At 55.6% G+C, this 243,793-nt stretch overlaps 14 protein-coding genes, 2 long non-coding RNA genes and 1 pseudogene across 34 annotated transcripts in view; 8 read left to right on the top strand and 9 right to left on the bottom strand.

Moving 5' to 3' along the window:
• Window positions 1-1,380: 1,380 nt before the first annotated feature.
• Window positions 1,381-20,515, bottom strand: KCNN3 (potassium calcium-activated channel subfamily N member 3). The gene is made up of 8 exons (XM_079329381.1): window positions 19,667-20,515; window positions 16,822-16,917; window positions 13,444-13,862; window positions 8,098-8,239; window positions 6,373-6,483; window positions 5,042-5,169; window positions 4,802-4,871; window positions 1,381-4,371 (listed from the first exon to the last, which is right to left on the bottom strand). The coding sequence occupies exons 1-8, from the start codon at window positions 20,381-20,383 to the stop codon at window positions 4,075-4,077; spliced, it is 1,980 nt and encodes a 659-aa protein (XP_079185507.1). The 5' UTR covers window positions 20,384-20,515; the 3' UTR covers window positions 1,381-4,074.
• Window positions 20,516-21,288: 773 nt separating this feature from the next.
• Window positions 21,289-22,991, bottom strand: PMVK (phosphomevalonate kinase). Its single transcript, XM_079329459.1, has 5 exons — window positions 22,872-22,991; window positions 22,671-22,734; window positions 21,953-22,105; window positions 21,756-21,885; window positions 21,289-21,553 (listed from the first exon to the last, which is right to left on the bottom strand). Exons 1-5 carry the CDS (start codon window positions 22,952-22,954, stop codon window positions 21,417-21,419), a joined length of 567 nt encoding a protein of 188 aa, XP_079185585.1. The 5' UTR covers window positions 22,955-22,991; the 3' UTR covers window positions 21,289-21,416.
• Window positions 22,992-24,323: 1,332 nt separating this feature from the next.
• On the bottom strand, window positions 24,324-27,850 carry PBXIP1 (PBX homeobox interacting protein 1). Its single transcript, XM_079329397.1, has 11 exons — window positions 27,770-27,850; window positions 27,150-27,228; window positions 26,847-26,955; window positions 26,695-26,762; window positions 26,457-26,601; window positions 26,151-26,363; window positions 26,045-26,068; window positions 25,889-25,962; window positions 25,679-25,804; window positions 24,641-25,590; window positions 24,324-24,559 (listed from the first exon to the last, which is right to left on the bottom strand). The coding sequence occupies exons 2-11, from the start codon at window positions 27,207-27,209 to the stop codon at window positions 24,502-24,504; spliced, it is 1,827 nt and encodes a 608-aa protein (XP_079185523.1). The 5' UTR covers window positions 27,210-27,228; window positions 27,770-27,850; the 3' UTR covers window positions 24,324-24,501.
• A 720-nt stretch (window positions 27,851-28,570) lies between these two features.
• On the bottom strand, window positions 28,571-30,217 carry PYGO2 (pygopus family PHD finger 2). Of its 2 annotated transcripts, XM_079329428.1 has the most exons (3): window positions 30,047-30,214; window positions 29,919-29,968; window positions 28,571-29,843 (listed from the first exon to the last, which is right to left on the bottom strand). In XM_079329428.1, the coding sequence occupies exons 1-3, from the start codon at window positions 30,168-30,170 to the stop codon at window positions 28,770-28,772; spliced, it is 1,248 nt and encodes a 415-aa protein (XP_079185554.1). In that variant the 5' UTR covers window positions 30,171-30,214; the 3' UTR covers window positions 28,571-28,769. The 2 variants fall into 2 exon arrangements, with proteins under 2 accessions (XP_079185554.1, XP_079185553.1); XM_079329427.1 differs by having other exon boundaries at window positions 29,919-30,217.
• A 281-nt stretch (window positions 30,218-30,498) lies between these two features.
• SHC1 (SHC adaptor protein 1) lies at window positions 30,499-40,532 on the bottom strand. Of its 11 annotated transcripts, none has more exons than XM_079329392.1 (14): window positions 40,422-40,500; window positions 38,344-38,437; window positions 34,643-34,804; window positions 34,374-34,444; window positions 34,009-34,072; window positions 33,645-33,764; window positions 33,208-33,261; window positions 33,061-33,112; window positions 32,754-32,880; window positions 32,487-32,655; window positions 32,254-32,314; window positions 31,980-32,147; window positions 31,632-31,894; window positions 30,499-31,393 (listed from the first exon to the last, which is right to left on the bottom strand). In XM_079329392.1, the coding sequence occupies exons 1-14, from the start codon at window positions 40,460-40,462 to the stop codon at window positions 31,265-31,267; spliced, it is 1,575 nt and encodes a 524-aa protein (XP_079185518.1). In that variant the 5' UTR covers window positions 40,463-40,500; the 3' UTR covers window positions 30,499-31,264. The 11 variants fall into 11 exon arrangements, with proteins under 11 accessions (XP_079185518.1, XP_079185519.1, XP_079185520.1 ...); XM_079329393.1 differs by having other exon boundaries at window positions 31,980-32,144; window positions 40,422-40,491; XM_079329394.1 differs by lacking the exon at window positions 40,422-40,500 and adding an exon at window positions 40,312-40,377.
• A 30-nt stretch (window positions 40,533-40,562) lies between these two features.
• Window positions 40,563-41,518, top strand: CKS1B (CDC28 protein kinase regulatory subunit 1B). Of its 2 annotated transcripts, XM_079329465.1 has the most exons (3): window positions 40,583-40,736; window positions 41,079-41,206; window positions 41,273-41,518. In XM_079329465.1, the coding sequence occupies exons 1-3, from the start codon at window positions 40,678-40,680 to the stop codon at window positions 41,323-41,325; spliced, it is 240 nt and encodes a 79-aa protein (XP_079185591.1). In that variant the 5' UTR covers window positions 40,583-40,677; the 3' UTR covers window positions 41,326-41,518. The 2 variants fall into 2 exon arrangements, with proteins under 2 accessions (XP_079185590.1, XP_079185591.1); XM_079329464.1 differs by having other exon boundaries at window positions 40,563-40,736; window positions 41,079-41,518.
• Window positions 41,519-41,763: 245 nt separating this feature from the next.
• On the top strand, window positions 41,764-44,744 carry FLAD1 (flavin adenine dinucleotide synthetase 1). The gene is made up of 7 exons (XM_079329407.1): window positions 41,764-41,974; window positions 42,063-42,822; window positions 43,257-43,404; window positions 43,598-43,696; window positions 43,777-43,966; window positions 44,352-44,425; window positions 44,507-44,744. Exons 1-7 carry the CDS (start codon window positions 41,813-41,815, stop codon window positions 44,640-44,642), a joined length of 1,569 nt encoding a protein of 522 aa, XP_079185533.1. The 5' UTR covers window positions 41,764-41,812; the 3' UTR covers window positions 44,643-44,744.
• A 2,007-nt stretch (window positions 44,745-46,751) lies between these two features.
• LOC306813793 (mothers against decapentaplegic homolog 6-like) lies at window positions 46,752-49,171 on the top strand (annotated as a pseudogene). The gene is made up of 4 exons (XR_013777867.1): window positions 46,752-46,885; window positions 47,248-47,658; window positions 47,792-47,906; window positions 48,503-49,171. The product of XR_013777867.1 is annotated as a mothers against decapentaplegic homolog 6-like (transcript).
• A 479-nt stretch (window positions 49,172-49,650) lies between these two features.
• On the top strand, window positions 49,651-63,784 carry ZBTB7B (zinc finger and BTB domain containing 7B). Of its 6 annotated transcripts, none has more exons than XM_079329418.1 (3): window positions 49,651-49,960; window positions 60,587-61,590; window positions 62,359-63,784. In XM_079329418.1, exons 2-3 carry the CDS (start codon window positions 60,596-60,598, stop codon window positions 62,777-62,779), a joined length of 1,416 nt encoding a protein of 471 aa, XP_079185544.1. In that variant the 5' UTR covers window positions 49,651-49,960; window positions 60,587-60,595; the 3' UTR covers window positions 62,780-63,784. The 6 variants fall into 6 exon arrangements, with proteins under 6 accessions (XP_079185544.1, XP_079185548.1, XP_079185543.1 ...); XM_079329422.1 differs by lacking the exon at window positions 49,651-49,960 and adding an exon at window positions 51,152-51,441; XM_079329417.1 differs by lacking the exon at window positions 49,651-49,960 and adding an exon at window positions 51,183-51,319.
• Window positions 63,785-63,896: 112 nt separating this feature from the next.
• LOC306813814 lies at window positions 63,897-75,889 on the bottom strand. Its single transcript, XR_013777037.1, has 4 exons — window positions 75,804-75,889; window positions 65,910-66,015; window positions 64,779-65,713; window positions 63,897-64,707 (listed from the first exon to the last, which is right to left on the bottom strand). It is a non-coding gene; the product is annotated as an uncharacterized lncRNA (long non-coding RNA).
• Window positions 75,890-76,090: 201 nt separating this feature from the next.
• On the top strand, window positions 76,091-80,647 carry LOC306813807 (translocon-associated protein subunit beta). Its single transcript, XM_079329460.1, has 6 exons — window positions 76,091-76,151; window positions 77,750-77,904; window positions 78,817-78,915; window positions 79,297-79,405; window positions 79,551-79,628; window positions 80,302-80,647. Exons 2-6 carry the CDS (start codon window positions 77,750-77,752, stop codon window positions 80,410-80,412), a joined length of 552 nt encoding a protein of 183 aa, XP_079185586.1. The 5' UTR covers window positions 76,091-76,151; the 3' UTR covers window positions 80,413-80,647.
• A 789-nt stretch (window positions 80,648-81,436) lies between these two features.
• On the top strand, window positions 81,437-89,843 carry CCT3 (chaperonin containing TCP1 subunit 3). The gene is made up of 14 exons (XM_079329405.1): window positions 81,437-81,731; window positions 83,361-83,422; window positions 83,970-84,020; window positions 84,118-84,180; window positions 84,791-84,887; window positions 85,242-85,359; window positions 85,543-85,729; window positions 86,204-86,353; window positions 86,818-86,950; window positions 87,451-87,532; window positions 87,651-87,831; window positions 88,245-88,490; window positions 88,728-88,859; window positions 89,504-89,843. Exons 1-14 carry the CDS (start codon window positions 81,701-81,703, stop codon window positions 89,606-89,608), a joined length of 1,638 nt encoding a protein of 545 aa, XP_079185531.1. The 5' UTR covers window positions 81,437-81,700; the 3' UTR covers window positions 89,609-89,843.
• A 1,833-nt stretch (window positions 89,844-91,676) lies between these two features.
• LOC306813808 (translocon-associated protein subunit beta) lies at window positions 91,677-95,201 on the bottom strand (the record flags this gene model as incomplete). Its single annotated transcript, XM_079329461.1, has 5 exons — window positions 91,677-91,973; window positions 92,623-92,700; window positions 92,846-92,954; window positions 93,336-93,434; window positions 95,047-95,201. The coding sequence occupies 5 exons, from the start codon at window positions 95,199-95,201 to the stop codon at window positions 91,863-91,865; spliced, it is 552 nt and encodes a 183-aa protein (XP_079185587.1). The 3' UTR covers window positions 91,677-91,862.
• A 3,872-nt stretch (window positions 95,202-99,073) lies between these two features.
• On the bottom strand, window positions 99,074-155,983 carry LOC306813840 (Fc receptor-like protein 4; the record flags this gene model as incomplete). The annotated part of the gene is made up of 8 exons (XM_079329501.1): window positions 155,879-155,983; window positions 110,625-110,855; window positions 100,819-101,076; window positions 100,013-100,327; window positions 99,848-99,934; window positions 99,434-99,455; window positions 99,264-99,343; window positions 99,074-99,183 (listed from the first exon to the last, which is right to left on the bottom strand). The coding sequence occupies exons 1-8, from the start codon at window positions 155,946-155,948 to the stop codon at window positions 99,074-99,076; spliced, it is 1,173 nt and encodes a 390-aa protein (XP_079185627.1). The 5' UTR covers window positions 155,949-155,983.
• LOC306813815 lies at window positions 114,548-115,298 on the top strand. The gene is made up of 3 exons (XR_013777038.1): window positions 114,548-114,638; window positions 115,096-115,116; window positions 115,205-115,298. It is a non-coding gene; the product is annotated as an uncharacterized lncRNA (long non-coding RNA).
• Window positions 155,984-167,541: 11,558 nt separating the features above from the next.
• On the bottom strand, window positions 167,542-168,590 carry LOC306813839 (low affinity immunoglobulin gamma Fc region receptor III-like; the record flags this gene model as incomplete). Its single annotated transcript, XM_079329500.1, has 4 exons — window positions 167,542-167,738; window positions 167,973-168,203; window positions 168,292-168,312; window positions 168,542-168,590. The coding sequence occupies 4 exons, from the start codon at window positions 168,588-168,590 to the stop codon at window positions 167,542-167,544; spliced, it is 498 nt and encodes a 165-aa protein (XP_079185626.1).
• Window positions 168,591-169,497: 907 nt separating this feature from the next.
• LOC306813838 (Fc receptor-like protein 4) overlaps window positions 169,498-243,793 on the top strand; it is a gene marked incomplete at its 3' end in the record, with an annotated part of 303,919 nt that continues 229,623 nt past the window's right edge. The window contains exons 1-5 of the mRNA XM_079329499.1: window positions 169,498-169,549; window positions 169,833-169,853; window positions 190,302-190,532; window positions 190,861-191,115; window positions 214,970-215,248. Coding sequence (XP_079185625.1) covers window positions 169,501-169,549; window positions 169,833-169,853; window positions 190,302-190,532; window positions 190,861-191,115; window positions 214,970-215,248 — 835 coding nt within the window. The 5' untranslated portion in view covers window positions 169,498-169,500. The remainder of the gene's footprint in view (window positions 169,550-169,832; window positions 169,854-190,301; window positions 190,533-190,860; window positions 191,116-214,969; window positions 215,249-243,793) is intronic.

Below are 243,793 nucleotides of genomic sequence, written 5' to 3'. Positions count from 1 at the left end.
TGTGAGCTGGACATGTCCCAGTCTCTTATCCCAAGTAATAAGTGAAAGGACAAGAGAAAATGGCTGAAAGTTGTGCCAGAGGAGGTTTAGGTTGAATATTGGGAAAATTTCTTGCTCTGGTACAGCCTGCCCAGGACAGTAGTGGAGTCCCCATCCCTGGAGGAATTTAGAAGATTTGTGTATGTGGCACTCAGGCACATGGGTTAGTGGTTGGCTTGGTGATTCTGGGCCAACAGTTAGACTTGATGTTCTTAGAAGACTTTTCCAACCTTAATGATTCCATAGTTCTATGAAAATGTGCTCTGCACCACTGTTTTCTCAAGAGCCTCTGTCCTGGAGGAAAAGGGGAAGTTTGGCTCTTGCAGAACCCAGGGAGCAGAGTCCCTCCTTCTGCTGGAGGAGACAATCTGGGGGGGGCATGGCTTTCCAGAACCTGGGAAAAATGGGGAGTCTGACCTTTCTCTAGGGAGAAGCAAAGCTCTGGTACCACACAGATGCAGAGCTGCTGGAGATCAGCTTCCAAGTAATGGGAATGAGTACAAGACTGGGGTTCTGCACCTCTCCCTGCCTGCCTGTCTCCCATCCTCATTGGCAGTAGTAGCTGTACTCAGAAACAGACATTTTTGGCAGCAGCCTGGCGTTGCTGCCTGCTAACAACCGTGTTGGGTACAAAACCATAATTGAAATTACCATAACCATCATAATATAGCAATATATTTCATAGTTAAAATAAACTATTATGCTTTCCCCTATCATTAAAAAAGAAGCGAGCAGTACAGAGGCAAGATGCAAACCCAGGTCAAAGCTCCTTAAGTCTGGACAGAAACATCCATGAGTTTGCAGAGACCGTGGAATTTCTCTGGTATTTCTAGGACAGTTCCTTGCAGGTGGCGCAGGAAGGAGAGTGGTGGAGCAAAAAAAGCCCCCAAGACTGTGCCAAAAATGGGGCTGAGTTGGGTGGGTCCTGGAGGGGCATTGGGGATTGGCCTTGTTGGACTGTGGGATCAGATGCTTGCCAGCTGCAGGAGTTCTCTGCTTTTCCTCTTGTGCTGTTCCTCCTCCTTGTTGGTGATCTCAGCTCTTCTCTGTTTGTCCCAATGTCCCTTAGGGTATCCAAAGTGATCATCTCAGGTGTGTGGACAGGACTGGCTGGAGAGCATTTACTGGAGTTGTTTACTGGGGCTGTGCCAGCCAAGGCTGCTGGTGACCAAGAGCTGCCATCAGGGCTGGGGGCTCCACACCATTCCTGCCCTCCCTGTGGCTTTGGGTCAGCTCTGTGGTCCTGGCAGTGGGGCTGGAGGGGGCTGGTCTTGGTGCTGGCCACGGTGGAGGGAATGGATCAGGGCTACTGGCACCAGTATTGAAGAACTGTCAGGGATAGGGGCTTTGGGGATTGGGATGGAGATTTAGGGGTGTGGAAGGGGGGTGCAGGGGGTGGGATAGGGCTGTGGGGGTGTGTGGGATGCAGGGTGCAAGGTGCAAGGCATAGGGTGCAGACCCTGGGCTGCCAGGTCCCAGGCAGAAGGGTTGTTGCAGTGCAGGTTGTGCTGAGATGAGGCCAGGGGAGGGAGGTTGTGGGGTGCACAGGGATCCACTGCCCCAGCCCTGTCAAAATCCCACTGCAGCAGTAGCTGCTCTGGCCCAGAACAAGGATCTCTTGCTCCTGTTGCAATCCCAACACTCTCACTGTGATCCTTACCACCTCCAGCCTTGAGCTGACAGCACCTGCTCTTGTCTCACTTGGTTGGATTTTCCAGACTTGGTCATGAGCCTGGCAGGGAGGTTCCTGGATTCCTACTGGCAATATTGATCTTTAAGAATCAATACATCCTCTGGCTCTCTGATGCCCCAGGACATGTCTTCACACCATTCCATGGGCAGTTTGATCCTATCTGAGGCCCAGGAAGCATTTTTTTCTCCACTAGCTGCCTGCAGGGCAGGGAAAATGCTGCATTTCAGACTCTTTCTCACAATTTCTGACATATTCTCCATTGCTATGCTGGGAACCTCCTGACAGAAATGAGCAGGAGCTTCTGCTGGGCAAGAAGGATGGGAGGGCACCCACAGACATATGGGGAGCAGCAGCTGGGCTGAGAATTGATCATGGGGGGCTTCCAAGGCAGCAGTGAATTCCCAGCCATCCATGGGATATCAATGACACTAATTACAAGTGTTTGGAAGAACAGCTCATTCCCAGAAGCCGTGTGTCTCCCACTGGCCAAGGACCAGCAGCAATGGGCAGGTGCCTACTGAAGGCAGCAGGGATGACCAGGTTTGGTCCCCTGCTACCAACACCTCTGCAGCACAGGGATCTCATTTTGCAGCACTCCTGCTGTTGCCTCACAACCTTCTTCTTCCTCCTTCTCCTCCTAGGGCCAGCATGGGGGCAGTACTCACTAACTACTGCTTTTTTTCTATGTAATGCCAGCTGCAGGACACAAGTAGAGAAACCACCTCACACCACTGGCAGCAAAGAAATTCTTCAGCATTAGGGGATGTAGGGGTGGTGGTGCAGGAGGGAGGTGTGTCTCTGCCCCTAGGTGCACACAAAATCCAGCATCATTTATGGAAGGGAAAAAGTTACAGAGGAGAGCGTTACAGGCTGAGTATACCTGGAGTAACACAGTGACTGATTACAATTACTGACACTGCTGGGTGAGGTGTAATTAATATTGCAGAGTAATTACATAGTTACTTCATCTGTTTAAAAATATATAAGTACTCTCTGCTGAGTTTTCATGGAAAGCAGCAAACACCAACCCCAAAATCGGAGCCTGGCGCAGCTCCATGCGAGGATCCAGAAAAGCCAGAACACGACACTGGGGAGGAACTGAGGAGGAAAAAGGGAGAAATGGTAAAAGCAAAACAGAAAGTGTCTGGTTCCAGAAGCAGCCAAGTGATGCCAAGGGTACCTCAGGAAGCTGAACACCAGCAGAAAAGTATAATGGAGTCTGAGGTGCTGCACTTTGGCAGGCATGGGCAGCAGTGCCATTGCCGAGACGGTGCCAGAGAGTGCTGCTGCCCTCCACCAAACCCAGCAGAAGTGGCATGAAGGCGATGGGCTTTGTTTTAAACAGATGAAGCACCTGCCCCTGCTACCACATCACTTGCCAGCGAGCTCCTGCTTGATCCTGGTGCCAACTGGGCTCAAGCACGGATGTTCCCAGCACGAGTGGAGACGGTTGCAGCTGATGGGGTGTTCATCCAGCACTTCTGAGACTGCTGCAAAGAGCCCACTGGCTTTGCAAAATGCTGGGAGGCTCCCAGCAGGCAGTGATGTGAGCACCTGGAGCCCCCCTCAGCGCCTGGGCTGGCCTGCCAGCCCCATGGCTGGGGGCAGCCCTGCGTGGCCCTGCACGCTGTAGGCACTGCTTTCCTGGCTCTGGCACGCGCCTCCAGGCAGGATATGACACTAAGGACCAGAAAGAAGAAGTGTCCATTTGTTCTTCTCTGGGTAGAAAACATTCACAGCTCCAGAGAACTCCCCAGGAAGGTTACAGCCAGACATTGTCACCCAGCTGTCAGCGTGAGGGGGCTGTCCTGTGGATCCTGGCAAGGAGATGGGATGGAGCATCGGCAGCGGCAGCCAGAGCCTGCATAACGAACCCCCCCCACCGGCATCTGCCTGGCGAGGTTTGGCAATCGTGAGAGGGGCAGGGGGCGAGGGGAGGGCCCCAGGGAGAAAAACTCTCCCTCCGGTGTCTCCGTTGCTTCAGTGCTTCTGACTCGGCGTTTTGTTTCGTTTCGTTTCGTTTTGCTTTGTTTTGTTTTCAAATGTGAAGACCTGAGATTGAGCGTGGGTTTCCCGTCTCTCACCGGACGCCGCGGCACAGGCTGGCCCAAGGCATCACCTTCCGTCCCCTTCCTTCACCACGTGTAGAGGCACCTGAACGGGGGATTCCCGATACCAAGGCGTTGGCAAAGCTCCGAGCGTGGCTCGGCACTGCTGGTCCCCACCGGCTCCAGCTGAAGGGTCCTGCAGCGGTTCGAGGACCAGAAGAAAGTTCACAGAGACCTCACGATCTGTGTGGAAATGCTTCCCCCCCGTCCGCGCTGGGGCTGAGGGGCTGCGTTTTAGCAGCTGCTCGAGCTCGTGTAAGGGGTGGGGAAGGAGGTGGAGCTGACCCCGATGGGGCTCTCAGACAGAGGTGTTTGGGGGGTGCCCCCTGGCACAGCGACCCCTCGAGCCTCCAGGACAGCGGAGAGCAGGCGCTGCTGCTGCTGGCGCAGCATGTCGGCCATCAGCAGCGGCAGCGAGTTGAAGCTGGCGCTGAGCTGCTCCAGCTTGGATTCCAGGCCACTGATCTGCTTTTCCAGGTCCTCACTGCGGTCGTTTAGCTCCGTGATGAGGTCGTACATCACGTTCTGCATCTGGGGAGGGGACACAGGGGATGGTGGTGGGGTTAGTACCATGGCTGATGGGGTTGGTGCCACTGCCACTAGCAGAGCTCACCCCTTTACCCCTTTCTGCCCTGAGAGCTGCCCCAACTCAGCCCACCCCAAGTTCTCCAAGGGTTCTGTGACTGCAGTTTGGCTCATCCCTGGCCATCAAAGAAAGGAAGCTCTGCTGGGCCTGTGCTGCTGAGCAGTGGTATCCCTTGCAGAAAGGCTTGCAGGGAACCCCTGGCTCATGTATGTGTTTCTCCTTCTGCTTTGCAAGGGCAGCCATCCCACAGCAGCTATTCCTTGCTGACATTTACTGAGTCGGAGCATTTTGCGGTCAGCCAAGTCTGCTTTAGTTTTTCCAAGTGAAGAAAAACACTCAGTCTGGCCAAGCCACAGGGTCCCCCGGGGGACTTGCCTTCGAGAGGTCGACAAGGGTGTTGGCTTGGTCACTCAGCTTCCTCTGCTCCATCTTCACGCTCCGTAACCTGGGGAGAAGGAAAGAGCACATGGCTGTACTGCCTCTCCTCTTTCAAACAGCATCTGGAGACCTGCCTGCATCCTGGGCAATGGAAAACTGTCCCCACGCCCCTGCCAGGAGCAGGATCCTGGTTCATCCGAGCTCAGTCTGCCCCCAGCCCACTGCACAGCCTCTTACTGGTGGATGGCTTGTAGGAACTTCCTCTGGTGCTTTCTGACTTTAGCATGGTCGATCTTCTTCAACAGCTTGGTGTGCTTGTAGATAAGCCACGTTTCCCGCAGGACGTTGGCTGCTGCATTCTTGATCTGAAAAGGAAGAGGGGCTGCAGGTCACCAGCCATGTGAGATTTCACAGAGACACTGCTCTGGCTCTGCCATGAACCAGTGTTGCAAGAGCACTTGACCTGTCCCAGCTGGAGCTCAGCTTTGCACCCGCACAGTCTCTGGGCTGATGCAAGGGATGAAGAGCAGTGCAAGCAGGAGTGAGAGAAGGCAGAGCTGCTGGCCCTTGGTGCACTCACACCCCAGTCCTACTCTGCACTCATGCTCCAGCACTCGGCTCTTTGCCTGCAAAGTTGTACCATAAGCCTCAAGGAAAAATCCCAAAGTTTTTCTAGATTCTGCACCCATCTGCTAATCCTGGCAGGTCCTGGTTGGGACATGACTTCTGCTTCCTCTCCAGCTAAACCACAGCTCATTCCTCACTCAAGGAGGAACTGGCTGCTGCCTGCCTGGCATGGAGCCTGCAGATCCCTATCACTGGCCAGTGCAGCAGGGCTGACCAGCTGTTTTGCTTTCCCAGCCTGGTCACACCAAGGTCCTGACTATTCCTGGGGTGTCTGGGGCTCTGCTCTCTGGGGTGAAGTGGGTGCCCTGCTTGCATCCCACCACTGGTTGCCTTCCCAAGGGCTGCACTGATGCTCATTTTGCCACCATCCCCTCTAAAACACATTCTAGTGTTCAGAGCCCATTATATGACCAACCAAACAAGCACTGTTAGTTTACTGATGCTTTGCCATGATGAGGCTGCCAAGACCAGCAACCTCCTGCTTCTCCTGCATGCTCCCAGGGATGTGACACCAGACTCTGGTGTGACAGGGTCATGCCATGAACTCCCCACTGCTGGCTCTGGGTCTCTCCTCAGGGAAGTCTCACAGTGTGGTTCTTATCTGTGGTGGGTGCTGAATCACCAAAACCCAGTTGTCTTCCTGACACCAAGAGAAGTGAGATCATGCTCAGGAAGAGGACAGAGTATACATCACCTAAATCCTGGAACAGAGTTGGTGCTCTTTGTGCCTGCTCTGTCCACAGCACTTGGACAACTTCCTCAGCTCCTGCAGGACCCACAACCAAAGATTCCAACACCTTCCTCTCCTGTTGTACACTCACCCAGAGATGCTGACACCTTCTTCCACTGTGGTACTCACTCCTTCCCAAATCCAACCCAAATCCCAAGCTCCTGGCACACAACAATGCCCCCAACTCCTGCTGTCCCCCATGGCACCTTACCCTCTTTGTCAGCTGTGTGTCCATCATGAAGTTGTGGACGTGCTTCTCAGCTTTGGTGAGCTCCAGCTTCCTGGCCACCACAGCCACCACCAGTGCTGTACATCCAGCACCCTGTCCAGGGACATCAGTTGGGGAAAGAGTTTTATAACACCAGCACTCCCACCCTCAGCCTTGCAATCTGCTAATTAACTAAAGCTACACGTCCTCCCCATTATCCTAAAAAGAAGATATTACAGAGCCTGGGTGTCCTTGAGTGGCTGATGTAACTAATGGGAAAGGGCAGGGCTGTTAACAAGGTCAGCAGCTGTCAGTGGTGAGCCTGTGCCTCTGTGGGCCAGAGATCTGCTCTGTGCCAGTGCCCAGGGGGATGGGGAGCCCTTCACCCCCAAGAGGTCTGGGGTGGGAGAGCAGTGGGGAAGCACCAGGCAACATGTGTGAGAACAGAGAAGGGGCCCCAAATCAGGACCCTTCAAATTGCCATGGATTCCAACTGCACCAGCTGGTAATTCACTAATCCTGGCAACTGGGGCCAGATCTGTGTGGCAGTCATCAGCTCATCTGTGCACATCTGTGCCAAGGTGTCCTTTCCAGAGTCTCCCTGCCCACTTCTGCTCCTACCAGCTGGGTTGCTTTCCCCCAGTGCTCTGGCAGAGTGCTGCCAGCCCTACAGCTCTCCTTAAGAGTCATTAATTAACCTGATCCCCTGAATCCTTCAGCATCCTCAAAGGTCCTGCTGCACACTCCTGACTCCCACCACCTCTCCTCCTGGCAGAGTGACTGCCCCTGGGGCTGAGTGGAAAAGCCCAGCAAAGCCTCCAATCCCAGTGGGCAGGGGTGTCTCTGTTCCCAGGGGTGGGGGCTGTGCTGGGTGTGGAGGGACACTTTGACAGATGGTGTTACTTCAAAGTAACCACTGGTAGGGGAAGAGCTTTGGGAGCCTGCAGTGCTGGATCCCCTCAGCTGAACCAGCAGCTTCTCCTCTGCTGGCAATTGCTGCATCACCCCCATCCACAGGGATTTTCTCCCTTGCTTGGCTCCCACCAATAATACCAGCCTTGCTGTGTCTGACCTTATCCAAGACAGATCAAAGACTTGAAGATAATATAGAATTAATGCCTCTTGGTGGAGCCTCCCCAGCTGGAATTCAAGGGCTGTCAGCTCAGCCTGCCCTAGCTGGAGGAGGGATGGCCCCATCCCCAGGGCCTGGAGCTGAGCTGGGGTGCTGATGGTTGGGGTGGATTTGTGGAGGAACTGTGACCACAGGGCCCCCAGCTGCTCCTTCAGCAGCCCTGGCTGGAAAGTCCCACAAGCCAGGAGATCTCGTGGTGGGCTCCTTGGGGCAGGGACACTGGAGGCCCTGGAGAATGGTGACCTTTTGGCCAGAAGGAAAGGAACCCATGGCAAATGAGCAATGGAAGCCAGATGATGTGGAGCAGGATGGCCAAGGCATGCTAAGGTGCCTTTCTGCTCCCTGGGGACATCACTGACTCCACCAAAGGCCCTCCACCTTTACTGAATGTGGGTCCAAATCTACCCCAAATTCATCAGCTGGGACAACTCCATCAACTTCCAGGCTATGAGACCCCAGAGCTGAAGTCATTAGGCCTTAATGGACACGGACAAAAGAGCTGAGAAACAGATCCCTGTAAAATCCAGTGGCTCTGCCTCTGCAATGGAGACAGGCAGAGCCCACAGAATGGACAACCAGCTTGGCATGGCCCTTACCATGATGCCAGTGAGCAGGCAGACCCCCTTCCCACAGTAGGTGTGTGGGACCATGTCACCATAGCCGATGGAGAGGAAGGTGATGGAGATGAGCCACATGGCACCCAGGAAGTTGCTGGTCACATCCTGCTGGTCATGGTACCTGCCAAGGAGACACAGCCATCAGTGTCACAGCAGGGGACAGGGATGGATGGGGCAGAAATGGGGGTACCTGGGCACAGTGGCTCCCCCAGCACGGGCTGTGCTGGAGTACAGGATTAACAGTACAGTAGGATGTGCCATAGTAGCAGTGGTTGCACAATTTCTGGCACTGGAAAACCCACACGGACAAAATGAGAGCAAAATCTCATTGGAAAGGGCTTCTGCTTTCAGTCAGACCTGTCACCACATCCCAGTCCTGTTGTGTGTCCCCAGTGTCATGTGGTGCTGCAGGGAGAATTGGCTGATGGCAGAAGGAGCTGTGGCTCTGCAAACCCCTGACCACAGCAGCTCCCCTGGCATCCTCCCCTGCATCCTGCTGCTGCTGCAGCCTGGGCTGTGCTGCCCCAGAGGACAGTGCTGTCAGCAGAATTGCTGGGGATGGATCCTGTCGAGCCTCTGGCATGCACTTGGTTTTCAGGAACAGAGGAACAGCTCACGCACTCAAGACACAGCACATGTGGAGTGGCTGCAGCTTTGGGAATGCTGCAAATTTTCCAGGTCCCTGCTGAGATGTGAGGTCAATGACCACTCTGGCTGTCCCAGACATTGGCTGTGGCCCTTCCAGCAAACAAGCAGCCAGGGGCCCCAGCTGCCTCCAGCTCCCCAGGGCTGGTGCAAGCACAGCCCAGCCATGCAGGTATGTTTGCTGAGGGATGCAGGGCTGACTCCTGGCCCAGCCTGCAGTGGGACTCAGCCCTGAGTCAGCAGGGGCAGGCAATGGCTTTACCCCTCTTTGAATAGGATGGTTGTTTTCCTGCCTCCCTGGCAGGCTTCTCCCAGTCTTCACAGAATCCAGAGAGGGAAAACAGATGGAGCTTTTGGCAATCCCAACTCCAAGATCATCACTTGCAGAGCAGTTGGGTTTTCTCCTCTTCTGAAATGTTTTTCCCTCAGATGGAGACTCAAATGAGGACCTGGTGCAGGAGAGAGCACCCTGAGCTGTGGTGAGACTCACTCTGGGCAGGGCTGGCCAGGAGAGCTGGAGCTGGTAGCCACAGTGGCACTCCCCAAAATTCCTGCACCAGCAGGACATGCACACTTATCCCACCCAATGTATTCTCCTGAGGAGAGCTGATTCCACCTCATCCTGCAGGATGGAATGTCCTGAGGGGACAACCCAAGAGCATCATGCTGGCCAAGGGGTTACAGGCCTACAGGACAGCAGGACATTATCTCTTCTGAGCACTTGGAGCAAGAATTGATAAACCAGAGGGGCTGGCACACGCCAGGGCTGCTGTGGGCAGGAAGAGGGGCCTGACCACAAAAAGGGCTGCCACAATCAGCCAGACACCAGCACTGTGTCCTGCTGTCCCCACCAAGGCCACAGCCACGCTCAGCACCGTGGCAGCTGTGAGCATCACCCCACTGCCACTGCCATTGTCACTGTCACTGCCACTGTCACTGCCATTGTCACAGCCACTGCAACTGCCACTGTCACTGCCACTGTTGCTGCCATTCCCATGTCACTGCCACTGTCACTGCCACTGTCACTGCAGCTGTCACTGTCACTGTCACAGCCACTGCCACTGCAACTGCCATTCCCATGTCACTGCCATTGTCACTGCCACTGCCACTGCCATTGCCATTGCTATTGCCATTGCCACTGCCATTGTCATTGCCATTTCCACTGTCACTGCCACTGTCACTGCCATTGCCGTGCCACTGTGTCAGCCCCATCCTGGCTGAACTGACACCAGGCCATTGGGCAGCCCCAGCTCGGGCTCTGGGCTGGCTGCAGCCCTGTCCCAGGAGAGGGATGGCTGCATGAACGGGCAGAGAGAGAGCACAGAGAGCACACAATGGGCACAGAGAGCACAGAGATAGCACAGAGAGCACACAGAGAACACAGAGAGAGCACACAGAGTGCACACAATGGGCACACAGAGAGCACACAGAGAGCACACACACACACGGGTGAGAATACACACACTTGAGCACACACACACACAGGTGAGCACACACACACATGTGAGCACACACACAGGTGAGCACACACATACGAGTGTGAACACACACACCTGTGTGAGCCCGCACACACACACACAGGTGAACACACACACACACACACACACACACAGAGGTGAACACACCACACACCCATGTGAGCACACACACACACAGGTGAGCACACACACACAGGTGAGCACACACATACGAGTGTGAACACACACACCCGTGTGAGCACGCACACACACACACACACACAGGTGAACACACACACACACACACACAGAGGTGAACACACACACACACATACACACAGGTGAGCACACACACACATATGAGTGTGAACACACACACACCCGTGTGAGCACACACACACACAGGTGAGCACGCACACACACACACACACAGGTGAGCACACACACACACACCTGTGTGAGCACACACACACACAGGTGAGCACACACACACATACAGGTGAACACACACATACACCCGTGTGAGCACACACACACAGGTGAACACACGCACACACACACCCGTGTGAACACACACACACCCCCACACACCCGTGTGAGCACGCACACACACACACACTCACAGGTGAACACACACACACATACGAATGTGAACACACAGACACACACCTGTGTGAGCACGCACACACTCACAGGTGAGCACACACACACATACAAGTGTGAACACACACTCACACCCGTGTGAGCACACACACACACACACACACACACAGGTGAACACACACACACATACACACACACACACAGGTGAGCACACACACACATACGAGTGTGAACACACAGACACACACCCGTGTGAGCACACACACACACACACAGGTGAGCACACACACACATATGAGTGTGAACACACAGACACACACCCGTGTGAGCACACACACACACACACAGGTGAGCACACACACACACACACACACACACACACACAGGTGAACACACACACACACACCTGTGTGAGCACACACACACACACAGGTGAGCACAAACACACATACAGGTGAACACACACACACACCTGTGTGAGCACACACACACAGGTGAACACACGCACACACACACCCGTGTGAGCACACACACACCCCCACACACCCGTGTGAGCACGCACACACACACACACACAGGTGAGCATACACACACACACTCACAGGTGAACACACACACACATACGAATGTGAACACACAGACACACACCCGTGTGAGCACACACACACACACACACAGAGGTGAACACACAGACACACACCCGTGTGAACACACACACACCCCGGCACACGTTTTCGGGCTGCCGGCAGCGCTGGCGGCCCCGCAGGCGCCGTGTGCCGTGGCCGGGCGAGCAGGCGAGGTTGCTTAGCGACTCCTGCCTCGGGAGAGGAGCGGCCCCGCCGCGCACGGGAGGATGCTGCGCCCACAGCTCCGTGCCGAGGAGACCCCAGCCCGAGAAACGCCTCTTGGAGAGGCACGACCACTTCTAAACTGCCCGGCCCCGGTGGGTGTGGGCTGGGAATGGTCCTGCAAACCGCAGCGAATTGGTTTCCTGTGCCAGTGTGCACGGGAAGACACATCCTGGGTAGCTCCTGTGGGAGCTGTGTGACCCCAGGGATGCTGCATGCACAGGTGATATTGCATCCCTCTCTCATGGAGCATGTCCCAGGGGCTCTGCATTCCCCCAGTCCTGCATCCCCCGGGACTGACGCATCTCCAGCCCACCTGGGTTTGCTCCTGCCTCTCTGTTCATAGAGGGAGGTGATGGCAGCTGTGCTGCCAGTGATCTGCAGTGCCTTGTCTGCATAATTTCTGTTGTTTTTTTTTTTTTCCCTAATAGTTCTTCATTGCATTTTCCAGCCTGAGCCTCGCCAGGTGGGGGATTACCCTCCTGTGTGTGTCCTGGGTGCCTGTCTGCCTGCTCCCTGTTTAGGAGGCATAAACCACAATTTCTCAAACACAATTAGGCAGTGCCTGAGAATCCAGCTCATAAGGAGAGCATCATTAAGGGAGGCAGGAAGGCAAACACAGCCAGTAAAAGCTCATAAAATCTCAGTGTGCCGTCCCACACCACTGCTGCAGCACTTACAGCTGCCCTAATATCCCTCTGCAGCATAACCAGAGCAATGAGTCCCACCCTGGGGAAGAGGGGGGTGGCCTTCCTCTCACTTTGCACTCTAAAAACAATCTGGGTGTCCCAGGTAACCCTGGGGAGCCAGTAGGTGTGATCCCTCACACCTTAGTTCCAAGGATGACACAAAGCTTCCACAAAAGAACAGCTTTTGGACAAGCTGCCCTCCTTCCCCTGGTGCTGCTGGCACCTCCTGGCACAGCACTGGGATGCCACCACTGCAGCCCCCTGGTTCCCTCAGTAGACAAAGAGTGGTGGCAGGTCCCTGGGAGATGGAGGTGCAATGATACCCACCAGGCTGGTCGCCACAGCAACCCCGGTGCTGAGCACACTGATGCTGGCATGATGCCATCAGGCTGTGGGTTTGTCACCACAGTGTTGTCATGGCAGTGCTGCTAGAGCCTGAACCAGGCCCTGTCACTTACCATCAGCACCTCTGGCCCCTCCCCACACAGCCCCCCAGCTCCCAAAATTCTCCTGGGGCTTTTGGCACCATGCACTGTCCTCTTCCACAAGGACCCTGCGTGGCCCAGGTACTGCACTGTGAGGACAGGGCTGACCCTGCTCTGCTTCCTGCCTGTGTAGATAATTTATCATCTGGTAGCAACAGGGCTCAGTGGAGGAAATGTGTGGCTGCTGAGGCCCTGGAGGCCTGCATCACTCTGACAGGGTGTTGGGACATCACATCTCCATTGAGAATCTCAAACTGCCATGAATCCCAAAACACAAACTGCTGAGCATCCAGCACCACTGCACATCATCATGAAGTCCTGAACTGCTGCACACGCTGAAGCACTGCACATCCTGAGCCATGGAGCATCCCAAACCTCCACACAGCCCAAACTTCTGCTGTTGTGCTTTCACCCTGAGCTGCTGAGCATTCCAAAGCACCGTGCATCTCAAACCTCCACACATTATCAACCTGTGGGCATCCTGAACAGCTGAGCATTCCAAACCACCAGACATTCCAAAGTGTTGCCACATACCCCAAAGCACCACTCCTTCCAAACCACTGCACCCCAAAGGACCAGCACCCCAAACCCCTCTCACCTCTCACACACACGGACCGTCCACGCAGCGATGATCCAGAGGGAAATGCTGAACACCAGCAGCACGGTCCCAGGGCAGATGGTCATGAGTGTCTTCATGACAAAGCGGGTGTTGAAGTTGATCTTGTTGAGTGCCCCGATGCTGCGTGAGGAGGCGTCGGTGAAGAGTTTGCTGTGCAGCAGCATCACCCGAGCGATCAGGTAGAGGCGCAGGAACATGGGGATGGACAGGATGATGTCCACGTCGGCCTCTGCCCGAGAAGGGGTGTAGGAGAAAGCCAGGCGAGCTGTCCAGAAAAATTTGTACTCGCCAGGAATGGGGTGTATGGCACAAACCAGCATCTCCAGGCTGATGTAGAGGATGCGCTCGTAGGTCATTGCTATCCGCCAGTCGTCAGCTCCGTTGTCGATCACAAAGAGCTGCAAGAAGCAAAGCCACGGGTTACTGGTGACCCCCACACAAACTGCCCTCCCTCCACAGGCAGTGGGGGTCTGAGCAGAGCTAAGAGGAGCTGGGTGTGTGCTGGGGATGGATGGAGAAGAAAGACATGAGAATGAACCACCACCAACCTCTCTGCTGCCCTGCTAGTGTGTGTCAGGGATGGTCATGTTGCAGGGGACACCAAAAGCTTTAAGGTGCCTTGCCTTGAGCACACACCCAGGCACAGCATGGTGAGAGCTCACTCAAAATCTGGCTGGCAGGAGCCCACCTCCTGGCCACAGAGATGGGCCAGCTGTGGTGCCACAGAGCATCAGCATGAGCCACCCCAGTCCCTCTGCTCCTGGTGCTGCTCTGATTTCACTGACAGTCATCACACCCTGAGTGCCAGAGCAATATCTGGGCAGTGAACGCCACAGTCAGAGCATCCAGCTGCTGGCAGAGATGGGATTCGGTTGTCATGGCAACTGATGGTTCATCCTGGGTACACCAGCTCCTCTCTCATCACCAGTGATGGAGTTGGGGTCTCTGCAGGAGCTGGGAAGATGGCAGCTCAGTTGGCCTCTCTGGGAGTCACCCAGCCTGTTGGCAGTGCAGTGCTGAGGCTGCCATCAGCTTCTGCCTGGTGTGACAGGGACACCAGTGTCACCCACAGCAGCAGGGACGTGCTCAGGACATCTCTGCAAGCAGCACTTGGCAAAGGAACCAGCAGGAAGGGATCCAAGGGGGATGTGGCAGCTGGTGCTACCGTCCACGTCCTCAATCCTGCAAGCATCAAACGATGCTGGCTTGCTCAGGGATCCAGGGCTGCACACAGAGGTGGGTGGGGAGCACGGCCCCAGCTGCTGCTGAGCCCAGGAACAACCCTCCTGCCCTGGCAGAAGCCCCAGTACACCTGTGCCAGCCATCTCACCAGCACCATGGCACTCAGGGCTCTCCCTGGGGATGGCAGGAGCCACTGGGACTGACTCACGGAGTGCCTGTCCCAGCCACCTCCCTTTCTGCAGGGAAAACTCTGCTCCTTTTAGCTGCTTTGTTTGAGAAATTGTTTACAAAAATGCTCCAAGCTGTCAAGGGAGATCCTCAGGCATTTAGCAAGCTGACAGCCTATTCCTTCCTGGAAAAGGGTGTTAAAATAAACAAATTAGCAAGCGGAAAAAGGCAGGAGCCTTTTGACTGCATGATGGGGGGTTGCATAGGGCAGGGAAAGGAGCAGGAGAGGGTTTGGGCAGGATTCCCCTGAGCCAGCCCCTCTCAGTTCTGTACCTGTGAAGCATCCATGCAGGTTTCCATGGAAACCTAGTGTGCTTTGGTGGTACCCAAGGGGGCATTCCCCAACATATCCAGCATCGCTGGCTCCAACAGGGGAAGGAGAAAGTGTTGGCCACCACATCTCCAGAAAAACAAAACCCAAGAAAAGCTACCAAGACACTTCATGGGCACTGAAGCATAAACACCAAAAGCATAAACAGCCCCAGGCTGTTGTCCAAACACTGGGAAGAGGGGACTCTGCCCCCTACCCCCGAAAAAAAAACCCCACCTTGGTAGGAGCTGGCAGCATTGCCAGAACTGGCCTCAGCCCTAGAGAAACTAAGGCACAGGAAGACTTTCAAGTATCCCAAAGAACTAATTAACACAATTAGTAGGAGGATAGAATCACAAACTGGTTGGGGTTGAACAGGACCTTAAAGCTCATCTCATTCCACCCACTTCCATGGGCAGGGACACTTCCACTAGACCAGGTTGCTCCAAGCTCCATTCAACCTGGCCTTGAGCACTTCCAGTGATTGAGGCACTCACAGCTTCTCTGGGCAAGAAAGGAAGAGGGAATCCTGAGGGAAGAGGCTGAAGTGACTGTTTCCCAGAGGCTGGGAGGGCTGACAAGTGCCATGGCTGGGTGAACACAGTCCCCCACCTTGGCTGAGAGGTACAAGAAGTTGAGGATTTACAGCTCTGGCAACCCCATTCCATTTTGGTTGGACTATCAGCAATTCCTTCATAACATTTTATAACACATAGGGCAACATTCAGCCAGCACAACTTTGTTTGGAGCAGATCAAGTCAAACTCATTGAATTCCCTGTCTTGGCAGTGTAACTGGCCTGGCAGAGCAGCTGGGACCGTGGTGAGGTTCATGTGCAGAGGGACAGCAGTGAGACTTTGGCTCTGGTCAAGGCAGGAGGGGTGGGATGACCTGTGTGCTGCCTGGGTAGATGCTGTGTTTGCACAACCCACTGCCAGGAACAACAAGCAGAGGAAACAGTGAGCACTGGGGGCATGGCTCACCCGGCTGACCCCAGCCACCCTCATGCTGGGGTAAATATTATTCCAGCAAGAACCAAAGCTCTCAAATATTTGCCTTGAGTAACTCATCCCCAGGCTTTGTCCCCATGCAGACAGGCTGAGCTGGAGTGGGGACTGCAGGGACAGAGGCAGGCAGGGAGTGGGATGCTGCTGCCAGCAAAGCCCCTCTGTCCCCCAGCCCCAGGAGGGACAAGGTGGGATTATGGTGCACTCAGGGCTGGGGGCTTTGACATCCCTTCCCAGATGCTCCTTCTCCTGACTGGTGATTCATTCTTCCCAGGCCCAAAAGAGGCTGGCTTTGTGCCGAGGCACAGGGAAGCACAGCCTTCCTGGAACAAACTGGGAGTCCTTTGACTTCCCAGGGAGGAAGAGAGTGTGCAGCCCTGATTAGGAAAGGATTTCGTGGCTTTCCTTGGCACTTTGACTGGCCTGAGCCCTTCCTGGCTGTAGTCACCACCATATCTGCCAGACCCTTGGTGCCTGGCCTGACTGTCCCCCAAAAATCCTGACAAAGAGGAAGGAGGCTCCAGGATGGAGCAGGATGTGAGCTCAGGCACTGTGTCCCACTCAGGTGGTTGGCAAACCCCACAGCACACCCCAGCAGCCCCCCACAGGCACTGGTGATGCCAGGACCTACCTGCACCTCCCGTGTGTGGTAGGCAATGATGAGGCCCAGCAGGATGACAGTGGAGAGGCTTATAAGGCATTTCAGGGCCAGGGAGAACATGGAGTCCTGCAGAGGGAAAGCAGGAAAGGCATTAAGGGGTACACAGCTGGCCCTGGACCCCACCCCTAAAGAAAACACTGCCCCCCAACACCTGCAATCCCCATCCTCAACAGCACTTTTGCTCCTTCAGCTTCCCCCCTAAGCAGCTTGTCACAGTAGTAAAGGCACCATCAGTACCTGGCACCACCAGCACCATGTGCCCCCTCTCCAAAACTCTTTTTAAATTCTATTCTGCTTACTTACTTCTGAGTGCAGTTCCCAGCCACCCCTCTGAGATGTGCAATGCCAGTGCCCTGGCCCCATCTAGCCTGAGCCCAGTATCATGGTATCCAAACAGATGATCCAACTAGAACCTCCAGCTAACTGGTTTATGTAAATTAAACCTGAATCACTGATGGCTGAACTGGCAGGTCCCCAGGACTCCACTGGGAAAAGCAGGATTCACTGTTCCCTTTGGATGCTGGTAAACTCATGGAGTGAGAGGGATTCAAACAAACCAAAGCCAGCCCTGCTGATGCTGGGGCATTGGCAACCCTTCACCAAGATGTTAATTCCCAAATCAACCATGTTGCTGCTGCTCCCATCCCACATCTCCAGCGTGCTGAGCCCCGTGGTGACCCATGGCACACTCATGGCACAGTGCCCTTGGCTCCTCAGTGTGCTGGGCTGGCTTTGGTGTTGTTTGGCTCCCTCTCCCCAGTGTTCCTCATCTCCACAGGGTGTTTGCACGCAGAGAAGGGACTATTTGCTGTGGAGGCGGCGCCGCATTGTTAACAACTTGGCTCTGGCTGTGCAATTGTGTGGATATAATGGCTGGTGCTAAGAAAAGTGCTGGGACTAAACACCACTATTAACAGGCTAACTCTGAGGCAGCATTGTGCCAAGGTGGCTCTGGTGAGACCCTTCCCAGGGGCACAAACCCTGCACAAACACTTGGCAGTGTTACATGGTGCTTGCCGATGCCTCCTGCCTCAAGAGACCTGTCAGGAAGAGCCATTCCTGAATCCCATGCTTGCAGCAAACAACATGGGGTCTTGGTCCAAGCAGGGCACCCCTGGAACATGTCCTGCCCCACCATGTGGATGGCAGGATGCTTCACTCTGGGAGTGCTGCACAATTTTGCCCCGTGGGCAGGAGAGGCCCTGTCCTGGCCCACAGACAATTGACAAGCAGGGAGCAGCAAACCCTGGCCAGCACATCCCTGCTTCCCAGCTCATCCTGTGGCTGGGGCCGTGGGGCAGAGCTGGAGCTGCACTGACATCCCCATATAGACCATGAACAAGCCAGCCCTGATCACATGCACTCCCACACTCCCGGTCATGTCCCTGCCAGGAGTTCTGGTTTCTCACTGGGGGCTGCTGGGGGGGTGGGGGGGATTTATACACAGCTGCTGCAAATCTGGCCAAGGGCCTGCGGAGGCCGGAGCCAGGAGCTCTCCTGCACTCTGTGGCTGTCAGCACAATTGTTTGTGTCACAGTGGGGCAGGGGCGTAGCAGAGTGTCACAGCTGCTGCATGGCAGCAGCGCTGACTCATAGGGTCTTCCCCAGCTGACACAGCAGCTCGGCGTGCTGGGGCCAGCATGGAGCATGGCAGTGCTGCTGCTGGCAGCTCCGAGGGCTGCACAGTCCCCTGGCACCAGGCACACGGAGCCTGCCAGGGTGGCTGCAGCTCAACAGGTAGCAATGCAGGTGGGGGGTGGTGGTTTGGCTTTGCTGCTGCCAAAGGGGAGTGGGAACCACCAGAAGAAGGCTCTGGCATTGGAGCATCTTTCTTTCTCGGCAAGGATGCCAGGGATGCCAGCTTAGTGCTAAGGCATGCCTGTGCCTGACAGAGCAGTGGAACTGCTGCCTGCAGCCCCCACATGCCCACTGACCCTGCAGCCATGGAAAGATGGGGCTCAGGGATCCCCACAAAAGGCACCCCCGGGGGGAGGCAGAGGGTTCCCCAAACCACAGGATCCCCCCAGGGCCGTTCCTCCCTTCCTCCAGCTCCTCTGCTCACACTGCCCATGCTGGATAATGGCAGGAAGTGCTGAACAGCCCCTTCCCACCCTGCTGCTTCCCCTCCACTGGTGGCACCGTGCCACGGGGACCCCAGGGGCTGCCCCCCAGCCCCCCCAGCAGCGCCATCCCGCTGACGCCCATGGGTGCTGGGGGGGGTGCTGATGCCTTCCCCTCTCTGGATAGGTATAAATAACATGACAGATGTCTATACAAAGAGTTATTCATATCACTGCCAACCAGCGCAGCCCAGGAGCAGGAGCTGGAAGGGACGGGGCGGGGGGGGGGGGGCGGGGGGGGGATTAAAAAAAAAAAACACTGTCCTGCAAAAAAAAAAAAAAGGAATAAAAGGGCAGGAAGGGGTGTGGAGGAGGAGGTGGAGGAGGGAGGGGGTGCTTTGCTGCACTGCCAGGGGCACGGTGCTTTTGAGCAGTGCACTGCCATGCCAGCAACAGGCACCACAGAGCTCGGGGTCGGTGCTGCTGCTACAAGTGCATGGGGCAGGACTCAGCAGAGCAGCCGCCAGCACACAGTCCCCGCAGCTCCAGCCAGGTGTCACCCTGCCCAACACCTGTGGCTGCAGCATCCACTAAAGCTCTGGGAACATCCTGTCGCTCACCAACCAGCCTATCCACTCCAGATGGGCCGAGCAGCTCCATGTTTATCCCACGGGATAGATGGCTCCACGCTCGCCCCACCAGGCACCATCTGCTGCCACCAGCCCCACACACACCCCCCCGGGCCCCGCCGGTACCTTGGAGTAGAGCCCCCAGGAGAGCTCGGTCTCAATGACCATGACGACAATGCCAAACATGCCGAAGATGAGCGCGTAGTCGCTGAGGCGCTTCCTCTTCTCGAACAGTGCCCGGCGGTGGCCGAGCCGGTAGCCGATGTTCTGCGCCTTGCGCTTGGGGCCCTTGGCGAAGGTGCTGGGAGCCGGCCGGGCCGGCGGGCGGGCGGGACGGAGCGTGGCGGGCGCGTGGTTGTCCTCGCGGGACACAACGATTTCGGGGGGCTCACCGGCACCGAAGAGCTGCAGGGGCTGCGCCTCCGGCTCGGCCTCGATGAGGTTCCGTCGGGATGCGCTGAGCCGGCTGAGGGGCTTCATCACCCCTCCGCTGTACTTGCAGGAGCTCATGGCAATCTCGGTGAAGGGGTTGCTGTCCCGCCGGTGAACCAAGGGGCTGGGCTGCCGGTGCTTGCTGCTAGCCACCCCAGAGCCCGCTGGGTGGTCGCCGAGGTTGAGCTGGCTACCGTGGCGGGAGGAAGGGTGGAGGGCGGCGGGGGCGGCGGGAGGAGGAGGAGGGGCCCGTAGCGACCCGGGCGAGGAGTGCAACAGGCTGTGCTGGAGCGGCGGCAGCGCCGAGGGCGGCGGCGGGGACCGTTCATCCCCCGGCAGCGGGCAGGGACACCGACCATCCTCCTCCAAGTCCCCCACGCCCGAATCGTGGAGATGTCCCGATGTCTCCATGACGGCGGTACCGGCGCCGCTTTACAGGGCACCGGTCCCGCTTTCCTCGCCACCGGCCCCGTTCGCTGGATCATGAATGGGCTCCGTGCTCTCGCCGCTATCGCCGCCGCCACCGCCCCCGCCGCTGCCGCTGGCCCGGCCCCGCAGCGCCATTGGCCACGCTGGGGCTCCCCGCAGGCTGACATCATCCCCGCCCGCTCCCCGCTTTGTATCTCCCCCTCCATCACACCCCCGGTTCCTGCATCTCTGCGGGGTCGCTCGGGATTGTAGTGCACCGGGTTGCACCAGGCGCCGGTACCCGTGTGCCCCGACGGACAAGTCCCGAACGACCCCTCCTCAGTTTAACCCGTTGGGCTCCCCCACGGGCATCCCCCCTCCTTTTATATAATCTCTCTTAATCTGTTTACAGAGGCTGGAGATTACGAGCAGCAGCTGGAGCAGGTGCTCCCATCCCGGGGGTGGGGGGGCACGATGTGTGTGTCTCAGGACGTCCCCAAGGTCAGGGTCGGGGTAATGGTAGACCCAGAGGATGGGATATCTCCATATAGATGTATAAAGGGCCCTAATCCCCCCTCAACACCCGCAGCCCAGCCAGGAACCACCACCGCCACCCCCCACCCCCCGCCGTGCCCAGCTGTTGCTGGAGAGGAGCAGATAAAAGTGTATGAGTTTGGGAAGCAGATAATCTGCAGGGAATTGCTAGAAACATTATTAAAAGATACTAGGGCAGCTAGAAACCTTATTAAAAGACACCATGAAATATCCAGCTGGTGACCCTCGGCTTGGACAGAAGGTACTGAACTGCACTTCTGCCTCCCAAAAGCTGGGAAATCCATGGCGGGGGTGGGGCAGGATAACCTGTGTGTGTCCCTTTCCCAGAAATGAGACACAGGCCTAGCGTGGCAGTGGTTCTCAGTGTCAGAGCTTTATTCCATAGCAGCAAGCGTTAGCAGGAGGTAGAGGGGGAGATGCTGAGGGGCTGGGGGGAAGAGGGGATGATGCAGTCCCCAGGCCCCAGTGGAGAAAAGGGGAGCTATAGGCTCCTGTGGAGTGACTGCACCAGCATCTCCAGCTGCTCGCCCAGGGCCACCTCATCCCCATCATTGGTGATCACCCAGTCAAAGGCCACTCCCTGGTCCAGGCCACACTCAGATTCAGCGTCGTCCACCCCTGGCAGCACAGAGCCCAGGGAGGGTCAGGATTTGTCTATCTGTGCCCCCATCATGACCTCACCCCCCCAGAGCTGGGAGCCTTTACCCAAAGCCTCTTGCTCCCACTGCCAAGGAAGGGTAGGGGAGGCAGCAGACCTGTGCCCATTGGGCAGCCCCAGTTTTGGTGTCACACTAGGTAAAGCTGCCCCTCACTTGCTCACCAGTGACAAAGACCCAGTTCCTCCTCTTCCTTGTCTCCTCAGAAGCCACCACCCGCACAGTCTGCACCACGTCCCCGAAGGCATCCCGGAACCACTGCACATCCGAGAGGCGCCGTGTGTCACTCACCACCTGCACAGGGGCTCCATCAGCACCTGTCCTCTGTCCCCAGAGCCCCTGTGTGCTCCCCAAAACTCACCCACACTGGCTGCAGTGCCCCCTGGACTGCTGCCCGGCAGAAGAAGCCGGGGTCGCTCTGGCGCTTCTCCTCGCCCCAGCGGATCATGTCCTGACGGAACAGCTCCTTGTAGGTGCTGGCATCCAGGAGCCGCTCAAAGTCCAGACCATGCTCCTGTGGGGAAGGGGGTTCAGTAGGCATGGCCTGGGCCAACCAGCACGGCGTGGCACAGCCACAGCTGTCGTGACATGCCATGCCTCAGCACAGCCTGGTGGAACGGGGTGGCTCAGTATAGCACAGCATGCAAAAGCCTGGCACGATGTGGTACAGCGTGATCGTGGCATGGCACAGCTTGGCACAGCATGTCCTGGCATAGCTCGGTGTGGTGCAGCATGGCACAGCTCAGCACAGCATGGCAAAGCATCAGATGGCACAGCACAGTGCAGCAGGGCAGGGCACGGCTCAGCACTGTGCTGTAGTACGGCATGAGCACGGCAAGGCACAGAACTGCAAAGCACATGCTTCACACAACTCAGCGTGGCACGGCACGGCTCGGTGTGGTACGGTGTGAGTGCGAGCCGGCACAGCACGTGGAAGGACACGGCAGCGCCGGGCACGGCGCAGGATGGGGTGGCACTGTACGTCATGGGGTGGTGTGGTGTGAGCGTGGGACGGCACGGCTCGGCAGCGTCCTGGCACGGCTCGGCGGCTGTGACAAGGCTCGGCACGGCCGCGGTACCTTGGCGTACTGCTCCTTGAGTGGCCCGGAGAGGCGCAGAATGGTGCAGACATCGGGGCCCAGCCTGTGGGAGAGGGGTAAGCGGGACGGGCACTGGCACCGGCTCGGCCAAGTCCCGGCCTCCCTGTGCTCCGGTGTTATCCCCCATAGCCCGTGCCTTCCCCGCCCGCACCCCGGGCCGAGTCCCGCCCCGCCCGGTACCGGTTCCGCAGCTGCTCGGCCACGAAATCCTTCCCCGATTTCCTCTTCCCGCTCAGCAGCAACACCACGCGCGGCGCCGCCATGGGCGCTCCGTGCGCGCCTGGCCCCGCCCCGCCAACCCCGCCCCGCCCCGTTAACCCCGCCCCGCCAACAACGCCCCGCCCAGCCGGCTCCGCCCCGCCCCGCCAACCCCGCCCCATTAACCCCGCCCCGCCAACAACGCCCCGTTAACCCCGCCCCGCCAATTCCGCCCCGTTAACCCCGCCCCGCCCCGCCAACCACGCCCCGCCCCGCTAACCCCGCCCCGCCGGTCTCACGGCGCCCCCTCCCGGACAGGGCCGGCACCGCAGCGAGGGTGACGGCGGGATATGGCGGGTCCTGCCCCTCAGCACCCTGTAACCCCCAGCACCCTGTACCCCCAGCATCCTGTAACCCCAGCATCCTGTAACCCCAGCACCCTGTACCTCCAACATCCTGTACTCACAGTATCGTGTGCCCCCCAGTATCCTGCACCCTCAGCATCCTGCCCCCCCAGTATCCTGTACCCCGAGCATCCTGTACCCCCCAGCATCCTGTATCTCCAGCATCCTGTACCCCCAACAACCTGCCCCCCAGTATCCTGTACCCCTCACTATCCGGTATCCCCAGCATCCTGTATCCCTCACTATCCTGTACCCCCAACAACCTGCCCCCCAGTATCCGGTATCCCCAGCATCCTGTACCACCAAGCATCCTGTACCCCTCAGTATCCTGCACCCCCATCATCCTGCCCCCCACACCATCCTGTACTCCCAGCATCCCGTACCCTCAACATCCTGTTCCCCCAGCATCCTGTATCCCCCGGCAGCCCTCTGCCCTCCCCTTCCCCCAGCACCCCCATGTCATCCTCACACCCTCCATTCTCCTCTGAAACTCCCTTTCCCCAGCACCCTGCTCCTCCCAACACGCCCTTTTCCCCAGCATCTGCATTCCCTCAGCACTCTTCCCCCAGCAACCCTAATTCCTCTCCTACACCCCATTTTCTCCCAGCATACATTTCCCCAGTACCTCTTTTCTTGCCAAGCACCCTTCCTCCTCAACATCTCTATGCTCCCCTCTGCACCCCACTTTTTCAGCCGCCTCTCACTTCCTCCAGCACTTCCCTTTCCTCTTCACTATTCCTCCTCTAGATCGCCATTTTCCCCCAGTATCCCCAATAGCCTTTCTTCTCCCCCAGCAACCCCCTTCACCTCCAAAACACTGTATTCCTCTCTGCACCCCCTCTCCCCTAGCAGCCCTTCCTCCTCCCTGCACTCCTTCCTTCTCTCTCACAGCACCTTCTTTCCTCACAGCACTTGTTCCTTCTGCTCTCCCTTTACATGCCCTATTCCTCCTTTGAACCCCCATTTCCCCAGCTCTCTTCCCTTAGCACCCTCCCTTCTCCACACCCCATTTTCCCCACACCCACACAGCTCTGCCCAGTGGTGACTTTATTCATAGTGGCAGTGCAGCATCACACAGTGCATTTGATAAGGGATGTGGCCCTACTTGGCCCTACAGGGTACAATGGTAGCCCCCAGACCTCCACAAACAGCATGTGGGGAGCCCTAGCATGGGGGTGCTGGCACACTACTACGGTGCTCCCTTGGCTCTACCCACGTGTGCCATGCTGCCTTGGGGCTCTCTGGCTCCACATGTTCCCGGAGGAGCTGCAAGAGAAGGGGAGATGTGATGGGGTGCAGAATGGGGGAACCCCTGAGGCCCCCCCAGCACCACCCACCCCAGCTCACCCACTGTAGTGCCGCAGCATGTACTCCTCGAAGCCATCAACCGCCTTCTTGCTGCCCCACTCCTGCCACGCCACCTCCTCAAGCAGGTCCTCCACATCATCCACAAAATCAACAAACCGCAGGCGGTCGTGGGCAAAGACACCGTCAGCCCCAAAGGCCCCATCCAGCTGTGGTGCCAGCCTTCCAAATTGTTTCCCCAAGCCCAGCTGCCCCATGAAGCTCTCCAGCAGTTGCAGGAACTGCACCTTCTGCACCGGCTCCAGTGCAGCCCCAAGCACTTCCTGGCCTTCCTTGTGGGCACAGTCAGTCACCCCAGAACAGCCCTGCGGTGCCCGGTACCGCCTGAGCCCGGGCACCTCACGGGAACCATGGTGGGGGTGGCTGTGAGACTGCTTCCCCCAGGCTTTGCCTGGCTTGTGCTCACGGGGGGTCCGGGGATCCTTCTTGTGGGGCTTGCCATGTTCTCTCCTCTCCTGCTCATGGGGGGACCCCCTGGCGCCATGCTGCTTTTGCCACTTGCTCTCCTTCTCCGCCTTGAATGGCTTCTTCCAGGGTGTGGAGAAGGATCCCGACCCCTCTGCCTCCAGCTGGGCCAGCTGCCGCTCCAGGGTGCTCAGCTCCTCCACAAGCCCCCTGAGATCCCCATTGCCCCGCGCACGGCCCAGGGTGTCCGCCAGCTCCCGCCGCAGTGAATCCAGGCCGCCGTGCCGCCGTGCCGCGGCCTTGCCGTGCCCTGGCGTGCCCGTGGCCCGCAGCTGCTCTGCTCTGGGCTCCCCTGCAGCCTGCAGGCGCTGCAGCTCAGCCCGGGCCTCCCGCAGCGCCGCCACCTCCCGCTCCAGCGCCGCGCGCAGCCGCGCGTTCTCCGCGGCCAGGCTCCGCTGCTGCGCTCCGGCTGCCGCCGCCTCACCCTCGCTCCTGTGCAGCAGCGCCTGCAGATCTTCCTTGTGGGCCTGGGGCAGGGGTGGGGGGCTGTGAAAGAGCTGGAGGCGGGAAAGCAGCTCCAGGACACAGCACTGAGACACGGCGCTTGGCACCAACCTGTAGCTCTGCCTGCATGAGCCGGATCTCCTGGTTCTCTTTAGCCAGCTTGTCCAGGAGCTGGCTCATGGATTGCACACTCTGTGAGTCCCCAGCATCTGGCAGAGGGGGCTTCTGCTCAGAGTCCTGGAGGACAGGAAGGTTGGGAACCCTGGAGGCATTGAGGACACCTTGTTCCCTCACTCAGCCCTGCTTGAGACCCCTCCTTACATTGCTGTCTGTGGACAGCAGAGACTCCTGCTCCCCAGCACCCAAGTCCCAGCTGCTCACACTCTCCACAGGGCCTGCAGAGAAGGACACGGGGCTGAACGTCCAGGGTGCTGCAAGATGTCCCCCTGCCTGGGTGGGTTAGTCATCTGTACTCACCATCTGCCGTGTCGTAGATACCACCTGGGGAGAGGAGGGGACAATGAGGGGGATGTCTGGACCTTACCCTGTCCCCAGGGCCTTAGCTACTGGGAACCCCACTTACCAGTGATGATCAGCAGCCCCACAGCAACCATTGCCAAGGCACCCAGCAGGTACTTGCTCATACTGAGCCCATCATCATCACTGTCTGCTGTCCCCCGGTGTGGGGCAGGCGTGACACTGGGGGGCCCAGGATGGGGCTTGTGGCCCTGTCGCCACCGCAGCCCCTCTGTGTTATTGTCACTGCTGGTAGAGCTCACATCTTCCACTGTTGACCCTAGGGGGAGATGAGAGGGACCTCCAGGGCAGGTCTACACCTAAAGAATGCCAGTACATACTCCCCCAGGCCAGTCCCCTATGAGGCTCTGACCTGCTTGAGGGGTGTCAGGGCAGGGCTGTGGCTCAACCTCAGCATTCAGCTCCTCCTGCTCATCACCTTCCAACCTGCTGGGCTCTGCAGAGCCATGCAGGGCAGGTGCTGCCTGCACCATGGAGTCCTCACACTCCTCTGGGTCCTGCAGACATAGGCACCGGCACATGGGGTGTCCCTCTGTGGGGAGCAGCCCACCAGTTCCAGCTCAGGCCCAGGCCTCCCGATTCTGACTCACCCCCTGCCTGCTGCCCTCAGGGCACAGGGTCTGGCTGGGAGAGGTAGTGGCACCACTGGTGGTCACAGCTGGGGAGAGGCAGAGCATGGAGATGAGACAGTGGCACAGGAAGGTGACACCAGGTCTGCCCCATACCCATGGTGACTGCCTGCCTGTGACTGTCTCCTGGGTGCCTTCATCCTCCTCCTCCTCTGGTTCCTCATCGTCAGATGTGTGGGAGGCTGAGTCCTGCTCTGGACCCACCGTGTCAATGGGCAGACCCTAGGGGAAGGGGGGACATAGGGAGACACCTTTAGCCCCAACTTCCATGTGCCCCGCTCTGCCTGCAGGCTCAGGGTGGCTCTTGGAGCTGTGTGCGGGGGGCCTCCAGCTCTGGGAGGCGTGGGGCGCATAGTTCTGAGATGTTGCCCTGGAGATCTCAAGCACTGAGGGTTTGGGGGGTTGCCAGCCCTCACCTCACTGCCCGCCAGCACCCAGCTACTCTCTGAATCTTTGGGATCCGATTTCTCCGCCATAGGGACAGTCCAGTGCAACCTGCAAGGAAATAGACGGGCGGACGCGCAGACAGCGGGACAGGACCCAGCTCCCAGTACCAGCTGGATGTGACCGAGAGAACCACGGTCCGGGTACCAGCCAGTCCCTCCAGTAGCTGGGAGCTTTTAGGGAACTGTCCCGGTGCACCGGCTCTGCGGCTCCACCCCCACTGACACCAGCTGCCACCGCGGAGTATTTTTAGCCGGTGATGCCGCCCAGCAGGTGGACGGGACACGCAGAGCCTGGCGTGGGGAAACCAGGGGCCCCGGTCGGGATCGCACCGCCCCAAGAAGCGGCAAAGCAAAGCGGCAGCACTGAAAGTGGGTCCCGAGCAGCCCCCGCCCCTCTCTCCCGCCCCCTGACCCGTCCGGGACCCAGAGCCGCCCTGGGGGTGACGGCTCCGCCACTGACCCCCCCGCTCCTCTCCGCTTCCCACGGCTTCGCCCGAGGCGCGCCCGCGCCCCTGAGTCCCGCCGCGATGTCGGTTCCGGCCTGGCAGCGCAGCCGCCTCCCCGTGCCCGTGCCCGTTCCCGGGCGGTACCTGCGCCCGCCGCGTCCTGCCCGGAACTTTCCGCGGGGCCGCGCCGCCCCCGGGCCGGGGCGCGCACGTGACGGCAGCGGCCAACCGCGGCCCGCGGGGGGCGGGAACGAGCCCCGAGCACCCGCCCCGCGGCACCGGGCACCGGCCCCGGGCACCCGCCCCACAGCACCGGGCACCGGCCCCGAGCACCCGCCCCGCGGCACCGGGCACCGGCCCCCGGGCACCCGCCCCGCGGCACCGGGCACCGGCCCCACGGCACCGGGCACCGACCCCCACGGCACCGGGCACCCGCCCCGCGGCACCGAGCACCCGCCTCGAGCACCCGCCCCGCGGCACCGGGCACCGGCCCCGGGCACCCGCCCCACGGCACCGGGCACCCACCCCACAGCACCGGGCACCGACCCCACGGCACCGGGCACCCGCCCCACGGCACCGGGCACCCGCCCCACGGCACCGGCCCCACGGCACCGGGCACCCGCCCCACGGCACCGAGCACCCGCCCCACTGCGCACCCGCCCGCTACCACACACACACACACCGACACCCCCGGACACCTTCCTCGGACACACACCGACACGCGCGTTTAAGAGTTTTATAACGACGGTACAAAAAATTTCCGTTAACGATTGGCTAAAACGGACGGACCTGGGGTGGGGAGTGGGTACCGGGAGCATCCCGAGCACCGGAGCAGGGGGCACCAGGACCGCTGCACAGCCCAGGAGGTGCCCCCTGCAAGGGCAATGAGCTGAGGGCAGCACTGTGGAGCACCAGGAAGCCTCAGCCCTCAAAGAGCCGCTGCACACAGCACAGCGCTGACAACGGCACAGCCAGCACCGTCCCAGAGCTCCTGAAAGGTCCCGCTGGCAGGCAGTGCCTGGTGAGCAGCCACAGCCAGTGCATGGCAGTGCCTCTCTGGTCGGCAGGGGGGTGACAGTTACAAAAAATGGGGGTTTGGTCCTATATCATGGGGGAAAGCTGTTCACGGCAGCTGAAGGGTGGCTCAGCCGTCGTTGGCGGTCACCAGCTGTCCCATGCCCTCCCGGATGTAGACCGACTGGATCTCCTTGGTTTTGAGGCAGAAGTCGCAGGCCCAGACAGCAGAGGCCTCAGTGGTGAGCAGCCCGTAGGCGTTCTCGGTCATCCCCGTGCACTCTCGGTGGAACCACTTCTGGCAGGAGGCCTCGCACAGGATGGCATCCTGGTCGTCGTTGACCTCGTTGCGACAGGCCCCGCAGGGGTACACGAGCCCTGGGGGTGGCTGGTGCCCGGAGGTGCTGGTGGCCTTGCCGGGGGGGGGCAGTGGGAGGCTATTGGTCTCAGGGGTGCTGGCACTGCGGCCGGCACTGTTGGGGGCGAAGCCAGGCTGTGCCCCGTTGACGGTGGCGGGGGAGCCCGAGTGCTGCTCCTGGGCGAAGGTGCTGGGGGGAGGGTTCTTGCCCCCCTCCTCGCTGCTAGCCGGGAAGCTGGGATCCGCCCCAGGGAAGGGACTGGCTGTGGGAGGCAGGGGTGGCATGTTCTGCCCGGGGCGCTGCATGGGCGATTGTCCAAAGAGGTTGCTGGGTTGGCTGAAGCGCTGAGCCACTGCCGGTCCCCCGGGGGGGTTGAGGGCCGGCCCGGGGCCCATGTCCCCCCGCGGGGGCTGCCCCATAGTGGGGGACATCATGGGCCCGAAGCCCGCAACAGGCCCCTGCATGAGCTGCCCCATCGGGGGGCTGAAGTTCTGTCCGAGGGGCTGGCTGAAGGGCTGCCCGGCGAAGGTCAAGCCCCCCGGCTGCACGTAGTTTGGATTCTGGGGGGGCATGCTAAAGGCCGGGCCCATCTGCCCGGGGGCGAAAGGGGGGGCCTGCCTCCGCAGGGGCTGCGGCCCCCCGCCGTAACCGGGGGGCACCTGCGGCGACATCCCCCCCTGCACGCGGAAACCGCCGAAGGGGACGGGGCTGCCCAGGAAGGGGGCGGGGGCCGCCCCCACCTTGGGGGCCCCGAAATCATCCTCGAAGGGATTGGAGGCAACCAGGTGATCCACCATGGGAGTGGGCGGCGGCGCGAACTCCGAGAGGTGCGAATAGGCCGGGCCCTGCGGGGAGAAGGTGGCGGTCAGGGGTGCTGCAGCCCGGCCCCGGCCCCCGCGCCGCCCCGAGCCCGGCCCTACCTGCGTGTTGGATTTGCGCCGCTTCTTTTCGGGGCTCTTCATCTGCAGCCCTGCGGGGACAAGGGAGGCCGCGTCAGCGGGGCCGGGGCGACCCCCACCCACCCCGCTCCCGGCCCAGCCGCGCTCACCTGCCTTCCCCTGCTTCCGGCCGGGCCCGCCGGCGCCAGCGCTGCCCGCGGGGTGCGGGGGCCCCGGCGGGGGCGGCGGGGCCGGGACCGCTCCCTCCAGCTTCTCTGCGTGCGGGGCCGCCATAGCCCTCACAGCGCGCGCGCCGCCGCCATGGCTCGAGCGGAACCGGAACCCGGGCGCGGCCAATCACACCGCGCGGGGGGCGGGGCGAAGCGCACACGACGTGTCAATCACCGCAGACTCCCACCCCACCCCTCGGCCGGACCAAACCAAGTGCAGCGCGACGGAAGGGGGGGGGGGGGCGCGTGAAAGGACCAGACGGGACAAACCACGTATGAGGCCCTGGGGGGAAGGGAAAGAAAAAGGACGAACTGCAGCGCCCGTAGGGTTGCACAGGGCGGAACCACCCGCCCACAATGACCCCCCCACCCAGCTCACACCAGCCAGGGCCTAGAGAAATACCAACTTTAATACAACCGCCAGTTCCTTTGGTATAGCGGGGCCAGGGCCCTGGGGCTGCGAGGGGCGGGGTACGCTTTGGCTTGGGGGGAGTTACACTGTGCATGCAGGGGGGGCCTCCCGCCAACCCCCCGGGGCTGCCAGAGTCGGGCAGGGAGGAAGGGGACGTGGTGGCACATGTCCTGGAGCACAAGCATGTCACGGATGGGGTACAGGGTGCTGGGAGCATGGGGGAGGCTCTGTAACCAGCCCCTGCCCTTGCATAAGAGTGTGGGACCTGCGGGGTCAAGGCACAGAGTTAACACATAAAGTGATCCGGTACGGTCGAGGGCCGCGTGCTTGGAGGAGCAGAGCCCCCCATGGGCCCCCTCCTTGGCCCAGGGGCCAGAGATAAGGACAGGCTTCCTCTGGCTCAGGGGGACTCAGCCCTGCCAGTCTGAGCCCCTGCTGGTGAGCACAAGAATGGCTGTGGCACGACAGCAGGGCTGGGTTTTGGTAGGAGCTGAGCTGCTCTCCAAAGGCTGGAGCTGGAGGGGCAGGGGCTTTGCAAGAACAGTTCCCCACCCTGCAGGCACTCACAGCCTGAGCCCCCCATGGCCACCAGCTCCAAGTGGTGAAAGGAGAGAGGCCCTGTCCTCAGCCAAGTCCATGCTCAGTCCTGGTTGGAGCACCTAGAAGAGTCAGAGGGCTCCCTGGGGCATGGAACACGGCCAGAGGGCTGCGCACTGGGGGTGCTGTGCACTGGGGTCCCTGGGCGCTCACAGTCTCCTCTCCACTGGCTGCTGCAGGCACATCTCACTGCCAGCAGAGATGATGGGCAGGTGATTGTCCATGTGGTAGCTGATGAGGTGGCTGACGCTCTCAAAGCGATGATCTTTCGTCCGCACCTGGCGGGCAGGAAAAGGAGTGCTCAGGAAGCTGCCAGTGCCCATGTGAGGCCAGAGCCACCACCCCCCATGGCATGGGCAAGACACAGACCTGGGGCTGCAGTCTCAAACCCATGCTCCCACCTCTCCATCCCCAAAGTCAGCCCAGAGCTGTCCCCTGATCAGCAAAATGCTCTGGTGGCTCTCATAACCCCTAGAACGTCCCAAGCTCCCTCCCCAGGCCCCTACATGGACTCACCACTCCCTCGGGATCGACAAGCAGCAAATGCTTGGGCTGCCCACCCTGCAGGCCAGTCAGCACGTACTGGCCCGGGGTGGTGATGCTCTCCCGCACCAGGAAGTCTCCGTTCACCTTCAGCAGCTTCTCAGCCTCCTTGCGGCTCATTTTGCCGTGGTACCAGGGCTCCCGTCTCAGCTGCTCCTCCATGGAAGCCACCACCTGGGCAGGGGGCAGCCCCACAGGCACAGATGGGGGCACACGCAGGGCATCTTCAAAGGGCTCTGCAAGGAGAGAGGAGCAGGGGAACCATGAGCAAGCACACAGCCACCTATCCACTACCCTGGCTGCAGCTTCCATCCCACTCACTCATGTCAAAAAGGTCCCTCTGTGTGCTGCCATTGGCTGTGGCTGGGCTGCTGGCAGCTGAAGCTTGGCGGGTCTTGTCCATGTTCTGCACGTTGACGTAAGATGGGTCATCAAACAGGTCGGTGCGGCCAGATGTGCCTGCTGCAGCTGGGTATTTCTCTCTCCCTGCTACCAGGAGCACTGTGGTCAGCAGGGCTTCAGCCCAACTTGGTCCCCCACCAGTGCAATCAGGATCCATGAAAGAGGATGGAGCCTGGCACACCCATCACATTACCTTGGGCAGGAGCATGCTGCTTCTGGGGGTCGTACTCCCCACCGGATGACTGACCGACAGGCTGCAGGGAGAGGCACTGATGAGCCCCCACACCCTTTCCTGCTCATCCCCCTTCCTGCTCCCCACACCCCAGGAGACTTGAATAACCTTCAGCAGAACCCACAGCCCAGCTGGGGTCCCTATATCTCCCTCACAAGTTGGTGCCTCCTCAGAGGACACACCCAGAGCCTCACCAGTGTGGCACCCAAGTGATTTGGGGTCTGAGCAGCCCCATCCTGCAGCCGCATGTCCACGACCCCCCCAATGGGAGGTTCCTTGCCAGGGAAGTCGTTGTAGTACTGGTGATCTGGGGCTGGTTCCTCCTCTTCCTCATCCCAGGCAGAGCCATCAAACCCTGCCATTCTGGGAGAGCACAGTACAGATAAGTCTGTGACAGCAGCCACAGTTGCATCCCCTCTCCAAAACCACCTTCCTCCCTGTCACACAAGTCCTGCTCTGACCTGTCGTGTGGGGTCACCAGCTTGGGAGGGTTCTTCAGGTACTGCTTGAAGCGCAGCTCGAAGGCCTGCCCAATGGTGCTGATCACATCCTGAGCCAAGCCTTCAGGACACTCCAGGATATGGCAGGCTGGGTAAAAAAACGGTGGGATGTGATTGTGGAACTCCAGCACTAAGGTTCTTCACCCCTGAGCCTGCCCTGCACACCCCAGAGCTTTCTCATGGGTCATCCAGGTTCCCCCCCTGCATTGAGCTGATTCTGAACACCTCCAAAGTGGGGGACCACTGAGGACCCTTGCAGCAGCCTCACCTCTCTGATTGACGGGGTCTTTGGCAACATAGGCAACATATTCAGCTGTGTCCTGTGGGTGAGACAGCAGCAGTGAGCCAGGGCTGCTGGGGAGCACTGGGCCCCACACCTTGGGAGGGGGCAGGAATGGGGACCCTGAGTACTCACCGGGTCTCCCCCTGATGCGAAGGATATAGACTGCATGTGGTGGTTGGCAATGATCTGCAAGGTGGAGAGTTTGTTGGACACAGCCAGGAATTTCTTGTCACCCACCCAGAGGTAGCACATCCCGCCCCTCCCAGGGCTGACCTGCCATGAGGGTTCAAAATCCTCCAGAGCCCTGGTTATGAGCCACAGATCACCAAGAAAAAAACTAGGACATCACTAGGAGTGGGGTCAAAACCAGGAGATCTGGCCCCAGGCAGGATGAATTGGGTCTCATGTCTCCAGGACAGATCCCACAAAGCACATGGGATATTCCTCCTATCTCTTCATCCCCAGGAACTGTGGGGACTGGGGGCATCCCCTGCTCCAGCAAAACCTGGGGTGAGGTACATGAGGATTCCTGCTTATCCAAAGCCAAGCCAACCCCTCCCCACTCTCACCTGCTTGCAGTCTGAGGCCATGAGGTTGAGGCTGCTGGTGGAGATGGTCAGGGTGATGGGCATGCCTGCAAACTTCAGGTTGCTCTTGCCCAGGATGGAGTTCAGGGAGCGGCTGCAGGGCTAGAGGCATAAAGTTAGTGTAGAGAAGAGGCTCCCCAGACCAGACAGGCCAGCAGCAGGAGGACAGGGCACAGCAGAGATGGGCACCTTGAACTGACCACTGGCTCTGGCCAAGCCTTGGTTGTGAGATCAGAGCCCTGGGCTGACCAGCACAGCACTGCCAGCTAGGCTGGGATGTGGTCCTTGGCCCTGTGCCCCAACCAGCCATGCACATTCCCCCAGCAGCTTCCCAGCCAGGCCTCACCTTCCGTCTCCTCACGGCTCCCTTGGCACCAGGCACAGCCTCACACACCAGCCCAATGGCCTCCCTGCAGGGAGTACAGAGAGATGTTCGTCCCCACAGAGCCTGCCTTGCCCCAAGACTCCCCAACCACAGGACTGAGGACACAGGGGTCAGCACAGGAGAGACAGTGAGACAAAGTGGAAGCTCTCAGGCAGTGCCAGCTGGGGCTCTTTGCCTGGGCAAAGTGCACTGGAATTAGTATTTGATGGGCTGCAGCAGCCCCTGGCCCACACTGAAAGCCCCACATGCTACCAGGAGCTTTCCTAGTGCTCAACTTCCTCACCCCTCCCTAAGAGGAGCCCCCCCTGCAGAGAGGCAGAGCTCACCTGGTCACCTGTGTCCTGGTGTTGAAATCCAGAGCCCTCATGGACTGGAGCACTTCCACACAGCCCATGTACTGTACAAGAGAGCAAGGAGAGCTTGGCTAGCCGTGGAGTTTGTCCCCCATGCAGCCAGGGCAGAGGCTGGGGCCTCAAGCATCCAAGCCCTGGGAATCTCACTGCTCATTGCCCCGCTCTGCCCCCCACCCCTCCCCCAAAGGGTCCAAAATCCCCCCAGTGACCCTTCCCCCTGTCCCCCAGTCCCCAGCACTCACCCGGACGTGGTAGGAGACCCCGGAGCCCATGACCTTGTCATCGGGATGCAGCCAGCCACGCGTGGGCTTGTTGACGAAGCTGCCGTGGCGCGTCCACTCATCACCCCCCAGCTGGCCGCCTTCCACCCGCGTCTTCTTCCCACAGCTCAGCTTGTTCATATCCTGGGAACAGACAGTGACAGGTCTCACTGAGCCGGGGCTGGCAGCACCCCCTGGCACCAGTGCTGGCATCCCAAGGGGAGCAGCTTCCCCCGGGCTGCTGCTGGCTGAAGAGCCCCGCAAGCTGAGCAAGTTGGCGGGATTGGAGAGCTTCAGGTTGGCCATTTTGGGGAAGAAGGAGCAGAGGGTGGTAGGGCTCTCCTCCAGCTCAGGTGAGAGCTCCCCGAGAGGTGCAGCGTGGCTGAGGGAGGAGGAGGACAGGGAACCAGGCAGAGACCGCATGCTTGCAAGGGACTCCACTGGAGAGGGCGGGACTCCCGCCACGGCCTCCTCCGGAGAGGAGACAGACTCGTTCCGCAGGTGGCTGTATTTGCTCTTTTGCAGGAGATCCATGCTGGAGACAGGTGAGAAGGGCCACAGCCGCCCTGTTCAGAGTGGCAATAGGGTGGGTGCAGCCAGCTGGGCCTCACAGGGGCCCCACAGAGACTCCGAGTGCCTGCAGGCGCCGGGAAGCTGCCCCCAAGCAGAAGCCCCGGCTGAGCTCTGAGCCAGGTCCACGGCAGCCCGGCATGGCTGGCAGGGAGAGCTGGGCGTGGGAGGCTGGGCGGAGGGTCCAGGGGCTGCCCTGCACTGTGCAGGCACAGCCGATCAATCGTGATCGGCGTCAGGAAGGATGTGCAGATCCGTTCAGACTGAGAGCAGCACACCACAGCAGGGAGGAAATGGGGCTGCAGCGACACCCTGGGGAGCCGCTGGCACAGGGAGGGGAGCTCAGAATGCTCTGTCCCCAGCCTGCAGGTCCTCAAGCCCCTTGTCACTCCAACACCAGGCCAGCAACAAATCCCATTATCTTCATCCAGGTCCAGATCCAGCTCCCTCTGCCCTGCTGCTGGATTCAGCACGGCCACCCTCCGCCCCACAGCTCACTCCAGCCCCTGTGCTGCTGCCCACTAAGAGAAAATCAAAAGCATGAATATTTAAAGCCCGGAGATGAGGCAGACACAAAGCACATCCAAGCCCATCCCAGCCCTGCTCCGAGCACTGTCCAGGAGGGAGCAAGGTCCTTCTGTGGCAGCCAGCGCCGCACAGCCCACGTGCCGGTGATGAGCAGCTGCTGTTGGCTTGCCGGGCTCTGCTGGGGGGAGCAGCGATGCTGAGATGACACCAGTGCTCGCAGCTTCCTGGAATACAGGGACATGCAGTCCTTTGAGAGCACAGATCTTGCCTGGAGGGCTGGTGGGAGAAAGAGGAGGACGGCCAGGAGTAGGATACAGGTAGGCTGTGCGCTGGGCAAGGCAGGGCTCAGCACGGTTCCCTAGCCGCGGTGGGGAGCCTGTGGGAGAGGCTGCAGCTAATCGCTGCTGCTTCCCGCATCCCAGCTGTTCCTCCCGGGAGAAGAGATGAAGGGGCTGCGGCTGATCGGAAGAGCTGTGCTGACTCACAGGCGGCGGGGCAGGCTCTGCCCGCGGCGCGGGCTGCGCTGGGGCTGGGGCGCAGCGCAGGAGGGGCTCCCGGCGAGGGGTGGGGACGCAGCGCTTATCTGGAGCAGAAAAATCAAGGTCACAGGCGGAGCTAGCGGGAGCGGGCGGCGAGAACGTGCCGGGGGGAAAAGTTGGCCCCTTCAACCTCGGGGAGCTGGGCAAAGCTCCCACCTGTGGATCAGGGGGGCTCAGGGGAAGGTCTCCCCGGTTCCCCATCCCTGATGCGCTTGCATGCAGCTGCCGCTTGGGCCAGCGCGACTGTGCTGCCTTACACAGCCTCGGCCCCACCGAAAGCCAAGAGCTCTCCGCCCTCCACCACCTACGGGATGAAGCAAGGAGTTCAGACAGAACCCAACCTCCTGACACAGCACAAACCAGACCCTTACAACCACCAGGTGTCCTGGCCACCAAACCAAAACTGGGTAAATCCAGGCCAAGGAAAAAGCTCTCCCTGCTTGGAGACCTTGCCCAGCACTGCTTGGTATGGCAGCACCCTGCCCTACTTCACAAAGCCTGGCGCACTGCCATGGGGACAGGGAAAGGAAAGCCAGAACAGGGCTAGAAATTGCCACCTACTCGATGCCAGGGGCTGTGTCAGTGACAGCAGGCCCATCACTGAAGCATCTCCTTGGCCATGCACACTAACTCAGTGAACCCCAGCCTCCCCACCCCAGCCATGGTGGTCTCACAGGCACAAAGAACCCGTGCTGGCTGCTCCACAAAGTGCTTGTCCCCTCCAGGGGCCCCCGGCTGCTCGGCGCTGTGACCTTCCTGTGGCCGCAGCACCACTCCTCTGAAGAAAAGCAGGAAGCCCGGAGCCAGGAAGTCGCTGGCCCTGTGAGGGGCCAGTGCAGCCCTGCTGCTGCTAGGGGAGCCTGGCTGGGCAGCATCAAGTGGCTGCAGAGCAGTGGGGTTTGTCCATGATGGACTGGCCATTGGTTGATGTGGGCCTGGGCTTGCCTGGCACGGCAGATCTGTGAGTCCTGATGCTTCCTCAGGATAAGAGCAGGAGGGAATTGCAAGGAGGCAGGAATGTCTCCTTGGCCCCTTCCCACCACCCCAGGGCTTGGAGCAGCCATCACCTCCAGGCACCAAAGGGCTCATGAGCCTCCCAGCTGAAGCCCCTGCTCAGACACATCTCTGCTACTCTGCCAGAGTAACTCCTGATTTTCTCAGAACCTTCGAGGCCAGTCTGCCCACATCACTCAACAGCCTGTGACAAGATGTATCACAGCTCCCAGCCCTTAGAGACCAGAGGTGCTACCATTGTAACCCCCCAGTCCAGAATCCACCCCAGGGTATCAGAGCTCTCTCTCAGTGGCCTCTGAGCGCAGAAGGCAAACCAGGAGATGTGCAAAGGCACAGAACACTGGCCCTGCCCCATACCACAGGCTACAGCCCTTCCTCTTGCCAGGAAGGGGATGCCAGGAGCTCCTGCCCGTGCAGCAGAGAATGAGCAGGGCACCTGGAACTACTGACCCCAAGGAGCTCTGGGGACACGTCCTGGCCCAGCTGCTCCATGTGCCCTGGCATCACAGAAAGACAACGGATCAAAAGAAACAGAGGGATGTAGATTACTGCAGATACCTGAGACTTCACACACTACCTGGATCAAGGAAGAAAAGAAGAGTGGGGACACTCAGGGCTCCGCTACCATCATCCTCCCTGGAAAAAACTGGGAGCTGAGTCAGAGGTCTGGAACATGCCAGTGGTTTGGCAAGAGATCACAGCAAGGTGAAGATGGCCAGACATACAAACCTTGACCTGACCAGGAGACCCCCCTCTGTCCAACTGCAGCCAATGCTGAACCTCTGAGGCAGGGGTGAAGCAAAGGAGAACATTCAAATCCAGCCAATAGCTGATTTTTCCCCCACGCATCACAGCAGCATCAACAACATTTATGCACTTCTGCACACAACCTCTCCTTCATTCTGAAGAGAGGAGGGGGGGTTAGGAGATGCCAGTGGAGATTTGGGGAAGAGGCTGGAGACCTCCCAGAAGGCAGAGGAGGCAGGCAGGATCCACCACCGAAGCCACTTAGCCCTCCACCGAAGTCCTTACCACGTACTCCATCGCCGGCGGAGGGCGGGGCAGGGCAGGGCAGGGCAGGGCAGGGCAGGGAGCAGACACAGCCCCTCTCGTCTGGCACTCCAACCTGCGGTTCGGGGACAAACAGGGAGTTAGCCAGCCCTGTCCCAGCCCGCTGAGGTGGGGCCATGGTGCCAAAGGCAGACCCTGCTCCTCCAGGGAGGATGGGGCTGTGGTTGCTGTGCAGCATGCTGCTCATACAGAGGGTGAGAGAAACCAGGAAGCCACCTTCCTCCCACTGGAAATAAGATGGAGATGGGATGCACTGGGACAGGAACACGAGGCTGAGCCTGGCAGTGCTTGAGCCATGCCCAGATTTGCAACTGGCAAATGGTATTGGGGGCCAAGAGTCACTCTGTGACCCAAGAGAAGCATCGGAACCAATCCCTGCCCAGCTCAAAAAACAGTACTGGAACAGTACTGCAAGGAGGAAGAGGCAAGGCAACTCAGGGGGGCAGAGCTGCCCCCTCTTCCACCTCCTCAACTGGTACCCTGATGCAAAATTATACACAGAGCCCCCAGGGCTGTGTTCCTTCCTCTCAGGAGACCAGTGAAGACAGGAATCACGGAAAGAGTCCAGAAGGGGTGAGCTGGCAGAGGCAGGAAGCTCTGTGAGGAAAAAACAAGGCAAGCAAAGCAGCAGCAGATCAGGAGCTGCTGCTCTTCTCTTCTGCCCAGCTGAGGCCAGGCCAGTGGAGCAGTGCAGGACAGCAGACCTAATTTACTGCTTGGCAGCAATTGTACCTTTATCTGCAGCCTGTGCCAGCTGTCATCATTAGCTTGGAAGGCAAGGAGATAAGGAGGGCTATGCTTGGCAGTGACCCCTGCAGCACTAACACCACTGCAGAGGTGGAGACCAGGCCCTTTGGACATCAGGCACCAAGGCTGGTGCCAGGGAAGGAGCATCTGCACCCGGAGCCAGAGTGCTCAGCCTTACCAAAGCCCATTTGTGTCCCCCCCTGAGGATGGGACACTGCTTTGCACAGCTCCAGAGCTGGCCCAGCCAAGGCATTCCCCCACCAAAGGGCAGTGGGTCAATCCTCATGCCCTGCCTGGCTGAGAAGAGTTGCCATCTTCAGCCCCTGCTGCAGGCTGATGCCAAGGCAGCCCTGACAAGCACTGACAAGAAGTGCCCTTTGCCCACAGACTTCTTGCCAACGTGGCAAGCAGGGCCCAGGTCACATTTCCTTAGAACCACGGTCTATAACCTGTGTGATGACCCCACCTAAGAGAATCAAGGGGAGAAGCAAGAACAGATGGACACAACACACTGCTGGAGAGCAGACAGATGTGCAAGGGAGAACAGCTATCCGTTCACAACAGCTGGGCAGGCTCCAGGTACTCACTGCTGCCTTACTCTGAAGCACAGAAAGCAGGATGACAGGAGGGCAGACTCCAGCACCACAGAGGCCGAGGAACTCTCTAAACCCAGCCGGTGCCTGCTGAAGGTCACGCCAGTCTTGGGGCTCGGGGTTCCCCCCAGACCCTGGAGCGCCTCTACAGCTCTGCACCTCCTCCCGTGTCTCACAGCAGCTCGGGGAGGGTCACACGCAAGCGGCCGCCACGGCGGGTGGGTCACCCCAAGATCTCAGCACGGTGCTCGCTGCTCCAGCCCCCGTCGGGCCAGACACGGCAGGGTGCGGGCCTGCCCCACAGCTCGGCAAACCAGGCGGCTGCGAAGGGCGGCTCGGCCCTCACAGCACAGCGCAGCACAGCGAGCGGCCGCGTCTCGGGGGCGGCTGCGGCAGGACCCGCACTGGTCCCGCAGAAGGCGGCGGCGGCGGCGGCGGCGGCGGCGGCGAGCGATGCGGCCTCAGTCCGGCGACACTGCGGGGGCACCGCGGGGCCTGGCCCTGGATCCCGGGCCGTGCGCGGGTCCCCCCCCTTCTGCCACGCGCGCGCGCGCGCGCACCCTCACCGCCCCGGCCGGCGCGCGCTCACCGGGCACCATCGGTCACGCGCGGGTCTCGCGCCGCTCTCCGCCGCTCCCGCGCTCGCGCGCCCCCTCTCCCGGCTCCCCTCCCCCCGCCACCGCACTCGCCGCCACTCACTTCCGGCCCGCGCCCCTCCGGCGTGGCCCGGCTGCGCCCATTCCACGTGACCCGCCGGCCAATCACAGGCCGCGCCCGGCCCGCGGGAAGCGGCGCCGCGGCCTCTCCGCCTCGCGCGAGCTTCGGCCAATGAGCGACCGCCCCGCCCCGCCCCGGCGCGGCGCCAGCCAATGGGCGCGCGGGGCGGCGGTGTTTGAAAGCGCCGCGGGGGGCGGGGGCGCCAACGGCCGCCGAGGGAGGGCAGCGCGGGTCTGTCATGGCGCACAAACAGATCTACTACTCCGACAAGTACGATGATGAGGAGTTTGAGTACCGGTACGGAGCGGGAAGGGGTCCCGGAAACATCTGCTTGATAAAGATGCAGAGATCTCGGTTAAAGTTTACCGGGGCGAGGGAGGGAAATGCCACGATTACATACAACGGCGGGGTGGAGAGGCTATTAACGGGTCGCTAGTGGGAGGGGAGTGGTAGGCGAGTCATCGCTCCCTAGTGAAGTAAGAGGGGAATGATCCTGGTAACACGGGAGGTCCCGATAAGGGTTTTGTATCGGGACACAGTGCTCGTCCCGTTAACAGCTCCCCGGTAGGGAATCTCCGTCCTGGGGAATGAGGGGGTGTCGGGGGTGCTCCGGTGTTTACTGAGAGATGCGGGGCGCAGGCACGTGATGCTGCCCAAGGACATCGCCAAGCTGGTGCCCAAGACCCACCTGCTGTCGGAGTCGGAGTGGCGGAACCTGGGGGTGCAGCAGAGCCAGGGCTGGGTCCACTACATGATCCACGAGCCAGGTGAGCCCCGCGGGGGAGCGGGTGGCGCCCAGCGGGCCCGGCCTGACCCCCTCTTTTGCCCCGCAGAGCCCCACATCCTACTCTTCCGACGGCCATTGCCCAAGAAGCCAGAAAAGTGAACGGCCCCTGGTGTGCCGGAGTTCACAGTCCTTCCACAATGACCAAGCACCTTCCTCCTCCGCCGCGTTTTTCGGGGGCTTCACCCCCTGACCCTCGATCTGCCTGGGCGCCGTTTTGGCGCCTCGGCCTTTGGTTCCGGAGGCCCTTCCCGTTGCGTTGCCTCCAAATCTTCAATAAAGTTGTGTTTGGGAACTGTGTGTCTGCAGTGCCGGGAGGCGGTGGGGTGGAGGGCGAAGGGGGTCCCGTTACCGCGGTCTGTCCTGCTAGGGCTTCCCGGAGAGTCTGGGAGACGGACGGACCCCCGGTGCCCACCGGAGCGGGCTGCACGTGCCGCGCCGCCGTCCCCGTCCCCCCCGCGATGGTTCCGTCCCCGCAGGTCCCGCCCCCCGGCCAATGGGCGCTGGCGGGGCCGTGTGACGGACGTGCGGGCGGGCCCGTGAGCGCGCGGGGCGGGGCCGCGCCGTGCGGGGCAGGCCGGGCGGCTCCATGTGGGGGGTGCTGCGGGCTGCGCTGCGGGCTGCGGGGCGAGTGGGCGGGGCGCTGCGCGCTGCCGCCTGTCGCCCCATGGCTACTTCGGGCCCGGCGGCGGTGGCCCGGGGACCCGCCAGCACCGCCGGTATCATCGTCATCGGCGACGAGATTCTCAAGGTGCGCGCGGGAGTGGGCATGGGCTGCGGGGTTGGGGCGGGCTGGGATCGGGGCACCCCGCCGTCATGGGCGCCTCCGTTCCCCTCAGGGCTACACGCAGGATACAAACTCCTTCTTCATGTGCCGGCGGCTGCGTGGCCTCGGCGTGAGCGTGGCGCGGATCTCGGTGGTGCCCGATGACGTGGAGGCCATCGCCAGCGAGGTGGCCGCCTTTGCTGCCCGCTTCACCTTCGTGCTGACCTCCGGGGGCATCGGCCCCACGCACGACGATGTGACCTTCGAGGCCGTGGCCAAGGCCTTCGGGGAGAAGGTCGTCCTCCATCCCGAGCTGGTGGCCCTGGTGCACAAGTTCTTTGGCAAGACGGAGGAGCAGTGCCCCGAGATGAAGCTGGCTCGCGTTCCCGAGTCCTCCCGCCTCAACTATGGCACAGACGGGCGCACTGGCAGCTCGTTCAAGTACCCGCTAGTCAGTGTGCGCAATGTCTACATCTTCCCCGGCATCCCGGCACTGCTGGAGCGTGCCATGGATGGCCTTGCTCACCTCTTTCGCAGCAAACAGACCCACTTCCACTCCCGCACCGTCTATGTGGCGTCCGATGAGATTCGCATTGCCCCCGTGCTGGACTCGGCCGATGCCGCCTTCCGGGGCCGGGTCAGTTTGGGTTCCTACCCGGACTGGACCAGCAACTACTACCGGGTGAAGCTGACCCTGGACTCGGAGTCGCAGCAGGATCTGGAGGAAGCGTATTGCTTCTTGATGAGGGAGCTGCCAGCGGGTGTTGCTGTGCCGTCAGTGACAGACTGTGTTTCTACAGCAGCTGTGGAGGTTTATGGCCTGGCTGAGTCAGGTACTGGAAAGAGGTGCTGCAGCACAGCTCTGTGCCTCCACGCTTCTCCTGTGCAGCCTGTCAGGGCTGGGGCAATGGGAACACCAGCCTGGGAGCAGAGCTTGCCTGTTGTGTTGTGCTGGGAGGCTTGAGGGGTGTTGCAGCTGCAGTGGGCTTCGTTCCACGCAGGTGGGAATGGGACCTGTAACCTCAGGGCTGGTGGTGGCAAGGTCTGAGAGCACAGTGTACAGCAGTAGCAGCAGTGCCACAGTTCCCCAGTGCCTTCATCATCCCTATCACATTGTGGCCCAGATCTGTGGCTTGAACAAGCTCTTGGCTGTGGTGCCAACAACGGCTCCGCTATGAGATGTATCCAGAGGGTGAAGTGCCATAAGCCCTGGGGCCATGCTGAGGGAACATGAGCTGGGCAGACACCAACTGTCCTGTCCTGGCAGGCTCGGCCCTGGGGCAGAAGGTGGCAGCAGCCCTGCAAATCATTGAGGAGGCTTTGGACCAGTACAGCCTGGTCCAGCTCTGCGTGGGCTTCAACGGGGGCAAGGACTGCACAGCCCTGCTGCACCTCGTCCATGCTGCTGTGCAGAGGTACCCACACATGGGGCTCCAGGCTGGGGCAAGGCTGAGGGGTGCTGCAGATCCTGGCCAGGGCTCTGGGGCTCTTGCTTGCTCCACCCTGAGGCAATGACTGGGTTCCTGGAGTCTGACTGTTGGGGACTGGACGCTGCCTTGCTTCCAGTTGCCATTGATCAGAGTCCAGCTGCACTGGGTCTCTCTGCAGGCGGTTCCCAGCGAGGCAGGAGAGGCTGCAGGTGCTCTACATTCGCATTGTGTCCCCATTCCCTGAAATGGAGCAGTTCATTCAGGCAGCAGTCCAGAGGTAGGAGGCAGAGTGGGGTGGGCTGCTGTGCAGAGTTGCAGTGTTGCTTGCAGCCTGCAGACAGCTGCCCACCCTGCCAGGTACGGGGTGCAGCTCTGCACTGTGGAGGGCTCCATCCGGGAGGCGCTGGCCCAGCTGAAGGAGCAGCAGCCTCAGCTGGAGGCTGTCCTGATGGGAACACGGAGGACCGACCCCTACTCACGCACCCTGACCCCCATGTGTGCCACAGACCCTGGCTGGCCGCCTTACATGCGGGTGAACCCCTTGCTGGTATGTGGCCTCTGTCTGCTGTGGGGCTGGGACTGCTGCCACAGGGCCTGGCAAGGGGACTTGATGGGGCTGGGAACCAGCACTGATCCACCCCCATCCTGGACAATTTCTCTGACAATTCTCACTCTGCCAGAGTGTCTGCTGCCCCACTGTGCAGCTGTGGGTGCCCCTTGCTGCAGCAAGGCTGCTGGGTGCTGTTCAGCAGGGCTCATTCTTGCCTGCTGGGGGTTTCCCTGTGTTTGGGGAGGTTCTGGGAGGTACAGTGGTGCTCTGATGACCATCTGGCTGTCCCAGGTACTCTCCAGGAAGGTCTGACTTGCTTCCCTGGGAGGCAAGGAAGCAGCCTTTTGTCTCTGCCTCAATCCCTGCCCAATTCTGCCTGCAGGACTGGACCTACCGAGACATCTGGGAGTTCCTGCGCAAACTCTTTGTCCCCTACTGTATCCTCTATGACAAGGGGTGAGTGCCCAGTGCTGCCCTTCTCACATGCACAGCCAGTGCTCCTGGGTGCAGTGCTGCAGCTGCCTCTTCCCTCTGCAGCTACACATCCCTGGGGAGCATGACCAACACCCAGAAGAACCCAGCACTACGCTACACTGATGCTCAGGGCCGGGAGGGTTACAGGCCTGCCTACGAGCTGGAAAATGAGGAAGAGGAGCGCACCTCCCGCCAGTGAAGGGCCACGCTCTGGGAGGCTCCATGGAATGCTGCTGCGAGTGACATTGAATAAAGCTGCTGCCTGTCAGCACTAAATAAACCTGCTGCAGTCTGCACTGCACTGGCACGTGGCTTTGTTGAGCCCTGAGGGCTCCATGGGGCAGGAGCGGGTGGAACAATAGGGTCCCCAGGTTGTGCCCCCTCCCTGCACCCACTATTGGGGAAGTTTTGGAAATGTGGAGAATGTAGCAGGTTCCAGTGCTTGCCAGGGTGTGTCACCACTGCTGCCTCTCCCGCCGTGTCAGATCCTGATTCCTCATGGGCCATGCAGCTCTCCCGGAGCATGGCAGCCTGTCTGCAGGGTGCTTCCCAGAGAGTGGCACGGGTACAGGCACTGGCACTGCCAGCACCTGCTGCCACCTCCCTGGGGCTGCGCCTGGGCTCCTGGCTGCTGCGGCTTCTGCGGGAGTGCATCTACCTCCTTCTCTGCAGCTGGTGCATCCGTGAGCTGCTGGACTAGGGAAAGCCCCCCCCAGTGTCACAGGAGCCCCGTCAGCCCCTGCCTGCCCTGGTGCTGTGGGTGAGTGACCTGTGGTGTTTGGGGGTGGCAAAGCCCAGTCATGGTGCTCCTGGAGTGAAAAGGGCCTGGCCATGGTGTGAGGGGAGACAGAGAGCCTGGCTGTGGTGATTCTGGGGGTTTAGAGGGTGTGGCCTTGGTACTGGTCAGTGGGTTGTTACCCCTGTGCCTCTCTCCCCTCCTCAGGACTGTGCTTGTTACCCTGTGCTGATGGAGTTGATGGACCTCTGGCACTGAAAACTCTGCTCCAGCTTGTGCTTCCCCTGATCAGAGACCCCAATAAACCTGAGCAGTGCCTGACTGGCTGCATTTGTTTTGGGCAGAGCTCTGGGGAATGTGTCTGTGTGTGTCCCCAAATCTCCCAGTCCTAGCCCTGAGTAGCACTAAGGCACCCCAGTGCACCCCTTTCCCCTCTCCAGGACTGAGGGTCCCCACATCCCTTGGGGCCAAGGGGCAGGAGTGGGGAGCTGGATTCTGCCTGCATTTCCTGCCTGCTCCTCTACTCCTGGCCATTTCCTGTTTCAGTTTGTGGGAAGCAGCTAAAGCAAAATATCTCCAATGTCCCCAGCCTGGCTGGGAGCTGCAGCAAGTGTGGTGCCACGCTGCATTTAATATCATTATCTGTAAAGAATTCAGGTGAATACAAATAATAATAACATAGAAAGTTCATAATTAGTTTCTATATATTTCTATATATTTCTATGCTTGGTCCTCTTAAACTCTCCTGTTGCATATATTGCTCATGGTAGGAAGGACACTGGCCAAAAATATAAATCTGCAGTTGGTCAAATATCTGGTGAGGTGCTACACTTCATGAAATGCTTTCCACAGAGTCTGAGTCGGGTCCCATGTTTTCTAGCTCTATCTGTACAAGCCTGGAAGAGAGTGCTGCCACACTCTAGTGGCACCAGAGCGTGGCTGTGGGGGGCAGCTGTGGGTCCCTGAGCCCACCCTGCCCCAGTGCTGCCTGTGCTGGTGCTGCAGCACAGGGGAAGCTCTGCACGCCCCATCCTCGGCAGCAGCGCTGGCGCCAGCGTGGCCTCCCTTATCTCTGCGGGAAGTCGGGAGCAGGAAGCCTGGCCTGGCGCGGGATAAGGGTCCCGTTTACATTAGCTCCTTTGTTATGGAACAGGCTCCCACCCTCACCCACTGCCTGCGGGGGGGCCCTGGCCAGGTCAGGGACTGAGGGGCAGCAGGAACCCCAGCCCAAAATGCCACGAGGGGTTTAGGTGGTCCTTGCAATGAGGACATGAATAGGGATGGGGTGTGCCACAATGGTGCCCTGCTGCTGTGCCCCATGGCTTCCCCCTGCCCAGGTCAGCTACTCAGCTGGACCCTGCCCTGTGGCTGTGCACTGGTGTCCGTGGTGCTGTTTGTGGGGCTCCTGGCTGTGCCCAGCTGCCTTGGTGGCAGGGTGCTGGGCATCCCTGACCGCTGGAGCCCACGCATCCGGCGTCTGCCACGTCCTGGCGTGGTAGCCCTGATGTGGTGGCTCAGCCCCAGGGCTGGCTGGGATGAGGGAAATCAATGAATTCCCCAAACGGGAAGGTCCGGGGGAGGGGAGAGCGTCCCAGCACAGGAAAAGTGCAGGCAGTGACGCGTGGAGGGCAGAGCAGTGCCGGCCGCCCTGAGAGCGCAGCCCCATGCAGTGCCCTGGATCCCGTCACCCGCCTCGGCCACCCACCGTGAGTGAGACCCTCTTCTGCAGGGACCCCTTGCCCAGCCCCACGACAGGGGGTGAGAGGGGAGCGGGTGGGTGCTGTGGGAAGGAGCATTCGGACCTCTGCCCTCGCTGTCTCAGCACAGGCAGGTTCTCCAGCAGCGGGGGTTGGTTTTGGGGTCGTGCCTGATGTGCCCTCGGGGGTGGCAGTACCCCCTGAAGCGACACCCCGCCTCATGGTGGTGGGATGACAGCAGCAAACTCAGGCAAAGCAGCCTTGCCAGGGATGTGGGAGGACACAGGAGGATGCAGCAGGGTCCCCACTGCGAGCCCCTGGAGCCACAGCCCGCTCAGGGCACGGGAGGTGATCCTGTCTCCGCCCTGCAGGTGGTCCCCACGACCACGCCATGTTCCGCTCCCGCCGCGCGGGGCTGGTGCGGCGGCTGTGGCGGCAGCGCTGTGCAGCAGCCGGCCCCGAGGACGGCCCCAGCGCCCTCAAACTGGCAGCACATGCCCTCTTCAAGAAGCTGAAGGACGAGGAGCTGGAGTTGCTGGTGCAGGTGGTGGAGAGCCGAGGCGCCCGGGAGTCTGGCTGCGTTTTGGCACCACGGGGGGACCCACGAGGGGTCAAGCAGGTCCCCCCTCAAGTCCTGCTCTGTCGCCTCTTCCGCTGGCCTGACCTCCACCAGTCCCATGAGCTCAAGCACCTCTGCCACTGTGCTGGGGGTCAGGGGTCCTGTGGGGACTTGGCTGTGCTGTGCTGCAACCCTCATCATTTCAGCCGCCTGGCTGTACCTGGTGAGTGCTGGTGGCAACACTGGAGGCTGCCTTGCCCACCCAGGCTCTGACCCCTGCTCTCTGGGGGTGGATCAAGGCTGCAGAGGGGCAGGATGCACTCCCAGCCTCTCATTTCCTTCTCCCTCCCCTACAGAAACCCCGCCACCCCCCCTACTTGAAGGCATCCTGTGGGCCCTCCTGGCCAGATGAGCCCCAACACCCCAGCACTCAGCTCCTGGAGTTCAGCTACAACGGTGGGGACTGGTGTGGTAAGGTGGTCCCACCACACTCCTCTACCACACCCAGCAGGCAGGAGGGCACTGGGCAGGGCTGAACCCCTCAGTCAGAAGCAGAGATCGGAGGGGACAGAACATGAAAATCAGTGAATGGAGCCAGCAGTCACCCCCCAGCAGGAGGAAAAGACTCCGACATGGGATGAGGGGTTCCTGCTGGGGGAGCAGCCTGGGCCCAGACACCCCCCAGCCCCCCCCAAGCTCCTGTTATTTTTGGCAGCACCAGACTCCCTGCTGGAGGAAGCACTGCCTATGGGGACACACACAATGTGCCTTGACGCACACAGCCCCAGCTCCTGCCTGGCTGCTGGCCACCAAGGCCACCAGCTGCCACTGCCCTACCTTCCCCTGCACTCGGGGACCAGCCCCCCTCACATCCCTCCCCCAGCCCTTCACCACGGTACTTGGGCACTGGGAACAGCTCCAGAGGCCCACACCCACTGCAGGACCCCGTGCTAAGGCATCCCTGGTGTGCCACATGCATCCATCCATCTGTCCTCGCATGCCCCCTGTGCCCACTCCCCTTGGCTCAAGTCAGTCGGGGTGCTGACAGCTCTGCTCTCCCCTGCCAGACACCAGCCTCTCGTGGAGCACCGTCAAGGACGGCTGTTTGGTGTAAACTGGCTACTGGGAGTACCGGACACGCGTGGGCCGCCTCTACGCCGTGCACGAGGCGTCAGGTGAACGTCTTCTGTGAGCTGCCGTGGGGCAGCGGCTTCTGCCTGGCCCAGCTGCCGGCTGCCTACCGCAGCTGTGCTGTGCGGAGAGCCCGGGGCAAGATCGGCCGGGGGCTGCTGCTGAGCCGGGAGCCGGGCGGTGTCTGGGTCTACAACCGCGGCGAGCCACCCCATCTTCGTCAGCTCGCCCACCCCTCAGCCCCCCCGGCGCCTGCAGGCTGGCTGTCCTCAAGGTGCTGCCTGGCTACTCGGCAAAGGTGTTCGATTATGGGTGGGCAGGGCACAGAGAGGGTTGGCAGCTGCCTAGGGAGGGACCCTGTGACCCTCACAGTATCCGCATCAGCTTTGCCAAGGGCTGGGGACCCTGCTACTCCCGGCAGTTCATCACCTCCTGCCCGTGCTGGCTTGAGGTCCTGCTGAACCAGCCATACTGAGGCTGGGGCTGGTGGGGGATGCCAGGGAGCTCCCCCAAAGCAGGTGCACAAGCTGGGGGAGCCCTTCTACTGTATCCCAGCCTGTATCTTCAAGGCTGTGCCGCAGCAGGATTGAATCCCTGGCTCTGGGGACTCTGCCTGAGTGTCTGACTGGATGCACGGCTCACCACTTTGCCAGCACCTGCTTCCCTCAGCCATGGGGCTTTCAGTGACACAGGGCACTATTCAATATCTTTTCTTTTACTTTTGTCCTTTTAATTTTATTATTTAATGTTCGAATTTATATTAATTTATCTATTTTGTAAAAAAAGCAAGGAATGAAGCAGGAGTCCCCATTGTCAGGTGACAGCCAGGGGTCGGTGGGACAGGAGGAGCAGGAGAGAAGGGAGGTGGGAGCGAGTGAGAAGGAGGAGGAGGGGGAAGCTGTGGGCGGAGATGTCCACTGTAGACAAGGAACGGGAGTGAACTGGCACGTCTAGGGGGTTGGGGCAGTGAGCACAGCTGGAGTGTGCGGCAGGTTAGAACATCTGGATGGGTGCAGGGCAGGTGAATGAGAGGCAGAGGGGCAGGTGAGCACTCCCTGAGGTGGGAACCCCGAGATGGGTCCCAGGCCTGGGGAGGTCCTTCACCGTTCGGGCAGCATGGGGGAGCCCCGAGCAAGCGGAGCCGAGGGGATCCCCGATTGCCCGAGCCGTGTCTGCTGTTTTTAAACCCAAATAAACGGTGCCACCGGCACCAAGAGCCGCCCGTGTCCCTACGCGTGTCAGTGCCGCCCCCGGGGCTCGGCTCGGGAAGCCAGCAGTGCCCTCTGCAGGCGGCTGCCGCGGCCGCGATGACCGCCCGGTCCTTCCTGCCACGCCGCCGGCCCGGCTGAGCCCGCGGCCCCTGCCCGGCCCCGCTCTCGGCCCCGCCGCCAGAGGTGAGTTCCACCGCGCCGTCGAGAGCCGTCTCGGGAGAAGCGGGGAGAGACAGGCACCGGAGCGCAAGCCGCCGGCAGCGGCGGAGCGCAGCGGCTGTGGCGAACCGTGGCCCGAGGGACGGGCGGGGAGCGATAGAGCCGGGGTCGGGGGAAGCGGCGCGGAGGGGGAGGCAGATCTGCTGGTTCCCCCCTTATGGCCCGCGCCAGCCCGGAGCCTCGACGGGATGCAGGAGCGCGGTCAGAGGGACGGAGCTGACGTGGGGAAGCGGAGCGGGCGGCTGGGCGAGGCGCGGCGGCAGGTGCCCGGTACCGGGGGCCTGGCAAAGGGGTGGGGGGTCCCGTTCCCCGGCCCCGGCGCGGTGCCCCCGGCGCGGCCCCCCCACCCCTGACATAACGTCTGCGCGGGGGCCGTGTTTGCCTTGGCAGCCCCAGAGCGGCAGTGGCTCCTCACACTTTCCGCTAGCGCCGGGCAGTGGCCGCGCTCCGAGCCAGGCGCGGGGGGGGCCGGGGTGAGCCGAGGTGAGCCCCGCGGCCGCCGCTGCCTCCCTGAGCCGGCAGCGGCCAAACAGGTTGCGCGGGGCCCGCGCCCAGGCACCTGCGAAGGAGCCACCCCGCTGGGGCCGCCGCACCCCGCTGCAGCGCCGCCGAGAGCGGGGGGCTGCTCTCCCGCCTGCCCGGCACCCCGCGATGCCACGTTCTTCGTATCCAGCTCTCCGTCCCCTCGTGCCCGGCATTCCAGTATCCCGGTGCCCGCTTCTCGGTGCCCGGCTCTCCATCCCCCCTACCTCACCCTATGCACGGTTTCCCGTGCCCGGCACTCGAAACTCTCCCTCGATGCACACTTCTCGGTTCTTACCCCCCCCCATACCCGGTTCCCCGCCCCCCGTATCCGCGGGGCGGAGCGGGCAGTTGCCGTGCCGGCCCCGGCACACGGCGGCCGCAGCGGGCGGGGCGCGCTCGGCGCCTGGCACCGCACTCGGCGCCGGTGGGGCCGCAGCGGGGCCGTCTCGTGCTCTCCTGCCCAGGCCGGAGGGCCCGACCCCCGCCCGATGCCGTTACCCGCCTCTGACTCAGCTGCCCCCCACCCGCGCACCCCGGTCCCGGGGGCCCGCAGGACCCCCGCCCTCCCGGGGGCGTGGTGGGGCTGATGGGCGGGGCGTCCACCAATCGGACGCGCGACCGCCGGCGCGCTGCCCAATGAGCGGGCGGGGGCGGGCGCTTCCTGGAGCCCCGGCGGCGGCGGCGGCGGCGGCGGCGGTGGCTGTGGCCGGGGGGCGGGCGGGGCGCGGCGGCGGCAGGTGAAGGCGGAGGCGGGGCTGTGGCTCCGGGACCGGTCTGTGGCTCGGGCGGGGCGCGCAGGTGAGCGGCGGTGGGTGGGAGCGGACAGACCCACCGACAAGGGTTGCGCGGAGGTAGCGACCCACCGGCAGCGGGATCGGGACGGGGACCGGTGCGGCGATCGCTTTTGCCGCCCGGTTGCGGTGAGTCGCGTTCATCTGGGATGCTGCGGGCAGCGGGTGGGCACGGCTGGCGTGCGGATCGCTGCACGGCCCCTGTGTCCCCGCCCGCCGCCGGAGCCGGTGGACACGTCGCCCGTGGGGCGGGGGGGTGTCACTCGTGGGCCGTTCCCGCTCCCTTGCGCACGGGGCTGCGGGAAATCGGTGACATCGGCAGGTGTCCGCTGCGTGCCGGGGCCGCTGCCAAGGCTCCGCTGTGGTTCCCGTTGCGGTGCTGCTCCATCCAGCCAGGGTCCCCCGCAGGTCTCCCACGAGTGACTGGGTGCTGCCACCCCGCCCTTCCTAACATGGTGAGCAGCTTGGCATCATGCCTGGTGCACCGGGTAGGGACGGCACCGTTGCAGGAGGAAGGCAACTCAGGGAACCCCTTCTCCACCAGTATTGTTGGAGTTGGAGGGTATCCCAATGTCCCAGCACGCTGTGCCACGCTGGTGATCCCCAAACCTGATACACTGGCAGCAGCAGTGGGTGTCTCTGCTCGGCTGTGCAGTGGTCCCTTGGGATCGGTGTCGTGGTAGCACCTGCCAAGCACCGGTGGACTCTGCCCCGTGCGCCCAGCCCTGCCGTACCTGTCCTCGTCCCCCTGGCTGGCTGCCCCCGGCCGCTGTTTGCCCGGGGCGGGGTGCGGTATTTACCCTCCCGCCGGAGCAGATCCACGTCTTGGGCCACAGCTGCCTTCGATCCGTGGCTGCGTTCACTTAGCAAGGGGACACGGTGCCAGTTTTGTCGTGGGGTGAGTCGCACCGTGCCTCGGTTTGCCCGGCAAACTGGGCTGGTGGGAGCGGGGAGCAGTCTGGAATTCCCGGCACTGCCGGAGGCACGCGGCAGCTGCGGCGACTCAAGGCTTCAGTGGTGATGCTGATGCTGGCTGCCGAGGGAGGGACAGAGCGCAGGGACTTAAAGTGGGTGCGCGGAGAAGGGGAAACTCTGGCGCAGCGGAGAGTGGGGCAGCAGGGCTGGGAGTGCCCTTGCTGGGGACGGGTGCAGAGGTGAGTGAGCACAGGGAGGTGACAGATGGGGGGGGGCCGCATACCGGTGTTGGGTCCTGGGGACCCTGCAGGACCCCATGCCCGGGCGCAGGCTGCCCCCGGCGCTGTGGTGCTGAGCCCGAGGCTGTGGCAGCGCGTCTCTGCCAGCTGGTGCCGAGCACCCTCAGTGCACACGTGGCACGAGCGGCACAGGCCGGAGCACACGGGGGCGGGGTGGGCACGGCCGGGGGTGCGGGACCCGCACAGCCCCCGCTGCACCCCAACCCCCGAGGGGCGGCTGCTGCCCCATGCGTGAAGCAGGAACTTCTTCTTCAAGGCAGGCAGCGGATGATGAAACCAGGGAGAAATCTCTCCTGGCAGCATGTGGGCTGCTGGCGGGAGCCCCCGGGAGCTGCGCTCCCCCTGCGCCACCAGCGCTGCCTTCCCATGGTAACTCCACGGCGGGAGCAGGCAGGGTGCCGGTGGGAGCGTCCGCCCCGTCTGGAGGATTGGCGCCCGCCTGGCTCCCCGTGGCAGCACTGGCGTCCCTGACATGCCCCGAGAGCTGCATGTCCACACCCCAGCGAGCCCCAGGGCGGTCAGAGGACCTGGCGAGGGGCTGGGCTGAGACCCGTCAAACTCGCTTCGTGCCAGGAAGATGGTGCTTGGGTAGCCGTGCAGGCGGGGGGGGGGGGGGTAGGGGGTGGTGGTGCTGTGGCCAGTGCAGCCAGCCATGCTCCGTGCCCAGGGCTGGGGAGGGCAGCTGGCATGCAGGATGGTGCAGTGGGAGCCATGGTGCCTCTGTATCCCCAGAGCTAGTGGCACGACTTGATGGAGCCATGGGCAGGCAGGGGGACCAGGCAGGGTGAGGGAAAATGAAAGCAGGTGATGCGGAAGGAGAAGTAGGTCAGGTGAGCTCTGGCCTCTCCCGCAGCCTTGGTTGCAGTGTGTTCTCTGCTCTGCCCAGCTGGCTCTGCCGTGTGGGCAGCAGGTGGAGTGGGCAGTGGGTAAGGGGGTCCTGCTGCCAGGCACTGGCTCCTGGGCAGGGTGGGTGCCAGGCTTGCCTACACTGAACACCAGCAGGGCGGAGATTGTGGCTGTGTTGGCTGACATTTGTTTGGTACAGTGGCACCCCAGCAGTTTTGCTTTGATTCCCCTCCCATGGGCAGCCCTCAGGGCACAGGGCTTGGAGTCATAGCAAGGGCGGACAGGAGGATTATCAGCCCCTCTGAAGGGCCAAGCAAGAGAAGGTAAGAGACCCTTGGGCCCTGCTTGGGTGGCACAAGGCATCTGGTATGATGTAGACAGCACAGTGGGCTTTGGGGACAGCCCCACAGTGCACAGAGGGTTTCCACAGGGGCTGCCCATGCCTGCTGCACTTGGAGCCATGGGGACAGCCCCAGGGTCTCATCAGTGGCACTGTGTGGGTCACAGTGACTGCGGCGGGCACGGCCTCACAGTCGGTGCTGTGTGGGCTCGGGGGGGGCCGGGGGGGGGCCGGGGGGGATTAGAATGGCCTGCCCCCCTTCCCTCCCTGGGATCAGCCGTGGGCAGCGGGGAGCTGGCAGCAGGCAGCTGCCGTGGGGGCGGAAGCCGGGCTATTTTGGAGGATGTGGAGGGGGGGCTGTGGGCTGGCACTGTCCTTGCCAGGTGACCCCACCAGGACCAGCAGCACCCCGGTGCCAGGATGGAGAGCTGGGACCCAACCTGTGCCACAGGCGATGCTCAGTCCCCAAGGCGCTGTGAGGACACGAACCCTGCATATTGAGTAGGAGGTGCCACCAGCTGGGGGGGCCTCTTGGGGCCGTGCAGCACAGTGGGACCCAGGGGGTCTGGCTGCCCTCCAAGGGGTTCCCGTGACTGTGCTGCAGGGCCAGCAGCTCCAGAGCCAGCTCACCCTGGGGCCAGCGAGCAGGCCCAGTTGTAGGTGAGCCTGCCTGTCCCAGGCTGTTGGCTGGCAGAGCCTTGTCTTCCTTTCTTCCTTTCTCTCTTCCTTTCTTCCTTCTTTTCTTCCTGGAATCCTTCCTTCCCCCTTTCATGTTTCTGCCTGTGCCTCAGCCATCTCCTTGGCACATTGGGAAGGCCAGAGGTGACACACAGAGGCCGCATGCCCTTGGCCACCTCTGTCATGGGCAAGCATGTGGCCATGGCACACCATCCCTGGCAGGTCAGGGTGCTGCTCTGTGTCAGGAGGCGATGCAGGAGATAGGGTTGCCCATCCTACTGTTGGAAGAGGAGCTGGGATGAGGCCATGTCCCATCACTGGTGCCACTGGTCAGGGTGCCTCTGGCCAATGCAAGGATGTAGCTTGGAGGAGGATGGATGGATGGATGGATGGATGGATGGATGGATGGATGGATGGATGGACAATGGAGGTTAGCCCATCTTCCCCAAAAGCCAGCACCTCCCTGCCTGGCCCCCCAGGTAGGCAGCCTGATGCCCCCAGCCAGGGCAAGCAGCAGTTTGTGGCCAGCGCCTGGGTGGTTGCGACACCCCCAGGGTGGGGGGGCCCACGGTGACTCACCCCATCCTGGCCACCAGTAGGAACCCTGACTCAGGGCTGCGTGCCCATGCTGTGCCATGCCCCTCCCTGCCCGCCTCGCCCACCTTATCTCCCGCCCTTAGCACCTGGCACACCTGGGCCAGGGGGGACTGGCGCCATTCCCCTCCTTTATGGGGAACAAAGGGCAGGGGAAGGGTTGGCAGCAGGTGCCACATCCCTCCTCCTTCCCTCCCTTCCTCCCTCCCTCTCACAGATGCTGTCCAGGGCTGTGCCCTCTTCTGTGCCCCCCGCTGAGGCAGCTGGTCAGCCTGGAGCATTGTGGTAGTGTGGTGGGCAATGCTGCCCACAGCCCTGCTGCCACTGGCTGTGTGCTGCCTGCACTGCAGGCACTGGGCAGCTCGTGGCACCACAGCTGGCTCCACAGTGATGGGAGAGGGTAGGGCTGGGGTTACACTGGCAATGGAGGGTACACTGGCAATGCCCCTCTGCCCACCTGCCATCTCCACTGCCTGCCCACAGCTTCTTGCACAACCCAGCTCTTCCCATCAGCATTGCTGACACCAGAGGCCCTTTGCTATCCAACTGGTGTGGGGCTCTTCCCCTTTCTGCCTGGCCTCCTGCTACAGCCAGCACCAGCATGGTGCCTGGAGCCCATCCAGGGCCATGCCAGGGTGCTGCAGTGCTGGTGCCCCTGACCGGTCTGGCGTGGGTGGCCTGGGCGGGTGCTGGTGCTGGTGGTGGGGTGTGGGGCGCGCTCTCCAGGCTGCTAATTGCTGTTTAGCTGGGGACACAGAGGGTGTAATTATGGGGGGGGATTGCGTGAATCTGCAGCCTGGCTGGGGAGCCCATGAGTGCCCCTGCCCAGGGAGTGGAGGGGATCAGGCAGCAGAGTCCAGCTGGGCCATCATTCCTTCCCGCATTCCCCATGGGACCTCAGGAACCCACTCCAAGGGTAGAGCAGGACAGGAATCCATAGGACCGGGGGGTGGCTCCAGGGCTGCTGGGCAGGCTGCAGCATGCTGTGGGAGCCCTGCCCTGCTCCCGCCGAGCGCAGGCGCCCTCCCAGCCCGGCCAGGCTGCCCATGGCCAGTGGCGAGCACCCAGCGCCCTGCCTTGCGGCAGAGGAGAAGGTGAGGGCCTGTGTGCAGTCTTGGCGTGGGGGGCAGGGGCAGACAGCTTGGAGACAATGCTAGGAGTGGGGAAGGTGTATTATGGTACGGGGTGCCTGTCCTGGCAGTGCTGGGAATCTTCTCCCGTGGGAGTGGGCCAGGGGATGGCCCCTGCCCGGTTCCGGGTTGGTGCCGCACCGCGCAGTACCGGCCGCAAAGAGTTAATGCCGTGTGTGTTCTGGGAAGTGGGGCTGGGAGGTGCGTGACCCGGGGTGTGGGCGTCGACTCCTTTTGAGGTGGGATCCTGAGCTCAAGTGCAGCGGGGAGCAGGGCCAAGTTCACACAGCACCCTGCCTTCCCCTCCCTGCCACTCGCGGGCCGCCAGCCCGGCCGCGACGCAGCGCTGAGCCACGCCAGGACACGGGCAGGTGAGCTGCACACCCACCCTGCCATCACTGCCTGCTGGGGTGCAGGAAGCTGCCGGGGTGGTGGGGACCCAGTGTGGGACCACTGGGCACTGGGAGATCTGGGCCAGCTGCTTTGGCACCAGCGAGCTGTGGGATGTTGGTGTTGCCTGAGCTCTACGCCACCCTGGCTGCTGATGGGATGGGATGGGATGGGATGGGATGGGATGGGATGGGATGGGATGGGATGGGATGGGATGGGATGGGATGGGATGGGATGAGTGGCGAGATCTGGGTCACTTTGGTTTGGTAGAGCAGGGCCCACACCCTACAGTGGCAATGCCAGGCAACTGGATGTGGCAGTGGGGTAGGTTTTGGCAGCAAGATACCAGCACAGTGCCAGCAGGCTGGGTGGGCAGCATGGGGACTTTGCTTCTTGTCCCTGCCACAGAAGCCAGGAGTGGCTCTGGCAGCATGGCTAGTCCTGCTCCACCGTGACAGGGCTGCCCTGTGCCCAGCCTCCGTGGCAGCTCTCGTGCCGGGCTGGCACTGGGCCCTGGGTGCAGGGCTGGCTGGGCTGAGGCTGCCCTGGCCCACAGCACTCCAACCCCCTTCTCAGTGCCCATGGCAAGTGTCCTATGGCTGGGCAGCACACAGCTGTGCCTGGGAGCTCCATGGGTGAGCTGGCCAGTGTCAGGGGGCTTGAGCAGTGCCAAGGGGTTCACTCTCAGTGCTGTTGAATGGGGGACTGTTTATCCTCTTTCATCTCCAAACCATTTCCTTTTGTCTCTACTTGTTCTTTTCTTCTTTGAAAGAGTAGTGCTGTTTTCCCCACTTCCTCCAGCAATGGGACCCCTGGCATGTGCTTGCTGCAGGGTCACCAGCTGAGCCAGACCCCAGCCACCATCCTCCCTGCTGGGCAGACAGAGGGGCTGCACGGCCCCTGCCCTGCAGCCCCACCACCTCCACACTATGGCCATTGGCACTAGGGCCACTGCTGTTTCAAGTTGGCTTCAGGCAGGGCAGTAGCAGGGTGGGGTGCTTGCACAGCCTGGACTCCTGGGTCCATGTTCTAGTTCCCAAAAGGTGAGGGGCCCCACGGGGTGAGGGGCCACGGTGACACTGCACTGCGCTCCCCTTCCTGGGTGACTCATTCTCCCCAGTGGGACTGTGAAGTCCCTCGACAGCATTTGTGACTCTTGTGACCGAAAGCAGGAGCACTTGGCAGCAGCCCAGGATGGGGACTGTGCTCCCCAGGACCTCTGCCCTCCTTCCCCATGGGGGAACAGTTCAGGAAATCCTTCCCTTTCCACCTCACAACTCCCTCCATCCCCAAGCCGTGGCCCAGTGCTCAGTGCAGGCTGGCAATGTGTCCTCATCCAGGGTGCCATCCTGGCTTGGTGTCATGGGGCAGTGCCTGTGCAGGATGGGGCTGCAGGGGCCCCACCGCACTGTCCATGGCTCTGGACCCCTAGGATGGAGGGAGCTGGCAGGTGGGTGGAGCCTGGCCTTGGCTGTTCCAGGTAGCATGGGCTGGCAGAGGGATGTCAGGGTGACCTGGGCAGACATTGTTCCTGCCTTGCATGGGAGCCAGCTCAGCACGGGGAGCGACTCCCCCCTTCCTCAGTCCCGCTCGGCTGCTGCAGCCGAAATGTGCCCAGCCACACTGACGTAACTGAGAGAGCTCTGGCATGGCGAGGACATGGGCATCACCACTTGCTTCCTCCCAGCCATCATCTCCAGCACCAGCCAGGGAATGTTGGGGGCGGCTCCAGTCCCCTCACACCTCATCCTCTGCCATTTCCTTATCAGTGTGGTGATCTCCTCGACGGCAGCACCCGCTCAGCATGTGACTTCGCTCCAGTGAGGAGGATGTGCGGGGGGGTGGGGGTGTCAGCAAAGGAGCCATAACGGGCGGTGTGGTGCGATGGAAAATCCCCCTCCTGTCACCTCCACCTCGCCCCCACCCTGCCCCAGCCCTGCAGCTCTGTGTGCTGGCATCGGGTCCTGCAGCTGCTCACGGGGTTCTCAGCTCCCACCCCAGACCTCTGCCGGTAGTTTCTGTGGCATTGGCAGCACTGAGGCTGTGTCCATCTGCACTGTGACATGCTGAGGCCGTGCCTGTGCCCATCCCTCAGAGCACCCTGCCACCTGCTGGGATATGACAGGGTCTCATCTGCTGCCCTGCGCCCAGACACCCCCATGGGCATGTGCCAGTGGCTGCCATCCATCTTGTGAGTGCCCTGTGTCCAGGTGTCTTGTGGGGCCCAGGGCAGAAGGGTGACTGTCCTGGTGCCATCACTGGGGGAGGCAGTGTAGGAGGACACAGTGCCACCCTGTCCTGTGACCATTGCTTGCAACAGTCCTCGAGGTCTGTGGGGCTCTGGGCCACCCTTGGCAGGTGCCACATCCCCGTCATCCCTCTCCAGCTGCCCAAGCTGTGGCATGGGGTACTTGCCCCCCTCCTTAATCCTGCCCCTGCAGCTAATCCTGCCTAATCCCACTGGGGGCTGTCACTGCCTGTTGGCTCCCAGGGCCCTGATGGTTTAATCACCCCTAATCCGATCACCCCCACCTCAGCAGGCAGAGGGGACCTCAACTGGTGGTGGGATGGGCTCCTGCCGAGCAGGGGGGCTTGGCCGTGGGTGCTGGCGCCAGCATCCCAGGCGGTCGGCACTGCCTGGCTCCCGGTTTCAGGGGCGGCTGCCGCCTGCCCTGCCGGTTGGGCCTGCTCGGCAGCGGCTGGGGCGGCTCCGCAGCCGGTTGCTCCAGGGCCGTTCCCAGCTGCCTGCCGAGGCAGCCCCAGCTGGCAGCCGCCCAAGCGCAGGGAGCGGCCGGCTTGGGGATGGGCCCCTGCGCCGGGGGCCGTCGGCCGCGCCGCCCCTCCATGGGCAAGAGGGGGCACGTCCCCCACGCCCGCCCGCCGACGGCACCGTGTGGCTTGGCACAGCGCGATGGGCTTGGGGTGGATGGGCCTGGCGTGGCTCAGCGTTGCCTGGCACGGCTTGGCCGTGGCTGGTGGCACATGCCACTGTCCACCGTGGTTTGACTTGGCATGGCACAATTCTGTCCAAGAGTTCAACAACCAAGAGCCACAACCCAGAGGTGGTACCCACCTCTGCCTCCCCCAGGCTGCAATTGCTAATCACCCAGCAGTGCCAGTGCCACCCAGCAGCCTGGCTGGCTGCACGGGCCATAGCTGGGCATAGCTGGTGTCAGGGCAGGTTGCATCCCCAAATCTGCCACTGCTGCCTGCACCCTGCGTGCAGGTTGTGAGGGTCATGGGCTCCCCCTTCCCACCTGTGCTGTCTCCAGAGGAACGCGTGGGTCCCTGCTGCTGCACCACGGGGACCGCAGTGGGAGGGTGAGCAGTGCTGGGTTTAGGGCTGAGGCCAAGCTCTGCCAGCCGCAGCGTGGGAAAGGCCTGACTGGCGCAGGCTGGGCTTGGCTGGGCGAGGAGTGGCCCCGGGCTGGGGCACAGGGGGAGGGAGGGGGCCCAGTCCCGACCAGGAGCGGGGGCAGGAACCGGTGGCATGGGCGCTGATCCTAATCTGCTGTGGCAGGAAGCGTGGCCCCTGTTCCCAGCCCAGCTGGGCTCCATGGGGCGGCCCCCGGCCCTCAGGGTGCTCCTTCCCAGCACTCGCCCGCCCACCCGTGCCTGTGCCAGTGAGGCCCACGTTCCCAGGATGGGGCTGCTGGCAGCCACTGGGTGCGCCTGGCCCTGACACTAGGCCGGGGGGATTTTGGGTGGGCTGGCACAGGAAGTGCTGCGCCTTAGTGCTGTTCAAAGGCACCACGCTGAGATTTCCCCCTTTACTGTGGCGGCGCAGACGGCTGGGTGCTGGTGGTGGGGGAGGAAGTGTGGGGGCCTGTGGTGGGGGGCCTGTGGTGGGGGGCCTGCGCCCGCCAACCTCTACATAGCACGGAGGCAACTGAGGGCAGACTGCGGGCCCCAAACCTGCCCCGGTTTAGTGTCCCACTGAAACCCCAGTGCCACCAGCACGTACATGGAGGGTTCCTTGTGCGCTGGCATCATGACAGTGATGCTCCAGCTGCAGTGCTTCTTCCGAGCACTCTGCCAGGCTGTTCCTCCATCAGTCAGGCAGCATCCTGTCCTTCCTGCAGGTGAGGACAATGGCCAGCCCAGAGGACGATCTCATCGGCATCCCCTTCCCTGAGCACAGCAGCGAGCTGCTGAGCTGCCTGAATGAGCAACGGCAGCTGGGGCTGCTCTGCGACGTCACCATCAAGACGCAGGGGCTGGAGTACCGCACCCACCGAGCTGTCCTGGCCGCCTCCAGCCGCTATTTCAAGAAGCTCTTCGCAGGGCCGGGGCCAGGGCAGGAGGTCTGCGAGCTGGACTTTGTGGGGCCGGAGGCGCTGGGTGCGCTGCTGGAGTTTGCTTACACAGCCACGCTGACCATAAGCAGCGCCAACATGGGCGAGGTGCTGCGTGCTGCCCGGCTGCTGGAGATCCCCTGTGTCATCGCTGCCTGCGTGGAGATCCTGCAGGGCAGCGGGCTGGAGGCGCCCGGCCCCGACGATGGCGACTGCGAGCGCGCCCGCCGCTACCTGGAGGCTTTCTCCACCCTCCCCGAGGGTGAGGTGCCTGCCCCGCCGCCCCCCCGCCCCACTCCCCGCCGCAGCAAGAAGACCCGCAAGTTCCTGCAAGCCCGAGGTGCCCGTCTCAACAACCACGCCGAGGAGCCGCCCGCTGAGGCCGAAGGCTCCGGCAGCCCCCCGCCGCCCGCCCAGCTGCCCTCGCCCCCTCTGCCCGAGGGGCTCTCCTTGCCCTACGACAGCTTTGAGCTGCCTGAGGAGGAGGAGCTGCCCCCAAACCCCTTCCCCTTCCCCTACCAGCCCCCCCTGTCCCCTGAGGAGGCTGCTTCTGATGACGACGCCATCGACCCCGACCTGATGGCGTATCTGAGCTCGCTGCACCACGAGTCGCTGGCGCCTGGGCTGGACAGCCCTGACAAGCTGGTGCGCAAACGCCGCTCGCAGATGCCCCAGGAGTGCCCTGTCTGCCACAAGGTCATCCACGGCGCCGGCAAGCTGCCCCGCCACATGCGCACGCACACGGGCGAGAAGCCCTTCGCCTGCCAGGTCTGCGGAGTGCGATTCACACGGTGAGTGTTGCTGGGTGGACTCTCCTCACCTGACATGTTCCAAATCACATCCCCTGTGCCCCACCCCCGCCATTCCTACTGGGATGTAGCCACAGGCCTGGCATGGTTCATGGGGTCTTCTGCATCCTCTAAGTGCTGCTGGACCAAACTGGGGTAGCTGATGGCATACTGCACAGTACCCCTCTGCCAGTCCTGCCAGTGCAGTGCAGATTCAGAGGGTCTTCTGCACACCATGAGTGCTCTGGACCAACACAGGATACTCAGTGGCATCCTCCATGCAAGTTCTTTTGTGGTGCAGTGGGGTTATGAGGCCTTCTGCATCTCATGAGTGCTGCTGGACTGACCTAAGGTACCCAGTAGCATCCCTTGTAGTGCCTCCTGCCATACCTGCTGGTGAAATCAGGTCAATGGGCTGTTCTGTCTGAGTGCTGCCATATCAACCAAGGCCTGATACCCGGTGGCACCCATAACACCTCATCTGCCAGCCCAGGCACAGTTGTGGTGCAGGTCTAGGAGAGTCTTCCACACTATGTAAGGGCTGCCAACCAGCCTGGGGTACCCAGCAGCAGCATCCCCGCTGCCAGCAGCCAGCTGCATCTCAGCCGTGCAGCTGTACCATGGTCCCATGCCCTGTTAAGCACCCAGACCCTTGTGCCCTGCAGAGCATCCCTGCTGTCAGGCTTTCAGCACCACTGCCCTCCCTGCTGTGACTGGATGGCATGTTGGCTCCTCCATGCCAATATCTCCCTGTGTGTCCCCCACCTCCAGGAATGACAAACTGAAGATCCACATGCGGAAGCACACAGGCGAGCGGCCCTACTCCTGCCAGCACTGCAGCGCCCGCTTCCTGCACAGCTATGACCTGAAGAACCACATGCACCTGCACACAGGCGCCCGGCCCTACGAGTGCTACCTCTGCCACAAGGCCTTCGCCAAGGACGACCACCTCCAGCGGCACCTCAAGGGCCAGAACTGCCTGGAGGTGCGGACCCGCCGCCGCCGCCGCGACGAGCCCCCGCCGCCGCCCGCCGGGCCCCCGGGCCTCGACCTCTCCAACGGGCGCCTGGAGGGGCTGCGCCTCTCCATCGCCCGCTACTGGGCTCCAGGGCAGCCCGAGGAGGAGGATGAGGAGCCCGAGGGTGAGGAAGGGCCGCAGCCGGACGGCACCGTGCCGGTGGAGACGGCGTAGGGCCGGTGCAGCGGCAGGTGCCGTGCCGTTCCATGCTGAGCTGTGCCGTGCCCGCTGGGGTTTCTGTTCCTGTTTTTCCCGTCACGGTTCATTCCTAGTTATGCAAAGGGGGAAAATCCCCTCGGCCGATTTGCACAAGGGGGTGGGGGGCCCCTACCGACTCCCCACCATGCCCGGGCCCACCTGGTCATGCCCAGGTGGGTGATGGGGGGATTGGGACTTGGATGTCCCCCCACCAAACCCCTCGTGGATGCCAGGACTGGGCAAGGGCACCCATGGACCAAGGCCCCACCCACCCCACCCCACCCCCCCCAGGTGGGGAGAGCCCCTTCATCCTCTCCCCAGTGGGGGGGGCACTGTCCTGCGCTGTGCATAGCTTGTCCCCACCTCCCCACTCTGAGCAGCCCCCCCCCGGCGAGCCCCCCTCGCCCCTGCACTCCCGGCTGCTTTCTCTTGGTTGCACTATTCGGGTGAGCCCACCCGGGTGCGGGGCAGCCCCGGCCCCCCCCGGACCCTTCCCCCTTCCCAAATCCCCCGGCCCTGTGGGACCCCCCTTCCCTGGGGTGGCCGGGCCCCCACGGTCACCCCTCTGTCCTTTGCACATGCCCCCCGCAGGGCGCAGCCTCCCTGGGGGCGTAGGGGACCCGCACTATTTGTCTACAATAAGAGTTTTATCTATATTTAAAAAAAGATGATGTAATATATTCCCCCACCCCCCAGAGCCCCTCCGCTGCCAACCACCAGCGCTGCCCGGCCTCCACATCTGCCATGGGGTGCCGGGAGGGGTGATGGGGCTGGGGGGGCTCTGCTCCCGTCATGGCTTTAAAGTGCCTTATGGTGAACTTGAACCTTTTCGGCTACTTGAACCTCTCTGGTGTCAGGAACCAAACAAACCACGGGCGGGCGGCCCCTGCCCCGCCGGGCCGCCTCTGCCTGTCTGTATGTCTGTGTTTGTTTGTTTTTTTTTAAACGAAGGCTGCTTGGTAATAAACGGAGAAGCAGGGACTCCCCCGTGTCCAGCTATCTGTCTGTTTTGCCCTGGAGCAGTTTGGGACTGGGGGCACTGTGGGGCTGGGAACAGGAACACTGAGAGTCTGGGGTTCTGCAGGGATGGGGAGGGGGCACCATGTGTGGAGAGAGGAACATCGAGGGGTGGGGGTCAGCATGGGGCTGGGGGCACCACAGGGATGGGAATGGGGACACCATAAAGGCTGGGGACAGAGATGTGTAGGGGCTGGGGGCACAGTGGGCATGGAGATGGTGGCACCAAGGTGCTGGCAGTGGGTGCTGGGGGGCATTGAGAGGCTGGGGTCACACACAGCAGGGATGGAGCCAGGGACAGCATGGAGCTGGGGTATCACAAGGTCAGGATCACCATGGAAGGGTGGATGCCAGCTCAAGAGTACCAGGACTCTGGTGGCTTGAGAACCAGGTGATTTATTCACCAGCCCTTCCCTACCCAGTGGCTCTCAGCTTCTGCTGCACTGGGGGGGCTCCAGCCACATCCCAGCACCTGGACCCGGTTTTTTGCTGCCACATGACACTATCCTGCTGTCTCTGGGCCCTGCCCTCACTTTCACTGCTCTTGGCCTGCTGCTGGTAGTTGAAGTGTTGCTGGAAGAGAGGAGTGCAGTGTTGGCATCCAGCATCCCCAGTGCTGGGGGGACACAGGGGACATTGCCACCCTTGCAGCCAGACCTCACCTGCAGAGCAATCTCTTCTTGTTGGCCACCTCACTGCTGCCCACATTGCTCTCCTCACTCTATTCCTCCTCCTTCAGCTGGGCTCACAGCTGGGCAGCTGTTCTGGAGGGGAGTCTCCAGCCCTTTATCATGTCCTTGATGTGCTGCAGCAGCTGCTGCCCTCGCTCCTGGCCCTGCAGTGCCCACACTGCACCCAGCTCCAGTGTCTCCTTATCACTGGAGTCCCTGCAGGGGCAGAGAGGGGTGAGCTGCAGCCCCCCACACCTGCTGCAGCCCCCCAGCACCCCTCTGCTCACTTCTCCTCATCCCCAGTGTCCGGGTAGCTCAGGGGGGCCGTGCAGACGGAGCAGATGTTGTTCAGGTTTCTGTAGCAGTCAATGCAATAAAACCCTGTGGGAAATGGGGCGGTCAGGGAGGATGTGGAATTTTCTGGGGAGGGGGTCCCCAAGCTGTGGGGGCTCCTACCTTTGCAGCCAGATGTGATGCAGGCACTGAAATCCAGCAGCTAGATGCCCAAGAAGTGAGTGAGGCGGGTGAGGGCAGGAGACTTGTGGGCATGGGGTGATGCCCTGTGGGTCAATCCCATCCTGGGGGTCCTTCACACAGACCCTCAGGGATACCTGATCTCTTCTATCCCACCAGGACTAACTTAACTACATTCACAAATCTGCTGCCATAAACAGTTTTTTTTCAGATGTTCATCCCTTAAATCTTGGCATCTTGTCTGCTCCACAGTCTGCAGCCAGTCATACTGAAAAGGTCTTTGCTCTTCAGTAGGGGGCAAAATGGCTTCATTTTAAGTTGATGTCACACACACAACTACTTCTCTCCCTGGTCCATTAGCTTGGTACTTTGCCAGTCAGCTTGGAGAGATGCAGTGATGTACCTTTGGATTCTGAACAGCCAGCAGTGCCATATGGGACTAGCACAGTTAGTGATCATCCCACAGTGACCTTCTGGGCCTCCCCCATCATTAAGGTGGTGGCTGCAATGGCCCAAAAGCATGCTGACCATCCAGTTGCTGGTCCAGTTGGAGAAGAATGCCACTGGCTTTTGCCAGCTTCCAAGCAGCTGTGTCATCCCCACAGAGGCTACTTGTTGCCTTTTGTGCACATGTCATGAGAAGGGTTTAGTTGTATCTGGAAGGCCTAAATACAGTGGTTCCATGAGCATCCTTTATGGTGTTAAAACTGGTTCAACCAAATCAGCAATTCCAGCAATTCTTCAGGGCCTTTGATTGCCAAATAAAGGGGGTTGTCTATTAGTCCAAAATTTTGAACTTGTATGGAGCAAAATCCTGCCACTAACAAAACTCCTGTTAGTTATCTTTTAGTCCTAGGAGCTGCAATTTGGAATATCACTTCTCTTTTCCTTCTCCCAGAGCTCATTGTCCTTTTGATACCTTTAAGTTAAGGTATTGGTCTTACCTTTTTTTCCTGGAAATTCCAGCAAGTCCCAAAAATTCTGCAGGCTTATGGTCACTTTCAAGAAGGTTTGTTCCTTGTCAGCTCCAATTAGGATGTCATCTACACACTGTAAAAGAAGAACACTGTTACCTTTTTTCCATTGTTCTACTTTTTTTTCCCAAAACCACCAAATAAAGTGGGCTTATTTTTGAATCCTTGAGGGAGCACTGTGCAACTGCATCTTTCTCTCAGTCACAGAATTCTCTCATTCATAGGCAAAGATGGTTTGGCTCTGCTCATCTATTGAGATACAAGAGAAAGTATCATTTAAAGCCAAAATAGAAAAATAAGAATTTTTTTCAGCACTGAGGTTAACAAGCCACAAGGATTTGGTACAGCTGGGTGTATATCTGTGCATATTGATTGATTGCTCTAACTTGTACTAATCTGTACTCTTGAGAACAAGGATTCTTTACCTGGAGAAAGGCACCTAAAAGTCAGATTGACATTATCTGAGTATCCCAAATTGAAAGAATGTGTATGTCAGTGACTCCAGACCTTTTTGTCTTTCTGTCTTTATAGGATATTTATTCATTCTTAATGGTTTAACTTCTGATTCTGAGCTTTTTCTCTTAACTGGAGACATATTCTTTGTTTTACCTCCTTTTCCTGTGGCCCATGCAGATCATTGCATTTGAAATGGCATCCAGAATATTTTCTCCAATATCCTCCAGTGGTTTACACATTAACAGGCAGATCTGAGCTTTCCAACCTATCTCAGGTAGAATGTGAAGCTGCATGGTATTCTCAGAAAAGGTTTAAGGTTTTGTGCTCTTAAGCTAGAAAATATATCTCCTCCCAGAAAGGGAAGGGGGCATCATGGCATATACAGAATGGATGAGTTGTTTTAGGGTCACCAACTATATGTGCCATGGGTGGTAGGAGTGGCTACAAAGCTCATTTTCCTGCTGCCACAAAAATCTGTGCTGGAACTTTCCTTAGCAGGCCTTTGCAGCAAGTTATTTCTGAAAGTGTGGCTCCACTATAAATGCAAAAATCTAGTGTTTCATTCCCCAGCTTTACTGCAACCAGAGTATCAACTGGGCATGCCCTGATATTTTCCCCTGGTCCCCTTCCCTCACTGTTAAAATTCTCCATCATAACATCTAACTCTTGTAACTGACCCCTGCTGTCAACAAATAACACATCCAGGCCATGAAACCAAACCTCCAGACCATTCCTCTTCTTTCTTTTTCTCTAACATCATTATTTTTTCTTCTATGGTAAAAGTTTGTCCCTTAAGTTGTTACACAGCTCCCATCCCATTGATTGATTAGGATCCACTGCTCAATGTTTCCTTGTGACTTACATAGAGATTGATCCCACTGATCAGTTACACTGATAAACCTACCCTTTGTAAAAGCAATATGGAAAAGAGCAAGAGTGCACTTGCCAATCTAAGAATTCCATTCACTCATCCACCCTTGCTTGAATATCTCTGGAGCATTTTGGATTTGCTCACTGCCACAATGCTGATGAAGATCTGGAGCAGTCCCTGCCTGGTGCCTGCTGGAGTCCAGTCTGTTCTGATTCTCCATTGCCAGGGGAAGCAAGATGATCTAGGCAAGGCCTTATGGCCACTTCATCTGAGTCACCACAATGTCCCCAAAGTGGGTTCTTTCCCATAGTGTGCCAGGAGCTGATCACACCCAGGGTTGGGACATTTGTTTCTTCTATGTCTGTGTGGAGATGGGTGCTGGGTAGTGACTCCCCAGGTGCCTGTCAGCTGCTTTGATAATTCAAAGAGCAATAGATTCACATTTCCCATAACCACCACCATCTAAAGCTATGGATAAGCTATGGATAAGCTGTGGATCATCTGTAGTCATGGGCTGCAACTTCCTTTGTCTCTTCTTAGAGATCCAGCACATGAGTGTTTACTGCACGTGCCCTCTGGGGAAGGGCATCAAAGCCTTGCAAGCTGGTGGGGAGACAGAGATGGCTGCTAGCTGCCCTTGGAGCTTTGGACCATGAAGTTAGAGCATTGCAGAGCAATGTGAGAGATGGAAAAGGAAGTCAGGACTTTACAAGATGCAAAGGCAATCACACAAGATCTAATTATATTCCATTGTGCTGTGAGCAGCAATGCAGAATGACTGCAGGACAGCAATGCATGGTGGCACATATTGCTCACAAACAAAGGTACAGATAGGGGCCAAACCAGATTTTGATTTCCCAGTCATATTCACAGGATCCTGAGGAATGGGATGGAACTATTTTGAATGAGTTCTCAGACTCCAAGGCTGAGCTTTAGCCAGATTTAGCACAAAGGGAAGTGGTAGAAGCACAACAATACAAATGGAAGGGCAGAGGGATCTGTTAGATGGAGAGGTGCACTTATATTCCAAAATGGAATTTTTGGAGATCTATCAACTGAAGAGAAGACAAACTGATAGGGATTTTGTGAGCTTGCAATAGTGGGACTGTGTCTGTCCACTTATTAATTGGTGAAAAAAATCTATTAAGCCCTATAGGCAAGTAAGGGATGTGCTCAGTGACAAAGTATCAGGGGTCCTGTTTGGCAGGATATTGCCACCCCTGTGCTGTGTCAAGAGTTGTGTGCAGCAGTTCTAACAGCATATGCAGACACAGATGAATTAGTGCCATCCCTCAGAAGTTGGTGTTCAAGGCAGGTTTTAGTTTCCTGCAGCAGGTGGGGATGGCTCACGCTCTAATTACAGGATCTACTCTGCATGGGGCAGCAGTAACTAAAAGTTATCTAAAATATCTAAAATATCTAATATCTAAAAGTATCAAAATACACCTTTTGAGAGGGGCACCTGTTTCATTGAAGACCTTGATTACACCAGCCATCATAGAGCTACTAGGAATACAGGAGTTCTAGCAAATACCTTGGGGGAAATTTGGGTGCCAATTTCAGAACCAGCTGTGCAGGTGGTGAATGAAAATCATCTGGCAAAACTGAAGACTCACCTCGTGTGTGACAAGGAAACAAATGTGGAATGATCTTGTGAAAATCAGTGTCACATGATCAGAAATAAATAGATATAAACAGTAAAAATTTTTCATCATTGACAAAGTCAATTCTTTTCTTTCAACCCTCCTGTCACCTCACATCAAGACACATCTGACAAATGCTGTAACAGTAGAAATGGATCAGAAAGAAAGTTTGGTAATGGACAAAGAAACAAGAAGAAGCCTCTGATACCTGCAAAAATGTTTTGATTGAGGAAGCCAAATTGCACACTCCTAGGCAAGGAAATCCTTTTGAATTGAAAGTAACAATTCTAGGTGATAAAGTCTTACAGGGATTGTGGCAGACAACTGGGCTGAAAAGACAGAAAAAATCTCTAGGATTTTGGTCCAAGGCATTACAAAGCTCTGCTATATGTTATAACCCAATGGAAAAATCAATTAAAGCTGTAATTTGGGCATAGCAAGAAACAGAAAGAATTACAAGCCAGAATACTGTAACTGTACCTTCAGTATAAAACATGGTGAGGACTGAAATTCTTCCAGATGGTGTCTCTTCCAAAATGTTAGAATAAGTGGAATTGTTTACACCAATGGATTCTGTGCTGGGACTGCAACCTATTAACCTAGAAATGACCATTTATGTAACAACCCCTGACAATGCAGTATGGTTCTGTGCTCTGCATTCTCCCTTCTACATCCTCTGTTAGCATCATATTCTCAAGTTCTTGTATTTTAAGTATATTTGATGATTTTCTGTGCCTTATTTAGGGGGCATAATACTGGAACTCTGTGATTGGTGTCACAAATCAAACATGAAATTGAAGTCCAGTCTGTAAAAAGCAATTCACAGCCCTTCAATCTCTGTTGGCAATTATCCCATATCAAGGTCCTGAGCCTGGAACAACATTAGCTGGAAGAACTGGGACAAAACTCTATGTATTACTGGACAGAGATGACACCCCTGTTTTCCTCCCTTATCACAAGCTGCTTCCTTGTGCTTTGTAGGCCACACAGCAAACACATACCTTGAATACATTTCTGCAAGTACAGTATGCAAAAACGTGTGTGCAGGTTTTTACTGTAACTAACCTATTATTATTCTTTCAGAACAGTGACTGTGGAGCAGCTAGCATGTGCCTTAGGGAAGGTTTAACCTGGACATCCAGGGCAGCTTGCCTTAAATCTGAGAGTAACTGAGTAATTTTATAACACTGATTACTGATGAACCACCTCCTGCTTTGTCACAGGCAGGATGGGAACTTCAGACAGAATTTATTAGAGAAACCTTCACCTTGTGTCATGAGGTGCAGAAATGATGTCCTGGCTTTCTAAACTTCTCACAGAGGAGTCTGGGTGTGGTTAAAACCAATCCCAGGCCCAGATATCTAAAGGATCATACAGGTATAACCCTACCTTTATACAACTTTATCTTTTGGGATTAAGGATGGCTAAACAAATATATTTATCAAATAAAATAAATGATTTCTTTAATTCTGTTACAATAGTGATAATGCTTAGACAAAAATACCTTAATCAGAATTATCTAGTACACAGGATGGGTAGCTGTAACTTCTAGCATAATGCTCTATTTTTGAAACAATATTGAAGGAATTTCATTATAGCTAGAAAAAACTCAACTGATGTTCCTTGCCTCTATCAGCAGCTGTGGGCAAATCTCTTTTGCTGAGCCTCGAGGTGTAACCTTGAGGGGCATTCCCACTCATGGGAAAGACCTTCACACACACCTTAGTGGGTGTGTTGGAAGTTCCCCACTGTGAAAATGTGGGACTGGCCTTTTATGATATGTGACTGTCAGTCACAGTCATTTTTAGATCATTCATTGCTAGGCTTACTCAGCAAAATATGCTTTGCTGCTGAAAAAGGTGTGATCAGCTCTTTGGTTTCTTCTGCTTGACAATTCTGCCTCTAACTTCCACACCAGGGCCTGCACATCCCTGCTGGACTCAGGCAGGGAGCACCTGCTGTGAATATTCTTGTGTATTCTGTGCTTTCCTTCTTGGCTGCATCAACCACCAGGTTCTCTGGATCCCAGAGTTTAAAGGAATTGTTTTCACATAGGGCTGATGTATCAGCACAGGTAGCTGGGGCAGACTTTCCCCCTTACAACTTGAATTTGGCAGGCAGCTGAGTGAGTGGCAGCCACAGTGCTCTGCAGGTTCCTTATTCACCTTCTACAACATCACAGGTTTTCATTCTCCCAGAGGGTGAAATGTCCATCTACTGACACAGAACAGTGAGCCAGCACAGGAGCATGGAGTGCACTGCTTCTGACACAACACACCACTGCCATGCACTTTCCTTCTCAGATCTATGTTCTATCACATTCTGTCACTACTGTAGCCCAATTCTAAACCAAAAGGTTCTCAGCTGCATCTCACACAGATAAATGTGTGCCAGGAAAAGAAGCTTTCTTGGATCTTGCCCCTTATGTGTGGAAATTTGTATTCACCCCAGAAGAGGCAACAAATTATGGTGACTTTTAACATCCTGAGGGAATTAAACTTTGTCAAAAAGTAACATGTCAGATCTGAAGGGGAAGAAGGAGGTGAAAGGCTGGGAAAAATCATCCTCTCCCATTCTCCCAGTAGACTGCGTGTAATAATTAATAAACCCCCAGAAGTAGAATCCCAGACCTGGACAGGCAAACACATCCAAAATGATCTTCGTTACCACTGATGCTGACTTTTCATAAACTGATATCACAAAATGCATCCACAAATCTTGATTTCTCTCTCTCCCTGATCTGGAAAAGGACATCCATCCTGGTGGGCAAATGGCTCCACATGTGGGGGCACAAAGGTGCCACACCCACATGACCAAAACCAGAAGCAGTGACCAGGGAGTTCTGTACCCAATACACAAATGTTTTGGACAATATTATTATTTGGTCACTTTCTCTTTCAAGCCCCTTTAGTTGTGTGCCAAATTTGTCTTAGTTTAAGACTATTTACGGGGTGGAGCCTGGGAAACAAGCTCTCCTTCAATTTTAAGCACACTCCTTTCAACAGAAGGAGAGACAAATGTGAGAAGATAAAAGTGAAAAAAATAGCAGCTTACTGAAAAATAAAACATCAGTTAATAAGGAAACAGCAGAAACCAAAATTACAAAGGCTCTAAAGTAAAGACTGAAGCAGTCCCCCAGAAACAAGGAAAACAAAAAGTCAGAGTGCAAGGCAAGCAAGGCATCCTGGTTTGAAGGACAGGTATCTGCCAATAAAGGCAGAAGCTTCTCTTTGAAATGGAGAATGTAAACCCTCCTTCCTCCAAATTATTATAATTTTGAAATTAAGGGGCTCTCAGGCAAAGATAGGGGAATTAGGAATAACAGTTCTTTACTAGGAAAATTAAAATAGAAATACAGCATTACAAAGAATAGTCCTAACACTGCCAGAGTCAGAATCCAAGCTGACACCCATCAGTCAGTCAGGGTGTTGGCAGCAGTGCCATTCAATGGTGGCTGCATCCTCCTGCAGTGGCAGATGTGGTTCAGCTGGAGCAGTGCTCCTGGAGAAGGTGAAGTTTCCTCTGAAGGTCCAGGGATGATGTGGAAAGGTCTGGTTTTCCTCTGGAATCCAGTGGAAAGAAGGTCCCTTGGTGTCCAAAATCTCAGTTTTGATCAGGGTAGGAAAGGCTTGGCTCCTCCCCTGGGTGCAGCATCTCCCAGTGGGATGATGGAATTTTATCAGTCATGCACTGGGACTCAATGGCCATGAACAGGAGATATCTCCTGGAGGGAGGATGGGCTGTGGGAAGATAAAGATGATTGCCCAGCTGGTTTAAAGCTGGCCCACTAGCAGATAATATGTGCCAGGAGATAAAGATCACTGCCCCACTCAGCTTCAACAGATGGTGACAGAATACACATTTCTGGCCACATCAACCCAAAACACAAGGGGTTGGGTTTACAAGGCAATGCAAGCAAGAAGTTTGTCCAAGGATTGCTTCCAGACAAAAGCTGCCAGGACAGACTGGTGTGCCTGGCACTGATCTCTTCTGGGCCTCCTCCCCTCTGCCCCTGAAACACTGGGGCTATGGAAAAGTGTTGCATCTGGTGTTGCTTGGGGGGATAGCAAGTAAAAGAGCAGGAAGGGCCTTTGCAGGGGTTTCACAGAGATGTTTATTTCAGCCATTTATTTCAGTGCATCATCCAGGGTTCAGGGAACAAAGGCAAAGGGGCTCATGAGGGACCAGGTTTAAGTACATGGGATGAGCAGGGTGAGATGCCATAGCAGGGAATCTCATCCTCCCACAAGGGCTTATCTATTGCTTGTTAACCAGCCAGATAACTCAAACAGGACAAACTGTCATGTGGGGAGTTATTCTGGCACCATGGGTTTAACATTGGTCAGGCATCTCCCAACTGCCAATAAACATCTAACTGTTGAAGTGAGATCTGGCAATGTAAGTCAGATTTTTAACTGACAGACACCTCAATTTACAAACTCTAAAAGTCACAACAAACTTCCACAAGGCAGAAATCCTTTTTTTCCATGGAAATGTGTAGAGTTTCTCTTGTGAGTAGGGACACCTGCTTCACAGTTACTCCCCAGGGGTTAAGTGAAGGAATCTGTGTACATTTTTGTCATTTTGGTGGTAAGTTACATTTGCCTCCTAATCAATACTATTTCTTTTGCTAGTTTAAATATCATTACCTTGATACAGTGCACTGTTTTATGTTATGCTATAATCTACTAGTAGGTCTTTAGTTTTCTATTGTGTAGTCATTCTGATTAGGATATTTAATCTGTTGTCTCTTGTCTGTTTAACAAATAACTAATTTTTATAAATAGATCTGATTTGCTATCATTAGAAGTTGCAGTCTGGAGTGATCCCTTAAATTTAAACTGTTACCAAAACCTGAGGCTAAGGCAGGGCTTGTCTGAAGCTTCCACTCATCACAGGAAAACTTTCTATGGTGTCATTATCATTCAGGAGCCCACAGCCAAAATTGGATTCCACCTCCAAAATTCTATACATCTATATCTATATATATCTATATATCCAAGGATTGCTCCCAGACAAAATCCAGATTCATTCTCTGTGAGGTAACCACTCCTGAAATTTTGATTCCACCTCCAAAATTCATTATGTCCAAGAATTACTGCCAGACAAGAGGAGTAAGGACAGAAAGATCTTCCTGCAGAGCCAATGGTGCAGTTTTCAGTGCCTGGCTTCCCCCACTGGGCATTCCTTCCTCCCCCAAGTGCACAAGAGATGAAATCCAGCAGAGCCAACACCAGCTGAGTCCAACCAAGCCAAGGGAGAGCCCAGCTGATGCAAAAAGGGCAGAGGGAAGAGGCAGTGAAGTGCCAAGGCTGATCCATCCAGACAGTGCTGCTGGCACTGAAGGGAGCAGGGGAGCTGAGACTGCAGCTCTGCAGCTCCCCAGGCAATGCCAGCACGCCCCCATCTGCCAGAATTGCTCCAAAAACCCCTGACAGCCCGGGGTTTTTCAGTTCCAGGAGGGAAGAGTTGAGCCAAGAGAACCTCACCAACATCTTGTCTTTGTCCTCCTGGGTCACATCAGCTGCTAAGGGAAGCAGCAGCCATTTTATCTTTGTTACAAGGGGGTTACTTAACACCTTGTTTTTTGCTGTTTAAAACATCTTCCTTCATTTTATTTTTATTTCCTTTATTTCTTTCTGTACTATATGTCACATTCCATTGCTTTGTGATTTTATTTTTCAATAAATCGTTATTTTTAAGTCACCATCTCTGATTTATTGTCCCTCCCTTGATGGCAGGAGGGGAAGGACAGTGGCTTATTTGGAGTTTAGCTCCTTGTTGGTTGTTGAAACCAACACAGGCACCTTTTGGGGTGGAAATCCTCCTCACACCTGCTCTCCTGCTGCACCACTGCCCACCCTCCACTCTGACATGTCCCAATAGACATGATGTCACCCCAAACTCCCAAAGAGGCACAAAACAAGGGAAAGAGCTCTGACCAGCAGATCATTTTTTCAAGCAATGCCATTCAAAATGGACAAACTCCCCCTCTGCAAAAGAAGGGGAGGAATCATCCCCCCAACAGCTCGAGTCATTGCACTGCTGCTGCACACCACACCTGCTTGGTCAATAAAACTGGAACTGAAGTGTAAAACTTTAAAGAGCAAAATGAAGAAAAATCTCAATAATGCACTTTATCCTGAAGGGGTGTGTGTGGATACACACATCCAGTAAAATGACACAAATCTTTGATTGTCCTTTTACATTAACTGAACTTCCACAGCTGTAAACTGCTACCAATAAATTTTCCATCCATAAAATACAATTTTATCCTGACTAGGGATTTTTGTCTTACAGAGTTAGGAGGGATATGTGGCCAGCAGCACAAGCAGCACTTCTCAGGGGATGGTGCCACTCACCACAACCTGTGCACCCTCCTGTGCCAGAGGTGATGGTGGCAGAGGTGAAGTTGAAGTAGCCAGCTTTGAGAGGTCGCAGAACCACAGTGTGGGACACGTTGCTGGCTCTGGAAGTCAGATGTTAAGGAAAATGGATGAATTTCAGCACAGAAAAAAAAGGGAGGAGATGGGAAAGAGCAGCCTGGAGCCAGGTGCAAAAGTCAGTGCTGCTGACAAATCTGAGTGCTCGTGGTCACACACAGCCAGACCCACCTGAGGCTGATCCAGCTGCTCCTCGGGTGTGTGTGAGCAGCAATATTTATATACAGGAGGGTACTGAGGCCCTTCTCCCACAGAAGCACCTGCCTGAGAGACACGGGCACGGGGGAGCTCTTGGGGCCGCCTGCAATGCTGGAAACACCAAGAGATTTGTTATGTTCCTGGCTTTACACAGCGAGGTGGGGACACGTCCTGTTCCGCGGGAAGCAGAAAGCCGCAGCCTGTCTGTGGGGAATGAGTCAAACAGCAAGGGACACTCTGGGGTTCTGTGCACCTGATCCTGGGGAAATTCAGCCCTGCTCCTTCTCCTTCACTGCTCCCTCACCGCTTTTCACATCCACCACGGATCGGGGCAGGCGTGCCGATGCACACGCGCTTCTCGACTCCAGAGCGTTACCAGAGCCCCGGCACAGCACGGCCCGCGGAGCGCCCGGGCTCTGCCGCCAGCGGGCGATGCGGCAGCGCAGGAAACGCGCCCTGCGCAGGCGCGGAGTCCCTGTGTGTGTGCGGCTCTGGACTCCATTTCCCAGAGGGCACAGCGCGTCGCTGGGCGAGGCTCAGTGCGTCACTTCCGCCGCGGCTGCGCTGACTCGTCGTTGCGGCGCTGGCGGCGGCAGAGACGGTGAGGGGCGGGCGGCCGGAGCATCTCGGGGCCGTGTCCTCGGGGCGCTGGGGCGGCGCTGGGAAGGGTCTGTAGGAGAGGCTCGGCCGTGGGTGGAGTGGGCAGGAGCAGCCGGGGCTGTGCGCTGGTGAGCGGCTGCAGCAGGGCAGGGCTGGGGGAAGGAAGGGGCTGCTGGCCCCGCGCTGGGCCGGGCTGGGCAGGCGGGTCCGGGCCGAGCCCACGAGGTTCAGCGAGGCCAAAGGCAGGTGCTGCACCTGCACCGAGACAGCGCCGGGCTGGGCAATGGATGGAGAGCAGCCCTGGGAAGGATTTGGGGCATGGGTTGACAAGAAGCTCAGCGTGCCGTGGCTGAGCTACTGTGCACTGGGGACACAGAAAGCCAACACTGTCCTGGGCACATCCCCAACAGCTGGGGCAGTGTGTGAGGGGGGATTGTGCCCCCCAGCAGAGCACGGCTGAGCCCCTGCCCTGCAGAGCTGCCTCCAGCACAGGAAGGACGTGGAGCTGCTGCAGCGAGTCCAGAGGAGGCCACGGAGATGATCCAGGGCTGCTCCAGATGATGTGGATGCTCTGCTCTGGAGACAGGCTGGGAGAGCTGGGAGTGCTCAGCTTAGAGAAGTAAAGGCTCCAGGGAGACCTGAGAGCTCCTTCCACTGCCTGAAAGGGCTCCAGGAGAGCTGGAGAGGGGCTTTGGACAAAGGCCTGGAGTGACAGAACAAGGCTTCCCACTGCCAGAGGGCAGAGTTAGATGGGATATTGGGAAGAAATGGGTCCCTGTGAGGGAGGTGAGTCACTGGCACAGGTTGTCCAGAGAAGCTGTGGCTGCCCCATCCCTGGAAGTGTCCAAGGCCAGTTTGGATGGAGCTGCTCTAGTGGAAGGTGTCCTTGCCCATGGCAGGGGGTGCAGTTGGATGGTCTTTACAGTCCTGTCCAACACCATCCACCTGTGCCTGTGGAGGGCAGAGGCCCTGATTTCGCAGCAGATCTAAAAGCCCCATCAAGTGTCCTCAGTGGTCACATCTGTCGTGTTGCTGTTTCCTTGTCCTCTCAGCAGGGAGGCTTCAGAGGCACTGTGTGTGGATAAGGCCACGTGGCCTGGAGCAGGGATTTGTGCAGGGCATTAGAAAAGCCACTGGAGGGAGTTGGTGGTTCCTCAGTATCTGGAAATAGGAAATAGAAAATGTTTGAAGTGACGAGTTGGTGCTTTCTGAGTTTGTAAGACAGTGCTGGAAATTGCCAGGCTTTGCAAAGACAATTAACTGTTAGTTGCTAAAACAGATGAAATTGTTAATTGCCAAAGCTTTTGCTCTGGAAGTTACTGGAAGAGGTTGGTGATCTGAAAGCTTTGCCCATGACTGGGATGTGCAGGGCCAGGGGTTGGACTCGATGATCCTCGTGGGTCCCTTTCAACTCAGGATGTTCCATGAATTTGGAAAGGGGAGTGATACTGGCCATGGCTTTGAAATTGGAGAAGACCACTGACTTTTTTTTTCCAAGGCAGCAGATGTGGGACACTGCTGTGCCAGTTCTTACATCCCCACAGTCAAGTGTTCAGAGATTTCAGATGATCAGCGCTGTTCCATTCCCTGTGTTCCTAGATGAAGCTGGTGCTTCTTGCCGTGTTTGCCCTGGTGTCTGTGGCTCTCTGTGAGGATGGTGCCAGGCTCCTGGCCTCCAAATCCCTGTTGAACAGATATGCAGTGGAGGGCAAGGACCTGACTTTGCAGTACAACATCTACAACGTTGGCTCCAGGTAAGGCCTGGCCAGGTGCAGTCCTGACCACGAGCAAATGTTCTCTGAGTGGCTGCAGGGGATTTCTGAGCTCTGTGAGGTGCTGCTGCTTCTGCTCCCTCTAACTCTGAGCTTTCCAGCAGTGCCTGAAGGATTGACCTGAAATTTGCCTTTTTCTTCCTCTTCTGTTGTCCCTTCTTTCACCTCGTGGCTGCTCAAGCTGTCAGTCCAGCATGTTGCAGTTCCTGTGGTGTCCTGGTGCACTCTGTTCCCCACACATGTAGCTCCCTTTCTTGGCTTTGTGAGCTCTTTCTCACCTTTATTCTTTTTAATGAAAATTCCTTTTTCCTATCAGGACTTAAGTAAGGACCTGATAAAGATAAAACAGATCTTGCACAGTGCTGGTAAAAAGCTTCATTCACAGAATGAAAAGGTGATTGGACAAAATGCAGGACATTGTTGAAGAGCTTTGTGGGTTTGGTCTTTAGATTTTTTTTTTTTTTTAAGGCAGAATAATGCATGCTGAGTACTGCTAAGAGAAGAATATATGGTGCTGTAATGTTTGATTAATTAATGACAAACATTAAGGAGATACTGTGATTTTATATGTGGGATTTGGTTATTACTTAGGCCAACATGTGTATCCATAAGATGGTATCAGATGTTCAGCAAACTGCCAAATCCTGTTGTGGAAAAAGTGGTGATTTTCCTGTCCTTGTGGTTGTTTCTTTCATCTTTGCCTTCCTCTCTCTGCAGTCTCTCCATAAGACATCTCAGCTCTCCTCCCCACCTTCTACTGATGACATTTCATTTTTTAAAAACCATTTTTTCCATTGGTTTAGGATGGAACTGTCAGTGCACTTTGCTGCAGAGCCTGTAAGCAGATGGCAAATGTTAAGGTTCCTGTCTCACCCCTCTCTTTGTTGTGTTCAGTGCTGCCCTAGATGTGGAGCTGTCAGATGATTCCTTCCCCCCAGAAGATTTTGGCATTGTCTCTGGCATGCTCAATGTCAAGTGGGACAGGATTGCTCCGTATCTTTTCATGTTTTGAAACTTCTCCCAACTCTCTTTCTTGCCCCTGAGCATCTTCATCTTCATCATATCTTCATCTGCTGTCTCTGAAATTCCTTCCAGAGCCTGGACAGGGTGCCAGATGCAAACCCCTGCTCTTCTGGGTGGTGCAGTCTAAAATTACAGTTCCTTTGCAGACAGCACCAGGTCCTGGGGCAGTTGCTCTGCCTGTGGAAGAGCAGCTGGGTCAGTCTCAGGTGGGTCTGGCTGTGTGTGACTATGAGCACTCAGATTTGTCAGCAGCACTGACTTGTGCACCTGGCTCCAGGCTGCTCTTTCCCATCTCCTCCCTTTTCTCCCTGTGCTGCAATTCATCCATTTTCCTTAACATTTGGCTCCCAGAGCCAGCAACGTGTCCCACACCGTGGTTCTGCGGCCTCTCAAAGCTGGCTACTTCAACTTCACCTCTGCCACCATCACCTACCTGGCACAGGAGGGTGCACAGGTTGTGGTGAGTGCTGATTCCTGGCAGCCCTGCAGACACACCTGAGCTCCTGGAGCTGTGGGTCGGGGATGATGCGTGTCCGTGTGCTCTCACCCTGCCCGGCTCTGGAGCCAGGAGGGAAGGTGGCAAAGTCTTTCCCTGCCTTTTCCAGGTTGGATTCACCAGTGCTCCCGGGCAGGGAGGGATCCTGGCTCAGCGTGACTTCGACAGGAGGTTCTCCCCTCACTTTGTAAGTGCCTGTGCATTGATCATGGCAAAGGGCAGCAGGGCAGCTGAGCCGAGGACGGTGCCTTCCTGCTGGCATGTGGGGTGTGTGGTTTGCTCTGCAGTCACCTGGGGAGTTCCAGCTGGAGCTGGAGTTCATTCCTGTCAGTTCTCCAGAGGACTGTCACAGAAGCAGCTGTTTCCATCTCAGCTCCCTGTGTGCTGAGGAGCTGCAGTGTGGGTTTGGAGCCAGAAAATCTGACAGTAGAATCTAGAACCTCCTAGTGTGGAAGGGACCCACGTGGATGGTGGAATCCAACTCCTGGCCCTGCAGAGGAGAGCCTCAGGAATCCCAGCCATGTGCCTGGCAGCCCTGTGCAAACTCCTTGAGCTCTTGTCAAGTTGGGTGCTGTGGCTGCTTTCCTGGGGAGCCTTTTCCAGTGCCTGGGAGATCATGCTCTGGGAGAAGAGCCTTTTCTTAATATCCAGCCTAGTTCTGCCCTGACCCCTCTGTGGGCACTCCCTTGGGTCCTGTCACTGGTCAGTGAGGGCAGAGGTCAGCGCCTGCCCCTCTTCCCTGTGTGAGGGAGCTGCAGACAGTGTGAGGTGTGCCCTCACTCTCCTTCTCTGACTTTATTGCTCTGAGACTCCTCTGGCCTGGATTGTTTTGACTTTTCTCTGACAATTTCTCCCTCTAGCTGGACTGGGCAGCGTTTGGCGTGATGACCCTGCCGTCCATCGGGATCCCCCTGCTGCTCTGGTACTCCAGCAAGAGGAAGTATGACACCCCCAAGACCAAAAAGAACTGAGCAGAGTCAAATGCCAGCAGCAGTGCAGAGCTCAGCAAAGGACAGCCCTGAAGGGCCAGGAAGAGCTGCTGGGTCGGGTGGCACCATCCCCTGAGAGGTGCTGCCTGTGCTGTGCTTTCAGCCCTCTGGGCAAAGGATTGGGTGGCTGCAGCAGCTGCCATGAGGTGTCCTCTGTGTTCTAATGGAGAAACAAGCAAAGATAAAAAAAGAACAATCAAAAGTCCCCAAACTGCCTTGTCCAGCCCATTTGGAGGGGAACCCCTCTCTCCTCTGCAGCTGCAGCAATGCACAGGGAGGAGCAGTGTGTCAGTGCCCAGGGGGGCCTGTCTGTGGGGCTCTGCCCCCTGTGCTGCTCCAGCTCTCATTTGCCTGCTGCAGGTTTCTGCAGGGTGTCATATCTCAGGGTGCCCTGGGGGTGCTGCTGCCTTGTGGGAGGGATCTTGCTCTGGTCACACCCCAGACCTGATTTGATTGAGGATGTCACAGCTGCTGCTTTGTCCTGTTGATGCTGTTCTCTGGCCCAGTAGCTTGCCCTGGTACATGGTGGTTTTGTAAAGCCATGAGGGTGGAGTGCAGGGCAGAGAATCAGAGTTAAATTCCTCAAGAATCAGATGCAGAGGCTGGGAAACTCTCCCTTCCTGCACGGGGGATATTCTGCTTAAGCACACGCACCCACCCTCTTTGCCCTACACATGCTCCAGCTTTCTGCGTGGATCAGGCTGTCTGCTATGACACCCGATCTTTCCCCATGGCGTTATGTGATCCTCGGTCCCGTGGGGTGACACTGAACCACCGGGGACACAAAATGGCCGCAGGCGGCTGAAGAGGGCTGAGGGTCCTGCTTGGAGCGATACCGGAGCCCGGGCACAGCCTGTTCTATCGGACAGGCGGCGCCTCCTCACTATCCGTCCTTTTCCCGCCGTGCTGTAGTGCGGGCTGGGCCAGACCGCCGTGCTGAGCGAGGGGGAGGCACTGGGTTCTGCCTTTCTGAGCATCTCAAGCCGGTGCGTTCCGGCTGGAACGGGGAGGCGGCAGCGGGACGTGCACTCCGCTGTGCCCCGCGGGCCCTGCGGCCTCCCCTCCCTTCCCCACGGCCGCGTCCCTCGCTCCGCCGGACCCGCCGCTGCTCCCGCCCTCGCTCCCGGCGTCACTTCCCGGCCGGAACCTGCCGGGCGTTCCCTCGGAGCGGGCGCGGCGCTCACGCGCGATTGACCGCGGGGTGGTGGCGCTGCGCGGTGTCGCGGCTTTGCGAGGCGGCAGCGCCGAGGCTCCAGAAGGTTCCGCCGCGATGATGGGCCCGCGCCCCGTCCTGGTTCTCAGTAAGTTCCCCCGGGGCGGAGGGTGAGGGCACGGACGGTTCGGACCCCCGCCCCGCTCTGCCGCACGCTTCACCCGCCGCCATGTTGCGTCCCTCATGGCCGGGCGGCCTTTCACAGACCGATCCGGCCGGGGCTCCCTGTCCTGCCGGGGATCCACTGGGGATCGCTGCCGCCACCGGCGCGGCCCGAGCCCCCCTCTAAACTCCCTCCACACGGCCTGTGCTCTCCCTCTCAGCTTTCTCCACACCGCTCGAGCTCCTCATCGCATCTCCCTCCCTACGGCCCGTGCTCCCCTCAGCCTGTCCTCCCCTCTCAGTTCTCTCCCCTCAGCCTGTTCTCTCCCCTCAGCCTGTTCTCCCCTCTCAGCTCCCTCCCCTCAGCCTGTTCTCTCCCCTCAGCTCCCTCCCCTCAGCCTGTTCTCCCTTCTCTGCTCCCTCTCCTCAGCCTCTGCCGCGCCCTGCGCGGGCTCGGAGCCCCGCTGCGCTCAGACCTTTTCTGGAAACCTTCCGTGCTCTCAGCTTTTGTCGCATATTTCTCAGCATGTTGCTTTGTACTGCCCCGTTTGAACCTCATGTGAACCCCAATTCTTGGGCCTCTAGTATGCTAAGGACGTGAAGCTACTGGAGCTAATCTAAAGGAGTCCACAGTGATGCTCCAAGGGCTGGAGCTCTTCTGCTCTGGAGTCAGGCTGGGAGAGCTGCGGGTGTTGAGCCTGGAGAAGTAAAAACTCCAGAGGGATCCTAGAGCTCCTTCGGGTGCCGAAAGGGGCTCCAAAAGAGGGAGAAGAGAGAGGGACTTTGGAGAAGGTGTCACTACCCATGAGAGGGCTTTGGAACGAGGTAGTCCTTAAGGTTCCCTCCAACCCAAACCATTCTGTCGTTTTGTCACCATCTACCAACAAGAGGTGTTCCCAGGGTGATTTTTGTTTGGGTATCTCATTCTCTTTTCTCCATCCATTCTGTGCCCTATTAACCCAGCAGGCAGACTGTGGTAGCCCACTGCCCCTTTTCTATAATCCTGCTTACCCAAGACTTGGTGCTGCTCTTACTGTTGCTTCCTTTTGTTCTGTCTTACACCTCCATGTGCGCATGCATCTGCTCCTGAGTAAATCTGGGCATGCTCAGGCCTGGCTTGTCCTTCCAGAAAAGCATCCCTGAGCCCAAATATACTCTAGGGCTGAGTTTATTGATAGCTGGTCTCCAGCTGGTCACCCTCATGTGCCAAAGCAACATTGATGGATTAACTTTATGTTCACCCAGTTCTGCTTACTGTACATGAGCCTCTGTAATTTTTTTTTACTGAGCACTACTGTACAATAGCAGCTTCTTGGCTTTGTGAGATCTGTCAGATTCTAGTGAGTCACTGCAGTTTGATTTTCTGGGGTAGTAATTCCTGTTTTAGGCTTGCAAAGCTTTGTCTCAGAATGCTAACGAGGAATTCTTTTATAATAGGGAATGTTGTTTTTCACGGACAATCTGAATTTCTCATAATTACTGCAGTATTTATATTGTAAACTCTGAATTTCAAACTGGTCACATGTTGAATGTGTGACTGAGAGGTGACTGCATCCTTATTGTTTTGTACTTGATTGTACTTGATTAATTTTATTTTTTTTTTTGTATGCTTTAGGTCAGAATACAAAACGTGAATCTGGAAGAAAAGTCCAGACAGGAAACATCACTGCTGCAAAGGTACTAAATTCTCAGGCTGTTCTGTTCCATTTCTTTTTTAATGTGTGTGTGTATTTATACATTTCAGAGTGAAAACTTATATATATATTTCAGAGTGAAAAAAAAGCATATTTTCTCTATTCTGTATGAATATAGAGTAGAAGAAGAAGAAGAAGAAGCAACATATAAAATAATTTTCTATGTTAGCAGAAGATTTTTATAGTATTACATAAAAATTCTGTATAAAAATATAATATCTGCATTGTTCCTGTAATGGGTATCCTATAAATAATCAAGGAGGGATTTAACCATCCAAGCTCCCTTTCTCTGCAATATCTGAAAGTGTCTCAGTTTTGACATCTGATTAAGATAATAATTTAGTGTAGTTCCAGTGTCTTGATAATCCCCATATTCTCATTTCCACACGATTCTTTACCTTGGCTGCATCTCAACCACAGCAGAGTTGTTGGATCACTGAAATTTTGCAGGGGCTGTTGATTTCACTGTGGGGTTTTTTCAGACTTTTTGATGCCCTCCTGCATCACCTCATTTCTTTGATTCCTCCTAGACTATTGCTGACATTATCCGAACATGTTTGGGACCGAGAGCAATGATGAAGGTAAGAATTTGTGCTGCAACACCTGTGCTGCAGCTGGCTGGAAGTGAGACACACATGGGACAGAGCAGTCAAATGTTGGTTTTCTTTGTGCTTGCAGATGCTTTTGGACCCCATGGGTGGGATTGTGATGACCAACGATGGCAATGCTATTCTTAGAGAAGTAAGTTTCTCCTGAAAGATTGTTTTGTTTAATATTGTCAGTATGTGTCTGAATCTTGGGTGACAATGGAGCTGTGTGATCTCCTCACCTGTCCTGAGAGCCAGCAAGTGCTAACCAGCTGCACCAAGAGAGGTTCTTACTGAGGAGAAATGAAACATATCCAGCAAGTGTTCTTGCTCTACAGAAATGTAGGTTTGATCCTAGAGTGGGAACTTCTCATGGAGACTGATGCAAATTCCTTGGTAATTGAATCTGTTGCCAACTCCATTGAGACATTTGAGTAGATGGTAGTGTTCAAAATGAGACCACAAAATGCCACAAAATGAGACCTAGAAATCATTATCATCTGTCTGATGCAAGAGCTGTTAAAAGAACATCCTAAAAACTGTAATGCCTGAAAAACAGTGAAGAGACACAGTACTGTCAATTACAAGGGCTTGCTTTTGGTCTCAAAAGGGAAAAACCAGCCTTGCTGTGGTTGAACAGAATGCCTTTGATTGTATTTAAAGTGTGATATTTGTTCCATTGATGGAATGGAATGTCCATCCAGACATGAGATGTTTCTGCTTTAATAATCTGGGACAAATCCATACCCCTTGCTCCTCCATAGATTCAAGTCCAGCATCCAGCTGCAAAATCAATGATAGAGATCAGCCGCACTCAGGATGAAGAAGTTGGAGATGGCACCACATCTGTCATTATCCTTGGTAAGGAGACTGGCTCAGACACTTTGTATAAAGGCTGAAGTTCACCCTTTTTTTCTAAGCAGAGCCCATGATGAGACAAATCTTACTTATTTATGAACCTTGAGATGGAGAGGGTTTTTTTTTACTGTGTAAGAGCATGCTAGGTTCATGGGACCCTAATGTGATCAGCTGCACACTTTGGGAAGTTCTTTCCCCATGATAACCAATGTTAAGTGTAAAGAAAGGTGTAGATGATGTGAGAGCTCTCTGCATGGATAGAATATATATTTTTTCTAGTATAAGCTCTCCTTTCTTGACTGTTGATTATCCTACTAACTTACTTGGGGATTTCAATTTATTTTTCATTTTTTTTAGCTGGAGAGATGCTCTCTGTTGCTGAACACTTTCTTGAGCAGCAGATGCACCCAACTGTGATCATCTGGGCTTATCGTAAGGCTCTTGATGACATGATCAGTATTCTAAAGAAGATTGGGTAAGTGTGGGCTGATGGAAGTTAGAGAGGAGGGATGTGGACTTTCTGCTTCAAGCTGCTCCTTCAGGCTGTTGTCTTAGTCAAATACAACTTAGCAAAATTGGAGGGAGGAGTCAAAAGGGTTAGATTGTTGTTGCTTGGAATTAACCCTCAGTTTGCTCTTTGGTTTTTCCTTTATCTCAGCACTCCAGTGGATGTGAACAATAAAGAGATGATGCTTAAAATAATTAAGAGTGCAATAAACACCAAGGCAATAAACCGCTGGTCTGACTTGGCCTGTAGCATTGCTCTTGAAGCTGTTAAGACTGTGGAGTTTGAAGAAAATGGTAGAAAGGAAATTGATATTAAAAAATATGCAAAAGTAGAAAAGGTGAGTTTGTCCTGAACTGTTTCTTATCCTTTCTTGTTCTGAACTAGTTTATTGCAGAGTGCATTGGGAAGAATTTTGTGTTACTTCTCTGCAGTCCACAGACATAATCCTGGAAGATATTTTAGTCAGTGGTGTCAGCCATGCTCATTTACAATGCCAACAGGGGCTGCTATTTCAACTCTTAAAGAGTACCTGTCAAAAAGATAATTTTAGTTGGATTTGGAAGATGGAAAATGAAACAGTGCCAGACAATATGATATTAAAAGTTTTTTAAGGTCTTTCATGGCTTCCCACTAAAAATCTAAGTCAGTTTGTGCTTAAAATTAAACTTGTATAGTGGTCTGGATGCACTGTGGTTATTTGGGAGATGTTTTCCCTTTTCTGTATGTGCCACAGCTTCAGGAGATAGTTTCAGATACACAAGTTTTTGTAGACTAAATTGACTCACCTCATTTTCTCCCTTCCTTGTGTCAGATCCCAGGTGGTTTTAGTGAAGACTCGTGTGTTTTGCGTGGAATCATGGTGAATAAAGATGTAACCCATCCCAGAATGCGTCGCCTTATTAAGAATCCACGCATTGTCCTTCTGGATTGTTCACTGGAGTACAAGAAAGGAGAGAGCCAGGTAAAGTGAGTCCTGTTGGAGACATCTGCAAGATTTAGAATGGGTAAAGTGAGTCTTCTTGGAGACATCTGCAAGTCTTGATTTAGAGTGAGTCAAATGAACAAATGCAGATATCTTGTTAAAAGTGCAAGTGGTGGAAGGTTTTCTGTGTTCTACCTTTCATAGGCCTGTTAAATGTAGGGCTTAATTCTACTGTGGGGTCCAGAAAAATATGAGTGAGGCTACAGCATTTTGACTCACTGAAGCAGCTACAATGATTTGTGTATCTAAGCGCTGGTCAAGAGCAAAGGAAATATATTTCTGAGCTTGAACTAAAGCTCAGCTGACAGTGTTGCAGTTTATTTGATCAGTGGTTTTCATCCTTGACTCTTTCCCTGGTTATACTGGAGCAGTTGAGCTGCTTGAAGCTGGGGGGGGGGTGAAGGTTGGAATGAACTCTAAGCTGTTTCACCTCTTTTATACAGACTGACATTGAAATTACTCGGGAGGAAGACTTTGCCCGTATCCTGCAGATGGAGGAAGAGTACATTCAGCAGATGTGTGAGGATCTGATAAGAGTCAAGCCAGATCTGGTCATCACAGAAAAAGGAGTTTCTGGTAATAGCACGTCATCCTTTGTGTTGAATTCATCACAGTGAGGTTAAGGGTGTTAAATACACTGCCCAGGAACCTGGAAAAAACCCAACCAAAACTGAAAAAAACCACAACAGCAAACTAATATAACTCCTCCCAAACCTGGTGCTGAAGTTGGATTGGGTTTTATTTTAGCTTTCTAGTGAATAGGTGTACAGTGCAGGCATTGAAGATCATCCTTGATGTTGCTCTGTGAAAGTAGACCCTTACAATAATACTTTGCTTTTCCAGCATTTGGGAAAGATAACAAAACAAGTGAAGCTGAGTATTAACCCCTGGAGAGCTGAGCTACCATTTTGCCTTACAGACTGGTTAAAAAAGCTACATTTTAGGTGCTTTTTTCCTGTAATCCCTTTTTGCTTCAAAGACTGGAATTAAAATAGCTGGATTGATAACTGATAAAGAGATGAAAGTTAACATGATACTGCTGAGTCATTACTGAAATTGCACAAACCTGGTTTCAGACCTGGCCCAGCACTACCTGATGAGAGCCAACATCACCGCCATCCGCAGGGTGCGGAAGACTGACAACAACCGCATTGCCAGGTAGGTGTTGGCTCCTGTCTGGAGCCTGTTCCTACTGTGCATGACCTGGAATTGTTCTGGTCTCACTGTTTCTCAGTTCTGCTTTGTGAGTGTCTGATGTCACACTTTGCTGTGCCAGGGCCTGTGGGGCTCGCATTGTCAGTCGCACAGATGAGCTCCGGGAGGAGGATGTGGGAACCGGTGCTAGGCTCTTCGAAGTGAAGAAAATAGGAGATGAGTATTTTGCTTTCATCACTGATTGCAAAGATCCTAAAGCTTGCACCATCATCCTGAGAGGAGCCAGCAAGGAAATCCTTGCGGTGAGTGAGTGCATGGGCTGCTTCACTTCCTGTGCAGCCACCTTTGTGGAGAGTCATGGCCAGCTGACTGAGGGCTGGGCTTTCAGCTAATGTGGTGCTCCAGTTATTAATGAGAAGGGCAGTAGAGCTGAGGAAAGGTCTGGAGCACCAGGAGCAGGTGTGGGGGTGTTCACCGGGGCTTAGATTGGATATTAGGGGAAATTTCTTCATGGAAAGTGTGGTCAGGCAGTGGCACACGGTACCCAGGGCAGTAGTGCAGTCACCATCCCTGGAGGGATTTATCAGATGTATGCATGTGGCACTTTGGGACTTGGGTTAGTGACAGCCTTGGCAGTGCTGGGGGAATTTTTGGACTTGGTGCTGTTAGAGGGCTTTCCAGCCTCAGCAGTTTTGTGACTGTGTCTCTGTTGCAGGAGGTGGAGCGCAACCTGCAGGATGCCATGCAGGTGTGCCGCAATGTCCTCATGGACCCACAGCTGGTGCCAGGTGGGGGAGCCACTGAGATGGCTGTTTCCCATGCACTGACAGAGAGGTCCAAGGGCATGACAGGTGTGGAGCAGTGGCCCTACCGTGCAGTGGCCCAGGCTCTGGAGGTCATTCCCAGGACGCTGATCCAGAACTGTGGCGCTAGTACAATCCGTGTTCTGACTTCACTCAGGGTAAGTGTGTGGCAGGGGCTCCAGGACACAGTCAGCCCTTTCCTTGTTCACCCAGCTCCTTGGATCAGTCACTGTTCAGAACAGTTCCTTTGTCATGCTATCAGTAACATGTTATTTTATAAACTCCAAAATTGAGAATATTCTAGTGAATATTCCTGAGGCCGTGGTCAGTTTGAGACTCCAGAGGAGAGTTTGCCATCTCACCCCACTGGTGGTGACCTGTCTCTCTGCTTCCAGGCCAAGCACACTCAGGAAGGGAGCCAGACATGGGGTGTGAATGGGGAGACTGGAGCCCTGGTTGACATGAAGGAGCTGGGGATCTGGGAGCCCTTGGCTGTCAAACTTCAGACCTACAAAACAGCTGTGGAGGTAAGGAGAGGTGGGGAAACTTCAGAGCCTCTGTGGGTATTATTTGGGAGAAGAGGACATCCTTCCTGTATGCTGGGTTGTTTGGGTGGGCATCACACACAATGCAGGGCATGGAGGTGTCTGAGGTGGGGTAGTGAGGGATGTGGGGGCCCAGACTCAGGCTTTCCCAGAGTTTTTGATCCTGTGGCTAAATTTCATCATGTTTCATTCCACCTTTTCCTGCAAATGGTGCCAAGTGTTTTCACTGCTTGCCAGACAGAGTTGTGCCTGAGCCATCCTGTGCCAGCAATGTGCTGGAATCATCAGTGGTCATGGGGAGCTTTATCCCTTTGGCTGGCTTGGGCTGCCAGGTCCCAGCTGCCCTTCTCCTTGCCATTACCCTGCTGGTGTTGGATCAAAAGCTGTTCATCGAAGGGAAACTGTGTCCCTTCTGTCAGTCAGCAGGAAAAAATGGGTGTCCTTGTTTCCATGGTGGTGGGAAAGCAGCCCCTTGCTGCTGCCACAAGCCTGTGAGGCACTGGTCCCTTCTGTGCTGAACCATTTCAACCCAGGCTGATGGTTGTGTGGTGTGAAAGCTGGGCAGGGTGGGTTTTGTCTTTTGTGATGAGCTCCAGCTGAGCCCTGAGTGTGGGATTTCTCTGCAGACTGCAGTTCTCCTCCTCCGCATTGATGACATCGTTTCGGGGCACAAAAAGAAGGGTGAGAACCAAGGCAAGCAGTCTGCAGCACCAGAGGCAGCCCAGGAGTGAGAGGTTGAATCTTGGCAGGGGAGAAGCAGCTGCCTTGACCTTGACATGGGGAAGAGATCACTACAGTCACCTGGTCTCAAGGCTGAGGCTGGAAAAGTTTGTTTAGAGTCTGGGAGGGATGGAAAATACCCTGGACATGGAGAAAAGGCAGTGGCTGTTGGTGTCCCTGCACTGGGGGACGGGTTCCAAACTGAAAGTTCTCTTTGCCTCAAAATAAATACATTGTTTCAGGCTGTTTCTGTGTTTAATCTCCCTGAATCGGGGGTGTGCTGTGGCTGAGGACACAGAAAGCCAACACTGTCCTGGGCACATCCCCAACAGCTGGGGCAGCGTGTGAAGGGGGGATTGTGCCCCCCAGCAGAGCACTGCTGAGCCCCTGCCCTGCAGAGCTGCCTCCAGCTCTGGGCAAGTCCAGAGAATGAGATACAGGGGAGAAATTCCTCCCTGTGAAGGTGGTGAGGAACTGACACAAGTGGCCCAGAAAAGCTGTGGCTGCCCCATTCCTGACAGTGTTCAAGGCCTGCTGGGAGAAGGCTTAGAGCAACCTGGTCTAGTGCATGGGGGTTGGACCTAGATGGTCTTTAAGGTCTCTTCTGAACAAAAGCAGTCTCTTACCCTGTTATTCCATTATCAATTTAATCTGACTCTACAAGAGCCCATGGAAGCAGAAATCTGCTGTGAGCCTGGCTGAAGAGATTTACAGCTCACTGCTCTCTGCAGCCAACCTGGCTTTGAGAGCACAGCAGTACAAACAAGGTGTCTTGGGGTGATGTTAGCATGGTGCTTTATTCCTCTATCTCAGCTTTATGCCCAGAAAATGAATGCAGTTGCTTTAAGATGGACACAGGGGATGGGGTGGGGAGCCTTGAGTTCCTAGGAGGGCTCTGTTCAAGCTCACTCTCTGAGTGTTCCACACAGGGTGAACAGAAACACTGTGTTGTTCCTTTTGTTGAATTGGGGCATTTTTTTTTTCTGCTAGCATGAAGCAAAAAGTGCCTTGTCTTGCCTTGCCCTGTCTTCCCTTCCCCTGGAGGCTGTACCAGAAATCCTCTGGGTATTTTTTTTTTTTTTTTTTAATTTGAACTCGTTTTGGCTTGCTTGTTTTTTTTTTTTCTTTTTTGATCTGGGGAGGCAGCAGGACTGCCCTGAACTCAAGGCTTTAGAGGAGCTGAACTGACATAAGAGAAAGGATGTTAAAATCCACCAACTTCAGCTGCTGCAAGAAGACCCACGCCAGAAATCTGAAAGGTTCCCAGCTGCTCTGAACTCTTTTCCCCTCCCATCCCCACAGACAATAAAGCACAGTTGCCACCTCTGCCTCTCAGCCATGTGGCAAGGTGGGGTGTAAGCTCCAAATTTTTTTTCCTTTCTTTTTTCCTCTGTGGCTGGCAGGAATGCTTTTTTTTTTTTTTTTTTTTTTTTTTAAATAAACTGGGTTTTTTAACCTTTGTACACTGGTATCCATTTTTCTCATAGGCAGAATAAAGAGGATTTCTTGATGCCCTCTCTTTTGAGAAAAAGACTAGTTTTAGAGATTCTTTCTCCTGGAATTTGTCTTTAAAACAACACAGGGTGGTAAAAGGAAGGCTTCTGTCAAGGAAGCCTTTTATTATTACAAAATTGTCAATAACTTGACATATCTCAACCGTGCAGAACAGTAGAAAACCCAGCAAGAACACACTTTTCTGCTCAACAAATCACATCAAGGCTACCCAGAGAACACCTTAACAGGGACCTCCCTTAGTGCCTCTTTAGGCCAAAGAAGCAGCTCTGACATCCTCAATCAAACCAGGTCTGGGGTGTGACCAGAGCAAGATCCCTCCCACATGCAGCAGCACCCCCAGGGCACCCTGAGATATGACACCCTGCAGAAACCTGCAGCAGGCAAATGAGAGCTGGAGCAGCACAGGGGGCAGAGCCCCACAGACAGGCCCCCCTGGGCACTGACACACTGCTCCTCCCTGTGCATTGCTGCAGCTGCAGAGGAGAGAGGGGTTCCCCCTCCAAAGGGGATGGACAAGGCAGTTTGGGGACTTTTGATTGTTCTTTTTTTATCTTTGCTTGTTTCTCCATTAGAACACAGAGGGCACCTCATGGCAGCTGCTGCAGCCACCCAATCCTTTGCCCAGAGGGCTGAAAGCACAGCACAGGCAGCACCTCTCAGGGGATGGTGCCACCCGACCCAGCAGCTCTTCCTGGCCCTTCAGGGCTGTCCTTTGCTGAGCTCTGCACTGCTGCTGGCATTTGACTCTGCTCAGTTCTTTTTGGTCTTGGGGGTGTCATACTTCCTCTTGCTGGAGTACCAGAGCAGCAGGGGGATCCCGATGGACGGCAGGGTCATCACGCCAAACGCTGCCCAGTCCAGCTAGAGGGAGAAATTGTCAGAGAAAAGTCAAAACAATCCAGAGCAATAAGGTCAGAGAAGGAGAGTGAGGGCACACCTCACACTGTGTGCAGCTCCCTCACACAGGGAAGAGGGGCAGGCGCTGACCTCTGCCCTCACTGACCAGTGACAGGACCCAATGGAGCACCCACACAGGGGTCAGGGCAGAACTAGGCTGGATATTAAGAAAAGGCTTTTCCCAGAGCATGGTCTCCCAGGCACAGGAAAAGGCTCCCCAGGAAAGCAGCCACACTTGACAAGAGCTCAAGGAGTTTGCACAGGGCTGCCAGGCACATGGCTGGGATTCCTGGGGCTCTCCTCTGCAGGGCCAGGAGTTGGACTCCACCATCCACGTGGGTCCCTTCCACACTAGGAGGTTCTAGATTCTACTGTCAGATTTTCTGGCTCCAAACCCACAGTGCAGCTCCTCAGCACACAGGGAGCTGAGATGGAAACTCAGCTGCTTCTGTGACAGTCCTCTGGAGAACTGACAGGAATGAACTCCAGCTCCAGCTGGAACTCCCCAGGTGACTGCAGAGCAAACCACACACCCCACGTGCCAGCAGGAAGGCACCGTCCTCGGCTCAGCTGCCCTGCTGCCCTTTGCCATGATCAATGCACAGGCACTTACAAAGTGAGGGGAGAACCTCCTGTCGAAGTCACGCTGAGCCAGGATCCCTCCCTGCCCGGGAGCACTGGTGAATCCAACCTGGAAAAGGCAGGGAAAGACTTTGCCACCTTCCCTCCTGGCTCCAGAGCCGGGCAGGGTGAGAGCACACGGACACGCATCATCCCCGACCCGCAGCTCCAGGAGCTCAGGTGTGTCTGCAGGGCTGCCAGGAATCAGCACTCACCACAACCTGTGCACCCTCCTGTGCCAGGTAGGTGATGGTGGCAGAGGTGAAGTTGAAGTAGCCAGCTTTGAGAGGCCGCAGAACCACGGTGTGGGACACGTTGCTGGCTCTGGGAGCCAAATGTTAAGGAAAATGGATGAATTGCAGCACAGGGAGAAAAGGGAGGGAGATGGGAAAGAGCAGCCTGGAGCCAGGTGCAAAAGTCAGTGCTGCTGACAAATCTGAGTGCTTGTGGTCACACACAGCCAGACCCACCTGAGGCTGATCCAGCTGCTCTTCCACAGGCAGAGCAAGTGCCCCAGGACCCGGTGCTGTCTGCAAAGAACTGTAATTTTAGACTGCACCACACAGAAGAGCAGGGGTTTGCATCTGGCACGCTGTCCAGGCTCTGGAAGGAATTTCAGAGACAGCAGATGAAGATATGATGAAAATGAAGATGCTCAGGGGCAAGAAAGAGAGTTGGGAGAAGTTTCAAAACATGAAAAGATACGGAGCAATCCTGTCCCACTTGACATTGAGCATGCCAGAGACGATGCCAAAATCTTCTGGGGGGAAGGAATCATCCGAAAGCTCCACATCTAGGGCAGCACTGAACACAACAAAGAGAGGGGTGAGACAGGAACCTTAACATTTGCCATCTGCTTACAGGCTCTGCAGCAAAGTGCACTGACAGTTCCATTCTGAACCAATGAAAAAAATGGTTTTTGAAAAAGGAAATGTCATCAGTAGAAGATGGGGAGGAGAGCTGAGATGTCTTATGGAGAGACTGCAGAGAGAGGAAGGCAAAGATGAAAGAAACAACCACAAGGACAGGAAAATCACCACTTTTTCCACAACAGGATTTGGCAGTTTGCTGAACATCTGATACCATCTTATGGATACACATGTTGGCCTAAGTAATAACCAAATCCCACATATAAAATCACAGTATCTCCTTAATGTTTGTCATTAACTAATCAAACATTACAGCACCATATATTCTTCTCTTAGCAGCACTTTACTCAGCAAGTATTATTCTGCCTTTAAAAAAACAAAATCTAAAGACCAAAGCCACCAAGTTTTTAACAGTGTCCTGCATTTTGTCCAATCAGCTTTTCATTCTGTGAATGAAGGTTTCTACCAGCATTGTGCAAGATCTGTTTTATTTTTATCAGGTCCTTACTTAAGTCCTGATAGGAAAAAGGAATTTTCATTAAAAAGAATAAAGGTGAGAAAGAGCTCACAAAGCCAAGAAAGGGAGCTACATGTGTGGGGAACAGAGTGCACCAGGACACCAGAGGAACTGTAATATGCTGGACTGTGTGTTATGTTGCAATACAGGATGTGGCCACCATGTGTTGAAGCCAGGTGGGGTAGTGATTCCTTATCTCCATGGCACATATCATCTGCTAATGGGCCAGCTTTAAACCAGCTGGGGCAATCATCTTTATCTTTCCACAGCCCATCCTCCCTCCAGGAGATATCTCCTGTTCATGGCCAGTGAGTCCCAGTGCATGGCTGATAAAATTCCATCATCCCACTGGGAGATGCTGCACCCAGGGGAGGAGCCAAGCCTTTCCTACCCAGATAAAAACTGAGATTTTTGGACAGCAAGGTACCTTCTTTTCCACTGGATTCCAGAGGAAAACCAGACCTTTCCACATCATCCCTGGAGCTTCAGAGGAAACTTCACCTTCTCCAGGAGCACTGCTCCAGCTGAACCACATCTGCTACTGCAGGAGGATGCAGCCACCATTGAATGGGATGCTGCCAACACCCTGACTGACTGATGGGTGTCAGCTTGGATTCTGACTCTGGCAGTGTTAGGACTATTCTTTGTAATGCTGTATTTCTATTTTAATTTTCCTAGTAAATAATTGTTATTCCTAATTCCCCTATCTTTGCCTGAGAGCCCCTAATTTCTAAATTAAAATAATTTGAAGGGAGGGGGTTTACATTCTCCATTTCAAAGAGAAGCTTCTACTTTTATGGGCAGACACCTGTCCTTCCAACCAGGACAGACTGACATCTTGATCAACCACGAGGTGAAAGTAGGGACAACAGAAGAGGAAGGAAAAATGTAAATTTCAGGTCAATCCTTCAGGCTGGAAAGCTCAGAGTTAGAGGGAGCAGAAGCAGCAGCACATCACAGAGCTCAGAAATCCCCTGCAGCCACTCAGAACATTTGCTCGTGGTCAGGACTGCACCTGGCCAGGCCTTACCTGGAGCCAACGTTGTAGATGTTGTACTGCAAAGTCAGGTCCTTGCCCTCCACTGCATATCTGTTCAACAGGGATTTGGAGGCCAGGAGCCTGGCACCATCCTCACAGAGAGCCACAGACACCAGGGCAAACACGGCAAGAAGCACCAGCTTCATCTAGGAACACAGGGAATGGAATCATCTGAAATCTCTGAACACTTGACTGTGGGGATGTAAGAACTGGCACAGCAGTGTCCCACATCTGCTGCCTTGGAAAAAAAAAGTCAGTGGTCTTCTCCCATTTCAAAACCCTGGCCAGTATTACTCCCCTTTCCAAATTCATGGAACATCCTGAGTTGAAAGGGAGCCACGAGGATCATCGAGTCCAACCCCTGGCCCTGCACATCCCAGTCATGGGCAAAGCTTTCAGATCACCAACCTCTTCCAGTAACTTCCAGAGCAAAAGCTTTGGCAATTAACAATTTCATCTGTTTTAGCAACTAACAGTTAATTGTCTTTGCAAAGCCTGGCAACTTTCCAGCACTGTCTTACAAACTCAGAAAGCACCAACTCGTCACTTCAAACATTTTTTATTTCCTATTTCCAGATACTGAGGAACCACCAACTCCCTCCAGTGGCTTTTCTGATGCCCTGCACAAATCCCTGCTCCAGGCCACGTGGCTTTATCCACACACAGTGCCTCTGAAGCCTCCCTGCTGAGAGGACAAGGAAACAGCAACACGACAGATGTGACCAGTGAGGACGCTTGATGGGGCTTTTAGATCTGCTGCAAAATCAGGGCCTCTGCCCTCCACAGGCACAGGTGGATGGGGTTGAACAGGACTGCAAAGACCATCCAACTGCACCCCCTGCCATGGGCAAGGACACCTTCCACTAGAGCAGCTCCATCCAAACTGGCCTTGGACACTTCCAGGGATGGGGCAGCCACAGCTTCTCTGAACAACCTGTGCCAGTGACTCACCTCCCTCACAGGGACCCATTTCTTCCCAATATCCCATCTAACTCTGCCCTCTGGCAGTGGGAAGCCTTGTTCTGTCACTCCAGGCCCTTGTCCAAAGTCCCTCTCCAGCTCTCCTGGAGCCCTTTCAGGCAGTGGAAGGAGCTCTGAGGTCTCCCTGGAGCCTTTACTTCTCTAAGCTGAGCACTCCCAGCTCTCCCAGCCTGTCTCCAGAGCAGAGCATCCACATCATCTGGAGCAGCCCTGGATCATCTCCGTGGCCTCCTCTGGACTCACTGCAGCAGCTCCACGTCCTTCCTGTGCTGGAGGCAGCTCTGCAGGGCAGGGGCTCAGCCGTGCTCTGCTGGGGGGCACAATCCCCCCTCACACACTGCCCCAGCTGTTGGGGATGTGCCCAGGACAGTGTTGGCTTTCTGTGTCCCCAGTGCACGGTAGCTCAGCCACGGCACGCTGAGCTTCTTGTCAACCCATGCCCCAAATCCTTCCCAGGGCTGCTCTCCATCCATTGCCCAGCCCGGCGCTGTCTCGGTGCAGGTGCAGCACCTGCCTTTGGCCTCGCTGAACCTCGTGGGCTCGACCCGGACCCGCCTGCCCAGCCCGGCCCAGCGCGGGGCCAGCAGCCCCTTCCTTCCCCCAGCCCTGCCCTGCTGCAGCCGCTCACCAGCGCACAGCCCCGGCTGCTCCTGCCCACTCCACCCACGGCCGAGCCTCTCCTACAGACCCTTCCCAGCGTTGCCCCAGCGCCCCAAGGCCCGAGGACACGGCCCCGAGATGCTCCGCCCGCCCCTCACCGCCTCTGCCGCCGCCAGCGCCGCAACGACGAGTCAGCGCAGCCGCGGCGGAAGTGACGCACTGAGCCTCGCCCAGCGACGCGCTGTGCCCTCTGGGAAATGGAGTCCAGAGCCGCACACACGCGGAACTAAAATAAACTATATTTATACAGCAGAGTTTCGCAACATTATATATACAGCATTCATTTTATTATTTGCGAAAGGCCAATAATATAATATGTTCTTATAACGACGATGGGATCGTATAAAATAGATGCAAACCCTCCAGAATACGTGCTGTAGTTCACAACAGCGAACCGCAGGTGGCAATCTTACTCCATGGGAAACATAAATAACAAAAATAAAAAAAAATTTTGAGTGTCGGAACTCACTGCGTGCAAAATGCGGATGGATTTCGGGACGGGTTCGGCAGACTCGTGACTATCAGGATATCTGTAAAGCCGAGGGAGTGGTGCCCGATGGAACGTGTCCATGGAGGGACACCCCCAGCATGTGCCCGGGATCCGAACTGATGCCTTACATTTTAGTTTTCATATTTTCCAGATTCTGCAGTGCCTTAGTGTGTGACTCTGAGCTCCATGTAAAGTGTTAGGAGGTTCTCCTCACAGTTCAGTCAGACAAAACAATCCTTTTCCAGCCCCAGGACCAAGGACACTGCTGCAGATTCAGCTTCAAAAAGTATAATTTATACAAAAAGTGCAAACAGCAGTGAATTGAGGAGAGTAATGTGAGAGGGTGGGATTGCATAACCTGGAACTGGAATTGGACAATTAACCCCAATGTGGAAATGGACCAAAAGTTATAAAAGTGTGAAAACTCATGAGTCTGAGTCCAGCTTGGGTGTAGACTCTTGTACTCCCTAAGGTGTATCCTTGGAATCCTGTTAATAAATTCTATTTTATTTCTTTAACTGTGTTCAGCGTCTCTTCCAGCTCAGGCTCTTTAGGCATCACAATGAAGGGGTACTTTAACACTTAAATTAATTTCTTTGGATCATGGAGAGAAGCCCTTGATGGGGTTTGGGGGGTCCCTTGCTGAGGGTTTCATCAGGGGCGTGGAGACCCTCAGCCCTTGCTGGGAATTTGGGGTGTTGAGGGGCTGAGGGTCCCTTGCTGAGGGTGTGGTGAGGTTTGGGGTGTCCTGAGGTGGGGAGGGTCCCTTAGTGAGGGTGTGACTGGGGGGGAGATGGGCCCATGGCCCTTGCTGGGAATTTTGGGGGAGATCCTGGATCTGGTGTTCTCCAGCTGCTACTTTTTAGACATCCAAAATTGTAACTTTGACCCAGAAAACACCTTTTCATGGGAATATTCCTGATACTCCTGCTGTGTGGAAACTCATCTTCCCCCTCAAACCCAAAATTCCTTAAACTTTGCGGCTTTGTGAGGAGCTGTGGGTGTACTGGGAGTGCTGAGAGGGGCATTGCAGAGGCACTGGGAGTACAGAGATACTGGGAGAGAGAATGGGATCCACCTGGATGTACTGGGAGCAATGGAGAGGTGTCCCAGTCTGAGGTTTCTCCCTTGCCACGAGATCACCCCAGAGGGACATGAGGTGGTTCAAACCCTGGTTTTCTCTGAAGCAGCCGAAGAGAGATTGCTGGAGACAGTTTTCTCTGTTCCAAGGTTTGTTTATTATTTCTTATGTCAGGGACCTTTTGCCTGGCCAGCAGGGTCTGCTCAGCCTGGCATCCATGGTGGAATCTGCCTGGTGAAGGCAGGGCTTATCTTATATAGTTTGTACTACGTATTACATGTTTACAAAATTTTCCCAATACAATACAATTTTATTAAACAGTCCAGCCCTGACTCCATCCAATCTAAAAGTGCCAACGTGTCACCCAACATGGATGACATGGAGAAGAAGGAGGAAAATGTGTCCATCCCCCAAATTCTCCATCTTTGCCATGTGTCCCTTTATCATAAACATTCAAAAAAACCTATTTATCTACGTTCTGAAAGTCTAATTTACACTTTACTAATTTTGGTAGCTTGTTTCCATTCCCTCTGGGTTTGTAATTTTCCCCAGGGGTTAGAATTCAGCACCAGTGACACCAGGGTCTCACTCAGGAGTCTTTGAGACCTTTGCCAGGGGTGTTTTGAGACCCCCAAGGAGGCCAGGGGTATTCCCTGGGCTCCCACAGAGAGGCACTGGGAGGGGAAATAGAGAGGCCTTGGGGGTACTTGGGGCACAGTGGGGAGGGAATGGGGAAGTGTCTGAGGGTTCTGGGATCAGGGCCCCCTGTGTTCCCAGTGCCCCCAGTGCCCTCAGTGCCCCGAGTGTCACAGCACATTCCCGTAGATGTCCCCGCATTTCCACGGTTGCCCATGGGTCGCTGGCAGCTCTGCGTAGGTCACCTGGGAATCCTGGAGTGTGGTGGCACGGGGGGACACTGCAAGAGACACTGGCTGTGGCATCTGGGCAGGGGGACACTCATGGGTGACATGTCCCTCTGCGTGTGTCCTGACTCACCCCCTGTCTGTTTGGTGCGGATGACGTGTGTGTACAGCACCTCCCCCTCCTCTGGGGGGGCCAGGGGCTCCGGGGGGACCCTGAGGGAATAAAGGGGATGTGTGGGAGTGAATGGGAGGTCTTGGGGGTTGGGATCAAAGGTCAGAGTGTGGTTTGAGCCCTCCACTCACCTTTCCTGCTGCTTCCTGGCAGCTGCAAAGGAAAGAGAGGAGGTGTAACTGTGGGATCCCCAGGGCCCTGACCCCTCTCAGGAATCCTCAAATCTCTGCAACCCTCAATTTCCTCCAAGACCCCAGAGCATCCCTGGGGTCCCCTGAACACAAAAGTGCTTTGACCCCTCTGAGCCACCAGAAACTCCAGCCTGGCAGGGAGGGGACCCTCCAAATTCCTCCCAGATAGCTGAAAGAACCCCCAAAAGTGCCTGCAAGGATCTCTAATAATACCCCAAATCCTTCAGGACCCTGAGTAAAAGTCCTGAGAGTTCAGCATAGGCCAAGTCAGAGACTGTGGGTGCTGCCCCATCACCCCCACATTTTGTTGGCCCCCCAGCTTCTCCTAGCCCTCATTGCTCCATTGTCACCCACCCATGTTGTTCCACCGGTGCCAGCCCACAGCTCCACCCACGAGCAGAACCAGGAGGAGCAGGGACCCACCAAGGCCTCCTGCCACTGCTGGGGACAGAAGGGACACATCAGGGTCACCTGTCACTGCAGGGCTCCTGCAATCCCAATGACCCCGTGTGACCCCACCTGTGTTCCAGTGGTGTCCAGTGGTTCCCTGTGGTGTCACCTCCAGGGCCAGCTCTGGGCTGAGTGCCCGGAACACGCGGTGCTCGTCCTGTCCCAGCTGGTTGGTGGCCACGCACTGGTAGGTGCCTGAATGTCCCACATCGACGGCCCCAAGCTTCAGGAGGGGACCCCGGGCCACCTCGTGCCCATCGTGCAGCCAGGTGAAGGTGACAGGGGCTGAGCCCACCTGCACTGAGCAGCGCAGGGTCACGGGGTCACCTGGGTGCACCTGGAGTGCCGGGGGACCAGGGGTGATGGTGGCATTGGCCACGGGCACTGCGAGGACACAGACAGGGCTGAGCAGGGGGGACATAAGGAGGATTTTTGGGGGGCAGGAATATCCCCAGGTGGAGTCCTGAGGGGGCTCTGGGGGCTCCTCGTGCCCATCCCCGCACTCACTGCGCACTGTGATGCCGAGCCGGGCGCTGCTCTTCCGCACAGCCCCCCCTCGGAGCGCACCTCACACTGTAATTCCCTGAGTGGGAGATCCCCACGGCGGGCACCAGGAGCTGCGGGGACCCCTGTGGGCCCCCCACCAACTGCCTGTCCCAGTAGAAGCGGTACAGGAGGGGGACTGGGGGCCGCAGGGGGCTGGGGCTGCTGAGGCAGCTGAGATTGAGAGGGGACCCCTCAGGGAGCTCGGGGGGACCCTCCAGCAGTGGCACCATGAACAGCGCTGGGATGGAGATGGGGGAGGAGGATTTGTGACCCTGAGTCAATGGGGATGGGCTATGGGGGTGTCAGGGTGGCGGCGGTGGGGTGCTCACCCTGCACTGTCACTGACACTGACACCGAACGCAACTGCACACGGATTCTCAGCAAGACCTCGCAGCGGTAGTTGCCGCTGTGCTGCAGCCTCAGAGGGGACAGGGTCAGCTCGGTGTCATTGTGGAGAGTCGCGAGTTTCTTCCCGTTGCGGTAGAAGGACACCGAGTTGACCGGCAAGTCCCCCGAGCGCCGGCAGCGCAGTGTCACCGTGTCCCCCTCCAGCAGCGCCCGCGCCGGCACCTGCAGCACCAGCGGGTCTGGGGAACAGGGGGGACCTGTCACAGTCGATGTCACCTGGACACCCCATTGGGTCACATCAGGGGACCCCAATTCCTGCACGGGGGTGTCCCTGCACTGGGATGCTCTGGGATGTCCCCAGAGCAGGGACAAGCTCTGGTCACACCAGGGAGTGACTCATGGAGCTGAGTCCACCCTGAGCCCTCGGAACCCTGCAGGTGCCAGAGTGGGGATGCCCAAACCCCCCTCACCATTTGATACCCTCACGGTGGGGCTGCGCCCACTGCCGGATCTGTAACATCGGTAGCTGCCACTCTCGGTGACAGTGAAGCTGTCAGCTCCCTTCTGCCCCCAGCTCTGCTTGTCCTTGTACCAGGTGATGTCACCGTTGGTCCCTGAGCCCTTGCAGGTCAGTGTCACCTGGTCCCACAGCACCGGCGGCGTCCAGGGGGGCTCCACCAGGACCTGGGTGCTCTGGGCACCTGCGGGTGACAGGGGACACCAGCCTGGTAGGGCCATCACGGGGCTGGGGACAGCAGGGCAGGGACATGGCATCCCCCGAGGACTCACCAGCGAGGCCGAGGGTCTGGGCTGGAAGGGAGAAGGGACAGGGCTGGATGGGGGTGGCACTGTGGGGACAGCGGCACGCAGGGGGGGGTGTGGGGCTGTCCCCGAGCTGGCACGTGTCACTCCCATCAGTCCCAGAGCCACATCCCTATTGTGCTTCTCCCTGTTGTCCCTGTCCCCACATCCCTGTCCCATTTCTGTCCCCCTGTCTCTGTCCCTAGGACCACACCACAACCCCGGTCACACTGAGGGGCCACTGGCTCTGCCCCCCACTATCTCTCCTGGCCTTGGGGACCTCAGGGGACCCCACAGCCCCCCTGTGCCCCCTCCCCACCACTCTCTGCCTCACCAGGGCCTATTCCCCAGGGTGTCAGACCCGTGCCCAGGGCACTCACCCCACAGGAGCAGCGCCACGTTCCCGGCCATCCTGGTGTCCCTGGCCATGGGCACTGGCTGTCACTCACTGCTGGGGCCACCTGTCCCCTGGCTGGCAGCTCTTGGGCAAAAGGGGAAGGAAGAGAGTTCTGGTCTTATCTCAGTGTGGTGGTGGACCTTGGTGGGGGCAGCGTGGCCACAAGCTGGAGACAGGGAAGGGACAGGCTGTGGACAAGGCTGGGTGGCACAAGGTGGGACATGGAGTTCCCAGGAGTGGGGGGCTCAGAGAGTGTGGGGAGCCAGGAATGAGTGTGCCAGGGGAGTTGGGGGTCCTGGGAGAATCAATGTCCTGTGGGAAAGGGGCATTGTAGGGGGTGGAATTTTGAGGAGAGTGTTCCTTGGGAATGGGGGTTCTGGCCCATGAGGAGCCTGGGGAATGGCCATTCTGGGATGGGCTCCCAGAGAAGGGGGACATAAGGAATGGAGGTCCCTTGACTGGAGTCCCAGGGGAATGGGGGTGCCAGCCGTGGACAGTGGCTGGGCAGGCCCATGGGTCACAGATCCTTCCCTGGATGCCTCAGATTTTGGGGTGAACCAGAAGAGCCCACTCAATGTGTTGGTGGCCTGGGTCACCCCAGGCAAGTTCTGAGGGGCTCTGGGTCTGTGTCCCCCATAGTGAGGAGACTCTGGGGATCCCTTGAGTCCCCCACAGCCCTGGGGACTCCTTTTCCTCAGGACCCCCCATTCCCCTGGACACCACCCCTCACTCCCCACACCCTCTGAGCCCCCCACTCATGGGAACTCCATGTCCCATCTTGTGCCACCCAGCCTTGTCCCACACGGTCCCCAGCTTGTGGCCACCCTGCCCCCATCAAGGGCCACCACAACAGTGAGATAAGACCTGAGCTCTCTTCCTTCCCCTTTATCCCAAGAGCCGCCAGCCAGGGGACAGGTGGCCCCAGCGAGTGACAGCCAGTGCCCATGGATGGCCGGGAAGGTGACATTGCTCCTGTGAGGTGAGGTATTAGGGGACAGGAATGGGACTGGGACAGGGGGACAGGAATGTGGGGACAGATATTTTCAGGTAGGAATGTGGGATTTGGCCCCTTGGGTCTGGGGCAGCTGTGGGACAGGGGCAAGGGGACAGGGGCAAGGGGATGAGCACCATGGGGATGTGGCCGTGGGGCTGGTGGGGGTGACCTACCATGGGTGACCCCCACCCAGCCCTGTCCCTTCTCCCTTCCAGCCCAGACCCTCGGCCTCGCTGTTTAGTCCTCGGGGGATGCCATGTCCCTGTCCCGCTGTCCCCAGCCCCGTGGTGGCCCTGGCAGGCTGGTGTCCTGTGGGTGTTATTTGGTGGCTGGACGGTCACTGGGCAGACTCAGGAGCTCTCTATTTTCTTTTCTTCAGGTTTGTAGTTTATTATAAGGGCGTGGGTGTAAGAGAGAGTATGGAGCATGGAGAGTAAGAGAGTAAGAGAAGTAAGAGAGTAAGAGCAAGGGGTAAGAGAGCGATTTCCCATTTACAATACAATAAGTATACTTCTATGATGAATATTCTAATTTCCCTTTAACCAATCTTACACAATATACTAATTTCCTAATATTTGGATGCAAACTATAGTTTGCATATAAACTAACTTGCCATGTTTTGTGGCTTTCTTATCTGTAACCGTTATCTTCAGACCTTTCCTGCCTTGGGACAGGATGTCTGTTGGTTCTTTGGTATTTGTGGCATTTGGCATCATCCAAACAAAGGAAGAGGCCCTTAAACCTTCACATAGCTGTTTTTAGCATCTAAATTGAGGAATGCTAACACCTCTATTTTATCTATTGTTTCAGAACTATTTACTAGGCACTCATAAGATTTTTCTATTTCCTTCACAACAGTGTCCCCTGTCATCCGCAGGTGCCCAGAGCACCCAGCTCCTGCTGGAGCCCCCCTGGATGCCGGTGGTGCTGTGGGACCGGGTGACACTGACCTGCCAGGGCTCGGAGACTGACGGGGACACTGTCTGGTACAGGGGACACTGTCTGGTACAGTGGACACTGCCTGGTACAAGGATGGGTGGTGCTGGGGGCAGAAGTGAGCTGACAGCTTCACTGTCACCGAGAGTGGCAGCTACCGATGTTACAGACCTGGCAGTGGGTTCAGACCCACAGTGAGGGTGTCAAATGGTGAGGGGGTTTTGGGTGACCCCACCCCGGGACCCGACAGGACCCCGCGGGCTCAGGGTGGGCTCAGCTCAATGGGTCCCCCACGGTGTGACCAGAGCCTGTCCCTGCTCTGGGGACATCCCAGGGCATCCCAGTGCAGGGGGACTCCCGTGATGGAACTGGGGACCCCTGATGTGACCCAGTGTGGGGTGTCCTGGTGACATCGGCTGTGACAGGTCCCCCCTGTTCCCCAGACTCGCTGGTGCTGCAGGTGCTGGCGCAGGCGTTGCTGGAGGGGGACACGGTGACACTGCGCTGCCGGCGCTCGGGGGACTTGTCGCTCAACTCGGTGTCCTTCTAGAGCAATGGGAAGGAATTGAGGACTCTCCACAATGGTACCGAGCTGTCCCTGCCCCCACTGCAGCTGCAGCACAGGGGCCGCTACAGCTGCTGCGGCTGGGTGAGAATCACACTGCAGTTGCGTTTGGTGCTGTTGTCAGTGACAGTGCAGGGTGAGCACACCACAGTCGCCATCCCAACACCCCCACAGCCCCTCCCCGGGGACTCAAGGTCACAAATCCCCCTCCCGCATCTCCTTCCCAGAGGAGGGGGTGGTGCTGGACCCCCACTTGGGCACCGAGTGGGGAGGGGGTGAGTACAGGGGGGACAGGGACATGTCATCCACGGGTGTCACCCCCACCCAGGTCCTCAACTGCAGAGTCTCTAACAGAACCCTCCTGCCACATCCTCCAGGTGACCACAAGGAGCTGCCGGGACCCCACGGGTGCCAGCGGGACCCCAGTGACAGCTACGAGAATGTGCTGTGACACTGGGGACATTGGAGGTACTGCGGGGCACTGGGGGCACAGGGGGACACTGGGGGCACAGGGGGACACTGGAGGTCCCTGCTCAAGGGTACCCCCCATACATTCCACCCTCCCTCGGCTCTCCATGCCCACCCTGCCCGGGAGATGGCCATGAGTGTGGGGCTGCCCAGAGCTCCCCGTTCCAGTTCTCCCAGTACCCCCATGAGCTCCCCATTCCTTCTCCTAGTGCCAGCAGTCACAGGACCCTTGTCCCACTCCTTGGACACAAAACTCAACTTTTGCATTAAACCGGAAGAAATGGTTTGTGTTTCTCAGCTCTGCCTGCTGAACTCAGGAAGGAGGAGGGTCCTGGTCAGGTTGTTGAGCAAACCACATCCAGGCCTTATCCCCACAGAAAGAATTCTCACCTTTGCAGCAGCTTGAAAGTTGCGAGAATCAAAGCCAAGGGGGTGGGGGGAGCCTCAGGTCCTGGCTGACACCTGGGGTTGGCCCGAGCAGGGCTGGTCGATGCTCATCACTGTGCACTGGGGCTGGGCCATGGTGATAAGCTCCACAAGAAGTTCCCAGCAGAAAAAAAAAAACTCCTTGTGGGCAGAGCTGGGGCATCTGAGCCCTAAAATCTGTCCAGTGGTGTGTCAGTTGCTCCAAGTCCCCGGGAGAGGTAGAAGAACTGTGTTTGTGCACATGGATGGTTTAGCATCATGGCTGAACTTCAGGAACCCCAACCCTAATTACAACAGCTCATTAAGGCTCTGCTGCTCCCTCTCCTCCTCCTCCTCCTCCTCCACTTGTGGCTGCTGTGTTGGGATCAGCAGTGGCCCAGGAAGAGCAGCAGCTCCAAACGTGCTTTGGAGCCCCTGAGGAGCCCTGGCAGTATCAGCAAGGAGCACCAGCTTTCCTCAACATGCCAGGGCAATTCAACATTCCCAGAGCTGCTGTGCCAGGGCTGAAGGAGGAAAAGGCAGGGAGAGGCTGAGGCTTTTCAGGAATCGTGGTGGAAAGGCACGAGAGGTGCTGATGTGGGCCTGAGACCTGCCTGGGGTTGGGTGCTGCCTTCCTTGCGTTGCCATCAGGGAGAGTGGTGGCGGGTGTTGCGCAGGGTGTGTGCCTGGGCCGGGACACTGCTCCGCTGCCGCTGGGCACCAGGATCCAAGCTGCTGCCTTCGTCTCTTCTGCCCGGGCGCTGCCGGTGCTGGTGCTGGGACCGATTGGTGCAAAGCGTGAGTTTGCCAAAGGAGCGATTTGGGCTCGTCCCTCCTGCCCGAGGCCGCCATGGCCCCTGAGGGGTTGGAGCTGGCACCGGGGCGCCCCCTGCTGGGCGGGAGTGCTCCCTGCAGCGCCCCCTGCTGGCTGTGGCCATAACTGCACCGAAAATGAAGAAGCAGCCCTGAATGGGTTGGAAATTTTTGTTCTTGTCTTGCTGTTTCTTCTCTTCGGTTCTCTAAATCTTTAAGTAATGAAATACTATTCCCTTTTATTGCATTTTTGTGTGGTAGCCTTATAATTTTCACAACTATAACTATTTGGTGGGACAGTTCCTCTTTTCATTCCAGGAAAATTCTGGCTTTCCTTGCAGGTGTTTCTCTTTTAAACAAGACAGTTTCTAGCTCCTGGGTTCCTGGATGGGGCAGACACTCCAAGATAAGACAGGATCAGACACATGGCCACCTCAAGCTGTGCTTTTTAAGCCCTTGGGCCACCAAGAGCCCTGGCTCAAGGTAGGATTCCTGGTCATTCAGCCACTTAGGAGCTGGGTTTGGCAGAGTGTCCCACTGTCCCCAGTGTGCCATGGCTAACAGACTGACTGACACACAGGACCCTGTGTCACCAAAAGCAAGGTGTGACCCAGTTCTGCCACACAGAGGTGCTCCAAAATATCTGGAGATATCAAATTGTTCCTGTCCCTGACACCCCACTCTGTGCCATGGCCTGATTTCCACTGCCCTGCAAAAAGGGGGAGGCTGTGGAACACCCCCAGGGCCTTTGTGACATCATTGTGTGGGGAACACAGCACAGCAGGGGTTTGAGACAGGGCAGAAGGGAATCTAGAGCACTGGTTTATAGTTGCATTCCAAAATTGGAGAATCCCATTCCTAAAGCCCGACAGAGATGAACAAAGAAACACCATCTCTGCCAATTGAACAAAAACTGCATTTTGGTGCCAATAAGAGAGCAATGAGTCCAGGCACTGGGAGGAGAAATGAGGAGCTGTGGGTGTACTGGGAGAGTTAAGAGGGGCATTGCAGAGACACTGGGAGAAGTGGAAGAGAGAATGGGAACCACCCGAATGTACTACGAGCAATGGAGAGGCACTGGGAGGGAAAATAGGGAGCCCTTGGAGTACTGGGAGCACAGTGGGGAGGGATTCGGGAACTTTCTGAGGGTTCTGGGAGCACTTGAATATGGAAACTGCTGGTGGTAGTGGGAGTGGGGAGGTGAAGCCCTTGGGGGTTCAGGGAATATGGGGAGCTCTGGGTGTCTGGTGCAGCTTCACATATGACTGCCATTTTGTCCATCTACCTGTGAATGTTGGGCACCCACGAGAGCAGTGAGGGGACACACAAGAGTGGCTGCCCATGGTTGGGGTCCCCCAGTGCCTCCAGAGCCCTCAGTGCCCCCAGAGCCCTCAGCTCCCCCAGAGCCCTCAGTGCCCCAGTGCCCCCCAGTGCCCTGAGTGTCACAGCACATTCCCATAGATGTCCCTGCATTCCCGTGGTCGCCCATGGGTCGCTGGCAGCTCTGCATAGGTCACCTGGGGATCCTGGAGTGTGGTGGCACGGGGGGACACTGTGAGAGACACTGGCTGTGGCATCTGGGCAGGGGGACACTCATGGGTGACATGTCCCTCTGCGTGTGTCCCAGTCTGGACTCACCCCCCATCTGCTTGGTGCGGATGATGTTGGTGTACAGCACCTCCCCCTCCTCTGAGAGGGCCAAGGGTTCTGGGGGGGCCCTGAGGGAATAAAGGGGATGTGTGGGAGTGAATGGGAGGTCTTGGGGGTTGGGATCAAAGGTCAGAGTGTGGTTTAAGCCCCCCACTTACCTTTCCCGCTGCTTCCTGACAGCTGCAAAGAAAAGAGGGGAGGGGTAAGTGTGGGGTCCCTTGGGCCCTGACCCCTCTCAGGAAACCTCAAACCCCACTACACCCTCAACTTCCCCCAGGACTCCTGAGCATCCCTGGGGCCCCCTAGAACCTCTGAACCATCACAGTGCTCTGGACCTACTGATCCCCCAGAACCTCAGGCCTGGCAGGCATGTGGAACCTCTAAATCTCCACCAGATCGCTGAAAGGACCCCCAGAACTCCTGCAAGGCCTCCAAAACCACTCTAAATCCTTGCCAATGCTGAGCCAAGATCCTGAGCAATGAGCGCTGCCCCAGTCAGGAGGTGTGGGGGCCACCACATCACCCCCATATTTCAGAGGCCCACCAGCTCTCCAGGGCGTCCAATGTCACCCACCCATGTTGTTCCACCAGTGCCAGGCCACAGCTCCAGCCACGAGCAGGACAAGGAAGAGCAGCGATGCACCAAGGCCTGCGGCCACTGGGGACAGAAGGGACACATCAGGGTCACCTGTCATTCCAGAGGTCCTGCAATCCCAATGACCCCGTGTGACTCCCACCTGTGTTCCAGTGGTGTCCAGTGGTTCCCTGTGATGTCACCTCCAGGGCCAGCTCTGGGCTGTGTGCCCGGAACACGCGGTGCCCATCCTGTCCCAGCTGGTTGGTGGCCACACACTGGTAGGTGCCCGAATGTCCCACATCGACAGCCCCAAGCTCCATGAGGGGACCCTGGGCCACCTCGTGCCCGTTGTGCAGCCAGGTGAAGGTGACAGGGGCTGAGCCCACCTGCACCGAGCAGCGCAGGGTCACGGGGTCACCTGGGTGCACCTGGAGTGCTGGGGGACCGGGCGTGATGGTGGCATTGGCCACGGGCACTGCGGAGGCACAGACAGGGCTGGTACCTGGCAGGAGGGATGGGACCCGGTGTGGGTGGGGTCACCCAGGATGAGGGTCTCGCAAGGGGACACTCTCAGCCACGCTGTCCCTGTCGCTGACCCGACACTGGTAGTGACCACTGTCATTGTCTCCAGCGTGCTGCAGCTTGATGTGGGGGCCCGTGGCCAGTGGTGTCCCAGAGCCCCCTTGGTTTCAGGAGAAGGACAGGGGACCTGTCACCATGGCCACTGTGCAGCTCAGCACCAGGTGGTCCCTAAGTGCCAACTGTCCCCAAGGGAGCTGCACAGACTGGGACACCCCTGCAGGGAAACACAAGAGGGACTGGGGACATGGGAGGAGTGGGGAAAGCAGGGAACAGTGATGGACTCAGAAAGGGGGGGGATCAGAGAGGAAAGGGAGAACCCAGTGAGGAAGAAGGGGCTGTGGACACGGTGGGGAGGCTTGGGAAGGGGTGGAAGGGACCATTGAGAAGGGTCAGAGATTAAGCAAATGGAAAAATTGAGAGGGTTGAAGGGAACCACGGGGAAGATTTTGGGGACCCAGACAGGGATGGTGAGACCTGTGTGCAGCGGAGGGACCTCAAACAATGAGAGGTGCACTATGGGAGCAGTGAGAGGAGCAGGTGAAAGCTGATGGGGAGACCAAAGGATAGAGCTGGGAAGGCAGAGTGGCACACAGAGGGTTGAGCAGGAATGGGAGAGCGGGGGCATTGTGGGGGCTCCCCGTGCCCATCCCTGTACTCACTGCACACCGTGATGCTGAGCCGGGCACTGCTCTTCCGCAAGGCCCCCCCCTCGGAGCGCACCTCACAGCTGTAATTCCCCGAGTGGGAGACCCCCACGGCAGGCACCAGGAGCTGCGGGGACCCCTGCGGGCCCCCCACCAACTGCCCGTCCCGGTAGAAGCGGTACAGGAGGGGGGCTGGGGGCCGCAGGGGGCTGGGGGTGCTGAGGCAGCTGAGATTGAGGGGAGACCCCTCAGGGACCTCTGGGGGACCATCCAGCACCATGACAGGCTTGAGCTCTGGGAAGAAGATGAGGGTAGAGAGTATAAATCTGAGTCCACTGAGAAGTGGCTTTGGGAGTGTCAGGAAATTGGGGCTCCAGCCATGGGGGTGCTCACCATGCACTATCACTGTCACCGCTGCCGACAGTGTCACTCCTGAGGCCATCAAGCCTGAGCAGCGGTAGCGGCCACTGTTGTGCAGCTCCAGGGGGGACAGGGACAGCTCTGTGCCCTTAGGGGAGTCCCCCAGATCCTTCTCGTCCTTGTAAAATCTTACCCAGGTGACAGGCTCGTCCCAACGTCCCCGGCAGCGAAGTGTCACAGTGTCCCCCTCCATCAGCACCTGTGCTGGCACCTGCAGCACCAGAGACTCTGTGGGATGGGAGAGTCCCATCACACTGAGGAGACCGAGACAGGTCCAGAGTTGTGCCCATGAAACCATGGACATCTGGGTGGAGTGTCCACTGTGCAGGAGGGTCCCAGGGACACCAGGAGAAGCCCCGTGACACAGCTGTCACCACGGGGGTCCCACCACACTGGGGTGCACTGGGATGCACTGGGATATCCCTGTGTGCAGGGGACAGGCTCTCGCCACATGAGGGGTGTGCGGCCACCATAGAAGTGGACCCCACCCAGACCTATCATGGAGCCACCCTGAGAATTTCAGATTACCCCTCACCATTTGACACCATCACGGGGGGGCTGCGCCCACTGCCGGGTCTCTCACACTGGTAGGTGCCAATCTCAGTGACAGTGAAGCTGTCAGCTCCCTCCTGCCCCCAGGCCAGCCCGTGCTTGTACCAGGTGGTGTCCCCGGCGGTCCCCGAGCCCTGACAGGTCAGTGTTACCCGGTCCCACAGCACCGCCGGCGTCCAGGGGGGCTCCAGGAGGATCTGGGTACTCTGGGCACCTGTGGTGACAGGGTACACCAGCCTGCCAGGGCCACCACGGGGCTGGGGACAGCGGGGCAGGGACATGGCATCCCCCGAGGACTCACCAGCAAGTCCGAGGGTCTGGGCTGAAAGGGAGAAGGGACAGGGTTGGTTGGGGGTGGCCCTGCAGGGACAGCAGCACCTGGCGGACCTGGTGTGGTGTCTGTCCCCAAACTGTCCCCATGGGAACACTGGTGTAGCACAGAGGTTTTGAGTACAGGGACACCTCAGTCACCCTAGACTGAGGCAGGACATGGGGACACTGTGGACCCCCCATGAGTGCACAGTTCACCTCCCCCAGCCCTACAGCACCTGTCCCCATGGCCACATCCCATGGCTCTGTGCCCGTGATCCCATTCCCATGGCACTTGTCCCCATGCCCCATCTACATGAGATCTGGCAATTGTGCCTGTCCCTGCACTCCTGTCTCCCTGTCCCTGTCCCCATAGCTGCCCCAGCCCCAAGGTTCCTTTGGCCACATCCTTTTCCCTACATCATGATCTCCCTGTTCCATCCCCACATCCCAGTTCCCCTGTTCCTCTTCCCCTGTTCCTGTCCTCATGGCCACCCCACGACTCTGGTCACACTGGGGTCCATGCCCATGACCTGGCTCTGTTTGCCTTGGGGACCTCAGGGGACCCCACAGCACCCCTGTGCCCCCTCCCCACCGCTCTCTGCCTCACCAGGGCCCATCCCAGCGTGTCAGGCCTGTGCCCAGGGCACTCACCCCAGAGGAGCAGTGCCACCTTCCCGGCCATCTCAGTATCCCCGGCCATGGGCACTGGCTGTCCCTCGCTGCTGGGGCCACCTGTCCCCTGGCTGGCAGCTCTTGGGATGAAGGGACAGGAAGCGAAGTCACGTCTCGTCCTCATGTGTAGGTGGCCCTTGGTGGGGGCAGGGTGTGGACAGGATGGGGGCAGGGTGGGGACCTTGTGGGACATGGGGGTGATGGTAAGACATGCTGGGGATAGGATGTTGCCAGAATTTGGAAGCTGAGGTGTTTCAGGGAGCCAAAGATGGGTGTCATGGCATGTGGGTCCCAGGTTTTGGGGTGCAAGGACCCTCAGGATTTGGGAGTCTGGAGGGAGAAGCAGCCCATGGGATGGAATCAAGGCAATGGTGGTGCTGGGCAATGACAGAGCTGGGGTGGGGGTTCCGAGGGAGGAGAGATCAAGGGAATGGGGATGCCAGGACTGGGTTCCCATAGCAATGGGGGTCCCAGGGATGGGCTGTGGCTGGGTGGCACAAGGCTCACAGCTCCTTCATGGGCTGTCTCAGATTTTGGGCTGACTCAGAGCCCAGCACAACCCCACAGGGTGCTCAGGGCCAGGGGGGCACCCCAGGCTTGTCCAGGGAGGTTCTGGCTCTCTGCCCCACACACCCCTGGGCTTTTTCCTGTCTCCCCATTTCCTGGCTCAGCCATCCCAGGGAGCACCTGAGCAGGTAGCAGCTGAGGGATCCCAGGATGGGGAAAGGGGGTCTGGGGGTGCAGGCTATGCTTGGGGGGCTGTGGGGGATGAGGCTCTCTGGCTCTGCCCCCCAAAATTTTCACTTTCTCTTTAGTGCAGAAGAAGGAAGAAGACGTTCATGCTGAGGCTAGGATGTGGATTCTGTCCTGGGGGCCACATCCAGAGGGGTTCTGCCCTGAGGGAAAAGGGCTCCTCTGGGCAGATTATGTCTTAGTCTTGTCCCACGGGGCTCCTTGTCCTGGGGTGCCACGAACTTGGGGATTCCTGTCCCAGAGGTGGCACATCCCGGGCACTGCCGTCCTTGGAGTGTCCAGAGAATTCCTGCTGTTCCCAGTGGGGCCCTGCCACCTCTGGGATACCCAAACTTAAAGTGATGCCTGTGCTGACCTTGCCCTGATGTTGGGAAATCCCAGGTACATTTGGTTCCTCAGCAATCTGTGGAAATGCCCGTGTGTCCCTCAGGCTCTGATTGCCTGGCAAATGCACTGCACCCTGCTTTGAGCTCCCCTGCCTGGGTACTCCCTGCTCCTGCTGGGACACCCCTGTGCCCCAGAGCCACGTGTGGAGCCCGTGCTCCATATATTCACACTTTCCCCTCTCTGCTGGTGTCCACATCCACAACCCAAACATTCTTTCTGGAAGGTTCCAGAGGGCTACAGGTTTTGTTCAGGTAGGAGGGTCCTGGTCAGGTTGTTGAGCAGATCCTTGTGGGATTTGCAGCAGTTTTGAGGCTCTCTCAGTCCCTTTGGGACAGGCACCAAATGATCAATTGCTGCATTTCCGGACTGGTTCCCTCACAGCTGCCCCTGCAGAGGGGGTTTCCAGCCAGCCCTGCTCTGAAAACCATCAAAGATCCTTGCAGAGCCACTGCTTGGTCTCACACTGGCTTTTGTGCTTCTTGCAGGGCTGAGCAAACCACAGCCTGGCCTTTTTTGGCCACAGAAAGAATTCTCACCTTTGCAGCAGCTCGATAGCTGCGAGAATCAAAGCCAAGGGAGTGGGGGAGCCTCAGGTCCTGGCTGTCACCTGGGGCTAGCCAGAGCAGGGCTGGCCAATGTCCATCCCTGGGCACTGGGTCTGGGCAATGGCTGGGCCCACACTTGGGTGGTCACTGGCTTCAAGGAGCAGGAGTTTGGGAGCTCCTTCCTGCCTGGGGCTCCATTCCCCTGCTGCTCTTGCTGACTCAGATCCTGCAAGGGTCGAGTGAGATTGGGGAAGTCTGGAATCCCCCGGAGCCACCATCCCCCAGGACGGGAGCTCTTCCTTCCACTGCAGCAGAGAGAATGTGAAAGTTTGTGGGGGAGGACCACAGCCCAACACCCCCATCCCCCACAGTCTCCCCAACCCACTCTGCAACACCTGTATCCTTTTTTTGCCCACCCTGGGGTTCCCCCAACCGGTTGCCTGTTCAGGTGCCCCCCAGGATCATCAAGACACTAACTAGGGGGTTGTGAAATTTAGGAAATAAAAGAAGGAAATTGAAATGATAAGAGGAAAAAGCCCCTTCAGTTGGGGGGGTGTGCTTTACCCAGATCAAGAGCTCCTTGGAGTCTGGCTTTGGGGTTTGGCTGACCCCCCAAACCATGGACACCCTGGGGGACATTGCTGAGCCCTGGGTCACAACAACTGAGGTATCCATGGAAGGAGCTGTGACCCATAGGCCCACCCAGCCACTGCCCATCTCTGGCACCCCCATTCCACTGGGACTCCAATAAAGAGACCCAATTTCATTATGACCCCCCTTCCCTAGGACCACCATCCCAGGATCGGTAATCCTCAGGACCCCCATTCTCAAGGAACTGTCTTCTCCCAAATTCCAGCCATTTCAATCCCTCTTGCCCCAGAACCGTGATTCTCCTAGGAACCCCCCATTCCACTGGCACCCTCATCCCTGGGACCCCCATCCATGACCCCAAATCCCTAAAGCCCCAGTGCCCCTGAGACTCCCATCCCTGAGTCCTCCCAGCTCTGGTGACGCCTCCTCTTCAGCACATTCAGCCCATTCCTCTGGACACCAACCGCTGGATCCCCACACCCTCTGAGCCCCCCACTCATGGGAACTCCATATCCTGTGCCACCCAGCCTTGCCTGCCCACAGCCTGTCCCTGGCTTGTGGCCACCCTCCCCCCACCAAGGGCCACCAACACAGTGAACTAAAACCTGACCTTGCTTCCTGTCCCTTCATCCCAAGAGCCACCACCCAGGGGACAGGTGGCCATAGCAGCGAGTGACAGCCAGTGCCCATGGCCGGGGACACCGGGATGGCCGGGAAGGTGGCGCTGCTCCTATGGGGTGAGTGCCCGGGGAACGAGCCTGACGCCCTGGGGTTGGGCCCTGGTGAGGCAGAGAGTGGTGGGGGGGGGGCACAGGAGGGCTGTGGGGTCCTCTGAGGTCCCCAATGCCAACAGAGCCGGTGTATGAGGTGAAGGGATGAGGCTTTATGGACAGGACAGAGGGGACAGGAACCTGGGGACAAGAATGGTGGGACAGGGAGACAGGGAGGCATCCTGGAGCTGATTTTCCTGGTGGTGATCTGCGTCTGCCCAAAGCAGCCATGGCATCCCCAATTCTGGGGTGTCCACAGTGTCCCCATGTCCTGCTGAAGTGTGGGGTCACCAAGGCGTCCCTGTCCCTGAGAGATCCATGTGCCACACATGGACAGTTTGGGGACAGACACCACACTCTTTGTCCCTGTGCTGCTGTCCCTACTGTGCCACCCCCACCCAGCCCTGTCCCTTCTCCCTTCCAGCCCAGACCCTCGGCCTCGCTGGTGAGTCCTCGGGGGATGCCATGTCCCTGCGCAGCTGTCCCCGGCCCCATGGTGGCCCTTGCGGGCTGGTGTCCCCTGTCACCCGCAGGTGCCCAGAGCATCCAGCTCCTGGTGGAGCCCCCCTGGACGCCGGCGGTGCTGTGGGACCGGGTGATACTGACCTGCCAGGGCTCGGGGACCGCTGGTGCCACCACCTGGTACAAGGATGGGTGGTGCTGGCGGCAGAAGTGACCCGAACACTTCACTGTCAGCAAGAGTGAAACGTACATGAGTGAGAGACCTGGCAGTGGTCTCAGACCCCCTGTGAGGGTGCTAAATGGCGAGAAGGGTGTTGGGACTTGAGTGTTCTTCTATTTTTGTGTCTATTTAAAGAATTTTTCCCATTTTCATGCCAATGGAGCTGGCCGGGTTACACCCAGGATCTCTGATGTCTCCAGACAAAAGGGGTCGGTGGCAGTGGCTGCCAGAGGGCTTCTGGAGGGAACTCGGGTTTTTGGTGAGCGCAGAGGAGTACGCCCTGTCTGTAGCCCCTGCTTTGGAACACAGGAGAGCCAGACCCTCTGTGATCACCTGCCCTGCATCTGCCCCGTTCCAGCCTCCTGCCTCTGCGGACACAGCTGATCACCCAGACACAAACGGTGAGCGAGGACCTGCCCACTCCAGCCCGTTACCACCTGAGACCATCGTGGCCGCTGCCGCCCCTCCCGCCTCTGCTCCCGCCTGCCCTCTGTAGCTCCGGGTTTTTTTCCAGCTGCAGGACTGGGACCGAGCACAGAGAGAGTGTGCCTGCAGCTAAAGAAGGCACTGGAACCAAGTTATCTATTCTGTTCTCTTAGTAATTTTAATAACTGCTGTTGTTTTCTGCTTGTACGGTTAGATATATTAGAAAAAGAGCTGTTATTCCTACCCCCTTATCTCTGCCTCAGAGTCCTTGATGCAAACATATATAATACTTGAGGGGAGTGGAATTAAAGTCTGTATTTCAAAGGAAAACTTCTGCCTTTACAGGCAGACACCTGTCCCTCAAACCAGGACACCCTGCCAGGACCTTCAGCACATTGGGGAAAATGACACTGGCCACTACCAGTGCTGGGTCAGCAATGGGGACAGCGCGGATGAGAGCTCCACATTGAACATCACAGTAACGGATGAGCAGGACCTTTTGGCTGGGGTCGACACCAATCACAGCATCCCCAAATCCATACATTCCCATTCCATGTCACCCCCCTACATCATCCCCAGCTCAGCCCAGCTCACAGCCCCCATCATTGGGTGTCACAGACCAGGGCAACTGGGACTGTCCGGCTCCAGTTATCTTCTCCCAGGACATCCAAGCCATGCATCCCTAACCCAGCTGTCACATCCCCCACTGCACATCAGGTCACATTCACCCTACTGAACGTGACCCTCCCAGGGCACTGAGACACTTGGCACTGGGGTGATGCCCCCGTTGATGTGCCTCATGGCACCCATCACATCCCACCCATGCCATTCCATGCCCCCCACCAGGTGATGACCATCCCCACCCTTGAACACAGCATCCCTCATCCCACCTTCACCTTACCCTCATCCCATCCTCATCCCCCATCCCTCATCCATCACATGCCCTCATCCCACACCACATGATGACCCCCAGCACCATGGGGTCACTGTCCTGGGTGAAGGAGCCCCTCTGTCTTCAGGTGCCACCATGGAGACTCCCTCATCCCCCCACACCGGGTCCCAGTCCCTCCCCCCGCCGTCTGTGTCCCCCGCAGTGCCCATGACCAATGCCACCATCACCCCCGGTCCCCCGGCACTCCAGGTGTGCCCAGGTAACCCCGTGACCCTGTGCTGCTCAGTGCAGGTGGGCTCAGCCCCTGTCACATTCACCTGGCTGCACAATGGGCACGAGGTGGCCCAGGGTCCCCTCCTGGAGCCTGGGGCCGTTGATGTGGGACATGCAGGCACCTACCAGTGTGTGGTCACCAACCAGCTGGGACAGGACGAGCACCGTGTGTTCCGGGCACTCAGCCCAGAGCTGGCCCTGGAGGTGACACCACAGGGAACCACAGGACACCACTGGAACACAGGTGGGGTCACACGGGGTCATTGGGATTGCAGGACCTCTGGAATGACAGGTGACCCTGATGTGTCCCTTCTGTCCCCAGCAGTGGCAGCTGGCCTTGGCGTGTCCCTATTCTTCCTGGTCGTGCTCATGGGTGGAGCTGTGGGCTGGCACTGGTGGAACAACATGGGTGAGTGACAATGGGGACAACGAGGGCCCTGGGTAGCTGCAGGACTGCAGAAATATTGGGGTGATGGGGGGAGCAGCAACAGTCCCTTGTTTGAACTGTGCTGAGAACTCAAGACCTTTGCTCAGGGCGCTGAAGGTTTTGGGGTGCTGTTGGAGGCCTTGCAGGGATTTTGCGGCTTCTTTCAGTGATCCTGAAGGATTTTATAGAGTCCCCCTCCCTGTGAGGCTTGAGTTTCTGGGCGTCAGAATGTCAAGAGCACTGGGGTGGTTCAGGGTCTCTGGGGATGGTCACTTGGGAGGCTCAGGGGTCCTGGGGGAAATTGAGGGTACAGTGGACTTTGAGGATTTCTGAGAGGGGTCAGGGCCCTCCATAGTTGCTCCTCCTGTCTTTCCTTTGCAGCTGCCAGTAAGTTGCAGACAAGGTGAGTGGGGGGCTCAAACCACACTCTGGCCTTTGACCCCAAGACCTCCCATTCCCTCCCACACATCCCCTTTATTCCCTCAGGGCCCCCCCAGAGCCCCCGGCTCCCCCAGAGGAGGGAGAGGTGCTGTACATCCACGTCATGAGCACCAAGCAGATGGGGGTGAGTCTGGGCTGGGACACATGTAGAGGGACACGTCACCCTAGAGTGTCCCCCTGCCCAGATACCACAGCCAGTGTCTCTTGCAGTGTCCCCTCGTGGCACCACACTCCAGGATCCCCAGGTGACCTATGCGGAGCTGCCAGCGACCCATGGGCGACCACGGGAATGCGGGGACATCTATGGGAATGTGCTGTGACATTCGGGGCATGGCTGGGCATAGGGGACTCTAGGGGCACTGGAGGTCTCTTCCTGAGGGCACCCACCTGTGTCCCTACGCTCCCTGCTTCTGTAGGTGCCCACTGTAGCAATGTATTTGAACATCTTAGGCCACAGCCTGCTTCTGCCCCTGCTCCAGCCAAACCATTTTTAGGTATTCTTATCACACACTCTGGAATTTATCGAGGCTACTGAAACATAAATTGTGCTAAATTGGGAACAAGAAGCTGAAAACAGAATACCAAGTTTGCAAGAAAACTAAGATAAAGAAGGGCCTGGAAGCACTGGACTGTAACCAATCATATTTCCTGAGAGGTGCCTGCAGAGCACATGAACAAGACAGAGGCACCAATCAAGTACTGTGTGATCCCATGGACAGTAGTTTTAGGATGTATAAGTAGAGCATAACATAAACAATAAAGAGTCTCCTGCTTAATCACACTGGTTAGTAGTTCAGATGTTCTGAACTCCTGCATGTTGGTGACTCCACCGTGATTAACACGGTGCTAATGAAGCAGAGCATCGCACCCTTTGCACTCTGCAGGGCTCTGTGAGTGAACAGGCGGGAGGCCCAGTCGGAGACCAGCGCTGCAGGACCGCGCTGGGGGAATCGGAGGGCAGCTCCAAGGAGTGAGGGAGAAAGAAGAGTCCCAAGAGAAAGGCTCTGGAAAAAATATGTACAGTGCACCAGGGACACTGGGAAAGGTGAGCAGCTGGGGCTGGAAGGATGGGAAAGGCACTGTCAAAAGAAGAACAGGCCGCGCTGAATGTCCTCCAGTTTATTCTCTCTAAGAGAGCAGTTAAGTGTGACCTGGAGGTCTTAAAAAACTCTTGTGATGGGGTCAGGAGAGAGGATTTTTTGGCGTCCCCAGGATTGTTTCCAACACCCTTGAGTTGGAAAGGCTGGGAATAACTCTCTGGGATGCTGTAAGTGATGGGTTGAAAAAAAAACAATGGACTCAGAATATACAAAGTAGTGAAAGACTACAGGTGCAGCCAGCCGCAGGACGGCAAGAAACAGGAAAAGGTCACGAACTGGAAAATATATCGTGCTGTTGAGCGTGGGAGCATGAACGAGTTGTGGGGACAGTGGTCTCAAGAACCGTGGTGAGGAAACAGCCGAGAGCCATGGGAAGCAAAAAAAAAAAACTGCCTCCGAGGAGACGTGGGGCACGGTCTGAAGAACTGGGGAACTGTCCAAGTTCGGGACAAATTTTGGGAAAAAGACCTCCAAAGGGTCCCCTCCCCCCCTTACAATTCCTTCCTTCACCAAGCTCGGAAAGAATTTTCTTCAGGGGAAAGTGGAAAAAACTTTTTTATTAACAAAATACAAAAGAAACACTTCCCAGCTCAGACCCAGATTGAGATGAACTCGGCAGATCTTTGCCGGGAAGGGCAGCAGAGCTTCTTTGGCAGACTTCCAGAGGTGGTCTCCGAAGTTCAGATCCGTTTCCTCTGGAGCCAGTGCAAATCTTATGGAGGGGAGAGGGGCAGGGGGGCAGCCGAAGCAGCAGCAAAAGCAGCAGCAGCGAGCAGCAGCGAAAGCAGCGGCAAAAAGCCCCAAAAGCTGAAAAAACACCAGGCTAGATAAAACAGCCCGGGGGAGGGGCCGGCAGCTCCATGGTGGGGGGGTAGGGAGAGGAGCTAGTCAAAACATAACCCATAACATTCCACCCCTTATCCCATATCGTGATCATTGACACACGATTGGGATACACACTTACTACGCACAAACTTTCTCTGACTTGCTCAAAACCTTCAACACTTACACATCTCCTCCTTCTCACTTGCTCAGGCCTTTGTCACTTACACATTTCCTTCTATTCATAAAATCTGGCATACAATGGTAGTGGCACTCAACAATAATATTTGTGTACAACTTTATCCTATAATCAGATCTCCCTGAGGTACACAGCAGGTTGTTCCATCCTTCTGCATAATCCACCAAGTACATCCTGGTCCTTGAGCAAAGGCAATCCCACGAATGGATTTGCCTGTACTCGAGGCAGGATGAATCCATACTGTCTTTCCCAGCAACCCTCTAACATGGGCCACTGGGATTTTGTCTCCGTCTACTACATTAAGGCACTCAGACTGGGCGGGACCTGCTCGGTTGGTGGAACCTCGAGTGTTAACTAACCAAGTGGCTTTTGCCAGGTGCTGCTCCCAGTTTTTTAGAGATCCCCCACCCAATGCCTTTAATGTGGTCTTCAACAATCCATTGTACCTCTCCACTTTACCTGCAGCTGGTGCATGGTAAGGGATATGGTACACCCACTCAATACCATGTTCCTTAGCCCAGGTGTTGACAAGCTTATTTTTGAAATGAGTCCCATTGACTCAATTCTCTCAGGGGTACCATGCCTCCAAAGGACCTGCTTTTCCAGGCCCAGGATGGTGTTGCGAGCAGTGGCATGGGACACAGGGTAGGTCTCCAACCATCCGGTGGTGGCTTCCACCATGGTCAGCACATAACGTTTTCCCTGGCGGGTCTGAGGCAGTGTGATATAATCAATCTGCCAGGCCTCCCCATACTTGTATTTGGACCACCGTCCACCATACCAGAGGGGCTTCACCCGCTTGGCCTGCTTGATGGCAGCGCAAGTGTCACAGTCATGAATGACTTGGGTAATGCTGTCCATGGTAAGATCCACCCCTCGGTCTCGTGCCCACTTATAGGTGGCATCCCTACCCTGATGGCCTGAGGCATCATGGGCCCATCGAGCCAGGAACAACTCTCCCTTATGTTCTCAATCTAAGTCTATCTTTGAGACCTCTATCTGTGCAGCCTGATCTACCTGCTTGTTGTGCCTATGTTCTTCATTAGCCCGACTCTTGGGAACATGGGCATCCACATGACGGACTTTCACGGGGAGCTTCTCTACCCGAGTGGCAATGTCTTTCCACTCATCAGCAGCCCAGATTGGTTTTCCTCTACGTTGCCAGTCAGCCTTTTTCCACCTTTCCAGCCAACCCCACAGAGCATTGGCTACCATCCACGAATCAGTGTAAAGGTAGAGCTTTGGCCATTTCTCTCTCTCAGCAATGTCCAAGGCCAGCTGAACAGTTTTGAGTTCTGCAAGTTGACTCGATCCACCTTCTCCTTCGGTAGCTTGTGCAACCTGTCGTGTGGGGCTCCATACGGCAGCTTTCCACTTCCGGTTCATCCCCACAATGCGGCAGGAACCGTCGGTGAAAAGGGCATAGCGTGCTTCATCTGCTGGCAGCTGGTTGTACGGTGGAGCTTCTTCAGCCCGGGTCACTTGCTTCTGCTTCTCCTCATCAGCGAGACCAAAATCTTCACCTTCTGGCCAGTTCGTGATTATTTCCAAAATCCCAGGGCGACTCGGGTTACCAATACTGGCGCGCTGCGTGATGAGGGCAATCCACTTGCTCCATGTGGCGTCAGTGGCATGGTGAGTAGAGGGAACCTTTCCTTTAAACATTACCCCAGCACTGGCAGTCGAGGTGCCAGGAGAAGTTGTGCTTCTGTGCCAATCACCTCTGAGGCAGCTTGAACTCCTTCATAGGCAGCCAAGATTTCCTTCTCTGTGGGAGTGTAGTTGGCTTCGGACCCTCTGTAGCTTCTGCTCCAGAATCCCAGGGGTCGGCCTCGGGTCTCACCAGGCACCTTCTGCCACAGGCTCCAAGACAAACCATGGCTCCCAGCTGCTGAGTAAAGTACGTTCTTCACATCTGGTCCCCTCCTAACTGGGCCAAGGGCTACTGCATGGGCAATCTCCTGTTTAATCTGAGCAAAGGCTTGCTGCTGTTCAGGACCCCAGTGGAAATCATTCTTCTTGCGGGTAATAAGGTAAAGAGGGCTCACAATCTGACTGTACTCAGGAATGTGCATTCTCCAAAAACCGATGGCACCTAGAAAAGCTTGTGTCTCCTTCTTGTTAGTAGGTGGGGACATAGCTGTAATCTTGTTAATAACATCAGTAGGAATCTGACGCCATCCATCTTGCCACTTCACTCCCAGGAACTGAATCTCCCGAGCAGGTCCTTTAACTTTACTCTTCTTGATGGCGAAGCCGGCTTCCAGGAGAATTTGAATAATTTTTTCTCCTTTCTCAAACACTTCCGCTGCTGTGTTTCCCCATACGATGATATCATCAATATATTGTAGATGTTCCGGAGCTTCACCCTTTTCCAGTGCAGTATGGATCAGTCCATGACAGATGGTAGGACTGTGCTTCCACCCCTGGGGTAGTCGGTTCCAGGTGTACTGCACGCCCCTCCAGGTGAAAGCAAAATGAGGCCTGCACTCTGATGCCAAAGGAATGGAGAAAAATGCATTTGCTATGTCAATGGTGGCATACCACCTTGCTGCCTTGGACTCCAGCTCGTACTGGAGTTCCAGCATGTCCGGCACGGCAGCGCTCAGCGGTGGAGTCACTTCATTCAATGCCCAATAGTCCACAGTCAGTCTCCATTCCCCATCAGATTTACGCACAGGCCAAATGAGGCTGTTGAAGGGTGAGTGGGTTTTACTAACCACCCCTTGGCTCTCCAGCTCTCGGATCATCTTATGAATAGGAATCACAGCATCTCGCGTTGTTCTGTACTGCTGGCGATGTACTATTGAAGTGGCAATTGGTACTCGTTGTTCTTCTCTCTGCAGAAGTCCTACTGTAATTGGATTCTCAGATAGTCCAGGCAAGGTGTTCAATTGTCGAATACGCTCTGCCATCACAGTTGCAATTCCAAATGCCCATCTTAGTCCTTCTGGGTCCTTAAAATACCCACTCCGAAGGTAATCTATGCCCAAAATACATGGGGCCTCTAGACCAGTCACAATAAGATGTTTCTTCCTATCCTTTCCAGTTAAACTTACTTCCGCTTCCACCAGGGTGAAGTCCTGCGATCCACCTGTCACACCAGCAATTGAAACAGATTCTGCTCCCATGTGTCTTGATGGAAGTATCGTACACTGTGCACCTGTATCCACTAAAGCTTTATATTTCCGTGGTTTCGAAGTGCCAGGCCATCGAATCCACACAGTCCAAAAAACACGATTTTCCCTCGCCTCACCCTGGCTAGAGGCAGGGCCCCTCTAAGCCTGTTTCTCCTTCTTTTCTGGGGCATACATCTTAGAAGTTCCCTCAAGAGGATCAGACATGTCATTATCAGTATCACGTTCAGCACTTTGGCTGTGAGAGACAGGAGCAGCTTTCCTTTTGGTGGAACTTCCTCTTTCAATCTTTCCTTCCTTCAAATCCCGCACTCGTTTTGCCAGAGCAGCCGTAGGCTTCCCATCCCATCTTCTCATGTTCTCTCCAGAATCTCGCAAGAAAAACCACAATTCAGCTCGGGGAGTGTACCTCCTCTCCCAACTGGGGGAACATCTGTGTTGGGTACCAGGGTTTCTAATCTGTACAGCTGAAATTTGGAGGAGGTCCTCCTTAATCTCCTCCCTGAGTTTCCGATGATTTTTCTCTATTTTATCTTCTAAGTCTCGCAAGCGTGTTTCCACAGCTGCAATTCTAGCATGAGTCGGGCCATGTACTGCATCCACATATGCACGAAGCTTCTTTGCCATATCGAGTACTGTCTCATACACTGTCTCATACACCTCATCTCTCTTCATTATCGCTAGGGCAGACGCATACTCGGGTGGCCCAAGCCGCACAAGTTTTCTCCACATCACCGGTGTGCATGGTACCAGGTCTGGATTTCTAGTTGTTACATCATCCGAAAAAATAATTTCTGCTACTGCCATTTCCCTGAGGCGTTGGACACCCTGCTCTATGGTTTTCCATCGGGTCTGCTGCACATATAAGTCATCTGCACACAGATATCTTTGTGCCACGCTATCCAGGACCCGTGCCCAAAGGCTTTGAGGGTTAGCTCCCCTCATCACACCTTGGTCGATAACAGGATCATGAGACAGAGACCCCAAATGTCTCGCCTCAGAGCCATCCAAAACCGTGGCCTCCCCTGCTGCATCCCAGAGACGAACCAGCCAGCTAATAATAGATTCATCAGGTCTCCGGGTATAATCTTTTCTTAAACCACGAAGATCCTTCAGGAAAAGGGATTCATTATTAGTCTCTGCTCTTCCATTAGTTGTTTTAACTCCTGATTTTACATCAGGAGGTGTTGAAGGTCCCTCTCCAGCATCATCATCATCTTCCACTAGCCTATCAGTCTTCTTGGTGCATTTCCCACTTCTCGTACTAGTAGCCACAGCCATTGGTTGGGGCTTGTTCTCCAGTTTAGCTGCTGGGTTTTGGCCTAGGGGGTTGGCTGCAACTTGAGTCACTGGGATAGGGGATAATTTATCTCCCTGTTCCCTCTCCTCTGTCTCCTGCTCTATTGTGCCTAGCAGGGTACGATATGCATGTGCCAGGGCCCAGCTCACTGCAATAATCCTTTTCTCTTTAGAACCATCCTGACACTTCCCCTTTAAGTACCTTGCAACCTCAATCGGATTTTGAATCTGTTCTGATGGGAATTCCCAAATTATGGGGTCAGAAAACTCCTTTAAAATCTGGCCCATTTTCTCCCATTTGCCATTCCACTCAAGATTCCTCCTGCCCAGCTTGACTCCCAAATCAGGAGTCCTCCCAGCCCCTTTAGAAATCTCGGCCTTAATTTTGTATAAACTGCGAATGGTGCAACAAAGACTTAACAAATTAACTGCCAAAAAGATAATGTCCTAAATATTCAGGGAGGTCTGAATATTTTCTAATACAGATGTAACTAATTCAGAGGAGAGGAAAGGAAATAAAGGCAGAAAATCCTCTTTTCCTGCTTCTCCTCTAAGAAATAACACAAGCCATGATTTATATATTCCTGAAGCCGATTCTAACATTCTTATAAATCTCTTATATGCCATTATCACCAAGCCTAGCCTGATGAGTATTTTGGTTAATACCCCTTTAATACAAAAACTTTGTATTAAAGAGAGCACCGGAGCTATGTCTGGATAAGTAAACAAGCCCAACGACCACAACGGTATTAACACTTCAAAGAAACTTAATAATCACCCATACAGGCAGGCTCCCACAACAAAAGACATTCTGGATTCAATAGACATACCAATACCAACAGTTGAAAACAAAATATTATTAGAATAAAGTTTTTTTCACTTTTCTGGTTTCCCCGTACGGGCCACCAAAATAATTTGTCCAAGTTTGGGACAAATTTTAGGAAAAAGACCTCCAAAGGGTCCCCTCCCCCCCTTACAATTCCTTCCTTCACCAAGCTCGGAAAGAATTTTCTTCAGGGGAAAGTGGAAAAAACTTTTTTATTAACAAAATACAAAAGAAACACTTCCCAGCTCAGACCCAGATTGAGATGAACTCGGCAGATCTTTGCCGGGAAGGGCAGCAGAGCTTCTTTGGCAGACTTCCAGAGGTGGTCTCCGAAGTTCAGATCCGTTTCCTCTGGAGCCAGTGCAAATCTTAGGGATGGGGGGGGGGAAAGGGAGAGGGGCAGTTTAGGCAGCCGGGGGGGGGGGAAAAGCAGCTGAAGCAGCGGAGGGGAGGGGGGCAGGGGTGCAACCGAAGCAGCAGCAAAAGCAGCAGCAGCGAGCAGCAGCGAAAGCAGCGGCAAAAAGCCCCAAAAGCTGAAAAAACACCAGGCTAGATAAAACAGCCCGGGGGAGGGGCCGGCAGCTCCATGGTGGGGGGTAGGGAGAGGAGCTAGTCAAAACATAACCCATAACAGGAACATATGAGCAAAGCACCCAGAGAGCCTTGATCTGGAATAGTGGCAGAGATACAACCAGCGAGTCAGGGAGACAGAGGCCAGAGGGGATGACATGATAGCCAGAAAATTGCTACCTACATGGAATAAAAAAGTAAAATTACAGATCGCTGGCTTTGTTTCTGTTTCCCTTTCCATCGTTCCATGAACCATGGAAAAATTACCTTTGAAGTCTGTTTTTCATGTTGAAAAGATTGCTAGAAAAATGTTATAGTTGCTTTTGAAGCTGCTTTTAATCCAGCTGGGTGCAGACGCATGGAGAAGGACAAAGAAAGCAGGATCCGGAATTCAGTTGCGTGCTCCTGCAGAATAAATGGGGCACAGTTTGGTTCTCCCGAGAGCACGGGACAGCCGCTCCCGCCCTCGGGAAGCCACAGCGGTGCCGCAGCAGCGTCCGTGTGAGTCTTGTGCTCCAGAGTCCCCGGAGCCCGGCTGCGCCTGGCCGCGGCTCTGCGCGGACTGTGCGGCTCTGGAGCTGCTGGGGCCGGCCGGCATTTCCTGCGGCACGGCTCCTTTCTGGAGCTGGGGGCTCCGATTGCCTTCTCTCCTGGGCTCTGCCTGAGGCTTTTCGGCGGAGCCAGCGGCTCTACTGGTCCGGGAGTGGGGGGTGCGGGTGCTTTGTGCCTTTTTAGCCTTGTTCTGCCTTAGTTTTCCGCTGTTTTATCCCCCACTGTGTGCAGTTTTAGGGTTTGTTTTTTACTGCCTTTTTGTCTCCTCTTTCTCCTGCACGTGTTTGGGGGTGCAGCAGCCCTGGGAGGACTGTGCCAGGCTCGGTTCGGGCTTGGTGCCGTGGCGGGTCTGCACGTCTTCCACCGCCACCTGCTTGTTACGAATGCGGGGATCTAACCCCTACAAATATAGATGCCGTACATCAAAAGTTTCTTTTTCCCTTCCCCGCGGGGCGGCATTTCCCCCTCTGCCCCGTTCTCGGGGCGCTCCCGGTTTCCCCACGGGGTCCCGGAGCTGCCGCCGCTGTCTGCAGCCCGACTGCTGAGCCCCCTCTCTGTACCGCAGCCACAGGCGGCTGTGTCTGCAAACCCCTTCCAGCAGAAACAAAACAAAACAGAACAGAACAAAACAAAATACAACGTAACATAACAGAACAGACCAAAGCGAAACGAAATGAAATGAAACAACAGAAGACGAAACAAAACAAAACAATAAAAGTGAAAGGGTGATTTCTTATTGTTTTACTGGAAGAATTCAAAACTATCTGTGTACACTGTGGCACAGTTATAATGGTATTGGCTTTTAGTATAATAATTACAAATGTATATACCCAACAATATTTAGAGGCCGATAATGTTTCTGCCCCCTTAATTCGGGGGACCCTTTCTTCACAAATGTTTTTAATTAAATGCCAGTAGAAGAGCAGTTAATATTTAAGTGCAGACAGAAAATCTTGTTTACCTTATAACCTATGTGTAAACATTGTTGCCTACTACTGAGGCTAGTGCAACCTGGTTAGGAGTGAGACCACCGCGAACTTACAACCTTGCTGGACAGATCACACATCACACCAATATGGTGAATGGCGAAATGCTTTTATTCCCCATGTGTAACCTCCACGTGCCCGTATTACTTTGTTTATGGTTCTGTAAGTTAGCAACGCTATGGAGAGGGAGGGGCCCTGTCTCGTCGTACAGCCCGAGATCTTCCAAGCGGTTGTGGCTAACTGCATTTCCCCCCTCTCCATGAAGAATTAAATTTAAATTTATGCAAACACAACAGCTACAACTTTCGTGAGTATCTTGTTAGTAACATGCAAGTGAACTAAATTGTTAGTAAGTTAAACTAGCTTTGCGATTATTCTAAGTTAGCTGTCTTTGTTGCAAAGGCATAACATCAATTCGGCTTAACCGAGCTTTAAGAAACTGGGTAACCTTGTTGAGCAGACAAGGTGCGAATATAAGGGCAAGTATTATAACGATAACAGGTCCTATTAGGGTAGAGACAATGGGGGTAATCCAAGGGTGTTGGTTGAAAAGGGAATTAAACCAGTTCTGTTGTTCAAACTCGTGACGGCGACGCTCGAGTCTATTTTTGAGCTCAGCCATGGATTGTTGGATCAGACCTGAGTGGTTCATGTAGGTGCAACACTCTTCGTTTAGGGCAACGCATAGTCCTCCCTGCTGCATTAGCAGGAGCTCTAGACCTCGCCTATTTTGAAGGACCATTTCTGACAAGGAAAACAGGGATTCTTCTAGTTTTAAAACGTTTTTGTGGATTTCAAGGAGGTCTTATTGTTTCCTGCAACTGCTGCAGGCTTTGTTTTTGTGTGGCTAATGATGTGATGCCAGTGGCTGCACCTGTTCCTCCGAGGGTCAGCAGTACTGCTAGGCTGATAGCGGCCGCTATTTCTTGTTTCACTCGGTGTGGTTCAGCTTCAAAGTGCAGCATGACCTCATCGTCTGTGTGATAAAGGATCCTGGGGATGACAACGACTTGAACACAGAAATCGTTAGATTTATCAAAATACTTTATAAAGACACAGGGGGTAAGCCCGGTGATGTGACAAGCCCATATATTCCCTGACGCAGGAATGGCCCACTTTTTATGTTGGTCTAAGCGGATAGAGGAGCTACACAGCTCTTTATTTTGGGTTTTAATGCTCTTGTTTCCTATGCAAACTCCATAGCCTGAATATATTTCCAGGGTGATTCCTTTGCTGGGGGCATCCCACTTACACTGTTTGGGGTTGGCTTCCTGGGAGTGCTCAAAGGTTTTATTGGAACCTATTCCCTCATAAAAGGGTGGTCTGGGATCGTAATACAGCACACAGGATTTTGTGAGATTGGGACGTGAAGTGTTAAGGGATATAAAGGCAGCATGCAACATCCAGGTAAACAAGCTCTGCGAAAGGGTTTCGGGTGTACGAATAGCTTGCACGGAGTTTGGTAAGGTAGCAGTGGTGAACGATTTTTTTGGCCATTGAAGGAGTAGCCATGGGTGGTTTATTTTTTGGGAAGTTGCCAATTTGTTAGGTCCTACTGCTATGTGTCGCCTATGTGATGGGGACCTAATGATTTGCACTACAGTGCCTCTGTCAGGATTGCTGGTGAGAGACATATCCTCACACTTATAAACTGACCACAATCTGCCTGTGGTCCAAGATGGATCGTGTGTCTGCAGGACTGTAACTGTGAGATGTGTGCAGTTCCCAGGATGTTTACCTTGGTACATGCTTCTGGATATGCAGTTACTGGGCCAGCCTGTCACTCTCAAGAATTTGTCCTCCTTGGGAGGCTTCCACCGGTTACCGGTTACTATGGTCTCGCATCCCCAGTACCCGCAAAATCAGTAACGTGGGTGGGTGCAATACTCTTTTCTGGGATTACTACTTGGGCACCAATATGTCCCTACCTTGATAACCTGAGAGGTTTGGCTGGATCGGTCGCTGGTGAAGATGTCTGACAGTCGCACAGTCCAGGCTGGAGTGTTGGTTTTGGTCTGACCTATAGATAGCGCCGGTAATAAGGTTTTGGAATGTCCAGACGTGGGGCTGGTAGGGGTGATGGCCAGTGCTGAGGTGGATTAATGCTAACAGGATGCAGATGCGCGAAAGCTGAGTCAGAGGCATGGCTGATGGCCTGTAACGGAGGACCTGTGAAGAGATACTTAGAGTGTTTGTTAGCTTTTGCTAGGTAAAACCGGTTTTATGGATTTTAAGGGGCACCACTTAATATCGTTATCTTTTTTCACTGCTGCGTACCCTCTGCCAGTTACAACCAGTTTCCACCCCGTTTCCCATTCTCCTAGCTCATTTTTTACGCTGACTGGGGACCCTCTTGAACTGCTTCTACAGCCCAATGCTTTTGTGAAGGAGCCTGACCTTGATCCCCTCTAGGGAATTGATTCAAGGGGAGCATGGCAGTTGCGAGCAGACGTGGCTGCTTTGATAGGGGAATGGCACCAACAAACCCCTCGGCCTTTGCCAGGGTTTCCAGTTTTAACTTCAGGGTTTGATTGGCTCTTTCTACGATGGCCTGTCCGGTACTATTGTATGGAATGCCCTGCTTTAGGACGATGCCCCATTTGGTGGCGAATTCTTGGACTGCTTTAGAAACTAAATGAGTTCCGTTATCTGTCTTGATTTGTTTCGGAATACCAAGACAGGCCATGGCTGATAGCCAGTGTTGGACCGCAGCTTTTGAATTTGCCTTAGCGTGTTGAGTCCCAATAATGACACCGCTGAATGTATCTACGGTAACAGCAAGCCACGCTCTGGGTTTTAGTAGCTGGCACAGTGTGAAATCTGTCTGCCAAATTTCTGCGGCTTTTAGGCCTCTAGGGTTAACTCCACTGGACCACAGTGGAGACTTTTGACAGTATGGACAGGTGGCTACGATGTGTTTGGCATCTGACATGGGAATGTCGCATTGTTTGGCTAGCGCTTTGGCTCCTATGTGAAGGGACTCATGCAACTGTCGCGCACTTTGTAGGGTCCATAGGTTCTTGGCTGCGGCATCAGCCTTATCATTTCCCAGCTGGAAATATCCTTTAATAGGGCTGTGGCTGTTGACATGGATGACTGTCACAGTGCCTCGTCGTGAGTGCAGTGCTTCTTTAATCGTTAAAGCGGCCGGAGAAATAGAAACACCTGGGTGAGACATTGCCTGACAGAGCTTCGCTGCAAACATGGAGTCAGTGATGATATTGAGATGGTTGGTTTGGAACAGATTGCAAGCCAGTACTATTGAGGACGCTTCTAGCAGCTGGACCGACAGAGATTGGTCCTTCATTTCTACACATTGCCATCGACCTTGTTCTTGCCACACGACTGCAGCTGGAGAGGTTGTTGATGATGCGTTGGTGAACACGGTTGGACCGGGTAGAGGTCGGTCTAGGACTTTTGGTGGGAGATCAATGTCCACTACAGTGAGTAACTGGATCCATGGAGGCTTTGCGGCATATCAAAGTTCTCCTCCGAATCCAAACAAGGCTAGTGCAAGATGTTCTGAAAGTGCTACTGATGCAGAAGGAATCTGTTTTCGGAATGGGAGATATATTTTTGCGGGCTCAGAGCCCAGATGGTTCAGGGCGAGTTTTCTGCCCTTCATAATTACACTTCCGAGGCACTCAACTCCAGGAGAGAAGGCTCGCTGGGATCTTCTGAAGACTACCCACTGTATTGGTTTGGCTGACTCGGGAGGCCCTTGAGCTAATGCTCCAACTCCCCCCTCCTTTGTAAAATGCACGTACAGGTCTAAAGGCAGGTTGTGAGTCCACCTAGCTAGTGTAGCTGCCACCAATTGTCGTTCGATGTAATCGAGCGAGTGAGCTGCCTCTCTTGAGATACTTTTGGATTCCCATGGGTGTTTGCCTTTCAGGAGGTCATACAAGGGGGACATGACCTCTGGAGGAATATAAGTGGTGTTTCGCAGCCACTGTAATGACCCCACCAGCCGCTGAACATCATGCAGCGTCTTGACGTCACGCTGGATTTTAATTGCAGGAGGTGACACATAAGAGCTGTTAATCTTCACGCCCAAGAAGATAACTGAAGGGCCCTTTTTTATTTTTGCTTCTGCTATTTCAAACCCATTGGTTTTTAGGGCACTTGAAACCTCTGTTACGATGACTTCTACCTGACTTGATGTGGAGGTGATGATCAGGATATCGTCCAGTGTACTGGATAATTGTTGCTTCGGGGTTCTTTAATTGGACTGGGGCAAGGGCTTTGCTAACGACGATTTGACAAATCGTAGGAGAGTTAATCATGCCTTGTGGTAGGACCTTCCATTGGAACCGAAGGCTAGGTTGATGGCCATTTGGAAACGTGACGGAAAAAGCGAACCGCTCTTTGTCTTGCTTATGCAACGGTATTGAGAAGAAGCAGTCTTTAATATCAACCACGGCGCAAGGCTGGTTCGTGGGTATAAAGAAGTTGCTGGGCTGCTTGGTTTGCACTGGTCCCATTGGCTGAATCTTTTTGTTGACAGCTCGTAGGTCATGTAACAGGCGAAAACCTTCGCCACTGCGCTTGGGAATAACGAAAACTGGTGTGTTCCACGGTGAGACTGAGGGTTCGATATGTCCTTTTTCTAATTCTCGCTCAACGAGTTGGAGGAGAGCAGATCTTCGAGGCTTGGGGATGGGCCACTGCTCGATGTACACTGGGTCTGATGACTTCCAGGTCAATTTAATTGGGAGCGACGGGTACTCCGGAGTGGCCCTAAGGATAAATTTGTCACCCTTATTCCTAGCAGGGCTTGGGTATCTCGTCCCAGTAGCGGCGGGGTATTGGAAAGAACATAGACATGCACGCTGACAGGTTTCTCAACACCATCCGGGGTGTATATGGTGATTGATATTGGGTCTACGCTTTTCAGGGCACGTTGTACTCCTCCCACTCCGACCACTGCTGCGGCATCTTGCAGTCGCCAGCTCGGGGGCCAGCGCGTGTCCGGGATGACCGTGACATCGAACCCTGTGTCCACTGTAAAGAGAAGCGCAACAAAGCAGTTGTCTGGTTGGCTCGCTAGTCGGCAAATTCCAAAAACTTCTGGAGGGCGCTGTGAATCACAATTTATTGCCAGGGCCACCCGGGGGATGTTGTTGTGTCCTGGGTCGCCTGTGCTGCCTGTGCTGCCTGTGCTGTGTGTTGTGCCTGCATGCCATCTTGTTTGATGTTCTGTGTTGCCATATGTGCAGCCGGTGCCGGTGGAGGCAGCATCTGGGTCGGGACATTGGGCATGGTTTGAGCTATGAAATTGGTCAATTCTCTGGGGGGCAGCGGAGTTGGAAGGTGCTCCGCTTCTGCGGGAGTAACATAACTGGGCCTCGGGCTGTCCCAACGGGGAGAGGGTTGCATGCGGCCCAATTGCCTCCTCCTCTGACCATTTCCCTGCTTTTTATTGTGGATGCAATGTGATGAAAACCTTTTGTTCGCCTGATAGACCTTGAGAGGATTTGCAAGGACTTGGAGGCTGGGATATTATTTTGCTATTTTGCTTTACTTGCAAGGAAGCTGTTAATTATTTTGCTTTGCTTGTCTGAAAAGACCTTGAGAGTGAGCCAAGATGTCTCTAATTGTTTTGCTTTGCTTGCCAAGATGCTGATAGTCATTTTCACTTTGCTTGCGTTAATTATCTATCGCCTTAAGTGTTAGTAAGGGTCAGTAAAACAAGGGTGAGGAAGACTACTCACCTTCATCCCTAGACCACCAGAAGTCAGAAGAAGACCCCCTAGCAACTGAAGGAGCGTGCGCGGAACTACTGGGGGGGGGGCATGAAACCCGAGGAGCATGTGTAGAACTGCTAGAGGAAGGGCATGAAACCCCAGAAACTGAACAGCTTAAAAGGAGCGAGCGGAGGGGGGGGGGGGGGCGGCAGTTTCGAAGCTGGAGCTCCCCTGTTGCCTGGTGCTGTGGATTTTGCTTTTGCCTTCTGTAACTAATAAATCTTTTTAACTTTGATTCGATCCTTTATGGCCCATTGCATTCATTTATAACATGCAACACTGAGCACTGTGATCCTTTTTCCCACAAATCCAGCAAGGTCCTCTCGGCCTTGACAAGGAATGATCTGTAGGTGGTGGCTGGCCGTGAATGTTATGACTTTGGATGGCCATTACCTCTTCTACAGCTGCACCGACTGCAGCTGGGAGTGGAGCCACCGCGGTGCTGACCGCAGCTTGAACCGGGGCTAAATTTTCCTCTTTTGCCACATGCTTGATTATGGTTGCAATGCTGGCACCAGCAGGCAGTGATCGCAATAGCTCTTTGGTGGACTGGTTGCATTGTTGCCTTATACAGCCTTCCAGCACTGGCCCTTTTGCCTCTGCTGGCAGATCTGAGGCGTCTATAGCTGCCTGAAGGCAATCAACAAATGTGGTAAAGCGCTCACTTTCGGCCTGCCTAATGGTAGTCCATGGCGACGGCTTAGCAACTACTCTGGACGTTGTGCGGATGGCTTCTCTTGCGGCGTGGGTTGTGGCAGCGACCTCAGAGGCTCTTAAGCCCTGCGCCTGTGCTTGGGGACTGATCATTCCTGGGTCTCGACCCATTAGGCGCTGCACACTTGAATTACGCAATGGGTGCTGATCTCCGTTAACTTTGGCAAGTATTTTTTCTAAGTTGTCTTCCCATTCTTGTTTAAAAACAATCATGCCTGCTCCATCAAAAATCCTGCGACATGTTTGCTTAATATCAAAGGGAAGCATGTCATCATTGCCAAAGAGACCGTCTATTAAGGTGGAGACCATTGCAGAATTGTTCCCTTTTTCAGCAATGGCTTTTGCGATAGCCTGCACATCTTTGGGGTTCACCGGGGAGTATGCTGGCAAGCTATTTTCTAGTCTTTTTACTGGAAAAATTCACACTGCTGTTTCGGGTAGGTCGGCAAGAGTTGTTTGGATTTTTCTCCAATCCATCAGGGGCATAGATTGGGAAGGGTTCTTTTTATTTGCACGCCATGGGGTTCGGTTCACAAATTCAGCAAAGGTTGCCGGCATGAAATTTGCGTCTGAATCGGAACCCGAATCAGAATCTGAATTGGAACTGGGCTTTTTATATTTAAACTCCTCGCACCACCCGTCCCGGCTCGGCCTTCGGGCTCTCTCGACCTCACTCTCTGACTGGGAGGAAGTGGAGTGATCAGGGACTTCCGGCAAACTGTGCTTTTTAGTTGGGTTCTACCCTCTGGGTTTTTGGTAGGCGGTGGAAATGCTTGCCTTGCTCTGCCTTTTTTCTGGGCCCTTCTTGGCTGTATAGGGGAATACGTGAGGGCTCGCTCTCTGATAGGCCTCCGGTCTCCCCTCCCAGTGAGAAACCGCGCCACCCTCCCCTTGGTCTTGACAACACATGTCTGTGGCGGGAATCGGCTGCTGGGCCCGCCCCTCCCGTTTCTCCCTGGTGCCATATTGCAGGGCATAGGGCGGCGGTTTTATTTCTATTTGGCCTTTATTTATTTTGTTAGCACCTTCATTAAGGAACGGGGAGCTATCGCATTCAGGAAGTGGGTTTGGGTTAGTTTTTGATCGGGAGTAGGGGCTGGAGATGAGGATCGCGATAGCAGGAGGTTGTTAGTATGTGACAACGAGTTTGAGTTTGCAATATTATCGCTAGCAACAGTTTGAGTTGCAGCTCCCACACCCAGTTTTGGAATGACTCTTAAGCATTGCTGGGCTGCCTTCCATGTCTCTTGCTCTTCTAGGGCCTTTTTCAATGCTTGCCTAACTTTGCCCCAGCTTTTAAGGCATTTACTAGACCCGGATTTGATAACATCGTCGGCAAGAGCAGTCGTGCACCTCCCCCAACATTCTGAATGTAAAATATCGACAGGACGATCGATAATATTTAACGTTAACAACTGCCTAATAGCGGTATTAAAATCATTAAATTTACAACTAATACCCCACTGTTCGTGGATCTCTGCAATTACCTTCCCGAGCGATTCCATCTCGGTGGTACTGGAAGCATCCTTCCCACCGAAGTCGGTCCTGCCACTTCGGTCGTCTCCTCCACCAGCGTGTCTCCTGTCACCCGGAGCGCACATGCACCCGTGTATCAGGGGGCGCCCCCGGGGTTCGGCACCACTGTGTTGCCTACTACTGAGGCTAGTGCGACCTGGTTAGGAGTGAGACGACAGCGAACTTACAACCTTGCCGGACAGATCACACATCACACCTATATGGTGAATGGCGAAATGCGTTTATTCCCGGTGTGCGCGCTCTTAAGTAACCTCCTCGCGCCCGCGTTACTTTGTTTATGGTTCTGTAACTTAGCAATGCTATGGAGAGGGAGGGGCCCTGTCTCCTCGTACAGCCCGAGATCTTCCGAGCGGTTGTGGCTAACTGCAAAGCATTTTTATTATTTATACCTCTTTAGTACTTTAAAAATGACTAAAGCTGTGCTTTGAAAAGTTCTAGTAAGAGCTGTACTTAATAATTGCAATTACCATGATCTATGCTCAAAACCAAATTACATAGAATCACAACATACTTATCACATACTTTATAATCCCTCCACTAAAAGCATCCTGTTCACAGATTGTTCAGAGTTTTTAGTGCCTTTTTGTATTAACAGCATTAAAGTAAGATGCATCTATAACTTGTAAGAGATGTTGGTTTCTATTCCTGTTATGGTCCAATATTGTAATTCCCACTTATGTTCTGTTAAGATTAACTAAGACTAGCTTCTATTAGGTTAATTCTGATCGATTTAATTTCTGTTAAGCTTCAGTGTCACTAAGTTTAGACAACGTTCTGTTCCAGTTTTATTTTGACCATGATATATTCAGTATTAATACTGATTAACTGAGACCTCTTAAGTGTGCTTTTGTTCTACTGAAATGATAATTAAGAATAAACAGGGACCATCTCATGTTGTCAAACAAGCTTTTGTGTTTTGATTCATTTCTATCTCAAAGGCAAGTTCTGCTGCAACACTATTGATTGCATGGTGTGAATTTACCTGTCCCAGTCTGGGGTTCCTCCTCTGCCCCAAAATCACCCCAGAGGGACACGAAGGGTGGTTCAAACCCTGGTTTTCTCCCGAAGCCACCGAAGAGAGACTGCTGGAGACGGTTTTCTCTTTTCCCAAGGGCTGTTTTTTATTTCTTATCTCTGGGACCTTTTGCCTGGCCAGCAGCAGTCTGCTCAGCCTGGCATCCGTGGTGGAATCTGCCTGGTGAAGGCAGGGCTTATCTTATATAGTTAGTACTACGTATTACATGTCTACAAAATTTTACCAATACAATACAATTTTATTAAATGGTTCAGCCCTGACCCCAACCAATCCAAGAGTGCCAACGTATCACCCAACATGGATGACATGGAGAAGAAGGAGGAAAATGTGTCCACCCCCCAAATTCTCCATCTTGGCCACGTGTCCCTTATAATAAACATTCAAAAAACCTATTTATCTATGTTGCAACAATCTAATTTACACTTCACTAATTTTGGTAGCTTGTTTCCATTCTCTTTGTGCTGACAAGTTCCCCCAGGGGTTAGAATTCAGCACCTGTGACACCAGGGTCTCACTCAGAGGTCTTTGAGACCCTTGCCAGGGGAGTTTTGAGACCCCCAAGGAGGCCAGGGGTACGCCCTGGGCTCCCACATCTCCCCCCACTGCTTGCAGCAAAAAACACCCTTTTCACAGCTTTGTTCAAGGCGCGCCGAGTGCATGGGATGATGCATGGCAAAACAATGAGTATAGCAACAAGCCCCACTAATATATAAAAACCTACTTTCAAAATTTCTTTTTGCAAAGGTAAAAGATCAAAAAGGTCAAACAGACCATCCAGGCACGATAATTGTGCTAGAACTTGGAAGGATGGTTTGTTTGACACTACAATATAATTGCTATATACATGCTTATTCGGAGTAACATCCATTGTTTGGTTCTTTTTCACCCCTAAAACATCACATACAATTCCAAAATCCATTGTTGAACCAAAAATTTCTAATTCTTATAGTTTGAAAACAGCCACAGGGAGAAATTGAACCCACACATGCCATCCATTCACAGGAGTTGTCACAACTCATATCACCCATGAAGGGATGCCCTCCGGAATGGGCCATTCTTTCACTGCCAATCCCACCAGACATGTTGAAAATGGCTTTTTTGTTTGGAATGCCTCAAACAAATTGTTTCCAACCCCACTGTCCATGCTAAATTTTCCTAAACACTCTCCCTTGGCTGCATCACTGGTATATCCTCTTTTTCACCTAATACAGTTGACAAAAGATAAGATACAACAGCATATAAACAATCATTTTTCACTGTCAGTCCTTAAGTCTTTCAAATCTTGTTTGAAGAGAAGTTCACATCCTTTTTCCTTGATGTCTGCCAACACTCCCCTTGGAATCTTGGCGGCTTGTTGTACTGGATCATTGTGAGGAGGGTCTCCTGCTAATTCTGCCATGGTGAGGTTAGCATGAGCACCACCTTGGTATTTCTTTCACAGCTCCTTCAAAGCTCTTCTCCATCTGCGCTCCCACATAAGTCCTTGTGTGTCAGTAAGTATCAATGACACAAGAGATTTCATGTCACATGAAGTCAAGTCGTATTCATTGAGAATACCTTTTAAAAACTGTTTAAAATATGAAGATCCCAGTCCATAATATCTAATTGCCTTAATAAAATTTTTAACTAAATCATGATTTAATTTTTGCCATCTTGGGTTTTGTCCTTGTGGGTCATAATTCACTGGCATGGCTATTTCACCAGTCCCAATTGCAGGACATTTTCTGCTTCTTGTCAAGTCCATTCTAATATTTGCCCAATCAACTAAAGTATCTTGAGCTGCAGTTTCAGGTTTGTGTGTCTCTGTAGGAATTTGTCTGTTCAAAGGTGTTACTTGTTGAAATTGAGGCCAAGCTGCTGCCTCATTCATTTTTTGATTCATTGGTATTGTAGAAATCTGTGGTCCTTGCTGCATTGTTCATTGAAAAGTCCCTTCCCGTCATTGTCATCAACCATGTTCTTCCCTTTATTATCACTTGTGCTGTCATTTCTAAATCTGCAAGAATTGTCCTTGAAGATCTGTAAAATAGGAAAACCCATTCTATAATTAAAAGAGTGTCTTTTTTGTGTTCGTCCCACTGAAAAATCAAACCATATAGCTGTGTTTCTTCTCCCAACACTGCTAAATGGAATGGTAAAGAGTCCACATATTGGTGTGCTTGTCTGTCTTGTATAATTTCTGCAACTTTTTGCAAGTTTGCTTGTGTTTCTGGCGTAAGAGTCCTGGGGGATTTGACGTTGTCGTCTCCTTTCAGAAGATCGAACAACGATGAAAGGTCTTCATTTGTGATTCCCAAAATTGATCTCATCCAGTTGATCTCTCCAAGGAGCTGCTGCAGGTCTTGGAGATTGTTGACTTTTGAGCTGATCTCTAATTTTTGAGGTTTGATTGTCTGTTCGGTGATTTTCCATCCAAGGTATTTCCAGGGTGCGATTTCTTGAATCTTTGAAGTGCTGACTTCAAGTCCTGCTTTTTGTATTTCTTCAATCACACAAGCACGGACTTCTTGCAGTTCTTGGTTTTGTTGACGCAGCAATGAGCAATTTGTCCATTTGATGTATGATTCTTGCTTTGGGATATTTGTGTCTTGCTGGAGCCAAAGTTTGTGCCACATACCATTGACAAATCGTTGGCGAGTTCTTGAGGCCTTGGGGTAAAACAACCCAATGATACCTCTTCATTGGCTCGTCTCTGTTCAAACTTGAAACAGAAAATGCCATCTGGTGAGCATCGTCTTCATGAAGTGGAATCCTGAAAAAGCAGTCTTTGAGGTCAATAATAATAACAAGAGGCCAGTCTCTGGGAATCATAGTGAGTGATGGAAGTCCTTGCTGAAGAGGTCCCATCTCCTCCACTCTTTCATTCAATTTTCTGAGGTAGTGAAGCAATCTCCACGATCCAGAAGATTTTTTTTTGGATGACAAACACTGGAAAATTTCAAGGTCTGTTTGTCGGTTTTATGTGTCCTTTTTCTAGTTTTCTTTCACCAAAGTTTTCAATGCACTCAACTTCTTCTCTAAGGCCCTCTGATCCACCCAACGAGGCGTATCAGTTTTCCATGTCAATTTTGGAGTGGCAAGTCCCACAGTAAGTCCTACTAAAAATCCATTGTCAGGTACATGTTCCACTGTGAAAGGAGATCTCTTCCCCATACAGTGAATGGCTTTTGCATGAGTAATAGCTGTCTTCTGTCCTGGTCCTGTGAATGTTATTGAATTTTCACTTTGGAGGCATACAGGACTTCCTCCAATGCCTGTGATTTTGCCCAACGGAACAATCAAGTTCCATTCTCGAGGCCAGAAAATGTACAAAATCAGTGTCACGTCCGGTGTTCACCATCCTTGTGATGGTTATTTTCCTGTTATTGTATATCAAGTCCCAAGTAATAGTTGGCTGTTCACGGGTTATGTACTTCAACCATAAAGCGTGTACTTCGACATGGTCATTGTAGTGTGGATTCCCTTTGCCCATCGCCGGCATTACTTGATGCTCCAATGGATGCGATGGCAGAGCTATCGCCTTTGCCAGTTGAGTATTTTGTGGAATTGTCAATGGAGGTCGAAGAGCTCTTGCTAAAATTGCCAGCTCTTTGAAGCAGTCTGCTGAAACAACAGTAGGATATATTGTCAGTCCAAAAATGCTGCACTGGTCTCTACCTATTATCAAAAAATCTTGTCTCTTTCGGCACGGTGCTTTGAATACTGTAGGTATAGATGCAGATTCTTCATTCAATAAACAAACCACTTTTTGAAGCTGACAGGATGTACTGCATTCCTGGTGGCAGCAAATCCCTGTCACAGGGGATGTCCCCTAACGCCCTGCTGAGGGAGTCAGACTGACGTTCCCTGACAACTGTATTGTCTGTGCCGGTGTTGTTGCTGTTCCTTGTTGCACTGCCATCATTTCTGTCATAGCACAAGATGGTCCTGCACTCTTCCTCGTGTTTTTTGGCAGTGACAATGGTTTAACATCCACGTCCGTCAGAAAATAACATTCACCTGCCAGATGTCTTCCTTTCATCTAGGGCAAAGTTCTGGTAGCTTGGAAGTCTTTGTGGATTGAGGACAATTTTTCCCAAAATGTCCAAAAACCCCACAGTTGTAGCATTGTCCTTCTGATGGATTCTTTTTCTTCTTGAAATTTGCAAAAATCTTTTCATGTTGTTCTTGAAGAACTTCTGTCATTTGCTCCTTGACAAGTGAAGCTGTATGTTGTGGTGTTCCAATCTTGCTGCAGGCTTCAACCATCTCCGTCCTCTCTCTGTGGAGACATAAACAGAACCCTTCCCCCAAATGCTTACTTTGAAAGCTTTTCAACTTTCTCTGTTCTAAATTTTTGATCAAAACTGGAGAATTTTCCTTTCTACTATTATTTCAAATATTATCTAACAAAAAAACAAACCCAAAGTTTACCATCTTCTGCAAGTAAGCACAATACAATAATTAACAATGCTTTAAACAACAGACATACATTTACAAGATTAGATAATTATCAATTTTAAAAAAAACTGTGTCATCACCTCAGGGTCTGCAGACAGCTGACAAACCTTGATTCAATGAGGAATTAGATGGTCATCTCCGGAAAATGAACACCAAATTCACTTCAAAGTCAGCTTCAGCTGTTATATTGATATGTCAAATTGCCAATCCAAACGACTGGAATATTATTTTGATGCAGAAAACACCTGGGTTTACACACTTTCTCTTTCAGTTAGAATCAAGACTTTGCCAGAGCCTAAACTCTAATTGGAAGAGAACTCCCTGGCATCTTCTTATTAAAGTAAAAACCACAACTCTTAACAACAAAGCTACAATTAAACATTTCAAAAAGAAATCAAACTCCTCTAGCAACTCATTTTCTCTAAAATTTATCTTTAGGGTAAGATACTTTGAACATGGCAAGACACTGCAGTGCTTCTGTGATAGCAACTCAGGAAAACCATAACACTAGAAATTTTTTCTGAGAATGAAGCTCAAATAATTTTCTGGAATTCTGCAAAATATTCAAAACCATAAGACAGCACAGTGCCAGGTCACAGAAGACCTGTCAAAATAAAAGAGAGAATTAATAAAAGGAAAACAAAGAAACATTAAGTTCACAATTTAGCTGATTATCTTCATACATTTGCTTCAAGGACACATCTGGGGGCTTTCCAAAATTTACTTAAAATATTGAAAGATTTCAGATTAAACAATGAAACAGAAAACAAAATCGTTCTGTGATATAGAATTCATACAATCTTATTACAGTGTTTTTAAAATTAAATACAGAAACTAAATTTAAATTTTAAAATCCAACTCAAAATCTATTGATTTATATTGACAATATTGCAAATACTTATAAACTGGCTTCTCTAAAACAATTAACTATATGAAAATTAAAATTCAATGTCGACATTTAAATAAATGTCCACTCATATCTGAGCAATAACAAATCACTAAATATAGATGATATGTATTCAAATAAAATACAAAATACCTTATTATACCTTCAATTCTTAAAATAGCTAATACTATTAAAATACCTTCACCATTCTTAAAGTTTCAGCTATTTTTTTTTTCTTTTGCAACAATGCAAAACAAACACCTTTAGTTTAACATACAAGAACTGAAAATAAAACTGAGTCTCTTATTTTGTTCCCTTGCTCTGTTTGTTCTCCACAGTATAGATAAAAAGCAGCTCTTGGCATCTCTCCACCCCCCATTCCCCCTCCTTTCAGCAGCACTGGACCCGTGCAGGCACAGGGGGAGCAGTGGGGGTGCTGCCAGAGGCTCTGGAAGCGGGGCAGCTGTGCCCCCCCACTCTCGGTGAGCCCCGGGCTGTGACCTCACGCTGCTGTGTCCGGGTTTGCCTGCAATTGTTTAAAAGTTGTTAATTTTTTCACCTTTGACTTAAAAAGCATAAATTTTCTCTCCCCATTAGAATCTGCCAGTTCTAACGTGGATATCTCAGGTTTCCCTGAAACAGGGCGTTCATCTCCTCCCCTAGCATTTCTGACGGCTGGAGACAGGTCTGTCTGTGTCTTTTCGCACTTCCCGCTTTTCTGCGTCCTGTTCGCCGACGCAGGTTGCCTCTCCCTGGACATCCCTGCGGCTAAACACACCGAGCCCGCAGTTTTTCATGGTCCTGTCCCCTTCCCCTCTGTTCCCCACGGCCCAGGGAGTCGCCTGTAGCGCCCTCCCGCCTTCTGGGGTCAGCGTTTCTGAAGGGGTGAAATAGTAAAAATCTATGAAAACATAAATTTTTATATTATTTATTATTATTATTTATATTTATATTTCACTTGGAAATATTTCTAACTTAATTTTCCCCCAACCTTTCTGCTGGCAAGGCCTTTGCTGAACCACCTGCTGCTGGCAAGGCAGTAATAAACTTCCCTCCCCCAGCTCATGGCTAGGTGAGAATCCTATGATGTGTCTCTTCCCCCAGTCTGTGAGGGACTTTAATTGCTTTCTCCTCCTGCTGATAGCAAGGCAGCCATAAACCTCCCTCCCCCTGCTCATGGCTAGGTGGGAATCCTATGATGTGTCTGATTCTGAACCATCTTACTCAAAAGCAATTCGTCCAAAAGCGATTCAGAGGTTCTTGAAACCGACCAGCAGTACACAGGAGCGAGGCTTCCTGGGACACCTCCTCTCCGACTCGCGCCTCGAACTCGGCTTTCCTTGGCAGAGGGCCAGAAATCTCCTACGCAATCCTCTTCAACAGCGTGCCTCTTCTGAAGCTAGGTCTTCTGGGGGTCTGTACCTGCCTTTGCAGGCTACAAGGATCCACCAGGGTCCGTGCCAAATGCCTCTGTCTGGGGGGGGGGTCTCCTTCATCTCTGTGCATCTCCTTGAGCTTGCCCTTCTGGGGGTCCACACCCACCTTTGTGGGCTGCGGCGCATCCAGAGACGACAAATGTCACTGCCCACCCAGGGACGCCAGGTGTCCCAGTCTGGGGTTCCTCCTCTGCCCTGAGGTCACCCCAGAGGGACAGGAAGGTGGTTCAAACCCTGGTTTTCTCTGAGGCAGCTGAAGAGAGATTGCCAGAGACAGTTCTCTCTTTTTCCAAGAACTGTTTATTGTTTCCTATCTCAGGGACTTTTTGCCTGGCCAGCAGCAGTCTGCTCAGCCTGGCATCCATGGTGGAATCTGCCTGGTGAAGTCAGCGCTTATCTTACATATTTTGTACTACATATTACATGTTCACAAAATTTTCCCAATACAATACAATTTTATTAAACAGTCCAGCCCTGACCCCAAACAATTCAAGAGTGCCAATGTGTCACCCAAAATGGATGACAGGGAGAAGAAGGAGGAAAAGGTATCCAACCTGCAAATTCTCCATCTTGGCCACATGCCCCTTTTCATAAACATTCCAAAACATCTATTTATCTATGTTGTAACAATCTAATTTACACTTCACTAATTTTGCTAGCTTGTTTCCATTCTCTTTGTGCTGACAACTTCCCCCAGGGGTTAGAATCCAGCGCCTGAGACACCAGGGTCTCACTCAGGGGTCTTTGAGACCCTTGCCAGTGGGGTTTTGGGAACCCCAAGGAGGCCAGGGGTATGCCCTGGGCTCCCACAGGTTTCAAATCATTGAACACTGGACTGAGGCCTGTTGTGGGAACATATGTTTAATTCTATAACCCTAAGCATAATGTGCTTGTGCCACCTGCAAGGTCAAACAGCGAACACTGAGGAAGACCCAGAGCCTTCATGGAAAACAAGAGCCTGAAAGGAGGAGAGACCCTGACCACTGGTGAAGCATCTTCAACAAAACATAGTGACATAGATTTTAGGAATAGAAGCTACGAGGAACTTTCCAGAACATTCTGTAATAATATATATTAGTAAACAGTATGTAAGTGGAATTTTTAGCTTGACTGATTCAGTGCAGTGTGAGAGAAAGGGCCCTACCTGTACCCCTGGTCAGGCTATCCCCCAGTCAGTTTTGCCTCAATTATACTAAATTGCTCACTGCTAAATTTTGCATTTCTTTAAATCAATAAAACTAATATATTCTGATTATATTCATTTATATACATTTGTTATTAATAACTTTCTGCTAAATTTAACTTTGTTGTTTTGATTAATCAGACAAAATTAATATATCCAAATACCCATTTATAACAATTACCAAGCACTAGAACATTGTACCATCGTTCCAGTGTCTGCAACAGCTGATAAACATCAAATCAGTGCAGAACTAGATAACCATGTCTAGAAAATTATACCCAAGCTCACTACAAAAATAGGTCCAGATCTCATATCGATGAGGTCAAATTGCCAAGTCAAAGGGACTCGAGTATTGTTTTGATGCAGAAAACACTTGGGTCTGTTGGCAGTTTCCCATCCAGGTAGAGCCAGGATGTGGCCAGAGTCCAGGCCCTAAATGGAAGAGAAATCCCTGATATATTTTAGATAACAAGAGTCTTAAGAATACAAGTCAAGCGTAAAGGTCTTGGGATGAAAGATTAATCAAACCCATACAAAACTCCAAAGTTTTCCTTAGGATAGAGATGTCTGGAAGGCAGCAAACTGCTGGAGTGCTTCTGCAAGAAATGTTTGAAATTATCTGTACTTGTCCTCTCTCACAAGGACCACAAGATCATGTGTTTAGAGGAGGTTTTCAACAAAGCTCAGATTTTGTTTCTTGGAACCCTGAAAATACTGACAATCATGAGACAACAGAGAGGTAGCCTGGATAAAGGAGATGCATATGCAACTAGGGAAGAAAAAGAAAATATCCTGAAGATGACAGGTGTCTCATAGAGAATTACACCAAGAGATGTTAAAATATATTTAAAATTTGGTTGCAAATCCAACATTAATATCTTATGAATTATGCCTATTACAAAATTGGTAAATTCACACCATGCAATCAATAGTGTTTTAGCAGACCTTGCCTTGGAGATAGAAATGAATCAAAACACAAAAGCTGATTTAACAACATGAAATGGTCCATGTTTGTTCTTAATTATCACTTCAGTAGAACAAAAAGCACATTTAAGAGAACTCAGTTAATCAGTATTAATGCATAAGATAACGTGATCAAAATAAAACTGGAACAGAACGTTGTCTAATCTTTGTGGTACTGAAGCTTAACAGAAATGAAATCGATCAGAATTAACCTAATACAAGCTAGTCTTAATTAATCTTAACAGAACATAAGTGGGCATTACAATATTGGACCATAACAGGAATAGAATCTAACATCACATACAAGTGGTAGATGTATCTTACTTTAATGCTGTTAATACAAAAAGGCACCAAAACATTTTGAACCATCTATGAACAGGATGATTTTAATGGAGGGATTAAAAAGTTTGTGATAAGTATGTTGTGATTCTATGTAATTTGGATTTGAGCATAGATCATGGTAATTGCAATTATTAACTATAGCTCTTATTAGGACTTTTCAAAGTATAGCTTTAATCTTTCTGAAAGTACTGAAAAGTACTTTTTATACTGAAAAGGTATAAATAATCAAAATGTTGACACATAGGTTTTATGGTTAACAGGATTTCCTGTCTGCACTTAAATAGTCACTGTTGTTCTACAGGCATTTAATGAAAAACATTTGTGATGAAAGGGTCCCCCGAATTATGGGGGCAGAAACTAAAATTCCAAATATTGTTGGGTGTATACAATTCTACTTATTATACTAAAACCCAGTACCATTTTAACTGTGCCACAGTGCACACAGATAGTTTTGAATTCTTCCAGTAATACAATAATAAATCACCCTTTCCCTTTTTTTGTTTTGTTTTGCTTTGCATAATTTAGTTTAGTTTAGTTCAGTATAGATTAATTTTGTATTGTTTTGTTTTGTTTTTGTTTTCGTTTTGTTTCGTTCTGTTTTGTTTGTTTCTGCTGTAAGGGGTTGCAGCCGCAGCCACCTGTGGGCTGCGGTACATAGAGGGGCTCAGTAGTCGGGCTGCAGATGGCGGGGGCAGCTCTGGGACCCCACGGGGAAACCGGGAGCGCCCCGAGAGCGGGGAGAGAGGGGAATGCTGCCCTGCGGGGAGGGGAAAAGAAACTTTAGCTGTACGGCATCTATATTTGTAGGAGTTAGATCCCTGCATTGTGAACGAGCAGGTGGTGGTGGAAGCCGTGCAGACCCGCCACGGCATCGAGCCCAAACTGAGCCCGGCACAGCCTTCCCAGGGCTGCTGCACCCCCAAACACGCGCGGGGAAAAGAGGAGGGGAAAAGGCAGTAAAAACAAACCCTAAAACTGCACACAGTGGGGGATAAAAAAGCGGAAAACGAAGGCGAACAAGGCTAAAAAGGCACAAAGCACCCGCACCCCCCACTCCCGGCCCAGCAGAGCTGCCGGCTCCGCCGAAAAGCCGCGGGCTAAGCCCAGCAGAGAAGGTGAGCGGAGCCCCCAGCTCCGGAAAGGAGCGGTGCTGCAGGAAATGCCAGCCGGCCTCAGCAGCTCCAGATCCGCACACTCCGTGCAGAGCTGCAGCCAGGCGCAGCCGGGCTCCGGGGGCTCTGGAGCACAAGACTCACCCTGACGCTGCTGCAGCACCGCCGTGGCTCCCTGAAGGCAGGAGCGGCGGCCCCGCGCTCTCGGGGGAACCAAATTGCGCCCCAGTTATTCTGCAGGTGAATGCAATTGAATTCCGGATTCCGCTTTCTTTGTCCCTCTCCATGTGTCTGCGCATGGCTGAATTAAAGGACCTTCAAAAGCGAATATAATATTTTCTAACAGTCTTTTCAACATGCAAAATGGAACTTCAAATTTGATCTTTTAATCGTTCGTGGAACAATGGAAAGGGAAACAGAAACAGAGTCAGCGGTCTGTAATTTTATTTTTTTATACTATGTAGGTAGCAATTTTGTGGCTATCATGTCACCCCCTCTGGCCTCTGTCTCCCTGGCTCTCTGGTTGTATCTCTGCCACTATTCCAGATCAAGGCTCTGTAGGTGCTTTGCTCATATGTTCCCCAGGTCTTCAGACCGTGCCCCACGTCTCCTCGGAGGTAGTTTTTTTTTGTTTCCCACAGCTCTCGGCTGTTTCCTCACCACGGTTCTTGAGACCGGTGTCCCCATGACTCGTTCATGCTCCCACGCTCAACGGCACGATATGTTTTCCAGTTTGTGACCTTTTCCTGTTTCTTGCCATCCTGCAGATTGCTGTAGCTGTAGCCTTTCACTACTTTGTATATTCTGTTTCTGAGTCTCTTGGTTTTTTTCAACCCATCCCTTACAGCATCCCAGAGAGTTATTCCCAGCCTTTCCCATTCGAGGGTTTCATAAACACTCCTGAGGGTGGCAAAAAATCCTCTCTCCTGACCCCATCACAAGAGTCTTTTTAAGACCTCCAGGTCACACTTAACTGCTCTCTTAGAGAGAATAAGCTGGAGGACATTTCAGCATAGCCTGTTCTTCTTTTGACAGTGCCTTTCCCATCCTTCCAGCCCCAGCTGCTCACCTTTCCCAGTGTCCCTGCTGCACTGTACGTATCTTTTCTGGAGCCTTTCTCCCGGGACCCTTCTTTCTCTCGCACTCCTTGGAGCTGCCCTCCAACTCCCCCAGCGCGGTCCTGCAGCGCCAGTTTCCAACCGGGCCTCCTGCCTGTTCACTCACAGAGCCCTGCAGAGTGCAGAGGGTGCGATGCTCTGCTTCATTAGCACCATGTTCATGCAATCTTGGTATTCTATTTTCAGCTTCTTCTTCCCAGTTTATCGCAATTTATGTTTCAGTAGCCTTGACAAATTCCAGAGTGTGTGATAAGAATACCTAAAAATGGTTTGGCCAGAACACGGGTGGCGTAAGATGTTCAAATTTATTGCTACAGTGGGCACCCGCAAAAGCAGGGAGGGTCGGGACACAGGTGGGTGCCCTCAGGAAGGGACCTCCAGTGCCTCAGTGCCCCCCAGTGCCCCCAGTGTCCCGAGTGTCACAGCAAATTCCTGTAGATGTCCCCAGTTTTCTTCTGTCACCCATGGGTTGCTGACAGCTCTGCGTAGGTCACCTGGGGATCCTGCAGTGTGGCGGCATGGGGGGACACTGTGAGAGACACTGGCTGTGGCATCTGGGCTGGGGGACACTCATGGGTGACATGTCCCTCTGCGTGTGGCCCAGCCCAGATTCACCTCCCGTATGCTTGGTGCTCATGACGTGGGTGTACAGCACCTCCCCCTCCTCTGGAGGGGTTGGGGGCTCTGGGGGAGCCCTGAAGGAATAAAGGGGATGTGTGGGAGGGAATGGAAGGGCTTGGGGTTTGGGGTCAAAGGTGAGAGTGTGGTTTGAGCCCCCCACTCACCTTTCCTGCTGCTTCCTGGCAGCTGCAAAGGAAAGAGGGGGGGAGATAACAGTGGGGTCCCCAGGGCCCTGACCCCTCTCAGGGATCCTCAAAGCTCACTGCACCCTCAACTTCCCCCAGGACCCCTGAGCCTCCCTAGTGACCATTCCCAGAACCGCTGAACCACCCCAGTGCTCTTGACCCCCTGAGCCCCCAGAAGCTCAAGCCTTGCAGAGAGCGGGACTCTTTACATTCCTCCAGTATCACTGAAAGAACCCCCAAAATACCTGCAAGGCCTCCAACATCACCCAAAATATTTCAGTGCTCTGAGCAAATGTCCTGGGAGCTCAGTGGTGCCCAAATCAGAGCTTTGGGTGCTGCCACATCAGCTCCACATTTCCATGGCCCCCCAGCTCCCCAGGGCCCCCATTCTTCCCATTGTCACCCACCCATGTTGTACCACCAGTGTCAGCTCACTGCTCCTCACATGAGAACGACCAGGAAGAGGAGGTACCTGCCAACGCCTGTGGCCACTGCTGGAGACAGAAGGGACACATCAGGATCACCTGTCACTGCAGGGCTCCTGCAATCCCAGTGACCCAGTGTGACTCCACCTGTGTTCCAGTGGTGTCCCGTGGTTCCCTGTGGTGTCATGTCCAGGGCCAGCTCTGGGTTGAGTGCCCAGAACACGTGGTGCCCGTCCTGTCCCAGCTGGTTGGTGGCCACGCACTGGTAGGTGTCCGAATGTCCCACATCGACGGCCCCAAAATCCAGGAGGGGACCCCAGGCCACCTCGTGCCCATCGTGCAGCCAGGTGAAGGTGACAGGAGTTGAGCCCACCTGCACTGAGCAGCACAGGGTCACAGGGTCTCCTGGGCACACCTGGAGTGCCGGGGGACCGGGGGTGATGGTGGCATTGGCCACGGGCACTGCGGGGGACACAGACAGGGCTGAGGCTGGGGGAGGGACTGGGACTTGGTATGGGGGGATGAGGGGGTCTGCATGGTGGCACCTGGAGACAGAGTGGCTCCTTCACCCAGGACAGTGACCCCATGGTGCTGGGGGTCATCATGTGGTGTGGGATGGGGTCATGTGATGGATGAGGGGTGGGGGATGAGGATGGGATGAGGGTGAGGTGAGGGTGGGATGAGGGATGCTGTGTCCAAGGGTAGGGATGGCTGTCACCGAGTGGGGGACAAGAATGGTGTGGGTGGGATGTGATGGGTGCCATGAGGTACATCAATGGGGGCATCAGCCCAATGCCAATGATGTCAGTGCCCTGGGAGGGTCACGCTGAGTAGGGTGAATGTGACCTGATGTGCCATGAGGGATGTGACAGCTGGGTTAGGGATGCACGGCTTGGATGTCCTGGGAGGGGATAACTGGAGCCAGACAGCCCATTTGCCCTGATCTGTGACACTCAATGATGGGGGCTGTGAGCTGGGCTGGAGATGGTGTAGGGGGGTGACGTTGAATGGGAATGTGTGGATTTGGGGATGATGTGATTGGGGTCAACCCCAGCCTAAGGGTCCTGCTGATCCGTTACTCTGATGTTCAATGTGGAGCTCTCAGTTGCCCTGTCCCCATTGCTGACACAGCACTGGTACTGGCCACTGTCATTTTCCCCAACATGCCAAAGGTACAGGCAGGGGCTGGTGCCCAGAAGGACCCCTGAGCCCCTCCTAGTGCCAGGAGAAGGACAGGGGACCTGTCCCCATGGCCACCGTGCAGCTCAGCAGCACGAGGTCCCCCAGTGCCACCTGTCTGTCGGGATGCTGAACCAACAGGGACTCCCCCGAGAGCGGGACCCCTGTGGGGGCGACACAGGAGGGACTGGTGACATGGCAGGAGAGGGGGACACTTGTGAGCAGTGAGAGACTCAAGGATGGGCAGGATCAGAGAAGAGTGGGGGGATCCCAGTGAGGAAGAAGGGGGCCCAGAGACAGGGAGAAAGCTTGGAAGGGGTGCAAGGGAGCCCAGGGAAGGATGGGAGATTCTGCAAGGGGACAGATGGAAAGGGTTGAAGGGATCCACAGGAAAGATTTTGGGGAACCAGACGAGGATGGTGGGACCTGTAGTGTGGGAGTCCAGGGTGTTTCCCTGGCTTCCCTGGATGCTTTTATACCCCCGTGCCAGGGGTCTCAGAGGCCCTGGCAAGGTGCCCAGGGGTCCTGGGGACTGGATTTAAATCCCTGGAAAAAAAATAACAACATTGCAGAAAGAATTACAAGAGACAAAAAATAAGTAGAGTATAAATTAGACTGTTAGAAGATAGAAAAGTGAATTTCTAGAAATGTTTATATTAGGTGGGTTCGTAGCTAAGATGGAGGATTTTGATCATGGCATGTCTTTTCCCTTTTCTGCTTTATGCCATCCATGTTGAACGCCAAGCTGGCATTCTTGGATTGGACTGGGACAGAATTGGAGAGTGTAATAAAATTGTCATATATTGGGAAGATATTGTAAGCAATAGGTACGTAATTTATAGTATAAAAGATAAGACTGATCCTCTGGCAGTCAGACTGTGCCCTGGATTGATGTGCTGAACAGAATTCTATTAGCTAGAGAAAGAATTCCTTAGATAAGAAACAATAAACAGCCTTGAAAACCTCAGAGAACAGCCTCCTGTATTTTCTTTGGTGCTGGGACTGGGAAGAACATGGACTTTAAACCACCACCAAGTCCCACCGTGGGGAGCTAAGGCAAAAAGAGACCCCAGAAGGCAGTGACACTGTAGAAAATGGAGAGACCTCAGAGAGGGTGAGGTGCATCCAGGGAGGGTTGAGGGGGCCTGGGAGGGATGCAAGCACCAGCGAGGGTGATGGGGGAACCCAGGGAGAGAGCTGGGAAGGCAGGAGAGCACACAGAGGGTTGAGCAGGGATGGGAGAGCTGTGGGGGCTGTGGGGGCTCCCCGTGCCCATCCCCGCACTCATTGCACACCATGACGCCAAGCCGGGCGCTGCTCTTCCGCACAGCCCCCCCTCGGAGAGCACCTCACAGCTGTAATTCCCCGAGTGGGAGACTCCCACGGCAGGCACCAGGAGCTGCGGGGACCCCCTCGGGCCCCCCACCAACTTCCCGTCCCGGTAGAAGTGGTACAGGAGGGGGGCTGGGGGCCTCAGGGGGCTGGGAGTGCTGAGGCAGCTGAGATTGAGGGGAGACCTGCCCAACGACTGCCCACCCCTGACACCCCCATTCCCCTGGGACTCCAATCAAGGGACCCCCATTTCTAATGTCCCCCTTCTCTGGGAACCCATCCAGAATGGCCATTCCCCAGCATCTCCATGGGCCAGGAGCCCCACTCCCAAGGAACACTCTCCCCAAAATTCTACCCCCTACAATGCCCCTTCCCACAGGACCTTGATTTTCCCAGGACCCCCCATTTCCCTGGATACTCATCCTTGGCTCCCCACACTCTCTAAGCTCCCCTCTCCTGGGAACTCGATGTTCTACCTTGTGCAACCCAGCCTTGCTGAAAGCCTGTCCCCTCCCTGTCCCCAGTTTATGGCCTCCCTGCCCCAACCAAGGGCCACCACCACACTGAGATAAGGCCTGATCTCTGTTCCTTCCCCTTTTTCCCAAGAGCCACCAGCCAGGGGACAGGTGGCCCCAGCAGCGAGTGACAGCCAGTGCCCATGGCCAGGGACACCGGAATGGCTGGAAAGGTGGCACTGCTTTTGTGGGCTGAGTGCCCCGGGCACTGGCTGCCTGGGGATGGGCCCTGGTGAGGCAGAGAGTGGTGGGGAGGGGTCACAGGGGGGCTGTGGGGTTCCCTGAGGATACCAAGGGCAGCAGAGCCGGTGGGGGACAGAGCCAATGACCCTTCAGTGTCACTGCTGTTGGGGCGTGGTCCTGGGGACAGAGACAGAGATACAGGAATGGGACAGGGATGTGGGGACAGGGACAAGGGAACAATCACCATGGGGATGTGGCCAGGGGGCTGGCGGGGGTGACCTGTGCCAGCTCGGGGGCAGCCTCACAATCCCCCCCGGTTATCGTGGTCCCCATGGTGCCACCCCCACCCAGCCCTGTCCCTTGTCCCTTCCAGCCCAGACCCTCGGCCTTGTTGGTGAGTACTCTGGGAATGCCATGTCCCCGCCCTGCTGTCCCCTGGCCCTGGCAGGCTGGTGTCCCCTGTCACTCTCAGGTGCTACCCAACTCCTATGGGAGCTCCATGTAAGAGTCAGTCCGAAGTTTTCTCTGATCTGCCTCTTGACCATCATCTGAGCCTGTGACCTGAGATTGCATCACTTGCCCTGACCTGGAGCTCCAGCCTGGCCGAGGAGGATGCTTGTGGGCCAAGGGCTGTTTGTAGCTGTGCCTGGTGCTTGTCATGGTGCTGCAGGGTGCTGGTTATCGCACCCTGTCCCTGCACCTGCGTCATGGGGCTACGATCTCCCCATAAAATAGTCCATAAATCTTCCCACCTTTTGGCCAGAGACCACTCTCTTTGGGAAAGGACTATGAAAAGTGCACCCACTTTGGACCTGTCCTCAGTGTGATAGGACCCTCCTGTCCTACAGAGTGGCTGTTGTTGCCGGTTCCACTGCTGGAGGGAGACACAGTGACACTGCGCTGCCGGGGATGGAAGGAAAAGCCCTTCACTGGGGTGCAATTTTACAAGGACCAGAAGGATCTGGGGCAGTCCCTCGGGGGCACCGAGCTGCTCCTGTTCCCCCTCTGGCTGCACCACAGCGGCCGCTACCACTGCGAGAGTTTAGTGGATTCTGGATCGTCACTGTCAGCACTGGTGAGCACCCCCATGGCTGGAATCCCGATATCCTGACACCCCCAAAGCCACTTCTCATTAGACTCAGAGTCACAGTCCCCATCCCCAGCTCCAGGAGGGGACACAGGGCCATCTCGTGCCCGTTGTGAAGTCAGGTGAAGGTGACAGGGGCTGAACCCACCTGCACCGAGCAGCGCAGGGTCACGGGGTCACCTGGGCACACCAGGAGTGCCGGGGGACCGGGGGTGATGGTAGCATTGGCCACGGGCACTGCAGCGACACAGACAGGGCTGAGGTCATTGGGAGCGGCTGGCACCCAGTGGGGGCAGGGAATGGGGTGAGGGAGTGTCAGATGCGGCGGATGTGGGAGGCTGTGCATGGTAGCACCTGGAGACAGGGAGCGTTTCAGCCAGGACTGTGACTCACGGTGGTGTTCAGCAGTCACCCACTGGGAATGCTGTGGGTGAGGGAATTCAGAGCCAGAGGGTCCTGGCCAACCACAACAGTGACCTGCAGTGGTGGGACTGACGCCTGGTGTGGGATTAGGACCCTGTAGATCACCTCATCCCCAGCCCGAGGGTCCCACTCATCCAGGACAGTGACATTCAGTGGGACACTCTCAGCCATGCTGTCCCCACTGGTAGTGGCTGCTGTCATTGTCCCCAGCGTGCCTCAGCTCAAGGCAGGGGCCAGTGCCCAGTGGTGTCCCTGAGCCCTCTCTGGTGCCACGAGAAGGACAGGGGACCTGTCCCATTGGCACCACATAACTCAGCACCAAGTGGTCCCCCAGTGCCACCTGTGCCCCAGGGGGCTGCACCAACAGGGACACCCTCAAGAGCGGTACCCCTGCAGGGGGACATGGGTGGGATGGGGGATCTGGGAAGGGTGAGACATATGGGGAGTGGCAGGAGGGGAGTATGATGGGGTGGGAGGAGACCCCATTGAGGGACAAGTGGGCCCTGAGTGCGGTGGAGTTATGGCAGGCAGAGATGAGGGACAGGGATGAGATAGGACAGAGGGGACCCAGGGAGGGATGTGGGATGGCTCAGAGAGTGGTGGGAGGAACCCACAGAGGGACTGGGGGGGAGCAGAGAGGGGTGGAAGCAAGCTAAGTTGGGAAGGGAGAGCAGAGGATGGAGCTGGGAACTCAGAAGGGGTATGGGATGCCAGGCAAGGATGAGGGGGACCTAGAGAGGGACCAGGACAAATATGGAGGGAAGTGAGACAGACATGGGAAGCTTGGGTGACCCAGGGATGGACAGAAGGAGGGATGTGGGACCCAGGCTGTGGTGGAGGAAAGCTGGGAAGATGGTGGGTTTCCCACCCCCATTCCCACATTCACCATTTCCTGTCACTGTCACTGTCACCAGCGCTGACTTCTCCCAGCACGGTGATGGCCCAGAGCTCACCCAGCCCCCGCAGTGGTAGCGGCCACTGTGGTGCAGCTGCAGGGGAGACAGGGACAGCTCAGTCCCACAGAGGGGCTCCCCCAGATCCTTGTCCCCGTGGTAAAACTGTGCTCCAGTGACCGTGGCATCCTGCCAGCCCTGGTAGCGCAGTGTCACCGTGTCCCCCTCCAGCAGCGCCCGTGCCGGCAGCTGCAGCACAAGACGCTGCGTGGGACAGGAAGGACCTGTCACATCTGGGGAGTCTGGGGGATGCCAAAGGCCTTGGGGTCACCAAGGGTCCCCCATTGTAACAGGGGCTCTCAGGACAATGGGATGCTCTGGGATATCCCTGTGTGTAGGGGAACCCTGAAGGAACCCTGAAGGTGCCAGGGCACACATCCCCCTCACCATTTAACACCCTCAAAGAGGGGCTGAGCCCAGTGCCAGGTCTGTCACACGTGTATGTTCTGCTCTCAGTGACAGTGAAGGTATCGAGCCCCTCCTGCCCCCAGCGCTGCCCGTGCTTGTACCAGGTGGTGTCCCCGGCGGTCCCCGAGCCCCGGCAGGTCAGTGTCACCCGGTCCCACAGCACCGCCAGCATCCAGGGGGGGTCCACCAGGACCTGGATGCTCTGGGCACCTGTGGGTGACAGGGGACACCAGCCTGCCAGGGCCACCACGGGGCTGGGGACAGTGGGGCAGGGACACGGCATCCCCCAAGGACTCACCAGCGAGGCCGAGGGTCTGGGCTGGAAGGGAGAAGGGACAGGGCTGGGTGGGGGTGGCACAGTAGGGAAAGCAGCACAGGGACACAGAGTGTGGTGTCTGTCCCCAAACTGACCATGTGTGGCACATGGATCTCACAGGGACAGGGACACCAATGTCACCCCACACTTCAGCAAGACATGGGGACACTGTGGACACCCCAGAATTGGGGATGCCATGGCCGCCTTGTGCAGGCACAGGTCACCACCATCAGCTCCAGGATGCCTCCCTTTCTCCCTGTCCCACCATTCTTGTCCCCAGGTTCCTGTCCCCTCTGTCCTGTCCATAGAGCCTCGACCCCAGTCACCATATACACTATCTCTGCTGGCCTTGGGGACCCCAGAGGACCCTACAGCCACCCTGTGCACCCTCCCCACCACTCTCTGCATCACCAGGGCCCATCCCCAGGGCGTCACTTCCGTGCCCGGGGCACTCACCCCACAGGAGCAGCGCCACCTTCCCGGTCATCCCGGTGTCCCCGGCCATGGGCACTGGCTGTCACTCGCTGCTGGGGCCACCTGTCCCCTGGCTGGTGGCTCTTGAGATGAAGGGACAGAAAGAGAGGTCAGGTCTTAGCTCACTGTGTTGGTGGATCTTGGTGGGGGCAGGGTGGCCACAAGCCAGGGACTGGCTGTGGGCAGGCAAGGGTGGGAGGCACAGGACGTGGAGTTCCCATGAGTGGGGGGCACAGAGGGTGTGGGGATCCAGCAATTGGTATCCAGAGGAGTGGGCTGAATGTCCTGAAGAGGGGACGTCACCACAGCTGTGAGGACTCAGGGATGGGATTCCCAGCAACACGGGGGCTGCAGGGATTTGGGGTCATGGATGGGGGTCACAGGGATGAGGGTGCCAGGGGAATGGGGTGTACTGGGAGGATCAAGGTTCTGGGGGAAGACGGATTGTAATGGCTGGAACTTGGGGAAGACAGTTCCTTGATAATGAAAGTCCTGGCCCATGGAGACCCTGGGGATAGGCAGTCCTGGGATGGGGGTCCTAGGGAAGCATTGTCATACTGAAATGGGGTCTCTTTATTGGAGTCCCAGTGGAATGGGGGTGCCAAGGATGGGAAGTGGCTGGGTGGGCCCATGGGTCACAGCTCCTTCCCTGGGTGCCACAGTTGTTGTGGTGATCCAGGGCTCAGCACTGTCCCCCAGGGTGTCCATGGTTTGGGGGGTTAGCCAAACCCCAAAGGCAGATACCAAGGGACTCTGGGTCTGTGCCCTAACCCCCCACAACCCCCCAATTGAATGGGTTTTTTCCTCTTATCATTTCAATTTCCTTCTTTAATTTCCTAAATTTCACAACTCCCCAGTCAGTGTCTTGATGATCCTGGGGGGCACCTGAGTACGCAAGGGGTTGGGGGAACGCCAGGGTGGGAGAAAAGGAGGTACAGGTGTTGCAGGGTGGGTTGGGGAGACTGTGGGGGATGAGGATGTTGGACTGTGGTCCTCCCAACAACACTTCCACTTTGTCTCTCCTGAAGCAGAAAGAAGAGCTCCTGTTTTGGGGGATGGTGGCTCTGGGAGATTCCAGACTTCCCCAATCTCACTCCACCCCTGCAGGATCTGAGTCAGCAAGAGCAGCAGGGGAATGGAGCCCCAAGTAGGAAGGAGCACCCAAACTCCTGCTCCTTGAAGCCAGTGGCCATCCAAGTGTGGGCCCAGCCATGGCCCAGCCCCAGTGCCCAGGGATGGGCATTGGCCAGCCCTGCTCTGGCCAGCGCCAGGTGGCAGCCAGGACCTGAGGCTCCCCCACTCTCTTGGCTTTGATTCTCTCAGCTTTTGAGCTGCTGCAAAGGTGAGAATTCTTTCTGTGGACAAAACAGGCCTGGCTGTGGTTTGCTCAACCCTGCAAGAAGCACAAAAGCCAGTGTGAGACCAAGCAGTGCCTCTGTGAGGGCCTTTGATGGTTTTCAGAGCAGGGCTGGCTGGAACCCCCCCTGCAGGGGCAGCTGTGAGGGAACCAGTCCGGATATGTAGCAATTGATCATTTGGTGCCTGTCCCCAAGACACTGAGAGAGCCCCAGGACTGCTGCACATACCTCAAGGATCTGCTCAACAACCTGACTAGGATCCTTCTCCCTGAACAAAATCTGCAGCCCTCTGGAGCCTTCCAGAAAGAATGTTTGGGTTGTGGATGTGGACACCAGCAGAGAGGGAAAAATGTGGAAATATGGAGCAGGGGCTCCACACGTGGCTCTGGGGCACAGGGGTGTCCCAGCAGGAGCAGGGAGTACCCAGGCAGGGGAATTCAGGTCAGGGCGCAGTGGATTTGCCAGGCAATCAGAGCCTGAGGGACACACAGGCATTTCCACAGATTGCTGTGGAACCAAATGTACCTGGGATTTCCCATAATCAGGGCAAGTTCGAAACAGGCATCACTTTAAGTTTGGGTATCCCAGTGTTGCCAGGGCCCCACTGGGAGAACAGGAATGCTCTGGGCCCCCCAGGATAGCAGGGTCCACGATGTGCCACTTCTGGACCAGGAATCCCCAAGGACGTGGCACCCCAGGACAATGAGCACCCTGGGACAAGACTCAGGCATCACCTACCCAGAGGAACTCTTTTCCCTCAGGGCAGGACCCCTCTGGATGTGGCCCCAATACAGAATTCATGTCCTGCCCTCAGCATGAATGACTTCTTCCTTCTGCTGCAGGAAAGAGAAAGTGAAAATCTTGGCGTGGGGGGGGGGGGGGGGGGGGCCAGCACAGCCTGAAACCCCTATCCCCCACAGCCCCCCAAGCACTGTCTGCACCCCCAGACCCCCTTTCCCCATCCTGGGATCCCTCAGCTGCTACCTGCTCAGGTGCTCCCTGGGATGGCTGAGCCAGGAAATGGGGAGACGGGAAAATACCCAGGGGTGTGTGGGACAGAGAGTCAGAACCTCCCACGACAAGCCTGGGGTGCCCCCCTGGCAATGAGCACCCTGTGGGGGCTGTGCTGTGCTCTGAGTCACCCCAAAATCTGAGACAGCCCATGAAGGAGCTGTGATCCCTGTGCCCATCCAGCCAGAGCCCATCCCTGGGACCCCCATTGCTATGGGAACCCAATCCTGGCATCCTCCATTCCCTTGGCCTCTCCTCCCTGGGAACCCCCCCTCAGCTCTGCCGACACCCAGCTCCAACATTGCCTTGATTCCATCCCAATGGCTGCTTCCCCCTCCAGTCCCCCCATTCCCTAGGGTACCTGCACCCCCAGACCTGGGACCCACATGCCTTGACACCCATCCCTGGCTCCCTGCAACACCTCAGACTCCAAATTCCAGCAACATCCTGTCCCCACCATGTCCTATCATCACCCTCATGTCCCACAAGGTCCCCACCCTGCCCCCATCCTGTCCCCACCCTGCCCCCACCAAGGGCCACCTACACATGAGTACGAGATGTGACCTCACTTCCTGTCCCTTCATCCCAAGAGCCGCCAGCCAGGGGACAGGTGGCCCCAGCAGTAAGTGACAGTCAGTGCCCATGACTGGGGACACCGGGATGGCCGGGAAGGTGGCGCTGCTCCTGTGGGGTGAGTGCCCGGGGCACGGGCCTGACATCCTGGGGATGGGCTCTGGTGAGGCAGAGTGTGGTGGGGAGGGCGCACAGGAGGGCTGTGGGGTCCCCTGAGGTCCCCAAGGCCAGCAGAACCAGGGCATGGGCATGGACCCCAGTGCAACGAGAGCTGTGGGGTGGCTGTGGGGACAGGAAAAGGGGTACTAAGATGTGGGGATGGGAATAGGGAGATCGAGATGTGTGGACAAGGATGTGGCCAAAGGAACCTTGGGGCTGGGGCAGCTGTGGGGAGAGGGACAGGGAGACAGGAGTGCAGGGACAGACACAATTGCCAGATCTCATGTAGATGGGGCATGGGGACAAGTGCCATGGGAATGGGATCATGGGCACAGAGCCATGGGATGTGGCCATGGGGACAGGTGCTGTAGGGCTGGGGGAGGTGAGCTGTGCACTCATGGGAGGTCCACAGTGTCCCCATGTCCTGCCTCAGCCCAGGGTTCACTGAGGTGTCCTGTCCTCAGAATCTCCATGCTACACCAGTGTACCCATGGGGACAGTTTGGGGACAGACACCACACCAAGTCCCTCCAGTGCTCCTGTCCCTGCAGGGCCACCCCCACCCAGCCCTGTCCCTTCTCCCTTCCAGCCCAGAGCCTCAGCCTCACTGGTGAGTCCTCAAGGGGATGCCATGTCCCTGCCCCACTGTACCCAGCCCCGTGGTGACCCTGGCAGGCTGGTGTCCCCTGTCACCCGCAGGTGCCCAGGGCACCCAGGTCCTGGTGGAGCCCCCCTGGACGCCGGCGGTGCTGTGGGACCGGGTGACACTGACCTGCCAGGGCTCGGGGGCCACCACCTGGTACAAGGACAAGCAGCGCATGTGGCAGGAGGGACCCGACAGCTTCACTGTCACCGAGAGTGGCACCTACACGTGTGACAGAACTGGCAGTGGTCCCAGCCCAGCCATGCTGGTGTCAAATGGTGAGGGGGGATCTGAAATGCTCAGGGTGGCTCCCTGATAGGTTTGGGTTGGCTCCACTCCGTGGGTGGCCTCACACCCGTCATGTGGTGAGAGCTTGTCCCCTGCACACAGGGACATACCAGTGCATCCCAGTGTACCCGAGTGCACCCCATTGTTTCCCAGTGTGGTAAGACCCCCGTGGGGACAGCTGTGCCACAGGACTTCTCCTGCTGGCCCTGAGACCCTCCTGCACAGTGGACACTCCATCCAGATGTCCCCGGTACCATGGGCACCCACTCTGGACCTGTCTGGGGTTCCTCAGAGTGACGGGACCCTCCTGTCCCACAGAGCCGCTGGTGCTGCAGGTGCCAGCATGGGCACTGCTGGAGGGGGACACGCTGACACTGCGCTGCCGGGGCCGACGAGATCAGCCTGTCACCAGGGTGCGATTTTACAAGGACGAGAAGGAGCTTATGGTGTCCCACCGGGGCACCGAGCTGTCCCTGTCCCCCCTGGAGATTCACAACAGTGGCCGCTACCGCTGCAGGGGCTTCATGGCCTCAGGAATGTCACAGTCGGCACCGGTGACAGTGACAGTGCACGGTGAGCACACCCACGGCTGGAACACCAATATCCTGACACCGCCAAAGCCACTTCTCAGTGGACTCAGAGTCACTCAGAGTCCTCACTCCCATCTCCTTCCCAGAGCTCAAGCCTGTCCTGGTGCTGGACGGTCCCCCTGAGTTCCTTGAGGGGTCCCCCCTCAATCTCAGCTGCCTCAGCACCCCCAGCACCCGTCGGCCCCCAGCCCCCCTCCTGTACCTCTTCTACCGGGATGGGCAGTTGGTGGGGGGCCCGCAGGGGTCCCCGCATCTCCTGGTGCCCGCCGTGGGGGTCTCCCACTCAGGGAATTACAGCTGCGAGGTGCGCTCCGAGGGAGGGGCCGTGCGGAAGAGCAGCGACCGGCTCGGCATCACAGTGCACAGTGAGTGCGGGGATGGGCACGGGGAGCCCCCACAGCCCTCTGAAATCTCTCATCCCTGCTCAATCATTCTGTGTGCCGCTCTGCCTTCCCAGCTCTCTCCCTGTGTCCCCGCATTGCTTACCCTGTTGCCTTCATCCATTGCTGAGGTCCCTCCATTGTCCACAGGTCCCACCATCCTTTTCTGGTTCCCCATAATCTTCCCTTCAACCCTTTCCATGTGTCCCTCCCCGGCCTCTGAACTACCTTCTTCCTCACTGGGATCCCCCCACCCCTCTCTGAACCTCCCCCTACCTGATTCCCTCACTGCTCCCTGGTTTCCCCCACACCTTTCACGTCCCCAGTCCCTCCTGTTTCCCCTTGCAGGGGTCCCGCTCTCGGGGGTGTCCCTGTCGGTGCAGCCCCCCGGGGGACAGGTTGCAGTTGGGGACTGTCTGGTGCTGAGCTGCACGGTGGCCATGGGGACAGGTCCCCTGTCCTTCTTCTGGCACCGGGGGGGCTCGGGGACACTGCTGAACACTGGGCCCCGCCTGGAGCTGCAGCATGTTGGGTACAATGACAGCGGCCTGTACCAGTGCCAGGTCAGTGACGGGGACAATGTGGTCGAGAGCCCCACACTGAACATCACAGTCCTGGGTGAGCAGGACCCTTGGGCTAGGGGTGACCCTATCCACAGCATCCCAAATTCCACACATTCCCATTCCACCTCATCCCCCCCACATCAGTCCCAGCCAGCCCAGCCCAGGTCAGCTCACAGTCCTCACCACTGGGTGTCACAGACCAGAGCAACTGGGGCCGTCTGGCTCCAGGTGTCCCCACCCAGGACATCCAAGCTGTGCATTGCTAACCCATCTGTCACATCCCACACTCCACATCAGATCACATTCACCCTACTGAGTGTGACCCTCCCAGTGCACTGAGACCCTTGGCACTGGGTTAGACGCCCCTGCTGATGTCCCTCATGGCACACATCACATCCCACCCACCCCATTCCATGCCCCCCACCAGGTGATGGCCATCCCCATCCTTGGACACAGCATCCCTCATCCCACACTCACCTCACCCTCACCCTCATCCCATCCTCATCCCCTACCTCTCAACCATAACATGCCATCATACCACATCACATGATGACCCCCAGCACCATTGGGTCACTGTCCTGGGTGAAGGAGCCCCTCTGTCTCCACGTGTCACCAAGCAGACTCCCTCATCCCCCCCCACAGTGTGCCAGCCTCTTCTCCTGGCCTCAGCCCTTTCTCTGTCCCCACAGTGCCTGTGACACCACTGGGACACTGGAACAGAGGTGAGGTCACACGGGGTCACTGGGATTGCAGGACCTCTGCAGTGACAGGTGACCCTGATGTGTCCCTTTTGTCCCCAGCAGTGGCTGCAGGCCTTGGCAGGTCCCTCCTCTTCCTGGTCCTGCTCGTGGGTGGAGCTGTGGGCTGGCACCGGTGGAACAACAGGGGTGGGTGACAGTGGGGACAATGGGGGCCCTGGTAGAGGTATGGGACCACCTAAATTTGGGGGTGATGGGGTGGCATCCACAGCCCCTGACATGGGCTGTGCTGGGCACTCAGGTCCTTTGCTCAGGGACCTGAAGGATTTGGAGTGGTGTTGGCTTTGCAAGCATTTTGGAGAATCTTTCAGTGATCCTGGAGGAATATGCAGAGTCCCCTCCCTGCCAAGCTTGAGCTTCTGGAGGCTGAGGAAGTCCAGAGTACTGGAGTGGTTCAGGGGTTCTGGAGGCACCAAGAAAGCTCATGGTTGCTGGGGGAAATTGAGGGTGCAGTGGGGTTTGGGGATCCCTGAGAGGGGTCAGATCCCTGAGGACCCCACAGTCCTCCACAGACCTCCCATCTCTCCTTTGCAGCTGCCAGGAAGCAGCAGAAAAGGTGAGTGTGATGCTCACACCAAACTCTGGCCTTTGACCCCAACCCCCAAGCCCTCCCATTCCCTCCCACACATCCCCTTTATTCCCTCAGGGCCCCCCAGAGCCCTCGGCCCCCCCAGAGGAGGGGGAGGTGCTGTACATCCATGTGGTGAGCACCAAGCAGACGGAGGGTGAGTCCAGGCTGGGACACACGCAGAGGGACACATCATCCATGAGTGTCCCCCTGGCCAGATGCCACAGCCAGTGTCTCTCACAATGTCCCCCTGTGCCACCACACACCAGAACCCCAGGTGACCTATGCAGAGCTGCCAGCAACCCATTGTTGATAGAAGAAAACTGCGGACATCTACGGGAATATGCTGTGACACTCAGGACAAGGATTGGACTGAGGGCACTGGTTGCATTGGGAACCCTGGGGGTATTGGGGGAGCCCCATCATGTGGTAGCCACACATGTGTGTCCCTCACTGCTCCCATTGGAGCCCAACATTCACGAGTAGGAGTGTACTAGTGGGGAGTCATGGGTGAAGCAGCACAGGGAAACTAAAGCTCCCCATGCCCCCAGAAACATTAAGGGCTTCCTCACCCCCATTCGACTTGCACGTATGGATCCCCATTCCATATCCAAGTGCTCCCAGAATTCTCAGATCTTTCCCCATTCCCTCCCTACTGTGCTCCCAGTACTCCCAAGGCCCCCCTATTTCTCCTCCCCGTGCCTCTCCATTGCTCCCAGTGCATCCAGGTGGTTCCCATTCTCTCTCCCAGTACCCCTGCTCTCCCAGTGACTCTCCAATGCCCCTCTCAGCACTCCCAGTACACCCACGGCTTTTTATCCCTCCTCCCAGTGTCTGGGGAGCACAGGACTTGTTGCCCTCTTATTGGTACCAAAATGCAGCTTTTTAGTTCAGCTGGCAGTGATGGTGTTTCTTTGTTCAGCTCTGTTGGGCTTTAGGAACAGGATTCTGCAATGTTGGGCTGCCACTAGAAACCAGTGCTCAGGATTCCCTTCTTCCCTGTCTCAAACACCTCCTCTTCCGTATTCTCCACGTGATGATGTCACAAAGGCTCTAGGGGCGTTCCAGAGAATCTTCCTTTTCCAGGGCAGTGGGGATCAGGCTATGGCACAGTGTGGGGTGTGAGTGACAGGAGAAATTGGATGTCTCAAGACATTTTGGAACACCTGAATGTGGCAGGGCTGGTTTAGGCCTTGCTTTTGGTGACACAAGGCCCTGTGTGTCATTTAGTCTGTCAGCCATTGCACACTGGGGACAGTGGGATGCTCAGCCAAACCCATCTGCAGAGTGGCCAAGTGACCAGGATTTCCACCTTGGAAGAGTGGCCTTGAAGGCCCCAGGGCTTTAAAGGCAGAGCATGAGGTGGCCAAGTGTCTGAACCTGTCTTCTCTTTGAGTATTTGCCCTATCCACACTGGAACCCAGGAGTTGGAAACTGTCTTGGTTTAAAAGAAAAACATCTTCCAAGGAAAGCAGGAAGCTTCTTGGAATGGAAAGAGCACCCATCCTTCCAAATTTTTATAACTGCAAAAATTATGAGGCTTCCAGGCAAAAATGTAAGAAAAGGAACAACAGGTAATTCTTAGGAAATTTATAGAACAGAACAGAACAGAACAAACAGCAAGACAAGAACTGAAATTTCCAACTGGCTCAGGGCTGTTTGTTCATCCTTGGTGCAGTCCTGGCCACAGCCAGCAGGGGACGCTGCAGGAAGCACTCCCGCCCAGCAGGAGGCGCCGCAGGGAGCACTCCCGCCCAGCAGGGGGCGCCCCGGTGCCAGCTCCAACCTTTCAGGGGCCATGGCGGCCTCGGGCGGGAGGGACGAGCCCAAATCGCTCCTTTGGCAAACTCACACTTTGCACCAATCGGTCTCGGCACCAGCACCGGCAGCGCCCGGGCAGAAGAGACAAAGGCAGCAGCTTGGATCCTGGTGCCTGGTGGCAGCGGAGCAGTGTCCCGGCCCAGGCACACACCCTGCGCAACACCCGCCACTGCTCTCCCAGATGGCAATGCAAGGAAGGCAGCACCCAACCCCAGGCAGGTCTCAGGCCCACATCAGCAGCTCTTGTGCCTTTCCACCAGGATTCCTGAAAACCCTCAGCCTCTCCCTGCCTTTTCCTCCTTCAGCCCTGGCAAAGCAGCTCTGGGAATGTTGAATTCCCCTGGCATGTTGAGGAAAGCAGGTGCTCCTTGCTGATACTGCCAAGGCTTCTCAGGGGCTCCACAGCACGTTTGGAGCTGCTGCTCTTCCTGGGCCACTGCTGGTCCCGACACAGCAGCCACAAGTGGAGGAGGATGAGTAGAGTGAGCAGCAGAGCTTTAATGAGTTGTTATAATTAGTGCCGGGGTTCCTGAAGTTCAGCCGTGCTGCTGAAAAATCCCTGTGCACAAACACAGCTCTGCTGCCTCTCTCAGGGACTTTGGGCTTCTGTGGCAGCACTGAACACATTTTGTGGTTCAGATGCCCCTAGCTCTGCCCACAAGGAGCTTTTTTATCTGCTGGGAAGGTCTTGTGGAGCTTCTCACCTTGGCCACTGCACAGGGATGGGCATTGACCAGCCCTGCTCTGGCCAGCCCCAGGTGGCAGTCAGGACCTGAGGTTCCCCCCCACCCCCTTGGCTTTGATTGTCGCAACTTTTGAGCTGCTGCAAGCGTGAGAATTCTTTCTGTGGGGGTAAAAGACCTGGCTGTGGTTTGCTCAACAACCTGACCAGGACCTCCTCCTTCCCGAGCTGATCAGGCAGAGCTGAGAAACACAAACCATGTCTTCCGGTTTAATCCACAAGGTGCGTTTTGTGTCCAAGAAGAGGGAGAAGGGTCCTGTGCCCTTTGGCACTGGGGGAGGGAATGGGGAGCCCCTGCGGGTACTGGGAGCACTGGGAGCACTGGAACGGGGAGCTCTGGGCAGCCTCACATGGGATCCTGCACTCGTGGCCACCTCCTGGGCAGGGTGGGCAACCACGGAAGCTGAGGGATGGGGGAATGCATGTAGGGTGCCCTCGGGCAGGGACCTCCAGTATCCCCCAGTGTCCCCAGTTCCCCAGTGTCACATCACATTCTCGTAGCTGTCACTGGGTTTCCGCTGTTGCCCATGGGGTCCCGGCAGCTCCTCGTGGTTACCTGGGGGATGTGGCAGGAGGGTTCTGTTAGAGACTGTGCAGTTGAGGACCTGGCTGGTGGTGATACCTGTGGATGACATGTCCCTGTCCCCTGCTGTGCTCACCCCCTGCCTGCTCAGTGCCCAAGTGGGGTTCCAGCACCACCCCCTCCTCTGGGTGAACCGAGGGCTCCTGGGGAGGCCTGAGGGGATAAGGTAGATCTGTGGGGTGCAGGGCTTCCTGCAGGGAGGGTAAAATCGGTGGTCAGACCTGGAACCACCCCACTCACCTTTCCTGCTCCTTCCTGAGGGCTGCAAACGAAAGGGGGGAGGGGTGATTATGGGGGCCTCAGGGCCCTAGAACACCCTGGAGACGCCTGACTGCCCTGAGATGCCAAACTCCCCCAAAACCCCTGAAAGAACCTCCAACATCCCTGCATGACACTCCACGATCTCTTCAAATCCCCCAGTACCCCCAGGTGAGATCTCTGGGGTCTCAGCTTCATCCAAGTCAGGAACTGTAGGTGAAACCCTATGCCCCCTATGAATTCTGGGTGGGGCTTCACCCCAATCCCCGGGCTCCCATGCCCCCCCATTGTCACCCACCCCGGCGGTGCCACCCGCGACAGCCCCCGATGACAACCAGGAGCAGGAGGAGGTACAGGAGGGTCCTGCCTAAATTCACAGCCACTGCAGGGGACACAGGGGGACACAGTGGGGTCACCCTGAACCCAGGGGGTCTTAAACACCCCAGTGACCCCGAGTGACCCCACCTGTGTTCCAGTGGTGTCCAGTGGTTCCCTGTGATGTCACCTCCAGGGCCAGCTCTGGGCTGATTGCCCGGAACACGCGGTGCCCATCCTGTCCCAGCTGGTTGGTGGTCATGCACTGGTAGGTGCCCGAATGTCCCACATCGTTGGCCCCAAGCTCCAGGAGGAGACCCTGGGCCACCTCATGCCCGTTATACAGCCAGGTCAATGTGACAGGGGCTGAGCCCACCTGCACTGAGCAGCGCAGGGTCACAGGGTCATCTGGGCACACCTGGAGTGCCGGGGGACCGGGGGTGATGGTGGCATTGCCACGGGTGCTGCGGGGACACAGACAGGGCTGAGGCGCAAAACACAAGGAAGATTTTGGGGGATATGGATATATCCAGGTGGGGTCTCCTGGGGGCTGTGGGGGCTCCCCGTGCCCATCCCACCCTCACAGCGCACTGTGACGCTGAGCCGGGCGCTGGTCTTCCACACGGCCCCCCTCTCGGAGCGCACCTCACAGCTGTAATTCCCTGAGTGGGAGACCTCCACAGCAGGCACCAGGAGCTGCGGGGACTCCTGCGAGCCCCCCACCAACTGCCCATCCCAGTAGAAGCAGTACAGGGCGGGGGCTGTGGGCTGCAGGGGGCTGGGGGTGCTGAGGCAGCTGAGATTGAGAGGGGATCCCTCCATGGGATCAGGGGGACCCTCCAGCAGCAGCACCATGAATAAAGCTGGGAAGGTGATGGAGGAGGGGGATTTGCGACCCTGAGTCCCTGGGGAGGGGCTGTGGGGGTGTCAGGGTGGTGGCTGTGGGGTGCTCACCGTGCACTGTTACTGGCACTGACACCGAGTGCAACTGCCCAGGGATTCTCAGCAAGACCTTTCAGCGGTAGTGGCTGCTGTGGTGAAGCCTCAGAGGGGACAGGGTCAGCTCGGTGTCATTATGGAGAGTCCCCAGTCTCTTCCTGTCGTGATAGAAGGGCACCGAGTTGACCAGCAAGTCCCACCTGCCCCGGCAGCGCAGTGTCACCGTGTCCCCCTCCAGCAGCGCCCGCGCTAGCACCTGCAGCACCAGTGAGTCTTTCGGAGAGAGGGGACCTGTCATGGCCAATGTCACTGGGACACCCCATTGGGTCACGTAAGGGGTCCCCATTTCCATCACGGGGGTCCCCCAGCACTGGGATGCTCTGGGATATCCCCAGAGCAGGGGACAGGCTCTGGTCGCACCAGGGGTGACCCATGGAGCTGAGTCCATCTTGAGCCCTCGGGGTCCCTCTGGGTGCCAGTGTGGGGTCACCCAATTCCTCCCCTCACCATTTGACACCATCACAGAGAGGCTGAGCCCACTGCTGGGTCTCTCACTCTGGTAGGTACCACTCACTGTGACAGTGAAGTTGTCGGGTCCCTCCTGCCCCCAGCTCCGCCCATCCTTGTACCAGGTGGTGGCACCAGCAGTCCTTGAGCCCTGGCAGGTCAGTGTCACCTGGTCCCACAGCACCGCCGGCATCCAGGGGGACTCCAGCAAGAGCTGGGTGCTCTGGGCACCTGCGGGTGACAGGGGACACCAACCTCCCAGGACCACCATGGGGCTGGGCACAGCGGGGCAGGGACATGGCATCCCCTGGGGACTCACCAGCAAAGCTGAGGGTCTGGGCTGGAAGGGAGAAGGGACAGAGCTGGGTGGGAGGAACCCACAACAGGTCACCCCTGCCAGAACAACAGCCACATCCCCATGGTGTTCATCCCATCTCCCCTGTCCCCTGTCCCCTTGCCCCTGTCCCACAGCTGCCCCAGCCCCAAAGTTCCAAATCCCACATTTCTACCCGCAAATCCCTGTCCCCACATTCCTGTCCCAGTCCCATTCTTGTCTCCTAATCCCTCACCGCATAGGTGCAGCGCCACCTTCCCAGTCAACCAGGTGTCTCCGGCCATGGGCACTGGCTGTCACTTGCTGCTGGGGCCACCTGTCCCCTGGCTGGCGCCTCTTGGGAAAAAGGGGAAGGAAATGAGCTCAGGTCTTATCTCACTGTGGAGGTGGCCCTTGGTGGGGGTAGGGTGGCTTAAAGTTGGGGACCCTGTGGAACAAGGCAGGGTGGAACAAGGTGGGACATGGTATTCCCAGGAGTGGGGGGCTCAGAGGGTGTGGGGAGCCAGGGGTGGTGTCCAGGGGAATGGGGGGGGTCCTGAGGACGGGGAGTCCCCAGGGCTGGGGGGGCTCAGGGGATCCCCAGAGTCTCCTAACTATGGGGGACACAGACCCAGAGCCCCTCAGAACCTGCCTGGGTGACCCAGGCCACCAACACATTGGGTGGGCTCTGCTGGTTCACCCCAAAATCTGAGACACCAGGGAAGGAGCTGTGGTCCATGGGCCTGCCCAGCCACTGCCCACCCCTGGCACCCCCATTCCCCTGGGACTCCAACCAAGAGACCCCCATTCCTTATGTCCCCCCTCTCTGGGAACCCATCCCAGAATGGCCATTCCCCTGGATCTCCACATGCCAGGAGCCCCGTTCCCAAGGAACCCTCTCACCAAAATTCCACCCTCCACAATGCCACTTTCCCCAGGACCTTGATTCTCCCAGGATCCCCCATTCCCCTGGACACTCATTCCTGCTCCCCACGCTCTCTGAGCCCCCCACTCCTGGGAATGCCATGTCCCACCTTGTGCCACCCAGCCTTGTCCCCCAGCCTGTCTCTTCCCTGTCTCTAGCTTGTGGTCTCTGCCTCCACCAAGGGCCACCACCACAGTGAGATAAGACCTGAACTCTCTTCCTTCCCCTTTTCCCCAGGAGCTGCCAGCAAGGGGACGCGTGGTCCCAGAAGTGAGTGACAGCCAGTGCCCATGGCCGGGGACACCGGGATGGCCGGGAAGGTGGCGCTGCTCCTGTGGGGTGTGTGCCCCGGGCACAGGCCGGACACCATGGGGATGGGCCCTGGAGATGCAGAGAGCGGTGGGGAGGGGGCACAGGGGGGCTTATGGGGTTCCCTGAGGTCCCCAAGGCCAGCAGAGCCAGGGCATGGGCATGGACCCCAGTGTGAACAGAGTGGTGGGATGGCTGTGGGGACAGCAACTGGAGAACAGGAACAGGGAAACTGGTATGTGGAGATGGCCCCCCAGGTGCTGCTGTCCCTGCAGGGCCACCCCCATCCAGCTCTGTCCCTTCTACCTTCCAGCCCAGACCCTTGGCCTCACTGGTGAGTCGGCGATGCTGTGGGACAGGGTGACACTGACCTGCCAGGGCTCGGGGACTGCAGGTGCCACCACCTGGTACAAGGACGGGCAGCGATGGGGGCAGAAGGGACCTGACAGCTTCACTGTCACCGAGAGTGGAATGTACACATGTGACAGACATGGCACTGGGCTCAGCCCTCCCGTAGGGGTGTTAAATGGTGACGGGGTATGTTTGCCCCAGCAACCTCAGGGTTCCTGACAGCTCTGGGTGGGCTCCATTCGTTTGTCACACTCCTCATGTGACCAGAGCCCTTCCCCTGCACACGGGGATATCCCAGAGCATCCCATTGTCCTGAGAGCCCCTGTTGCAATGGGGGACCCCTGGTGCCTCCCAAGGCCTTTGGGATTCCCCAGATGTGACAGGTCCTTCCTGTCCCACAGAGAGTCTTGTGCTGCAGCTGCTGGCACAGGCACTGCTGGAGGGGCACACGGTGACACTGCGCTGCCGGGGCTGGCAGGATGCCACGGTCACTGGAGTACAGTTTTACCATGGGGACAAAGATCTGGGGACGCCCGTCTGTGGGACCAATCTGTCCTTGTCCCCTCTGCAGCTGCACCACAATGGCTGCTGCCACTGCGGGGGCTGGGTGAGCTCTGGGCCATCACCGTGCTGGGAGAAGTCAGTGCCGGTGAAAGTGACAGTGACAGTACATGGTGATTGTGAGAATGGGGATGGGAAAACCCACCATCTTCCCAGCTTTTCTCCACCACTGCCTGTGTCCCTCATCCCTCCTTCTGTCCATCTTTGGGTCACCCAATCTTCCCATGTCCCTCTCACTTACCTCCATATTTGTCCTTGTCCCTTTCCACGACCCCCCCATCCTTGCCTGGCATCCCATACCTCTTCTGAGTTCTCAGCTCCATCCTGTGCTCTCCCTTCCCTACTTGGCTTGCTTCCACCCCTCCCTGCTTCCCCCAGTCCCTCCCTGGGCTTGCCCTACCACTGTCTGAGTCACCCCACATCCCTCCCTGGGTCCCCTCTGTCCTATCTCATCCCTGTCCCTCATCTCTGCCTGCCTCAACTCCATCCTTCCCTGGTTCCATATCTCCCTCAATGGGGTCCCCTCCCACCCCTTCGTACTCCCCTCCTGCCACTCCCCATATGTCTCATCCTTCCCAGATCCCCCATCCCAGCCATGTCCCCCTGCAGGTGTCCCGCTCTCGAGGGTGTCCCTGTTAGTGCAGCCCCTGGGGCACAGGTGGCACTGGGGGACTGCCTGGTGCTGAGCTGTGTGGTGGCCAAAGGGACAGGTCCCCTGTCCTTCTTGTGGCACCAGAGAGGGCTCAGGGACACCACTGTGCACTGGCCCCTGCCTTGAGCTGAGGCACTCTGGGGACAATGACAGCAGCCACCACCAGTGTGGAGGCTGGTGTGTCCCCCGAATGTCACTGTCCTGGGTGAGTGGGACAATCAGGCTAGGGGTGACCTGATCCACAGCATCCCCAATGGGTGACTGCTAAATACGACCATAAGTCACAGTCCCGGATGACAGGCTCTCTATTAAAGGCACCTCATCAGGTGCCATGATGCACAGGCTTCAACATCTCCCCATCTGACACTCCCTCACCCCATTCCCTGCCCCTACTCACTGACGCTGCCCCCTCAGCCCTCACTACCTGCCCTTCGCCCCTCTTCCCAGCCCCTCCTCCGAGCCGCAGCTCTGTCTGTGTCCCCACAGTGCCCGTGGCCAATCCACCATCACCCCTGTTCCCCCGGCACTCCAGGTGTGCCCAGATGACCCCGTGACCCTGTGCTGCTCAGTGCAGATGGGCTCAGCCCCTGTCACCTTCACCTGGCTGCACAATGGGCATGAGGTGGCCCGGGGTCCCCTCCTGGAGCTTGGGGCCATCGACGTGGGACATACGGGCACCTACCAGTGCGTGGCCACCAACCAGCTGGGACAGGACGGGCAACGTGTGTTCCAGGCACACAGCCCAGAGCTGGCCCTGGAGGTGGCACCACAGGGAACCACTGGACACCACTGGAACACAGATGGGGTCAATTGAGGTTCCTGTGTGGGTCTGGGATCCCTGGATCACAGATGACCCAGGTTCACCCTCACTCTGTCCTTGGCAGTGGCACAAATGGAATAGGGCACAGGAGGGGAACTCATGAGGTCACTGGGATTGCAGAACCTCTGGAGTGACCCCCGTGACCCCAGTGTGTCCCCTCTATTTCCTGCAGAGGCTCGTTGGGTACTTCCTGCATTGGCCCATGGCTCCCTGTTGTTCCTGGTCTTGCTCATTGTGGCCTTTCACTGGTGGATCCACACGGGTGGGTGACAGTGGGGGGCAGGAGTCCTGCGGAGTGCTGGGAAGGCCCCAGAAAAAGGGGGGCAGCGCCAACAGCCCTGACTTGGGAGGGACTGAGCTCCCAGTGACCTTGGCTAAGGGCCCTGGAGTGTCTGGGGACATGCTGAAGGGTCATGCAGGGATGTTGTGGGTTCTATTAGGGCTTTCTGGGGAATTCAGAGGGTGCTCCTCCCTGCCAGGCTTGGGGTCCTTTGGTCTCAGGGTGTTGGGGCAGTGGGGTAGTTGAGGTTTTCTGAGGAGCATCAGGGATACTGGGGACCCTGGAGGGAATTGAGGGTTTCCGAGGGTGGATGGGTAATCAAAGTCACCCCTCCAGGTCTGCTTTGCCAGTGACAGGAAGTGCCAGGAAAGGTGAGTGCAGGCTCTGACCATGATTTTGGCTTTTCCCCAAACCCTCAGGACCTCCCATCCCCTTCCACACACCCCCTTATTCCTACAGGCCCCCCCACTAGAGGATCCTCAGGCAACCTACATGGAGCTGCTGGGGCCACATGGGCAACCCTGGAAACCCAGTGACTTCTATGACAATCTACAGCAAAAGTTGTGACACTCTGGGAAAGGCGAGGCACTGGGTGACACGGGGAGCTCTCTCCATGACTCCTATGGTTGCCCATCCTTCCAAGAGAGGTGGTCATGAGCCAGGAGAAGGCTACACAGCGCACCCTGTGCTCCCCATTTCCTCTCCCAGTACCCCAGGGGCTCCCCCATCCTCTTGCCTGTGCCTGCAGTGTGAAAAATGAGGTTCACTTTCCTGGTAGATGTTAAAAGGCTTAATAAAAAAAAGTCAAGTAGAAGACAAAAACAATAAAGCAAAAGATTCTTACGTTCGGGTACTCGAAGTTCAGCCAAGAGTACACAGTAACTCAGAAAAGACTTCCCTAAATGCATCAACATGTTGAATATTCATAAACCTAAATGCATTAATCAAAATCTTCCCCAACCTGTAAATCAGCTTTTATTGTGGATCCATAAATTCCTTCCCTGGAGTTTTGGTTTTTGTCATCCCTGTCTTCATCAATACAGGATAATCCAAGAATGTGAAGAAATCCCTGTTTATCTTTTTACCATTCTCTGAGTTACTTGGACAAACAAAAGCTTTTTAAATCACTATGTTGTAGTCCAAGAAAAATATATTTATCATACTATTATTTCTAAGTTTTGTTAATAACAGAACTAAAATAAACTATATTCGCACAAAAAGGTTTTCCAACATTAAACACATAGTATTCATTTTAATATTGCAAAAAGCCAATAATATAATACGTACTTATAAGGTGCAGGGGCTCCCCAACCCCCATTCGAGTGCTCCAAGTGCCCGCAGTGACTTCCCCATTCTCTGGCCCCAGTGCTCACAGTACACCCTGGAGTTCCCCAATTTCCCCGGATTTCCAAGCAGGAGCACCTACATGTCTCTGGGGCCAGCACACGATGGCTGCAGGCAGAAGCTGCAGCACTGGTGGCTCTGGGCACTGAGCTGGAGATGCAGCACTGGTGGCTCTGGACTGGCTGTTCTGGACTGGTGCTGCAGGTTGGGGCTGCAGGGCTTGTGCAGCTCCTGGCTGTGACTGACACAGGAAACACAGCAGAGGTGGTGCGTGAGTGCAGGCTTCTTGATAAGTTGCTTTTCTGAGTTTCCCGACAGGATTATGTTTTGGCAGTCCTGGTCCTGTTTGGGTCATGAAAGCTGCATGGTGGTTCAGTGATTTCTCTTCTCATTGGGCCTCATTTTGTTGGAGGCAATTGAATAGATGACTGCTTTGAACCTCCTGATGATAAAAACACATGCATATTTTCTCTTAATGTTAGTGAATCAATTAGACTTTGTCATTGCACATTCAATTGAGGAGTTTTACCTAAAAATTATCTAAATCTTTTTAGATAAATATTGCATTACTCAGACTTCTTTGGAAGCTCATTTAATTTCTTTCTGTTATCCTAAAAGCATGTATGACTTTTTCTAATAACGTGAAGGGAATAACAAAACAATGTGTTTAGTGAGACAAGAAACTTACAGCAGTCAGGAATAATTCAGATATATCAACCAAAAAAGTTTCCGATACCAGAAATAATTAATAACATGTGGAATCAGACAATTTCTGTCATATATGAGATTTTTGATAATTAAATTTTAACAATATTAGCAAAAATGTTGCTTTATAATTAATAGAAAAATTGTATTTAATTGTTATAAAGCAAAAATGGGTAAAGGAAATGGTTAAACAAAGGAGACGGAATCATCCTCCAGATGTTTGGTGGCAGTGAGGATGGTAATGGTTTAGGCCTAAGAACAGCAACTAGAAATAAAACTTTCGACCTTGAATTGGGCTATATCGGGATGATTCCGAAGCACTGGACACTGGACTGAGGCCTGTTGTGGGAACATATATTTAATTCTATAACCCTAAGCATAATGTGCTTGTGCCACCTGCAAGGTCAAACAGCGACACTGAGGAAGACCCGGAGCTTTCATGGGAAACAAGAGCCCTAAAGGAGGAGAGACCCCCAACCACTGGTAAAGCATGCACAACACAATTACGAAGATTTTAGGAATAGAAGCTAGGAGGAGCTTTCTAGAACATTCTGTATTAATATGTATTAGTAAACAATATATAATTGAAATGTTTAGCTTGACTGATTCAGTGCAGTGTGAGAGGAAGGTCCCGACCCGCATCTCTGGTCAGGCTATCCCCCAGTCAGTTTTGACTCAATTACACTAAATTACTCACTGCTAAATTTTGTATTTCCTTAAATCAATGTAACTAATATATTCTGATTGTATTAATTTATATACAATTGTTATTAATAACTTGCTGCTAAATTTAACCTTGTTGTTTTGATTAATTAGACAAAATGAATGTATCCAAATGCCCATTTATAACAATTACTGAGCACTAGAGCATTGTACCATCATTCCAGTGTCTGCAACAGCCGATAAACATCAAATCAGTGCAGAACTAGATAACCATGTCTGGAAAATGATTCCCAAGCTCGCTTCAAAAATAGGTCCAAATCTCATACTGATGGGGACAAATTGCCAAGTCTAAGTGATTCGAGTATTGTTTTGATGCAGAAAACACTTGGGTCTGTTGGCAGTTTCCCATCCAGGTAGAGCCTGGGTGTGGCCAGAGTCCAGGCCCTAACTGGAAGAGAATTCCCTGATACATTTTAGACAACAAGACTCTTAAGAATACAAGTCATGAATAAAGGTCTTGGGATGAAAGATTAATCAAACCCATCCAAAACTCCAATGTTTTCCTTAGGACAGAGATATCTGGAAGGCAGTAAACTGCTGGAGTGCTTCTGTAAGAAATGATTGAAATTATCTGTACTTGTCCTCTCTCGCAAGGACCACAAGATCATCTGTTTAGAGGAGGTTTTCAACAAAGCTCAGATATTGTTTCTTGGAACACTGAAAATACTGCCAATCATGACAGAACAGAGAGGTAGCCTGGATAAAGGAGATGCAAAAGGCAACTAGGGAAGAAAAAGAAAATATCCTGAAAATGACACGTGTCACATAGACAATTACACCAAGAGATGTTAAAGCATATGAAAAAATCGGCTGCAAATGCAACATCACTACCTTATGAATTATGCCTATTACAAAATCGGTAAATTCACACTATGCAATCAATAGTGTTGCAGCAGAACTTGCCTTTGAGGTAGAAATGAGTCAAAACACAAAAGCTGATTTAACAACATGAAATGGTCCGGGTTAGTTCTTAATTATCACTTCAGTAGAACAAAAAGCACACTTAAGAGGTCTCAGTTAGTCAGTATTAATACCGAAGATAAAGTGATCCAAACAAAACTGGAACAGAACATTGTCTAAACTTTGTGATACTGAAGCTTAACAGAAATGAAATTGAACATAATTAACCTAATAGAAGCTAGTCTTACTTAATCTTAACAGAACATAATTGGGCATTACAATATACGCCATTAACAGGAATAGAAACTAACATCACTTACAAGTTACAGGCGTAACTTACTTTAATGCTGTTCATACAAAAAGGCACTAAAAAGTTTGAACAATCTGTGAACAGGGTGATTTAATGGAGGGATTTAAAAGGATGTGATAAGTATGTTGTGATTCTATGTAATTTGGATTTGAGCATAGATAATGGAAATTGCAATTATTAACTATAGCTCTTATCAGGACTTTTCAAAGTACAGCTTTAATCATTTTGAAAGTACTGAAAAGGTATAAATAATCAAAATGTTGACACATAGGTTTTATGGTTAACAGGATTTCCTGTTTGCACGTAAATATTAACTGCTGTTCTACTGGCATTTACTTAAAAACATTTGTGAAGAAAGGGTTCCCCAAATTAAGGGGGCAGAAACTAAAACTCCAAATATTGCTTGATATATACATTTGTAATTATTAAACTGAAAGCCAATACCATTATAACTGTGACACAGTGCACACAGATAGTTTTGAATTCTTCCAGTAAAACAATAAAAAACCACCCTTTCCTTTTTTTTTTTTTTGTTTGGTTTCACTTCGTTTAGTTTAGTTTAGTTTAGATTAATTTTGTATTGTTTTGTTTTGTTTTGTTTCGTTCTGTTTTGTTTTGTTTCTGCTGGAAGGGGTTTGCAGCCGCAGCCGCCTGTGGGCTGCGGTACAGAGAGGGGGCTCAGCAGTCGGACTGCAGATGGCGGGGGCAGCTCTGGGACCCCACGGGGAAACCGGGAGCGCCCCGAGAATGGGGGAGAGGGGGGAATGCCGCCCCGCGGGGAAGGGAAAAAGAAACTTTTGTTGTACGGCATCTATATTTGTAGGAGTTAGATCCCCGCATTTGGAACGAGCAGGTGGCTGTGGAAGCCGTGCGGACCCGCCAGGGCACCGAGCCCGAACCGAGCCCGGCACAGCCCTCCCAGGGCTGCTGCACCCCCAAACACGCGCGGGGGAAAGAGGAGGGGAAAAGGTAGTAAAAAACAAACCCTAAAACTGCACACAGTGGGGGATAAAACAGCAGAAAACGAAGGCAGAACAAGGCTAAAAAGGCACAAAGCACCCGCACCCCCCACTCCCGGCCCAGCAGAGCTGCCGGCTCCGCCGAAAAGCCGCGGGCTGAGCCCAGCAGAGAAGGTGAGCGGAGCCCCCAGCTCCGGAAAGGAGCGGTGCTGCAGGAAATGCCAGCCGGCCTCAGCAGCTCCAGATCCGCACACTCCGTGCAGAGCTGCAGCCAGGCGCAGCCGGGCTCCGGGGGCTCTGGAGCACAAGACTCACCCTGACGCTGCTGCAGCACCGCCGTGGCTCCCTGAAGGCAGGAGCGGCGGCCCCGCACTCTCGGGGGAACCAAATTGCGCCCCAGTTATTCTGCAGGTGCATGCAATTGAATTCCGGATTCCGCTTTCTTTGTCCCTCTCCATGTGTCTGCGCATGGCTGAATTAAAGGACCTTCAAAAGCATTTTCTAGCAATCTTTTCAACATGCAAAATGGAACTTCAAAAGTAATCTTTTTATCATTTGTGGAATGATGGAAAGGGAAATAGAAACACAGCCAGCGTTCTGCAATTATTTTTTTATACCATATAGGTAGCAATTTTGTGGCTACCATGTCATCCCCTCTGGCCTCTGTCTCCCTGGCTCGCTGCTTGTATCTCTACCACTATTCCAGATCAAGGCTCTGGGGTTGCTTTGCTCATATGTTCCCCATTTCTTCAGACCGTGCCCCACATCTCCTCAGAGGCAGGGGTTTTTTTTTGTTTCCCATGGCTCTCGGCTGTTTCCTCACCACGGTTCTTGAGACCACTGTCCCCACAACTCGTTCATGCTCTCACGTTCAACAGCACAACATATTTTCCGGTTCGTGACATTCTCTTGTTTCTGGCCATCCTGTGGCTGGCTGTAACTGTAGCCTTTCACTACTTTGTGTATTCTGAGTCCCTTGGCTTTTTTTCTACCCATCCCTTACAGCATCCCAGAGAGTTATTCCCAGCCTTTCCCACTCGAGGGTGTTGGAAACGCTCCTGGGGACACCAAAAAATCCTCTCTCCTGACCCCATGACAAGAGTGGTTTTAACAGCTCTGGGTCACACTTAACTGCTCTCTTAGAGAGAATAAGCTGGAGGACATTTCAGCATAGCCTGTTCTTCTTTTGACAGTGCCTTTCCCATCCTTCCAGCCCCAGCTGCTCACCTTTCCCAGTGTCCCTGCTGCACTGTACATATCTTTTCTGGAGCCTTTCTCCCGGGACCCTTCTTTCTCCCGCACTCCTTGGAGCCACCCTCCGACTCCCCCAGCGCGGTCCTGCAGCGCCAGTTTCCGACCGGGCCTCCTGCATGTTCACTCACAGAGCCCTGCAGAGTGCAGAGGGTGCGATGCTCTGCTTCATTAGCACCATGTTCATGCAATCTTGGTATTCTATTTTCAGCTTCTTCTTCCCAGTTTATCGCAATTTATGTTTCAGTAGCCTTGACAAATTCCAGAGTGTGTGATAAGAATACCTAAAAATGGTTTGGCCAGAACATGGGTGGGAGCACACTGTGGCGTAAGATGTTCAAATTTATTGCTACAGTGGGCACCCGCAAAAGCAGGGAGGGTCGGGACACAGGTGGGTGCCCTCAGGAAGGGACCTCCAGTGCCTCAGTGCCCCCCAGTGCCCCCAGTGTCCCGAGTGTCACAGCACATTCCTGTAGATGTCCCCAGTTTTCTTCTGTCACCCATGGGTTGCTGACAGCTCTGCGTAGGTCACCTGGGGATCCTGCAGTGTGGCGGCATGGGGGGACACTGTGAGAGACACTGGCTGTGGCATCTGGGCTGGGGGCACTCATGGGTGACGTGTCCCTCTGCGTGTGGCCCAGCCCAGATTCACCACCCGTCTGCTTGGTGCTCACGACATGGGTGTACAGCACCTCCCCTTCCTCTGGGGGGGTTGGGGGCTCTGGGGGGGCCCTGAAGGAATAAAGGGGATGTGTGGGAGGGAATGGAAGGGCTTGGGGTTTGGGGTCAAAGGTGAGAGTGTGGTTTGAGCCTTCCACTCACCTTTCCTGCTGCTTCCTGGCAGCTGCAAAGAAAGTGGGGGGAGATTACAGTGGAGTCCCCTGGGCCCTGACCCCTCACAGGAATTTGCAAAGCCCGCTACACCCTCAATTTCCCCCCAGACCCCTGAGCCTCCCTAGTGACCATTCCCAGAACCACTGAACCACCCCAGTGCTCTTGACCCCCTGAGCCCTCAGAAGCTAAAGCGTCACAGAGAGGGGGACTCTTTACATTCCTCCAGGATCACTGAAAGAACCCCCAAAATTCTTGCAAGGTTTCCAACAACACCTCAAATCTTTCAGTGCTCTGAGCAAACATCCTGAGAGCTCAGTGCTGCCCAAATCAGAGCTGTGGGTGCTGCCTCATCAGCTCCACATTTCCATGGCCCCCCAGCTCCCCAGGGCCCCCATTGTCCCCATTGTCACCCACCCATGTTGTTCCACCAGTGCCAGCCCACAGCTCCACTGACAAGCAGGACCAGGAAGAGCAGGGACCCGCCAAGGCCTGCAGCCACTGCTGGGGACAGAAGGGACCCAGAAGGGACATCAGGATCACCTGTCACTGCAGGGCTCCTGCAATCCCAGTGACCCAGTGTGACCCCACCTGTGTTCCAGTGGTGTCCCGTGGTTCCCTGTGGTGTCACGTCCAGGGCCAGCTCTGGGTTGAGTGCCCAGAACACGCAGTGCCTGTCCTGTCCCAGCTGGTTGGTGGCCACTCACTGGTAGGTGTCCGAATGTCCCACATCGACGGCCCCAAGATCCAGGAGGGGACCCCAGGCCACCTCGTGCCCATCGTGCAGCCAGGTGAAGGTGACAGGAGTTGAGCCAACCTGCACTGAGCAGCACAGGGTCACAGGGTCTCCTGGGCACACCTGGAGTGCCGGGGGACCGGGGGTGATGGTGGCATTGGCCACGGGCACTGCGGGGGACACAGACAGGGCTGAGGCTGGGAGAGGGACTGGGACTTGGTATGGGGGGATGAGGGGGTCTGCATGGTGGCACCTGGAGACAGAGGGGCTCCTTCACACAGGACAGTGACCTCATGTTACTGGGGGTCATCCTGTGGTGTGGGAAGAGGGCATGTGATGGATGAGGGGTGGGGGATGAGAATGGGGTGAGGGTGAAGTGAGGGTGGTATGAGGGATTCTGTGTCCAAGGATGGGGATGGCCATCACCTGGTGGGGGACGAGAATGACGTGGGTGGGAAGTGATGGGTGCCATAAGACACATCAACGGCGACATCACTCTAGTGCCAAGGGTCTCAGTGCCCTGGGAGGGTCACGTTCAGTAGGATGAATGTGACCTGATGTGCCATGAGAGCTGTGTTAGGGATGCATGGCTTGAATGCCCTGGGAGGGGATAACTGGAGTCAGATGGTCCCACTTTCTCTGATCTGTGACACCAAATGCTGGGGGCTGTGAGCTGGGCTGGGAATGGTAAAGGGGGGTGACGTGGAATGGGAATGTGTGGATTTGAGGATGATGTGATTGGGGTCGACCCCAGCCTAAGGGTCCTGCTGATCCGTTACTCTGATGTTCAATGTGGAGCTCTCAGCCGCACTGTCCCCATTGCTGACACAGCACTGGTACTGGCCACTGTCATTTTCCCCAACATGCCAAAGGTACAGGCAGGGGCTGGTGCCCAGAAGGACCCCTGAGCCCCTCCTAGTGCCAGGAGAAGGACAGCGGACCTGTCCCCATGGCCACCGTGCAGCTCAGCAGCACGAGGTCCCCCAGTGCCACCTGTCTGTCGGGATGCGGAACCAACAGGGACTCCCCCGAGAGCCAGACCCCTGTGGGGGCGACACAGGAGGGACTGGTGACATGGCAGGAGAGGGGGACACTTGTGAGCAGTGAGAGACTCAAGGATGGGCAGGATCAGAGAAGAGTGGGGGGATCCCAGTGAGGAAGAAGGGGGCCCAGAGACAGGGAGAAATCTTGGAAGGGGTGCAAGGGACCCCAGGGAAGGATGGGAGATTCTGCAAGGGGACAGATGGAAAGGGTTGAAGGGATCCACAGGGAAGATTTTGGGGAACCAGACGAGGATGGTGGGACCTGTAGTGTGGGAGTCCAGGGTGTTTCCCTGGCTTCCCTGGATGCTTTTATACCCCCATGCCAGGGGTCTCAGAGGCCCTGGCAAGGTGCCCAGGGGTCCTGAGGACTGGATTTAAATCCCTGGAAAAAAAAATAACAACATTGCAGAAAGAATTACAAGAGACAAAAAATAAGTAGAGTATAAATTAGACTGTTTGAAGATTGAAAAGTGAATTTCTAGAAATGTTTATATTAGGTGGGTTCGTAGCTAAGATGGAGGATTTTGATCATGGCATGTCTTTTCCCTTTTCTTCTTCATGCCATCCATGTTAAACACCAAGCTGTCATTTTTGGATTGGACTGAGACAGAATTGGAGAGTTTAATAAAATTGTCATATATTGGGAAGTTATTTTAAGCAATAGGTAAGTAATTTATAGTATAAAAGATAAGACTGACCCTCTGGCAGTCGGACTGTGCCCTGGATTGATGTGCTGAACAGAATTCTATTAGCTAGAGAAAGAATTCCTTAGATAAGAAACAATAAACAGCCTTGAAAACCTCAGAGAACAGCCTCCTGCATTTTCTTTGGTGCTGGGTCTGGGAAGAACATGGACTTTAAACCACCAACAAGTCCCACTGTGGGGAGCTAAGGCAAAAAGGGACCCCAGAACGCAGGGACACTGTAGAAAATGCAGAGACCTCAGACAGGGCGAGGTGCATCCAGGGAGGGTTGAGGGGGCGTGGGAGTGATGCAAGCACCAGTGAGGGTGCAGGAAAGCACAGAGAGGGTTGAGCAGGGATGGGAGAGCTGGGGAGCTGTGGGGACTCCCCGTGCCCATCCCCACACTCACTGTGCACCCTGACGCCGAGCCGGGCGCTGCTCTTCCGCACAGCCCCCCCTTGGAGCGCACCTCGCAGCTGTACTTCCCCAAGTGGGAGACCCTCACGGTGGGCACCAGGAGCTGCGGGGACCCCTGTGGGCCCTCCACCAACTTCCCGTCCCGGTAGAAGTGGTACAGGAGGGGGGCTGGGGGCTGCAGGGGGCTGGGAGTGCTGAGGCAGCTGAGATTGAGGGGAGACCTGCCCAACGACTGCCCACCCCTGACACCCCCATTCCCCTGGGACTCCAATCAAGGGACCCCCATTTCTAATGTCCCCCTTCTCTGGGAACCCATCCAGAATGGCCATTCCCCAGCATCTCCATGGGCCAGGAGCCCCACTCCCAAGGAACACTCTCCCCAAAATTCTACCCCCTACAATGCCCCTTCCCACAGGACCTTGATTGTCCCAGGACCCCCCATTTCCCTGGATACTCATCCCTGGCTCCCCACACTCTCTAAGCTCCCCTCTCCTGGGAACTCGATGTTCTACCTTGTGCAACCCAGCCTTGCTGAAAGCCTGTCCCCTCCCTGTCCCCAGTTTATGGACTCCCTGCCCCAACCAAGGCCCACCACCACACTGAGATAAGGCCTGAGTTCTGTTCCTTCCCCTTTTTCCCAAGAGCCACCAGCCAGGGGACAGGTGGCCCCAGCAGTGAGTGACAGCCAGTGCTCATGGCCAGGGACACCGGGATGGCCGGGAAGGTGACATTGCTCCTGTGGGGTAAGTGCCCCGGGCACGGAAGTGACGCCCTGGGGATGGGCCCTGGTGAGGCAGAGAGTGGTGGGGAGGGGCACAGGAGGGCTGTGGGGTTTCCTGAGGTCCCCAAGGACAGCAGAGCCGGTGGGGGACAGAGCCAATGGACCTTCAGTGTGACTGGTGTTGAGGCGTGGTCCTGGGGACAGAGACAGAGGGACAGGAATGGGACAGGGATGTGGGGACAGGGACAAGGGAGCTATCACCATGGGGATGTGGCCAGGGGGCTGGTGGGGGTGACTTGTGCCAGCTCGGGGACAGCCTCACACCCCTCCACGGGTACCGCGGTCCCCACGGTGCCACCCCCACCCAGGCCTGTCCCTTCTCCCTTCCAGCCCAGACCCTCGGCCTTGTTGGTGAGTACTCTGGGAATGCCATGTCCCCGCCCTGCTGTCCCCTGGCCCTGGCAGGCTGGTGTCTCCTGTCACTCACAGGTGCCACCCAACTCCTATGGGAGCTCCATGTAAGAGTCAGTCCGAAACTTTCTCTGATCTGCCTCTTGACCATCATCCGAGCCTGTGACCTGAGATTGCATCAGTTGCCCTGACCTGGAGCTCCAGCCTGGCCGAGGAGGATGCTTGTGGGCCAAGGACTGTTTGTAGCTGTGCCTGGTGCTTGTCATGGTGCTGCAGGGTGCTGGTTATCGCACCCTGTCCCTGCACCTGCGTCATGGGGCTACCATCTCCACATACAATAGTCCATAAATCTTCCCACCTTTTGGCCAGAGACCACTCTCTTTGGGAAAGGACTATGAAAAGTGCACCCACTTTGGACCTGTCCTCAGTGTGATAGGACCCTCCTGTCCTACAGAGTGGCTGTTGTTGCTGGTTCCACTGCTGGAGGGAGACACAGTGACACTGCGCTGCCGGGGATGGAAGGAAAAGCCCTTCACTGGGGTGCAATTTTACAAGGACCAGAAGGATCTGGGGCAGTCCCTCTGGGGCACCGAGCTGCTCCTGTTCCCCCTCTGGCTGCACCACAGTGGCCGCTACCACTGCGAGAGTTTAGTGGATTCTGGATCGTCACTGTCAGCACTGGTGAGCATCCCATTGGCTGGAATCCCAATATCCTGACACCCCCAAAGCCACTTCTCATTACACTCAGAGTCACAGTCCCCATCCCCAGCTCCAGGAGGGGACACAAGGCCATCTTGTGCCCGTTGTGCAGCCAGGTGAAGGTGACAGGGGCTGAACCCACCTGCACCGAGCAGCGCAGGGTCACGGGGTCACCTGGGCAAACCTGGAGTGCCGAGGAACTGTGGGTGATGGTAGCATTGGCCACGGGCACTGCAGCGACACAGACAGGGCTGAGGTCATTGGGAGTGGCTGGCACCCAGTGGGGGGCAGGGAATGGGGTGAGGGAGTGTCAGATGCGGGGGATGTGGGAGGCTGTGCATGGTAGCACCTGGAGACAGAGGGAGCCTTTCAGCCAGGACTGTGACTCACGGTGGTGTTCAGCAGTCACCCACTGGGAATGCTGTGGGTGAGGGAATTCAGAGCCAGAGGGTCCTGGCCAACCACAACAGTGACCTGCAGTGGTGGGACTGAGGCCTGGTGTGGGATTAGGACCCTGTAGATCACCTCATCCCCAGCCCGAGGGTCCCACTCACCCAGGACAGTGACATTCAGTGGGACAGTCTCGGCCATGCTGTCCCCAATGGTAGTGGCTGCTGTCATTGTCCCCAGTGTGCCTCAGCTCAAGGCAGGGGCCAGTGCCCAGTGGTGTCCCTGAGCCCTCTCTGGTGCCACGAGAAGGACAGGAGACCTGTCCCTTTGGCACCACATAACTCAGCACCAAGTGGTCCCCCAGTGCCACCTGTGCCCCAGGGGGCTGCACCAACAGGGACACCCCCGAGAGCGGTACCCCTGCAGGGGGACATGGGTGGGATGGGGGATCTGGGAAGGATGAGACATATGGGGAGTGGCAGGAGGGGAGTATGATGGGGTGGGAGGAGACCCCATTGAGGGACAAGTGGGCCCTGAGTGCGGTGGAGTTATGGCAGGCAGAGATGAGGGACAGGGATGAGATAGGACAGAGGGGACCCAGGGAGGGATGTGGGATGGCTCAGAGAGTGGTGGGAGGAACCCACAGAGGGACTGGGGGGGAGCAGAGAGGGGTGGAAGCAAGCTAAGTTGGGAAGGGAGAGCAGAGGATGGAGCTGGGAACTCAGAAGGGGTATGGGATGCCAGGCAAGGATGAGGGGGACCTAGAGAGGGACCAGGACAAATATGGAGGGAAGTGAGACATACATGGGAAGCTTGGGTGACCCAGGGATGGAAGGAAGGAGGGATCTGGGACCCAGGCAGTGGTGGAGGAAAGCTGGGAAGATGGCGGGTTTCCCACCCCCATTCCCACATTCACCATTTCCTGTCACTGTCACTGTCACCAGCGCTGACTTCTCCCAGCACGGTGATGGCCCAGAGCTCACCCAGCCCCCGCAGCGGTAGCGGCCACTGTGGTGCAGCTGCAGGGGAGACAGGGACAGCTCAGTCCCACAGAGGGGCTCCCCCAGATCCTTGTCCCCGTGGTAAAACTGTACTCCACTGACCGTGGCATCCTGCCAACCCTGGTAGCGCAGTGTCACCGTGTTCCCCTCCAGCAGCGCCCATGCCGGCAGCTGCAGCACAAGATGCTGTGTGGGACAGGAAGGACCTGTCACATCTGGGGAGTCTGGGGGATGCCAAAGGCCTTGGGGTCACCAGGGGTCCCCCATTGTAACAGGGGCTCTCAGGACAATGGGATGCTCTGGGATATCCCTGTGTGTAGGGGAACCCTGAAGGAACCCTGAAGGTGCCAGGACACACATCCCTCCTCACCATTTAACACCCTCAAAGAGGGGCTGAGCCCAGTGCAAGGTCTGTCACACGTGTATGTTCTGCTCTCAGTGACAGTGAAGGTATCGAGCCCCTCCTGCCCCCAGCGGTGCCTGTGCTTGTACCAGGTGGTGTCCCTGGCGGTCCCCGAGCCCCGGCAGGTCAGTGTCACCCGGTCCCACAGCACCGCCAGCATCCAGGGGGGGTCCACCAGGACCTGTGTGCTCTGGGCACCTGTGGGTGACAGGGGACACCAGCCTGCCAGGGCCACCACGGGACTGGGGACAGTGGGGCAGGGACATGGCATCCCCCAAGGACTCACCAGCGAGGCCGAGGGTCTGGGCTGGAATGGAGAAGGGACAGGGCTGGGTGGGGGTGGCACAGTAGGGAAAGCAGCACAGGGACACAGAGTGTGGTGTCTGTCCTTAAACTGACCATGTGTGGCACATGGATCTCACAGGGACAGGGACACCAATGTCACCCCACACTTCAGCAAGACATGGGGATACTGTGGACACCCCAGAACTGGGGATGCCATGGCCGCCTTGTGCAGGCACAGGTCACCACCATCAGCTCCAGGGTGCCTCCCTGTCTCCCTGTCCCACCATTCTTGTCTCCAGGTTCCTGTCCCCTATGTCCTGTCCACAGAGCCTCGACCCCAGGCACCACATACACTATCTCTGCTGGCCTTGGGGACCCCAGAGGACCCTACAGCCACCCTTTGCACCCTCCCCACCACTCTCTGCCTCACCAGGGCCCATCCCCAGGGTGTCAGGCCCATGCCCGGGGCACTCACCCCACAGGAGCAGCACCACCTTCCCGGCCATCCTGGTGTCCCCGGCCATGGGCACTGGCTGTCACTCGCTGCTGGGGCCACCTGTCCCCTGGGTGGTGGCTCTTGAGATGAAGGGACAGAAAGAGAGGTCAGGTCTTAGCTCACTGTGTTGGTGGATCTTGGTGGGGGCAGGGTGGCCACAAGCCAGGGACAGGCTGTGGGCAGGCAAGGCTGGGAGGCACAGGACATGGAGTTCCCATGAGTGGGGGGAACAGAGGGTGTGGGGATCCAGCAATTGGTATCCAGAGGAGTGGGCTGAATGTCCTGAAGAGGGGATGTCACCACAGCTGTGAGGACTCAGGGATGGGATTCCCAGCAACACGGGGGCTGCAGGGATTTGGGGTCATGGATGGGGGTCACAGGGATGAGGGTGCCAGTGGAATGGGGAGTACTGGGAGGATCAAGGTTCTGGGGGAAGACGGATTGTAATGGCTGGAACTTGGGGAAGACAGTTCCTTGATAATGAAAGTCCTTGCCCATGGAGACCCTGGGGATAGGCAGTCCTGGGATGGGGGTCCTAGGGAAGCATTGTCATACTGAAATGGGGTCTCTTTATTGGAGTCCCAGTGGAATGGTGGTGCCAAGGATGGGAAGTGGCTGGGTGGGCCCATGGGTCACAGCTCCTTCCCTGGGTGCCACAGTTGTTGTGGTGATCCAGGGCTCAGCACTGTCCCCCAGGGTGTCCATGGTTTGGGGGGTTAGCCATACCCCAAAGACAGATACCAAGGGACTCTGGGTCTGTGCCCTAACCCCCCACAACCCCCCAATCGAAGGGGTTTTTTCCTCTTATCATTTCAATTTCCTTCTTTAATTTCCTAAATTTCACAACTCCCCAGTCAGTGTCTTGATGATCCTGGGGGCACCTGAGTATGCAAGGGGTTGGGGGAACTCCAGGGTGGGGGAAAAGGAGGTACAGGTGTTGCAGGGTGGGTTGGGGAGACTGTGGGGGATGAGGGTGTTGGACTGTGGTCCTCCCAACAACACTTCCACTTTGTCTCTCCTGAAGCAGAAAGAAGAGCTCCTGTTTTGGGGGATGGTGGCTCTGGGAGATTTCAGACTTCCCCAATCTCACTCGACCCCTGCAGGATCTGAGTCAGCAAGAGCAGCCGGGGAATGGAGCCCCAGGCTGCAAGGAGCTCCCAAACTCCTGCTCCTTGAAGCCAGTGGCCATCCAAGTGTGGGCCCAGCCATGGCCCAGCCCCAGTGCCCAGGGATGGGCATTGGCCAGCCCTGTTCTGGCCAGCCTCGCTCTGGCCAGCCCCAGGTGGCAGCCAGGACCTGAGACTCCCCCTGCCCTCTCGGCTTTGATTGTCTCAGATTTTGAGCTGCTGCAAAGTTGAGAATTCTTTCTGTGGCCAAAAAAGGCCTGGCTGTGGTTTGCTCAGCCCTGCAAGAAGCACAAAAGCCAGTGTGAGCCCAAGCAGTGTCTCTGTGAGGGCCTTTGATGGTTTTCAGAGCAGGGCTGGCTGCAAACCCCGCCTCATTGCAGGAGCAGCTGTGAGGGAACCAGTCCGGATATGCTGCAATTGATCATTTGGTGCCTGTCCCCAAGACACTGAGAGAGCTCCAGGACTGCTGCACATACCACAAGGATCTGCTCAACAGCCTGACTAGGATCTTTCTCCCTGAACAAAATCTGCAGCTCTCTGGAGCCTTCCTGAAAGAATGTTTCTCTTCTGGATTTGGACACCAGAAGAGAGGGAAAAAAGTGGAAATATGGAGCAGGGTCTCCACACATGGCCGTTGGGGCACAGGGGTGTCCCACCAGGAGCAGGGAGTGCCTAGGCAGGGGAATTCAGGGCAGGGTGCAGTGCATTTACCAGGGAATCAGAGCCTGAGGGACACACAGGCATTTCCACAGATTGCTGTGGAACCAAATGTACCTGGGTTTTCCCATAATCAGGGCAAGTTCAAAACAGGCATCACTTTAAGTTTGGGTATCCCAGTGTTGCCAGGGCCCCACTGGGACAACAGGAATGCTCTGGGCCCCCCAGGATAGCAGGGTCCACGATGTGCCACGTCTGGGAGAGGAATCCCCAAGGACGTGGCACCCCAGGACAATGAGCACCCTGGGACAAGACTCAGGCATCACCTGCCGAGAGGAGCCCTTTTCCCTCAGGGCAGAACCCCTCTGGATGTGGCCCCAATACAGAATTCATGTCCTGGCCTCAGTATGAATGGCTTCTTGCTTCTGCTGCAGGAAAGAGAAAGCGAAAATCTTGGCGTGGTGGGGGGCGGGGGGGCACAGCCTGAAACCCCTATCCCCCACAGCCCCCCAAGCACTGCCTGCACCCCCAGACCCCCTTTCCCCATCCTGGGATCCCTCAGCTGCTACCTGCTCAGGTGCTCCCTGGGATGGCTGAGCCAGGAAATGGGGAGACGGGAAAATACCCAGGGGTGTGTGGGACAGAGAGCCAGAACCTCCCTGGACAAGCCTGGGGTGCCCCCCTGGCAATGAGCACCCTGTGGGGGCTGTGCTGTGCTCTGAGTCAGCCCAAAATCTGAGACAGCCCATGAAGGAGCTGTGATCCCTGTGCCCATCCAGCCAGAGCCCATCCCTGGGACCCCCATTGCTATGGGAACCCAATCCTGGCATCCTCCATTCCCTTAGCCTCTCCTCCCTGGGAACCCCCACTCAGCTCTGCCAACACCCAGCACCACCATTGCCTTGATTCCATCCCAATGGCTGCTTCTCCCTCCAGTCCCCCCATTCCCGAGGGTACCTGCACCCCCAGACCTGGGACCCACATGCCTTGACACCCATCCTTGGCTCCCTGCAACACCTCAGACTCCAAATTCCAGCAACATCCTGTCCCCACCATGTCCTATCATCACCCTCATGTCCCACAAGGTCCCCACCCTGCCCCCATCCTGTCCCCACCCTGCCCCCACCAAGGGCCACCTACACATGAGGACGAGACGTGACCTCGCTTCCTGTCCCTTCATCCCAAGAGCCGCCAGCCAGGGGACAGGTGGCCCCAGCAGTGAGTGACAGTCAGTGCCCATGGCCGGGGACACTGGGATGGCCGGGAAGGTGGCGCTGCTCCTGTGGGGTGAGTGCCCTGGGAACGGGCCTGACACCCTGGGGATGGGGTCTGGTGAGGCAGAGTGTGGTGGGGAGGGTGCACAGGGTGGATGTGGGGTCCCCTGAGGTCCCCAAGGCCAGCAGAACCAGGGCATGGGCATGGACCCCAGTGCAACGAGAGCTGTGGTGTGGCTGTGGGGACAGGAAAAGGGGTACTTGGATGTGGGGATGGGAACAGGGAGATCGAGATGTGGGGACAAGGATGTGGCCAAAGGAACCTTGGGGCTGGGGCAGCTGTAGGGACAGGGACAGGGAGACAGGAGTGCAGGGACAGACACAATTGCCAGATCTCATGTAGATGGGGCATGGGGACAAGTGCCATGGGAATGGGATCACGGGCACAGAGCCATGGGATGTGGCCATGGGGACAGGTGCTGTAGGGCTGGGGGAGGTGAACTGTGCACTCATGGGGGGTCCACAGCATCCCCATGTCCTGCCTCAGCTCAGGGTCACTGAGGTGTCCTGTCCTCAGAATCTCCATGCAACACCAGTGTACCCATGGGGACAGTTTGGGGACAGACACCACACCAAGTCCCTCAAGTGCTGCTGTCCCTGCTGGGCCACCCCCACCCAGCCCTGTCCCTTCTCCTTTCCAGCCCAGAGCCTCAGCCTCACTGGTGAGTCCTCAAGGGGATGCCATGTCCCTGCCCCACTGTACCCAGCCCCGTGGTGACCCTGGCAGGCTGGTGTCCCCTGTCACCCGCAGGTGCCCAGGGCACCCAGCTCCTGGTGGAGCCTCCCTGGACGCCGGCGGTGCTGTGGGACCGGGTGACACTGACCTGCCAGGGCTCAGATACTGCCGGTGCCACCACCTGGTACAAGAACAAGCAGCGCATGTGGCAGGAGGGACCCGACAGCTTCACTGTCACCGAGAGTGGCACCTACACGTGTGACAGACAAGGCAGTGGTCCCAGCCCAGCCATGCTGGTGTCAAATGGTGAGGGGGGATCTGAAATGCTCAGGGTGGCTCCCTGATAGGTTTGGGTTGGCTCCACTCCGTGGGTGGCCTCACACCCGTCATGTGGTGAGAGCTTGTCCCCTGCACACAGGGACATACCAGTGCATCCCAGTGTACCTGAGTGCACCCCATTGTATCCCAGTGTGGTAAGACCCCCGTGGGGACAGCTGTGCCACAGGACTTCTCCTGCTGGCCCTGAGACCCTCCTGCACAATGGACACTCCATCCAGATGTCCCCGGTACCATGAGCACCCACTCTGGACCTCTCTGGGGCTCCTCAGAGTGACGGGACCCTCCTGTCCCACAGAGCCGCTGGTGCTGCAGGTGCCAGCACAGGTGCTGCTGGAGGGGGACACGGTGACACTGCGCTGCCGGGGCCGACGAGATCAGCCTGTCAGCGGAGTGCGATTTTACAAGGACGAGAAGGAGCTTATGGTGTCCCACCGGGGCACCGAGCTGTCCCTGTCCCCCCTGGAGATTCACAACAGCGGCCGCTACCACTGCGGGGGCTTCATGGCCTCAGTAATGTCACAGTCGGCACCGGTGACAGTGACAGTGCACGGTGAGCACACCCACGGCTGGAATACCAATATCCTGACACCGCCAAAGACACTTCTCAGTGGACTCAGAGTCACTCAGAGTCCTCACTCCCATCTCCTTCCCAGAGCTCAAGCCTGTCCTGGTGCTGGACGGTCCCCCTGAGTTCCTTGAGGGGTCCCCCCTCAATCTCAGCTGCCTCAGCACCCCCAGCACCCGTCGGCCCCCAGCCCCCCTCCTGTACCTCTTCTACCGGGATGGGCAGTTGGTGGGGGGCCCGCAGGGGTCCCCGCATCTCCTGGTGCCCGCCGTGGGAGTCTCCCACTCAGGGAATTACAGTTGCGAGGTGCGCTCCGAGGGAGGGGCCGTGCGGAAGAGCAGCGACCGGCTCGGCATCACAGTGCACAGTGAGTGCGGGGATGGGCACGGGGAGCCCCCACAGCCCTCTGAAATCTCTCATCCCTGCTCAATCATTCTGTGTGCCGCTCTGCCTTCCCAGCTCTCTCCCTGTGTCCCCGCATTGCTTACCCTGTTGTCTTCATCCATTGCTGAGGTCCCTCCATTGTCCACAGGTCCCACCATCCTGTTCTGGTTCCCCATAATCTTCCTTCAACCCTTTCCATGTGTCCCTCCCCAGCCTCTGAACTACCTTCTTCCTCACTGGGATCCCCCCACCCCTCTCTGAACCTTCCCCTACCTGATTCCCTCACTGCTCCCTGGTTTCCCCCACACCTCCCACGTCCCCAGTCCCTCCTGTTTCCCCTTGCAGCGGTCCCGCTCTCGGGGGTGTCCTTGTCGGTGCAGCCCCCCGGGGGACAGGTTGCAGTTGGGGACCGTCTGGTGCTGAGCTGCACGGTGGCCATGGGGACAGGTCCCCTGTCCTTCTTCTGGCACCGGGGGGGCTCGGGGACACTGCTGAACACTGGGCCCCGCCTGGAGCTGCAGCATGTTGGGCACAATGACGGCAGCCAGTACCAGTGCTGGGTCAGCGACGGGGACAATGTGGTCGAGAGCCCCACACTGAATGTCACAGTCCTGGGTGAGCAGGACCCTTGGGCTGGGGGTGACCCTATCCACAGCATCCCAAATTCCACACATTCCTATTCCACTTCATCCCCCCCACATCAGTCCCAGCCCAGCCCAGCTCACAGCCTCCACCACTGGGTGTCACAGACCAGGGCAACTGGGGCCGTCTGGCTCCAGGTGTCCCCACCCAAGACATCCAAGCTGTGCATTGCTAACCCATCTGTCACATCCCACACTCCACATCAGGTCACATTCACCCGACTGAGTGTGACCCTCCCAGTGCACTGAGACCCTTGGCATTGGGTTAGACGCCCCTGCTGATGTCCCTCATGGCACACATCACATCCCACCCACCCCATTCCATGCCCCCCACCAGGTGATGGCCATCCCCATCCTTGGACACAGCATCCCTCATCCCACCCTCACCTCACCCTCATCCCATCCTCATCCCCCACCCCTCAACCATCACATGCCATCATACCACACCACATGCAACCCCCTGCACCATGGGGTCACTCCTGGGTGAAGGAGCCCCTCTGTCTCCAGGAGTAACCAAGCAGACTACCTCATTCCCCACCATAGCGTGCCAGCCCCTCCTCCTGGCCTCAGCCCTTTCTCTGTCCCCACAGTGCCTGGGACACCACAGGGACACTGGAACAGAGGTGAGATCACATGGCGTCACTGGGATTGAAGGACCTCTGCAGTGACAGGTGACCCTGATGTGTCCCTTCTGTCCCCAGCAGTGGCTGCATGCCTTGGCGGGTGCCTCCTCTTTCTGGTTTTGCTCGTGGGTGGAGCTGTGGGCTGGCACCGGAGAATTAACATGAGTGAGTGACAATGGGGACAATGGGGGCCCTAGAAGAGCAATGGGACCACCTAAATGTGGAGGCAATGGGGTGGCATCCACAGTCTCTGACGTGGCCTGTGCTAAGCACTGAGGACCTTTGCTCAGGGACCTGAGGGATTTAGGGTGGTGTTGGCCTTGCAAGCATTTTGGGAAATCTTTCAGTGATCCTGGAGGAATTTGGAGGGTCCCCTCCCTGCCTGGCTTCAGCTTCTGGAGGCTGAGGAAGTCCAGAGTACTGGAGTGGTTCAGGGGTTCCGGAGGCACCAAGGAAGCTCATGGTTGCTGGGGGATATTGAGGGTGCAGTGAGGCCTGAGGATTTCTGAGAGGTTTCATATCCCTGAGGACCCCACAGTTACCCCTCCCCTCTTTCCTTTGCAGCTGACAGGAAGCAGCAAGGAAGGTGAGTGGGCGGCTCAAACCACACTCTCTCCTTTGACCCCAACCCCCAAGACCTCCCATTCCCTCCCACACATCCCCTTTATTCCCTCAGGGTCCCCCCAGAGCCCCTGGCCCCCCCAGAGGAGGGGGAGGTCCTGTACACCCACGTCGTGAGCACCAAGCAGATGGGGGGTGAGTCTGGGCTGGGACACACACACAGGGACATGTCACCCATGAGTGTCCCCCTACCCAGATGCCACAGCCAGTGTCTCTTGCAGTGTCCCCCCGTGCCACCACACTCCAGGATCCCCAGGTGACCTACGCAGAGCTGCCAGCAACCCATCAGCGACAGAAGAAAACTGGGGACATCTATGGGAATGTGCTGTGACACTTGGGGCACGGATGGGACTGGGGGAACTGGTTGCATTGGGAGCACTGGGGGTATTGGGGGAACCCCATCATGTGGTAGCCACACATGTGTCCCCCACTGCTCCCATTGGAGCCCAACATTCACGAGTAGGAGAGTACAAGTGGGGGGTCATGGGTGAAGCAGCACAGGGACACTAAAGCTCCCCATGCCCCCAGAAACATTAAGGGCTTCCCCACCCCCATTCGACTTGCATGTATGGCTCCCCATTCTACATCCAAGTGCTCCCAGAACCCTCATACATCTCCCTATTCCCTCCCCACTGCACTCCCAGTACCCCTATGGGCTCCCTATTTCCCCTCCCAGTGCCTCTCCATTGCTCCCAGTACATCCAGGTGGTTCCCATTCTCTCTCCCAGTACCCTTGTACTCCCAGTGCCTCTGCAATGCCCCTCTCAGCACTCCCAGTAGACCCACGACTCCTCATCTCTCCTCCCAGTGCCCGGGGAACACAGCATTTGTTGCCCTCTTATTGGCACCAAAATGCAGCTTTTTGCTTCAACTGGCAGAGATGGTGTTTCTTTCTTCAGCTCTGTCAGGTCTTATGAATGGGATTCTGGAATTTTGGGCTGCCACTGAAACCAGTGCTCTGGATTCCCTTCTCCCCTGTCTCAAATCCCCCCTGTGCCATATTCCCCACATGATGATGTCACAGAGGCCCTGGGGGTGTTCCAGAGACTCCCCCTTTTCCAGGGCAGTGGGCCTCAGGCCATGGCACATGGTGGGGTGTCAGGGACAGGAGAAGTGAGATGTCTTGAGACATTTTGGAACACCTGTGTGTGGCGGGGCTGGGTCACACCTTGTTTTTGGTGACACAGGGCCCCGTGTTTCAGTCAGTCTGTCAGCGATGGCACACTGGGGACAGTGGGACGCTCTGCCAAACTCAGCTCCTGAGTGGCTGAGTGACAGGAGTCCCACCTTTGGAGAGGGACCTATGGTTGCCAAAAAGCTTAAAAGGCAGAGCTTGAGGTGGTCAAGTTTCTTCTCTTCAAGTGTCTGCCCCATTCATGGTGAAACCCAGGAGTTGGAAACTGCCTTGTTTTAAAAGAGAAACGTCTGCCAAAGAAACCAGGAATCTTCCCGGAATGGAAAGAGCACCAATCCCTCCAACCTCTTATAACTGTTAAAATTATGGGGCTTCCAGACAAAAATGAAAGAAAAAGAATAACACTTCATTACTAGGACATTTATAGAACCGAACAGAACAAATAGCAAGACAAGAACAGAAATTTCCAACATGCTCAGTGCTGTTTGTTCATCTTTGGGCAAGTTATGGCCACAGCCAGCAGGGGACGCTGCAGGAAGCACTCCCGGCCAGCATGGGGCACCCCGGTGCCATCTCTAACCCCTCAGGGGCCATGGCGGCCTCGGGCAGGAGGGACGAGCCCAAATTGCTCCTTTGGCAAACTCACGCTTTGCACCAATCGGTGCCGGCACCAGCACCGGCAGCGCCCGGGCAGAAGAGATGAAGGCAGCAGCTTGGATCCTGGTGCCTGATGGCAGCGGAGCAGTGTCCCGGCCCAGGCACACACCCTGCGCAACACCCGCCACCGCTCTCCCTGATGGCAACGCAAGGAAGGCAGCACCCAACCCCAGGCAGGTCTCAGGCCCACAGCAGCAGCTCTCGTGTCTCTCCACCACAATTCCTGAAAACCCTCAGTCTCTCACTGCCCTTTCCTCCTTCAGCCCTGGCACAGCAGCTCTGGGAATGTTGAATTCCCCTGGCATGTTGAGGAAAGCAGGTGCTCCTTGCTGACACTGCCAGGGCTCCTGAGGGGCTCCAGAGCACGTTTGGAGCTGCTGCTCTTCTTGGGCCACTGCTGGACCTGACACAGCAGCTACAGGAGGCAGAGGAGGGAGAAGGAAGGGGGAGAGGAAGAGGAGCGAGAGCAGAGCAAGAGCCTCAAAGGCTCTATAGCTGCAGCTGGAGCACAGCAACAGCCCAGGCTGGGAGCAGTGCCTTGGGAGGACAAAATGGGGCGAAATTGTAACTGGTTGGGCCAATGCACCTGTTCTACTCTTGGTGCTGCAGACCTTAATGAGCTCTTGCAATCAGGGCAGGGGTTCCTGAAGTTCAGCTGTGCTGCTAGACCATCCCTGTGCACAAACACACAGCTCTGCTGCATGTGCCAAAGCTTTTGTGCTGCTGTGGCAACACTGGGTATATTTTCGGTCTCAGTTGCCTCCAGCTCTGCCCTCAAGAATTTTTTTTGTTGGCCAAGAATTTTTTGTGGAGCTTTTCACCCTGGCCACTGTGCACAGTGATGGGCATTGGCCAGCCCTGCTCTGGCCAGCCCCAGGTGGCAGCCAGGACCTGAGGCTCCCCCCGCCCCCTTGGCTTTGATTCTCACAGCTTTCAAGGTGCTGCAAAGGTGAGAATTTTTTCTGTGGCCAAAAAAGGCCTGGCTGTGGTTTGCTCAGCCCTGCAAGAAGTACAAAAGCCAGGGTGAGCCCAAGCAGTGGCTCTGTGAGGGCCTTTGATGGTTTTCAGAGCAGGGCTTGCTGGAAACCCCCCTGCAGGGGCAGCTGTGAGGGAACCAGTTTGGAAATGCAGCAATTGATCATTTGGTGCCTGTTCCCAAGGGACTGAGAGAGCCCCAGAACTGCTGCAAAGACAACAACAAGGATCTGCTCAACAACCTGACCAGGATCCTCCTCTGCCCTGATCTGTGCAGGCAGAGCTGAACAAACAGAAACCATTTCTTCTGGTTTAAACCAAAATCTGCATTTTGTGTCAAATAAGAGGGATGAGAATTCTGTGTTTTGTGACATTGGGGGAGGGAATTAGGAGCCCCTGGTAGTACTGGGAGCACTGGGAGTACAGGAAGAGGGAGCTCTGGGAAGCTCCACATGTGGCCTCCCATTCATGGCCCCCTCCTGAGCAGGATGGGCACTTACTGGATCTGGGGTGGCTGGGGGGACACACGGGGGTTGCCCTTGGGCAGGGACCTCCAGTGCCCACAGCGTCTCAGCACGTCACTGCAGATGTCACTGGGGTCCTGTTGTCACCCGTGGGGCCCTGGCAGCTCCACATGGGTCACCTGGGGGAGAAACCTTGTGAGAGACACCTGGTGGGAGTGCCTGGCGGGGGGGGGGGTGACATCCGTGGGTGACGTGAGCCTCTCCCCCCTACACTCACCCCCTGCCAACTCAGTGCCCATAACGTGGGGGTCCAGCACTTCCCCCTCCTCCTGGGGAGTCCTGTGGTGATAAGGGAGGGTCTGGGTGGTGTCTGAAGAGGGGAAAAGGGGACTTCCTGCTGGAGCCCCCCACTCACTTGTCCTGGGGCTCCATGGTGGCTGCATGGAGAAGGGAGAGGGTGACTGTGGGGACCCCAAGAGCCCTGACCCTTCCTGGGAACTGGGTGGCTCCAATCCCCCATGGGATACCCAAATCCCCACTCAAGTCCCAATTCCCACCACACCCCTGATTCCCCCTGGAGACTCCAAGAACCCCTAAACCCCCCAGAACTTCTGCACCACCACAGTGGCCCCAAAGACTCTGGTGTCCAAATTCTCTGAGTCCCAGTACTGCAAGTTCGGCAAGGAGGGGCACCACCCCAAACTCCCCCAGGATCCCAAAAAAATCCCTGAACATCCGTGCATGGCCTCCAAGAGCTCCCCAAACCCTCCAAGAGCTCCCAGTGTCACCACAATGTTCCTCTAATTGCACCCAGGGATGCCCTGAAGGTCAACCACCTGGAGTGCCAGGGGACTGGGGGTGATGGTGGCATTGGCCACGGGCACTGCGGGGACACAGACATGGCTGAGGCTGGGGGCAGGGAATGGGACCCATTGTGGGGGGATGTGGGAGTCTGCATGGTGGCACCTGGAGACAGAGGAGCTCCTTCACCCAGGACAGTGACCCCATGGGGCTGGGGGTCATTATGTGCTGTGGGATGAGGCCATGTGATGGATGAGGGGTGGGGTATGAGAATGGGATGAGGGTGAGGTGAGGGTGGGATGAGGGATGCTGTATCCAAGGATGGGGATGGCCGTCACCTGGTGGGGGGTGTAGAATGGCGTGGGTGGGATGTGATGGGTGCCATGAGGCACATCAATGGTGGCATCAGCCCATTGCTAAGGGTCTCAGTGCCCTGGGAGTTTCATGTGCAGTAGGGTGAATGTGATCTCATATGCACTGGTGGTATGTGGCACCTGGGTCAGGGACACATGGCTTGGATGTCCTGGGTGGGGATACCTGGAGCCACACAGTCCATGTTCCCCTGGTCTGTGACACCCAGTGGTGGTGCTGTGAGCTGGACTGGGATGGGAATGGTGTGGGGGGGCATGTGGTGGAATGGAAACATGGATTTGGGGATGCTGTGAGTGGGGTTATCCTCAGCCCGAGGGTCCTGATCACCAAGACAGTGACGTTCAATGTGGGGCTTTCAGCTACTCTGTCACCGTTGCTCACCTGGCATTGATAGTGGCCTCTGTCATTGCCCCCAACATGCCGCAGCTGCAGGTAGGGGCGGGTGAACAGTGACACTGCCAAGCCCTCCTGGTGCCAGGAGAAGGACTGTACCATTTGTGCCCCGGGGGCTGCACTGACAGGGACACCCCCAAAGGTGGGACCCCTGCAGGGGGACATAGAAGGGATTGGGGACATGGGAGGAGAGGGGGGACACCAGGGAGTTGTGAGGGACTCAGGGAGGGGGAGGATCAGAGAGGGGTGAGGGGATACCAGTGGGGAAGAAGGGGACGTAGAGATGGAGGGAAAGCTTGGAAAGGGGTGGAAGGGACCGAGGGAAGGATGGAAGTTTCAAGGAGTGGACACATGGAGAGTTTTGAATGGATCCACAGGGAAGATTTTGGGCACCCAGACAGAGATAGTGGCATCTGTGTACAACGGAGAGACCTTAGAGAGGGAGAGACACACCCAGAGAGAGGTGAGAGGACCTGGTGAGGGTTGCAGGCACCAGTGAAGGTGACGGGAGGACCCAGGGAGAGAGCTGGGAAGGCAGGGGGACATGCAGAGGGTAGAGCAGGGATGGGAGACCTGTGAGGGCTGTGGGGGCTCCCTGTGCCCATCCCCACACTCACTGCGCACCGTGACGCCGAGCCAGGTGCTGCTCTTCCACACGGCCCCCCCCTCAGAGCGCACCTCGCAGCTGTAATTCCCCGAGTGGGAGACCCCCACGGCGGACACCAGGAGCTGCGGGGACCCCTGCAGGCCCCCCACCAACTGCCCATCCTGGTAGAAGCGGTACAGGAGGGGGGCTGGGGGCCGCAGGGGGATGGGGGTGCTGAGGCAGCTGAGATAGAGGGGGGAACCCTCAGGGAGCTAAGGGGGAACCGTCCAGCACCAGGACAGGCTTGAGCTCTGGGAAGGAGATAAGTGGGGGATGTGTGACCCCAAGTCCCTGGGGAGGGGCTGTTGGGGTGTTTGAGTGGTGGCTGTGGGGTGCTCACCCCGCACTGTCACTTTAACCTGTGCAGACTCCTTCCACCCGCCATGTTCCAAGCACACCTTGCAGTGGGAGTGGCCGCTGTCGTGCAGCCTCAGAGGGGACAGGGACAGCTCAGTCCCATTGTGGAGAGTCGCAAATTCTTTCTAGTCACGGTAGAAGGACACTGAGTTGAACAGCAAGTCCCCTTAGCTTCGGCAGCGCAGTATCACCGTGTCCCCCTCCAGCAGGACCCATGTTGGCACCTGTGGCACCAGCCAGTCTGGGGGACAGGGGGCACCTGCCACAGTCCATGTCACCAGGACCACCCACTGGGTCACACCAGGGGTCTCCAGTGCCAGCGTGGGAGTCCTTCACGCTGGGATGGTCTGGGATGTCCCCAGAGAAGGGGAAAGGTTCAGTCACACCAGGGGGTGACTCATGGAGCTGTGACAACTCTGAGTCCTCGGGGTCCCTACAGGTGCCAAAGTGGGGACACCCGAAACCTCCTCACCATTTGAAACTAAAATAGGGGGACTGGGCCCACAGCTGGGTCTCAGAGATGTGTAGGTGCCACTCGCGGTGACAGTGAAGCTGTCGCGTCCCTCCTACCCAAGCAGCGCCTGTCCTTGTACCAGGTGATGGCACTGGCGGTTCCCGAGCCCGACAATGACACCCAATCCCACAGCACAGCCAGCGTCCAGGGGGAATCCACCAGGACCTGGGTGCTCTGGGCACCTGCGGGTGACAGGGGACACCAGCCTGCCAGGGCCACCACGGGGCTGGGACAGCATGGCAGGGACATGGCATTCCCCGAGGACTCACCAATGAGGCTGATGGTCTGGGCTGGAAGGGAGAAGGGACAGGGCTGGGTGGGGGTGACCCTGTAGGGACAGCAGCACCTGGGGGATCTGTTGTGGTGTCTGTCCCCAAACTGTCCCCATGGTAACACAGCTGCAGCACAGAGGTTTTGAGGACAGGGACACCTTGATCACGTTGGGCTGTACAAGGACATGGGGACACTGTGGATAATATAGGCATACACAAGTTGCCTCCCCCAGCCTTACAGCACCTGTCCCAATGACCACATCCCCATGGCTTGGTGCCTGTGATCCCATTCCCATGGCGCCTGTCCCCATGCCCCATCTGAATTGGACGTGGCCCTTGTCCCTGTCCCTGCATCCCTGTCTCCCTGTCACTGTCCTCACAGCTGCCCCAGACCCAAGGTTCCTTTTGCCACATCGTTGTCTCCACCTCTGGATCCCCCTGTTACTACCCCCATATCCCAGTTCCCCTGCTCCTGTCCCCACGGCCACTCCACGACTCTGCTCAAACTGGAGTGATGCCCATGCCCTGTCTCTGCTGGCTTTGGGGACCTCAGGGGCCCCACATGCTCCCTGTGCACCCTCCCCATCACTCTCTGCCTCACCAGGGCCCATCCCCAGGGCACCAGGCCCGTGCCTGTGGCACTCACACCACAGGAGCAGTGCCACCTTCCCAGCCATCCCGGTGTCCCTGGCCATGGGCACAGGCTCTCACTCGCTGCTGGGGCCACCTGTCCCCTGGCTGGTGGCTCTTGGAATGAAGGGACAGGAAGCGAGGTCACATCTCGTCCACATTTTTAGGTGGGTCTTGGTGGGGGCAGGGTGGGGACAGGATGGGGGCAGGGCAGGAAACTTGTAGGACATGGGGGTGATGGAGGGACATGGTAGGGACAGGATATTGCCGGAATTTGGAGGCTGAGGGGTTGCAGGCAGCCAAGGATGTGTGTCCAGGGAATATGAGTCCCAGGTTTGGGGGTGCAGGGGGAAAAAAGGGACACTTGGGAATCAGGGTTCTGGAGGAAGAAGTAACCCATTGGGATGGGATCAAGGCAATGGTGGTGCAGGGCAATGAGAGGGCTGGGGTGGGGGTCCCCAGAGAGAAGAGACCAAGGGAATGGGGGTGCCAGGGATGGGCAGTGGCTGGCTGAGCACAGGGGTCACAGCTCCTGCATGGGGTGTCTCAGATTTTGGGCTGACTCAGAGCCCAGCACAGCCCCCACAGGGTGCTCATGGCCAGGGGGGCACCCCAGGCTTGTCCTGGGAGGTTCTGGCTCTCTGCCCCACACACCCCTGGGCGTTTTTCTATCACCCATTTCCTGGTTCACACATCCCAGAAAACACCTGAGCAGGTAACAGGTGGGGGATCCCAGGAAAGGGAAAAGGGGACTAAGGGGCGCAGGCAGTGGTTGGGGGGCCGTGGTGGATGGGGCTCTCTGGCTGTGCCCTCCCAAGATTTTTTCTTTCTCTTTCCTGCTGCAGAAGGAAGAGGCTGTTTGTGCTGAGGCCAGGACATGGATTCTGTTGTGGGGGACACATGCAGAGTGATCCTGCCCTGAGGAAAAAGGGCTTCTCTGGGCTGGTGACTCCTGGGTTTATCCTGGGGTCTTGTTACCAAGGGCTCCCTGTTATGGGGATGCCACGTTCATGGGTATTCTTGTCCCAGAGGTGGCAAATCCTGGTCACATCTGTCCTGGGGGCCCTGAGCATTCCTGCTGTCCCCAGTGGGGTTCTGAGACCTCTGGGGTGCCCAAACTTAAGGGGACAAATATGATGAACTTACCCTGATGATGACAAAACTCAGGTACACTCGGTTCCACAGCAATCTGTGGAAATGCCCATGTGTCCCTCAGGCTCTGATTCCCTGGTAAATGCACTGCACCCTGCCCTGAATTCCCCTGCCTGGGCACTCCCTGCTCCTGCTGGGACACCCCTGTGCCCCAGAGCCACGTGTGGAGCCCCTGCTCCATATTTCCACACTTTTTTCTCTCTGCTGGTGTCCACATCCAGAACCCAAACATTCTTTCTGAGAGGTTCCAGAGGGCTGCAGGTTTTGTTGAAGGAGGAGGGTATTGGTCAGGTTGTTGAGCAGATCCTTGTGGGATTTGCAGCAGTTCTGGGGCTCTCTCAGTGCCTTGGGGACAGACACCAAATGATCAATTACTGTATTTCCGGACTGGTTCCCTCACAGCTGCCCCTGCAGGGGGTGTTTGCAGCCAGCCCTGCTCTGAAAACCACCAAAGGACCTTACAGAGCCACTGCTTGTGCTTCTTGCAAGGCTGAGCAAACCACAGCCAGGCCTTTTTTGGCCACAGAAAGAATTCTTACCTTTGCAGCAGCTCAAAAGCTGCAAAAATCAAAGCCAAGGGGGTGGGGGGAGCCTCAGGTCCTGGCTGCCACCTGGGGCTGGCCAGATCAGGGCTGGCCAATGCCCATTCCTGTGCAGTGGCCATGGTGACAAGCTCCACAAAACCATCCCGGCAGCCAAAACAACTCTTGGTGGGCAGAGCTGCGGGCACCTGAGCCCCAAAGTGTGTCTGCCACCGTAGTGCAAAATCACCACGAGAGGCAGCAGAGCCATGAGTTTGTGCACAGGGATGGTTCAGCAGCACAGGTGATCTTCAGGAACCCTGACTTTAATTACACCAGCTCATTAAGGGTCTGCTGCTCCCTCTTCTCCTCCTCCTGTGGCTGCTCTGTCGGGGCCAGCAGTCGCCCAGGAAGAGCGGCAGTTCCAAACGTGCCCTGGAGCCCCTGGGCAGCCCTGCCAGTGTCAGCAAGGAGCACCTGCTTTCCTCAACATGCCAGGGGAATTCAACATTCCCAGAGCTGCTGTGCCAGGGCTGAAGGAGGAAAAGACAGTGAGAGACTGAGGGTTTTCAGGAATCCTGGTGGAAAGGCACGAGAGCTGCTGCTGTGGGCCTGAGACCTGCCTGGGGTTGGGTGCTGCCTTCCTTGCGTTCCCATCAGGGAGAGCAGTGGCGAGTGTTGCGCAGGGTGTGTGCCTGGGCCGGGACACTGCTCCGCTGCCACCGGGCACCAGGATCCAAGCTGCTGCCTCCATCTCTTCTGCCCGGGCGCTGCCGGTGCTGGTGCCGGCACTGACTGGGACAAAGCGTGAGTTTTCCAAAGGAGTGATTTGGGCTCATCCCTCCCGCCCGAGGCCGCCATGGCCCCTGAGGGGTTGGAGCTGGCACCGGGGTGCTTCCTGCTGGGCGGGAGTGCTCCCTGCAGTGCCCCCTGCTGGCCGGGAGTGCTTCCTGCAGCGCCCCCAGATGGCTGTGGCCATAACTGCACCGAAAATGAACAAACAGCCCTGAGCAAGTTGGAAATTTCTGTTCTTGTCTTGCTGTTTCTTCTCTTCGGTTCTCTAAATCTCTAAGTACTGAACTATTATTCCCTTTTCTTGCATTTTTGTGTTGTAGCCTTATAATTTTCACAACTGTAATTATTTGGTGGGACAGTTCCTCTTTTCATTCCAGGAAGGTTCCTCTTTTCCTTGCAGGTGTTTCTCTTTTAAGCAAGACAGTTTCCAGCTCCTGGGTTCCTGCTTGGATGGGGCAGACACTCCAAGACAAGACAGGATCAGAGACTTGGCCACCTCAAGCTCTGCCTTTTAAGTCTTTGGGCCACCAAGAGCCCTGTCTCAAGGTAGGATTCCTGGTCACTCGGCCACTTAGGAGCTGGGTTTGGCACAGTGTCCCACTGTCCTCAGTGTGCCATGGCTGACAGACTGACTGACACACAGGGCCCTGTGTCACCAAAAGCAAGGTGTGACCCAGTTCTGCCACACAGAGGTGTTCCAAAGTATCTCAAGATATCAAATTGTTCCTGTCCCTGACACCCCACTCTGTGCCATGGCCTGATTCCCACTGCCCTGAAAAAGGTAGAGGCTGTGGAACACCCCCAGGGCCTTTGTGACATCATTGTGTGGGGAACACAGCACAGCAGGAGTTTGAGAAAGGGCAGAAGGGAATCTAGAGCACTAGTTTATAGTTGCAGTCCAAAATTGGAGAATCCCATTCCTAAAGCCCAACAGAGATGAACAAAGAAACACCATCTCTGCCAGTTGAACAAAAACTGCATTTTGGTGCCAATAAGAGAGCAATGAGCCCAGGCACTGGGAGGAGAGACGAGGAGTTGTGGGTGTACTGGGAGAGTTAAGAGGGGCATTGCAGAGACACTGGGAGAAGTGGGAGAGAGAATGGGAACCACCTGGACGTACTACGAGCAATGAAGGGTCACTGGGAGGGAAAATAGGAAGCTCTTGGGGTACTGGGAGCTCAGTTAGGAGGGATTGGGGAACTGTCTGAGGGTTCTGGGAGCACTTGAATATGGAAGCTGCTGGTGGTAGTGGGAGTGGGGAGGTGAAGCCCTTGGGGGTTCAGGGAATATGAGGAGCTCTGGGTGTCTGGTGCAGCTTCACATATGACTGCCATTTTGTCCACCTACCTGTGAATGTTGGGCACCCACGAGAGCAGTGAGGGGACACACAAGCTTGGTGCCCATGGTTGGGGTCTCACAGTGCCCCCAGAGCCCTCAGTGCCCCCAGAGCCCTCAGTTCCCCCAGAGTCCTCAGTGCCCCAGTGCCCAGCCATGCCTCGAGTGTCACAGCACATTCCCATAGAAGTCCCCACATTCCCGTAGTCACCCATGAGTTGCTGGCAGCTCTGCGTAGGTCACCTGGGGATCCTGGCGTGTGGTGGCATGGGGGGACACTGCGAGAGACACTGGTTGTGGCATCTGCCCAGGGGGACACTCATGGGTAACGTGTCCCTCTGCGTGTGTCCCAGCCCAGACTCACCCCCCATCTGCTTGGTGCTCACGACGTGAGTGTACAGCACCTCCCCCTCCTCTGGGGGGGGCCAGGAGCCATGGGGGGGGGGGTGCTTTGAGGGAATAAAGGGGATGTGTGGGAGGGAATGGGAGGTCTTGAGGGTTGGGGTCAAAGGCCAGAGTGTGGTTTGAGCCCCCACTCACCTTCCCTGCTCCTTTCTGTCAGCTGCAAAGGAAAGAAGGGGTAACTGTGGGGTCCCCAGCGCCCTGACCCCTCTCAGGAATCCTCAAATCTCACTACACCCTCAGTTTCCTCCAGGACCCCTGAGCATCCCTGGGGTCTCTCTGAACCCCTGAACGCACCAGTGCTTTGGACCCCCTGACCCACCAGAAGCTCAAGCCTGAAATGGAGGGGGACCCTCCAAATTCCTCCCAGAGAGGTGGAAGAACCCCCAAAAGTGCCTACAAGGACCTCTAATAATACCCCTAATCATTCAGGACCCTGAGCAAAAGTCCTGAGAGTTCAGCATAGCCCAAGTAAGAGACTGTGGGTGCTGCCCCATCACCCCCACATTTTGGTGGCCCCCCAGCTCTTCCTATACCTCATTGCTTCATTGTCATCCACCCATGTTGTTCCACCGGTGCCAGCCCAAATCTCCACCCACGAACAGGAGCAGGAAGAGGAGGGACCCGCCAAGGCCTGTAGCCACTGCTGGGGACAGAAGGGACACATCAGGGTCACCTGTCAATACAGGGCTCCTGCAATCCCAATGGCCCCATGTGACCCCACCTGTGTTCCAGTGGTGTCCAGTGGTTCCCTGTGGTGCCACCTCCAGGGCCAGCTCTGGGCTGAGTGCCCGGAACACGCGGTGCCCATCCTGTCCCAGCTGGTTGGTGGCCACACACTGGTAGGTGCCCAAATGTCCCCTATCGATGGCCCCAAGCTCCAGGAGGGGACCCCGGGCCACCTCGTGCCCGTTGTGCAGCCAGGTGAATGTGACAGGGGCTGAGCCCACCTGCACTGAGCAGCGCAGGGTCATGGGGTCACCTGGGCACACCCGGAATGTCGGGGCGACCGGGCGTGATGGTGGCATTGGCCACGGGCACTGCGGGGACACAGACTGGGCTGGCACCAGGTGAGGTGGGGATGGGAATGGTGTAGGTGGTGTCACCTCAGTCTGGTGGCCCCACTCACCCAGGACAGTGACGTTCAGGGGGACACTCTCAGCCACGTCTCTGACCCAACACTGGTAGTGGCCACTGTCATTGTCCCCAACATGCCGCAGCTCCAGGTCGGGTCCTGTGCTTAGAGGTGACCCCAAGCCCCCCCATTGCCAGGAGAAGGACAGGGGACCTGTCCCCATGGCCACCATGCAACTCAGCACCAGGCGATCCCAAACTTCCATCCATCCCCCGGGGTCTGCACAGATGTGGACACCCCTGAGGGCGGGACCCCTGCAGGGGGACACAGGAGGGGTTTGGGACATGGAAGGAGTGGGGGACAGCAGGGAGGAGTGAGGGACTCAGGGAGGGGGAGGATGAGAGAGGAGGTGGGGGGATATCAGTGAGGTAGAAAGGGAAGGAAGAAACCTCAGGGAATGATGGGACATTCAGAGAGGGGACACAAAAGAGAGGGTTGAAGGGAAGATTTTGGGGACCCAGACAGGGATGGCCGAGCCATGGACAATGGAGGAACATCAGAGAGAGAGAGGGACACCCAGGAAGAACTGAGGGGACGTGGTGGGGGATGCAGGAACAAGCGAGGTAGATGCAGGGAACCAGAGAGAGAGCTGGGAAGGCAGGGCAGCACACAAAGGCATGAATAGGGATGGGAGATCTGGGGGGGCTGTGAGGTGGCTGTGGTGAGGTGGCTGTGAGGGCTGTGGGGGCTCCCCGTGCCCATCCCCACACTCACTGTGCATTGTGACGCCGAGCTGGGTGCTGCTCTTCAGCACAGCTCCCCCTTTGGAGCGCACCTTGCAGCTGTAATTCCCCGAGTGGGAGACCTTCGCAGCAGGCATCAGGAGCTGCGGGGACCCCTGCGGGCCCCTGTCCAAGTTTAGGACAAATTTGGGGGAAAAGAGCTCCAAAGCCCCCCCCCCCCCCTTTTTCTTTTTCACAATTCCTTCCTTCACCGAGATCAGGAAGAATTGTTCTTCAGGGGAAAATGGAAAAAACTTTTTTTTATTAACAAAAATACAAAAGAAACACTCCCCAGCCCAAACCCAGATGAGACGAACCCGGCCGGTCCGCGCCAGGGAGGGCGGCAGAGCCTCCCGAGCCGACCTCCAGCAGCGGCCCCCGAAGTCCAGATCCTCATCCTCTGGAGTCGGTGCAAATCCCTGGAGCGGGGAGAAGGGAGAGAGGGGGAGGGGCAGCTGGGAGCAGGCCAAAGCAAGGCCAAGACAAGCAAAAGCAAACCCAAGACAAGCAAAAGCAAACTCAAGACAAGCCAAAACAGGGGCACAGGCAAAACAGCTGGGGGGGAAAAGAGGAAAACTAGCCAAAGCAGCTGGGGGGGGGGGGGGATGCAGCTGAGTGGATGGCAGAAGAGAGCAAGACAGCCCAAGACCGAAGCGCAGCAACAGCCAGACGGAAAACACCGGCCTAGATAAAACAGCCCGAGGGAGGGGCCGGCAGTTGCATGGGGGAAGCAAGGAGAGGAGCCAGTCTAAACATCAACCCATAACATTCCATCCCTTATCCCATATCGTGATCATTGACACACGATTGGGATACACACTCACTAAACACAATATGAAAACTTTCTCTGACTTGATCAGACCTTCAACATATACACATTTCCTTCTATTCATAAAATCTGGCATACAATGGTGGCAACACTCAACAATAACATTTGTGTATAATTCATCCTATAGTCAGATCTCCCTGAGGTACACAGCGAGTTGTTCCATCTTCCTGCATTATCCACCAAGTACATTCTGGTCCTTGAGCAAAGGCAATCCCACGAATGGGTTTGCCTGTACTCGAGGCAGGATGGATCATACTGTCTTCCCTAGCAACCCTCTGACATGGGCCACTGGGACTTTGTCTCCATCTACTACATTAAGGCCTTCAGACTGGGCGGGACCTGCTCGGTTGGTGGAACCTCGAGTGTTAGCTAACCAAGTGGCTTTTGCCAGGTGCTGCTCCCAGTTCTTGAGAGATCCCCCACCCAATGCCTTCAAGGTGGTTTTCAACAATCAATTGTACCTCTCCACTTTACCTGCAGCTGGTGCATGGTAAGGGATATGGTACACCCACTCAATACCATGTTCCCTAGCCCAGGTGTTGACGAGGTTATTCTTAAAATGAGTCCCATTGTCTGACTCGATCCTCTCAGGGGTACCATGCCTCCAAAGGACCTGCTTTTCCAGGCCCAGGATGGTGTTGTGGGCAGCAGCATGGAACACAGGGTAGGTTTCCAACCATCCAGTGGTGGCTTGCACCATGGTTAGCACATAGCGCTTGCCCTGGTGGTCTGAGGCAGTGTGATGTAGTCAATCTGCCAGGCCTCCCCATACTTGTACTTGGACCACTGTCCACCATACCAGAGGGGCTTCACCCGCTTGGCCTGCTTGATGGCAGCGCAAGTGTCGCATTCATGGATAACTTGAGTAATGGCTGTCCATGGTAAGATCCAGCCCTCGATCTCGTGCCCACTTATAGGTGGCATCCCTACCCTGATGGCCTGAGGCATCATGGGCCCATCAAGCCAGGAACAACTCTCCCTTATGTTCCCAATCCAAATCTATTTCCAATCCCCCTATCTTTGCAGCTTCATCTACTTGCTGGTTGTTTCGCTGCTCTTCATTAGCTCTGCTTCTGGGGACATGGGCATCTACATGGCGAACCTTGATAAGTAGTTTTTCTACCCGATTGGCAATGTCTTTCCACTCGTCAGCAGCCTAAATTGGTCTTCCTCTACGCTGTCAGTTCGCCTCTTTCCATTTCTTCAGCTACCCCCACAGAGCGTTGGCTACCATCCAAGAATCAGTATACAAGTAGAGCTTTGGCCACCTTTCTCTTTCGGCGATATTTAAGGCCAGTTGGACAGCTTTAAGTTCAGCAAATTGACTAGATCCTCCTTCTCCTTCAGTAGCTTTTGCAACCTGTTGTGTGGGGCTCCATACAGCTGCTTTCCATCTCCGATTTGTCCCTATGACACAACAGGAACCATCAGTGAATAAAGCATAGCATGCTTCCTCTGCTGGCAACTGTTTGTAGGGTGGAGCTTCTTCAGCCCGTATCACTGGTTCTTGTTCCTCATCTGCAACACCAAAACTTTCACCTTCTGGCCAGTTTGTAATTATTTCCAAAATCCCAGGACGATTTAGTTTTCCAATCTGGGAACGCTGAGTGATAAGGGCAATCCACTTGCTCCACGTGGCACTGGTGGCATGATGGGTGGAGGGCACCTTTTTGCTGAACATCCACCCCAGCACTGGCAGTCGGGGTGCCAGGAGAAGCTGTGCTTCCATACCAATCACTTCTGAAGCGGCTTGGACTCTCTCAGAGGCAGCCAGGATTTCCTTCTCTGTAGGAGTGTAATTACCTTCGGACCCTCTGTAACTTCTGCTCCAAAATCCCAGGGGTCAGCCTTGGGTCTCGTCCGGCACCTTCTGCCACAGGCTCCGAGACAAACCATGGCTCCCAGCTGCTGAGTAAAGTATGTTCTTCACATCTGGTCCCCTCCTGACTGGGCCAAGGGCTACTGCATGAGCAATTTCCTGTTTAATCTGGGTGAAGGCTTGCTGCTGTTCAGGGCCCCAATGGAAATCGTTCTTCTTGTGAGTGACCTGGTAGAGAGGGCTCACAATCTGACTGTATTCAGGGATGTGCATTCACCAAAAGCCGATGGCACCTAGGAAAGCTTGAGTCTCCTTCTTGCTAGTAGGTGGGGACATAGCTGTAATCTTGTTAATAACATCAGTAGGAATCTGATGCCGTCCATCTTGCCACTTCACTCCCAGGAACTGGATCGCCCGAGCAGGTCCCTTAACTTTACTCTTCTTGATGGCGAAGCCAGCTTCCGGGAGAATTTGGATAATTTTTTCTACTTCCTCAAACACTTCTGCTGCTGTGTTTCCCCATACGATGATATCATCAATATATTGTAGATGTTCTGGAGCTTCAACCTTTTCCAGTGCAGCCTGGATCAGTCCATGACAGATGGTAGGACTGTGCTTCCACCCCTGGGGTAGTCGGTTCCAGGTGTACTGCACGCCCCTCCAAGTGAAAGCAAACTGAAGCCTGCACTCTGCTGCCAAAGGAATGGAGAAAAATGCATTTGCTATGTCAATGGTGGCATACCACCTTGCTGCCTTGGACTCCAACTCATACTGGAGTTCCAGCATGTCCGGTACGGCAGCGCTCAGCGGTGGAGTCACTTCATTCAATGCCCAATAGTCCACAGTCAGTCTCCATTCTTCATCAGATTTCCGCACAGGCCAAATGGGGCTGTTGAAGGGTGAGTGGGTTTTACTGACCACCCCTTGGCTCTCCAGCTCTCAGATCATCATATGAAAAGGAATCACAGCATCTCGCGTTGTCCTGTACTGCTGGCGGTGTAGTATTGAAGTGGCAATTGGTACTCATTGTTCTTCTCCCTGCAGAAGTCCTACCGTAATTGGATTCTCAGAGAGTCCAGGCAAGGTGTTCAATTGCCGGATGCGCTCTGTCATCACAGTTGCAATTCCAAATGCCCATCTTAGTCCTTCTGGGTCCTTAAAATACCTGCTCCGAAGGTAATCTATGCCCAAAATACATGGGGCCTCTGGACCAGACACAATAAGATGTTTCTTCCAATCCTTTCCAGTTAAACTTACTTCTGCTTCCACCAGGTTGAAGTCCTGCCATCCACCTGTCACACCAGCAATTGAAACAGATTCTGCTCCCACGTGTCTTGATGGAAGTATCGTACACTGTGCACCTGTGTCCACTAAAGCTTTATATTTCCGTGGTTTTGAAGTGCCAGGCCATCGAATCCACACAGTCCAAAAAACACGGTTCTCCCTTGCCTCACCCTGGCTAGAGGCAGGGCCCCTCTAAGCCTGTTGCTCCTTCTTTTCTGAGGCATACATCTTAGAAGTTCCCTTAAGAGGATCAGACATGTCATTATCAGTATCACGTTCGACACTTTGGCTGCGAGAAACAGGAGCGGCTTTCCTTTTGGTGGAACTTCCTCTTTCAATTTTTTCTTCCTTCAAATCCCACACTCGTTGTGCCAGAGCAGCCGTAGGCTTCCCATCCCATCTTCTCATGTTCTCTCCAGAATCCCACAAGAAAAGCCAGAACTCAGCTCGGGGAGTGTACCCTCTCTCCCAACTGGGGAAGTGTCTGCGTTGGATATCAGGGTTTCTCATCTGTACAGCTGAAATTTGGAGGAGGTCCTCCTTAATCTCCTCCCTAAGTTTCCAATGATTCTCTTGTATCTTATCTTCTAAGTCTTGCAAGCGTTTTTCTACAGGTGCAATTCTAGCATGTGTTGGGCCATGTACTGCATCCGCATATGCACGAAGCTTTTTTGCCATATCGAGTACTGTCTCATACACCTCATCTCTCTTCATTATCGCTAGGGCAGATGCATACTCAGGTGGCCCAAGCCGCACGAGTTTTCTCCACATCAGCAGTGTGCATGGTACCAGGTCTGGATTTCTAGTTGTTACGTCATCGGAAAAAACAATTTCTTCTACTGCCATTTCCCTGAGGCGTTGGACCCCCTGCTCTATGGTTTTCCATCAGGTCTGCTGCACATACAGGTCATCTGCACACAGATATCTTTGTGCCACACTATCCAGGACCTGTGCCCAGAGACTTTGAGGGTTAGCCCCCCTCATTACGCCTTGGTCGATAACAGGATCATGGGACAGAGACCCCAAATGTCTCGCTTCAGAGCCATCCAAAACTGTGGCCTCACCTGCCGCATCCCAGAGACGAACTAGCCAGCTGATAATAGATTCATCAGGTCTCTGGGTGTAATCTTTTCTTAATCCACGAAGATCCTTCAGGGAAAAGAACACATTATTGGTCTCTGCTCTCCCACCAGTTGTTTTGACTCCTAATTTTACATCAGGAGGTGTTGAGGGTCCCTCTCCAGCATCATCATCATCATCATCATCATCATCCACCAGCCGATTGGTCTTCTTGGTGCGTTTCCCACTTCTTGTACTGGTAGCCACAGCCATTGGTTGGGGCTTATTCTCCAGTTTAGTTGCTGGGTTTCGGCCTAGGGTGTTGGCAACAACCTGCGTAACTGGGATAGGAGATAATTTATCTCCCTGTTCCCTTTCCTCTGTCTTCTGCTCTATAGTGCCTAGCAGGGTGCGATATGCATGTGCCAGGGCCCAGCTCACTGTAATAATCCTTTTCTTTTTAGAACCATCCTGGCACTTCCCTTTTAAGTAGCTTGCAACCTCGATTGGATCCTGAATCTTTTCAGTTGGGAATTCCCAGATTATGGGGTGAGAAAATTCCTTTAAAATCTGGCCCATTTTCTCCCATTTGCCATTCCACTCAAGATTCCTCCTTCCGAGCTTGACTCCTAAATCAGGAGTCTTCCCAGTCCCTTTAGAAATCTCGGCCTTCATTCTATATAGACTGCAAATGGTGCAACAAAGACTTACCAAATTAACTGCCAGAAAGATAATGTCCTTAATATTCAGGGAGATCTGAATGTTTTCTAATAAAGATGTAACCGATTCAGAGGAGAGGAAAGGAAATAAAGGCAGGAAATCTTCTTTGCCTGCTTCTCCTCTAATAAATAACACAAACCATGATTTATACATTCCTGAAGCAGATTCCAACATTCTCATAAATCTCCTGTAAGCCATTTCAACCAAGCCTAGCCCGATGAGTATTTTTGTTAATATCTCTTTCATACAAAAACTACGTATTAAAGACATCACCGGAGCTATCTCCGGATGAGTAAACAAACCCAATGACCACAAAGGTATTAAAACTTCAAAGAAACCTAACAAGCCGACATACAAACAGGCTCCCACAACGAAAGGCATTATGGATTTAAGAGACGTAGCCATACCAACAGCTGAAAACAACATATTATTAGATAAAAGTTTTTTCCACTTTTTCTGGTGCTGATAATCTGAAGCTCATGAGTTCTTTTCCCCGTACAGGCCACCAAAAAGTATATCCAAGTTTAGGACAAATTTGGGGAAAAAAGAGCTGCAAAGGCCCCCCCCCCTCCTCCCATCCTTTTTCTTTTTCACAATTCCTTCCTTCACCGAGCTCAGAAAGAATTGTTCTTCAGGGGAAAATGGAAAAAACTTTTTTTTATTAACAAAAATACAAAAGAAACACTCCCCAGCCCAAACCCAGATGAGACGAATCCGGCCGGTCCTCTCTGGGAAGGGCGGCAGAGCCTCCCGAGCTGACCTCCAGCAGCGGCCCCCGAAGTCCAGATCCTCGTCCTCCGGAGTCGGTGCAAATCCCTGGAGTGGGGAGAAGGGAGAGAGGGGGAGGGGCAGCTGGGAGCAGGCCAAAGCAAGGCCAAGACAAGCTAAAGCAAACCCAAGACAAGCCAAAACAGGGGCACAGGCAAAACAGCTGGGGGGGGAAAAGGGAAAAGCGGCCAAAGCAGCCGGGGGGGGTGCAGCTGAGCGGATGGCAGAGAGCAAGACAGCCCAAGACCAAAGCGCAGCAACAACCAGCCGGAAAACACCGGCCTAGATAAAACAGCCCGAGGGAGGGGCCGGCAGCTGCAAGGAGAGGAGCCAGTCTAAACATCAACCCATAACAGGTGGCCATGGGGACAGGAATAGGGGAACAGGAATAGGAGAACTGGAATATGGGGTTGGGAACAGGAGGACAGAGATATGGGGTGAGGATGTGGCAAAAAGGAACCTTGGGCCTGGGACAGCTTTATGGACAGGGAGACAGGAATGAAGGGAGAGGGACAAGGGCCACGTCCCATGCAGATTGGGCATGGGGACAGGTGCTATGGGAATGGGATCACAGGCACAGGACCATGAGGATGTGGCCATGGGGACAGGTGCTGTAGGGCTGGGGGAGGTGACCTGTGCAGACATGGGGGATGCAGAATGTCCCCATGTCCTGCCTCAGCCCAGTGGCACTGAGGTGTCCCTGTCCTCAAAACCTCCATGCTACACCAGTGTTCCCGTGGGGACACTTTGGGAACAGACACCACAACAGGTCCCCCAGATACTTCTGTCCCAGCAGGGCCACCCCCACCCAGCCCTGTCCCTTCTTCCTTCCAGCCCAGACACTCGGCCTCACTGGTGAATCCTCGGGGGATGCCATGCCCCTGCCCCACTGTCCCCAGCCCCGTGGTGGCCCTGGCAGGCTGGTGTCCCCTGTCACCCGCAGGTGCCCAGAGCACCCAGCTCTTGGTGGAGCCACCCTGGACGCCGGTGGTGCTGTGGGACCAGGTGACACTGACCTGCAAGGGCTCGGGGACCGCCGAGGACACCACCTGGTACAAGGACAGGCGGCACTGGGGGCAGGAGGGACCCAACCACTGCAGTGTCACCAAGAGAGGGATCTACACGTGTGAGAGACCCAACAATGGGCTTAGCCGTCCTGTGAGGGTGTTAAACGGTGAGGAGGGACCTGAAATGCTCAGGGTGGTTCCCTGTTCGGTCTGGGTGGGCTCCACTCAGTGGGTGGCCTCACACCCCCCGTGAGGTAAAGCCTATACCCTGAACACAGGGGCATTCCAGCGCATCCCAGTGTGGTGGGACCCCCGTGGTGACAGGGTTGTTCCTGATGTCCCTGGACCTTCCCACACAGTGGACACTCCACCCAGATGTCCCCAGTGCCATGGGCACCCACTCTGGACCTGTCTCGGACTCCTCAGTGTGACGAGACTCTCCTGTAAAACAGAGCCACTAGTGCTGCAGGTGCCAGCACGGGCACTGCTGGAGGGGAACACGGTGACACTGCGCTCCCAGGGCTGGCAGGACAGCCCTGTCAGCAGAGTGTGATTTTAAAAGGACGAGAACATGCTCATGGGGTCCCTCTGGGGCACCGAGCTGCCCCTGTCCCCCCTGCAGCTGCCCCACAGTGGCCACTACCGCTGCGTGGGCTGGGTGGCCTCAGGAATGTCACTGTCAGCACTGGTCACAGTGACAGTGCATGGTGAGCACCCCCACAGCTGGAACCCCAATTTCCTGACACCCCCAAAGCCACTTCTCAGTGGACTCAGAGTCACAGTCCCCACCCCCATCTCATTCCCAGAGCTCAAGCCTGTCTTGGTGCTGGAGGGTCCTCCTGAGCTCCCCGAGGGGTCCCCCCTCAATCTCATCTGCCTCAGCACCCCCAGCCCCCTGCGGACCCCAGCCCCCCTCCTGTACCGCTTCTACCAGGACAGGGAGTTGGTGGGGGGCCCGCAGGGGTCCCCGCAGCTCCTGGTGCCTACCGTGGAGGTCTCCCACTTGGGGAATTACAGCTGCAAGGTGCGCTCCGAGGGGGGGGCCGTGCGGAAGAGCAGCGACCGGCTCGGCGTCACGGTGCGCAGTGAGTGCGGGGATGGGCATGGGGAGCCCCCACAAACTCCACTGCTCTTTTATCCCGGCCATCCTATCCCCCACCCTGCCTGTGGAAGCCATTCTCTCTGCATTCTTTCCGTGGTGCCCTCATTCCAATCTAACCACCCCCCACACCTTTCTGAGCCCATCACTTCCCTCTTTGAGTCCCTTCTTTCCCATCTTTTGTTACCTGTGACTGTCTGAGTCACAAAATCCAGCTCTGGGGTCCCTTCTCCCACACTGGGTTCCCCTTTTCTCCCCTCCTACTACACCTCTCCTGCACCTCCTGCTACCCCCCGACCATGTTGTCTCTTCCCACAGGGGTTCCGCTCTCAGGGGTGTCCCTGTTGGTGCAGCCCCTTGGGGCACAAGTGGCACTGGGGGACCGTCTGGTGCTGAGCTGTGTGGTGGCCAGTGGGACTGGTCCCCTGTGCTTCTCCTGGGAGCGGGAGGGCTCAGGGCCGCCACTGGCCACTGGTCCCCGCCTGGAACTGCAGCACGTTGGGGACAATGACAGCGGCCACTACCAGTGCAGGGTCAGCAACAGGGACAGTGTGTTGAGAGCCCCACACTGAACGTCACTGTCCAGGGTGAGCAGGACCCACAGCATTCCTGTATCCCAGCCACACCAACCTCACCGCACCCACGGCACACCACTTTCTGTAATGGCCACAAGGACAGGGCATGATACTCTGTGAGCAGAGCCCTCTGGTTCTGAGTGTACTTCACAGACTCCTGTATCATCCACATCCCCTCCCTGTGCCCTTCCCCACATCGGGTTCCAGCCCGTCCCCCCAGCCTCAGCCCTGTCTGTGTCCCCACAGTGCCCGTGGCCAATGCCACCATCACCCCCGGTCCCCCGGCACTCCAGGTACGACCAGGTGACCCCGTGACCCTGCGCTGCTCGGTGCAGGTGGGCTCAGCCCCTGTCACCTTCACCTGGCTGCAAACGGGCTTGAGGTGGCCCAGGGTCCCCTCCTGGAGCTTGGGGCTGTCGATGTGGGACATTCGGGCACCTACCAGTGCGTGGCCACCAACCAGCTGGGACAGGACAGGCACCACGTGTTCCGGGCACTCAGCCCAGAGCGGGCCCTGGAGGTGACACCACAGGGAACCACTGGACACCACTGGAGCACAGGTGGGGTCACTCGGGGTCACCGGGGTGTTCAGGACCCCCACTGTGTCTCCCTGTGTCCCCAGCAGTGGCTGTGAATATCGGCAGGACCCTCCTCTACTTGCTCCTGCTCCTGGCTGTCATGGGGGGCTGTCGCTGGTGACACCGCCGTGGTGGGTGACAGTGGGGGGCATGGGGGTCCTGGAGTGTAGGGAAGCCCCCAGAGTGGGGTCCGAGTTTGGGCAGCATCCAGGGCCCTGGTCTGGGGAAAACTGAGCCCACAGTGACCTCGTCTGGGGGTCCTGAGGGATGTGGGGGAATTTGGAGTGTCTTGGCCTTCAGGGCATCCCTGGGTGTGATTAGAGGAGCATTGTGGTGACACTGGAGCTCTTGGAGGGTTTGGGGAGCTCTTGGAGGCAATACATGGATGTTCAGGGATATTTTTGGCATCTTGGGGCAGTCTGGGGGGGTGCCCCTCCTTGCCAGGCTTGGAGTACTGGGACTCAGAGAGTTTGGACACCAGAGGCTTTGGGGGCACTGTGGTGGTGCAGAAGTTCTGGGGGGTTTAGGGGTTCTTGGGGTGTCCAGGGGGAATCAGGGATGTGGTGGGAATCGGGACTCAGTGGGGATTTGGGGATCCCATGGGGGGGTTGGAGCCACCCAGTTCCCAGGAAGGGTCAGGGCTCCTGGGGTCCCCACGGTCAGCCCCTCCCTTCTCCATGCAGCCACCATGGAGCCCCAGGACAAGTGAGTGGAGGGCTCCAGCAGGAAGTCCTCTTTTCCCATCCCTAGACACGACCCAGACCCCCCCTTATCCCCAGGACTCCCTGGGGAGGAAAAGGCTGTGCTGGACCCTCACGCTGTAGGCACTGACTGGGCAGGGGTGAGTGTGGGGGGGAGAGGGGACACATCACCCACGTGTGTCACCCCCACCCAGGCACTCCCACCAGGTGTCTCTCACAAGGTTTCTCCCCCAGGTGACCCATGTGGAGCTGCCAGGGCCCCACGGGTGACAACAGGACCCCAGTGACATCTACAGTGACGTGCTGAGACGCTGTGGGCACTGGAGGTCCCTGCCCAAGGGCAACCCCCGTGTGTCCCCCCAGCCACCCCAGATCCAGTAAGTGCCCATCCTGCTCAGGAGGGGGCCATGAATGGGAGGCCACATGTGGAGCTTCCCAGAGCTCCCTCTTCCAGTACTCCCAGTGCTCCCAGTACTGCCAGGGGCTCCTAATTCTCTCCCCCAATGTCACGGGACACAGAATTCTCATCCCTCTTATTTGACACAAAACGCAGATTTTGGTTTAAACCAGAAGAAATGGTTTCTGTTTGTTCAGCTCTGCCTGCACAGCTCAGGGCAGAGGAGGATCCTGGTCAGGTTGTTGAGCAGATCCTGGTTTTTGTCATTGCGGCAGTTCTGGGGCTCTCTCAGTGCCTTGGGAACAGGCACCAAATGATGAATTGCTGCATATCCGGACTGGTTCCCTCACAGCTGCCCCTGCAGGGGGCGTTTCCAGCCAGTCCTGCTCTGAAAACCATCACGGCCCTCACAGAGCCACTGCTTGGGCTACCACTGGCTTTTGTGGTTCTTGCAGGGCTGAGCAAACCACAGCCAGGCCTTTTTTGGCCACAGAAAGAATTCTCACCTTTGCAGCAGCTCAAAAGCTGCGAGAATCAAAGCCAAGGGGGCGGGGGAGCCTCAGGTCCCGGCTGTCACCTGGGGCTGGCCAGGGCAGGGCTGGCCAATGCCCATCACTGTGCACAGTGGCCAGGGTGAAAAGCTCCACAAAAAATTCTTGGCCAACAAAAATCTTTTTGAGAGCAGAGCTGGAGACAACTGAGCCCTAAAATATGCCCAATGTTGCCACAGCAGCACAAAAGCTTTGGCACATGCAGCAGAGCTGTGTGTTTGTGCACAGGGATGGTCTAGCAGCACAGCTGAACTTCAGGAACCCCTGCCCTGATTGCAAGAGCTCATTAAGGTCTGCAGCACCAAGAGTAGAACAGGTGCATTGGCCCAATCAGTTACAATTTCGCCCCATTTTGTCCTCCCATGGCACTGCTTCCAGCCTGAGCTGTTGCTGTGCTCCAGCTGCAGCTATAGAGCCTTTGAGGCTCTTGCTCTGCTCTCGCTCCTCTTCCTCTCCCCCTTCCTTCTCCCTCCTCTGTCTCCCGCAGCTGCTGTGTCATGACCAGCAGTGACCTAAGAAGAGCGGCAGGTCCAAACGTGCTCTGGAGCCCCTCAGGAGCCCTGGCAGTGTCAGTAAGGAGCACCTGCTTTCCTCAACATGCCAGGGGAATTCAACATTCCCAGAGCTGCTGTGCCAGGGAAGAAGGAGGAAAAGGCAGTGAGAGACTGAGGCTTTTCAGGAATCCTGGTGGAAAGGCATGAGAGGTGCTGCTGTGGGCCTGAGACCTGCCTGGGGTTTGGTGCTGCCTTCCTTGCGTTGCCATCAGAGAGAGCGGTGGCGGGTGTTGCACAGGGTGTGTGCCTGGGCCGGGACACTGCTCCGCTGCCACCAGGCGCCAGGATCCAAGCTGCTGCCTTCGTCTCTTCTGCCCGGGTGCTGCAGGTGCTGGTGCCGGGACCTATTGGTGCAAGGCGTGAGTTTGCCAAAGGAGCGATTTGGGCTCGTCACTCCCACCCAAGGCCGCCATGACACCTGAGGGGTTAGAGATGGCACCGGGGCACCCCCTGCTGGGCGGGAGTGCTCCCTGCAGCGCCCCCTGCTGGCTGTGGCCATAACTTGCCCAAAGATGAACAAACAGTCCTGAGCATGTTGGAAATTTCTGTTCTTGTCTTGGTATTTGTTCTGTTTGGTTCTATAAATATCCTAGTAATGAAGTGTTATTCTTTTTCTTTCATTTTTGTCTGGAAGCCCCATAATTTTAACAGTTATAAGAGGTTGGAGGGATTGGTGATCTTTCCATTCCGGGAAGCTTCCTGCTTTCTTTGGCAGACGTTTCTCTTTTAAAACAAGGCAGTTTCCAACTCCTGGGCTTCACCATGAATGGGGCAGACACTTGAAGAGAAGACACGGTCAGACACTTCACCACCTCAAGCTCTGCCTTTTAAGCTTTTTGGCAACCATATGTCCCTCTCCAAAGGTGGGACTCCTGTCACTCAGCCACTCAGGAGCTGGGTTTGGCAGAGCGTCCCACTGTCCCCAGTGTGCCATCGCTGACAGACTGACTGAAACATGGGGCCCTGTGTCACCAAAAACAAGGTGTGACCCAGCCCTGCCACACACAGGTGTTCCAAAATGTCTCAAGACATCTCACTTCTCCTGTCCCTGACACTCCACCATGTGCCATGGCCTGATGCCCACTGCCCTGGAAAAGGGGGAGTCTCTGGAACACCCCCAGGGCCTCTGTGACATCATCATGTGGGGAATGTGGCACAGGGGGGATTTGAGAGTGGGGAGAAGGGAATCCAGAGCACTGGTTTGAGTGGCAGCCCAAAATTCCAGAATCCCATTCATAAGACCTGAGAGAGCTGAAGAAAGAAACACCATCTCTGCCAGTTGAAGCAAAAAACTGCATTTTGGTGCCAATAAGAGGGCAACAAGTCCTGGGTTCCCCGGGCACTGGGAGGAGAGATGAGGAGTCGTGGGTCCACTGGGAGTGCTGAGAGGGGCATTGCAGAGGCACTGGGAGTACAGCGGTACTGGGAGAGAGAATGGGAACTACCTGAATGTACTGGGAGCAATGGAGAGGCACTGGGAGGGGAAATAGGGATCCCTTGGGGGTACTGGGAGTGCAGTGGGGAGGGAATGGGGAAATGTATGAGGGTTCTGGGAGTACTTGGATGTGGAATGGGGAGCCATACATGCAAGTCGAATGGGGGTGGGGAAGCCCTTAATGTTTCTGGGGGCATGGGGAGCTTTAGTGTCTCTGTGCTGCTTCACCCATGACCCCCCACTTGTACCCTTCTACTTGCGAATGTTGGGCTCCAATGGGAGCAGTGGGGGATACACATGTGTGGCTACCACATGATGGGGTTCCCCCAATACCCCCAGTGCTTCCAATGCAACCAGTGCCCCCAGTCCCAGCCATGCCCTGAGTGTCACAGCACATTTCCATAGATGTCCCCACATTCTCGCAGTCGCCCATGAGTTGCTGGCAGCTCTGCGTAGGTCATCTGGGGATCCTGGAGTGTGGTGGCACGGGAGGACACTTTGAGAGACACTGGCTGTGGCATTTGGGCAGGGGGACACTCATGGGTGACGTGTCCCTCTGTGTGTGTCTCAGCCCACACTCACCCCCCGTCTGCTTGGTGCTCACAACGTGGGTCTACAGCACTTCCTCCTCCTCTGGGGGGGCCGGGGGCTCTGGGAGGACCCTGAGGGAATAAAGGGGATGTGTGGGAGGGAATGGGAGATCCTGAGAGTTGGGTTCAAAGGAGAGAGTGTGGTTTGAGCCGCCCACTCACCTTCCTTGCTGCTTCCTGTCAGCTGCAAAGGAAAGAGGGGAGGGGTAACTGTGGGGTCCTCAGGGATCTGAAACCTCTCAGAAATCCTCAGACCTCACTGCACCCTCAATATCTCCCAGCAACTCAGAGCTTCCTTGGTGCCTCCAGAACCCCTGAACCACTCCAGTACTCTGGACTTCCTCAGCCTCTAGATGCTCAAGCTTGGCAGGGAGGGGACTCTCCAAATTCCTCCAGGATCACTGAAAGATTCCCCCAAATTCTTGCAAGGCCAACACCACCCTAAATCCCTCAGGTCCCTGTGCAAAGGTCCTGAGCGCTCAGCGCAGCCCATGGCAGGGGCTGTGGATTCCACCCCATTACCCCCACATTTAGGTGATTCCATAGCTCTGCTGGGGCCTCCATTGTCCCCTTTGTCACTCACTCATGTTAATTCTCCGGTGCCAGCCCACAGCTCCACCCACGAGCAGGACCAGAAAGAGGAGGCACCCGCCAAGGCATGCAGCCACTGCTGGGGACAGAAGGGACACATCAGGGTCACCTGTCACTGCAGAGGTCCTGCAATCCCAGTGACCCCATGTGACCTCACCTCTGTTCCAGTGTCCCTGTGGTGTCCCAGGCACTGTGGGGACAGAGAAAGGGGTGAGGCCAGGAGGAGGGGCTGGCACACTGTTGTGGGGGATGAGGGAGTCTGCATGGTGGCACCTGGAGACAGAGGGGCTCCTTCACACAGGACAATGCCCTCCTGGTGCTGGAGGTCATCATGTGGTGAGGTATGACGGCATGTGATGGATGAGGAGTGGGGGATGAGGATGGGATGAGGGTGAGGTGAGTGTGGGATGAGGGATGCTGTGTCCAAGGATGGGGATGGCCATCACCTGGTGGGGGACATGGAATGGCGAGGGTGGGATGTGATGAGTGCCATGAGGGACATTAGCAGGGGCATCTAACCCAGTGCCAAGGGTCTCAGTGCACTTGGAGGGTCACACTCAGTCGGGAAAATGTGATCTGATATGGAGTGTGGGATGTGACAGCTGGGTTAGCGATGCACAGCTTGGATGTCCTGGGTGGGGACACCTGGAGGCAGACGTTCCCAGTTGCTCTGGTCTGTGACACCCAGTGGTGGAGGCTGTGAGCTGGGCTGGGCTGGGCTGGGACTGATGTGGGGGGGATGAGGTGGAATTGGAATGTGTGGAATTTGGGATGCTGTGGATAGAGTCACCCCCACCCCAAGGGTCCTGCTCACCCAGGACTGTGATGTTCAGTGTGGGGCTCTCGACCACATTGTCCCCGTCGCTGACCCGGCACTGGTACTGGCCGCTGTCATTGTACCCAACATGCCGAAACTCCAGGCAGGGGCCAGTGTTCAGCAGTGACCCCAAGCCCCCCCAGTGCCAGGAGAAGGACAGGGGACCTGTCCCCATGGTCACTGTGCAGCTCAGCACCAGGTGGTCCCCAACTGCAACCTGTCCCCCGGGGGGCTGCAACAGGGACACCCCCGAGAGCGGGACCCCTGCAGGGGGACACAGGAGGGACTGGGGACATGGGAGGTGTGGGGGAAACCAGGGAGCAGTGAGGGAATCAGGGAGGGGGAGGTTAAGAGAGGGGTGGGGGGGATCCCAGTGAGGAAGAAGGTGGTTCGGAGACCGGGGGGATACGCATGGAAAAGGTTGAAGGGAAGATTATGGGGACCCAGAAAAGGATGGTAGCACCTGTGGACAATGGAGGGACCCCTACAATGGATGAAGGCAACATGGAAAGCAATGCGGGGACACAGGGAGGGAGCTGAGCAGGGTGGCACACAGAGGGTTGAGCAGGGATGAGAGATTTCAGAGGGCTGTGGGGCCTCCCCGTGCCCATTCCTGCACTCACTGTGCACCGTGACGCCGAGCCGGGCGCTGCTCTTCCGCACGGCCCCTCCCTCGGAGCGCACCTCGCAGCTGAAATTCCCCGAGTAGGAGACCCCCACGGCGGGCACCAGGCGATGCATGGACCCCTGCGAGCCCCCCACCAACTGCCCGTCCCGGTAGAAGCGGTACAGGAGGGGGGCTGGGGGCCGACGGGTGCTGGGGGTGCTGAGGCAGCTGAGATTGAGGGGAGACCCCTCGGGGAGCTCAGGGGGACCCTCCAGCGCCGGTACCTTGAAGAGCTCTGGAAAGGAGATGGGGGTGAGAACTGTAATTTTGAGTCTACTGAGAAGTGTCTTTGGCGGTGTCAGGATATTGGTGTTCCAGCCGTGGGGGTGCTCACCGTGCACTATCACTGTCACCGCTGTTGGCAGTGATGTTCCTGAGGCCACCCAGCCACCGCAGCGGTAGCTGCCGCTGTTGTGGATCTCCAGGGGTGACATGGAGAGTTCGGTGTCCTTGAGGGACCCCCTGAGATCCTTCTCGTCTTTGTAAAACTGCACCCTGGTGACAGGACTGGCCGGCCAGCCACGGCAGCGCAGTGTCACCGTGTCCCCCTCCAGCAACGCCCCTGCTGGCACCTGCAGCACCAGCGGCTCTGTGGGACAGGAGGGTCCCATCACACTGAGGAGCCTGAGGCAGGTCCAGAGTGGGTGCCCATGGCACTGGGGACATCTGGGCGGAGTGCCCACTGCACAGGAGGGTGCCAGGGACATCAGGAGCTGTCAATGGCACAGTTGTCACCATGGGGGTCCCACCATACTGGGGTGTGCTGGGATGCACTGGGATGTTTTTGTATGGAGGGGACAGGCTCTGGCCACTCAAGGGGTGTGAGGCCACCCATGGCGTGGAGCCAACCCAGACCTATCGGGAAACCAGTCTGATCATTTCAGATCCCCCCTCACCGTTTGACACCACAAGGAGGGGGCTGATCCCACTGCCGGGTCTGTGACGTGTAGGTGCCACTCTCAGTGACAGTGAAGCTGTCGGGTCCCTCCTGCCCCCAGCGCAGCCCGTCCTTGTACCAGGTGGTGGCACCGGTAGTCCCTGAGCCCAGGCAGGTCAGTGTCACCCAGTCCCACAGCACTGCCCTCGTCCAGGGGGGCTCCACCAGGACCTGGGGGCTCTGGGCACCTGAGGGTGACAGGGGACATCAGCATGGCAGGGCCACCACGGGACTGGGCACAGCAGGGCAGGGACATGGCATCCCCTGAGGACTCACCAGTGAGGCCGAGGGTCTGGGCTGGAAGGGAGAAGGGACAGAGCTGGGTGGGGGTGGACCTGCAGGGACAGCAGCATCTGGGGGACCTGGTGTGGTGTCTGTCCCCAGACTGTCCCCATAGGAACACTGATGCAGCACGGAGGTTTTGAGGACAAGAACACCTTGGTCACCATGGGCTGAGGCAGGACATGGGGACACTGTGGACACCCCATGTGTGCACAGGTCATGTCCCCCAGCCCTACAGCACCTGTCCCCATGTCCACATCCCCATGATCCTGTGGCCATGATCCCATTCCCATAGCACCTGTCCCCATGTCCCATCTGCATGGGATGTGGCCCTTGTCCCTGTCCCTGCATCCCTGTCTCCCTGTCCCTGTCACCATAGCTGCCTCAGCCCCCAGGTTCCTTTGGCCAGATCTTTGTCACCACATCTCTGTCCCCCTGTTCCCATCCCCACATCCCAGTTCCCCTGTTCCTGTCTCCATGGCCACACCACGACTCTGGTCACACTCAGGTCCATGCCCATGCCCTGGCTCTTCTGGCCTTGGGGACCTCAGGGGACCCCACAGCCCACTGTGCACCCTCCCCACCACTCACTGCCTCACCAGGGCCCATCCCCAGGGTGTCAGGCCCGTGCCCGGGGCACTCACCCCACAGGAGCAGCGCCACCTTTCTGGCCATCCCGGTGTCATCGGCCATGGGCACTGGCTGTCACTCCCTGATGTGGCCACCTGTGCCCTGGCTAATGGCTCTTGGGATGAAGGGGCAGGAAGTGAGGTCAGGTCTTATCTCACTGTGTTGGTGGCCCTTGGTGGGGGCAGGGTGGCCACTAAAGAGGGACACGTTGTGGGCATGGTGGGGACAGGCTGGGGACAAGGCTGGGTGGCACAGGACATGAAGTTCTCAGGAGTGGAGAGCTCAGAGAGTGTGGGGAGCCAGGGATTGGTGTCCAGATAAATGGGGGAGTTCTCATGTGTTTAGTGGCTTCAGACTCAGGGATGAGAGTCGGGGAACAACGTGTCCTCAAGGGGTTTGTGACCATGGCATGGATCCCAGGGATGGGGGTCCCAGAGTGATGCTAAGTAAGGAATGAGGGTTCCATTGTTGGGTTCCCAGGGGAATGGGGGTGCCAGGGATGGGCAGTGCCTGGGTGTGCCCGTGGGGCACAGCTCCTTCCCTGGGTGCCTCAGATTTTGGGGCGAACCAGGGCTCAGTGCTGGGGTGCTCCTTTACTGGCCAGGCATCACCTGGGGGTCCTGGGTAGTCCTGCTTCTATGCCCTTCCCTGGCCTTGACTTTTCCCTCTCTTTATTTCTCAGTTTTCCTTACTTTCTTTACTTTTGTGCCATGCCTCCTCACCCCCAATTCCTGGCTCAGAATGCCTGAGGAGGACCTGAGCAGGGAACAGGTTAGGTGAAGCCCAGAGAGGGAGCAAAGGAGCTGAGGGGTCTGCAGGGAGGGTTGGTGAGACTGTGGGGAATTGGGGTGCCCACTGTGTCCCCCAACACTTTCACTTTCTCTCCCCAGTAGCAGAAGAAAGAGGCTGTTTGTGCTGAGAGTCACACAGGGGCAGGTTGTGTTCTGAGGGGCACATCCAGGGGGTCCTGTCTGAGGGGATCCTGTCCACGGAGACACATCCTTCCCAAGAGGCTCCAGTCCTGGGGGATGGTGAATCTGGGGATTTCTGACTTCCCTGTTCTCATTTGTCCCCTGTAGGATCTGAGCCAGCAAGAGCAGCTGGGGAATAGAGCCCCAGGCAGGAAGGAGCTCCCAAACTCCTGCTCCTTGAAGCCAGTGGCCATCCAAGTGTGGGGCCAGCCATGGCCCAGCCCCAGTGCCCAGGGATGGGCATTGGCCAGCCCTGCTCTGGCCCTGGTGGCAGCCAGGACCTGAGGCTCCCCCGCCCCCTTGGCTTTGATTCTCGCAGCTTTTGAGCTGCTGTAAAGGCGAGAATTCTTTCTGTGGCCAAAAAAGGCCTGCCTGTGGTTTGCTCAGCCCTGCAAGAAGCACAAAAGCCAGTGTGAGCCCAAGCAGTGACTCTGTGAGGCCCTTTGATGGTCTTCAGAGCAGGGCTGGCTGGAAACCCCCTCTGCAGGGGCTGCTGTGAGGGGAACCAGTCTGGAAATGCAGCAATTGATCATTTGGTGCTTGTCCCCAAGGCACCGAGAGAGCCCCAGAACTGCTGCAAAGACAACAGCAATCTGCTCAACAACCTGATCAGCTCCCTCCTCCTTCTTCCTGCCTTGCTTTGGGTGGCAGTGGCCAGATGCCCCCACACCCACTGGTCTCTCTCTGCCCTCTGCAGCTGAAGAGGGAGAGAAAATTGAACGAAAGGTTCCTGGTTTGAGACAAGCACCAGGACAAATGACTCATCAAATCCTGCCACGGGAGAAACACACTCAGAATCAGAGATTTTCATTGAATTTATTGCTGATAAGATCAGAGCAGGATAAGAAGTCAAATAAACCCTTCTTAACACAAACTTCTTTCCAGGCTCTCCTCTCTCCATCTGCACAAGGAGTTGGGAATGGGTTCGCGGGCAGTTCAGCAAAGTTTTTTTTTTGATGTTGTTCAGCCAGTGTGGGGTCCCTGCCTTTCAGGGAGACCCTTCTCCAGGGACTTCTCCAGCACGAGTCCTTCCTGTGGGCTGCAGCTCTGTCCCAAGTGCACCAGCAGGGGCTTCCCACGGGTTCACAGCCCCCTCGGGCACCCCCTGCTCTGCCGGGGGCTCCTGCAGGGCTGCAGGGGGGTCTCTGATCCCCAGGGACCCCCACGTGCTGCCAGGGAATCTTTGGAGCCCCTCGTGCCCCTCCTTCCTCCCTGCAGGGCTGTGTCTCTCGCAGCCTCGGGCTCCTCTTGGCTGCAGCAATTCCATCTCTGCCACCCCTTGGATTTGCCCTTCCCAGCTTCTGGAGCTTCCACACCCACCCCCCTGCCCTCTATCCCATATCTGCTCCAGGACATCCCGTGAACCCCAGGAGCTGCTGGGGGAGCTGCCTGGAAATAGTCACTCCCGACATGTCACGACAGTGCCTTCGGGCACATTGTCACAATGGGCTCAGACACATCCCAGCCATCGGTTCCATCACATTGTGACAGTCAGCTCAGGGACATTGTCACACCTCCCACACTCCATGACAGAGCTGGCACTGAAGTGCCATGGCAGCCGCAGCTGCCGGCACAGGGTCCCGGTCCCTCTGTGCCGGGGGCTCCTCTCGGGGGTCCCACCTTCCCCCTCCGTCGGCAGCTTCACCCACCGGGATTCCCGTCCATCATTCCCAAGGTCCCCCCCTGGGGATATCAGCTGGGATCTCCCTCTAATCCCCAACCCCTCCGGCCCCTTCTCTCCTGCCCCCGAGGGTCCAGAGCTCCTCCCTGGATCAGTCAGTGTTCAGGGAGAGCTGAGTGTGGGGTTTTCGGATCCCTCACATCATCCTTTCCCAAACGGCAATAACACCAGCAGCCCCATTGTGACCCTTCAGGATGTGCCTTAAGATCCTAAAGGGATCCCCACCCTCCATCACATACTAACCAAAGACCACCAGAATCATCGCCAAGTACTTGATCTGGGACCTCATGTAAGACTGTGCCTGAATCCTGAGGGGTTTTGGGGAATGGCTGTCAGTGCAGCATCCCAGAATCTCTGGGAGCAGGGACTGGCTGTGTGCCCTGGCCACCCTTGGGAATCCTTCCCCCTGTATCCCAGCCTGGTGCCACTTGCACCATACTTTCCCTTCCTGCCTTGCCCCAAAACCAGAGAACAGGTCCCCACGGCTTCCCCAGTGCATCCTGCATTGCTCTGGGCTGCCTTGGTGGCCAAGTGGGCATCTCAGGCAACCTAGGGAACACTGGAGCTGTTGGGGTCTCTGTGCCACTGAGCTCCTTTCTTTGTGCTCCCCAGCATTTCTCCAGTAGAAGCCTCAACCATGTCTCATCATTGGAAAAAAGGAATATGAGAGAGTCAAGGAATCATCTCAAGCCCCAACTATTGTGGAGCACTAGGACAGGCTGAAGACCCTGAAAGCCAGACAGGATGATGATTTTGTGGGCATCTCCCCTCCTGCTTGTTGGCATCTCCTCCTTTTCATGCTCTGCAACTGGGTTTGAGGGGTGGTGACTTCAAAAAAGGGGTCCCTTTTGTCCCTCATGTTTTGGGGTACAGGGGAGGCTGCAAGGCTCAGAGCTGGACAGTATCCCTGGAATTGAGCCCAGCACTCTCAGGCTTCCAAGGACATGGGGTGTCAGCCCAGAGCTGTGGGAAGGGGTGCCCATGGCCGTGCCAGGTCTGCAGGAGCCCATCATGTCCCCACTCTGTGCCAGGAATGTGACACCTGAAGCGTTACCCCTGCGAGCCCTCGGGATGGTGCCCAGGATTGGGCAGCACTCTCTGTCCCCGCAGGAAGCCCTGAAAAAAGGCCCAGATGGAGGAGCAGAGAAAGGCAGAACTAGAGGATGAGAGAGACCATCGGAGACATGTGAAGGAGGAGGAGCAGCAGGAGGAGAAGAAGCTGCTGCAGCGGGTGATGAGGATGAGGCTGGAGCAGGAGGAAGAGATGCAGGAACTGAACCTGGTAGGGCCATCACTCCCTGCTGTCACCTGGCCCTGTCTGAGCCTCTCCTGGTCTATGTGCTCCCAGCTCTTCCTCTTCTTCCCCTGCCCTCCCATCTCCTGTGTCCCAGTGCAGCTCTGAGCCAGAGACACCTCTTGTCCCCTCAGCTGTTCCTCAGTTCCAAGTACAACATGATCTGGGACAAGCAAGTGCTGGAGAAGCGGATGATCCACAAAGAATTGGCAGAGGAGGAGAAGTGCCTGGTCAAGATGTTTGAAATGGAGTGGGAGAAGGGCATGGAGGTGCAGGAGGAGCTGGAGTGCTGCAGGAAGCAGGAGCTGATCAGGTGGGCAGAAGGCTCCCTCTTCCCCAATGAGGCATCCGACCCATTCCAGCCATACCAGCCCTGTCCTTGCAGCATTCCCATGATGGGCAGCAGGTTGGGTCCAGAGGGAACCCTTCTGCTCTCGTACTCCCACAGCCAGGCAGCACATTGTGAAGCATATGGAGCAGAATGCAGAGGAGCGAGCGCTGAGGACTGAGGATCTGTACCAGGAGGGCCAGAGGCAGCTGGAGTGCCTGGAACAGATGAAGAGGGAGGAAAGGGAGGTGGGAGCAGGGAACGGGCAGCTTCAGGGAGGTTTTCAGGAAGTGAGAACAGCAGCCAGCAGGATTAGAGCTCTGGTCCCATGGGGGTTTAGTGGCATCCTTGGGAGGTGGCCCAAAGCCTCTCTGCCCTGAGTGAGGAGCAGGAGGAGGGAGCCCTCAGGAGGGCCTGCAGAAGCTGTCCTGTGGCTCTGTCCCACACCCTGGGACTCTGTCCCAGCCTTGGGGTCTGTCCCATCCTTGGACTCTGCTCCTTTCTGTGGATCTGTCCTCCTTAGGAGCACTGTGCTGCCTTGGAGGCAGAGCATGAAAAGCTGCACCTGGAGAAGGAGCAGGAGCTGGCTGAGCATGAGGACCAAGGGATGTTTGTAGCAGTGCCTGGTGCTTGTCATGGTGCTGCAGGGTGCTGGTTATCGCACCCTGTCCCTGCACCTGTGTCATGGGGCCACGATCTCCACATACAATAGTCCATAAATCTCCCCCCCTTTTGGCCAGAGACCACTCACTTTGGAAAAGGACTATAAAAGGTGACTTTCCTAAAAAGAATTTGAGATCTCTTTCTCCCCAATGGATTGAAGACGCGTCTCATGGGATGACCATGAGGATGCGTCCCGTCTGTTGGTAGCTGTATCCCATTCTTCTCTCTCTCTCCCCTTTTATCTCTCTCTCTCTCTCTATTGTAAAGCTTGATTTTTCGCATGCAATAAACTGTATTACTGCTTTCTGCTAAACAAACCTGAGTCTCTTGCTTTTGTCTTTTTGCACCCTGGGGTCGAACAAACCATCACAACTCTCACTCAGGTTGTGTGGATTGTGACAGGGGTGCGGGGGACGCGGAACCAGTTGCGAAGGGACAGCGAGGGGATTAGCCAGACACTCAATGTGATTGATAAAGAATAATCCAACTTTATTGAGAGCATCAGACAGTTTTATAGCCCAGAATAGCATAAATCATCATTATTCATATTAGTACAATCTTATTGGTTTTTACTATATACGCCTTCTCTTATTATTGGTTATTGCAAGTGTGAGATAATCATGCCTACTGAATTTCTAGCCAAAAAGTATATGTGATATCTCGCTGCTCATCTTGGCTGCTACTTCCCTTATACTTATTGCTATATAGTATCCATCCCAGGGTTATATTTCGCTAGCTACGTGCTTCCCTGGAAGTTAAGACCTTCATTGAACAATGGACATATGTATTACTTATCAACTAACTCTGCAAATTATGCTAGCTGTATTGCTTTTGCAAAAGTCTCTTAAAAGCAAACACAGCTGCTTAGCAAAATCTGCTTACTAGCAAGGCCTAGCTACTACTTAGCAGGAGCTGCTCTCCTGCAACAAGGCCTTAGCCGAGCCATATCCACAGTTGTGTCCATGGCTTTCTAAACAATTCTCAACACAGGGGCGTCTGCAGGAGCAGCCCTTGGAACCAGGGGATGTCCTGGAGTGGTGCTGGCAGAGCCAAAGCCACAGCCAAGGGCTTCCATAGTTGCCCCAGAGGGAAGCCCAGCACTGTCCCCTATTTGGGCAGGATGCTCTGAGGGTCAAGATGAACCAAGAGGCTGCAGACTGGGAATGGAGGTGGCAGGAGCTGGAGAGGACAGAGAGGAATGTGGGATGGAGCAGCAGCTGAGGCCCAGAAGGAACAGCACTTGGCCATGCAGATGGAGCAGGACTGCCAGCAATTCCAGAGGGTGCTCAGGTGAGGTACATGGGACTGAGGGATGGCTCAGGCAGTGGCCAAGAAGGCTCCCAGTTCCAGCTGGTGGCTCTGGGTGCTCCAGTACCAGCCCAAGTGCTGTGCTAGGTGTGGGGGCTGTGGCAGGGTCCCTGAGGCAGCCCAGCTCTCTCACAGGGCCCACCAGGAGCAGCTGGAGCAGCAGAAGCTGCAGCAGGAGCAGAGGGAGCTCCAGCTGTGCGCCTGTGTCCAAGATGTGCGGCGGCAGATCCAGGAGCTGCAGCGGCAACGCGAGCGGGCGGTCATCACTAAGGAGGGCCAGCAGCAGAAGCAGGAGATCTGCAGCGCAGCCAGCACCTCGCCCAGCTCAGGCAGCAGAAGCTGCAGGAGTTCAGCTCAGGGGCTGCCAGTGCTGCTTCCCTGGGCTCCCTGAGTCCTTCTTTGTGTCCCAGCCTGGGCCACCTCCCAGCTCCCTCTGCATCCTCAGCAAACGGGACCTGCTGCAGGGTCACAGTGCCAGATCCATCGGGACCCTGATGGATTATTTCCTCTGCAGAGCCACTGGAATTCCTGACAAATATTGTGCCCAGGTGGAGCTCAGGGCTCGGTGCCAAACCAGCACAGCCCCCTCCTAGGCCCAGCCCCACATGGAACCAGCCAGGATTCCCCATGAGTTTGGGGCTCCCATTATTCCTGGCTTACAAGTTGGGGTGTAACCAAACTGTGTTCTCCTCCCATCTCCATCATCCTGTTCAACTTTTAATGCATGAGTCACTCACTCTAGCTGCCCAGTGCACAGCTGGGTGTTAGAGAAGGAAGGAGACAAACCCTGCATGGCTGTTTTTGTTTGTCTTCCCAAAATGACTCAGCTGTGAGAATTACACCCAGTCTCAGGGGTCACCTCTACCCCTGGGCCATCATCGCTCAAAGATCCCAGTGGGCAGCCTAGTGAAGACCTAGGGCATAAGGATTGTCCAGAGCAAAAATGACTCCTTCCCATGAGTCATAGGAATACAGAATTCCATTATGAAATTCCCTGCCCTGGAGGAGGTACTGAACATTGCTTCCTGAATCTGACCATATATCATCATGGGTCTTCAGGGATTTGGGATACCACCACAGCTCAGGGGAGCCAGAGAAGGACCAGACCTTCCACAGGACCTCTGCTTTCAACAGGACTGCATCCATCACTTTAACACCCCGACAAATGGGATGCCAGGTTGTACTCTGCCTTTGTGGTTTTACTCCAGTTTTTCTGTATCATTGCATTTATTATAATCTTTGTATTAAATTGTGATTCTGACCTGAAATCTCCCTCAAGGTATTTGTGTGGTCATTTCTCCATCTGGTTTACTTTCAAACCAACACATCCATTGACCGAGTTCTCCAATAAATGTCATTTTCTGAGCAGTGTATTCCACAGGGATCTTGTTCTGCTCTCCTCCTCCTCCCAGTGCTCCCAAACCTGTGGTTTTACCAGCAGGACCATGGAGAGGAAATGGGATGGAAAATAGACCTGTGCCCTAGCAGCACAGGGATGGGAGTTGAAAGGAACAACAACCACCACAGGACATTTTACAAGGATTAATCTGCTCCAGTCTCCTGTGGGCAAATCCTCAGTCAACGGGAGGGATGATGTTACTTCCCATCCTCTGGAAGGGACCTCCAGGTCGTATTTACAAGGAGTGAACTGTGAGTGGCATGAGCAGGACTAGAGGGGCCCTGGCTCCTGCCAGCTGGGCCAAAGGGACACTGGGATCCCTTGGGATGAATGGATCCATGGCCTGGCACTGCATAGCCACAGCAGCACACGGCTTTAGGTCACCCCAGGGCACAATGTCCCCTGAGGCCATCGAGATCCATAGGGGCAGAATCCATCTCTGTTCTGGGGGTGACAGGGGGATCCCAACAGGGACTGAGCTGGGAGGTGAAGTGACCCCAACTGGGAATGGCCAAAACAGCCCCTTGGGACAGGCCCTGAGGCCCCAGGAATGCTTGGCAGTGATTGTCTGAGGAGAGGGTATTTCAGGGAGCCCAAAGGGCATTTTTGGGTTTTGGCAGAGCTGCTGTGGAGTCAGAGGGAATTCCAGAGCTCAATCCCTGGGCTCTCCCAGGCCCCTCTGCTGTGGGTGCAAGGACAACAGGGACTGATGGCCACCACAACAGGGACTGATGGCTACCACAACAGGGCCCTGTCAGCAACACGGCCCCAACTGGGACTGCAGGACTGGGATGAGCTGTGACCTGGAGAGCCGAGAGTGCTCAGCCAGAGCTGCTGAGCCTTCAAGAGCTCTTGGCATGGGTTTTGGTTTCATAGTGAGTTTTTCCCTTTTGTCTGGTTGGTGATCACGATATGGGTGTCAGCATGAAGGGACTGTGAGAAGAAGGGGGAGAGGGGATCCTTTGGGGTGGGTGGTAATTGAGTAAAAGCAGCAGAGTTGGCTGACAGCTCTGGCACACCAACAAAAGGGTCTGGGGATAGAAGAGAGGGGTTTGGGGGATTTGTCTGGGATGAAATCTTCTCACTTTGGATTTTTTAGGAGCTGCCTCGCGGTGTCATGAGAGGCTGTGTGTTCGGACCTGGGACTTTCGCTGGGCTGCAAATCAGCACTACAATGGAGCTCTGCCTGCCTTCCCCAGCTGTTCCCACTGCTGTGAGAGGATTCCTGCCGCCACTGCCGCCTCCTCTGCTGCTGGCACGTGGTGCAAAGGATGAATGTGCACATGCAACCCCCTCATGTTCTTCCTTGTGGTGCCAAGGCCGCCATGGCCCTAGAGGGGTTTGAGCTGGCACCGAGGCGCCCCCTGCTGGGCAGGAGTGCTCCCTGCAGCGCCCCCTGCTGGCTGTGGCCATAACTGCACCAAAGGTGAACAAACAGCCCTGAGTGCGTTGGAAATTTCTGTTCTTATCTTGCTGTTTGTTCTGCTACATTCTATAAATTTCCTGGAATCAATCTGTTATTTCTTTTCTTACATTATTGCCTGGAAGCCCCATAATTTCCTCAGTTACAATATTTTGAGTAATTTCCATTCCAGGAAAGTTCCTGATTTCTTGGTAAATGTTTCTCTTTTAAACCAAGACAGTTTCCAACTCATGTTGGGTTCCAGCGTGGATGGAGCAGACACTCCAAGAGCAGACAGGGTCACACACTTGGCTGACTCATGCTCTGCCTTTTAAGCACTTGGGCAACCAGGGGCCCTCTCCCAAGGTGGGACTCCTGGTCCCTTGGCCACTCAGGACCTGGGTTTGGCAGAGTGTCCCACTGTCCCCAGTGTGCCATGGCTGACAGACTGACAGATACATAGGGCCCTGTGTCACCAAAAGCAAGGCCTGACCCAGCCCTGCCACACACAGATGATGCAAAACGTCTCGAGACATCCAACTTCTCCTGTAACTCACACCCCACACTGTGCCATGGCCTGATGCCCACTGCCCTGGAAAAGGGGAAGCTGTGGGGCCCCAGGGCCTTTTTGACATCATTGTGTGGGGAACACGGCAGGGAAGGGGTTTGAGACAGAGCAGAAGGGAATCCAGAGCACTGATTTATAGTGGCAGTCCAGAACTGGAGAATCCCATTCCTAAAGCCCAACAGAGCTGAAGGAAGAAACACCATCTCTGCCAGTTGAACCAAAAAGCTTCATTTTAGTTCCAATATAGGGCAACTAGTCCTGTGTTTTCCGGGCACTGGGAGGAGAGATGAGGAGCCGTGGGTGTACTGGGAGTGCTGAGAGGGGCATTGCAGAGGCACTGGGAGTACAGGGGTACTGGGTCAGAGAATGGGAACCCCCTGGATCTACTGGGAGCAATGGAGAGGCACTGGGAGGGGAAATAGGAAGATCTTGGGGGTACTGGGAGAACAGTGGGGAAGGAATAGGGAAGTGTCTGAGGGTTCTGGGATCAGAGCCCCAGTGCCCCCAGTGCCCCCAGTGCTCCCAGTGCCCCGAGTGCCCCGAGTGTCACAACACATTCCTGTAGGTGTCCCCGCAACCCCGTGGTCGCCCATGGGTTGCTGGCAGCTCTGTGTAGGTCACCTGGGGATCCTGGAGTGTGGTGGCACGGGGGGACACTGCGAGAGACACTGGCTGTGGCATCTGGGCAGGGGGACACCCATGGGTGACGTGTCCCTCTGCGTGTGTCCCAGCCCAGACTCACCCCCCGTCTGCTTGGTGCTCTAGACGTGGGTGTACAGCACCTCCCCCTCCTCTGGGAGGGCCAGGGGCTCTGGGGGAACCCTGAGGGAATAAAGGGGATGTGTGGGAGGGAATGGGAGGTCTTGGGGGTTGGTGTCAAAGGCCAGAGTGTGGTTTGAGCCCCCCACTCACCTTTTCTGCTGCTTCCTGGCAGCTTCAAAGAAATGACGGGAGGGGGAATTCTAGGGTCCCTTGGGCCCTGACACCTCTCAGGAATCCTGAAACTCCACTGTACCCTCATCTTCCCCCAGGACCCCTGAGCATCCCTAGTGTCCCCCTGAACTCCTGTAGTGCCACAGTTCTCTGGACCACTGAAGCCCCCCGAAGCTCAAGCCTGGCCGGGGAGGAACCCTCCAAATTCCTCCAGGATCACTGAAATAATCACCCAAATCCATGCAAGACCTCCAACTCTGCCCCAAATTCTTCCTGATGCTGAGCAAAAGACCTGAGCGCTTAGGAGAGCCCAAATCAGGGGCTGTGGTTGCTGCCTCTTCACCCCCATATTTTGGTAGCCTACAAGATCCCCAGAGCCCTGTCCCAGTCTGGGGTTTCTCCTTTGCCCCTAGATCACCCCAGAGGGACACGAAGGGTGGTTCAAACCCTGGTTTTCTCCCAAAGCCGCCGAAGAGAGACTGCTGGAAACGGTTTTCTCTTTTTCCAAAGACTGCTTATTATTTCTTATCTCTGGGACCTTTTGCCTGGCCAGCAGCGGTCTGCTCAGCCTGGCATCCATGGTGGAATCTGCCTGGTGAAGGCAGGGCTTATCTTATATAGTTTGTACTACGTATTACAAGTTTACAAAATTTTCCCAATACAATACAATTTTATTAAATGGTCCAGCCCTGACCCTATCCAATCCAAGAGTGCCAACGTGTCACCCAACATGGATGACATGAAGAAGAAAGAGGAAAAGGTATCCACCCCCCAAATTCTCCATCTTGGCCACGTGTCCCTTATCATAAACATTCAAAAAAACCTATTTATCTACGTTCTAACAATCTAATTTACACTTCACTAATTTTGGCAGCTTGTTTCCATTGTCCTTGTGCTGACAACTTCCCCTGGAGGTTAGAATTCAGCACCTGTGACACCAGGGTCTCACTCAGGAGTCGTTGAGACCCTTGCCAGGGGAGTTTTGATGCCCCCAAGGAGGCCAGGGATATGCCTTGGGCTCCCACATCTCCCCCCACTGCTTGCACCAAAAACACCCTTTTCACAGCTTTGTTCAAGGTGCGCTGAGTGCATGGGATGATGCATGGCAAAGCAATGAGAATAGCAACAAGCCCCACTAATATATAAAAACCTATTTTCAAAATTTCTTTTTACAAAGGTAAAAGATCAAAAAGGTCAAACAGACCATCCAGCCACAATAACTGTGCTAGAACTCGGAAGGATGGTTTGTTTGAGACTACAATATAATTGCTATATACATTCTGATTCGGAGTAACATCCATTGTTTGGTTCTTTTTCACCCCTAAAATATCACATACAATTCCAAAATCCATTGTTGAACCAAAAATTTCTAATTCTTTTGGTTTGAAAACAGCCACAGGGAGAAATTGAACCCACCATGCATCCATTCACAGGAGTTGTCACAACTCACATCACCCATGAAGGGGTGCCCTTCGGAATGGGCCATTCTTTAACTGGCAATCCCACCAGACATATTGAAAATGGATTTTTTGCCTGGAATGCCTCAAACAAATTGTTTCCAACCCCACTGTCCATGCTGAATTTTCCCAAACCTCCCTTGGCTGCATCACTGGTAAATCTGCTTTATTACCTAACATAGTTGACAAAAGATAAGATACAACAACGTATAAACAATCATGTTTCATTGTCAGTCCTTAAGTCTTTTAAATCTTCTTTGAAGAGAAGTTCACATCCTTCTTCCTTGATGTCTGCCAATGTCCCAGCCTGGGGTTCCTCCTTTGCCTCGAGATCACCCCAGAGGGACACGAAGGGTGGTTCAAACCCTGGTTTTCTTCCAAAGCCGCCGAAGAGAGACTGCCGGAAACGGTTTTCTCTTTTTCCAAGGACTGTTTATTATTTCTTATCTCTGGGACCTTTTGCCTGGCCAGCAGTGGTCTGCTCAGCCTGGCATCCATGGTGGAATCTGCCTGGTGAAGGCAGGGCTTATCTTATATAGTTTGTACTACGTATTACAAGTTTACAAAATTTTCCCAATACAATACAATTTTATTAAATGGTCCAGCCCTGACCCTATCCAATCCAAGAGTGCCAACGTGTCACCCAACATGGATGACATGAAGAAGAAGGAGGAAAAGGTATCCACCCCCCAAATTCTCCATCTTGGCCACGTGTCCCTTATAAACATTCAAAAAAACCTATTTATCTACGTTCTAACAATCTAATTTACACTTCACTAATTTTGGCAGCTTGTTTCCATTGTCCTTGTGCTGACAACTTCCCCTGGAGGTTAGAATTCAGCACCTGTGACACCAGGTTCTCAGTCAGAAGCCCTTGAGACCCTTGCCAGGGGAGTTTTGAGACCCCCACTGAGGCCAGGGGTACGCCCTGGGCTCCCACAGAACCCTCATTGTCCCCATTGTCACCCACCCATGCTGTTCCACCAGTGTCAGCCCACAGATCGACTCACAAGCTGGACCAGGAAGAGGAAGGACTCGCCAAGGCCGGCGGCCACTGCTGGGGACAGAAGGGACACATCAGGGTCACCTGCCACTGCAGGGCTCCTGCAATCCCAATGACCCCCTGTGACCTCACCTGTGTTCCAGTGGTGTCCAGTGGTTCCCCGTGGTGTCACCTCCAAGGCCAGCTCTGGGTTGAGTGCCCAGAACACACGGTGCTCGTCCTGTCCCAGCTGGTTGGTGATCACGCACTGGTAGGTGCCCGAATGTGTCACATCAACTGCCCCAAGATCCAGGAGGGGACCCAGGGCCACCTTGTGCCCGTTGTTTTAGCCAGGTGAAGGTGACATGGGCTGAGGCCACCTGCACCGAGCAGCACAGGGTCACGGGGTCACCTGGGCACACCTGGAGTACCGGGAGACCAGGGGTGATGGTGGCATTGGCCACGGGCACTGCAGTGACACAGACAGGACTGAGGCTGGGAGGAAGGGCTGGCACCCAGTGTGGGGGACAGGGGAGTCTGCATGGTGGTACCTGGAGACAGAGGGACTCCTTCACCGAGGACAGTGACCCCATGGTGCTGGGGCTCATCATGTGGCGTGGGATGTGGACATGCAATGGATGAGGGGTGGGGGATGAGGATGTGATGAGGGTGAGGTGAGGGTGGGATGAGGGATGCTGTGTCCAAGGGTGGGGATGGCTGTCACCTGGTGTGGGGCATGGAATTGTGTGGGTGGGATTTGATGGGTGCCATAAGGCAGAGCAACGGGGTCATCACCCCAATGCCAAGAGTCTCAGTGCTGTGGAAGGGTCATGCTCAGTCAGGTGAAAGTGACCTGATGTGGAGTGAGGGATGTGACAGTTGGGTTCAGGAGGCATGGCTTGGATGTCTGGGGTGGGGACACCTGGAGCCAGATGGTCTCTGTTGCCTTGGTCTGTGACACTGAGTGGTGGGGGCTGTGAGCTGGGCTGGGCTGGGATGGTGTGAGGGGGTGAGGTGGAATGGGAATGTGTGGAATTGGGAATTCTGTGGCTGAGGTCGGTCACCCTCACCCCGAGGGTCCTGCTCACCCAGGACAGTGACTTGCAAAGTGGGGCTTTTGGCCATGCTGTCACCATCAGTGCGCCAGCAGTGGCAGTGATGGTACAGAGGGGATGGGAGACCTGGGGGGGCTGTGGGGGCTCCCCATGCCCATCCCCGCACTCACTGCGCACTGTGATGCCGAGCCGGGCGCTGCTCTTCCGCACGGCCCCCCCCCCTTGGAGCGCACCTCGCAGCTGTAATTCCCTGAGTGGGAGACCCCCACAGCGGGCACCACGAGCTGCGGGGACACCTGCAGGCCCCCCACCAACTGCCTGTCCCAGTAGAAGTGGTACAGGAGGGGGGCAGGGGGCCACAGGGGGCTGGGGGTGCTGAGGCAGCTGAGATTGAGGGGGGACCCCTTGGCGAGCTCGGGGGTACCCTCAGCATCGGCACCGGGAAGAGCTCTGGGAAGGAGATGGGGGTGGGACTGTGACTCTGAGTTTGCTGAGAAGTGGCTTTGAGTGTGACAGGATATTTGAAGTCATGCAGTGTGTGTGCTCACCGTGCACTGTCACTGTGACGGGTGCTGACAGTGACATTCCTGAGGCTACCCAGTCCCTGCAGCTGTAGTGTCCACTGTTGTGTAGCTGTAGGGTGGGTAGGGACAGCTCGGTGCGCCAGAGGGACTCCCCCTGCTCCTTCTCCTCCTTATAAAATCGCACCCTGGTGACAGAATCATTCCTCTGTCCCCGGCAGCACAGTGTCACCATGTCCCCCTCCAGCACTGCCTGTGCTGGCACCTGCAGCACCAGCCAGTCTGTGGGACAGGAGGATCCTGTCACACTGAGGAGCCCGAGACAGGTCCACAGTGGTTGCCCATGGCACCAGGGACATCTGGTTCCAGTGTCCACTGCACAAGAGGGTCTCAGGGACACCAGGAGCCATTCTGTGACACAGCTGTCAACATGGGATTCCCACCACACTGGAGTGTACTGGGATGCACTGGGATACACTGGGATGTCCCTGTGCGCAGGGAACAGGCTCACATCACACGAGGAGTGTGAGGCCACCACAGAGTGGAGCCCACCCAGACCTATCAAGGAGCCATCCTGAGCATTTCAGATCCCCCCTCACCGTTTGACACCTTCAGGGGTGGTCCCGGGTCTCTCACACATGTAGCTGCAACTCTCGGTGACAGTGAAGATGCCGGGTCCCTCCTGCCCCCAGCCCCGCCCGTCATTTTACCAGGTGGTTGCACCAGTGGTCCCCGAGCCCTGGCAGGTCAGTGTCACCTGATCCCACAGCACCGCCGGCATCCAGGGGGTCTCAACCAGGAGCTGGGTGCTCTGAGCACCTGCGGGCGACAGGGGACACCAGCCTGCCAGGGCCACCACGGGGCTGGGGACAGAAAGGCAGGGACATGGCATCCCCCGAGGACTCACCAGCGAGGCCAAGGGTCTGGGCTGGAAGGGATGTGATAGTCCGTCCGAGCCTCTTGTCTGTTTCTGCCCAACGACCCTCGCCTGAGGCCTGCGCTGGCCAGGGATGGGAGGAACGCCAAGTGACTGTTCCGCAGGTGATGCCTACCAGGACTGGTTTCTCATGACAACTAGTCACGGGGCGCTGACTCAACAAAGCTCCCACAGATGGAAGAACAATGGACTGGTCAGTATGGGCTGCCCCGCGTGTGTTCATGACGACAAAGATGGTCTGATGTGCCTTGAAGCATCCTGTTTCCACCTGTTCCTCAGCGTAACAAGCTCCACATACAATAGTCCGTAAATCTTTCCACCTTTTGGCCAGAAGCCACTCGCTTTGGGAAAGGACTATAAAAGTGACTTTCTCAAAGGAGACCCCCAAGATCTCCCCAGACGGCAACAGACATCTACTGGCTGGCTCCATGAGGATTCGTCTGCCCGTCTTGGTAGCTATAATCCCAACCCCCCTTTCTCTTTCTCTCTCTCTCTCTCTCTCTCTGTGTCCCACTATCGCATTTTGGTTGGCACTAAATAAAGTGCATTTCTGTAGAAGTAAACTGGTTTTGTCCCCTGCTGTGTCTTTTGCGCTCTAAGATCCATAAAAGAACCAGTCGCGACTCGCTCTTGAATTGGGTGGACCATGACAGAGACTTTGCTAGATGAGGCATGGAGAGTTTTCACCAATCAAGAAGAGGGGTGTAAACCAGAGACAAAAAAATAAAACCTACTAGCAATAATACAGGAAAATGTAAAAGGGCTACTGGTTGACGTGAAAAAGCATATTTTTGTAAACCATAAAAATATAAAGTGGGAAAACAGTGGGGAATTAATCAATTTTTGCAAATGCCTAAAGCTCCATCTGCACTTTTAAGCAGGGATCTCCTAGAGCAGCTAGAAGCAAAAATAACATTTAAAAATGGGGAAATTAATTTGGAGGTAAAAGATCAACAATATGTGGAATTTTTAAGTTGAAAATGAAGAAGAAATTATCAAAAAAAAAAAAAAAAAAATTCAGGTGTTCCTTGAAGCCTGGGCCTCTAATATAGTAGAGAAAGCAAAGAATGCTCTACCAGTACAAATCTGGCTTAAACAAGGAGAACAATCAGTAGGGGTCAACCAATATCCCTTAAGAAGGGAAGACAGAGAAGGAATTAGCCCAATTGAAAACTTTTTGCAAGTAGGACTATTAAAAGAGTGCCAGTGCCCCTAAAAAAAGCCTAATTAATTATACAGATTGGTACAAGATTTAATAGCTGTTAATAAGATAACTGAAGATTTATGCCCAGTGTTGCTAACCCCTACAGCTTGTTAACTCTTTTAACACCTGAACTAACCTGGTTTACTGTTCTAGATTTGAAGAATGCTTTCTTTTGTCTCCCTCTCAAAGAAGCCAGCCAGAAAATTTTTGCATTTGAATGGAAGAATCCCAAAACTGGACGTAAAACTGAACTCACATGGTGTGTACTGCCCCAGGGGTTCAAGAACTCCCCTACCATATTTGGAGAACAGCTGGCAAAGGATTTGGAGTCTTGAGAACCCCCACCAGAAGAAGGACACCTGCTTCTGTACGTGGATGAACTCTTAATAGTCACCTGGACCCAAGAGGCATGTGTGTATTGGACAGTGAGCCTCCTAAACTTTTTGAGTCTGCAGGGGTATCAGGTATCCCAAAAGAAAGCCCTGATGGTGATACAAACAATGATTTACCTGGGCTATGAAGCAAGTGCTGGACAAAGGGCCTTGGGGCAAGACCATAAGGAAGCAACATGCCAAACCACAAAACCCCAGACAGTAAAAGAACTGAGAACCTTTCCAGGCATGACAGGTAGGTGCAGACTGTGGATTTATAACTATGGATTGTTTGTTAAACCCCTGTACGCCTTAATCAAAGAAAGGAGCAGGGATATTCAGTTGACAACAGAAGCAACACGAGCCTTCAACCAACTAAAGGCTCTTATGTCAGCTCCAGCCCTGGGACTTCCAGATATGAGTAAACCATTCTTTCTGTTTTATCATGAAAAACAAGGGATTGCTTTGGGAGTACTAGCACAAGACCTGGGGCTGTACCAGAGGGCAGTCGCCTACCTCTCCAAACAGCTTGACATGGCAGCCAAGGGGTGGCCAGGGTGCCTCAGAGCTGCACAGCCATAGCAGTGAACATCCAAGAGGCACACAAATTCACCCTAGGCCAGAAGATGACCATGCTAGTATCCCACACACTGTCTGCAGTCCTAGAGGCAAAAGGGGGACATTGGCTTTCCCCACACAGATTTCTAAAGTACCAGGCCATACTGGCAAAACAAGATGATGTTGAAATTGTGGTAACCAACATTGTGAACCCAGCTTCTTTCCTCAGTGGGAGTATGGGAGAGCCAGTGATCCACAACTGCCTGGAGACCATTGAAGCCACCTACTCAAGTCACCCGGATCTGAAGGACACCCCTCTCGAGGATGCTGAGAGCCGGTTTGCTGATGGGAGCAGCTATATCATCAGGGGAAAAAGACATGCTGGGTATGCAGTTACCACAAGCAGAGAGGTAATAGAATCTGGACCATTGCCAACAAATGTTTCTGCACCAAAAGCTGAAATAATTGCCTTAACCCAGGCCTTAGAGCTGGCAAAAGGAAAAGAAATCAACATTTATGCAGACTCAAGGTATGCATTTGGGGTGGTACATGCACATGGATCAATTTGGAAAGAAAGGAACTGCTGAATTCACAAGCAAAAAATATTAAATATGCACAAGAAATACTAAAACTACTAGATGCAGTTCAGTTACCTGAAAAGGTAGCTATTATGCACATCAGGGCACACCAAAAAGTGAGCTCAGAATTGGAAGAAGGAAATATGCTGGTGGACAGAGAGGCAAAAGACGCAGCCAAAGGTGAGGTACCCAATGAAATAGTCGAGGCAGCATTAATTCCAGATGGAAAAATCTCTACTGAAGGTAAGCCAGTATATAACAAAAAGCATAAAAAACTTATTGAGGAAGAAGCAACTTATAACCAGGAAGGCTGGGCTGTAACCAAAGAAGGAAAAGTTGTAGTACCTTCTTACTTGTTGTGGTCACTAGTGTTAAAAGAACATAAAAAAACACATTGGGGAATGGACGCCTTGTACAATTATCTAAAGGATAGAATTCTGGCTAGAAAGTTACAAGGCCCAGTAACACAAGTAACTCGTCAGTGTGGTCTTTGCCTCCGAACTAATCCTAAAAACATTCCAAAGCCTAAAGTTAGACAAATTGGGAAGGGCTGTGGACCTGGGCAGCGATGGCAAATTGATTTTACGGAATTGCCCAGGAAAGGGGGGTATCGTTACCTATTAGTGTTAACAGATACCTTTTCAGGATGGCCAGAAGCCTTCCCTACCAGAACAGCTAAGGCACGAGAGGTAACCAAGGAATTGTTACAAGAAATAATACCATATTTTGGAGTCCCAGCCGCTTTATCTTCTGATAGTGGGCCACATTTTATCTCCAAAATTGTACAGCAAATTAGTCACCACCTGGGGATAGATTGGGAATTGCATACTCCATATCACTCTCAATCCAGTGGCCAAGTAGAGAAAATGAACTATATGATCAAACAACAAATTGTTAGGTTGGGGCAAGAGGCAAATTTGCCTTGGCCCCAGGCTTTTCCACTGGCATTAGTATGGATTACAACAAAACCAAGAACAAAAGGGAAATTAAGCCCTTTTGAAATATTGTATGGGAGA

This window comes from Erithacus rubecula (genome assembly GCF_903797595.1).
Source record: "Erithacus rubecula genome assembly, chromosome: 33".
In the NCBI taxonomy this organism is placed as follows: domain Eukaryota; kingdom Metazoa; phylum Chordata; class Aves; order Passeriformes; family Muscicapidae; genus Erithacus; species Erithacus rubecula.
Note: the sequence above shows the minus strand (reverse complement) of the source record. Positions and strands in the feature narration are given on the sequence as shown.

Bases quoted from the DNA above. Each gene is read 5' to 3' on its own strand.
- FLAD1 (XM_079329407.1), top strand. From the start codon at position 41,813: ATGTGGGGGGTGCTGCGGGCTGCGCTGCGGGCTGCGGGGCGAGTGGGC. The intron at 43,405-43,597 runs GTACCCACACAT...GTCTCTCTGCAG, and splicing joins GTCCATGCTGCTGTGCAGAG to GCGGTTCCCAGCGAGGCAGG. The intron at 44,426-44,506 runs GTGAGTGCCCAG...TTCCCTCTGCAG, and splicing joins TGTATCCTCTATGACAAGGG to CTACACATCCCTGGGGAGCA.
- KCNN3 (XM_079329381.1), bottom strand. From the start codon at position 20,383: ATGGAGACATCGGGACATCTCCACGATTCGGGCGTGGGGGACTTGGAG. The intron at 13,863-16,821 runs GTAGGTCCTGGC...TGCTTCTTGCAG, and splicing joins ACCACACACGGGAGGTGCAG to CTCTTTGTGATCGACAACGG. The intron at 4,872-5,041 runs GTAAGAGGCTGT...CCTTCTCCCCAG, and splicing joins TTCCTACAAGCCATCCACCA to GTTACGGAGCGTGAAGATGG.
- PYGO2 (XM_079329427.1), bottom strand. From the start codon at position 30,170: ATGGCGGCCCCGCACGCAGAGAAGCTGGAGGGAGCGGTCCCGGCCCCG. The intron at 29,844-29,918 runs GTAGGGCCGGGC...TTCTCCCCGCAG, and splicing joins GGCGCAAATCCAACACGCAG to GGCCCGGCCTATTCGCACCT.
- LOC306813807 (XM_079329460.1), top strand. From the start codon at position 77,750: ATGAAGCTGGTGCTTCTTGCCGTGTTTGCCCTGGTGTCTGTGGCTCTC. The intron at 77,905-78,816 runs GTAAGGCCTGGC...TGTTGTGTTCAG, and splicing joins ATCTACAACGTTGGCTCCAG to TGCTGCCCTAGATGTGGAGC. The intron at 79,629-80,301 runs GTAAGTGCCTGT...TTCTCCCTCTAG, and splicing joins GGAGGTTCTCCCCTCACTTT to CTGGACTGGGCAGCGTTTGG.
- ZBTB7B (XM_079329418.1), top strand. From the start codon at position 60,596: ATGGCCAGCCCAGAGGACGATCTCATCGGCATCCCCTTCCCTGAGCAC. The intron at 61,591-62,358 runs GTGAGTGTTGCT...CCCCACCTCCAG, and splicing joins TGCGGAGTGCGATTCACACG to GAATGACAAACTGAAGATCC.
- SHC1 (XM_079329386.1), bottom strand. From the start codon at position 35,194: ATGGATCTCCTGCAAAAGAGCAAATACAGCCACCTGCGGAACGAGTCT. The intron at 34,445-34,642 runs GTGAGTGCTGGG...TCTCTTGTACAG, and splicing joins GGGTCTCCTACCACGTCCGG to TACATGGGCTGTGTGGAAGT. The intron at 31,394-31,631 runs GTGAGTCCATGT...CCTGCCCGCCAG, and splicing joins TTGTCGATCCCGAGGGAGTG to GTGCGGACGAAAGATCATCG.
- CCT3 (XM_079329405.1), top strand. From the start codon at position 81,701: ATGATGGGCCCGCGCCCCGTCCTGGTTCTCA. The intron at 84,181-84,790 runs GTAAGTTTCTCC...GCTCCTCCATAG, and splicing joins GCAATGCTATTCTTAGAGAA to ATTCAAGTCCAGCATCCAGC. The intron at 87,533-87,650 runs GTAGGTGTTGGC...TTGCTGTGCCAG, and splicing joins GACAACAACCGCATTGCCAG to GGCCTGTGGGGCTCGCATTG.
- CKS1B (XM_079329464.1), top strand. From the start codon at position 40,678: ATGGCGCACAAACAGATCTACTACTCCGACAAGTACGATGATGAGGAG. The intron at 40,737-41,078 runs GTACGGAGCGGG...TGCGGGGCGCAG, and splicing joins GATGAGGAGTTTGAGTACCG to GCACGTGATGCTGCCCAAGG.
- PMVK (XM_079329459.1), bottom strand. From the start codon at position 22,954: ATGGCGGCGCCGCGCGTGGTGTTGCTGCTGAGCGGGAAGAGGAAATCG. The intron at 22,106-22,670 runs GTACCGCGGCCG...CCTTCCCCACAG, and splicing joins TCAAGGAGCAGTACGCCAAG to GAGCATGGTCTGGACTTTGA. The intron at 21,886-21,952 runs GTGAGTTTTGGG...GCCCCTGTGCAG, and splicing joins GGGCACTGCAGCCAGTGTGG to GTGGTGAGTGACACACGGCG.
- PBXIP1 (XM_079329397.1), bottom strand. From the start codon at position 27,209: ATGGCGGAGAAATCGGATCCCAAAGATTCAGAGAGTAGCTGGGTGCTG. The intron at 26,364-26,456 runs GTCAGAGCCTCA...ATCTCCCCCTAG, and splicing joins CCCTGACACCCCTCAAGCAG to GGTCAACAGTGGAAGATGTG. The intron at 24,560-24,640 runs GTGAGCTGGGGT...CTTCTCTTGCAG, and splicing joins ATGCTGCGGCACTACAGTGG to CTCCTCCGGGAACATGTGGA.